Genomic DNA, 202,720 nt, shown 5'->3' on the forward strand with positions numbered 1-202,720 from the left:
TTCTTTAACTCCTTGAAGAATTTCTCTGTCAAGTGTATTGGCAATGCCTGAAATAGGTATTGTATCCTTGGGAAAATGTTCATTTCAATACAGTTTATAAGTCTTTCCAATGCTCTAAGTCATCCTGTAATTTTTTCATTAGTGGATAATAATTGAGTTTATATAGATGACCGAGGTTTTTATTTATTTGTATACCTAGATATCGCATTGCTTGCATTTGCCATCTGAATGGTGATACTTTCTTAAATTTTGAGAAATCCGCATTATTCATTGGCATTGCTTCACTTTTATTTGCGTTAATCTTGTATCCCGACACTTCTCCATATTCCTTCAATTTCTTATGTAATTCTTTTATTGATATTTCTGGTTCTGTTAAGTATACTATAACGTCATCTGCAATAAACTGGTTTTATATTCCTTGTCTTTTATTTTTATCCCTTTTATTTTCTGTTCTTATCAGTTCTGCTAGTGGTTCTATGGCTAACGCGAACAATAAGGGCGATAGTGGGCATCCCTGCCTTGTTGATCTGCTTAAGTTAAATTGTTTTGATATATATCCATTTACTGTCACTTTCGCCAATGGCCCCTTATATAATGCTTTAATCCAATTAATATATTTCTCTGGTAGGCTGAATTTTTGTAGTACTTTGAATAAATAATTCCATTCTACTCTTTCAAAAGCCTTCTCTGCGTCTAAAGCAACCGCTACTGTTGGAGCTTTATTTCCTTCTACTGCATGAATTAAGTTAATAAATTTACAAATATTGTCTGTTGTTCGTCTTTTTTTAATAAATCCAGTTTGGTCTAGATTTACTATTTTTGGTACATAGTCAGCTAATCTCTTTGCTAATAGTTTAGTTATTATCTTATATTCTGTGTTAAGTCAAGATATTGGTCTATATGACGCTGGTGCGAGTGGATCTTTCCCTGTCTTTGGTATTACTGTAATTATTGCTGTTTTGGATGAATCTGGTAAGCTTTGTGTTTTATCAATCTGGTTGATTACTTCCAGGAGGGGAGGAATTAATAAATCTTTAAATGTTTTATAGAATTCTATTGGGAATCCATCCTCTCCTGGTGTTTTATTATTCGGTAGTTTTTTTTATTATCTCTTGTATTTCTACTATTTCAAATGGTTTTGTTAATTTATTTTGTTCCTCTGTTTGTAATTTCGGTAGTTCAATTTTAGTTAAAAATTCATCTATTTTGACTTCTTTCCCTTCGTTTTCAGTTTGGTATAATTGTAGAATTCTCTGAAGTTTTCATTAATCTCCGGTGAACAGCCTTGAAGGTATGGGCGTCCACCAGGCACCTACCTCGAATGTCCACCAGAAGCCCGTGTGTGAGGAGGAAGTCTGCACCCAGGATGGCAGTCGGGAGGGACAAGACGGTGAACCTCCACGTGAAATTTCATTGGCTGATCTGGAAGTGGACTGTCTTGTCTCCATACGTCCGGATAGCTGTTGCGTTGGCTGCATGGAGGGGAGGTCCACGAGGTCGGTTCCTGGACTCGACGGCTGTGGCCGGGATGAAGCTGCTCTGGGCTCCTGTGTCAACGAGGAACCGTCGGCTGCTGACTAAGTCCCGCAGGTAGAGGAGGCTGTGTCCTTTGCCAGCCGCTGTTCATGGCTGCAGGTTGTTTCCCTGGAATGAGCAGGGCTGACAACACTTCCGAGCCTTGGCTCTCCAGTGTTAGTGGTAGAAGCAGAAGCCTGGAGTGGATGCTGTGGCCTTGGTTATGTTCTTGGGGGCCCCTGCAGGGGCTGGATGCTTTACCGCAGCGCTAGGGGCGGGCTTGTCGTGCCTCATGACCTGCTGGACCGCTGAGCCCTCCGGGAATCGTGTGAGCCATAGCTCTTGGGCCTTCTGGGTGACCATCCTCGGGTTGGTGAAGCTCTCTTGGACCAGCAGCGGCCGGATGTCCCCGGGCATATGGTCGAGAAAAATGCACTCGAAGAGTGGGCAGTTGGTGTGCTCACCCATGAGCGCGAGCATCTCATCCATCAGCTCCATTGGGGACCTGTACCCCAGGACGTCGAGGTGCAGGATCCGAGCAGCACACTGGTGTCTGGATAGTCTGAAGGATCCGGTAAGCACTCGCTTGACGGTGTCGTATTTGTCTTCGGTGGGTGGGTGCTGAACGAGGTGCAGCACGTGTCTGGTGGTGGCCTGGTCCAGGGCAGTGACCACATGGTAGAATTTGGTCGTGTCGGACAAAATCTGGAGGAGGTGAAACTGAGCCTCCATGTGGCCGAACCAGGTCTCCAGCTCCTGAACCCAGAATTCAGGCAGTTTCATGGCTATAACACTGATCCCAGGTTCGCTCCTGATGGGTTCAAAGATGTTTGAACCAGTCGGGGTCACCAATTGTAGCGGCAGCTCCACTGCTCCTGCAATAACACACACACACAACCAGATGGGTTGAGCTCAGTGAGCAGACTAGTTTATTGGAGGCTGCTGCGCTGCACTTGTACTCCCTGCCCGGACCTGGCTGAGAACCGCACTGGAGGGCACTTGCTAATGTCACCCGGGTGTCATGTGGTCCCCCATCGTGGGGTTCTGAGCCCCGTGCTGGAAGGAAGGGAAGACCCCCGACGGTGCCATTTTGGCCGGCTGCCCCGCCGTGTGGCTTACAAGTAGGGCCAGTTCGCCTGCCTAGTGGTGAGCCGCCACACCTCCTTCAAAAAATGTGGCTCCCCTTGACTGCCATCAGGTCAGCCCTTACCCACATTTCCTCTATTTCCCGCACATCTGCCAAGGTTCTCGGCTTCCTGAGACGGAAGAAGGACAGGATTCCCCTCGTCCTCACCTACCACCCTACCATGCCACTGCATCCAACACATCCTCCTCAGCCATCCGCCACCTTCAACTTGATTCCACCACCTTCCCCTCTCCACTTTCTGAAGGGACTGCTATTTCTGAGACTCCCTCATTCATTTATCCCTTCCCATCAAATGCCCCCTCTGTATCAACACACAACTGCAAGAAGTTCGACACTTGCACCCACACCACCATTCAGGGCCCCAAACAATCCTTCCACGTGCAGCAACACTTCACTTGTGATTCTGCAAGGGTTATCTACTGCATCCAGTGTTCCCATTGTGGCCTTTACTACATTGAAGACAGACAGGGAGATTGTTTCATTGAGGACCACTGCAATAACTAGACCTTCCAGTGGCCAACCATTTTAATTCCACAGTTCATTCCTATTCCGACATGTCTATCCATGGTGTCATGCACTGCCAAACCAAGACTACCTGCAAATTGGAGGAACAACACCTAATATTTCATCTGGGCACCCTCCAACCAGATGGCATTAACATTGACCTCCACTTTCTGATAAGCTCCTCCCCACTTCTCTCTTGCTCCATCCCTCTATCTCCTTTCATCCAGCTCCCCACCCCTTTCCCTCTCCCTTCACAGAGCTACCCCTTCCTGCGATCACCTCAGCTTTCTTTTCCTCTTGTACCCTGCCACCTGACCTCTTGTTAGCCTGTACTTCTCCTCCTGTCTCTTCCTCCCTCCCCTCCTCTCCTCCCCATCTTTTTAATTCAGGTCTCTGCCTGTTTTGTGCTCATACCTTAATGTAGGGCTCAGACATAAAAGGTTCCTTACCCTTTACTTCCAAATTAGGGCAGCCATATATTAACCTATGACCTCTTTAATGGCCACCCTACTTCCAATAGATCCTTTGGAGTTTCTGCAGACCTTGTGTATTGCACTACAATCACAGCATCGGCAGACTTTCCTGTTTAATTTTTGAATGTAATTATTTGTGTCCTTTTGTTGGACAATTTGTAAGAATCAAGTGGAGCCATGAAAGACTGCAGATGGTAGAAAATGGAGCACAAACCAACTTGTTGGAGTAAATCAGGAGGTCACACAGTATCTATCAGTGGGTGATAGGAGGAATTGTCAACGTTTTGGAGTTTGAAGGAGGAGATGGAATTCGAAATGTCAAACTTTCGTCTTCCTCCACTGATGTTGCATGACCACAGACTTCCTCCAGCAGACTGATTTTTTTTTTTAAGTATTGCAACAGCATCTGCAAAGAAATGTATAGCAATTTGTCTTCACTCCAGTTCTGTGGAGTTTACCCAACAAACTCTTGGTATAAACAGACACTCAAAGATAATGGGAGACCAGACATTTTTGCTCAGATGTGTCAAACACGCACATTTTCTGCTCCAAATCTTGTCGTTGTCTACCTCCTTGTGCTGACCTCCCCGCCATCAGCCGTCCGCCCCCCCCACCCCTCCGTCAGCCGTCTGACCCCCCCACCCCCCCAATCTCTCAGCTTCCTTTTCTTCACTCACCCCCACTCTTTTTCGCTCAGTCCCAAATTAGGACCAAAAACCAACTCCAGTGGACTAAAGTTTGACTTCCTTATAGTTTGAATGAAATGCAGTTTGAAATTCATCTTTATTAAAAATTCTTTAATGTGTTCTAAACGATTGAGCTTGTAAGTTCAATGCATACCTTCTGAATCGACTTTCATTGCCATATTGTATTTCTTACCAACTACGAGAGAAGATATGTGGTATTGCTGATGGCATGTTTATTCAGAATGCAAAATGGTATTCTGATTGAGGGAGCGCTGATAGATCAATAATTTTTGTATTTCAATTGAAAGGAATTTTAAGTTTGCTTCTTCAATCATTTACCTTACACAACCTCATTTTTCAAGTTTATTTGGCAAAAGTTTTCTGGAAAAGATGCCTTTCTAAGAGCTCTTCATGCTGCAGCTTAACCAATCCTGGCAACGTCCCAGTTTTATTTCTCTCCAATCACCAGTAGCGGTGTTTACCAAAAATTGACTTCAAATTACTGTTCGGCTGAATGCTTTGCACCATTTTCAACAAGATTTTTGAAGTTGAGGATTAAGTTTAAAAATACTTTGTCATCTTACCATACAAGTTTAAATATTAAATCTCCTTTTACCCTATTTCTTAAAAAGCCACAAATCTTCCATTAAATAAACAAAATCGCTGGAGAAACTCAGCAGATCTCACAGCATCTATAGGATGCAAAGGTGCACAACTAATGTTTCTGCCCTGAGACCTTTATCAAAGTTTGAGCAAAAAGCAGCCAGAGTCATTTAAAGAAACTAAAGATTTTTCTGTTTTGAAATATATGTTAAAAATAGGGAATAGAATTCATACTGAGAGAGGAATTTTTTCTTAACTTTTGATCAATTAAAAGATAATTTTTGCATATTATCAATTAAAAATGTATTTGAAAAAGAGACCGGAAGCAGATTTGAGACTCTCTAAACAAAGTCAAATTGAAGATATAATAGCAGATACATTTGTTGTTAAGAAATTTATTACTAATATGTATATAAATTTACAAGAGACAGAAAAAAAAATCAAAAATGCAATGGGAGAAAGATTAAATATACAAGCTCAGGAGGAGATTTGATCAACATTACATTATGAAAGTGTTACAAATACAGGAAATGGTTCAATATAATTTTCTTCATCAATTGTATGATAATCCGCCTAAGTTAAATGGACTTAATCCTAATTATTCAAATAAGTGTTTTTGATGTGTGAAAGAAATGGGGACTTTTTTGTATTCAGTGTGGTCTTGTGAAAAAGTGGGAAAGTTTTGGAATGAACTGAGTTTATTATTAGGGCAAATTACGAAGATAAAGATTCCAAAGGATTCAAGAATATTTTTACTTGGAGATTTTTACTTGAAAAGGGTATAAAATTGAAAATGGACAAATACCAAGAAATTTTTTTAAAGTATTGCAACAGCAACTGCAAAGAAATGTATAGCGATATCGTGGAAAGAGGATAGAGAAGTGTTGTTAAGTAGGTGGAATAATGAGATGTGAAATTGTATACCTTTGGAAAAAATTACATATAGTTTAAGGAATCAAGTTGCAAATTTTTATAGTATTTGGAAACCTTTTATGGATAATTTTCCATCCACCTCTTCTATCTTATCCACGCCTCTTAATTAGTAATTTTTAATAACAATTAAAAATGCTAATATGCTAATATTATTGTATATTAAATGGTAGGCACTTCTTTCCTTTTCTTACTTTTGGTGGGGGGGGGAGATGGGGAGAAAATATATAAAAGTTTTTTTGTATCATTGGTTATGGATATTTGATTAATGTTTTATTCATTTTTTTTCCTGTAATGATGCAAACAATTAAATAAAAATTTCAAAAAAAAAAGCAGGCAGATGCCTGAATAAAAAGGTATAAGGTGGAGAGAAGAAGGGGCAGGGAGCAGAAGCCAAGAATGGATAGGAGGTCAGAGGAAGGAGGTAACTGTGAAGGTAGAGGTGGAGAAAAGGAGGGATAGGGAATGAGAGATCATGGTGGATAGGCAGGGTGGAAGATGGGGTGTGGTGGAACTAATAGAAACTGGAGAAGTTGATGTGAATGCAGGATAGGATATGTTGTTCCTCCAATTTGAGAGTGGTCTCAGACAGTGGTTGAGACTATGGATAAACACAACAGCATGGAATGGGGCACGGAATTGACATGGATTGACACTGGGAGGTCCCTGCTATTACAGCAGACAGAGCAAAGTCTTTCATTGCCTTTTTCTATGAAAGTCTTAAGATCAGTGATCACTGATAGTTCAGGGCAGCAGGGGTGGCCCGGTTGGCATAGCGGTTAGTGCAACGCCAGCAATCGGGACCGGGGTTCGAATCCCGCACAGTCTGTAAGGAGTTTACACGTTCTCCCCATGTTTTTCCCGGGGGCTCCTGTTTCCTCCCACCATTCAAAAATGTGCTGGGGGGGTGTAAGTTAATTGGGTGTAAATTGGGCAGCGCAGACTCTTGGGTTGAAATGGCCTGTTTCTGTGCTGTGTCTAAATTAAAAATGAAAGAAAACAATGTTGAATTCCAACTCCAGATGGCTCCTGGTTATTTACCCGACAAGTACTTTGTAAATGGTCATACTTGTAGTAACTACTATCCATTAAAGCCGCTTGGAGGCTAGGTGGGGCTCATGTTTGTGACGCATTTCGATAGATTCATCACAAAGTCCAGATGAATATAAAATAGTTTATTTAATAACATACAAAAGACTTGTAGTGATCTAAAATAATGTAACTTTCCAATATTAACGACTGTTATAACGATCTTTAACATTCTATGAAATGTCTATAAATAACAGTCAACAAAAAAATTAGAGCCTCACTCACTCTTCTCGTCTATCGATAAAGAATTTGTGCCACCACGCCCCTGCACATGTGCCAATCGACCCCCCCCCCCCCCCCCACCCCAATACATGAAGCTCTATTGTCAGGTATGTATATTTCTCTTTAAAAGTAACCCAATGCAATAATATCCATCAACTAGCTTGGCAAATTTTGAGACTAAATCCAAGAACTGCTTCTCTTGAAGGTTCTTGATTGCCACTGAGGCACTCAGGAAAGTCAGCCCTGAACTGCTGTTCCCACAGCTCATCAAGTTTCACAACTGATTTCCTGCTGACCGCTCCTGGGCATTATCATTTTTTCCTCCTAATGGTACATTAATTGTCCAAGCAAGCATGGTTTTGACAGTGTAAAGTCCATCTCTCACACCCCGTATTATGTCTAGTGGTTCCAGAGCGTTTGGTACATCTGAGCCAATCAGCAACTCTATCTCAGAGCCAATTTCAGGTCGATGAACATTCCTCAGATGAGACCACCTATTGTTATTGTTTCGATGTGGGACATTTCCTTTGTGCACAGGCATAGTCTTCAGAGTCTATGTGCCTAGGAGATCACAAAAATCATTGCTGTCAGTCCAACAACATCTCAGCCTGAAACAATTCTGTTTTCAACAACCTTCCTTTTTGACCCATCGTTCTCAATAGAATCCTTGACCTTCTTCCCTGAAGATTGAGCTTATTCATTAGCCCCACTGTGCAAAGTGATGCAGTGCTCCCTGGGTCAAGAAATGTCGTGAATACCAACATGAAAGCCACTTGGAGGCTAGGTAAGGCTCTTGTTTGTAACGCATTTTGATTCACCATGAAGTCCAGATTAATTTAAAATGTTTATTTATTAACATACAAAAGACTTGTTGCGATCTGGAATAATATAACATTCCAATAACAATAATAAAAACTGTTGTAACAACCTTCTTTAACGATTTTGAAATAACAGTCAACAAAAATATGAGCGCCTCACTCACCCTCCTACCTCGTCTATCGATAAAGAATTCATCTCATCGCACCCCCGCGAATGCGCACAGGAAGCAACATGGCCACATACAGTCTACAGACCCCGGGTCGTCGCCTAACAAAAGTAAGTACGCACCTTTGGTTCCTACGATACTCATTGTTGGATGCAGTTTCTGTGTAGTCTTCAATACAAGGGTATCATGTTCTGTTTCCCCAAACAGATATTTAATCCAGTTGATTTCTTTCATCTCTAACTTTAAGTCTCCAGAACATGGGAATATTTGTCCCAGCAGTGATTGGCATAAATATTCTTCGTTCAAGACGAGTGACTAGTTTCAGTGATGAATGACATTCTGGGACCCCTACTCCTTGTGATTTTAATAAATGACCTGGATGAAGAAATGGAAGATGGGTTTGTAAGTTTGCAGATGAGATGGAGGTTAGAGGTGTTGTGAATAATGTAGAACAGTGGTTCTCAACCTTTTTCTTTCCACTCACATACCACCTTAAGTGTTCCCTATGCCATCGGTGCTCAGTGATTAGTAAGGGATTGCTTAAAGTGGTATGTGAGTGGAAAGAAAAAGGTTGAGAACTACAGGTGTAAAAGGTTGTCGTAGGTTACAACAGGATGCAGAGTTGGGTGGAGAAGCTGCAGATGGAGTTCAATCCTGATAAATATGAAGTGATGCATTTTGGAAAGTTGAATTTGAAGGCAGATTACATGGTTATTGGCAGGATTCTTAACAGTGTGGAAGAACAAAAGGACCTTGGGGTCCAAATCCATAGCTTTCTCAAGATTGCCATGCAGATTGATAGTTAAAAAGGCCTATGGCATGCTGGCCTTCATTAGTTAAGGGATTGAGTACAAGAATCATGAGTTAATGTGCAGCTATAAAATTCTGGTTAGACCACACTATGTCCAATTCTGGTCCCCTCATTACAGGAAGGATATGGAAACTAATGCGAGAGTGCAAAGGAGATTTACCAGGACGATGCCTGGATTAGAGAATGTGTCTTATGAGGCAAGGTTAACAAAGCTAAGGCCTTTTTCTTTGGAGCAAAGAAGGATGAGAGGTGACTTGATCGAGGTCTACAAGATTATGAGAAGCATAAATAGGGTGGGACGCAAGCACCTGGCTCCCACGGTGAGAGTAGAAAACACCAGAGGACATCTGTACAAGATGAGGGGAGAAGTCAGGGGCAAGCTTGTTTTTAAATACAGAGAATAGTTGGTGTATAGAATGCATTACCATGGATGGTGGTGGAGAGTAGTGAAATAGGACTTCTTTTAAAGACTTAGGCACATGGATACAAGCTAAATAGAGTGTTTGGGTGTGAAGTAGGGAAGGTTTAGTTTGTTGAGTTGGCTTCTATCGGTTGGCACAACATGGGCCAAAGGGCCTGTACTGTGCTGTAATATTCCATATTCTATTTTCTAAGATAGTTTATTCCTGAGTTTGTATCAAATTACATTGCGGTTCCAAATAGACGCAAGTTTTAAAAAAATTATTGTATTGATCCTGTTAATGCACATGAAGAAAAACGACAAATTGCACTTAGGATCTCCAAAAACAAAATATCTTAAATAAAGAAAGCATATTGCCGAAGCAGAGGAAAGTTCAAATAATTAAAAGGGAGAATGATGAATGGTTTGTGAGGAATTCTAGATGATCATCCCTGCTCCAGATGTTGAGGTGGAGAAGGAATACTGAAGATAAATATTGAGATATGGAGTTCAGAAGGAATGTAGCGCCAAAGAGGTTGCAGAGATGGCAAGAACATGGAAGATGAGGAATATAACTGTGAGGCTTTGAGAAGCAATGGAGGCTACCTCAGTGAATATATTTAAGATAAGGTTGGGTAGATTTTTACAAAGTAGGGTAATTTATGGATATCAGGGAAAAGGCAGGTAGGTGGAGATGAGCCTATCATCAGATCAGCCATGATCTTGTTAAATGGTGGAACAGGCTCAAAAGGTCAGATGGTCTACTCTTGTTCCTAATTCTAATGAAAACAGGAACTCTATAAAAGTCAAGAAGAGCTTAGTAATGTGTTATAAAATTGAGTGCAGCTTGCTTTTCTGGTTAGAGGTTGTGACAGGGCTTAACTTTGGCATCTTGGAAGTCACACTTCTTAAGAGCTCCATTGCAAACTTACAGTATCTCTGTTAAATTCTTTGCTGAAGATTGGCAAAGTATAAATCTGCCCTCATGATAAGACAATTTGAGGTAGCTTGTATGTTCTCCCATATAACTAGGCAGAAAATACACAATAATTTTCCTTCAACGTAAAGGAACTACTTAACAGTGTATGCCAGCTTCTATTATCTTACATCATGAAAGGTCACACTTGATGTTAAAATCCAATAAAGTCAAACTGCCAGATAGATACTTTGGCATAAATAATATCAGTTTAGTTGTAAACCTTTGTTACCTTGAGATTAATTATGCCAAAGAATTCCCAGTCAGAATCCTGGTTACCACCTTTCATAAAGATTGCTGAGAACATTGTGGCATGCTCCCTACCTGGCATCATCCCATTTACTCTAAATCCTGAGTTGTTCATCTACCTGCAATTTAAAAACAAAACATAAAGTGACTTTCAATTTAAGACAAAGTCAAAGGAGATGCTGGAGTCTGAAACAACCAACAGAATGGTGCAAGGAGTCAATGATTCAAGCATCTATGAAGGCAAAAGCTTCAATGTTTCTGGTTGAAACCCTGCATCAGGATTGAGAGGGAACAGGAGAAATTGCAGGCATATAGCTGTACAAAGGGGAGGGGGAGGTGGGATAGAGGCTGTGAGATGAAGGGTGACCAGATAGGGAGGGGATGGTGTGCAGATGGAGCCAGGTGGCAGGAGGAGGTGAACAAAGTGAGAATAAATCTAGGTAAACAAGTATGTGTGGGATGAGAACACAGGGGTGTGGGTGACCTGAAATTGTAAAATTCAATGTTCATGTCATTGTTTTTAAGCCTCTGAGTGAAATATCAGATTAGATACTATTTATTGTAATGTAATACTATAAAGCAGACAAAGATTTGGCATTAGCATCATTATTGCCCAGTATCCCCCCCTACCCCCTCAGCCTCTGGAGCTGCACAAAACTCAAATTCAGTTCAAACCATTGGCAATCTGAGTTCAGATCCAAACCTCCGACACAATGAGGAGGACTTTAACACCCAGGTCCCTTCTTGCCCTCTCAAATCCTGGTTCCTCATAACTCTCATAAGCCAGTCTGCAGCAGCCTGATGTGAGTCCTTTGACCTTTCAACATCCCGTGAATATGAAATGGCCTCCCAATTTGTTTGGCCTTCACTTTACCAATGGAAAAAGTTGAGGACAGAGAGGTCAGTGTACTGCTTTTCTAGCATACTACAGTTGCTCTTCAAAATGTCATCTCCTCTACAATGGTCAGACCAAGCAGAGGCAAAGAGACTGTTTTGCAGAGCAACTGCACTCGACCATCTCAAGCTTTTAGTTGCATGCCATTTTAGTTCTCCTTCCCACTCTAACACTTACCCATCTGGCCTCAGCTTTTTCCATTGCTATGGAAATACAATATATTGTTGGACCTACTACCATTTACATCTCCCCCCCCCCCCCATTGTACTGCCATAAAATATCAACTTTCATCTTCCCTCCCACTCCTGATGCAAGGTCTCCACCCAAAGTATCAAGCTTTTGCCTCCAGACTTTGCTTGATCCACCATTCTTCCAGCACTCTGCCAGTTGTTGAAAAAATATCCTCATTCTAAAACCTTTCCATAGCTTCATCATTGCAATTTCTCTCATCTTGTGAATCTACTTAATTGTCCCACACTTGGTTGTCACACCTTATGTGATCAAGATGCTGAGTTTAAGAATGCTCTCTCTAAATCTCTCTACTCTTTCCTTCATTTAGGCAACTCTTTGCACATCTATCATAATACCTGCTTGTGCGTTGCAGTACCAAATTATTTTGATAACATTCCTGTAAGCAGAATGAAATATTTTATGTTTAATGTAGTATACAAATACAGGTTGTCCATTTCTGTGTGCTTTCACTGATGCGTTTAAGAGGATCTTTTGGTCAAATGTCATTCCATTTCTCTTTTTAGAGATTTCTACAGGGCGTTGCTCTTTGGCTCAATTTGTCCACCCTGACCAAGCTAGTCACAGTTGCATGCATTACAGTCATATCCCTCAGACCTTTCTTGCCCATCTGCTAAGCCAAAAAGTCTCAACCTTTCCTTACAATTCATTGTGAACAGCCCCAGCAACCTTCTCCTTTACATCTGTGCTAAAACATCATGGGAGACTAACAACCTTGCCCCCTTTTCATCATTTTGCCATTTTTAATAATCTATTCTCCAAACCTTTTATGATTTTTGACGATTGATTTTGTTGTTTTCAATGGCATACAAGAAGCCAGGACTTGATACATGTTCATTGTTTTTTGGGTTTCCCTTCACCCTCTTTTGTGATCAGCTATCAGTTTGGCTGTGAAGTAAATTTCCATGTATCTGTCAGATTTGACAGTTCTGTTGCATTTAACTAATTGTCCCAGGAGTATGCGCATGCTAACGTTATGGAACAAAAAGAAGTCGAGATAACAATTTTGTACAGTGTGCTACAAGAAGATTTATAGCTGAGTGAGCGAAGGAAGAATAAAAATGTGAGATTTCCTGTTAATGGAAACTGATTTTTTTGTTGGCAGTGACTTTGCCTATTTGCTTTTCAAAGAGTAATAGCAAGTCATGTTCTAGGTATCCACCACATTATCAGGATGGAAGAGAATTCCTCCACTCCTGTCTCAGCACATTTGCTGCCAAAACTATTATGTTGGATTGGGAGTAAAAACACAATGGTGGAGAAATTCAGCATGTCAGAGTACTTTAGAGAGCAAAGATAAAGATACATAAGCAACTTTTCAGGCTTGAGCCCTTCATCAAGGTAAGAGGAAGATGTAGGCAGGTCCTTGAACAAAATGATGTGGTGGGGGGGATCACGGACCCACAGGCAAGAGGTAATAGGGAGAGAGGGCACAGCAGCAAGCTATGTTGTTCCTCCAATTTACAGGTGACCTTGGGTTGACAAGGCCATGGACATACACTCAGCATGGGAGTGGGGCATTGAAATTGAAGTGGGTGGCCACTGGGTAATCTGTCATTGATGCAGACAGAGAGATGGTACTCATCGAAGTGATTTTCCAGTCCATGTCCTGTCTCTCCGATGTAGAGATGGCCACAATGGGAGCACTGGATGCAGTAGATCACTCCCGCAGATTCATAAATGTTCTTTACTTGGAAGGACTGTTTTGGTCCTTGAACGGTGGTGAAGGAGGAGATGTGGGCACTTCCTGCAGCTGCAGGGGAAGGTGCCAAGAGGGTGATTTGGATGTGACTACTAAACTTGACATCCAAAACTTTTCTAACCTAAGGATGATGCCATGAATAGTAAATAATATTCATAAACCATACTTAAAACTCCCAACTCTGCTATCTTGTGCACTCTCAGACAATCAACAATTTAATATTAATGTCCTTCCCCTTGTTTTCAAACACAACTTCTCTTCGTCGATTTTAGCCAATAGCTGTATCTTCAACAGGCAAGGCTCCAAGCTGTGACATCCCCCCCCCCCAACCTCCTTGCTCTTTTCTCTCTAAGATGATGCTTAAAATCATGGTTAGGATTTTAGGTCTACATGGAAGAGACTGCAACAAAAAAAAAGGATTTATCCACGATGATATCATTGACAAATTGAACTAACATTTTTAATTGGCTTCTCGGATCCACTTTACCAAATTGGCTTGGATTTTGTTGAGTCTTTGTAGCAAAAGTGTGCATATTGGCACACATGGAGCAGACGGCTCACTTATTGGTTGAGCTTCTAGTTTCAAGTGCAAATGCATTGGCCCATACACTGAGGAACAGTGAGAAAGTTCAGTTTGTGACCAGCCAAGTTTGTCAAACCATACAACCATAGGGAGATGGTTTGACAAACTTGGCTGCTCACAAAATGAACTTTCTCACTGTTCCTCAGTGTTTGGGCCAATGCATTTGCACTTGAAACTAGAAGCTCAACACAGCTACAGGGAGCGATCAGTTAAAAGAATGCATCACCAGCATTATTTTACTCGCGTTTGACAATAGCCAGAAAGAAAATGTACGAATTTCAATTGTGAATCTTCTTCCTGACAGTAATAGGGTGAAGAAATTGTAGTCAGGGCAGGAATTTTGGGAAATTGGCCTTGAATCTAGTAATTATTCAGTAAAACCTGTTTCAATATTCAAGCAGCTGAGTGCATAAGGAAGAAACTTATTAACTGCAGTTAGAAGATATGACTAGGTAAACTGTATGGTGAAAAGAATATTGTAATCCTTTAACAGATAAAAAAAATGAAACTCTCAATGACCAAGAAATTAAAATAAGACAGTATTATCAAATATCATTTATTTAACAAAAATCTTACAAAATTTTCCATTTATTTTCTAAGTTTTTTTAATCATTTATGTCTATAAAATGAACCAACATAATACTAATTACAGAGCTGGAAACATGAGGCATGATGGATTTCAAGGGATAATGGAATACTTCAAGTGTGGTGCATACTCATTATTCATAGGAAAAATTAATAAACCAGAAATAAAATTGCAGCTGTAGAGCCTTTACCCTTGAGACTGTAAAGAAAACTTCCCAGGAATGTCAGTAAATCATCTAATAATTATTCCAGTGCTCCTAAAGCAAAAAAGGCATGTCTAGGAAGAGGAACTAAATAAATAACAATTGGTATCTCTCTAATACAACCATTTCGGTCTCCAGGTAAGACTTGGAAAAAAAATTGGTGGGATTGGAATTAAAGTTTTGACTGTCCTATGAAAATTTCAAAGATCTTTCAAGTAATTGGAGTGGCTCCAGATATACAGTTTCAGCTTTCTGTGCACATTCTTTAAAGATTCATGTTCAAACCTGAAACTTAGTCTGCAATTCACCGAGGCAAAATGCAATAATTTTTAAAAAATTAACAGCCCTACCAGATCTTAAAATTTAGCTCTTCTACAATGATTTGGAAGAAGCCGTTAATCTGCTCATATTATTATTGAACTTTTGGATTTAAAAGGTGGGGTGAATATTAAATAAAAATCCCATGGCACATATTTTCCTTCACTCAAAGCTTCTAAAACAGATTATCTGGTCATGAACACAAAACTGTTGAGGAAAGCTTGATGTGTGCAAATTGATTACAGGTCAAAAGTACTTCAAAAGTATGACAGGACATCCTAAGTGATGAAAAAACCCTATGTAAAGACGTTGTTTTAATATTTGAATATTTTTCAGGATCAATTTATTCCAAAAAGTCAACATCAACCCACATTAACAGGGATTCAGCCCTTAAACTCAGAAGAGTAACATTCTAAAGCTAAGTTTAAGATTTGCATAACTTAGTCTACAGGTTTCAAATGAGCTTTGAGCACTAGTTTAAAAAAAATTAATGACTGGAATTTCTTCAACTGTACATTATTTTGTACTGCAGCTAACTACACAATTTCAATAAGAAGCAATTTAAAATTTGGAATAATTCTAAAGAGTGAATTTAACAATTTGATAGTTAAAAGGTAAGTACACTGATCCTGGGACTCAAGATCTAAAGCTGCTTTTTAAAAAAAAACTTTATTTAAATAGTCCAACTTAACTGACCAAGATTTTCTGAAGCAACTTTACCCTCTGCTCTGTTTATAAATTTTATTGCAGTAACCCCTTTAGCTAGCACCTCGCTTCTAAATCAGTCCCAAACATGAAAAAAAAACATGGTTAATTCTAGATCTATGATACGAATGAACCTTATGAAGAGATTGTACAGGGAAAAAAAAAACAATTGTAGAGGCTCTAGGGTGATACAGTTCAGCAAGAGGACCTTCTTTCACCAGAACCAGTAACAATTGTAACATTACACACCAGTGTAGATCAGTACATTTAGACAAAGAATGGCAGCCAATAAGTGTGCAAATGCTCCCAAGGTACAAAAAACACTAATAGAAGCAGCAGAAATGTAGTGATAAAACAAAATCCATTCTAAGATATTTATGTTCAATGGTACAAACATACTTGCGAATGACTCTAAAAGTACAATTAAATTAATGAAAGCATCTGCACATCAAATGGACAAATCTTTGGTGATACTATCTATACAAAAGTTATCTTTGATGGAGCTACAATGCTATGCAAGTTAATGAAGTAAATCACAATATATGGCTTTGTATTCTTTCCACTCCTTTGTAGGTTTCACCCCATTAACTGTGTAGTCATGTCATTCAAACCAGTTGGGATTTTTTTTAATATATAAAGCAATGATACACTACGAAAACCATTGGAAATGTTAGAAAACCTCAAATGTACATCTTATACAAAATAATTTGTTTTGCTTTACAGTAATCCATCTAATTATTCCCACATTGCTTTGTCAGTTTGTAACATACACTATACACATTTGTCAAAATAAATATACAAGATAACATACATTATAACAAGGCCCATTTTCACACCCTTAATTATGAAGTGACAATGTTGATTGGAGATACAGCATAAAATGAACTGGGATTTCTGTTTAAAATAAGTGAATTACATATATAAAAACTAGGTTGAACAATTATTATTAACCAAAATAAAGTGATTAAAAGGCCACATGCTCAATACTCCTTCAAGTCTCAGACATTCAAGTACCTGTGAGCAAAGGCTAACATAGCCTTGCCATTTAAAAAATAGAACTTTATATAGAAACAAGGGACAACCCCTTGTCTGAGCACCACATGTGCCATTTACTTTAAAAACACAAAACCAATGTTTTAATTCCATAGGTCAGCTCATTGACCTTGTAAAAGCCATACAGCAGGTCACCTGTTAACATGCAGGCATTTAGCATTCTGTATTTGTGTGGCAGACCACCTTGAACTGCTGAGGAGCATGGAGTCCCGTCAGAGACGGTAAGGGCTATCTTGTATTGATAGTGTATATGCATAATTTTTGAGAAAATAATATTTTGCATGCTAATAGCTAACATGGCAGCCATTATTGGTGAAATCCAATTACATGCTCATTAGTCATGAATGCTCTGGTGCCCATTCCTATATAAGCCTGATGGCCAACCATTCCATACATGGTTTACTTTTCCTAAAAGATACTTGGCTTAAGTGGTATTTAGTTGGCCCCAGCTGATCTCCAGGCCAAGATTTATTCTGAACAATTGAATAGTGTTTTACTTTGTTCTTCACAGTTGCTGATGGAAAAAAATCTTCAGTCTAAATTCATGGTTCTTTTGATAAACTGTATACTCCTCGTAATAGGATATCAATCCTGCCTCTTAGATTGATAAAAATTATTTAAAAAAGATAAATTCTAATTGCCCCTCAGATCATAATCAGTCAATTGCAGCTACCTGCAAGTCTGGAGTACGTCGGGTGCATCAAAGGGCGACAGCCAAGAGTTACCTTGTGCAGGTTGCTATCTGTTGAGCCGAGGATGGCTTTCATCCCAACACAGTCCAACGATCAATGGCTTTGTGCTTCTTAGAGTCGCTCAATGTCCCGATACTTCTTTCTCAATATAGAGACCTGATCTTTGAAGAGAACTGGGTCCAGTCGCATTTGGGAGTGGATCAAAGGCATGAATCCAAACCAACTTGCAAAAGTATTCATGCATGTTTGCCGTTGAGCAAAGTGGTCAGGATCAGCCCATCTGGAAGCTCTGGATGACTGAAAAATAACATTCACCCTTGATTATTTTGATCACCAGAACTTAATGTGTAGGAAGTACAGTGTTATTATCAAGATATTAGAGTACAACACAATATATAGTATGCAATCTTGATAAAATAAACAAGAACAATAATAGCCTAGCAACTTCTTATAAGAAAGTTTAATGGTTTAAGCATAGGCCCTTTGCACATTCAGTTACTGCTTGATTCATTATATCTTCAATTGATAGACTTGAAAATATGTTCAAATTTATTGTCAAAGTACATACACAATACCACATACAACCCTAAGATTCTTTATCCTGCCATCTCTCTTGTCAAAACATGCTAGTTTAGTTTCCCAGCTGAATGATGTTCTGACGTCACCCTCGGAGAGAGGTATCACAGGGACATCAACCTTTTCAGGGATTCTAGTAGGCTGTTTTGTTCTTCTCAAAGTGAGCATAGGTGTTCAGCTCATTGGGTAGTGAAACATTACAGCCATCTATAGTGTTCGGCCTTGCTTTGTAGGCTGTAATGGCCTGCACTCCCCACCATAGTTGATGTGCATTTGTCTCTTGTCTCTAGCTTCATCTGGAATTGCCACTTTTAGACCAATATTCCTAAGGAAGTACCACGATTAGACTAATCTCAACTATGGTTTTCTGTTTTAACCCTGAGGTGAACCTCTGACCATTTACCTACTCCATCATCAAGACTACCTTAAAAAAACTTCTCAAAAGTGTTGCTCTATCCCTGCCTCCGCTTTTCTTATGCATATACTCTTAACCATTTCTAGCACTTCTGGCTGGCTTATCATCATCTACCCTCCAGAAATACCCCAAAACTTGCCACCATTGTCATTACTTAGTCCTGATTATCCATTGGCTCCTAAAATTCTCTTCATTTTCAAATACTTCCATGACTTTGCTCTCTTGGTTCTCAAATTGAAGTACCCCTCATATCTGGTCTCTTGCGCAACCTAGATTTTAAAACCATACCACCAGTAACCAGATCTTCAGCTTGAGGTCTCGACTCCAAGCTTTTGAATTTCCTCCCTGAACCTAATTTCCCCTTTGAGCTATCCTAAAGCCTCTTAATGGTTACTTGTCTTGATGTATCTGATTCAATGCTAATTTTTTCACAGCTTTGATGGATTATAGTATCTTTAAGATAGAAATAATGTCCAGGGGATTCACAGGAACAGCAAATAAAAATTAGTCGACAATTTACAGAAAGCAGTATCAAGGAAAATTGCTTAAGACATTATTCAACGAGGTATGCTTAAAAAAAATCAGAGAGACGAATAGAAGAACAGAGGATTTTGGAATCAATTGCAGAACTTAGACCCTAGGTAACAGATGGGAGAACAGCCATCAAGAGAGATGAAATTCAGGAAAGCTCAAGGCAACAGAATGATTTTGTTGCATCCACCTCATGAATGTTATAGAGCTGGAGGTAATTTGGAGGAATCTTTAAAGAAAAATCAAGAGTATAATAAAATCAAGGCACTGCTTATTTGGAAATCACCATAGATCAGCAAACACAAGGGTACTCAGTGAAAGGGAATCGGCTAGAGTTAAGATTTGACAGCAAATTTACAGAAGAAAACAAAGAACAGTCAGGAATATCCTAGAATAGTTGCATCTAGATGTAACAAACTCATGAGTATTTCATAAGTAATTGAATTGGCAAAATCATAAAGATTAACATATACTTGTGTCACAGAGCTCTGTGTAAAGGTGGACTACTGAGAGAGTGGGAGACGGACTGAGCATGTGCAGAAACTTATCTAAAAAATTTCTGGACTTGGTGTTGTGGAGTGGAAGAAGGCCCAGAGCATGAGTCATGGTCTGGAGGACAGTTTAGAATGTTGGGATTTCAAAAAGGAAAAACATTCTGAAGGCAGCCAGAAGGATCCGGACCAAGTCGGTTGCTCCTCTCTCTGCAAGCAACACAAGAAAATTTTGAATTTTGTGCTCTCTCTCTCTCTCAAAAAAAATCTTTTGGTTTCAGTTTACCAAACACACTGAACTTTGTTTATTATCTTTGCTTCAGTTGAGATCAAAGTTTTGTGAGTCTTGTATGTTTTGTGTCTAAGTTTTTCTGTGGGCTGGTGTTAGGTCTGCTTTGTTCATGAATGAGTGAGACAAACACCAGACTGAGTCGAAATCAGGGTTCTTTGTTCTTTATTACCGGATTGTAACACTTGCGACTAACAATGTTAGTCGGAGAATGCATTCTGCCGTTATCAGCAAAATGGTGATTTTTTATACCCTTGGATACATGCTTAGAACATCATCATATCATTACTTGTCCAATGACTAAAACTGTTGCTATCCTTTCCCTGCTAGCTTCCTGCCTCTCAATCCATCAATGTCTCTCTTATCTTGTAAGTACAAGGATGCATTCACATCTTGTTACAGCCCTGTACAGGGTAACTCCTTACACATTCCCATCTCATGATGTTTTACCTTACACTGGTTGGAAGTGTAGTTTCGACTTTAATTATATATCTTATATTTAGGCTGGGGAATTTATTAGTTTTACACTGTTATAGAAATTTGCATAGTAACCAGTGGGCATTGTTATAAAAGGGGGGGATTTTGAATTAAAGTTTGAAGGTGAATTTTTTTTTAAGTAATTGTTCATCTTTACCCCTGTGTGATATGCCTTCTTTGTGGTTGCTCGTTTGATCTTGTAACACTTGATAAAGGAAGACATCTCAAAAACTATTGTGAAAATATATACAGTGGGGCTGGAGAAACTGGAAGAATAAAGTCCCTGCAGGGTGAAAAGAAATGCAGTCAAGATCGCTATGAAAATCAGTCAGCTTGTAGTGGACTTTGCTCACAAATGTAGCCATTTAGATGGAGATAGTCAAAGGGAAGGGAACTGCTCACAATAACCAACCTTGACTCATATTTGTACAAAACAATATTTATTTATTTGTATGGATAAAATACTTGTCCTGCATATGTATTGTTTGTACGTGTGTTATGCCTGGTTGTGTGTCTGCATGTTTTGCACTGAGGATGCTGTCTCGTTGGGTTGTACTTGTCCAATCAGATGACAATAAACCTTGACTTGTCTTGGATGAATGAGTAATGGACCACAGGGAAGCAAGACCACACTACAAATTCGCAGAAATATGAAGATTTTTAATCTGGACAAGCAGAATTATTAATGTCTGGAAAAAGGTAAGGAAGCAAGTTCCAAATATTGATAGCTTTGTAATAACATTGTGGGCAAAGTGCTCCAAGTTCAGGCAGCTAAGGTTGATGAGCAAGGGCAGCAAAAAAGGTGAGAGTCAATGTCATTAGCAACAGTTAGAATTGAGGGCTAAAGGCCAGAGGGAAGGGTTCAGGTGGATCAGGAAATCTGAAGGTGGACGAAGGATCCAATGTCCAGGATGAAGATTGCCATCCAAAGAAATGGAGTCAAAGAAGGCAGAAGAAATCATGGTGAGCTTGATTCCACTGATAAAAGTTGAGGCCTCTACGGAGGACAGTTTGTGTGGGAATCATGGAGGGAAGGATCAATAGGTGATAGTGATAACATAGCAAGGGGTAAGATTGAGGGGGTGGGAGAAATTAAATCAGAGAAAAGTGAAAGATGAGAAAGACCCCGAGAAGTATTTCAAGTTTGCAATCTTTGACTCTTTAGAAAGGAAGTCTTTTGCTGAAATGCTGAATCATGTGGAATTGCTGACAAGAACAGCTTTGAGATAGGGTGAGTTGGTACCATGAGAGAATGTCAAGAGCATATGTGCACTGGTACAAGGCATTAAACATGAATCTCAATGTGTTGAGAACAGTGATTCAATATAACTTTAAATTTTATGTCCCTTTATGACTGTCCTTGGCCTCTCACATTGACAAAAGCCCACAGAAGCTTGAGGAATATCTAGTGCAAGGTCACCAACCTATAATGTTAATAGCTTTCTCCCTTCATGATTGCTGCTTGATTTGTGGAATCAAATTTCTCCTAGATTTCTCGCAACTGTTGTATTCGGAATCTCATGGATCCAGCACTTACTTTCAGTTCATTCATCTCCCTCTATCTACACTTCAACATTGTTCAGCTACACCATCCTCTCAGTCAACTCCAACACGATATAATTATTCAGCTGCTTGCGCTCCACTCTGTAATATTCCCTTCGTTCTTTCAAGCCCTCCAAGTTCTCTGCAATTTTTAAAACACATATTCCCTAATATTCTGATGAAGCATCATCAACTTGAAACATTAACTATCTTTCTCTCTTCTGCCCAACCTGCTGAATACTTACAGTGCTTTGCTTTATTACATATTTTCAGCATCTGGTGCTTTTATTTTTGATAAAGCTTTAAGAAAAAAATTGCATGCTCACTTATTGTTTTTTTAAAATTTTTATTTTTCACACTATGAACCATACTGACCAAAATACATAGACATTTTTCCCTTGAATATATAGTGTTATTTTCTCCCCTTTTCCCCCCTCCCTTCTCTCCCTCACCCCCTTCCCATTTATTCAATCTATAAGATACATTAAACCCGTTTAAACAATGTCGTCACTTAATAAAATAAACAAGAAATTTTTATCTTTTACTTTTATATACTGAGTCAGTTCATTTCGTTGTCTTCTCCTTCTGTCATTTTAGGTGGTGGAGGTTCATGGTAGGATTTCTCTATTGAATTTCACGTATGGTTCCCATATTTGTTCGAATATTGTAATGTTATTTCTTAAATTATATGTTATTTTTTCTCATGGAATACATTTATTTAATTCTATGCACCATTGTTGTATTCTCAAATTGTCTTCTAATTTCCAGGTTGACATAATACATTTTTTTGCTACAGCTAGGGCTATCATAATAAATCTTTTTTGTGCTCCATCCAAATTCTTTATTTCTTATATTACTTAGGAGGAAGATCTCTGGGTTTTTTGGTATATTGCTTTTTGTGATTTTATTTAATATCTGGTTTAGATCTTCCCAAAATTTTTTCACTTTCTCACATGTCCAAATTGCATGAATTGTTGTTTCCATTTCCTTTTTACAGCGAAAACATCTGTCAAATACTGTTGGGTCCCATTTATTTAACTTTTAGGATGTGATGTATAGCCTGTGTAACCAATTATATTGTATCATGCGTAACCTCGTGTTTATTGTATTTCTCATAGTTCCGGAGCATAGCTTTTCCCATGTTTCATTCTTTATCTGTATGTTTAGATCTTGTTCCCATTTTTGTTTAGATTTACAGTTTGTTTCCTCATTCTCCTTTTCTTGCAGTTTGATGTACATGTTTGTTGTAAATTTTTTAATTATCATTGTGTCTGTAATCACATATTCAAAATTGCTTCCTTCTGGTAACCTCAGACTGTTTCCCAATTTGTTCTTCAAGTAGGTTTTCAGTTGGTGGTATGCAAACCTTGTATTGTGAGTTATATTTGTCCTTCATTTGTTCAAAAGATAATAATTTATTTCCCGAAAAACAATTTTCTATTCTTTTGATCCCTCTTCTCTCCCATTCTCTGAAGGAAAGGTTATTTAATCTTAATTTTGGTAGATGATAATTTGTTTTATTCATTTCTATGTGAATCTTCTTCCAAATGTTGAGCAGATGGTGCAATACTGGTGAATTCCTACGTTGCACCAATTTTTCATTCCACTTATATATTATATGTTCAGGTATCTTCTCCCCTATTTTATCTAGTTCTAATCTGGTCCAATCTGGTTTTTCCCTTGTTTGATAAAAATCTGATAGGTATCTTAATTGTGCTGCTCTATTATAATCCTTAAAGTTTGGTAGTTGTAGGCCTCCTTGTTTGTACCATTCTGTTAATTTATCTAGCGCTATCCTCGGTTTTACCCCTTTCCATAAGAATTTCCTTTATTTTCTTCAGCTCCTTGAAGAATTTCTCTGTTAGGTGAATTGGTAATGATTGAAATAGGTATTGTTTCCTTGGGAAGATGTTCATGTTAATACAGTTTATCCTTCCTATCAGTGTTAGTGGTAAGTCTTTCCAGTGCTCAAAGTCGTCTTGTAATTTTTTTCATTAATTGCTGATAATTTAGTTTATATAGATGGCCGAGATTATTTTTTAATTGTATACCTAGGTATAGAATTGCTTGTGTTTGCCATCTAAATGGTGATTCTTTCTTAAACTTTGTGAAATCCGCATTATTCATTGGCATTGCTTCACTTTTATTTGCATTGATCTTGTACCCCGATACTTCATATTCCTTCAATTTCTTATGTAATTCTTTTATTGATATTTCTGGTTCTGTTAAGTATATTATAACGTCATCTGCAAATAGACTGATTTTATATTCCTTCTTATTTTTATCCCTTATCAGTTCTGTTAGTGGTTCATTAGCTAACGCGAACAGTGAGGGAGATAGTGGACATCCCTGCCTTGTTGTTCTGCTTAATTTAAAATGGTTTGATATATATCCATTTTTACTGTCACTTTCGCCAATGGTCCCTTATATAATGCTTTAATCCAATTAATATACTTCTCTGGTAGGTTGAATTTTTGTAGTACTTTGAATAAGTAATTCCATTCTACTCTGTCAAAGGCTTTCTCTGCGTCTAAAGCAACCGCTACTGTTGGAGTTTTGTTTCCTTGTACTGCATGGATTAAGTTAATGAATTTACAGATATTGTCCGTTGTTTGTCTTTTTTTAATAAATCCAGTTTGGTCTAGTTTTACTATTTTTGGTACACAGTCGGCTAATCTGTTTGCTAATAGTTTAGCTATTATCTTATAATCTGTGTTAAGTAGAGATATTGGTCTATACGATGCTGGTGTTAGTGGATCTTTCCCCGTCTTTGGTATTGCTGTATTGCATGAATCTGGTATGTTTTGTGTTTTTTCAATCTGGTTCATTACTTCTAGAAGAGGAGGAATTAATAAGTCTTTAAATGTTTTATAGAATTCTATTGGGAGTCCATCCTCTCCCGGTGTTTTGTTGTTCGGTAGTTTTTTTAATATCTCCCATATTTCTTCTATCTCAAATGGTTTTATTAATTTATTTTTCTCCTCTGTTTATAATTTCCGTAGTTCAATTTTAGTTAGAAATTCATCTATTTTGTCTTCTTTCCCTTCGTTTTCAGTTTGATATAGTTGCTCGTAGAATTCCCTGAAGTTTTCATTGATCTCCGTTGGGTTATATGTAATTTGTTTGTCCTTTTTCCTTGATGCCAATACCGTTCTTTTAGTTTGTTCTGTCTTAAGCTGCCACGCTAGTATTTTGTGCGTTTTTTCTCCTAGCTCATAATATTTCTGTTTTGTCTGCATTATGTTCTTCTCCACCTTATATGTTTGTAGTGTTTCATATTTTCTTGTCTGTCAATTTCTCGATTGTAGTCCTTCTTCATCTTAGTTACATAACTTATTATCTGTCCTCTGATGAATGCTTTCATTGCGTCGTCCCATAGTATAAATTTATTTTTCATTGATTCCGTATTTATTTCAAAGTACATTTTAATTTGTCGCTCAATGAATTTTCTAAAATCCTGTTTTTTAAGTAGCATGGAGTTTAATCTCCATCTATACATTCTTGGTGGGATGTCCTCTAGCTCTATTGCTAATAACAGGGGTGAGTGATCCGATAACAATCTAGCTTTGTATTCCGTTTTCCTAACTCTCCCTTGGATGTGGGCTGACAACAGGAACAGGTCTATCCTTGAGTATGTTTTATGTCTACCCGAATAATATGAATATTCCTTTTCCTTTGGGTGTTGTTTCCTCCATATATCCAAAAGTTGCATTTCCTGCATCGATTTAATTATAAATTTGGTTACTTTGTTCTTTCTGTTCATCTTTTTTTCCAGTTTTATCCATGTTTGAGTCCAAATTAAGGTTAAAATCCCCTCCTATTAGTATATTCCCTTGCGTATCTGCGATCTTCAAAAAGATATCTTTCATAAATTTTTGATCTTCTTTATTAGGTGCGTATACATTGAGTAAATTCCAAAATTCTGAATATATCTGACATTTTATCATTACATATCTCCCTGCTGGATCTATTATTTCCTCTTCTATTTTGATTGGTACATTTTTATTGATTAATATAGCTACTCCTCTGGCTTTTGAATTATATGATGCTGCTGTTACATGTCCTATCTAATCTCTCTTTAATTTGTGTTCCACTTCAGTTAGATGTGTCTCTTGCACGAATGCTATATCAATTTTTTCTTTCTTCAGTAAATTTAACAGCTTCTTCCTTTTGATTTGGTTATGTATTCCGTTAATATTTAAAGTCATATAGTTCAACATGGCCATTTCATACTTTGTTTATCTTTCCTTTCCGTTTCCTCATCACCACCTTCCCTTCTTGTCCATTTCGGTTTTTTTTTTGAACACATTGTAAGACAACATTTCTAAAACATAAAATATTTCCACTATTCCCATATCTAAAATTCCTTTAACCCCAATAGTCCCTCCCCTCTCTGAGTTGCCCTTTGTCCCTTGTCAGGCAACCACATCTCCCCTCTTCATTTGGATTTGCGAACCCGCTCGCAAGCATCAACTGATTTCGCAGTGACTGTTATTCTTCCCCACCCAGCCCCCCAGAAAAGATTTTAATCTTCATATATAACAAAGCTCACTCTCTTAATTCCCTCCTTACTTCCTTTCTTTCTCTTCTTAGTTCTTATTTTATACTTTATTCTTCTTTATATATAGTTTGTGTCATTTTTGTTCTTGTTATATCTCTTCATCTCTCTGTCTGTTTTGTAGGTGTTCTGCAAATTTTTGTGCTTTTTCCGGATCCGAGAACAGTTTGCTTTGCTGCCCTGGGATGACTATTTTAAGCACCGCTGGATATTTTAACATAAATTTATAATCTTTTTTCCATAGGGTCATTTTTGCTGCGTTAAACTCCTTCCTCTTCTTCAGGAGTTCAAAACTTATGTCTGGATAGAAAAATTTTTTTTGGCCTTTGTATTCCATTGGTTTTTTGTCTTCTCTTATTTTTTTCATTGCTTTCTCCAATATATTTTCTCTTGTCGGATATCTTAAATTTTACTAGAATGGATCTTGGTTTTTGTGGTGCCTGTGGTTTCGGGACTAATGTTCTGTGTGCCCTTTCTATTTCCATTCCTTCCTGTAATTCTGGCATTCCTAGGACCCTGGGGATCCATTCTTTTATAAATTATTTCATATTTTTGCCTTCTTCATCTTCCTTAAGGCCCACTATCTTTATATTGTTTCTTCTATTATAGTTTTCCATTATATCTATCTTCTGAGCTAACAGCTCCTGTGTTTCTTTAACTTTTCTATCAGATTCTTCTAATTTTTTTAAGTCATCTACCTCCATTTCTATGGCTGTTTCTCATTCTTCCACCTTGTCTACTCTTTTCCCTATTTCTGTCATGACCATCTCTAATCTATTCACTTTTTCTTCTGTACCTTTTATTCTTCTTTTTATTTCACTGAATTCTTGTGTCAGCCATTCTTTTAATGTTTCCATATATTCTTTCAAATTTAATGTCCCTTCCCTTCATCTTCCATTTCTCTGTGTAGAGTTTGATGTTCTCCCTCCTCTTCCTCTGATTCCACTCCAGGATCTGTGTCCTTTATCTCTGTCTCTTCTGATTTTCTTGTTGGGTTGTTTATTTTATTTTGTTGGATATTTTTATTTTTATTATTTTTATTAAAGGTGTCTTGGTTTTGGTCGTCTTCCTCTGGGTTGGTCATCTGTTGTTTCTCTGATTTCCTTTTTTTATTCTCTTCCTTCTTGTTCCCGTTATTTTCTATGTTTTCCTGTTGGGAGTCTTGCTGTCGTGTTATTCTTGTCTGTTTCAGCTGTGGAGATTTACTCCTCAGCTGGTCCCCCCTCCCCCTCTCGGTGTTGTTTTTGTCTTGCGCGGTTGTGCCCTTTTGTTTGGCTCCGAGAGCCATCTTTGTAGCCCTGAGTTCGGTGTTTCCACGGCGGGCCTCCTCGTACAGGTAAGACCTTCACCTTTCTCTTCCGACGTCTTTCCTTCTTCTTTTCTTCCCATTGTTTTTGGTTTTTCTTTTTTTGCTGCTATTTTCTCCACACTTTTATTTTTAATTTGTTATGGTTTCTGTGTTTATGGCTTTGCTTTTTTAAAAACTTTTCTAGAGAGGGCTGGTATTTTCTTCCCGGTCACTACTCCATCACGTGACTTCCCCATGCTCACTTATTGTTGAAGCTTACTCGTAGCTCAGGGCCAATGCAAGCTTGTGCCAAAATTCCTAAACTTGAAATTCAAAAACCTCAGGATTTTCTCACTTTTTACACAACTAAATTACCTGCTGCATCATTGTTTCTTTGTACTGCTTTTTCTGGGTTACTTTAACAGGAGGCAGTTTGGTTACTGCTGACACCAAGAAGTTCATCAGAATGTCTTCACAGTTGGCCAGCTGGTCCACCATGTTCTTCAAGCTGGCAGGCAAGTAATGAGTATACAAATAATGGTAGTACCTACACAAACAGTAAAAGCACACACCACAGAATTAATCACAAGGCAAACATTCCTTCAAGACTACTTTTGGTTTCTTTTTCTTCCAAAAGGAGTAAAATACCTCAAAATTTGTGCATTTGACTCATTTTTATTATAATTAGGTTGGAATGCAAAATTTATTCATACAAATGAAAAAAGGATTATTGCATTAACAGCAATACAGTAATGCGCACAAAATTGTTATTAATGTTCAATGTTTATCTGTACTGGGTGAGGCAAAAATACCCCCAACATAGAGAGCACATGATAAAATACATGTTTATTCAAGGTCAGGTAGGGAAAAAAAGAGATGAGGAAATTGAAACATTGTTTTGGAAAGACTTGACTTTTTCAAATTAGCATTAGACTTAAATCTGCAAAACAAAAATCTGTTGGTGCAACACTATCCATGGAATCATCAATTAGAAGAGAAAAAACCATTAAATTGTTAAATTGAATGACTAGGAAAATATTATTTCAGTTGACTAAAAACTGCTTCTTGGTCAGATTTGAAAATGTCAAATGTCTTATAAAGTTACATTTAAATGTTATTTGTTTTGATAATTCATCTCTAGCTTAATTTTCATTAATAAAGTAACTGAAAATGACGATGTATCAGTGACTCAATGTCACCAAATCCAAGAAGATAACAATAAATTACATTTTGCAGGTCAACTGCAATAATGATGTCTGGTCATTTACATGTCTATAATGCAGACATAGAAATTTGTTATGCCTGTTTTACTGATAGTAAAAACTATTCTCAGTGGCATTGAACATTTAGGTTTGTGACACAAGGTCAGTCATGTTCTGAAGTGGGACGCAATTCTAAGGATCTGCTGCTCGTCTGCCTCAGCTTTATACTGGCCTCAAATACTAATTCAATTAATTTAACAAGTTCGTTATTTTTATTTTATGTAGTATTCACGTTCATAATTTATTGTACTCTAACTAAATTCACATTTTTAATTATTTAAAATAATTAAAATAACAGGTCAATTTAAACTGATTTTAAATGTTTCTGAATGTCAGAGATATTTGAAAAACGTGAAAGTTGCTTTCATGGCTGAAAGTTTGTCAAGGACACAAGGGCAAGGCCTCATTCTGCTGCCTGAGACCTGACCACCTTTGGAAGGACTGTGCTGGTAAAGCTTTCAGTCATAAGCATCCAGCAGATAAGCAAGGCCACGGGATGAATTTGGTGGCATTTTCTTTCTTTTACAACAAATGAGCCTATTCAGCCCATTGAGTCCACACCTGTTCTGTACCATTCCTCCATGTACTTCCCTATAAACTGTTCTTTCTCACATGCACATAAACTCTTCCCCAATTCTCTAATCATACACATACACCACAGAAAATTTACAGTTGCTAATTAACATACTAGCATGCCTTTGGATTGTGGAAGAATGCCCAAGGAAATCCACAAACTCTACACAAGCAGCACCTGCCATCAGAATCAAATCTGTCACTTAACTGTGTGACAGTAGCACTATCTGTGGCACCCCTGTAATGCTCACAGTTTCAATATTTGTATGCAAATTAAATTTTTGATTATAGATAGACCAGTTAAAAGATATCACCTCCCTGTTCTGATAACTTGCAATTCATACTGGAGAATTTGTGTGTCTTATGAACCTAGATACTTGAGCTCTTGGTTCTATAATAAATAAATAATTACTTGCTCTGTCAAAGGCTTTATTAAAAATGTTATACTCTGCCAAGTTTGGAATATGGAAAGGTTTTGGATTGCAATTTTAGAATCAATGCTTAAATGTATGCCATTCATTGTGTTTTTAACCTGCTTTGCCATAATCTTAGGAAAATTAAATAAAAATTCTGGAAAAATACAAATTCCTGGCTGAAGAATTTACTTTTATGAAAATAGTTTGCTGTATGAAGTGCTTCAGATTGCATGTTATATCCATACCTGTGGTAGAATGCAGCACCTGTTAAAACCATGGAGTAATCATTTGTCCATTTAGATGTGTAACCCCATCTTTCTTTTGTGCTGTCCCAGAAATGGCTGCGAGCTGGATATCCCACAATTCTCTCAGGGAAACTTTGCCACACAGTGAAGGCAAAATCTACCTAAAAATTAAACGGTAAAGCCTAAGTCCGTTTTGATGCAACATTCTCTTCACACAGCTTTCAAAATAGCCACGAGGGTCAAAGTATTAAATACTTAGAGGTAATTTATGAAGGTTGAGATATTTGTTATAATAAAAAGTGTAATGGTCATTAAAGACTCAACCCTAGGGTATAAATTTGGACAATAATTTTGAGATCGTAACTGCAACATTTATTTTTAAATCCAAGTGCCACATCTTTAAGGTTAAAATGAATTATTTATAAACTGACATTTGTAAATCAGTTTCAAAGGACATAGGGATTAGGTGACATTTACTTGTTAATATTTTCAAGTTTGACTGTAAAGGCTAAGTTTCCCAAGCCATATTTATACATGCAAATTTATGCAACAATAGTATCTCAGACAGTAAAATTATAGTAATGTTTATTTCCATCCAACCCTGACAATATAATGGGCCTATATTTTCAAAGTTGATTGCACTGAAACATACAATTCAGAGGGCTTTATAACTGCTGACAATCTGTTACCTCAAACTGCAGAGTACAGAATTATGTGCTGCTGGTTTTTGGGGTCTTCTCGACTCCGTAACAGGTGTAACTTGGGCAGCACAGACTCATGGGCCAAAATGGCCTGTACTATGCTGTATATCAGCATTTCTCATCATTTGCCCCTACTTCATTAGACACGTGATAAAATATAGAATTGCTTTTAAGAGATGTAATTAATACAATAGTGCATTATGTTAGAGTTTTAAACAAATAATTTACTACATGCTTTTAGAATTTGAAAAAAAAACATTACGTTCCGTGAGTGCACTGCCTCCATGTTTGGACACATATATCCTTGGGATTGCACAAAAGGGCAGAAATGAAAGAATGTGGAGGTCTGGCTTTTAAGTTAGTGGATGTAATTGAGAAAGGGGCAAAACCATTAACAAATTTGAATAAGAGATTTAGCATAGAACATGCTGAATTGCCTTCGTCTTTTAAAGAAAGTAGAGGCGTTGATGTAGGTTCTTGATTGGCATCAATGTGGTTGGTCTTGGTCAGGTAATTGGAAATGTTGAGTATCAGGAACTCGAATACCATCTTCATTTCAGTATCACTGGGTGTGGGTTCTACACCTTGTCCTAAAATCCATGATCAGCTCCCTTATTGATGTTGAGAGGTAGGTGATCTTGGCACCCTCTCTTTCCTCCTTCATGCACTTATCGAGTCTCTTGTTGAATATTTATATTCAAATTATTGCAAACAGTCCGTGGTTGAAAGCTTCGCATTTTTATCATTCCACTCAATGAAAAGGCTTCTTTAAAAATTCTTTAGACTTTCTGATGGTTAGCTTACTATTTTATATTATGGCTCTAATCCATTTCTCACAGCCAGCATCACTATCCCTTTATACATTCTCTCAAAATCTTTTTGAAAACTGCATAATCCATCAATAGCAAATTAATGCTTGCATTTTGGAGGGAATTAACAGCAGAAAAATAAAGTATGTGCAACATTAAGATTACCATCTTGGCTAAATGTTCCAAGCAAACGTTTTCAAAAACAATTCAAACTTCTTATAAATAATTAATCTATTACTTCTATATACTATTTTACAGAACAGATTTGCTACAGGCATTAAATGCAATGACATTACTTATACTTTCTGTACCACATTTGCTGGAGGAGCTTTCCCCACCTATCATTTATTGTGTCAGATTATGAATATCAGAGAAATATAAATTATGGCTGAACCTAGCAATTTAATTTATGATCATGTTTTTTCAAAATTAGGAGCAGAAATCAAATGACTTTGGGTGGCAAGGTTAGCATAGCAGTTAATACAACACCGTTATAGCGCCAGCAATTGGGACTGGGGTTCGAATCTCACACTGTCTGTATGGGTTTTACATGGGTGCTTTGGGTTCCTCCCACTGTTTGAAACGTACTGGGGATGTAGGTTAATTGGGTGTGAATGGGTAGCACAGGTTTGTGGGCTGAAATGGCCTATTACTGTGTTGTATGTCTAAATTAAAATAAATAAATAAATAGATGAAAATCTTTCTCTTAACCTAAGTGAACAGAATCTAATTGAAATAATTAACAGGGACTCTCATCAACATCAAACATTCTTACCTCCGTAGTAGAAAGAACAGTATCTTCGTCCAGACTAAGAACTGCGTGTGTATGGATGGTATCATATGGAAGAAACCGGCTGCTCATAACCTGTAGATGTCCAGAGAAACAAAAGTGCATTACTAACTGTGCATCTTATAATGAGGCAAATGGAAGAAAAAATGCTCTAATTTTCATTATGTACATTTTAGATAAATAAACTACAGCTGGAATGCATGGGCTTTGAAAATGGATGCAGTACTAACATATGCCAAATTGCTTCTGATGTAGGTATATCTATTTATATGTTTGCGACTTGCAATCAGTGTTTATTCCTGTGTTCATTGAATGTGCACTCAGCCTCAAATCCAATTATGAGTGTGGCTTGGATCATTAAAGTCGGTCTGCACGTAAAAGGGAGCTGAATTTGGCTTTTTAGCATTTGCTCTTAAGCATTTTCTTATGCTAGAATACAAAATGCTGTTTATCCAGGATTGAATAGCTCAAGTCTGTTTCTACAAAGATTCACCAACCTTTATGCGCCCTGTTCACCCGTGAAGTGTGAAAAGAATATGATAAATAATCCATTGGTTGCTATCTTTTTATAATTCATTTGTCCATGTATCATGGATGATGCTGGCAATGCCAACATTTATTGTCCATCCTTCATTCCCTTTTCACTGAAGCAGAAGTTGGGAATTGGTGGGTTTGGAGTCATATAACAATAGTTAAGGATGGTTGATTTCTTTGTGTGAAGGTCTTTATGAACCAGATGGATTTTTACAATAACTTCCAACTGTGTCTTGCACATATTCAATGAGGCAGCCTCAACTGTTTCCTTGTGCAGAGTATTCCACAGATTTACTACTCTCAAAGCCATTCATTCCATAATCCAAATAATTAATATTCAACATAAAAAGTCGCCGCCCCAACACTGACCCCCGTGGAGCACCACAAGCAATTGGCAGCCAATCAGAATATGATCCTTGTATTCCAAATCTTTGGTTCCTGCCAATTAGCCAATGCTCTACCCACACTAAGTTATTTCTTGTTATACTATGGGCTTTTATCTTGTCGTGTGGCACCAAGCCTTCTGAAAATCCAAATACACACAATCAAAAGCATCTCCGTTATCCAGCCTGCTTGTCACTTCTTCAAAAAATTCAATAGGTTTGACAAGCAAAATTTTCCCTGAAGGAAACCCTGCTGGCTTTGGCCTATCTTGTCATGTGTCTTCAAGTACTCTATAACCTCATCCTTGACAGTTGACTCCAACATCTCTCTAACCACTGACATTAAACTAACCCGTCTATAATTTCCTTAATGGTGCCCCCCTCCCTCCTTGAGAAGTGGGGTGACATTTGCGATATTTCAAGGACTCCTCGACCATACCAGAATTTATTGATTCCCAAAAGGTGATTATCAATGCCTCCACAATCTCCACTGCTACTTCTTTCAGGTCCTGAGGGTGCAATCCATCTAGTCCAGGATACATCCACCCTTAGATCATTCAGCTTTCTGAACACCTTCTCCCTGGAAATAGTAACTGGACTCACTTCCCTTCCCCAATACCCTTTGACATCTAGCACACTGCTACCATCTTCCACAGTGAAGACTGATCCAAAATACTCATTTAGTTCTTCCAGCATTTCCATAATGGAGACATTTCTCCAGCGTCATTTTCTAGTGGTCATGTAACTACTCTTACCTCTCTTTTACTCTTTATTTACTTGGAGAAGATTTTTGTATCCTCTGATATAATTTGCTAGCCTATTTTCATACTTGATCTTTTACCTCCTTACGAGTTTTTTTTGTTACCTTCTGTGTTTTTAAAAACTTCCCAATCCTCTCCCTTGCCACTAATTTTTACTTCCTTGTCTACCCTCTCTTTTGCTTTTACATTGGTTTTGACTTTCCTTGACAGCCATGGTTGTCACATTTTTCCATTTGAACATTTCCTCTTCTTTTGGTATGTATTTATCCTGCACCTTCCTCACTTCTGGCAGAAACTCCATTCATTGTTGCTCTGCTGTCCTCCCTACCAATCTACTTTCGCCAGTTCCTCTCTCATGCCTCTGTAATTACTCCACTGAAATACCCACACATCTAACTTTAGATTCTCTTTGCTAATCTCAAATTGAACTCAATCATACTGCTCAACTAATGTTTCCTTTACTCTCAGCTCTCTAATCACCTCTGGTGTTTTATACAACATCCAATCCCCTCATCAACAAGCTATTCTAAAAAGCCATCTCACAGGCTTTCTACAGATTCTCTCTCTCGGGATTCAGTCCAAGTCTGATTTTCCCAATATTTGCATGTTACAATCCCCCACGGTTACCACAACATTACCCTTCTGACACGCCTTTTCTATTTGATGATCTAATTTGCTGTCTACATCCTGGCTACTGTTTGGAGGTCTGTGTATAACTTCCAACAGTGTTTTTTTTTACTCTTGTCATTTCTTAACTCAACCCACAATGATTCTTTTTCTTCTGATCCTATGTCATCTCTTTCTAAGATTGAATGTTGTTCTGTAGCAACAGAGCTACATTGCCCTCTCTGCTAGCCACAGTGTATCCTTGGATATTCAGCTCCCAATGACATTAATCCTTTCACTAAGACTTTGCGATGACCACAACATCGTACCTCCCAATCTGTAGCTGTACGACATCCACTTTATTTCTTATGCATGCATTTAAATGCAAAACCCTTAGCCTTTTATTTGTTACTTTTGACTTTGTGCCCCTGTTGCATTGCAACTCATCCCAATGGCTGCAATTTTGTCCTATCTGCCTGTCCTTCCACATGAACTCCCTTTCAGCTGTCCTTACTTGTGTGGCAACCATTTTTTTCCTCTGCCTTTTAACTTTGGTTTCCACCACCCTGTGAATCTAGTTTAAACCCCCCCCCCCCCCCCGACTCCCCAACTCCCCAAAAGCATTAGCAAATCTTCCTGCCAGGATATTGGTTTCCCACAATCCGTCATACTTGCACACATTACCCTGTATTGTGGAGGGTCGTGGCTGTCATGTGATAGCACTGCCCACTACCAGGTGAGAAGACACCACTTGCCAATCAAGATTTGGCATCACCCCACCCATCAGTGCACACATGACCATTGGCCCCTTTAAGTACCTTTGTACTTGGCCATGGGCCATTGGGCATTGAAATCAATCAGACCTTGATGGCACCGAGCATTGGATCCCTGTAAATTACCTGGACGGGATGCCCCAGAATTATAAAGGGTGGCCTCATGTGATCGGTACTTTCTCTTTGCCATCTTTGCAGGACCACCCTGCTGAGTACCATAGAATGACGCTGGAGAATCATTTGATGAGGTGTGCATTTATAGGGTTGGGAGTGTTTTATTTAGTGTCTCTAGTAGCATTGAGCCAAGGGGCAGTGGGTATTGTATTGTATGTGTGTATATTTTATCCCGTTGCGATTTTTCCACACTTAACTTCTATAAGTAACGTGCGTGTCTTTTCCCATTACGATTTTCCCACACTCATTTATAATAAATTGCGCTCATACAATTTTCCTACACTCGTCTAATAGAAACTGTGCGCATGTGTTTTATTTCTGTTATGATTTTTCCATGCATGTCTTCTGTAAATAAAATTATTTACTGCTGGACTGTGTTCAGAGTCCTTTCTTTTGAGACCCATCAAATCTGTTTTCACACTCACAATAACACCCCTTTCCCATAAAAGGTTTGAATGATTCAAGAACTTGAAACCCTGCCCCCTGCCCCAACTTCTCACCCATTTATTTTGTCCACACAATCTTCCTGTTCTGACTTTCCCTAGCTCTTGGCACCGAAAGTAATCCAGAGATTACCACCTGGGAAATCCTGCTCTTCAACCTCTTTCCCAACTCCCTAAACTTGCTTTACAGGACTTTTATCCCACTCCTGCCTATGTCATTGGTACCAATATGGACTACAACCTCTTGCTGCTCAACCTTCCCTATAAGATCCATGCTGCACCAACCGGAGAACAATTTGTAACCAGATAGCTTGCCATTTTTTCCTCAATAATTGTTTGATAGCTTCAAGTATTTTCTCATTCACGGATGATGTTAAGCTAAATGGCCTGTAGCTATCTCCTTTTACTGTCTGCTGATCTGTTGGAATCTACCCAGAATATTTTGGTAAGCTATCACAAACTCTTAGACTATAACTTTCTCCATTTCTTTCAATACCCTGTGATGCATTTCATCAGGATCAAGGGAATTACTTACCTTTAGGCCCATTAGTTGCTCAAGTTCAATTCAACACTACCTCTTAAGTGATACCGATTATATTGAAGGCCTCCAATCCATAAGAGCTCTCTTTGGCATCTCCCCGAGGTAAATAGGATTAGTGTATAGTAAGTGGCCTGAAAAACCAATTTCTGTGCTGCACAGCTCTAATTCAATTCCAAATTACTTGAATTTGAACTCTGTGGAATTCAAATTCGACATTAATGTTCTCTGGCTGTTGGTCCAGTATCTTAGCTTCTCACTAATGTACCGGGATCTCTCCATTCAACCAGGTCAGGGAGAAGTTGCTCACTGATTCAACTGCAGGGACCATTGTGGTATATTGGTAGCCCTGCATGGCAGAAAGCCCAAATGCAAAGTACCTTGAAGTCAAAGAACATTAAGTTATCTAACACAAACCTTGGACAGAGAGTGTGGGGATTTGGTACTTTCCTATATTACTTACAATTTAAATGGAACCAACAGTTTAAAATGGGCTAGACTTCCTGGATTCAAATGCTGCCTGAATTTACAGTCAATGTTGTCAATTCCATATGGAGGGATAGTTGAACTGATCCTCTATACTTGAGTTGCCCCATGAAATGAAGCAGAGTGACGGGGCCTCAGCAGTCAGATCTGGGCCAATCTATCCAGAAATGCCATGATAGTTTGCTGCCTTTACACTTCACCAAGCTGCTTTTAAGTGACTGTAAAGAATTAAAGACTTTCAATTACACCGAGAGAAGTTAAAATAAAAATGTAATTTTAAAAATTATAAGTTCAAAGTTCACCTAATATAAAACATTACAATGCAGTAAAATAAACTGCCAATGTGGAGTCAGCAACCAGTCAAGTGAATAGGATTACCAGTAAACTTCATATGAAATAAAATTGAAGAGCTGAATAAACCACATCTGGCTCGTCTCTTCACAATATCTGTGCTCTGCTACTGGACTTGGTGGATAGTTTTGTGGCACAGAGAGGTCAGATGTACCAACTTAATCACAACTTCAGAAGGAAGCTGAACAGCAATGACCAGGATAAAAATAAACATGATCTGGTCCAGCGTCTCAGCTTCCAAAACAAAACAACCTCATGCCAAATATTGCACCAATAATTTATATCACTTGAGCTCAACTTGCAATTACACAATCTAGTCTACTCTTACAGAAAGTCAGCTTTTGAAAGCAAGCTCAGGCTACTACCGTCAACAATAAAAGCTGTTCAAAGATTTTGTTTTTGCAAAATAGGACTATTTGCTGAGGCATCATCCACTGTATATTAGTTAGAAAATATATATAGCCTTTTCACAGTGCCAGTGAGTGGTCACCCTACTTGGACCTGGGTGAAGTTCACAGGAAGGAAGGACCTCCCGGGTCTTTCACACCGTGGTCCATATTCCCTTTAATTTGCCCTCCCTGGGAATTTAGGGGGTCCTGCCCCCAGCGATGATGCATCATGCACTCCCCCCCCCCCCACTGCTTCTTGTGTCTCCCCACCCGCTTCAGCATGTTGTGACAGTGGCACAATGCGGAATCAATGGCTGACTTTGTTACCCATAATCCCTCACGCAGCTGCATACCACAGTATTTGTACTTTAGAAAAACTATATACACACCACTCTGACATAGAATATAACCACATCTTCATAATCATTATATCTTATAAACTTTCCACCTAATATCATTGTGGGAAAGTATTCACCAGGACTGCAGCAATTCGAGAATGAGGCTCACCAACTTTTCAAGGGTAATGAGGAATGAGAAAATAAATGCTTGCATTACTAGTAATGCCAAGATCCTGAAAAATAAATTAATAAAATGGTCCATGTTCATGTTTGAACATACATGAGATTCAAATAATGGTTTATAGTTCCACTCAATTGTCACCAATTCATTCTATGTTATATTTCAGTGATCCAGTTTCAAGTAATTATCAATTAAAGTCCACTGGAAGTTATTCTCACCTAACCATCACACAAACACCAAAACATTGATTCATTTACATACAAAAGTAAAAAAAATTATTACTAAGTTTAATTTTAATAAAATCTCAAACATGCACAGAAGATTCTAATTTTAAAAACTGCTTAAAATGCTGACCACGAACTGCATATAATTTCCTCAAAGGTCAACGAGTTTATTTTCCGAAAGCCATTGATCACTGTTGCCAGAGTGCTGGGTCTGTTTGAGTGCTTAACCAAAGACAACTTTCAAGCTGCTTTGCAAGACAGCAACACAGGTTCAAATAAACTTAATGACCTCATTCTTCTTGAAAACATGCAGCAATACATAACATAACATAAATTTTGGTTACATAATTGATTAATATACATTTATGCACTCCAATGATGCTTAAGTTTAAAACTGTTCAAAGATTCTGATGCTTAGCTGCATCTTTCTTCTCCACCCAAATTGAAGCTATTGGCAAAATATATATACTCTCCCACTCTGTCAATTCATAGTGCAATTTGAATTGAAGACTAGTGCACTGCATGAAGCCTGCAAGAAAACTTACTTTATTTTCTCCTTCAATTACCAATATAGGTACAGCAGTGGAGGGCCAACGGTGTTTGGCTGGTAAAGGTTTGTCACAGTCCCATAATACAATAACCTATATTAAAAAAAAAACCATGGATAATGGTCTCAGAATTTATATCAACACTAATCTCATGACAATTAAAGAAATTTCATGAATATTACTACTTATTCTCAAACAATATCATATATTTTAATCAAAGTATTTACTATCTGTAATGTACAAAATAGATCTTGACAAATAAAAACAAGAGAAACCTATTTAAGCCTGCATCAATATGTAACAAATCACATTTTTTTTCTGCTAGCTTTTTTATTTCATAGATGTTCTCAGATATGGAGGAACTTTATTGTAATAATGGCTCTGAGGTCAATAATTTACATTAGACCAACAGACACTGCTTTTATTCAATAAGTATACTGAACAAAATAATTTGATTCCTTGTCCGTGCTCAATGAGTGATTTCAGTTTTCCTCCAAGTAGGAGAATGAACTTGTCATAGTGCCATCAGTTTGTAAAGGGGAAGGGAAAAAGAGTTGGTACATATTCTAATTCTTTCTTTGGCTTGGCTTCGCCGTTGAAGATTTATGGAGGGGTAAATGTCCACGTCAGCTGCAGGCTCGTTTGTGGCTGACAAGTCCGACGCGGGACAGGCAGACACGGTTGCAGCGGTTGCAGGGGAAAATTTGTTGGTTGGGGTTGGGTTTTTCCTCCTTTGTCTTTTGTCAGTGAGGTGGGCTCTGCGGTCTTCTTCAAAGGAGGTTGCTGCCCGCCGAACTGTGAGGCGCCAAGATGCACGGTTTGAGGCGATATCAGCTCACTGGCGGTGGCCAATGTGGCAGGCACCAAGAGATTTCTTTAGGCAGTCCTTGTACCTCTTCTTTGGTGCACCTCTGACACGATGGCCAGTGGAGAGCTCGCCATATAACACGATCTTGGGAAGGCGATGGTCCTCCATTCTGGAGACGTGACCTACCCAACGCAGTTGGATCTTCAACAGCGTGGATTCGATGCTGTCGGCCTCTGCCATCTCGAGTACTTCGATGTTAGGGATGAAGTCGCTCCAATGAATGTTGAGGATGGAGCGGAGACAACGCTGGTGGAAGCGTTCTAGGAGCCATAGGTGATGCTGGTAGAGGACCCATGATTCGGAGCCGAACAGGAGTGTGGGTATGACAACGGCTCTGTATACGCTTACCTTTGTGAGGTTTTTCAGTTGGTTGTTTTTCCAGACTCTTTTGTGTAGTTTTCCAAAGGCGCTATTTGCCTTGGCGAGTCTGTTGTCTATCTCGTTGTCGATCCTTGCATCTGATGAAATGGTGCAGCCGAGATAGGTAAACTGGTTGACCGTTTTGAGTTTTGTGTGCCTGATGGAGATGTGGGGGGGCTGGTAGTCATGGTGGGGAGCTGGCTGATGGAGGACCTCAGTTTTCTTCAGGCTGACTTCCAGGCCAAACATTTTGGCAGTTTCCGCAAAACAGGACGTCAAGTGCTGAAGAGCTGGCTCTGAATGGGCAACTAAAGCGGCATCGTCTGCAAAGAGTAGTTCACGGACAAGTTTCTCTTGTGTCTTGGTGTGAGCTTGCAGGCGCCTGATTGAAGAGACTGCCATCCGTGCGGTACCGGATGTAAACAGCGTCTTCATTGTTGAGGTCTTTCATGGCTTGGTTCAGCATCATGCTGAAGAAGATTGAAAAGAGGGTTGGTGCGAGAACGCAGCCTTGCTTCACGCCATTGTTAATGGAGAAGGGTTCAGAGAGCTCATTGCTGTATCTGACCCAACCTTGTTGGTTTTCGTGCAGTTGGATAACCATGTTGAGGAACTTTGAGCGCCTCGGATGCCCCCCAAAGTTCCTCAACATGGTTATCAACATATTCTAATTACACTATTGGGAAAAGGTTGTGTATGGACATTCATAAAAGGTTTAAAAAAGCTAACTGCAAAGACATTAAAATGAAGCAGATTTTTGCCATTATTTGAACTGACACCAGTAAATGTCAGAAAGCTGCTAATACTTGCAAGATTGCAGTGTCTTCAGAAATACATGAAGAAAATCTAAGCTTTTTATAAAATATGAACCACAAAACTCTATCCAAACTTCAAGGAGTAACGTAACTGCTAAATGGAAAAGGGGAGGGTCAGTTTACCTGGGCACAATATTGACTCTTAGTTACTGCCAGCAGAAGCTTTAATATTGGCTGTGACTGCGAAACCAGCGGAGTCACTGCATGGATAACGGCAGTAAACTTATTTGAAGGCATTATACCTGAAACAAAAATCAGAACACAAGCTTAAGAAATTGAATCTCAAATCTAATAAGTTCATTAAACCTTGTTGCTAAACATTAGCATTCCATGACAAGAAATTCAAAATGATACCCATAATTTGCTTGTGTAGGCAGTTTACATTTACCTTATTATTTTTCTTTCAACCTTTGGCTTGAAACTCTCCCCCCACTCCCCCCCGCCCCGGAATTCTGTCTTGATCATCATGTGCAAAAATCTGGAGTCTTGGTGAATGGGACCACTAAGGTTACATCTTAACAAATATGATTTAAAGATTGATCCAAGAAAGGAAATCAGGTAAATTAGGGTTGTGTCAATTTGATAAGAGGAAAAATAAGGATAAAAATGTGTTGAAAGAAAAAAAATTGAAATATTTTAAAAATTATTACCTGCAGGAATTTGACTCCATCAAACAACTATTCCTTTTCTTGGTCAGATATATTAAAAGGCATTGCATGGGTTAATACAATTAAGCATAAACCTTTACTTCACAGCTAAGTTAATTTATAGATAATGCACAAATGGGAAAAAAACTTCTAAGAGGTTGTGTAAAGTTGATGGAGAAGTCCTATTAGGAGCCTAACAGTACAACACAGCAAACTATCCAGCAATTTGCAGATATTTACCAGTCACTGACCAACTCTTTGTTTCTTATTGATTTATGCTCTAATAATGATGTGTACAAGAGATTCAATAACTCTCAATAAGTAAAAATGTGATAGAATATGAAGACTTGCTTTGGAAATAATTTGAAAAAGAATTCAACCTTGTATTCTTCGCATTCCAGATGAGTCTATCATTTGAGAAGGCATTCATTACTTTTTAAAAATATTTAACAGGTTATGGATATCAAAAAACATAAAAAGGTAAAGACTAAAGATTACTCCTCCAGTATTTATTCGTTCATAACATTCTTCTCCATTTATATCAGACTGTAAGTGAATTATAAAGTTTCATTCAAGATTTTGAAACCCATTATTGTCTTGTGAGAAACGAGTCCAGATTCCAGTTTATTTTGATTAATTTACAGCTAAATATAAAGCCTCTAAAAAATGTATGCTATCATTTTTTTTAATGAAGTACTAAATCTGCAAAATATTAACTATGCATGTTATCACATGTACGCATTTAAATTATCACTTACCTAGATAAGAATAATAAAATGGAAAATCTCCTAGGTAGGTTGAATACTGTGGTAGACTGAATAATCCTCCTGGAGGTTTATTCCAAATTAAACCATTGCGTGATATATGGTTAAAAATTCTGTCTTGAATTATCTATTTAAAAAAATAAAAGGTTAGTTATACCAATACTATAAAGTGTTGCCCAGGAAATAAACCAATTCATGAACATGGGAATTTAAAGGAACAGAGGTATATCATTTAATCTACAGTCCATCTTGCTTTGAATACATTGAGAACTATTCCAAAAATTCAGTGACAAAGTTCTCCCAAAATACCTGGTCAATAAAAGTTTATCAATATCAATTTAAAACTAATCCCATGTTGTCTGTAAGGAGTTTGTATGTTCTCTCCATTTCTGCGTGCGTTTTCCCCGGGGCTCCGGTTTCCTCCCACCGTTTAAAAATGCATTGGGGGTTGTAGGTCAGTTGGGTGGCACAGGCTCGTGGGTTGAAAGGGCCTGTTACCATGATGTCTAAAAATCAATGGTGTACATAAAAGTGTATTCCAAATGTTTACCAATCTTCACATTTCCTATCCTCACTTGCACAAAGTCAGGTTCTAAATTACAATATTAGGTTATGATCTCTTGCTCTTGGCTCCCCAAAACAACAAATAGTTTTTGTCCATCTATCAGTTTTCTATGAGCAGTTTCAAATCAACCTGTAACCTAAATTTTCAGATAATTATTCCTTGAGGCCCAGTTTTCATTGAGGCAAAATTTAAATTACATTCCCTCCTTGGCCAACTTATCTTTCATGAGATTATGGTATCCAGAACAGCACAAAGCATTCAAGGCTTGGTGTTGCCAATGCTTTTTATAGCTTACTTTTATTCCCTCGCATTCTGGTCTTCTAGATATAACATCTAAAATTGATCAGCTGACACATTACACTGAAATGTGGTTTTCATAGTGGTGTTCATTTCATAGTACAGTTTTGAATCAAGTTGGCCAGATCATCTGTCCACTAACTTTCTGGACTATCCTGCCATGTGGATTTTTTCCTTACTAAAATCCACATTTAAAATGTCCATAACCTGTCCACTTGGTCACCTCTTCAAAAAACTATCAGATTCGTGTGGCATGATCTCCCACATAGAAAGCACAGGGTGGCATGGTTAGTGCAATGTTGTTATATTGCTAGCAATCAGGACTGTGGTTTGATTCCCCTGCTGTCTGTAAGGAGTTTGCATGTTCTCCCCAAGTTTCCTCCCACCATTCGAAATATACCGGTAGTTGTAGGTTAATTGGGTGGCACGGGCTCGTGGGCTGAAATGGCCCGTTACCAAGCTGTATGTGCAAATTTAAATGAAAATAAAATTTAAAATTCATTTAACTTTTTGGACCTACTATAATGTTTTCACCTACACAATGTTCACAAGGCAGCCTCGGCCACCAACAAATCTAAGCAAAGAAAGTCACAAATCTAAGTTCTTTTTAAAATGAAGTCTGAAAGCACAGATCCTTGGGTGACATGTACCAAAAATGCAAGTAGGTGTCCATTATTCATATATTCTACTGTCAATCATTCAATTCACTAATACTTCATTTCCAGACAAGTAAATTTTCATAATCTACTCATACAATAAATGATCTCACATCATATTAGAAGCTTGCACTGCATTGAGTTATAACTAAGTTTATCATGAATGAATACAACAAAATCTATAGTTATTTCTCAAGTTATGAAGTGGTTATGATCCAGGAAAATACAAAATTAAGAGAGAATTCAAACTAAAAAGGCATTCTGCTTTGCTTTCCTTGTAAAAACTCAGGTTCTTCTTGAGAGGTCACAAGAGAGAGAGAGAGAGAGAGAGAGAGAAAATGGTGAAATCATTACTGATGTTCAGATCATGCTTAATCTGAGTTTATGACATTGAAGAATATCGTTCTTCCAGTCATGACTGGTAGGTAGCTGATGAACAAAGTACAAGGGAATTAATGGAGATCTGGACAGTTCCCTTTTAATAAAGCTCCGTAAATGTAAATACAGTAGCAAGTTTCAATGATTAATTATGTCAATTGGAACTTAAGTCAAATGGCTGCTGTCTGGAGTCTCAAGGCATCAGTCATACAGCTAAATTTGTAATTTCAACTGCTGTTCATTATTTATCATATCACCAAAAGGTGAAATAGAAGGCTCTTGTTTTGCTAGAACCATGCAGAAATCCTGGTTTTACATGAAGGAAAACTGCATTATAGATCATTTTCTAGAAATGCACCCTCCTTCCCTACATAACAAGGGGGTTGGCTGAAATTCAAAACTACTGACTACATCCTTCAGTGCATTAACATTCAAAATGTTTGTTCTGGTGTACAAAAAAAAATCTTTAAATACCAGTCAACTCTCTACATAGACAATTGTATCAAAATTTGTAAGTTGAGTACCTGTGGAGCAATGTGCAAGAGCTGCTATTGTTAGAAGTCACTCAGAACCAGCTAATCAGTAGTCAAAACTCAGGCTTGACTGAATTTGTGATTTGGGTTTAGGTTCGAATGTTAGAGGGCAGTGATCAAGCTGGCTTATAGCTGATTATGATTCTCTTACATGGGATGAAAATTTTGGATAATGAATTAGAACTCACTAATTTTTGGGGAAAAAAGCTGGCTGGATGTTTGCTCTCAATAAATCATTACTGATAATCCTGGCTTTATTCCCCACAACCTTGAGGCCCCATCCACACCAACCAACCCATTCCCTCCTTCCCATAAACAGATCCAAAATTTATTGTGATATCCTGGTTAATTTTAACGAGATGCACTATTCGCTTGTTATCAACTTCTCCATGGTGACACATGCAGCAATTTAATCTTGACAATTAGAACCATGAGGTAATAAAGTTTTCTTGTTGGGCAATAAAGAGCAAGTCTCTAGAATTTTCACTCTTTAGTCTTTAAGAATGATGACTTTGAAGTGAATTTCAAAAGATGAAGATAGATTTTTCTCACATGGCCTCGTTGATGAATGATTTGTTGATGTTTGCTGTGCATTTGTACATTAAAATACAATTGGACACAGTTCTGAAAGAATATTCTCATCAGTCCAAATTTTGTAAAATTACTCAACTCAAATGAATGGAAATGTGATACTGGTGTTTCATATGATGATTAAATGTCGATAAGATCCCCATAGCTTGCCAAATGTGAGTAGTATGGATTCCGCAGACAACTGGATCCGCTTGAAATTTCCTAGGATCTTCTGGACTCATTTATAGTGTCAATGTATTCCCATTTTTGAATAAAGCAAAGATCTTATTTATAAAATAGGTAGTTCATTTATTTGCAATAAAAACACAGAGGAACTCAGCTGGCCCTCGGCTGGTCTCGCACCATCCATAGTAGGTATGATCTACAAACAATATTTTGGGTTTGAGCCGTTCTTCAAGCTAAGAGTAAAAAGCAGACAGGTGTCTGAATTAAAAGGCTGGGGAGAAGGAAAGAAAGAGCAGAGGGAGGAGCACAGATTAACAGAAAAAAGGTGAGAATTGGACATGGATCAGAGGACACGAGAGGAAAGGTAAGAGTTGATAGGGAGAGGGGTTGGCTCTGTGAATGGAAAGGAGACAGAGGGAAAAGGAGAGAGAGAGAGAGAGAGAGAGGAAAGAAGAAATAGGAATTGATGAGGGGATGGCTAAATGAAAATGGAGAAGCCAATTTTAATGCCATCCTGTTGGAGGGTGCCCAGACAGAATATAAGGTGTTGTGTTGGTTGAACATTTGTTTGCCAAACATAAAGTACAAAATAATTTTGATGCATTTGGTAAGGTTTGCTGCTCCAAAATCAGTGAACATTTTCACTGTAAACCAGGAGTGTAAAATAATGATGTATTCCATGCATCTGTAGAAAACTTGAATAATTTACAAATGGGTTTAAAAGGTTAAAAATGGTTTAAAAATTAAATTATTGCTCTAGGAATATATTAGAATTTATTATTATTGGATTCAAGGTCAAATTATCAAGTCATACTCACTTCTAATGTAGTCAATACTATCCTCTCTACGGAAGAAAAATAAGCATCCCATAAGAACTGTGTCTGTTGTCTAAGTGCTAAGATTTTGTTCTGATTAATAGACCTTACAGTAGAAGGTATCTGTAAGAAAAGAGAAAGTATGAGAAGAATATAAACTTAAATAAATGTATTGATTGACGAATACAATCACTAGACCTTCATTGAAAAAATCTGACAAGTTATTGCTTCTGCTTGGCAATGAATGTACAAGGCATCCATATACACATGAAACAGACCTATAACCAATAAAACATCAAGATTTCTTTCAGGTTAATGGGTGGTATTCTTGCACATCTGACCCCCTTCCCCCACCCACCCACCCTCTGTGAAGAATTTCTTTGATGCATGCAACTTCAAGTTCTGTCAAACAATAAGAATTACAATAAACTGATCAATCATTTTGGGTCATTGCTTTTTAATAAAAAGACATGCACAATTTGGAAAAATGTGACAGCATTCTTCAGATTAATCTTACATGTAACTTTTAGTTACTAACTTAAAAGAGCTTCCTTGAATAGTTGACATTTCATTCAAGGTCACAAGGGAAAAGGATGCTGCTGCCTGGTGCCTTAAATCAATTAATTTGAATGAAGCAGAAGCAAACCCATTGTTTCAGAGTTTGAGGTAAAAAAAAACAGAATGACATTACCAGCTGGTAGGAAGTGGAGAGTATTGCAGCCTTTTCTCCCCTGGTAGTTGGATTTTTAGTCTCAAGTAGTACTTTTCAGACTGCTAAATGTACATCCTCTGCCTTATGAGAAATCCAGGATGTTTCTTTATAACTGGATAACTGTGTGCAGGAAATATCATCAACTGAAGAATCTTAAGATCTTAATTTTAGACCAAGAGCACCAGTGGGCATGACTGTGGAGTTCAACGGCTGAGTTTACATGGATTGCATATTTCAAGATGTGGTCACTACGGAGGAGCGCAAGGATCTAAAGACACACTGCTCAGCAGAGCAAGACAGCCAGACTGAGCAGTAGACCCCCAAATGTGTCACAGTCTCCAAACTAAATTTACCCAAGAATATTGGAAAAGGTGCTGGTTCTTTGAGGGAGTACACACAAATCCTTGTCAATGTAGGTGAGCTGTATCAGATTGGGATTTTTTAAAAAGTGCTCAAAAATATTAGTGTTTCACTGCATAGAAATATGCAGGAAGATTGGTTTCATTGTGGCTATTACATAATTGATAGGACATTATGTCACTTTCAACTTGCCAGGATCAAGGTTGTTAATGAGTGGCTGCAATTATTCTGGGGCAACGTTGGATAGTTAAAGATCATTGTGTTTATGGTATCAATGATATAGAAAGAAGGGAGGATAACATTCAGAAATCTTAGAATGAGATCAAAAATTCATATACAAACCCCTGAAGAAAATTGGTGAGAGCAACCTAGACCAAACAATGAGGCCCTGAGAAGCCTCTCTCAGCAGGATTGGATCATGTGAGGGTCCTAACAAGCACTGTATACAATAGCTGAGAAAAGCATTTGTCAGATGAAGTCACGCTTGCTTTGCTGTCTGTCAAAGTAGTCAAGGTTCTTCCAATGTTCCTAATATATGTGACACTGAATATCAAAATTCAAATATTTAAAATTAAGTTACCTAAAAATAAAACAAGACTTGAAAATATTACTGTAAATACAATGAATAGAATTGCGATAACAAGGCATATTCCCTTGCAAAAATATTTGGGAATTCTATCAAACTGCTGTCCAAGTATTGGATTTCAGAGGCTTCTGCATTTGACTGTAGTATCAGAATTTCTGGAATATTTTGCAGCAAAATGCAAGCTATTATGGATCAATCTGGAATGCTTTGAACAGTATTGTAATAATGAATATATAATTACCCAGCATGTGAATTTGTTAAGTGCTTTAATCACTGTTTTTATTAAAAAGCATTTGATAAATATTAGAAGCCTGTAATTGGCCTCCTGCAGTAAAGTGTTGGTTTGTGATGTTGAAACCACAAATACAAACCAAAGTGTGAAATGAAAACATAAAATCACAGAGGCAAAATGCAGTATGGACAGCGGACAATCACTGGGAAAGAATGGATTTGATAAACTTAATTTTCCTGATAACTTACTGCACAGTACAGGTTCCAGAGACATTTACCATACCCATGTTTCATTAAGTGTAAACATCTGAGTTTACCAATATGAGACACAATATTCTATTATCACTTTGGAAATGCATGGTTAAGCTAAAACCTCATTACATTTTAATTTTTACACCCAACTTTATTACCGTTTTTGAAGATGTAACTTTATCATAACCTTAAACATAACCAAATAAGACAGACTCAAGAAATACAAGTGCAATAGGGAAAACTGTTTTACTCATCATGCAGTACCAGTGACACCACTGACACAGAGCAAGGCTTTCAATAAAATAAATATAGATACCAAGGGGCATGGTCATGTCTTTATCACAGACTCAAATAAATGGCTAGCAGGATTCTTAACAGTGTGGAGGAACTAAGGAATCTTGGGGACCAAGTCCATAGATAACTCGAGGATGCTGCACAATTTGATAGGGTAGCTAAGGTGGCGTATGGTGTGCTGGCTTTCATTAGTCAGTGAATTGAGTTCATGAGCTGCAAAGTAATGTTGCATTTATATAAAACTCTAGTTAGACCAGGCTTACAGTATTGTGTTCGTTTCTGGTTGCCTCCTTATGTAGGAATGATGTAGAAGCTTTAGAGAGGGTGCAGAGGATATTTACCAGAATGTTGCTTGGATTAGAAAACATGTCTTATGAGGAAAGACTGAGCAAGCTAGAGCTTTTCCCTTTGGAGCATTGGAGGACGTAAGGCAACTTAATAGAGGTGTACAAGATCAAGAGAAGCACTTCTATTTTCATGCCAATTTAAAATTGGAAGTACCTGTCAAATTTTTTTTTTAAATGACACATTTTCAAGGCCTTTTTTCTATTTATTGATGCTTGATAGCTAGTGTGCTATATTTTTTCGTTCAGCACTTCCTCTGTGTAGTGAGTAGCATATAAGTTGTTACGCAGATAACAGAATGATCTACAGCAAAAAATTCCAGACCATTGAAGCCAACAGTTCATGAAAAAAAAGGGTGATTCAGGAAACCTAAAAGCCAAAAAATAAGCTGAAAATATTCAGCATATAATGCTGAATATTTGGGAAGAGAAACAGAGTTAATCTTTCAGATGAAAGCATTTTCTGTTATTATTTGAAATAAAATGAAAAGATTTTATATCATTTACAATTTTTATATTCCTCTCTATTCTCACTGTCCAAAACAATTTAATGTTGAAAACAAAATGAGTACAAACCAACAACCTCCCCCACCCCCACCCCCTCGCCAACCAAAATCGCTCACCTACCTGGAGAAGCAACCTTTCATCTCCAACAATAACAGCTTGGTTCCAGTCAATGACTTCTGAAAATGGCAGTTCCCAGCCATTACTTAACATCACTGGAATACATGCAGCCTGAAAACAAATATGAAAATCAATAACAATTAAAATGTTTCAAAATTAAAAATGACCATAATGGGAATTTAAATAAAATTCTTTAGTAACTATGACATGATTTCAAACATTTTAATGTATTAAACTTTGAATTGTCACTCCCTGCCTTCATTTTTGGTTGAGCCTTCCTTCTTCACATTTCCCAGAAAAGAAAATTATGTTAGATAATTTTTAAAAATTCACAATATGACTTATTTTAAAATTCTCAGGCTCGAAGCACTACTGACTTTCCATATCAAAGTTCAAATTTATTGTCAAGAGTACATGCATGACATCACTTACAATTCAAGATTCTTTTTCTTGTGGTCCAGGCAGAATTTCTACTTATCAGTGTGCAAAAGAACTGTACTCAAGAGAAGATACTTATACAAAAGAAAGAAATATAAACAAGAAGGAAGTATAAACTGCAATACAGAAAATAAATATTCAATAATAAATAATATGCAAAATAAGAGTCCTTAAATGAGTCTCTGAGTTTGTTTAGGACTCCAATGGTGGGGGGTGGGGGGAATAGCAACTGCTTCTGAACCTGGTGGTACGAGTCTTGCAGCACCTATACCTCATTCCTGATGGCAGCAGTGAGAAAAGAGCATGTCCTGGGTGGGAAGGATCCATGTAATTGCTGTTGCTCTCTGACAGCAGCGGTCCAAGCAGATTTTCTCAATGGTGGGGAGAGTTTTGCTGTGTCCATTACCTTTTACAGGGCCTTCCACTCAAAGGTATTGGTACCACTCATACCAAACCCTGATGCAGCTGGTCAGCACACTTTCTGTTTCACATCTGCGTGGAAGTTTGCCAAGGTTTTCTACATCATACAAAACCCCCACAAACCTCAGAAAATATAGGTGTCGATGTGCTTTGTTCACGATATTTGTGTGTTGGGTCCAGGAAAGATCCTCCGAAGTAGCCTCCTCAAGGGATTTAAATTTGCTCACCCTCTCCAACTCTGATCTCCCCCAATGAACACTTGATCATACACCTCTGGTTTTCCCCTTCTGAAGTACGCAACAAGCTCCTTGGTTTTGATGACGTCGAATACGAGGTTGTTGTTAGTGCACCAGTCAGCCAAGTTTTCAATCTCCCTCTTGTATGCTGACTCATCATCTTTCTTTATGCCACGTGCTACCATGCCATCAACAGCAAATTTCTGATTGTTATCGTTATACTGAGTCACGTAGTTATAGTCGTCAAATGAGTAGGGCAGGTTACTAAGAATGCAGTCCTGTGGGGCTCCAGTACCGATGGAGATCATGGAGGAGAAGTTCTCACTCAAGAGTAAGAACATCCACTGATTGTTGGCTTGAGGTGAGGAAATCCAGGGTATCGAATTACACAGTCTGGTATTGAGGCCCATGTCTTGGAGTTTGCTGATCAGTTTTGAAGGAATGCTGGTTTTGAATGCCAAACCATAGTCAATAAAGAGCATTCTGATGTATGTGTCTTCATTGTCCAGGTGTTCCAGGGCTTTGTGTAGAACCAGTGAAATGTTATCTGCTGTAGACCCATTGCTGCAGTAGGCAATTTGAACGAATACATGTTGCCGTTCAGACAGGAGCCTGACATGTTTCAACACCAGACTCTCAAAACACTTCATCTATGGATGTGAGTGTCACTGGTCGATAGTTATTTAGGCACATTACTACACTCTTCTTGGGCACAGATAGGATTGAGGCCTGTTATAACAAGGAAACAAGGTTTTCTACCCATCCAGTCTGCATCAACCATCAAGCTTCCATTTATTCTAATTCCATTTAATTCTCCACATATCCCCATCAAAATCTTGAGGTGCTTGCTGGGCACATGACACAACAGTAAAGCATTTTTCAGTTCCATATGTTGCCGGTCCAGACATCTGGATGATTAAATCAGCAATGTATCTGCTTCACTATCTGCACAATATAGAATCAAACACATCTCAGAGCTAATCTTCAATCTAATTATTTTATCCAATTAGCCATGTCAGCAATTATCATAGAAATAAAATTCTTCTAAATCAGTCACTAAATTTATTCAACTCTTTCCCAGTTTTCATCCACTTACACAAACTAATTTTGAATTTTTTCATACTTTTCCAAATGTTAACCTCAAGCAAACACAAGTATCTGTCTTTCACACATGTCAAACGGGTAATTTCAAATCCATGTCTTCAATAAACAGGTTTATCGAATTAGTCTTGTCCTTTCAGAATAAAGTAATACTCAATTTTTCAGGTTTCTATATCTATTTGCATTTCTTCACAGCAAATAACATTGTTATGACACAACTGCACTCTCAAAGCAACATTATTCCTTATGGAGCCTACAATGCAGTTTATTCACATTATAAATTGACTTGCCCATGGTTTTTATTTTTGCTATCTTTGACTAAATTATTACACATTATTTGCACATTGAAAAATTAGAATTTAATTTTTAAAAAATTACAATGTTAAAAAGAAGAAAATCTGCCTCACAAAAGAGAGAGTGTAAACGTTTGTAATAATTTACCAATAAAAAGCCACCAATACAAATCAGGGATACAAATTCCATACCAGGTAACTCTCTTAACTCTGTACAATTTTGAGGCTAAATTGCACACAATTATACAATCTGCATTCCTATTGGTATCTTATTTTCTATATCTCTCAGTTTAATCTATACTTTGAGTTAAACTAAACACTAAGCCTCTGGGTGCAGCAGGTAACATGTTAGTAATTGGAGTGGGCAATATGTTGAAATGACGGCGCGTCATGTTGTGTGATGCATGAAGTTGAGAAGGCAGAGTGAATTTGAAAATGGACCAACTGTGATATTGGGAGCAGGTGGTAAGAAGCATAGAGGAAACGGGATGATCTGGAGTCAGTTTGGGAAACTGGATGTGGGCTTTGCATGGTGAATTGGACTGGCTAATGCAGTGCACAAGGTGCAGGGTTGAGTAAAAGAAGACACAAAAGGAGGGTCAGTTGGAGCCAAAGCAGACTTGGATGGAATGTGGCAGAGCAGATCTCAGGCGGTTGAAAGGGCGAAGGGCAGAGTTTAAGCAGATTTCCAAGGAAAGGCGGACCATGCAAGTTGAACACGTGCATGTCAAGATGCTGCAAACCAATGATTTTTGTTAAACCAAATATCCTAGTTATTATGGCAATTAAATCCGACCATTATTGTCATCATGTTTTTATACTCTTCATAAATTTGTTAAAATGCTTTCTCTTTTATCTTCTCCAGGCTGTTTAATGGCCTGTAGTTGAGAGCAGTCATTCTCAACATGGGCCATATGGTCTCACTGGAGGCCGCAGACTGAGGGGGGGAGGGAGGCATGGAAATTGAACAGATTAAACTTTTGAGGATAGAAAGGACTTTGCTGTTAGTTGTCAGGCAATGTGAGATTTTTTACAAGTTTGGAGGAATTTGGAGACAGCCAAGAATTACCTAGATAAATGTGGAAAACTAGCAACATTTTCAGGATAATCCTTGTTTTGACATGATTGCATTTGACTGACATAGAACAAATTTTGGCTATGAATCATTTTCCCATAGTATTCCTCTTTTGTTCTATCACCTTCAACCTTCAATTCCAGGAAATAAGTGCGCAGGCCAAAAAGTTTTGTTCTATATTTCTCGTGTCTGCAAGTGCCTCCATTTTGCTTAGTTTTCTTGACGGGTAGTGAATGTAGCTTTTATTGAAGGTATGAATTCATTGTTTTCCATAAATTTGAGCCGACTTTTGAGCTAATCCTTGCAAGAAGTCTTTTGTTTTGCAATAGTTACCGTAATTTTTGTTACTTTTAGAAATAATTTTATCCACGAGTTCCTTGGCAAACAATGTCGCCAGTATTCGGTGGAATACTTATCTAATGGTTTCATTATATATCTGCAAAACTGTCTCCCCCATGTGAACATAGGCAACATCGTCTTTGACACAATTACTTTTTCATTAAGCTCTTCATTTAGATATCCAAGCTCCCTTTTGGTCCATTTTAATTTTTCTTTGTTCAGCTTCCATCCTACCATCACACCCACAATCCGATGATGGCATTTATTCATTTGTAGATTACCATTCCAAGAACGCCCTTTCTGATGAGATGATTAAGACCTAATGGTGCACAGCCTCATGTACAGCAGGTAGAGCATTAGGACATGGAGCGGGCAAAGAGAAGAGGTGCAGGGTGAAGATGAGAAGGCAAAGGGAAGTGAGAGTAAATCAACACAGACAGTGGGAGTAGGCAGAGGGAGGAGTGCAGAGGAAGGAGCATGGACTGTAGTGGGTTTTAGAAACTGGGTGCTGACTCAATATGGTGACAATGCAATGCACGAGGTGCAGGGTGGAGTTCAAGCGGACGCAAAAGGGTGAGGGGCGGTTGACACCAAAATGGATTTGAGTGGAATAAGGCAGAGCAGAGCTCAGGCAGAATGGAAAGGGTGACAGAGGTGCAGAGTTCAAGAGGACTGCATAGCTGAACACATGTAAAGTGGCTGCAAAACTAGCTTTTTAAAAAATGAATATCCTTAGTTATGACAATCAAATCCAGCAGCATTATTGCCACAATGGCTTTACACTTTTCACAAATTTGCTGTGACCTTTCCACTTTGGTCTTCTTCAGACTGATGGCATGTAATTTAACCATGATGGGTTCTTTTTGTTACTTAGTTCAACGCATCAAATTTCATTTGCCAGTATCTTTAACATTCTTTTCCGTATTTCTTTTTAAAAATATTTTATTTTTGATTTTAAAGATTTGCAAATTCAGTAAAAAATACATTACATTCTTTTTTCATGCAATATGATTTATAGAGTCCATTCCTTCCCCCCCCCCGCCATCTTGCTCCCTCCACTCCCCATCCCTCAAATTATACAAGAATATAAGAACACAAAAACCACATAAATACCAGTGAAATCAATGATCCCCCTCAAAGCTAGGGAATCCTGGATATTAAATAAAAATGGGTGGGGGCTAAAAAAAATATCTGCGCCACATCTCCCAATTCACACTTTTAGTCATTTACCTGCTGGGACAGTTTGTTTTTCTTTTCTCTTACCTGGGGGCGGGGAGGGGGATGTTAGTACAAAATTATATTTGCACACCCATGTGTTTTCTGCATCACTGTGCTCCCTTCCAGCAAAGTTGGAACCTGTTCCAACAGGACAGTTTGCCCCTGAACTAGAGGGGGACTAATATCCTAATATCTTTGCGGGAAGGTTTGCTAGTGCTGCTCCGGGGAAGGGGCGGGGGTTAAACTAGATTAGCAGAGGGATGGAAACTACAGTGCAAGAGTACATAGGGGAGTGGAGGAATAAAAAGATGATGTCAAAAATCACATTTATGATAAGAAGTCAAAGGGTTTGTACATGGTGGAAAATTTCTCAGGTGCATCTATTTCAATGTAAGAAGTATTGTAGGAAAGTCAGATGAGCTTAGGGCACAGATTGGCATGTAGAATTATGACATTGTGACCATTAGTGAAATTTGGTTGCAGGAGGGGCAGGAATGGCAGCTCAATGTTCCAGACTTCCATTGCTTCAGATGCAATTGAGGAAGAGGGATAAAAGGGGGAGGAATGGCATTGCTTGCCAGGGAAAATATCATAACTGTGCTCAGGCAGGACACACCAGAGGGATCGTTTTCTGAGGCTATTTAGGTGGAGTTGAGGAACGAGAAAGGTATGACCACACTCATGGGGCTGTATTATAGACCTCCCAATAGTCAGAGAGAATTGAAGGAGCAAATCTGTAGAGAGAGAACAGACTCATGTAGTATACACAAGGTTACAGTAGTAGGAGATTTTAACTTTCTACATATTGACAGGGTCTCCCATACTGTAAAAAGGCTGGATGGCTTGGAGTTTGTCAAATGTGTTCAGAAAAGTTTTCTAAATCAATATATAGAGAAACCAACTAGAGAGAGTGAATACTGGATCTGCAAATAGGGAACAAGACAAGAGAGGTGACAGTAGTATGTGTAGGAGAACATTTTGGGTCCCAGTGATCATAATGCCATTAGTTTCAAATTAATTATGGAGAAGGAAAGGTCTGAGCCTCAGGTTGGGGTTCTAAATTGGAGAAAGGCCACTTATAAGGAAATAAGAAAGGATCTAGAATGCATGAATTTAGATCAGTTGTTTTCTGGTAAGGACGTGCAAGTTAAGTAGAAGACCTTCAAAGGTGAAATTTTAAGAGTACAGATTTGTATGTTCCTATCAGGATTAAATGTAAAGTTAATAGACTTAGGGAACTGTGGTTTTCAAGGGACATTGGTTCGGAAGAAGGGAAGGGTGTATAACAGGTATAGGCAACATGGAGCAAATGAGGTACTCGCGGAGTATAAAAAATGCAAGAAAAAACTCAAGAGAGAAACCAGGAAGGTTAAAAGAAGATATTAGGCTGCTTTGGAAGACAATGTGAAGGAAAATCCAAAGTGTTTCTACAGGTATATTCAGAGCAAAAGGATAGTAAGGGACATATTTGGTCTCCTCAAAGATCAGAAAGGCCGGCGATGGAGCCAAAAGAGATGGGGGACATCTTAAAAATTTTTTCCCAATCAGTATTTACTCTGGAAACTGGCACGGAGACAGGGAAAGTTAGGAAAACAAGTAGTGAGTCAAAGAATGGACACAGATTAAAGAGGAGGGGCTCACTGTCTTAAACAAATAAGGATGGATAAAACCCCAGGACTTGACAAGATATTCCCTCAGTCCTTGAGGGAGGCTGATGTAGAAATTACAGGGACTCTGGAAGAAATATTTAAAATGTCCTTGGCAACAGGTTTGATGCTGGAGGATAGTTCATGTTCTGTTGTTTAAAAAAGGCTCTAAAGGTAACCCTGGAAATTATAGGGCAGTAGGCCTGATGTCAGTAGTAGGTAAATTATTGGAAGGTATTCTAAGAGTATTTGGAAAGCCATGGACTGATTAAGGATTTGTGTGGTATGTCGTGTTTAACTAATATAATAGTTTTTCAAGGAGGTTACGAGGAAAGTTGATGAAAGGCCTTTGACAAGATCTTACATGGGAGGTTAGTCAGGAAAGTTCAGACACTCAGTATTCATGATGAGGTAGTAAACTGTTTTTGACATTGGTCAAAGAGTGGTGGTGGATGATTGTTTCTCTATCTGGAGGCCTGTGACTAGTGGTGTGCTTCAGGGATGAGTGCTGGGACCATTGTTGTTTGTCATCTATATCAACGATCTTGATGATAATGTGGTAAATTGGCCCAGCAAGTTTGTAGATGGCACCAAGATAGGAGGCATTGAGGACAGCGAGGAAAGTTTTCAAAGCTTGCAGAGGAATCTGTACCAGCTGGAAAAATGGGCTGAAAAATGACAGATGGAATTTAATGCAGGCAAGTATGAAGTCTTGCATTTTGGAAGGACAAACCAGGAACGGGCATGGTAGGACACTGAGGACTGCAGTAGAACAAAGGGATCTGGGAATACAAGATATACAACTCCCTAAAAGTGGCTTCACAGGTAGATATGGGGTAAAGAGTACTTTTGCATATTGGCCTTCATAAATCAAAGTAACAAATATAGGAGTTACAGTGAAATTGTATAAGACATTGGTGAGGCCAGATTTGGAGTATTGTGTGCAATTTTGGTCACCTAACTACAGGAAAGATATTAATAAGATAGAAAGAGTCCAGAGAAGATTTACTAGGATGTTGCCTGGACTTCAGGAACTGAGTTACAGGGAAAGGTTAAACAGGCTAGGACTTTATTCCCTGGAGTGTAGGAGAATGAGGGGAGATTTTATTGAAGTATTTAAAATTATGAGGGGGATAGACAGAGTAAATGTAGACAGGCATTTTCCACTGAGCATAGATGAGATACAAACCAGAGGACATGGGTTAAGAGTGAAAGGGAAAAAGTTTGGTGGGGGACTTCTTTACACATAGAGTGGTGGAAGTGTGAATCACGCTGTCAGATGAAGTGGTGAATGTGGCCTCAATTTCAATACTTAAAAATGATTTGGGCAGGTACATGAATAGGAGGGCTATAGACTGGGTGGAGGTCAGTGCAACTAGGCAGCAAAATGATTTGGCACAGACTAGAAATGTCAAAGGGTCTGCTTCAGTGCTGTAATGTTCTATGATTTTAAATATCCATCTAAAGATTTATTCCAGCAATAGCTGATATGTCACACTTCAACATATAAAAATTGTCTTCCGCACAGCATCCCCGTTCATTAAGCTTTACATTTAGATCTTCTCCCTAGATTGTCATTTTGTTGTGGAGGAGAAGCTTATGTGGTCCTGTGATCCTGAGAGCTATGTTCCTGGTAGGGTTACCCATGGCGGTAAAGTCGAGGGTGAGGCCCATGACAATGAACAATCTAACCAAGTCCTTAATGGTGAAATAGGCAAAGTTACCCTGAACTCAATGGCTGTGAAGGAGGATGAAGGGTGCAACAAATCCATCCGATCCAATCGTCGTGGTTTTCCTGCCATTGGAATTAGTTGAAGTATAATGTGCTTTTTGAGTGCAACATCAAATAAGCGATAAACAAATACACGCTCAGGCATCTTTGCTCTGTGAATGAATGGAATGAAGGCACTCATCCTTGACTACGAAGGATAGCAACAACAACAACAACATTTATATATCCAGGCTCACTTTTTTTTCACTTAAAATTTTCTTTGTTCTGCTGCTACCTTGCCCTGCCCAACTTTTCATAAATTTGGTGAGACATTTCCACTTTTGACTTCCTCAGAGCATATGCTAGCTTGTAATGAAGAGGATGATGCCATCTTTATGTTACTTAGTTCAACCCATGTAATTTAATTTGCCAGTTTTCTAACATTCTTTCTCATTGTTGATTCTTTCACCATATTGACCATTCCCACCCCCACCTAATCTGTTCTGTAAAGTTTGTGATTAGAAAGTTTAGTGAAGCAGAATTGACAATCTAAAGATTGTTTTAGTAATAGGAGTACATTAAAATACCTATTATCTGGCACCTACTGCGATTGCGGATGTTGGAAATGCAAATTTTTCCAGTTGACTAAGATTCACTCTTCCAATGCCTAACTAATACACCTGGATTAAAAATATACCGTTTAAAAGACAAAATGCAGTGCAAAATGTAAAGTAATTTGAAAAACATTAGTAGTAGAGCATTAATGTAACATTCGCTTTAATTAAGTACAGTAAAATCCCTATTATGTGGCACTTAGGGGACTGTGGATGTCGGATATGCAAATTTTCTGGTTGACTGAGACTCACTCTTCTTTCTTTGGCTTGGCTTCGCAGACGAAGATTTATGGAGGGGGTAAAAGTCCACGTCAGCTGCAGGCTCGTTTGTGGCTGACAAGTCCGATGCGGGACAGGCAGACACGGTTGCAGCGGCTGCAGGGGAAAATTGGTTGGTTGGGGTTGGGTGTTGGGTTTTTCCTCCTTTGCCTTTTGTCAGTGACAATGCCTAACTAATACACCTGTGTAAAGAATACATGGTTTAAAGGATAAAAGTACAAAATTTAAAGTAATTTGGAAAAAAAAATCAGTATTGCTGTCTTTAATTATGTAAAGTTCACTTTAATCAGGTCATTCTGATAACTTACAAAATTTAAATTTAAATTTGGACTTGGTCGCTGGTACTGTAACAGTGTTGCACTAACCGCTACGCTAACCGTGCTGCCTTAATAATTTACCCCCTCTTCCAAGTTTACAGAAAAAGGCTTACTAATCAGGCTCTTGGCGCAACTTGATTCACCTCCACCCATGCAAGTGTCCAGGTCAGGTCTTCAGCGCACCCAACTTACATCCACACAAAGGTCCCAGTCAGACCCTTGGCACAACCCGACTCACCTCCACACAAGTGGTGACAGTAAAAAGAATGCACATGAATTAAGGGATTGCTAGTTCATGGGGCAAGCCTCTGTGTTCAACAAACTATCAGCGCTCCCCTGCGCGTTCCATCCACTCAGTCATATTTGAATTTAAAAAAAAATGTATTTCTTCAATTTCTTCTTGCTGGTTGTTTGAGCTTCCAGTTGATTGAATTCTGGATAATGGGGATTTTAGTAAAATATTTGACAATGTCCTCCATGATAGGCTCATTCAAAAAGTCATCCTTCTGAAAGGGATCCAAGAAACCTTGGCTGCATAAATTCGGAATTAGCTTGCCTGCAGAAAGTAATAGTAGATGGGACCCATTCTGCCTGGAAGTCAGTGTCTAGTGTCCTTTTGCAGGGATCTGTTCTGGGAACCCTGCTCTTTGTGATTTTTTTAAAATATAAATAACTTGGATAAAGTTGTAGCTCTATAAAACTCTCGTTAAGACCACACTTGAAGTACTGCGTTCAGTTCTGGTCACATCTTTACAGGAAGGGTGTGGATAGTTTGGAGTGGGTACAGAGATTTACCAGGATGTTTCCTGGATTGGAGAACATGTCATATGCAGCAAGGTTTGCAGAGCTAGGGCTTTTCTATTTGGAAAAACAAAAGATGAGAGGTGAGGAGGGGATTAAATGGCATAGATAACCACCACTTTTCTCTTCAAGTAACAATATCAAATACTAGAGGACATTGGTTTTAGGCGAGTGGAGGAAATTTTAGGGGCAATGTCAGAGGTAAATATTTTTTTTAAAAACTTAAGAGTGTTGGGTGCCTGGAATGCATTGGTGAAGGCTGGTGCAATGGGGACACACAAAATACACGGATGCAAGAAAAGTAGTAGGTTGTGGGTGCAAGGTGGGGAAAAATTAGATTAGAGTTGTAGATTTTTTTTGCTGATAGCTTGAGACTGCCGGGTTGCTTGAATTCCAGATACCAGGGATTTTACTACACTTAGTTTTAGAAAAAACATCTATTATACTGTATCTTTCCACTTAGGACATGGAACACCAAAGATTGCATTTTAAAATAGAATTACTTTTTAAATGGATAATTCAGCAGAATAAAGACTCTAAGAGACTAAAATAATGACAACATTTAAGCTATTTTAGGTCAACAACAAATGTTGGGTGGCCCAGTAAAAAGGACAGTCTGATACTTTGTATATCACTAGAAATGCAGCAAATGTGTAAAAATGTCATACTTAGGCTTGACTTTTCCACTCATTAGATACAGAGGAAGTGATAGACAGGACTAAAGACAAGAGGATTTTTTGAGTTAACAACATTAACCTTAATTCTCCAGGGCAGAATTTTTCTGATACAGGTACACTATCCTTCATCTGGATCCCTTGGGAGACAGTGTGTTCCGAATTACGGATTTTCCGGATTTCGGAAAGCCCACCAGAATTGTGCTGCGGTATCCTCCCCCACTCCCTTCCAGTCGCCCGGACGTCTCACCTGCCCGCAGTCCCTCGGCCGTATCCCCCGACCACAGTCTCTCGGCCGTCTCCCAGACCGCAGTCCCTCGGCCGTCTCTCCCGACCGCAGTCCCTCGGCCGTCTCCCCCGACCGCAGTCCCTCGGCCGTCTCCCCCGACCGCAGTCCCTCGGCCGTCTCCCCTGACCGCAGTCCCTCGGCCGCCAGTTCCTTGGCCGCCCAGCAGTCTATCCCAGTCGCCGGTCCTTCAGCCGCCCGACCGCCTTCCCCGACCGCTGGTCACCCAGCCGCCGGTTCCTTGGCTGCCCAGCAGTCTCCCCCGGCTGCCTGTAAGACTCCCCCGACCACCCAGCAGTCTCTCCCGGCCGCCTCCCCCGACCACCGGTCCCTTGACGCCTCCCCCGGCTGCCGGTCCCTCAGCCGCCTCCCCCGGCCGCCGGTCTCTCGGCCACCTCCCCCGGCTGCCGGTCACTCGGCCGCCGGTCCCTCAGCCGCCTCCCCCGACCGCCAGTCCCTCAGCCGCCTCCCCTGACTGCAGTCCCTCGGCTGTCTCCCCCAGCTACCTCCACCGGCCGCCTGGCAGTCTCCCCCAGCTCCTCAGCCGTCTCCCCCGACCACGGTCCCTCGGCCGCTCAGACATCTCCCCCGACCGCCAGTCCCTCAGTCGCCCAGACATCTCCCCTGACTGCAGTCCCTCGGCAGTCTCCCCCAGCTTCCTCCCCGGCCGTCTGGCAGTCTCCCCCAGCCCCTCAGTCGTTTCCCCCGACCACGGTCCCTCGGCCGCCCAGACATCTCCCCCGTCCGCCGGTCCCTCAGTCGCCCAGACATCTCCCCTGACAGCCGGTCCCTCGGCAGTCTACCCCGGCTGCCTCCCCCGATCGCCGGTCCCTCAGCAGACTCCCCCGGCCGCCGGTCCCTCGGCCGCCCGGCAGTCTCCCCCAGCCACCCAGCAGACTCCCCCGGCCGACTCCCCCGATCGCCGGTCCCTCAGCAGACTCCCCCGGCCGCCGGTCCCTCGGCCGCCCAGCAGTCTCCCCCAGCCACCCAGCAGACTCCCCCGGCCGACTCCCCTGACCGTCAGTCCCTCGGCAGACTCCCCTGACCGCCGGTCCCTCGGCCGCCCGGCAGTCTCCTCCAGCCGCCCGGCAGACTCCCCCGGCCGACTCCCCCGACCGCCGGTCCCTCGGCAGACTCACCCGGCCGCCTCCCCTGGCAGCTGGTCCCCACTTGCCAGATTTTGGAGAATTCCGGATTTTAGATGTCCGGATAAAGGATCATGTACCTGTACTACTAAATTAAACAAATATTAACCAAACATCAAATGTGCCCCATAGAATGGCTCCCAGAAATAATGAAGGATTTCAGGTCCAAAATAATGAGAAACTATAGCAACTGAGAACAAGGTTAAAAAAAGAAGCACTGTAGCAAATAAGGAGACCCAAGATAATAAATCCCAAGGATCTTACTGAAGTAGCTTACTCTGGAGATGATGAATGGTTGTCACCTTCCAAAACATCAAAATCTAGAAAGGTTCCTACAGATTGCAAGGTTACAAAAAATACACCACTACTTAGAAAGAGGAAGAGGAAAAAAAATCAGGGACTATAGTTCAGTTATCCTAATATTAGTAGCAGGGACCATTGGTAACCAAACACTTGCTGAAATAGGATTGGCCAGTCAAAATAGATTTATTGAAAGATTTTTTTTTTTCATTTGGAACTTCATAGAATTTTTTTTTCAGGTTGCCATCTGCAAAGAGAAGGATGAGCCAATTCATGTGGTGCGCTTGGAATTTCTGAAAGCTTTCAAAAAGATGCCATACCGGAAATTATTAAGCAAAACGAGTGCATACTGACCTGTTTGAAATGTGGTCAATGAACTAAGGATCAAGAAAAAAAAGTAATTTTCGGCTTAAGAGTTTGTGACAAGTGGGATGCAGCAGGGGTTAGTGATGGGTGCCCAGCTCTTCATAATCTGGATCAGGGATAATTTGCCATACAGCAAAGCCCCTGATATCTGGAATTCAAGCAACCAGCAAATAAGAGTGAAATAATAGGTAAAAATACTCATTTAAAATTGGCGCGACTCTCTGTTCCACACAACCATGTAATTTCAAGCAATTAGAAAACACACATCCAGCATCTACCAATCCCCATAGGTGCTGGATACCAAGGGGCTTTACTGTACATCCAAGTATGTTGATAATTCAAAGCCAGGTGACAGTGCAAAATATAAGGAGGCAGAGGATTTGGGGAACATATAGAGACTAGGTATATGTTGAAATGGAGTATAATATATGGAAAATGTGAGGTCATCCATTTTGGCAGAAAAATAACAAGGGGAGTATTTTTAAAATGTTGAAAGATTCCAGTTTCTAGTAGGACCCAAGTGTTTTTACTCATGAATTGTTTTATATAAAGGTTCATTAAGTAATTAATAAAAGACATTTTGCAAGAAGATTTGAGTAGATACATTTTGCTCCAACTCTACATAACCCTGCGAGACTGCATCTGGAATAGCATTTGCAGATCTGGCTTCCAAACCCAAAGGATAGATTTTCAATCGAGGGAAATCAGTGAAATTTATTAGACCCTTAGATTGGCAGCTTTATCAATTGAGAGATTAAAGAAACCAGGCTTATTTTCTGTAGAATTTGGAAGAACGAGAGGCAATCAAATTGAAACAAAAATTCTTAAGATACTTGACGGGATGATGCAGACTCATTGTTTCCTTGGTTGTGGCATTGGAACCAGAGGACATAGTTACCAAATAAGGAGATGGGAAAAATTTCTTTACCAAGCAGCAAATTTTTGGAATTCACTGAGAGTTATCGAAGCTTAGTTGCAGAATATATTAAAGGCAAGGAATGTGGGTTTTTTTTTAGGGATCTGGGAAGAGTGCAAGAAAGCACCACTGAGTTAAGCAATCAGCAATGATTTTCCTTAATGGCAAAGCAGGCACAATGCTTAAACGACTCTCGCCTGCTTCTGTTTCTTAAGCTCTTATGACGAGTTCTGCAGGTGATAAAAAGCCGTACTGCACATTTATCACCACAAATCATTTTTCAAATTGATTTTATAACATCCACCATGAACCATTCCTCATTCGAAGTCTGAAAATATTAATTGAATGCCAATCTAATGAAATAAATATAAAACAAAGCATATTAAAATTTTTGTTGCTGCTTATAAATATCATCACATTTATTTTGAGGAACCAATTAAATTTTCAAAACTGCACAAAATCTCTTGCCACCCTGTTAATTAAATATAATTACATTAGTGGGTTGATGACAAAAACTTAAAATTATTTCAGGTTGCAGATTGTCAGAACCAGTAAAGTGAACTGTCACTTGCCCAACACAAACTACCAAAAAAAACTGCTGACGGAGCTACTGAGTAGGCGGTTGGAGGAGCCCTAGGCGGATCTATGGTGATTGAGGCTTCGGTTGGGGAGTCCTCAGCAGCGAGCAGGGCTTCAGTTGGAGCGGCCCTCGGTGGTGAGTGGGGCTTTGGCTGGAGCAGTCCCAGCGGGGGAGCGGTGGGTGGGACTTCAGAGCGGCGGAATTCGGCGGGTCAGTGGTGAGGCTTCAGTGAGGTGGCCTTCGGATCAGTATTAGTAGGTAAATGAAGTCAGCTAGGGCAGTGGATTGCTCCATTTGCAAGATGTGGGAATTTCTGGGACAACACATTTGCCCCTGAGGACTGCATCTGCAAAAGGTGCATCCAGCAGCAGCTCCTGACAAACCAAGTTAGCGAACTGGAGCTGGATGAACTCAAAGAACATTTAGGAGGCAATGAGGGTGATAGAGAGGAGTTTCAGGAAGACAGTCATGTCCATTTCCCCCCCCCCCACCCACCACCACCAAAATCAGGAGGAAGGTAGCGGGGTAACTGTCAGGAGAGGCTAGAGGAATAAGCAGAGAGAGCAGAGCACCCCAGTTTGGATACTACTGGTGGGAACAACCTACCAGGGACTTGTTGTAGTGGTCATGTCTCTGGCACTGAGACTGGGCCATCAGGTCAGAAGGGAGGGAAAACCGGAGAGCTCTAGTGATTTGGGGATTCGAGAGTTAGGACAGATAAGAGACTCAGTGGGAGAGATCGAGAATCCTGGATGGCCTGTTTGCCTCCCTGGGGACAGGGTCAGTGATATCTCGGATCAAGTTCCCGGTATTCTCAGGAGGGAGGGTGAGCAGCCAGATGTTGTGGTCCATGTAGGGACCAATAACATGGGTAGGAAGAATGATGAGGTCCTGCAAAGAGAGTTTAGGGAGTTAGGTGCAAAGTTGAAGGACAGGGTTGCGATCTTAGGAGTGCTACTTGTGCCACGTACTAGTGAGGCTAGAAATAGGAAGTTAATGCAGCTAAATATGTAGCTTAAGAGTTGGCAGGAGGGAGGGCTTCATGTTTCTGGACAATTGAGCTTTGTTTCAGGGAAGATAGGACCGGTTCTAACGGGACGGTTTGCACCTGAACTGGAGGGGGACTCATATCCTTGTGGGTAAGTTTGCTGAGCTGCTCTGGGAGGAGCGGGGGGGGGGGGGGGGGGGGGGGGGGCGGTGGGGTTGAAACTAGTTTGGCAGGGGGATGGGAACCAGAGTGTCAGAGTAGATAGTGAGATGGAGGTGGATAAGGGTCATGCGAGGACAGCATATATAGACAGAAATCAAAGGTTTGAACGTGATAGAAATGTTCTCAGGTGTATTTATTTCAATGCAAGGAGCATTGTCAGAAAGGTAGACAATCTTAGGGCATAGATTGGCACGTGGGATTACAACATTATTACCATTAATGAGACTTGGTTTCAGGAGGGACAGGATTGCAGCTCAATGTTCCGGGATTCTGTTGTTTCAGACAGTAGGGATGAAAGGGGGAGGAGTGGCATTGATAATCAAGGAAATTATCACAGCTGTGCTTAGACAGGACAGCCCAGAGGGCTCGTCTACGGAGGCTATATGGGCAGAGCTGAGGAATGGGAAAGATGTAACAACACTGATATGGTTTATTATAGACCGCCCAATAGTCAGAGAGAATTAGAGGAGCAAATCTGTAAAGATAGCAGACCAATGTAAGAAACAGAAAGTTGTGATAGCCGGAGATTTTAACGTTCCACATATTGATTGGCACTGCCATACTGTAAAAGAGCTTGGAGTTTATCAAATGTGTCAAAAAGTTTTCTAAATCAATATATAGAGATACTAACTAGAAAGGATGCAACATTTGATCTACTATTAGGGAACCAGACAGGTCAGGTGACAGAAATAAGTGTAGGTGAACATTTTGAGTCCAGTGACCAAAATGTCATTAGTTTATGGATAAGGATAGGTCTAGTCCTCAAGTTGAGATTCTAAATGGGAGACAGGCCAATTTTGTGGAAATGAGAAAGGATCTAGGAAAAGTGGATTGGGATAAGTTGTTTTCTGGCAAGAATGTGTTCAGTAAATGGAAGGCCTTCAAAGGCAAAATTTTGAGAGTGCAGTTTGCACACTTCTGTCAGGATTAAAGGCAAAGTTAAAAGGCATACAGAACCTTGGTTTTCAAGGGATATTAGCAACTGATAAAGAGGAAGAGAGAAGTGTATAGCAGGAACAGGCAACAAGGACCAAATGAGGTACTAGAAGAGTATAGAAAATGTAAGAGAATACTTAAGAAGGAAATCAGGAAGGCAAAAACAAGACATGAGCTTGCTTTGGCAGATAATGCGAAGGTAAACCTGAAGGTTTCTATAAGAATGTTAAGAGTAAAAGGATAAAAAGGGACTAAATTGGTCCCCTAGAAGATCAGAATGGTCATCTATGTGTGGAACCTAATGAGAAGGGAGATATTAAACATTTTTGCACATTGGTATTTACTCAGGAAACTGGCATTGGTGTACAAGGAAGGAAGGGAAAAAGCAGTGGTGGCATGGAACATGTAGAGATTAAAGAGGAGGAGATAAATCCCCTGGGCCTGAAATGATATTCCCTCTGTCCTTGAGGGACACTAGTGCCCTGGCAATCATATTTAATATGTCCTTAGCCATGGATGAGGTGCCAGAGGATTGGAGAATACCTCATGTCATTCTGTTGTTTAAAAAAAATACTTCAAAAGTAAACCAGGAAATAACAGGCCAATGAGCCTGATGTCAGTAGTAGGTAAATTATTGAAGGGTGTTCTGAGAGATATACAAGTATTTGGACAGCCAACGGCTGATTAAGGATAGTCAGTATGGTTTGTGTGTGCTAGTCATGTTTAATGAATCATATACCTTTTTTGAAGAGATTACCAAGAAAGTGGATGAAGGAAAGGCTGTGGATATTGTCTACACGAACTTTAGTAAGGTCTCTGACAAAGTCCCAAATCGAAGGTTAGTTCAGAAGGTTCAGACACTAGGTATCCATGGAGAGATTGTAAAATGGATTTGAAATTGGCTGAATGGGAGAAGACAGAGAGTGGTAGTGGATGATTGCTTCTCAGACTGGTGCCCTGTGATTAGAAGTGTGCCTGAGGCCTGAGGATTGGCAATGGGACCATTGCTGTTTGTTGTCTATATCAATTATCTGGATGATAATGTGGGAAACTGAGACTGGAGGTGTTGTGTACAGTGAGGAAGGACTTCAAAGCTTGCAGAAGGATCTGGACCAACTGGAAAAATGGGCCAGAAAATGGCAAATGGAATTTAATGCAGACAAGTGAGAGATGTGCATTTTGGAAGGACTAACCAAAGTAGGGCATGCATAGTAAATGTTAGGGCACTGAGGAGTGCAGAGGAACAAAGGAATCTGGGAATACAAATACATAATTCCATGAAAGTGGCATCATATGTAGACAGGGTGGTAAAGAAAGTTTTTGGCATCTTGGCCTTCATCAATCAAAGTATTAAGTACAGGAGTTGTGATGTTATGGTGAAGTAGTACAAGACATTGATGAGGCCAAATTTGGAGTAGAGGTAGCCCTCAACTTCTGACCTATGTGAGTTACATACAATTGATTTTTTTAAAACTTTATTGAAACTACTATACAAGTACATATTTTGTATTAAAAGTACTGTATATAGTGGTCCCCGTTCCCGGTGGCAGCCCTAAGGCCCCGAGTTATGACCAATTCATTTTACAACCAACTCAGTCCCAATTATGGTTGTAAGTCGGGGGACTACCTGCATTGTGTGCAGTTTGGGTTGCTAAACTACAGGAAGGATATCAGTAAGATTGAAAGAGTGCAGAGAAGATTTACCAGGAGTTGAGTTACAGGGAAATATTAAATAGGTTGTGACTATTCCTTGGAGCATAGAAGAATGAGGGGAAATTTGATAGAAGTTACAAAATTATGAGGTAAATAGAGTAAATGCAAATAGGCTTTTTCCACTTAGATTGGAAGAGATAAATATGAGAGGATATAGCTTTAGGGTGAAAGGTTTAGGAAGAACTTCTTCACTCAAAGACTATTGGGAGTTTGGAACAAGATTCCATCTGACGAGGTAAATTTGGGCTCACCCTTAAGAATAAATTGAATAGATACGTGGATGGTGGAGGTCTGGAGAGTTATGGAATGGGTGCAGGTCAGTGGGACTAGAGGAATGTTGTTTTGGCACAGACTAGAGGGCTGAATGCCTGTTTTCTGTGCTGTAGTTTTATGGAACTCAGCAAGCTGAGAAGCACCTTGTTTGGGGTGGGGGGGTTGGGGGGGGGAGAACAGTCGATATTTTCAGGACAGAACACAGAAGGAAATGGCTAGTATAAAAAGAGGGGAATGAGACAGGGACAGGAAGATGATCGGTGCCAAATGAAGAGGGAGATGATAGACAGATAGATCAAGGGAAAGAGGAAGATGGGGAGTTGGGATATAGCAGCTAGTGGGTGGCAGGTAGAGATAGATAAGGAAAGGAAGGAACCAGGTGGGAATTGAGAGGGTAAAGATAGAAACATTGGCTGGAAGATTATATGGAGACACACAGGTGACAGATGCTAGAATCTGACAAACAAGAAATTGATGTCCATCCAAGTAAAAATAGAATTATGGAACTTGCTGGCCTAAAAGTTTCTAGTGGACAATGCAAATATACATACTGCCAAAGATGCTAAACATGCAGAGCACAACAGCTCTATATTCATTACATTAATTACCTGCAAAGCTTCCAGAAATCGGAACGATCCCAGTCTACGACCCCTTGGAACCAAACAGAAGGTGGAATTGTGCAATATTTCACGATAATCATACCTGGTAAAGAATAATTAAGAACAGTTTATAGAAACTTGTCCAGATAACTTTACCCTCAAACCTCTTCAAAATTATATGTTTGAAAGATTAATGGCAGGCTTTTTTTTTGCTTATTCCTACCTCCTATAAATCACATACAAGGCCAAGTTAGCAAGTCATCAGGTGTCAATTATTTTGGTTACAAACGGAGTATAGTATCTACAAAACTGGCCAAGTACTGGAGATTTTCCTCCCTACAATATAAAACCAGTTGATTTTTTTAAAAAAACTGCCACAACTTCTTGGTTACTTTTTGGTTTTAGTTTTTTCCAGATTTTGTCTATGAAAGTGTCATGCAACTTGAAATTCGTTTTCTCATGTTAATTCAGTTTTAGGATCATTAATCCTGCAAAACAATCACTACACTTCTGATCCTGAAAGTATCTTTCAATTAAGTCATGCTACGAGCTCCAGAATTTGGCCAATAGAATGAGCAATAAACACCAAAGAAGATGCCAGTTCAATCTTTGAACTACAGCAAGTTAACAGGAGTGGTAGAAATGTAATATTTAGCTGGAGGATCATGTCAGATTTGTCCATTATCAAGATTACTTGATTAATCATATTGTAGTACAGGTACATGATCCTTTATCCAGAACCCTTGGGGGAGAGTGTGTTCCGAATTTCGGATTTTTCCGGATTTCGGAAAGCCCACTCGAATTGTGCTGCAGTATCCACCCCCACCCCCTTCCAGTCGCCCGGCCCACCTCCCCCAAACGCTGGTCCCTCGGCCACCTCCCCTGACTGCGGTCCCTCGGCTGTCTCCCCCAACCGCGGTCTCTCGGCCGCCCGGCAGTCTCCCCCAACCGCAGACCTTCGGCCACCCGGACGTCTCCTCTGACCGCCGGTTCCTCGGCTGTCTCTCCAAACTGCCGGTCCTTCAGCCGCCCGGCAGTCTCCCCCAACCGTGGTCCCTCAGCCGCCCAGCAGTCTCCCCCTTCCCCCAAACGCTGGTCCCCACTTGCTGGATTTTGGAGCTTTCTGGATTTTAGATGTCCGGATCAAGGATCGTGTACCTGTACATTGATTCCTACTGCTGGATCTTCCTAGAAGCGACACTTCAATCCATGAAACTTACTACAGGTTGAACGTCTTTAATCCGGTGTCATTGGACCTGGCCATTGCCCAATCGCAGCAGATTCAACCTTTACAGTGCCAGTGATCAGGACCAAGGTTTGATTCCAGTGCTGTCTGTAAGGAGTTTGTACTAACAGTGGCAGATTCAAAATGTGCTCGACTATGGGAGTTTCCGGACCACAGAGCGCCGAATAGAGGTTCAACCTATCCTAGAAATGGGTAACCTTCTTCACTGGAGCCATATAGGTAAAGGTAAAGGTTCCATTATTGCCATTTAGAATGTGACATACATGAAATTCTTTAACATTTGTCTACTGTAAGACAGACAGAGAGTCACCACTTGGTCCAGCGCCCCTTACAGAAACCTACAGCAACTGGTGTTCCAGGCCAGTCTCCCCTCCAAGTATTGACCAGTTCTGAGCCTGCGTAGCTTCCAAGATCAGACAATCTCAGGCATATTCAGGCTATTAGGTTTATTTTTAAACAAGAAATCTTGTTTTTGACAGATTATTTAAAATGTGCAATGTTTAATTAGCTGCTTTCAGGTACATACTCCGCCAAGAATGCGCCTGCAGGAGCAGATGCAGACCTGTGGAATGGTCATTCAGGTGACAGCCCTGAAAGCGCTGCGCTGCCACCTGAAAGGGACAGCTGCAGGAGAGGCGCCTTGGAGTGCACTCCGGCACCTGTCTCTTTGAGACATGTGGGCAGGGGTAGCTAGTGCGGAACATCAGGGCAGAGGTGGTCAATGGGGGACATCAGGGCAGGGGTAGCCTACGCAGGACATCAGGGCTGGGGCAGCAGGCGCGGGAGTTTGGGGCAGGGGCGGCAGGCATGGGACCTTGGGATAGGGGCTGCCAGCGCAGGATGTCGGGGCAGGGGCGTCCCACATCGGCTGCCCCTGCCCTGGCGTCCCGCACCAGGGGGCAGGGGCAGCAGGGAGGGGGGGATGTCAGGCACAGGTCGCCGGCTGATTGTCATCAATCCGCCCCTTAGCAGCTGCTTTCAGGTGGCTGCATTCAGGTATCTAGAGGGTCTTCAGTGCTCCAGCAATTATCCCTCCCAGAGGGTTAGAAAGTGCGCCTCGGAGGCGCCTCTTGCTCTTTCAGGTGGGTACCCTGAGAGTTACATAGGGGTTGAATATGCGGCTTTCCATTGGGGTATTCTGGCCACCTGAAAGAGCCTCTTATTAGCTCAGACAAATGGAGGTGGAACTTGGTTGAAAAGAGTCATTGGGGGGTTTGCTTAAGCCTTGTCCATATATAACACTACTGCAAGCTCTTAACAACTGTAAAATCATCTGATTTAAAAATGTCACATTTAGAATCATTAAATTGATGCATTTGAGGAAAATGAAAAGGAATTTCACTCTCTCAGCACGCTGAAGGCCCATTAGTGGCTAATACCAGGATGCAAGTCGAGACTTGTGCAAATTAGTGGGGCTTGCTTAAAACTTTCAATTCTTTAACTGGCCTGGAAAGCTTTTGTGATCCTTGGAAACAAAAAAAAAACATACAAAGTCGCATTGAATTTGGAGCTAAGCAGAACTTTGCTCTGCACCCAGAAGGTGTAAATCTACAGAGGAATAATGATGCTGAAACTCAACGTAAAAGGAACAAAAATAAATCCTTCCTGCTCACTACTGTCAATGTCAATTTAGTTTAAGGTGAATCAGCAAAAATAGAAAATAAAAATGCAATTACACTAAAACTCCTTGGGTCAAAAGTGGAAGAGAATGGACTCTGACAACACAATCTCAAACTCCCATGCCAATCATTTGTCAAATGACAGCGCAGAGGAAGAAAAAGGGTTATATTGAGAAAATGAACATTTGCATTCATCCCAGCCCATTCAACAAACTACAATCATTTGATTAATGAATGATCTAGAAAGTCTGAGAACGTGGTTTAAAATTACACGATATGTGAAAAAAAATTAATCACTGGCTTAATAGAGGATTTAGCAGCATTTAATTTGCAAGTCTGTATTTATATAGAGTCACATGTCAGAATCATTTGCCAACAATCAGCAGTGCTTCCACTATCATTCTATTAACAGTTCCAAGCAAGTTTCCACCTTCAGTCACCTTCTACCCTCCCCCATTCCACAACCATGGGCTCCATTCATTCTCAGCATTCCGTTACGCTGACAAAAGTTTCAGTGAGGCCAGTTTACTTTGCAAGTGAAGTTAGTAATCTGAAATGGCATGCATTCCTCTCCAAAATTAACAGCTAAATGTACCTTAATCACTTCATACTTACCCTTCAATGTCAGTAACCTCTGGATTTACTCAAGAAAGTTTTAAGACAAGACCCGCTAAAGCTTTTGATTCAGAAAGTAAAATGTGGTGCAGAGAAACAGAACCTTGATGCCACCATATAAAGAATTAGCTATGCAACATCATTGTTGTCCCAGGTAGAATGACATTGCCCTTTATGCTAATTCAATCTGAGTTTTGTTATGTCAGTAATTGATACTTCATAACCTACATGACATTATACAGTGTTACGAGCCCAGAGGACCCCAAAGCCCAGCAGCAATAGAAAGTCACCAAGACAAATGGTTATTTAAACAAAAGTTGCTTTTAATTATCTTTAAACATGAAAATAGAATCAATCTTTAACTTATCACTATTAACTTACTTAACCTCCTTCTAATTTGAAGTGCACGTGTATGTAATGTGTGTGAAAGTTCAGAAAAGTTATTTGGTTCACAGTCCAATCTCACTTCTCATTCCTCCAAGTTCACTGGTTGCAGGCAATTCTTATATTGTGCACAGAATTTTGGTGCTTGAAAGATAAATGATTTGTTTTTCCAGGACATCCACAATAGATTCCTTTTTAATCAGCCACTCCAGTGTCTTGCTGACAAAACTTGCCCCCTTCAGGGTTATCCAGATGATAAACTCTTTCCTTCAGGTCACCACAGAGTTCCTTTTTGTTTTTCTTATTCCAAGTGAAACATTAGACAGCCAGTCCTCTCCTCTTGCATGAACCACAAGGGCTTTGAGCAGGCCATCTTCCAAAAGGGGCTTTCCAGAACTTGCCAGCTTGTCCTGTTCCAGTCCCAGCTGGCTGTAGCACTGTAGAATGATCTCGATCTCTCTCTCTCTCTCTCTCTCTCTCTCTTCTCTCTCTCTTCTCTCTCTCTTAAAGAGAAAGACTCTCTCTGCTTGCAAAACCAAGCTGTACTCCAGACAGAAGGAGGCTCCGACAAGCTCTTTCATCTGTTGCAAAAGCTGTGGAGCCGACATGTCTAGCATTAGCAGAGCTCCAGTATTTCAAATAAGATCTGTTTTAAAGTGTTCATATGTAACCTACTCTAAAAAAAACCTTTCCCAATTTATCTCCCAAAAACATATCTGTCACAACAGCCAATAATAAATAGTTGTTTCCACAGCATTCATGCCAGATTTAAAGTAAAAAGTACTTCTTTGCATTTGAAAAATCACCTAGAAAACTGTTTGCAAACATCCTGAGTCACCTACATTGAATTTTGTTAAATATTGGAGTCAAATTCACGAGAAAGGGGTTTTGAAGTAAATGACTCATTTTTGTGAGGGGCACTGGACAAAGTGGCAACTCTGCCTTCCTTATGGTAGACAAAATTAAAGAATTTCACGTATATTACATTTAAATGTATTATTACGTGACAATAATTGAACCTTTACCTTAATCAATGAACTTGTTCTTCACAGAAAATGATTTGGTTATATACAAAGATGACAATTCCTGACAAAAGCACAACTGGTAAAATCAGAGAAGAAATCAAACATTAAATATGAAATTAAGGTAACCCACTCGTTACCAGGGGTGGGGGAAGGGCATTTCCACAAAACCATTCATATTACAATTTCCTACCACGCAAAAGCCCTTTTCTTGTGAATCTTACATTTAAGTGGAGGTGCAATCCTATAGAATGCTTTCATCTCATTCTGAACTATTTCCGTTGCGATGACAAAGTGACAGAATTGATGTCTTAAAGTGCAAAGCAGGGAAAGGGATGGGATGAAAAGACAGGGTCATGGGAGAAAGATGCTGTAGATGTTCAATGGATAAGGAGTGACAATAAGTGCTGTGACTGTGGAAATGGAAGAAAGGTTAAGGGATTACTTTGAGGGGCTGGTGTAAGAGGTGGCTATGGCTACTGCAGCTCCCACAATGCAGATGTATTCCACATCTCAAATTTTTGGCAACGATTTCTGAATTCTTCAAGGGGAAAATTTAAGTAGCCTGATGATCATAATGTGGGAATCACCCATATATGCTCTGAGATTTCAAGTAATGGTCTTAATTCTATAATCTTAAAGAAAAAAGTAAAATAGCTTGCATTTTTACAAGACCATCTTCCCTTAGATATTTCAAACTGAATTACACTGAGTAAGTTAAATGGATCTGATGTGATTAAATGAGTAAATGTGGCATTGCAAAGTCCAGTTGTACAAATATTAGCAAAACTCTTTTGGTTAACATTGATTGAGAACCCAGGGTTCCAATACAAATCACTAACTGGGAATATTTGCTCTTAATTTCAAATCCATATTTATAAGATTCCTCCACTGAACTGTGTAGGAACATCTCACAGCAATGAGAAATGAACGATCAACTCACTTGAAGAAGAAATCCAAAACAATCTTATCAACAAACAAAAACAAGTGCTACAATACTTTTGTAACTGCAAGAAACTTTCTCTATTGGTATCCTTCTTCTTTCTTTGGCTTGGCTTCGCGGACGAAGATTTATGGAGGGGGTAAAAAGTCCACGTCAGCTGCAGGCTCGTTTGTGGCTGACCAGTCCGATGCGGGACAGGCAGACACGATTGCAGCGGTTGCAAGGGAAAATTGGTTGGTTGGGGTTGGGTGTTGGGTTTTTCCTCCTTTGCCTTTTGTCAGTGAGGTGGGCTCTGCGGTCTTCTTCAAAGGAGGCTGCTGCCCGCCAAACTGTGAGGCGCCAAGATGCACGGTTTGAGGCGTTATCAGCCCACTGGCGGTGGTCAATGTGGCAGGCACCAAGAGATTTCTTTAGGCAGTCCTTGTACCTTTTCTTTGGTGCACCTCTGTCACGGTGGCCAGTGGAGAGCTCGCCATATAATACGATCTTGGGAAGGCGATGGTCCTCCATTCTGGAGACGTGACCCATCCAGCGCAGCTGGATCTTCAGCAGCGTGGACTCGATGCTGTCGACCTCTGCCATCTCGAGTACCTCGACGTTAGGGGTGTGAGCGCTCCAATGGATGTTGAGGATGGAGCGGAGACAACGCTGGTGGAAGCGTTCTAGGAGCCGTAGGTGGTGCCGGTAGAGGACCCATGATTCGGAGCCGAACAGGAGTGTGGGTATGACAACGGCTCTGTATACGCTTATCTTTGTGAGGTTTTTCAGTTGGTTGTTTTTCCAGACTCTTTTGTGTAGTCTTCCAAAGGCGCTATTTGCCTTGGCGAGTCTGTTGTCTATCTCATTGTCGATCCTTGCATCTGATGAAATGGTGCAGCCGAGATAGGTAAACTGGTTGACCGTTTTGAGTTTTGTGTGCCCGATGGAGATGTGGGGGGGCTGGTAGTCATGGTGGGGAGCTGGCTGATGGAGGACCTCAGTTTTCTTCAGGCTGACTTCCAGGCCAAACATTTTGGCAGTTTCCGCAAAGCAGGACGTCAAGCCACTACTCTATTTAATAGTAATAGAAAATAATGATGGCAATATTTTTGTAAATTATAGTAATTACTTGAAAATTATATGCTGCAAATCAGGCAGCAATTTGCAGAGAACATCTTCAAGGCATTCTGCATCACGGTGGATCTTGTCAGATGGTTCCCACAATAGGATACCAACATCATTCACCAGGATGCTTAATCACAAGAGGTTCCAAATATGTACTGAAATTTTACCCAGTTGTTGCTGAGAATAGCCTTCCTGTCAGATTGTTCAAAAACAGATAGGAGTTTCAATGGCTTGACACAATGCACTTAAGGTGCCTGGAGTGAGATTGAAACCATTTTCATTCTTATCCAAAATGTATGCCTACCAAGATGTTTGGAAAGAGAACAGATGCATTATTTTTTGTTATGGTTCACATGAACAGTTACATACCACAATTCTTCGTACTTAACATGTTGTTCTTAGGGACACATACCAAGGCAATCTTCAACTTTGACAGAAGATTATCAACTGGATAAAGATGCACTTTGGTCTGCTGTTAGAAAAATCTATCAATGAATATTGAAAACTGACATTTCAAATTCCAGAAATACATGGTGTGAAATAAAATTAAGCTAGTTTGCAGTTCCCACAAAGTCTCATTGGGGAAAGTTTTATGAATAGTTGCAAATGAATGAACAGTATGTCAAATATGAAATTGGCACAATTTTGTTGAAACGAGTGTGTAAATTTTCAACACAGTAAGCTTTCCAATACTGCAAGCTCTTAAAAGCATTAAAGCAGTTTTTCTCTAGAAAACATTCACAGGTTTAAATAGATGATCCTGAACATGATTCAGCATTTCATCAGAATGGAAAAATACACAGCTCAACAAGATACTCCCAACAGTGTTTAGCAGCCTCTCCAACAGCACAGAAGTGTAGTCAAAAATTCAATAAATCATTGCCTCAAAATAATTCTCCTCCTCCTCAGAGCAGTTCCAAATGTTATTGTTTCCTTACACTGTTACATATTCTATTTGCACTACTGGTGTCTTTCTTACACTATACATATTTTAATTGCACTGCTGGTGTCTTGGAACTGCATTTTTTGAAGTAATATTTTGATAGTATTAGGAGATAAGGTTCACATCTAACATGAAAATTTAAAAATTGCATATGCTGGAAATATGAAACAAAACAAAATTGCTGGAATTCATCAGTTGCATCTGTGGAAAGAGAAATAGAGCTAACGGAGAAAAATTCTGGAAATATGTATTCCCCAACTCATTGTTCTATTCTCCTTTATCTTTCCATAATTTCACCTCCCCCAGGCAGATCAGCTGCAATAAACAACCCTCTGCTGTCACCTGTGTTATTTAGTCTCCACCCTATTTCAGATATTCCTGTTTTCTTAACTCCCGTGCCTGTCTCTGAAACTTAAAACATGTCTGTTTCCTGACTTCTAACAAAAGCTCACTGAATATGGAATGATTCCCTTCACACAGATAATTCCTGACTCATTAAATATTTCCAGCATTGTATTTTTATGTCAGAATGTTCTCAATGGGCTGAATGGTGTTTTCCTCATATTTTAATGGGTGTATTTTCTGGATGCTTTTGGGTGCAGTAGGGAATTGGTTTGTACGTACTCTTGAATGAAAAATCTAATTTTCTTTGAATCATTTATAATCCAGCTGGGGAACAAACTTTCCACATCAATGCTAAAAACATGAAAAACTGTTTTATGATTGCCTGCAGTATGCTAAGTGGATTATTATATATAGAATAATTCAAGTACTTTGTGAAAGTAGCTTCAACTGGTTTACTGTAATGCCAATTAATACACAGACAAGATCAAATGTATTATCTTGAAATTCATGGGCTACTTTAAACCCATAGTGGTACATGTCAACGTGGATTTTAATGGTGGGGGTGTGGGGGGGAGGGTGGTATGTAGATGTGCAAGGCTGTACCCTTTGGCAAGAGAAATTAAAGGCAGATTTTGTAACTGGAGAGAGTCTGGAAGGATCTTGGCATTATTGTACTTCAGTAACAACAAACTAGCAAACAGGTCCAACAAATAGTTCAGGTGGCAAATGGCATTTAAATGAGTTGGAGTTTACATTAAAAAGAGCAACACTGGAACAGTACTAAGGAGGGTGATCAGGCTAATTCCAGGGATGAGAGGATTCTTCTAATAAGAGTCACCAAATAGTACGAGTCTGAATTCCTTGAAATTTAGAAGAATAATGGTGAGCTCATTCAAGTACATTTGAATATATATTCAAAGATCCTAAAAGGGTTTGATAGGGTAGATGCTGGGCTGTTATCACCAGTGAGAGAGTTGCAAAAAAAGGGAGTTTAACCATAAGATAAAGAGCCGGCCATTGACAACAAATGTAGACTTATTTCCTCAGAGGGTGGCGATTCTCTGAAATCCTCTGGAAGCTGTATTTTTAGAAGCATTTGAAGAGAAATTGGATATATATTTGTTAGATGAGTAGAACATAGAACATTACAGCACAGTAAAAGCCCTTCAGCCCTCGATAGTGTGTCCACCCAAATATTCCTTCCAAAACTACTAAACCTTTCCTGCCTTGTGACCCTCTTTTTTTTCATCAATGTGCCTATCTAAGGTCTCTTAAATGCTCCTAATGTTTCAGCCTCCACCATCACCCCTGGCAAGGCATTCCAGGCATCCACAAAAAAACTTATCCCTGATATCTTCCCTAAACTTCCTCACTTCACTTTGTACAGATGTCCTCTGGTGCTAGCTACTACCGCCCTGGGAAAGTGGAGTACAGAGAAATAAATATTGAGAAATGGTACAGAAGAATCAGATTTACCATGGTCATATTAAATGGTGGGGCAGGTTTGAAATCTTTTTCCTCCAAGTCTTCTGCAATGCACAAATGGAAGTCTGAAGTATAAACAACTTCAATATCTTACTGGAACATATTCAATGAGTATTCACCAAAGTACTCAAACAGAGCTCACAATTGTTATCTGTTGAACCCAGAACCAAACAGAATGAAAATGAGATACTATTGCATGTCTGCAGAAATTCTTTAACAGTGCACACCAACATCACATTTCGATACATTTTTTAAAAAGTACAAATCTCAATTTGGGTCCTAAATGGATTTTTTTTAAGTGCTGATAGAGAAAGGAAAGCAACAAAGAACAAATCTCGATTCTCATTTCACATAGAATAAAATGTATCCGTGTGGAAAGCATCTCAGCTATGCAAAAGGTCGTGGCAGTCTGTGGTAACTAAGCAACTATATATCAAAATGGTAGTGAGCAATCTGGCACCAAGAACAGGCAATACCAATGGCATGATCCATTTCATCATAGTTAACTTTAGCAGATGCCACAATGACAACAATTGTTATGTTCAAGCTATGTCTACACTTATTCAGAGGATGTTGTGTTGCTACAGTAAAACAATAAAACAGATCAAGATAAAATTACAAACAGGAAAATGGCTTGAATTCACATTGTTTAAGAGGGCAATCCTGTAACTGGAGCCTGGATCTGAATGATTCCTTTACTCTCGTGGCACTGCAGCCAAGTGGCTTGGTGTTTTTTTTAGTACAAATTCCAAGAGCTCAATCTGGAAAAAACTTAATTTTGTCAATACTTATCCCTTGTCTTCTAAATAAAAATTTAAAAAATAAGCTAATTGTAAGAAAATTAAAAACCTTTTAAATGCACAACTAATCAAGTGTTTTAATCACCTCATATTGCTTACATCTTTGCTGTGTTCCCCAAAGTTCCTCAACATGATTATCCAACTGCACGAAAACCAACAAGGTCGGGTCAGATACAGCAATGAGCTCTCTGAACCCTTCTCCATTAACAATGGCGTGAAGCAAGGCTGTGTTCTGGCACCAACCCTCTTTTCAATCTTCTTCAGCATGATGCTGAACCAAGCCATGAAAGACCTCAACAATGAAGACGCTGTTTACATCCGGTACCGCACGGATGGCAGTCTCTTCAATCTGAGGCGCCTGCAAGCTCACACCAAGACACAAGAGAAACTTGTCCGTGAACTACTCTTTGCAGACGATGCCGCTTTAGTTGCCCATTCAGAGCCAGCTCTTCAGCGCTTGACGTCCTGCTTTGCGGAAACTGCCAAAATGTTTGGCCTGGAAGTCAGCCTGAAGAAAACTGAGGTCCTCCATCAGCCAGCTCCCCACCATGATTACCAGCCCCCCCACATCTCCATCGGGCACACAAAACTCAAAACGGTCAACCAGTTTACCTATCTCGGCTGCACCATTTCATCAGATGCAAGGATCGACAATGAGATAGACAACAGACTCGCCAAGGCAAATAGCGCCTTTGGAAGACTACACAGAAGAGTCTGGAAAAACAACCAACTGAAAAACCTCACAAAGATTAGCGTATACAGAGCCGTTGTCATACCCACACTCCTGTTCGGCTCCGAATCATGGGTCCTCTACCGGCACCACCTACGGCTCCTAGAACGCTTCCACCAGCGTTGTCTCCGCTCCATCCTCAACATCCATTGGAGCGCTTACATCCCTAACGTCGAAGTACTCGAGATGGCAGAGGTCGACAGCATCGAGTCCACGCTGCTGAAGATCCAGCTGCGCTGGATGGGTCACGTCTCCAGAATGGAGGACCATCGCCTTCCCAAGATCGTGTTATATGGCGAGCTCTCCACTGGCCACCGTGACAGAGGTGCACCAAAGAAAAGGTACAAGGACTGCCTAAAGAAATCTCTTGGTGCCTGCCACATTGACCACCGCCAGTGGGCTGATAACGCCTCAAACCGTGCATCTTGGCGCCTCACAGTTTGGCGGGCAGCAACCTCCTTTGAAGAAGACCACAGAGCCCACCTCACTGACAAAAGGCAAAGGAGGAAAAACCCAACACCCAACCCCAACCAACCAATTTTCCCCTGCAACCGCTGCAATCGTGTCTGCCTGTCCCGCATCAGACTTGTCAGCCACAAACGAACCTGCAGCTGACGTGGACTTTTTTACCCCCTCCATAAATCTTCGTCCGCGAAGCCAAGCCAAAGAAAGAAGGAAGATTGCTTACATGTAATAAGGACTAATCAAGGATAGTACAAAATTCCCAATAAAGTAACCAAACCGAAAATCACATCTATTACACAATGAATGCTAACAGAATTGATAATTACCATATATTCCAACATATAAGATGATTTCCACCTAACATGTAGGTTTTGAGCTATGCTCGCTGTGTAAGACCAGCGAATCTGACACTTAGCACTGACCAGTGGAGTGATATTGCAAGGCACATTTAATATACTAATTCACAATATTTTAAAAGCAAATTATCAGTTATGGTTTTAATTTTATTGGCATATTTTAAAATAAACCACTGCTGGTTTATTTTTAAAATAAACCACAGCCTATCAGGCTGTTTAAAGCTTGTACAGAGCTGATGGAAATCACAACTGGGCGAGTGGACCTTACGTGGAAGCGCCAAGACTTCATATATTTTAAACTTGGCACAGGGGAGCACTGAGACTTTGCTGCAAGGTTCGTATTTTATATGTGGCACAGGGAAGCGCTGAGACTTTACTATTAAGGTTCAGATTTAATACTTGGCAAATAAAATTACCTCTGGTGCTGGGGTGTCATTTTTAACATTTAAGGACGGTCTTGTACACTGGCATATATGGTCATTTTGCAGTGATCTACACAATTAAGGTTTGGGTCAGTATCTGGTAAGTTGTGCGTGAACGTGTGCAGAAAAGCAAAACAAATTGATGCTGAACATTTGCAAGTTGAACAAAAAGAATTTGCAGACGATGGGGTCGAGTGCAATACACAAATAAGCTGGAGAAACTCAGCAGATCACGCAGCCCGTCATCAACCGAAATGGTGTTTATCCTTCACTTCCTATGGATACTGCATGACTTGCTGAGCTTTTCCAGCACATTTCTGTATTGCTCAAGGTTGTTTGCAAAACGGTTTTTCTTCAGGACTAAATATTCAAGGGAATGAAGTGATGTGGCTTTTCAGAATTAATGGAATTTAAATCAGCAGTGCACATATTTTTAGAGAAATGTTCAGATTCAAAACCCAAATTACTCAAGGAGTGTTTGCAAGAAACATCTGTTTAACCACACACAGCCAGACACTTTAGTCATGTATACAAGGATAAATACAAGCATTTATTCACAACCTAGTTTCTGCACATACTTCTACCTAATAGCTTAAGTTAAAAGGGACATTACACTTGTGGTTTGTATATTTGACATCATCAAAGCTACGTCTGCAATTTATTCATCTTGAAAGTTCAAAAGCATCTTCTCTTCAACCAATTAAGTGGCCCAATAAGCACAGTTTTAAAAAAATCATGATAAATTTTAATGCTTAATTCAGTGTTTCCTCATCCATCAACTCTACTTGATATTAAATTTTTTGGTGTTCTGTTCTATCACAAAAAGGCCCATTTTGTACAATATTTCTTTGGAAGCCACTGAAGAGACTGAATTTTCAAAATTTCTGTTTACTTATTATATACTACATATTGTTTTCTCTTATTATTTCTAAAGTCTGGGTCTTTAAAACTTGAAGGTCATATGTTCTCAACTTAATCCACTGACTTTACAATTTGGCTGATACAAAGTTTAGAAGCCACCAAATATGTATAGGGAGTTATAGGCTACCATGCTCGTCCACCCACACATCGACCTGCATATGGCGCTCTCCAGCGATGCCTCTGCCACAGCCGTCCTGGAGCAGCAGGTGAATAGAAAGTGGAAACCACTGGCATTCTTTAGCCGACTTCTTCGCCCGCCAGAGCGCAAGTATAGCACTTTCGATCGTGAGTTGCTGGGCACGTACCTGGCATTGCGTCATTTCCTCTATTTCTTGGAGAGAAGGCCTTTCACCATTTTTAACGACCACAAACCCTTCACTCAGGTGCTCACTATGGCAAGAGATCCCTGGTCGGCCCGCCAACAGCGTCACCTCTCCTTAGTGTCGGAGTTCACCACTGACATTCGACACAAGGCGGGGAAAGACAACGTGGTTTCCGATGCACTCTCACGACCGGCCATTTGCGTGTTGACACATGGCCTTGACTTCGACCAGCTTGCCCGGGACCAGAAGTCCAACGAGGAGATGCGGGCCTTCAGGACTGCCATCACGGGCCTGCGGTTCCAGGACCTCCCGACTCCTCACGGTGAGGGCATCGTCCTGTGCGATGTCTCCATGGGCACCCCGCGACCAGTGGTTCCACAGCAGTGGCGCAGGCAAGTCTTCCACCGTATCCATGACCTTTCCCACCATTCCATCAGGTCCACGGTCCAAATGGTGGCAGAACGTTTCGTCTGGCACGGGCTTCGGAAGCAGATTGCAGACTGGGCCAGAACCTGCACCCATTGCCAGCTTTCCAAGGTACACAGGCACACCACAGTGCCCGTACAAGATTTTGAACATGTCTGGGAACGGTTCAGCCACATACAAGTGGACACTGTCAGACCCTTACCCGTTTCCTGAGGTAACTGTTACCTTTTCACAGTGGTAGACCACATCACTCGTTGGCCCGAGGCAATCCCGATGCTAGGTGCCTCCCCACAAACTCCTGCTCCCGAGTGCTTTTGAATGGCTGGGTTGCCCGGTTCAGCATCCTGAACCACCTCACCAGTGATCGGGGCGCCCAGTTCACATCCGCGCTCTAGGCACAGCTCGCCAACAGGTTGGGGGATCAAGCTACATCACACCACGGCCTATCATCCACAGGTCAATGGGCTAGTGGAGCGATTGCACCACCTCCTTTAGTTGGCACTTATGGCCCACCTCACCGGCTCTGACTGGGTGGACGAGCTGCCTTGGGTGCTCCTGGGCATCTACTTGACACCCAAAGAAGACCTACAGGCGTCATCAGCCAAGCTGGTCTACGGTGCACTGCTAGCCCTACCTGGTGAGTTCGTCAATGCACCTCACAACCCCCAGCAGTCACCACACAGTCTACTTCCCCGCCTCCGGGCACAGTTGGACTCCTTCACACCCCCACCACTACCCAGACACGGCACACAGGCATCTTACGAGCTGTACTCTGCAGAGTACGCTTTTATCAGGTGGGGCCCGTCCACAGCATCTCTACAAAGATCATTCAAAGGGCCGTACAAAGTCATCCAGCATTCAAATCCACTTTCACACTCCACATCGGTGTTAAGAGGGAACTGTTTACGGTGGACAGGTTAACGCCAGGCCACCTTGACACACCGAGCCAGTAGTTGTGGCCCAACCCAAGAAGCGAGGCTGCCTGGCAAAAAAGGACATTGGCGCCGGTTCTGGGGGGGTGGGGGGACGCTGTGTGGTGGTATGCCATTAGGCAGGTGAACCGGCCCCGCTTGTCATGCACGCGGTGGGGTAGCAGGCTAAAATGGCACCGTTGGGGGTTTCCTCCCGACCTCGGCATTGGGCTCAGAGCCCGCACTTGGCGACCCATGTGACGCCCCGGTGATGTCGAGGACCCCCAGCGTGGTTCTCAGCCAGGTCCGGGCTAGCAGTATAAGACCAGCCAAACAGCCTGCAATAAATCAGTTTTGAACTCAACCCGTCTAGTTGTGCAATCCTTCAGTTATCAGTGCAGCCGCCGCTACAGTAGAAGGTATTCTCTCTGGTATTCTCTCTACTCTCCTTGCAAATTTCATTTCAGTAACTGTATTTTAAATAATTAACGAGATGTTAAAAATTTAGCACAATCTTCATTGTTCATAGCACAACACATCACACAATCTGGAGAATCCAACCGATGTGCAAAGAAAAGTAGTTCCAGTACTTGAATCTGTATACTTACAATACTGTATGTCCAAAGCAGTACAATAGTCAAGTCTAAAACCAATGTATTATGCTTAAACAACTGAAACAGATGAGAGAGGAGTTGACCAGGGTAGACTTGGAAAGTAGGCTATATGGAGGGACATTTGAGGAACAGTGGAAGACTTTCAAAGAGATTTTTGACGATGCTCAACAAAAGTCTATTCCAGTTAAAAACAAGGACAGTAAAGGGTGGGGACAGCCAACCTTGAATAACTAAAGAAAAAAAGGAATGCATCAAACTAAAGACTCATGCATAGAAAGTTGCCAAGAGCAGTTTTTTACTTGCTTTTTTTTAAATTTTGGTAGGTTAGATGGGGTTTTAACAATTATTTTTTTCTCTTCTCTGAATATTCCAAATTGAGGAGAATGGGATAATATTGTTTAAAAAACTATAATGTTATACGTTATATTATGTATTACAATATACTGATGTTTCTGTTTTAACTATTTGATTCTGTATTCTCCTCATGTAATTGTTTACTATGATGTGCTTAATAAAAAGATTGAAAAAGAAAGAACATTTTAAGTGCACTCTGAGCATCCAGTCAATAAATCTGCATTGAGGTAAAGGATTTTCTATTACTTGAAGACATTACAACAATCCAGAAATCGTGTCCATGCCTGTGTTAAGATAGTTTCATTGCTGCAAATGACAACCCAACTTCCTGAGAGGAGAATGGGGTGGGGGCGGGATTAAAATGATAGGTCTGTTAGACAAACATTAACAAGGTTAAAATGTTATGAGCTGTAATGTTGAGTGTGCCTCTTCAGGCTCCTTCCTGATGGTAGGAGAGGGAGAAGGACACGGCCTGGGTGAAGGTCATTGATAGAGACTGCTTTCTAGAGACATTGGCTCTTAAAAATATCCATAATGGAGTGAAGACATACCAATAATGGTGATGGCTGAGTTTAAAACCCTCTGTCTTGTGCATTGGCACCTCCATACCAGACAGTGATGAAACCAGTCAGAATGCTCTTTACAGCAAATTTGCCAGAATCTTTGATGACATAATAAATTTCCTGAAACTCCAAAAATATAGCCGCTGGCAAAGCCTTCGTCATGATTACGTCGACATGGAGTCCCCACAATAGACCTTCTGAGATGTTAACACCCAGGAATTTGTAATTCTTTACCCTTTCCACTGCTGATCTCTCGATGATTTGCTTTCTCCTGATTTCCACCCTCCTGAAGTCCACTACCAATTCCTTCATTTTGCTAACGTTGATTGCAAGGTTGTTATTGTGACACCACTCAACTAGCCACACAGACATAGGTACAGAGAGAGTAGAGCACACATCCTAGAGGGGGGGCCTGTGTTGTAAGATGTTCTTACTGATCTACAATGACTGTGGGCTTTTGATGAGAAAGTCAAGGATCCAGTTGCAGAGGCCCAGGTTCTGAAGCTTGCTGACCAGTACTGAGATGATCTGTTGAAAGTTGAGCTGTAATCGATAAAAAGCAGTCTAATGTACATATTGCTGTTGTTCACGTGATCCAAATGGAAAGCCAGTGAGATTGCATCTGCTGTGGAATGACTGTGGCAGTTGGCAAATTGCAGTGGGTCCTGGTCTTTTCTCAGGTACGTTAATTCTGGCATGATCAACCTCTCAATACATTTCATTACAGTAAATGCAAGTGCAACTGATAGTCAATGAGGCAGCGGTACAATTAATGCACTTTTGAAACAGGTGGGAACCTCCAATTGCAGCAGTGAGAGATTGAAAATGCCTGGAGGTGTATAAACACTCTGGTTGGTTGTCAGAGGTGTTCAGTACTCTGCCAGGTATGCATTAGGAAAGGCATCACTCTATTGAACTATGTTCTGACATTGGCCTCTAGGACACATGTCACAGGGTCATCTCTGTAAGAGCAATGCAGTCAAAGGGATTGATTTAGACATCTTAACATCTTATAATCCACATTTCTAGAATTCCTCACCTCCAGACCCCAAGACCCCAATCAATGCAGATTCATAAGATGATCTCCTCCACAATCGCCATCAGCATCGGAGCACCAAAGGGCTGAATTCTTAGCCCCCTGCTCTACTTGCTTTGCACCTATGACTGTGGGGCTCGGTACAACACCACCAATGAAATATTTTCTGCATAAAAAGGGGAAATGAGTCACCAGAGGGGAGAATGAAAACTTGACTGAATGGTGTATTAACAATGACTTTTTACTCAATGTCACCAAAGGTGTATGATCCTGTAATCATTGTGGGATCAGAGGTGGAGAGGGGGAGCAAATTTAAATTCCTGGGAGTCACCATCCTGAAGGACTATTCCTGAATCCAACACACACGTCATCACGCAGAAAGCACATCAGCACCATGACTTCAAGTGTTTGCAGAGGTTTGTTATTACACTGGAAATATTGGCAAACCTTTGGAGAATAGTAATGGAAAGCGTGGTAACCTGCTGCAATCTGGCCTGGTATTGGTGGGGGTGGGGTGGGGTGGGGGAAACCACCATCTAAGCAGAAAGCCCTGTAAGAGGTAGATATCTACATGGACTGCTGCTGTCAGAGAGCAGCAGCAACCATCATGGATCCACACCACCCAGAATGTGCTCAGAAAAGAGGTGTAAGTGCCACAAGGCTTGTATTACCAAGATCAGGAACAGTTGCTAGCCCTCCGCCATCAGACTGCTAAACAACAATCTCGATCAGTGTAAGGATTAAAATAACTTGCAAACATATTCTGCAAGAAACCAGCAGATAATGTTGACATTCTTTGAGTGTCTCCGTTACAACCGGGTTCAAGGTTATATGGCTTGCTTTTTGCATTTTCCTTTATTCTGTGAATATGGATAGAATGGAGAAGAAAGGAAATGGTTTGAATACTTTTATTGACCATTAAAATCATTGTTTAATTGTTTTATCATAGTTTTTAGTACTGTATAAGTAGTAGTAATATGGTAACTAATAAGGTTAAATAAACTGTGAAAAACTCAACTACAACTTTAGTACGGACTTTGCTTTGAACAAGTCATAAACATCGACACTAGCCTTTCCAAGCAATTATAAAGGAAGATAGTACCAATAATCAGCGACTCATTTAAAGACTCTCATTTTACATATTATTCATTTTGAATATTTATTTTCTGTGTACATTTCTTTCTTTGTTTATATTCTCTTTACTTGAGTACAGTCTTTTGTAATACCACAAAGTAGAAATTCTACCTGGTCCGCAGAATAAAAGAACCTCCAGGTTATATGTGATGCCACACAAGCCTACTGACAATAAATCTGAACTTGGAACCTGTGATCCTGATGTGTGCATCTTTGCTGTCTAAGTGTTCCAGGATGTTGCGTAGAGCCAGTAAGATTGACATCTGCAGTAGACCTGTTGCTGCAGTTAGCTATTTGGAATGGATTGATGTCGCTGCTCAAAGAGGAGTCGATTTTCAACACCAGCCTTTCAAAATACTTCATCACTGTGGATGTGAGTCCCACTGCTCATTCAAGCAGGTTACCTACCATGCTCTTCTTGGGCATAGGCCCAATTGAGTGAGGCCTTTTTGAAACAGGTGAGCATCACACCCTACCAGAATGAAATTTCAAAGACATCCATGAATACATTGGCATCTTAGCCAGGTTTTCAATCCTCAGCTTGGGACTCTGCCCGGACTGAATGCTTTCCTTCGATTTACTTTGCTGAAGGCAGCCTGCACGTCATCCTCCGATACTGACAGAGGATCATCAGGGGACACGGGGGGGGGGGGGGGGGGGGGGGGGTGCAGAGTTCTTCCTTGTGCTAGTGTTCAAATGGGGCATCGAAGACATTATTTGGGAGTGAGGCTTTACTGTCTCTTACTGCACGGGAGACTTCTGGCTCCCGCCATCTGACTGAAAGGCTTGTGATCTGGCTCTCATCAAATTCTCATTGTTCATAGTGGGCTTATGGTTGGGGAAAAATTTGATTTTTCAAATTTTCAAACTCGTCTACAGTCCATTTTGATAATCCGTGCTATTTTGCTGCTTTTATGGTTTCCAATTTTTTTAAATTTAAAAATTGCTGACCAGTTTTCTATACTGTGTAGGAAAATATCTATCCCGTTTTAATTTTTGCTATTTTTCACTCATTATTTCATTATGTTTACATACAAATATGCCATGCTCTTTGGCCAATTTTCATTAAAATGGACATTTGATATTTAATTTTGACATTCAGAGTTTGTCACTGTGCATGCATGAACTGCCTTGAACACTGGATCAAAGCTTTGCATTGTAAAGTGTGAGTGGTAGTTGATATGCAATGACAGCCAATCTGCATACAGACAATTCTCACACAGGCATCTTCCAACCCTTGGAATTGCAGAGTAAGCAAGTTATCTTTAATTCTAGGGTATTACCCAAGAAGAAAATAAAACTTTTCACTATTCCTTTATTTCATTTTCCTTTTGCAAGTGTTTACTTGTGTAATATTATTCTTCAAATTTAATTCAATGTCTTCAAAGTACTTTGAGAAACCCTTGAAAACGGTTCAATAAACTTCAATGTTTATCTTGCTCTAAAATCCTTGTGTTTTCAGTGCTTGACAAGCAGCATCATCCTGGTGCGCTGAAGGGGGTCAATTTCCATGCCATTAGATTCTGGCTCAATAAACACCCTTTCACGTGCCCAAAATAAATCCAACCTTGAATTTTTTTTCTCCAGTATGCAATACGTACAGTGCAATTTCTATTTTGGCTGCCATGATGTAATTTAAATTTCTGTTGCTGGATGATCTGAGGACTGGATTTCTGGAATATTACTGTTTCCCTAAACAAGTTCCTCCACATACACAATCAGAAAGTATCCAATAATAGGTCAAATATTCACTTCTGAAGAGAAATAACAAACGGACAGATTAACTTTGTTCTAACAAAATAAATAATACTACTGCATGACTACTTCCATCTTGCCTTGAATTCTAGAACTTGCTAAGCACAAGGCATTAAAAGGAAACCAGTACATAAGCAAAAATAACATGAATGAGTCCCACACAGACACAGTAAAATACACAAAAGGTAGAGAAAACATTCGCAATGATAGGGTAAAATTAATGTTAAAATTCATATAAAATTGATTGGACATACCCTCAGGTGGAGCTCTTGGACTGCTAGAAGATTCACAGGGCTAGTCAGCACGTGAAAAATGAATGACACTTAGAGTGGCTGGCAGGCCAAGTGAGTCAGAGTGGAGGAAATAAATAGGTTTGTGGCCAATTCAATACTTTTTGTACATTATAGTGTATGTACATGCATAAATCCTTGATGTGAAACTTCTCGGAATACAAATGACATCAAGGAACATTGTCACAATCTATTTCAATATTTGAGCTTTCGTGCAGCCTTAGATAATGGGAGATTCCTTTTCCACACAAATGGATGCTTTACCTAAGAGAATGGATCATGAAGGCAGCACTCCTTCCACATTTTATAAAAGGTTGACCACTTATTATTCGAAGGAGCAAAGGCAGAAAATTCTGAAATTTTGAGCAGAGTAAACAACCAACTGCTAAAAAAGTGCAGAAGGCCAAGCAACATCTGTGGAGGCAAATGGGAGATAGTTCAGGGTCATGACCTGAAAAATTGATCATCCTTTCACCTCCACAGATGCTGCTCAACCTGTTAAGTCCTTTGGCAATAAGCTCCATATTCCAAACTCTTCTGTCTCTGTTAACTGCGGAGGAAAAACAGGAGAAAATTGGATTTTCTGAATTGACTATATCCTTAAACATCTTGAAACACTCAAACTATCTATGTTAATTTTCATATCTGAAGAGGGAAGTTAGTTCAAAATGTACTCAATCCAAATGAAACTTTATGCAAAATTTGCAAACTTTAGAACTTAGAAGTCTTAAAAATATTCAAAACTTCCCCTTTGATCTTTCCTTTATAAAATGACTTCTGAAGATTCACTACCTTCAGGGGAAAAGTAAAATCACCTAATTTTTGTTGAATGGACAACTTATTTTAAAACATTGACCCTTAAGTTCTATATCCCCTACACAATGACCACCTTGTTGAGATCCCTCAGTATCATACGTTTTCAACCACTGCATCCACTCACTAAACTCCCAAGTCTAGCCTATCCAATTTTTCTTCATACGACAATATCACTTTCCAGGTATCCAGTTGACGAAGCTCTGAACATATTCCTATGCAAATAACACAAAGAGATTAATGTGGTACTCCTGATGTGGTTGCACTAATTCCCTATGGAACTGAGGCAAGATCTTTGATTTAAATTCCTCTCACAGCAATGACATCTGTATACTAACCTTTGGAGAATCATGCCTTAGAACAACTAGATTTTGCTATGGAATCTTTACCTTTTACATTGCAGAATTCAATATCTCAACATTTAGATCATATGTTTGACTTTTCCTGCCAAAACAATCTCACATTCTTATATAAAAAAATTTGTTAGTTCTTTACCTGGCCTAACCCTCAATTTACTCTCCTACATTTTCATCACCGGATCCAAACTCTTACACACAATCCTTATATCCATACACACAAAAAATGCATAATTGAGAACAATCACTAACATGCAATAAATGAATCCTGAGGATCAACCAAGTGGTATTACAATTTTAATAACCAGCAAACAAGCCATGAAACTTAATACACAATCCACACAAGCTGTGGGCGTCTTGAGGTCAAAGGATTCACACCAGACTGTGGACTGCTGGAAACTGGTTTATGAGAACCAGGTATTGGAACCGGGATTTGAGAGGAGGCTGAGGGAAAGAAGGGCTCTCAAAGGGTCCTGGCACTGAAGGTTTCCTCATCGAGTTGGAGGTTTGAATCTGGTCTTGGATTACCAACGGTTTGAACTGAACTGGATTCTTGTGCACCTGCAGAGGCTGTGGGACCCTCTGAGGAGGACGTTTTTGCTTCACTTTCTCTGATTTTAAGGGGTGTCGGGCAATACTACACTCACTGCTCAAAAAAGAAAATATTTATGCTTGAATTTCAATTTAATAAATCTATTATTGCTAAATCACATTACCACAGACCAGCAGTAGACTTGTAGACAAATCATTATCAGTCTACAGGTACAGCTCCCAGAATCCAACCCAAAATTATCTACAGTATTTAGCATTTCCAGCTAAACATGCTACAAATGCTAAAATTGTAATACCTTTACAAAATTGGAACTTTCATCAATACCAACTCTTGCAATGTTAATTTGGAGGGAAGAGTGCTGGTGTTGGTGGTGTATGTTTTTAATCTGTGAAGAGTACCACCCATTATGCTTCAACAAAAGGAATAATATCAAACTGTTAATACCTTCAGTTTTGCATAAATGGAGAGAGTACTGAAATGAAAGGACCCTAGCCCAGAGATCAAGGGCAGTAGATTTATAGAGTATGGAAGGAATCATTCTGCCCAGAGTTTGTACCAGCTTTTTCACAGCAACCTTGCAAACCCAGACTTCCCCCTACCAAACTAATCCTCAAAACCTAGCATGTTTTTCCTTGAAAAAATTTATATAGTCTTTTGAATGCTACAGCTGAATCTGCCTCTACTACTATCCCTACCTCTATAAATAAAATCATTAGTTTTGGTTATTTTGTCAACTACTTCAATCCTGATGATTGGAACATTTGTTATCTACTTTCCTAATGATTTTAACCATTTCTACTCAATCTCTTTACATCTGATGCTCCAAGCAGCCGATCTTCTGTAACCCAAAACCTAAATGCATGTATATGGCTAAACTAGCATTTTAACTCTGATTTCCTTGCACTCCACATCCATTTGTAAAGTCCAGCATTGCACATGCTATTTTAAAATAATTTTCTCAACCCATCCTACTATTTTCAAAGAGTTTAACAAATAAACCAATATTTTGTTTTTCTGTACTTCTATTTACAATTGTGCCTTCAAATTGTTGTGCTCTATTCAGTCTAAAACTAAATTTAATCTGCCACCTATTCCCATTTGGCCATATTGTCTATATGTGAATTACTATTTCTTCCCGCTGCCTGCCTCCATGGCACTTCACTTACCCTTCAAATTGGGATTCCTCCAAATTTGAAAATTAAGGCCCGTACATTCAAGTACCCAGAAAGCAGTAGACCTAATTCTAGTTTCTGGAGGAAGACCATTTCACAATTCCTTCAAATCTGAAAAACAATCTTTCATTATTATTGTTTCCTATAACTTAAGTTTATTCTATGAGCTTTACTCTCTTTGACAGCATTGTTACATGTCACTTTTTTGACCATTTGGAGAACTTTCTCACTAAAGGAGGTTAAATTGAGTCTTTGATTACCAAGTTTATCCCAACATCCTTTTGGCAACAACTTTGACACTATCCTAGTTAATTTTCTCTTTCAATCTTATTGATATCTTCCCTGTCATTAGGTGATCACAACTGCACACAAGACTCCAATTTTGGCTTCACCGTAAACTCCACACTTTGAAACTCAGTACTTTGATATATGAAGGCCAATATGACAAAAACTCTCTTTACAACTCTTTCCATCTGTGACAGCACTTTCCCTCTGTTCTACCGCACTCCTCAGTGCCCGACCGTTCACCGTCTTTTCATGGTTTGTCCTTCAAAACGCAACACTTCACAGTTGTTCATGTTAAATTCCATCTGCTGTTTATTCCAGCTGGTCCAGATCCCTCTGCAAGCTTTGAAAACCTTCCTTGCTGTCCACAACGCTTCTGATCTGAAAATTGTCTGCAAACTTGCTGATCCAATCACCACATTGTTGTCCAGATTGTGGATCTAGATGACAAGCTACGCTGGTCCCAGCACACCACTAGTCACAGGCCTCCAGTCTGAGAAGCTATTGTCCACGGCCACTCACTGGCTTCTCCCACACAGCCAATGTTTTTGAATATTTTAATAGGAGATTTCACATCCAAAGTACAGAGTACCTATGGATAGACGTTAAAATTCTCAAAGATCTTTCTCTTTCTCTTTGGCTTGGCTTCGCGGACGAAGATTAATGGAGGGGTAATGTCCACGTCAGCTGCAGGCTCGTTTGTGGCTGACAAGTCCGATGCAGGACAGGCAGACACGGTTGCAAGGGAAAATTGGTTGGCTGGGGTTGGGTGTTAGGTTTTTCCTCCTTTGTCTTTTGTCAGTGAGGTGGGCTCTGCGGTCTTCTTCAAAGGAGGTTGCTGCCCGCCGAACTGTGAGGCGCCAAGATGCACGGTTTGAGGCGATACACTACACTTAAAATCACCAATGCCTGAAGAGGGCGCACAAAATCAGTGAACCGGTGCGGACTTGAAAGGCCAACATGGCCTGTTTCCACTCTGTAAATGGTTGTGGTTACTGATGCTTGAAATATTATGGGCACGGCCTCTGGAATTTTTCTCCTTACTTCCTGAAGAATGAAGAATTAGAAAGATTGTCTATTTGGATTCTGATTAGATCCACTGAACAGTTACAGCACAGAAACAGGCCACCTCGGCCCCTCTAGTCTGTGCTAAACCATTATTTTCCTAGTCCCACTGATCTGCACCCTGTCCATAGCCCTCCATACCTCTCTCAGCCACGTACCTATCCAAATTCTTCTTAAATGTTTAAAATTGGGCCTGCATTTACCACCTCAGCTAGAAGCTCGTTCCACACTCCCACCACTCTGTGTGAATTTTTCCACTTTCACTCTTCTGGTTTGCATCTCACCAGAAAAAGGTGAAAAAAGCCTATCTACATGAACTCTTTATTCCCCCCTCATAATTTTAAATACTTCTGTCAAATTTCCCCTCAGTCTTCTACACTCCAGGGAATAAAATCCAAAAACTTGTTGCACTTTTCCCTGTAACTCAATTCCAGGCAACATCCTCGTAAATGTTCTCTGCACTCTTTCCATCTTATTGATATCTTTCCTGTAGTTGGGTGACCAAACCTGCACACAATGCTCCAAATTTAGCCTCATCAATGTCTTATACAACTACCATAACATCCCAACTCCTGCACTCAATACAGTACAACCCTGATTATCCAAAATGGTCGGAACTGGGCCCATTTTGGATAAATGTTTGTTAAGGAGAGGAAACAGGCATTTTTTAATTAGCAACAAAAACAACAAACAATAAGGTACGGCATTTTAAGTATTAAAGTAATGTTTAATTCTCAGCAGAAAAAATGCTGGCCACCGCCGATCACCAACACCTCCCCACAGGGCCCCGCTTGTGCCTGGAGCCCGAGAGTCCCTGCTGCTGCGCCGCCAGGTGCAAACTGAGCATTTTGGATAATCTTTGATTTATGAAGGCCAATCTGCCAATAGGTCTCTTAAGAACCCTATCCACCTGTGACATCTCTTTCAGGGAATTATGTTATCTGTCTTCCCAGATTTTTTTTATAACCACACTCCTCAGTGCTTTACCATTTACCGAGTGTATCCTTTTTAGTTTGTCCTTCCAAAATGCAACACCTCACACTTGTCTGCATTAAATTCCATCTGCCATTTTTCAGCCCATTTTACCACCTGTTCCAGATCCCTCTGCAAGCTTTGAAAACCTTCTTCACTGTCCGCAACACTGTCAATCTTTGTGTCATCTGCAAACTTACTGATCCAATTTACCATATTATCTTCCAGATCATTGATATAGATGACAAACAACAATGGTCCCAATACCGATCCCTGAGACAAACTGGAGACAGCAGTCCTCCAATCTGAGAAGCAATCTTCCACCACGACTCTCAGGCTTCGCACTTTCAGCCAATTTCAAATCCAGTTTACAACTTCTCCATGGATACCCAGTGTCTGAATCTTCTGAACTAACCCCCCATGCGGGACCTTATCAAGGGCCTTACTAAAGTCCGTGTAGACAACATCCACAGCTTTTCCTCCATCAATTTTCCTGGTAACATCCTCGAAAAACTGAGATTGGACCTACCACACACAAAGCCATGTTGACTATTCCTAATCAGTCCATGCCTATCCAAATAAATGAAAATCCAATCTCTTGTAACACATTCAAATAATTTACCCACCATTGGCCTATAATTTCCAGCATTACTTTTGGAGCCTTTTTTAAACAATGCGAGCTACCCTCCAATACTCTGGTACCACACTCGTGGCTAAGGACATTTTTAATATTTCTGCTAGTGCCTCTGAAATTTCTGCACTTGGCCTCCAAGATCTGATGGAATATCTTGTCAGGCCATGGGGATTTATCCACCCTTATTTGGTTAAAGGCAGGAACCACTCCCTCCTCTTTAATCTGTATAGGTTTCATGACCTCACTGCTTGTTTTCCTTACTTCCCATGACTGTGCTCATTTCCTGAGTGAATACTGATGAAAAAAAAACATTCAAAATCTCCCTCCATCTCTTTTGACTCCATTCAAAACTGACCACTCTCATCTTCAAGGGGACCAATTATGACCCTTACTATCCTTTTGCTCTTAATATACTTGTCATAACCTTTAGGATTTTCCTTCACATTGTCTGCCAAAGCAACCATGTCTTCTTTTAGCTTTCCTGATTTCTTAGGTTTTCCATTAAAAAAAAAATACTCCTGAAGTACCTCATTTGTTCCATGTTGTCTATTCTTCTGAACTAGATCCCAATATCCCTCAAAAACCAAGGGTCCCTATGCCTTCTAACCTTGCCTTTGATCCTGACAGGAACGTACAAACTCTGTACTCTCAAAATTTCACCTTTGAAGGTCCTCCACTTACCTCACACATCCTTACCGGAAAACAACCTATTCCAACCCATGCATTCTAGATCCTTTCACATTTCCTCAAAATCAGCCTTTTTCCAATTTAGAATCTTAACCCGAGGCCCAGACCTATCCTTCCTTCTCCATAATTAACTTGAAACTAATGCCATTATGATCACTGGACCCAAAATATTCCCCTACACATACTTCTGTTACCTGTCCTATCTCATTCCTTAATGAGATCCAAAACTGCACTCTACTCTACTTGGTTCCTCTATACATTTGATTTAATGCCAATACATCTCTTCTCATACATTTTTCCTGCTCACATCCAAATGGAATATTGTTTGCTATATTTGTACTTTGTAGTGAGATCACTATGGCTACAGCGAGGTTATAGCCCTAAAGCTGTAGCTTGAATCTGCAGGAGAAAAACACACACACACACACACACACACACACACACACACACACACGAGTAGAGTGTATTTGACATTGAGTTTATTCAGTGGTACCTCTGCCTTTTATAGTCAGCTTGGCCATGTCACCACCGGGGCGAAGCTTGAGCAGGCTGGCTGCCGATTGGTTATCTCAGATGCCCGGGACCCGATTGGGCCCCCTGCGATTCACCAGCAGTGATTGGCCAGTTTCACTGTTCTGCCGGCGGCCTATCGAAACGGGCATTTCAGCCTGCACGATGTTTTGCCAGTCGCTGCGTTTGACGTCAATTTCCTGTGTTGGCCTGAGGCATGGGCTGCTACAACTTTGACTTTTTCTTAAACTTCTCAACTTTAAGACAAATTTAAGACAGAGGAATTGTTTCTAACTGAGACCTACCTCATTGAATATATTAAATACACAAATTTCTGAAGAATATAGGAATTAAGATTAATGAGGAATAAACGGGCAAGTACAGCCAAGTCCACAGAAAGATCAGCCATAATCATTCAATGTCAGAGCTGGCTTGATGGGCCAAATCACTTGCTGTCCCCATTATTTTTCTTGCAATCCAAGGCATGCTTGTGAATCTTAATAACAAGCTAAAAATTATCCATTTTGGCTGGGAAAATATTGAAAAATGAACACGTGGTCAAAACAATAGAAGATAGCACAGCTGTGTGATGCAGATGCATCTGGATATTGCAATGAAACCAAGTACAGCAAGTAATTGGAAAACTTAACAGTTTCCATACTTCTTTAAAATGTAAAAGGAAGTCATTTCGGTCCAGTGAGGTTACACTAATTCCTCTTATTAATTTTCCATATCAACTAATCTACCTTAACCCCCATTAACACCCCCTAGATTCTGTCATTCAAAAACACACAAGGGCCATTTCCAGGGGTGACTGGAACACTCCACTGGAAATGGAGTACAAAAGTAGAAGATTCGGCTTCAATTATATAGGGCCTTGTTAAGACCACCTGTAGCACATGATCAAAATTTGTCTCCTTAAGGATGTTAATGCATTGTAAGCAATTAGGATTTCTACTAGATTAAAATAAGGAATGGATAGATTGTCTAAAGAGCAATAGCTTGAGGCCAGGTTTGGTTAGATGAACAAGAAACAACTTGATTAAAATACAAGATCCTAATGGGTCTTCACAGGACGGATGTGGAGAAGAGGCCTTCCTCTCATGGGAGAATCTAAAACTAGGGAGTGGTCAATAAAGAAGTGTTTATGGCCTCTACAAAAGTTCAATGTACAGATACAAAAGTATTACCTGGCATAGTTTCTGAGGAACACGAAGCAAGTGTAATTAACATGAGAAAAAAGATAACTATGAAAGAAAGACAACAAAAGCAACAAGCATTCACAACTGGCCCACAGTGCAAAAAGAAATGTGTCAGTAGTGTGACAGATTTTTGGTTGCCTGAAGATGTTGTCATTTAATACAGAGATAATGGCAATTTTTTTCTGATGGCAATGCATCATTCCAACACATTTCCTTGCAGGGTAGAACCAGATGCTTCAGAAGTTATTTTTACAGCATAGGTTATTCCAGTCTCAGGAATCTGGAGTTGGTTACAATCAAATCAGAAAAATAATTTTAAGCAGAATGTTTGATTCAGTTCGCACCCAAAATCTCTCTCCTGTACTCCCTTCATAAATAATTAATTTGGGGCAGATGCATGGATTCAATTATACCAAGGCTCCTCATTATTCGACTGGTCAGCAAGATATGGCAGGTACTCAACAATGCTTAAGCATATGCTCTTCAAGTTATCAATGAAAAAAAAACACTCCCCTTTCTAACCTCAATGTCAGGAATACTCATTTAAATGAATAGAGACACTGAACCGACTCCATGTCAGATCTGGCTGGTAATGGATCAGAGAAGGAATACCAGTGAACTCCAGCCTATACTGCTGGAGTTGATCGAGTTTACCAGAGCAGCAGTTGCATCAGCATTTTGCTTGTCTGGCTTTCTCCCAAGTCCATGACAAGTCTGGGACATACTTCTTTGTGAGTTGCTGAATGCCGTAAGTTTTTTTTTAAAACCAACCACAAAAAACTCAATTTGGCCCAGATTTAGTTTATTCAGTGTACCGTGGAACAATCAATTTTCAGTTACGACTTACTCACAAGAATGCACAAAGGGATAGATACTGCGTAAAGATACTGGACAACACTACAAGAGAAGAAACAAAGATTCGCATTTTGAATTCAGACTATTTTTTAAATTTGATTTTCTGGGTACGTCATGACAATGAAATAGAAACAAGAATAATTAAATGTCGATCAATCAAACCCAAATATAAATAGGAGACCAGAAACATTAGTTTCAGTTATCCTCGGTTGGTGGAGTGGTTAGCGCAACGCTTTTACAGTGCCAGTAATCAGGACTGGGGTTCGAATCCCACACTGTCTGTAAGGAATTTGTACACTCTCACCGTATCTGCATGGGTACTGGGGGGCGTGTAGGTTAATTGCGTGTAAATTTGGTGGCATGGAATCATGGCCCAAAATGGCCTGTTTCTGTATTGTAAATCTTAAAAAAATTTAAATGGCCTGCTGAAATAAATTTATAAATACAACTTCTGACAGCTACATTTTTATCTTGATTAAGCATTCATTTATATAAAAGATATTCAAGAACATTTGTATATATCCTAGTCCCAGATAACCTTTACCCAAATGCTTGATGCATTGTAAATATAGGCATTGTTTAATTTTAAAACTTAAATACATTGTTCTGAAATGTATAAACTAATATTGCCATTGTACATCCAAAGATACTTTATACCCTGTTGGAGAGAATCTATTGAAGATCATTTTCATAAATTTTTAAGGAATAAAAATCTACCCCGTTACTAAACAGCGAAGCACTTTGAAGTAATGTCTGACCTTCAACAAATACTGGAATAGTCTTGTCACTTGGTAGATGTTGATAGAGCTACAGGTTCTTGGCAACTTTACTATGTGAGTAGTTATTGCATTTTTAAAACCAACAAGATCCTTAATTTTAAAAAAAATATGGGCATATATTTATTGTTCAAACCCAATTCTATTCCACAGGATGAAAACTTGTTATTGCTATCTCTTTGAACTAATGCAATGAATAATACAGGCTAGAATATTAAAATTTTGGTCCAGTGAGTTAAAGTAGCAAAGTGTAATTAAATCATGGCAACAAGTGATCAGATTTGAGTGATGGTGCCAGCTCTGCTCATCTGGCTGGAAAACAACAATGTCATCAAAACCAAGGAGCTAATTGTTATTTCGGGAAGGGAAAAGCAAAGGTGTACGATCCAGTGATGATTGAGGGAAGAGAGGTAGGGAAGGTGGAGCAAATTTAAGTTCTGGGAGACACCATCTTGGAGGATCTTTCCTGGACCAAACACACTAACGGGTTCGTGAAGAAAATGCGTCAACACCTCTGCTTCCTTAGGAGATTGCAGAGGTTTGGTATGAAATCGGAAACCCTGGCAAATTTCTACAAAGGTGTAGTTGAAAGTGTGCTGAGCGGCTCACCAGTTTGGTATGGGGACACTTCTGAGTGGAAAGTCCTGCAAAAGGTAGTAGACACACCCCAGGACATTACAGGCAAAACCCTCCCCACCATCGATAAAATCTACATGGAACGCTGCCATTGGAGAGCAGCAGCAATCATAAAGGATCCACACCACCTAGCACACTCTCTGTTCTCAGAGCTATCACCAAGGAAGAGGTCTAGGTGCCACAAGACTTGCACCACCAGGTTTAGGAACAGCTGCTACCCTTCCACCATCAGACTCAACAACACATTCCATCAGGGACTCATTTAACAACTCTTACTTTATTTTTTTTCACCATTTTGCAGTTTTCTTTATTTGTTTACATGCTATATGTACTTTCTTCTCTCAGTTTTCTTTGTTTGAACACACTGTATGACAACACTTCTAAAACATAAAATATTTCAACCATTCCCACATCTAAAATTCCTTTAACCCCAAGTGTCCTCCCCCCCCCCCGCCTCTCTGAGTCGCCCCTTGTCCCTTGCTGGGCAACCACAACTCCCCTCTCCATTCTGACTGCGAACCCATTCGCAAGTGTCAACTGATTTTGCAATGACTGTTATTCTCTTCCCCCCTCCATAAAAGACTTATCTTCACATTACAACAAAGCTCCCCCTCGTTTCTTCTTTTTCTTATGTTTTATTTATTTATTGTTAATTTTTTTAACCCCTCCTTTTTTCCCCCCTTCTCCCTTCTTTTTCTTTGGCTTGGCTTCGCGGACGAAGATTTATGGAGGGGGTAAAAAGTTCACGTCAGCTGCAGGCTCGTTCGTGGCTGACAAGTCCGATGCGGGACAGGCAGACACGATTGCAGCGGTTGCAAGGGAAAATTGGTTGGTTGGGGTTGGGTGTTGGGTTTTTCCTCCTTTGCCTTTTGTCAGTGAGGTGGGCTCTGCGGTCTTCTTCAAAGGAGGTTGCTGCCCGCCAAACTGTGAGGCGCCAAGATGCACAGTTTGAGGCGTTATCAGCCCACTGGCGGTGGTCAATGTGGCAGGCACCAAGAGATTTCTTTAGGCAGTCCTTGTACCTTTTCATTGGTGCACCTCTGTCACGGTGGCCAGTGGAGAGCTCGCCATATAACAGGATCTTGGGAAGGCGATGGTCCTCCATTCTGGAGACGTGACCCATCCAGCGCAGCTGGATCTTCAGCAGCATGGACTCGATGCTGTCGACCTCTGCCATCTCGAGTACTTCGACGTTAGGGGTGTAAGCGCTCCAATGGATGTTGAGGATGGAGCGGAGACAACGCTGGTGGAAGCGTTCTAGGAGCCGTAGGTGGTGCCGGTAGATGACCCATGATTCGGAGCCGAACAGGAGTGTGGGTATGACAATGGCTCTGTATACGCTTATCTTTGTGAGGTTTTTCAGTTGGTTGTTTTTCCAGACTCTTTTGTGTAGTCTTCCAAAGGCGCTATTTGCCTTGGCGAGTCTGTTGTCTATCTCATTGTCGATCCTTGCATCTGATGAAATGGTGCAGCCGAGATAGGTAAACTGGTTGACCGTTTTGAGTTTTGTGTGCCCGATGGAGATGTGGGGGGGCTGGTAGTCATGGTGGGGAGCTGGCTGATGGAGGACCTCAGTTTTCTTCAGGCTGACTTCCAGGCCAAACATTTTGGCAGTTTCCGCAAAGCAGGACGTCAAGCGCTGAAGAGCTGGCTCTGAATGGGCAACTAAAGCGGCATCATCTGCAAAGAGTAGTTCACGGACAAGTTTCTCTTGTGTCTTGGTGTGAGCTTGCAGGCGCCTCAGATTGAAGAGACTGCCATCCGTGCGGTACCGGATGGAAACAGCGTCTTCATTGTTGGGGTCTTTCATGGCTTGGTTCAGCATCATGCTGAAGAAGATTGAAAAGAGGGTTGGTGCGAGAACACAGCCTTGCTTCACGCCATTGTTAATGGAGAAGGGTTCAGAGAGCTCATTGCTGTATCTGACCCGACCTTGTTGGTTTTCGTGCAGTTGGATAATCATGTTGAGGAACTTTGGGGGACATCCGATGCGCTCTAGTATTTGCCAAAGCCCTTTCCTGCTCACGGTGTCGAAGGCTTTGGTGAGGTCAACAAAGGTGATGTAGAGTCCTTTGTTTTGTTCTCTGCACTTTTCTTGGAGCTGTCTGAGGGCAAAGACCATGTCAGTGGTTCCTCTGTTTGCGCGAAAGCCGCACTGTGATTCTGGGAGAATATTCTCGGCGACACTGGGTATTATTCTATTTAGTAGAATCCTAGCGAAGATTTTGCCTGCAATGGAGAGCAACGTGATTCCCCTGTAGTTTGAGCAGTCTGATTTCTCGCCTTTGTTTTTGTACAGGGCGATGATGATGGCATCACGAAGATCCTGAGGCAGTTTACCTTGGTCCCAACAAAGCTTGAAAAACTCATGCAGTTTGGCATGCAGAGTTTTGCCGCCAGCCTTCCAGACTTCTGGGGGGATTCCATCCATACCTGCTGCTTTGCCACTTTTCAGTTGTTTGATTGCCTTATATGTCTCATCCAGGGTGGGAACCTCATCCAGCTCTAGCCTTAGGGGCTGTTGAGGGAGCTGGAGCAGGGCGGAATCTTGGACTGAGCGGTTGGCACTGAAAAGAGATTGGAAGTGTTCTGACCATCGGTTGAGGATGGAGATCTTGTCGCTGAGGAGGACTTTGCCGTCTGAGCTGCGCAGCGGGCTTTGGACTTGGGGTGAGGGGACGTACACAGCCTTTAGAGCCTCGTAGAAACCCCTGAAGTCGCCAATGTCCGCGCTGAGCTGTGTTCGTTTGGCGAGGCTAGTCCACCACTCATTTTGGATCGCCCGGAGTTTGCGCTGAAGATGGCTGCATGCGCGACGGAAGGCTTGTTTCTTCTCTGGACAGGACGGCTTTGTAAGGTGAGCCTGGTGGGCAGCTCGCTTCTTTGCCAGCAGCTCCTGGATTTCCTGGCTGTTTTCGTCAAAACCAGTCCTTGTTTTTCCTGGAGGAGAAGCCCAGTACCTCTTCAGTGGATTGCAGTATGGTAGTCTTCAACTGATCCCAGAGGGTTTCAGGGGACGGGTCCGTGAGGCAGGTTGCATCGTCGAGCTTTGCTTTGAGGTTTGCCTGGAAGTTTCCTCTCGCTTCGTCTGACTGCAGGTTTCCAACATTGAACCTCTTTCTGGGGGCTTTATTGTTCCTGGGCTTTGGCTTGAAGTGAAGGTTGAGCTTGCAGCGAACCAGCCGGTGGTCAGTGTGGCATTCAGCGCTAGGCATGACCCTGGTGTGGAGCACATCTTGTTTGTCACTTTCTCGCACCAGGATGTAGTCCAGGAGGTGCCAGTGTTTGGATCGGGGATGCATCCAGGTGGTCTTAAGGCTGTCCCTCTGCTGAAAAAGGGTGTTTGTAATGACAAGTCGCTGTTCTGCGCAGAGCTCCAACAGGAGGCGCCCATTGTCGTTGCACTTGCCGACGCCATGCTTGCCCAGGATTCCTGGCCAGGTTTCTGAGTCTTTGCCGACACGAGCGTTGAAGTCACCCAGGATGACAACCTTGTCGGCTGTAGGGGTACGTTGGATGAGGTTGCGCAGGTCGGTGTAGAACTTGTTCTTTTCTGCTGGTTCCGCCTGGAGGGTTGGAGCATAGACACTGATGAGGGTGATGTGACGCTTGTTTTGAAGTGGGAGTCGCATGGACATGATTCGGTCCGAGAGGCCTGTCGGAAGGTTTTCAAGTTTGGAGGCAATGAAGCTCTTGACCATGAAGCCTACACCAGATAGGCGTCGTTCATCCGAAGGCTTGCCAGACCAGTAGAGTGTGTAGCCCGCGCCGCGTTCTTGGAGGCTGCCTACACCTGCCAGGCGGACTTCACTGAGAGCGGCTATGTCGATGTCAAGTCTGAGGAGTTCATGTGCAATGAGGGCAGACCGACGTTCAGGTCGGTGGCAGTCAGCCTTGTCTAGCATGGTTCTGATGTTCCAACATGCTAGCTTGAGTTTGTGAGCATCTTTAGAGGGGGAGGACGTGGAGGGGGAGGACGTGGAGGGGGAGGACGTGGAGGGGGAGGACGTGGACCTGGCCTCGGGCCTGCGCAAAGGAGCTTTTAGGTGGAGTGCAGTGCGCGCAGTACTGGCCCCACCCTTTACACCCATGGTTCGTGTGCCGTGGCCAAGCAAGCTGGGACGTGGCAGCGAGGTCCTTGGGTCGTAGGTTTTATATCGGAGTGGCCTTCTCCTATGCAGGTTTCTTACCCGGGCTGGAGGGGCCTGCCTCCCCTCCTAGGTCGGTCCATACTGCCCGGACCGGGGCCGAGGCCGCCGCAGTTCACCCTGTGCCTGGATTGGGGCCGCCGCCTCCCACTCTCTGCCCGGATCGGGGCCTTCGCCTGCCCCACTCGACCGAGGCCGGGGCCGCCGTCTCCCCCTTGCTCCTGCCCGGATCGGGGCCGCCGCCGTCTACCCTTCGCCCGGACCGGGGCCGGGGCCGCTGCTGCTCTCCCTGTGCCCGGACTGGGGCCGCCGCCTCCCACTCCCTGCCCGGACCGGGGCCTCCGCCTGCCTCACACGACCGAGGCCGGGGCCGCCGTCTCCCCCTTGCTCCTGCCCGTATCGGGGCCGCCACCGTCTACCCTTCGCCCGGACCGGGGCCGTGGCCGCTGCTGCTCTCCCTGTGCCTGGACTGGGGCCGCCGCCTCCCACTCCCTGCCCGGACCGGGGCCTCCGCCTGCCTCACTCGACCGAGGCCGGGGCCGCCGTCTCCCCCTTGCTCCTGCCCGTATCGGGGCCGCTGCCGTCTACCCTTCGCCCGGACCGGGGCCGGGGCCGCTGCTGCTCTCCCTGTGCCTGGACTGGGGCCGCCGCCTCCCATTCCCTGCCCGGACCGGGGCCTCCGCCTGCCTCACTCGACCGAGGCTGGGGCCGCCGTCTCCCCCTTGCTCCTGCCCGTATCGGGGCCGCCGCCGTCTACCCTTCGCCCGGACCGGGGTGGGGCCGCTGTTGCCCTTCTCCCTTACTTCCCTTTTATTCCCTCCTTTAGTTCTTACTTATACATTATTTTTATTTCTTTATATGTAGTTTGTCGTCATTCTTTGTTCTTGTTACATCTCTTCATCTCTCTTTTTATCTGCAAATTCTCCTGCTTTCTCCAGATCTGAGAACAGTCTGTTTTGCTGCCCTGGGATAACCATTTTAAGCACCACTGGATATCTTAACATAAATTTATAGCCTTTCTTTCATAGGATCAATTTTGCTGCATTAAACTCCTTCCTCTTCTTTAGGAGCTCTAAACTTATGTCTGGGTAGAAATTTTTTTTTAACCTTTGTATTCCAGTGGTTTTTTTTATCTTCTCTCATTTTATTCATTGCCTTCTCCAATATATTTTCTCTTGTCGTGTATCTCAGGAATTTTACTGAAACGGATCTTGGTTTTTATTGTGACTGTGGTTTCGGGGCTAATATTCCGTGTGCCCTTTCTATTTCCATTCCTTCCTGCATTTCTGGCATTCCCAGGACTTTTGGGATCCATTCTTTTATAAATTCTTTCATATCTTTGCCTTCTTCATCTTCTTTAAGTCCCACTATCTTTATATTATTTAGTCTACTATAGTTTTCCATTATATCCATCTTATGAGCTAACAACTCCTGTGTTTCTTTAACTTTTTTGTCACTTTCTTCAAATTTTATTTTTAAGTCAATCACTTCCATTTCTACCGCCATTACACGTTCTTCCACATTTTCTAATCTTTTCCCTACATCTGTTATGAACAGCTCTATTCTACTCACTTTTTCTTCTGTACTTTTCATTTTTCTTTTCATTTCACTAAATTCTAGTGTCAGCCATTCTTTTAATGCTTTCATTTGTTCTTGAAAATTTTTTAAATCTATGTACTGTCCATTCATTTTACCTGCTATTCCCATGTGCAGAGCTTGGTGTTCTTCTTCTTCTGTGTCTGCTCTTGGGTTTGTGTCTTCTATGTCTCTTCCTTGTATCTGTGTCTCTTCTGACTTTGTTGTTGAGCTGCTTGTCTCAATTTGTTGGGTATTTTTTTTCCTTTGTGTCTTGATGTTGGTCCTCTTCTTCTGGGTTGGATATCTGTTGTGTCTCTAGTTTCCTTTTTTCATTCTCACCCCTCCTGTTCCTGTTGTTTTCTTTATCTTCCAGCTGGGAGCCCCGCTGTCGGGTCTCTCTCAGTTGTTTGTGCTTTAGAGTATTACAGCTGGTCCCTCCTCCCATCGGTGTTGTCCTTGTCGTGTGCATCGCGCAGGTGCGAGGAAGTTGCGCACCCCAGTTTGGCTCCGTGAGCCATTTTTGCAGTCCTGTGGTTTGTGGGTCGCGACCCTGCAGGGTCTCCACTAACCTCGGGGAGTGGGCTCCTCTTTCCACGGCGGGTCCCTGCTTTTTCGTGCAGGTAAGGCCTTCACCTTTCTCTTCCAGCGTCTTTCTTTTTCTTCCCATTGTTTTTGGCTTTTCTTTCTTAGGTGCCATTTTCTCCTCACCTTTATTTTTTTTATTTGTGTGTCTGGGGCTTTGCTTTATCCTCACTTTTTTCCTTCTTTTCTGGAGAGGGCTGGTATTCTCTTACCAGCCACTACTCCATCACGTGACTCCTCCTTATGTGTATCTTCTTGAGTACAGTTTTCATTTGTTGATTACAACCGCATGTATGGATTTTTGTCCAGGTTTTGTTGCACATAGAAATGTATCATTTTCCATGAGATTGCAAATAGACATGAATCAGGCAATTATCAGGGAATAACCCCTCAAATGAATTTGTGATGGAGGGGAGGGGGGAAGAGATCATTGAAATATTGAATCCACAATATTAGCCAGAGAAAATTTGCAGTTCAATCTGAGATAAAAACAGAAATTCAAGGTACAGGAAACAATCGCTTGGTCCATATGTCTGTCTTAGGTTATGTTCAGAACCAACTTTTTAAACGAAACATCATTTAAAAAAAAAACGTGTTAATTACTCAAACTAAAAAGAATTCAGCAAAGAATGCTTTCAGGCATCATTAAATGGGCCCAAAATCTTTCTTCATTTCAAGTCTATGTCGGCCTCTGCTTAAATCTTGAAAGCAGCAGTATATTAGTTCGTGTGGATTTTTGTTCTCTTGTTCTCCTGTCAACTTTAATGAAGTTGTTTAATATTTTCTTACCAGTGAAATATTTTGCCAAGTATATTCAGAACAATTCCTACACATTTCCACTACCACCAGCACATCTAGTAATTTAATTATTTCCCAAATTTTATCCACTGCTCTACTAGAAAATCCATTTGAAGGATCACTCCATGGCAGGGAGTCATGTGATGGAGTAGAGGCCGGACGGTGAACTCCAGCCCTCTCCAGAAAAGTCGGAAAACACAAAGGAAAACACAAAGGTACAAAAATAAAAATTAAAGAAAAGTGAGTATAAAGGTGGAAAGAAGACGGCGACGAAAAAAGAAAAATCGAAATCAACGGTAAGAAGAGAGGAAGAGAAGACAACGGAAGAAGAAAGAGAAGGCCTTACCTGTTCAAAGAGGCCCGCGGTGGAGAGAGAAACCCGCTCCCTCAGGTCGGTAGAAAGTGGACTACAAAAATGGCTCGCTGAGTCGAGTAAAAGTGCGCAACCGCGCATGCAAAAAAACACACCGATGGGAGGGGTGACCAGCTGGGGAGTCGATCTCCACAGCCGGCAACGACAGCTGCAGAACACCTGCAGCAAGAAGAGAACATAGAAGACAACGAAAACAAGAAAGAAGAGAAGAAAAGGGCAATAAAGAAACAACAGATGGCCAACCCAGAGGAAGAAGAAGAGGAAGAGTACAGTGAAATAGAAGAAGAAGGGAAAGGCAAGATAAAGGATATACTTTCTCTTATTAAAGAATACATGGAGTCATTTAAAGAATGGCAAGCGCAAGAATTTAATGATTTAAGAAGAAGAATAAACAATACAGAAGAAAAAATGAATAAAATAGATATGACCTTAACAGAAATGGGAAAGAGAATGGACAAGATGGAAGAGCGGGAAGCAGCAGTAGAAATGGAGGTAGAGGACTTAAAAAAGAAATTAGAGGAATCTAATAAAAAAAATTATAGAGACACAAGAACTGTTAGCTCAGAAAATAGATATAATGGAAAATTATAACAGAAGAAATAACATAAAGATAGTGGGCCTTAAGGAAGATGAAGAAGGCAAGAATATGAGAGAGTTTATAAAAGATTGGATCCCCAGGATCCTAGGATGTCCAGAACTACAGCAAGAAATGGAAATAGAAAGGGCACATAGAGCATTGGCCTTTAAACCACAACCACAACAAAAGCCAAGATCTATTTTAGTAAAATTCCTAAGATATACTACAAGAGAAAAGGTACTGGAGAAGACAATGGAAAAAGTAAGAGAGGGCAACAAGCCACTGGTGTACAAAGGGCAAAAAATCTTCATTTATCCAGATATAAGTTTTGAACTCCTGAAGAAGAGAAAGGAGTTCAATACAGCAAAGGCAATTTTATGGAAGAAAGGGTATAAATTTATACTAAAGCATCCAGCGGTACTGAAAATATTTATTCCAGGACAACAAAACAGACTATTCTCGGATCCAGAGGAAGCACGAAAATTTGCAGAACAATTACAAAATAGACTGAGGGATGAAGACGTGTAACGAGAGTACAAAAGACAGAGAACTAAAAAGACACATAAGTTTTGAACTCCTGAAGAAGAGAAAGGAGTTCAATACATTGAAAACGATCTTATGGAAAAAAAAAACTATTCTCGGATCCAGAGGAAGCAAGGAAATTTGCAGAACAACTACAAAACAACCAGAGAGATATGTAATAAGAGTAAAAATGACCACGATTTATATGTATGTGGGTAAAGAGGTATATGTGTGCATATGTATAATGTGCATACATGAATGTATCCGTATTTAGAGGAAAATATAGATAGTATAGACAAGAATTAATAAGGGAAGGAAATGGAATAGAGGGAATAAGGAGGGAACTAAAAGAGTGACCTTTGTTACATATGAAAAGTGAAATCTTTTCTGGGGGGGCTGGGTGGGGAGGAGTTGCGGTCACTGCAAAATCAGCTGACGCTGGCGAGTGAATTCGCAAACCCAAATGGAGAGGGGAGATGTGGTTGTCCGACAAGGGATAAAGGACAACTCTGGAGGGGAAGGGGAGATTGGGGCTAAAAAAGTTTTAAATAGGAGAATAAGGATCCCTCCATGAAAAAGCACACAGGTCAACTTTCACGGACTTTGAGCTACAATCTCTTTCTCTCTGGTATACTCCATGTATAGTGTTGCAAGTCCAGAGGACCCCAAAACACGGCAGCAATAGAAATTCACCAAGACAAATGGTTACTTATACAAAAGTTGCTTTTAATTTTCTTTTAACATAAAAAAATCAAACTAACTTCTTACTATTAACTTGACCCCCTTCTAATTCTAAGGGCACATGTATGTAATGTGTATATATTCAGGAAAGTTCTTTGATTCACAGTCCACATCTCACTTCTCACTCCTCCAAGTTCAGTGATATCAGGCAATTCTTATACTGTGCACAGAATCCAACATTTATGAAGTTTCACCAAGCTCTGGTGCTTAAATGGTTACCGCTCAGGAAGGTTCTTGTTTGTTTCAGAGAGATTTATTGCTTGTTGGATACACACAAACTGATTCCCTCCAATCAGCTACTTCAGTGTCTTGCCGAAGAAACTTGCCCCATCATGGGTTTTCCTCTTCTTCCAGGTCACCACAGAGTTCCTCTTGTTTCCCTTATTTTAGGAGAAACACTCTAGCCAGCCATTTCCTCTTGGAGGGATTACAAGGCTTTTTCAACAGGCTGAACTCAGAGCTCACAACCTGTCTTCAAGAAGGGTTTCAATAGGCTGCCAGCTTCCAAAAGCCACTGCAGAACTGTCAAACTGAATTCTGTCTCTCAGAGAAAGCCTGTTTGGTCTTTTCTTTCTCTCTGCTTTCAAAACCACATGACCCCTCTTGGAACAGCAAACTGCAATCAGACAGATTGCCGGCACTAGAATCAATTTTGCCTGGGCATCTGTTGCTTTAAAGACAATAGTCCATTTACTCCACAACATTAATCCAATTAACACCTACTTGTGAAGTCTCCATAGTTTCAAAGTTTCTGTAAAGTCCCTGTGGACAGGAAGTTTCTCTTTCAGCAAAGCTCTTGCATTTTAAAATGAGATCTCTTTTGTGGTGTTACTGTGTTTGAGAAGTGACCTACACAATCTCTTAAAAACATATTTATATAAAATATAACATACCCCATATCAATACACACACATATATACACACACAACTGAAAACTTACTGCTCCAGCATTTCTTTCCCAGCCTGAAAATGAAGTTTCTGCTCATATTTGAGTGTCTCTCTGATATTAGAACTTAGAGTTGAAGCACTTGTCTGTATTACATACATCATTCAACTGTTTCTTTTTATTTTCCAGCATTCCAATTGGGACATGCTTTTTTTTGTATTTTAGAGTTTTGAACACATAGTTCAACTTTCTACTGCCCTCAATGCTTGAACATGTAGGGAATGAGTCTACAAAGGTTCTAAAGATCTTTGATTTGAACATACAAAATCATGAGAAAAATAGATCAAGTGAATGTAGAGAAACTTATGTTGAGAATCAGGGAATTGGTAGCCAGTGAAAACAGGTTTAGGGTGAAGGGGAAGAAGCTATTTTACAGGAACCTATGGGCTTACATTTAAAAAAAAGAGGGAGATGAAAGCATAGAACAAGCTGCCAGAGGTTATTTAGGCACGTATCATTGCAATGTTTTAGGAAAAAAATGGATAGCAAAGGTTAAGAGTAGGGGGTCTCCAAAGTGGTCAATATTGAACCCTGGGGGCTGATGGGACTATCCAAGGGGTCAATAAATGCCTGTATGAATATGTTATAATTAATGTTATATGATTTAAAATTTATTTAAAAAAAAAATATATATATAAAATCACATCTGTGAGAGAGGGATACAGATAGAGAGGGAAACAGATAGAGAGGGATACAGATAAAGAGGGATACAGATAGAGAGGGATACAGATAGAGAGGGATACAGATAGAGAGGGATACAGATAAAGAGGGATACAGATAGAGAGGGATACAGATAGAGAGGGATATAGATAGAGATATAGATGATGTGATTAGTTTTTATTGTCTATTTATTTTATATCCCCTTTACTGAAACAATGATAATAATTTAGTTACAATTCATCCACATGGATGAATTGACTTGGATTTTCCTTACTCATATGCTCCATTTTTTAGAAAATACTCAATAAATGTATTAACTACATGTAGTCCCTGACTTACGACCATAATGGGGTCTGAAGATTGGATGTAACTCTGGTTTGGTCATCAGTCAGGGAATGCGGACATTGGACTGCCAGCAGGAGCGGGGACCATTATATACAGTGTTTTTAATACAAAATATGTACTTGTACGTCTTTTTTAAAATTTGGTCGTATGTGCGGGTGGACATAACCCGTATAGGTTGGAAGTCAAGGACTACCTGTATATTATTTATCATGAGCATTGTAGTCTTGCAACATTTTAGTTTAGCCTTATCTTTATTTTTAAGTACATTACAAAAATCTGGGTTGTGGCAATGATAGGCTGAGTAGCCCGGCCACATCATTTCCCGTCCAGAGGCACAAGCTAGTCCAGAGACATTCAGTGCACACACAGCACATGTAGCCATCAGATTGGTGTCAGTAAACTGATAGCTGTGCATTTAATGTGGCAAATTTACACAGTTCTAATAAACACAACTGCAACCACTAATGCTAAGAATAAGTGCTGGCAATATTCACAAGAGTATTTGAAATTCGGATTCGTACCTTTGTTTACTAATGAAACAATGTGTATGTGCCTGTTACGTGAAAAGACTTTCAGTAATGATGCCAGGAAACCTGCGAAGATGAAAGACCAACTCTGCAGGATTCACTCTAATAAGAAATACAAAGATCTTGAATTTTTTAAGGCACTGAAAGAAAAAAAATCAGAAATCGACCAAATTTAGAGACATTTTTTAAACCATTGCCAGAGCTGATAATGAAGGAGAACTGAAGTCATCATCCAGTATCTATCTTAATATAGCAAAGAAAGGAAAATTGTATACTATTGGTGAGATCACCATAATACCAGCAATTAAAGAAGTGATTGAAAATGTTATGAAACTCTCACAACCTGTTCTTAAATTCATGCCATTAAGTGCAAATACAGTGCAGCAACAACACATTGATGAGATGGCTGATGATGTGGAGAAAATCTCAACATTGCAAATTTTCCATCCAATTCGATGAAGCAGCTTTTGACAGTTCAAATATTTTCATGGCCTAAGTGAGATATTATAGTCTAAGCCTAAAGTACATTGTTGATGAGTTTTTGGTTGCCATTACAGAAGATTTGCTGCCTTACTCAAGGAAAAGGTTCTCAATGTATGTACTGTCCACTGTGTATTACATAGACACCATCTTGTAGCCAAGTAACTCAGTGGTGAACTGCATGATGCCTTAAAAATGTGCATCAGGACAGTCAACAAAATTAAGTCTTTTCAATTCGAGACTGTTTGCAATGATATGTGGGAAAAAAAGATCGAACTTTTGCACACTGAGGTAAGGTGGTTGTCAAGAGGTGATAGCTTTCAAAATCTTGTTGACTTTTAGGACTCAACTGTGGAGTTTCTTATGGATGTGGACCCATCACTATGTGATGAGTTGAAAAAATGTGAGAACCATTTGGTAGACCTATATTCAAAATTTAATGAAGTACAGAATGTCTACAAGGTAAAGAAGTTACAATTATTCAAGGCCGAATAATCCTAATAGGTTTCCAAGTCAAAATAGGCACATAGATTTTTCAAACCTACGGCAATTGGAAGAGGATGAAAATATTTCCGACTGTGATCTGGAAAAATACATAAAGCACCTTGAAAAATTAAGGGAAGACCTTAAAGTATGTTTCAAGGATCTGGAGAAAATGCACGTACCTGACTGGATTGTTACACTGTTTGATTTGGAGATGGAAAATTCAGACATTGAATCTCGCTTAGAAGATTAACTTGTAGCCTTTGAGCATGAGTAGGCAGAGCAATGTCCTTCCATCGGAGTAACACTGCCTGCCTAGCCATAAGTAAAAGCTAATACATGGAAATCAGATGCTGTTTGAGTTATGCCACTCTCTCCAACAATACCAAACAAGGTAGTTAAAGGATTTGTCTTAAAATCAACTTTAAAAAGTACAGAAAGGTTGAAATATTTCATTCCATTATTTGTCAAGGCTCTGGCATGTCCAAAACATATAATTTATTCATCTGCATAAAAATGAGAAAATTTAACTTTGATCATGTGAGCTCTATGAGGTACTTTAAATTGTAGGAAGGAGTGGCGGGCACATAAAGATGAGGTATTAACCAATTTGAAAATTGCATTCTAAGTTTCTTCAGAGATTAAAAGATGCAGGTCCTGTTCTCAGGCTTTTTAAATTTTATCTCAAGGAGCTTCTTATTCCCAACAACATACCATAAATGTTAGATATTAAACCATTATAAAAAAGGTTGTAAATTAAAAATTACATCAATTAAATTCTTATCAGTGCTCATGGTGGAATGTATGTAATTGAGATAGTAAAAAATCTCTAATCTGTAGATAGCAAAAAAAATGAGTATTTGGTAATCTATATTTAACTGATGTTCAAAAGAAGCAAGACTTCCTTCAATAAATACATTTTTTAAACATTTAATGTCCAATCGATACCATTCTTTAAAAACTACATCAATCATAGAAGGTTTAAAGAAATAATTTGAAAAAAAATTGGACAAGAAAGAGAAAATCTCAATAAGCCTAAATGTTTCCTAAATTGTATCCATGTCTTCAAAGTATGTTTCACCACTGGATTATCAGTTAATTTATTTAAAGATATAGGAAGTGAGGATATGAGAAGGGAAACAATAGAAAATTTTGTAAAAAATTTAGATTCCAAAGAGACCCATATTGGACAGTCTTCATGGTTAATAGAACAAAAATATAAGATTTTGTATTGACTGCCCAATAATGTTTAGATTTAGAGAAGATTAGATGCTCAATTTCTGATTTAAATTTAAATATTCAAATACCGTAGGGACCTTTTATAAGTTATTTTCAGTAGCTCTGATTTAATATGAATGCATAAGTGTTGACAAATAATGCAATTTATTATTTTGATTAGGAGTTTTTTTTCCTCTCCTTACCAAACAACTACACTTTTGGTAGTGGGTTTAGAATTTTTTTTAAAAATAATAAAATATTACCAATATGTTTATTTGAATAATCTAAGTGTAGTGCATTTTTTTAAAAACTTTCAATATGCATTCTTATGTACTCTGTATTTTTCAATATGGAACTTCAATTTCAATAAAAATATAGAAAAAGAAAGATGAACTCATTGATGTGAGTGGATCTCGAAACTAAATTATTGTTCAAAAGTAAAAGCCTCAGTGACTATTAGAGCAATGTCAATACTGCTACTAAATACTGCAAGCTTAGGTCAGCAGTTGAGCCATTTTTACTTTTGTTCCCAAGTTTGTACATGGTTGAAACTGGTTTTAGCCATGCAAATGCGGTTATAACAAAGTAGAGGAAAAGACTGAGCCTTGAAGAGCATGGTGACTTACGACTAAAACTCACCAATCTCCAATCAAATATCAATTCCCTTGCTGATCCTCATTAAACACATCTTTTCCATTAATGATGTCAACCAATTTAATAAAAAGGTATGTCGATGTTAATTTTGATATATTTGATATTTCTTATATTATTTACTTACAGGATATCCGGCGTTGCCTGAGAAATTAAATCCTCAGTTGTTGACTACATGCCCGTCTGGAGTCCTGAGCACTGAGATGGGCATATTGCTGCTGCTCTGCTTCCTGCTCTTTGCACGTCTCGAAGCATCAACAGTGAGGCGAGACTGATGTTCCTCTTCTGCCTCCTTTGTTTAACTCTACAGGCTTGTGAAGAGCTTCTGCCAATGTTGCTTCATTTTTTTGGCCCATATCGAACTGGGTTTGGCCACTTGTTTTTATTGAGTGTACATTGCACAGCAACTGCAGCTAAATTTTTTTTGAACTTCATATGACCGTAAAGGTTAAATTCAAGGTGGACATTGTAAAGGTTAAAACCTTGTTTATGATTCGTAGTTAATTTTGTGCCTATCCCTTTTAGAAAAAGTATTGTTTCTAGTGTTACCATAGTGACTATTGTTACGAGCCCAAAGGACCGCAAAACCCAGCAGCAAGTCATTCACCAAGACAAGTAGTTACTTAAACAAAAGTTTGTTTTTAATTATCTTTAAACATGAAAACAGAATCAAACTTTAACTTATCTCTATTAACTTAACTAACCCGACTTAACCCCCTTCTAATTCTAAGCACACCTGTATGTAATGTGTGTGCAAATTTAAAAGTTCTTTGGTTCACAGTTCAATCTCACTTCTCATTCTTCCAAGCTCTCTGGTTGTAGGCAATTCTTATACTGTGCACAGAATTTAACATGTATAAAGTTCACCAGGTTTTGGTGCTCAAAAGGTAAATGTTTACCGCTCAGGAAGGTTCTCGTTGATGTGCAGAGATATGTGTTGCTCCAGGATTTCCACAACTGAGGTACCACCATTAGCTGATGAAACTTGCCCCATCAGGGTTCTCCAGATGATAACCTCTTTCTTTCAGGCTATCACAGAGTTCCTTTCTGTTCAACTTATTCCAAGAGAAACGTCAGAGAGATAGCACTTCTCCACTCTGGAGCTTCTGTTTCAGTTCCAACAAGCTTCTCCTGGCTGACACTGTTCAATCTCTCTCTCTTTCTCTCCATCTCAGATTTTTTAAAAAACCTGCCAGCCACATGTCCTTCTCTCTCTCTCTCTACCTCTCATTGACCTTTGAGTGAACACTTTGCAGAGAGGTCAGAAATGTCCAAAACAGACTACATGTCTCCAGTCCATTTATTTCATGACATCTTTTCAATTAGCACCTACTTGTGAAATGTGCATAGCATTCTCCGTAGTTTCTGTAAAGTCACTGAATATGAATTCTTCAGTATTTCAAATAAGATAATTTTTAAAATGTGTGTATGTATGTAACCTACTCTAATTTTACTAATTTATCTCCCAAAAACATTCCCAAATATTGCATCACACTATGACATCATATGTTATAATATCTGAGCAAACCAATAGCTTGCATCTCATTCATCAAAGAATTATGAAGGGTTTTGGTCTCCATATTTGGGGAAGGATGTGTTGGTATTGGAGGCACAGAAAAGAAAGTTCACAAGTGGATTGAGGGGATGACATCTGAAGAATGGCCAGACAGTTTGAGTGTGTACTCATTGAAGCTTTAAAAACAAGAGATGATCTGGTTGAAATATATTTGATTATCCTGTCCTGCTGACAGGATGTTTCTATTTTGTGAGGGTATCTAGAAGGACACATCCTCAGGAGTTTGCGGAGGAGCTAGTGGAGTTGTTCAAGTGAACCGGTAGGGACTTGAGGGGCCGACATGGCCTGTTTCCGTGCTGTAAACAGTTATATGGGATACTTTTCTATGAATTCATCTCATTTTGTCTTAATTTCATCAATTTCTTCTTATATCTGTTTAAAGTTGAATATCATTATACATTATGCTTTGTTTATTCATCGTTATGAAAATCTAAAAGCAAAGTTATGCAAAATGTTTATGCATTTTGTCAATGAATTAAATTTATTTAAAGCTGCAACTACAAAGTTTGGTTTATTGGATTAATAAGATAGTAATTTGGAATATCGTTGGTCTTATTTCCTTGAAGATGACACTTTTTGAAATTGGTAAATACTGGAACTTGGAAGGTGTCATCTATAGCCATAGAATTCAGCATCAAATGTTCCCCTTGCTGAACCTCCTTGGACTTTTCTAGAATGCTCCATATTGATTTGCATGGAGAACAGACAAACAAATGGAGATACATGCACAAATATATATATCAAGTTTTTCTTTTATTATTGTTAGATTTGGTATCGAAATTGGAGGTTATGAAAATGTAGCTCGCGTGTATAGTACAGGGATCTGTGAAGTTCAGTTTGTCTGTCTGTTATTGTCTGCCACGAAACTCCTCTGACACTATGAGACCAAGTGTTACCAAAATTGGAACATAGATTATTATACCAAGGCCAAATGACAGCAAACAGACTTTCCACCCTCTCTCTCTTTGTAAGGGTCAAAATAAAATGCAAGTTTGCAAGCAATTCTGTTTGTAGCTTTTTGGATGTTGTTTAACATTTTTAAACTGTCTCCTCACAATATCTTTGAGCCAAGGTTACAGGCAACACATGTTAGTTTAGTTCCTTTGTTCTGCGAAAGGCAAGGATCGGAGAGGTTCCGACAATTTCCATTGACCGTCTAACATTTTAACAGCTTGTAACAATGTATAGCACTGATAATAACATTAATAATGTTTAATAACTTTGGAAAACTCAACTTTACTATGAATCATAGACAACGACTTTTTTGATATTCTCCAAGGGAAAGTAGTCGCTACACTTTCTTTCTGTTTGCTTGAGTGTTAGAGAGCATTTGATAAGAGGGAGATGAATGATGTCACAGTGCGAAATGGCAGCAGATTCTCCTTTGTGTATTTCCCTACATTTCATGAGACATTCATTTATCATGAATGTCATTAAATAAATATCATTTATTTCAGACAGTTTGAACAATTTTATTTTGAATTCCAACATTCAGAAGCCTTTTTCAAATGATTCCAAGATGAGAATGAATGGATTAACTGAGTAACTGGATCCATTTGTTCATTACATGAACAGCATTTGCAGTCTTACTCCTGATTTCAGGATCCTCTGGTAAAATTTCTTCTAATATATAAAGATTTTGAAGCCACTCATTTTGAGGCCTGGATACCCACATTTCTTTCTTTAGAAAAGACTCGACTTTCAAACCTCGGGAAGCCAGATCAACAGATTTTTAACTGCATTAACATATTGCTACTCTATTGGAAGTGAGACTTTATCAATTTCAGTGACTCTGTTAGCCACATGTTAGATCTTGGGGATATGGCAGAAAAGGATTGAACATAAATAAAGAAAAAATATAAAATGTGCACGGTTCATGTTGTATTTGACAAACTATAACAGGGATACAGGCACGCAAGAACCAAAATGTACATAGTTACCTTGTTAGTCGGCATCTCTGGGTTCATGGGCTGTGCGCATGCAAGAATCATAAGTTGGCACATGCGCGATAGGTTCGCATATTGAAGATCGGTTGGTGCATGTGCAAGAGTTAAGGGGATGAATTCAATATTGTCAGGTTATTTAACTCTCATGCATGCACCAAACGAACTCCAATACGCGAACCTATCGCACGTGTGCCAACTGATGACTCATGCATGCGCACAGGAATCAAGATGGCTACGCCCAGCCAACAAACTCTAGGATGCCAACTAAAAAGGTAAGCATGGACCAGTATGTGGAAAGAGTCACCCAGGTTGATCGACAAATTCAGGAAGATACAAGTTGTTATCATCAAATCTATTTTGAAAAAAAAAGATTTTGGTACTCCATGCACGCGAGCAAAATTTCAAGATACGACCAATCCTTTGGTCCAAATTACAGTCTTATGTTGGTAAGTACCTGTATATATTATTTAGAAAATGAATTATGGATATTATTTACAATTTATGTATGTTAGTGTTATGCTCAATGTCTAGTTTGTGTAACTGTCCATATCATCTTATTGAATTGTACCTTTGTTTGTTTGTTCTTTATTAAAATTAAAATATTTTAAAAAGATTCCATCATTAATATTCAATATTTTGTACATTTCTCACGATTTCCATAATGACAGTGAACAGATTTTCCTTTTGAATCCCTATATTTCATAAGAGATATTCACAGGGGGAGGGGATACAGAACAACAGTCTCAGGGCTTGATATGCAGTTTCTCTCACTAATGCACATGGGAACTGCACATCTACTTTATTATTATTACAACCTCTCCCCTACTTATGATCTGTGCGACTTACAACCATCTGTACATATGACCAAAAATAAATACAGTAAAAATTTGTTAAAATAAAGAAAAAAAATGTAAATATAAAAATCACGCTTGGTCCCATGTCCACCAGTTCTAACAGCTGCTTGCATATAATAGTGACCGTCAAACGATATCCCAGCATTGTGTGCATCACTGTGTCTCTCTCAGTTCTCAAGATAAAAGAATGCTTTACAGGTACAGCGGGGTGTTGAGAGAGCACGGAGCAGTGGGATGAATATGGGGACTGATTACAGGCTGTCGGGAGAGCGTGGGGCATCAGTGTGGAAAGTGATACTGTGGGGACTACGTCCTACTTGTGTCCATTTTGAGATCTGACCAGTTGGTCAGAACAGAACTTGGAAGCATGTCGGGGAATGGCTGTATTTATCTATCTATTTATTTATTTATGATTTTGTACATGCCTTGGGGTCTATGAGGAGGGATCAAGGATTCCATGAAAAGGTCGATGGTCTAAAACTTTTGGGGGCCCCTGGTTTAGAGGAATATGAGGCAGATGGGACATCTTGATCAGCCTGCGCAAGTTGGGTCGAAGGACCAGTTTCCGTGATTTATGGTCCTATTACAATTTTTAATTCCGTTCATGAAAAATGCACATTTTTTCAGTTATCCCCTTCCACCTGCCTGCAATACTGCTCGCACTGTATTGCACCCAATTTAAAATCAGCTCATTCTATAGCTTATTCGCTGCTTCCTTTCACTGCGCTGTCCTATTATTTGGAAACTTAAAACAAACGCAGAGCTTCAAAACCAAAATTAAAGGATTGTCATGAAACCTATCTTTCTTTCTAATATTTACTGATTCTTTTTGTGACAAGAGGCTCTGGTCTCAGATTGCAACCCGATAGGTACACCCAGTGTGATCAGTTGATATTTCACAAACTACTGAGGTTCTTTTGTAACATCCATATCAATATTTTAGGTGCTGTAGGCACAAGGACAGCACAATTACATTGCATCTAAATATGAACACTCTTTGTACAGATTACAAGATCCACAGAGGGTTTTTTTTTTAATTATAAATTTGCATCCAGACTCTCTTGATCCTTTTTTTTTAATTTTTTTTATTTTTCACACCATAAACCACATTCACTATGATACATACATTTTCCTTTTCAAATATATAGTGTCATTTTCTCCCCCCCTCCCTTCTCCCATCCCACCCTCCCTACCTCCCCCCCATCCATTTAAGGTACAAAATCTAAGATACATTAAACCAGTCAAACAATGTTGTCATTCAATAAAAATAAACAAGAAATTCCACTGAGTCAATTCTTTTCATTTCCTTCTCCTTTCGTTAATTTAGGTGGTAGCTGTCCCCGGTAGGTTTTCTCTATTGTGTTTCATGTCAGGCTCCCATATTTGTTCAAATATTTCAATATTATTTATCCTTCTTAAAACATTTCTTAGGACATAATCTATGTATCACAATTGTTTTGCTACAAAATCCAACTTGTTGGCACAGATTCATTCAAAGGCATATTTATAAAACTGATTCTTAGACAGTGGTTCATTAACATGAAATTTGAGAGTTTATCTGTTCATTTCTTCATATTTTATCAGGTTTCACCTCACTACACATAATGAGTGACATCTAGAACATAGGCAGGAAATGCAGGCAAGCAATATTTAGGTAACAATCAATTTTCTTTGAATGGCAAGGCCAAACATTATGCATGCAGTAACAAGTTTTTGCCCAATTTTACTTTCTTTGTTAAAAGATAGTCATACACACTATTTGTATTTTGTGTAACAATCTGCGATTTAGTTCTGGTAAATCACTACTGGAGAACTTTATAAACACAGACATACAAATGTCTATTTAAAATGATTGGTTCAAAACTCAAAATCTTACATTAATAAAATTGTCAGTGTTCTTTTGCTGAAAATGCTCAGAGGTTAATTGTCAATGGAATAAGGTTAATTTCATGCCAGCTTTAACCTTGGATATCTGCACCATTCTTTAGTTTGTCATCACCAAATTCTCCTCAAAATATTGGCTACCAGTATAATTAAGGTGCTTTCTCTGGAACATATACTGGATGTCAATAGTAAACTATAGCACTGAATTATCTACAAGTTTGACAAAAAAAATTAAAATACTAGGCAGAAGTAATAAATAATCTCTGTACAAAATATGGCCAAGAAGCTACATGAATGAAGTAGTCTTTGAAGTGGCCTGCAATGGTTTTCCTTCTCACTTGTGCATCAGTGTCTCTGGGTTTCCCAATTAATCTTGTATTCGCTCCATCAATACGATGATCTTGAGAAAAACTGGCAAACATCGTCAGATTCCAACACTAATACTGGGTGCACAATGTCACCTTGATATGTCACACTGATGCCAGCATCTAGTATTAAACCAACAGAAATTTCCACAAACTATGTATTACAAAGATTGCATCCAGTAATCACAGTGTTTCAAAACTACCTTAGCCATTCCTGGCAATTGCTCAAGGCTGAAACAGATCATCAACTTTTTTTATGCACTTGATCAGCCTGTGCAAGTTGGATCGAAGGACCAGTTGACGTGATTCCTATCTCACTATCAACAAGCCCACTTCTGGAGCATGACCCAATTCAGCTCTTGCCTTAGTTCATTTAAATGATAAAACCCTCAACCATTCCTTTACCACTTCTAGATTTGACAATTCCAACATAATCATGACTCAGCTCCATATTTTCCAAGCTTCATAAATCAGAGTTTATATGAAAGTGTAGCTCTTATTTGAGGACTTGCTCACATGCATTCCCTGTGCTCACTGGCCCCTTAAGAGATCAATATCAATTTAAAATGTCATCTTTGATTTCAATTCTCTCCACTTTATTATCTCCTCACTGTACCTTGGATAACAAGAGATGTTACAAGTTTTAATAAAAAGATAGCACACAAAGTTTTGAAAACTGTAATCAGCCATGGCCCTGAAAAATAAAAAAAGAAAACACTTAAACAAGTTATGGGCAAAAAGGGCCATGAAATATCCTTTGAAGATAGAATCCCAGGGTATTATACAAGTATAAAAGGAGCAAGAGGGAAATAGGAAAAAGGTAGGTCAACTTAAGGACAAAGGTAGGAATTTATGCATGGAGTCAAAGCATTTCACATCAGTATTCATCAAGGATAAAGGTGAGAATATGGAAGAATATGTTGATATTCTGGAACAACAACAAATCTGTTGGAGGAACAAGGTGAAGCTGATATGACGAGAAGGGGTCGATTAGGCTACCAATGCTGGAAAATGACAAGTACTGTATACAAGATGTTAATAATAATGATACAATGGAAGCTATAAGGGGAGACATTGAATCAGATGGAACTGAAGGGGGAAATCATTTTTGTGAAACATGGATGGATGGAACCAGGAGGGGGTGTGGAGAATGAGTCAGAAGCCGAGTGGAGTTATATGGGATCGTCAGAAGTAGATCAGAATTCACACCAGTTCTTGGCACACAGTGAGGATGTGACAAAAAATGGATCTGGCGCTCAAGTTGTCAATGGTTTGGATTGGCATCTGTATGGCTGCAAAAGTACTGGAGATGAATTCACAGACACTCAGTGTGGGGTGGAGGGGGTCTCTGTTGTTTCTCTTTCTCTGACTGTAAGAGGCGTCCAGCAATTTCTGCTGTTAACAAATGAAGACTGAAGCTACTTTTATATAATATTATACCTCCTTTATTACATGACAAGAAAGAAACCTTGAATGTCTGGAGTGCAGAGCCAATAATGATATGGGATCTTCTATCACCTAAGGATCTACATATGATTTTGGTTGAAAACTGCATCGGTGGGGCAACACCTACCAAGGTGCAACAATCCATATTTTGTTAAACCTGAATTGTATGCTAAAGCCATATTTTGATTTACACCAGTTGCCACTGAGGATACCTTCCAATTCCCAATATTAAAAGATGATAACAGTTTTGTTAGTTCAGAGGTAATGCTCTGCAGGTAGTTTAACATACTTGAAAATAAGGATCACCATTTCATTTATTTGGCTGGCCTTCCTTTTAGGGTCCTTGAACAGTCATTGATTATTGAATTTTTAGGTTTTTAATAATTGGTAAATCCTTCACAACCACCAAAGGTAAAGCTTGTTCACTCCGAGTCAATCCAATATGGCTTTTATATTTTTCACGTCAGCTTAATCAGTGTCAAAATAAATCAAAATCAAGAAATCAAAATAAATTCTGAATGGAACAGACATTACATTTGATTAATTAACCATCATCTTGGACAGTGGTTGTCGTCTCTTCAATTAAGCTCAGTGATTTACAGAATTATATTCAAGAAAAATACAGTTGGCTCTTTATTCCAAATAACATTTACCCTTATGATAATTTTCTAATTAATATGAAAAGCCACTTTTGAGAAATAGAATTTGCTTTCTATTTCAGGATGTAGTAATTTTTAAATTTCTAGATGAAGTATTTCAGTAATTATAGCCTGCCAACCCTCTTCCCAACTCTCATAGCAGCTACAATCAGTGAACCACTCTTCTATGATGTATGGAGTCAATAAAACCCAACATTACTTGCAGTGCACCAGCAGAGCCTTTGGCCGCCATCTGAAGGTTGGTGACAGAAGTTTTACTCCAAAAATATCTATTTAGGCTAACCCTAGGTTGATCCCATTTTATTCTCCCCATATTCCCATCAACTCCATCCACATTCTACTGTTCACCTACATGGAGGGCTAACTAACCTACCAAATTACTCAAAGTTATGACTAGTGAGGAGACTGATCCAAGCAAAACCCACAAACACAAAGGAAATGTGTAAATTTCATACAGGCAAGTCAGGATTCAATACAGGTTGCTGGAGCTGCAAGGCAGCAGCTCTGCTGATGGAAGTACTGTATTACCCTAATTGAAAAAAATACACAGAACACTTAAAAGATTTTTGATATGCCCAGACAAATGAATGATTAATTCACTCCAGAAGTTCAGATAATGACCAATGATGCGCTGGAGGAATTCAGCTGGTCAGACAGCAGTGGGAAGTTTGGACCCTTTATTGAGGCCAAGGAAGGGAAAAGGAGATATCAACTGAAGGAGGGAGACGTGGCAAGGCAGTTAGAGAAAGGGACCTCTGGGTGCAGGGTAGGGGAAGATGAGAGGGAAAAATAAGAACAGAAGGTAAAAAGGAAATTGAAACAGTGGAACCAGACAGAGCTGAGGGTTATACAATTTTTAAAAAATCAATAACCATGGCTATGGGTTTAAAGCTATCCAGTAAGAATAAGTGAAATGAGAAACAAAATCTCTCAGGTTCATAAGCTTTCATTGCATCTCATTAATTGAAAATGTTAGGTTTCTGCATCCCAACCCTCCCCCAAAACCTCTGGCAGGCATTTGATGCTTTACATTATTTCCAACATCTGCAGTATTTTTTCTTTTGCACTAAAGATGTACTACTCTTTGTAAATTTATGCTGATGTTACCTGGATTGAATTATCAAAAGAAATTGGGTCAGCTAGACACAAGGGTCTACAGATGCTGGAATCTGGGCCAAAATCAACCTCTGTAGGAAGTCAGTTGGAGAAAAATAGTTAACATTTTGCATTGGAATCTTTCATCAAGACTTGGACAAGACTGTTTTATAGGGAGCAAAGGCAGAGAGATTTCATATTGAGGTATATAAAATTATAAGCGGCATAGACGGGTAAAGAGCCAATATAAGGCAGAGAGGGAAGAGGTTTTGAAAAAAATTTGAGGTTCTCCCCACCCCCCCACCAAAGCAGAGTGGTTGGTATCGGAACTGAATTGCTAGAGGTGATGGTAGAGGCAGAAATAGAAATGTTTAGGAGACATCTTGACAGATACTTGAATGAGCAAGGTATAAGAGGGATATAGAATAGGCATGTGAGATTATCACACGATAATTGGCTTTGACCTGGAGGGTCAAAGAACCCATTTCTATTTATTACAGATTTTACGATTGTGCCTTGGGGGCTTGCCAACATTTTGATATCTTATCCAAAGTCTGATGTCAAGCAGCAATACAAAAAAAGGACTGAAAATAATATCTTTGAAGTTAGAAAAAGTTAACATTTCATGGAGAAACAAGAAAACAAGAGTGCTTTTAGTTGCAGAGAGACTGGGGGTGGGCAGGAGGAGTACAAAGAGGAGGGAGACAAAAGATTGTCCATCTGCTTAAAATACACAGAAAAGGAAAAAAACAAAACTGAGTGCCACAGTCCTTGAAAATCTGAAACAGGAGATGACTGGAAATGCCTTGAAAATCAGACAGGATGTGTGAACAGAAACAAAACTGATCTCATCAGGCTGATGACTTGGATTTCAGAACTGGTCAATTTTAACAAACAAAAGTCAATGATCTGAAATTGTTCAATTCAATATCAAGTGCTTATAGGTTAAATTTTGAATGGTTAACCATCTTAAAAAAATTTAGGCAGACAGCAATGGTCACAGGCCATTTTGGTCCACGAGTCCATGCTGCCCAACTAACCTACACCCCCAGCATGTTTTGAATGGTGGGAGGAAAACTGAGCCCCTAGGGAAAAGCTTCTTGGAGACACCACAGGAATTGAACCCCAGTCGAACGCTGGTGCTGGAAGAGCATTGTGTTAACCGCTACACCAACTGTGCCACCCGAGAGGCCAAGAAAATTTGAAATATGGAGCTCTGAATAGAACCCATTTTTTAATTGAACACGAATGATCCTGCTATCTGCCATGCACCAATATCCCATTCATTTTCTAGTATGGAGCTATGATTCTATCTGTACACCTAATCCAATTGCAATGATTTTTAAAGGAATTTCCTGATGTGTCAATGAACATGGATGAACTGTGCAAATTATTATTCGCTGCAGTGGCTAAGTAACCACAAGGAAGAAAAGTTCAGCAATTTTGTAAAAAGTCAAAGTTACTGCTGTTTCCAAGGACAGTTTGTACAAGTCTGCAGTGAAAGCAAATTCCTAGGCCACTTCACTTGAAATAAATGAAAAGCAACTTCCCATTACCAATTATGGAGCTTGCGTGATCTCTCAAATGCAACCAGCAGCAAACTAATGTGGCAGTGATCGGATAGAATAATCATGGTGCGAGGGGACTGATGATACATAGTCAATAAGGTGACCAACATGCAGGTACAGCAGGCGGTTAAAAAGGCAAATGGTATGTTGGCCTTCATATCAAGAGGGTTTGAGTATAGGAATAAGGATACCTTACTGCAGCTGTACAGGGCCTTGGTGAGACCACACCTGGAGTATTGTGTGCAGTTTTGGTCGCCTTATCTGAGGAAGGATGGTCTTGCAATGGAGGGAGTGCAGAGGCGATTCACCAGGCTGATACCTGGAATGGCAGGAATGACATATGAGGAAAGATTGCGCAATTTGGGATTGTACTCGCTGGAGTTTAGAAGATTGAGAGGGGATCTCATAGAGACACATAAAATTCTGGCAGGACTGGACCGAATGGATGCGGAAGGGATGTTTCCAATGGTGGGGGAGTCCAGAACCCTGGGCCATGGTTCGAGGATAATAGGAAAACCATTTAGGACTGAGATGAGGAGGAATTTCTTTACCCAGAGGGTGGTGAATCTGTGGAATTCATTGCCACAGAGAGCAGTAGAGGCAGGTTCATTGAATATATTTAAGAGGGAATTAGATATATTTCTTCAGTATAAGGGAATTAGGGGTTACGGAGAGAAGACGGGGACGGGGTACTGAACTTTAAGATCAGCCATGATCTCATTGAATGGCGGAGCAGGCTCGAAGGGCCGAATGACCTACTCCTGCTCCAATCTTCTATGTTTTCTATGTTTCAAAAACAACGAGGAACTAACTTAACAGTTGGCATACTTGGGTACCAAAAATCAAAGCATGTCAGCAAGAGCTAGATGCATGGTATGGGCCACAGTTTGGCTTAGTAAAAAGATATTTTCAATCTATGGCACCTCCACCATCTTCCCTCTTAATTTTCGTGTTTTGATTGTGATAAATTTTCAACCGAAATTGACTACTTAACATATCATGAATTCCACACAATTCAATAAATCAATGCAGGGAGATGCTGTCTCATATAAATATTTATTTTATCTTCATTCCAAAAATTAACAAAAATTAACAGAAACTAAAATAGAGAAACATGTCAATAAATAAAAAAATGAGAGAATTTTAGAACAAATTTTTCCTCCAGAATTTTACTGATATTTAAAAATATTCAGCAGCTCAAAAGTATTTCAATATTTGTAGCACAGGGTGTAAAAAGATGATTCATTAATGTCCAAATATATCGATATAAATATGGAAAATTCCCTTTTTATTGGCCTAACTTTATTCTGAAGTAACAATAAAATTTGCATGAACAAGCTTGTTAGATCCCTGCAATCTGGTCTGATTTAATGGCAGGATGTAAAATCTACTGAATTACTCTGACATAGAGGGCAGTGAACCATGGAAATTACAATTTCATAGATTAAATAAAATTTTCAAAAGCAGAAGCAGACCTTTCGCTCATCCACCTATTCAAACAATGGTCAAGGTTTTTTTGAAAGTTTTGAAGGAACAATGCTTATTTCTTATTTGAGGCAACCTGCCCACAAAAATTCAGCAGGCTTAAATGGTATGGATTTTCAATTCCTGATGCAAATTTTCATCATTCACCTTTTGTAACATTCAGTAACAGTAGGCCTTTTCACACCATGGGTGAGCGGTGACCCTTCTTGGACCTGGGTGAAATTCCTGGGAAGGCAGGACCTCCTGGGTCTCACATACCATGGTCCAAATTCCCTGGAATTTACCCTCCCCACAAATTTAAGGGGGTCCCACCCCCAGCGATGATGCATTAGGCACTCACAGAAGTAAGAAGCTACTCTAACCAGAGTTCTCAGGATCTCAGAATTGGACCTTTACATTGCTCCCCATTGTTCATTCAAACTGACCTTCACTGATGTGTGAACTGGATACAGGGTGCTTATGTGACTTTAAAGCATTTCTTTACCCAGTTCTCCCAATCTGCATTGAATGAGATTCAGATTTGGTGATATGGTCCAAATGTTTAATGAGATTCCCCCCCCCCCCCCATTCATTACCCTCCTCCAGTCCCGGCCATCCATCACCTCCTCACGCCCTGGTCGCACCAACCCCTCCCACCCCCACCCCCACTTCGGGGCTGCTTCAGCAGCACAATACGGGATCAGTGGCCGACTTCATTACCCAAAACAGTTCCAGCTGCGTGGGGGACTATGGGTAACAAAGTCGCCCACTGATCCCACATTGTGCCGCTGCCATAACATTCCGAACCAAAGATAGGGCCGCAGACCCAGGTAATTTTCCCAGGCTGACATTTTTACATCTTCGGTTCATGGGAGGGTTCCCTGGGAAAATTTCCTGGGAGTCCCCATTTTACATGGCAGTGTGAAAAGGCCTAGTGATACTAAATTCAATAGGCAATCAGGCAGATTGGAGTGAAAGTTGTCAACAGCAAATCAGAAGGAAAAAAAATTAACAACTGAGGTACATGGGCATATTTAATGGCCAATTCCAATATTAAAGTCAAAGGACTCAATTGCTATTAAGTTTTTTTTTTAAAAAACACAAAACTCAGCTACAACTAGTATAAAAATACAATATTTTCAATGGCAAACACAAATAGAGGAATAAGTGAAAGTCAGTGATTCTATTCAAATCACCTTGGTGAAATAAATTACTGGCTGCAATATTTCTATGTCCCAAACCAATGATCATACTGTAACCACAAATTCCAGCTCTACAAACATGAAATAAATAAAAAACGAGACATTCCATTTAACAAAGATCAAGAACAGAAAGCTGCATCATATAGAATAGCAAAAGTTTCAACAACTTACCAAATCCAAATGTTTTTTTTAAAAAATAAAAGTATTTTAGGCAATAATTGTAAGTGCTCTTAGTGCTTGTGTGCAATTTACTTTTTTCCAATCTCCAACAGCTGGTGAAATCTATAACCAGATTCATGGAAAACATACCAACACAAAAATGCGTATTTTGCAGATGGGTCAGCTACATGCTGCAAGCTGAAACAAGTTTACATTTTGGTATGTACTGTACTTAGGCACTTGTTAAAATTAAGTGCAGAGTATTCCACAGGATAGAAAATACTAAAAAACCCAGGTCAAACTCAAAATCTAACATTTATAATAGAAAATAAAGTCAATACACAGCAGAGTCTTTCTGATAAATTGCACCGCCAGCAGGGTTCAGAAGTTACCCAAGGCCCAGTATTCGAAGTAGTGTCTCTTTATCCTGAAAAGATGGCATTTTCTTGGCCAGACATTTGAATTTCACTTTCTAAAAGTAACATCAATGACCCATGAAGTGTCATTAATTCATCTTAATAGGACCAGTAAGTATCTGGATGGGCTTTATATACTTGTGAAGTTCAAAAGCAAGCTCTAACAGTGACTTTTCCAGACAAGTTCAACTGAAAAAGCTCAGGGCCCAGCCAAACCACAGCTTGAAAACTGCAGTGGCACTTTAACAAATTTTCTCACAGCAAAACTGCTGCTAGGGAAAATAAAGTATTGAAATGGAGGGTCAGACTATTCAAAAGAACTGTTCCTCTGCCTCTTCTCCCTACAACAGATACCATTTATAACTTATTAACATTCAACACAGCAGGCAGTGACAAACAAAAATAAGGGAAGAGCACATGAAAAATTCATAAGAACAGCTGTGGTTGATTCCAGCAAGCTATGAAGAGGAAATCTCTCAATGTTCTAAAAAGTCTTTAAAGAGCACCAGAAGCAACCTACCAATAATGTCAAACTATAAACCATAAAAATTATGATTTTAAGCAAACAAAAAAAATTTGGATAATAGAACTTACAAAAGTAAAGTCTTGACCTTCCTTTTTCCCATCCAATCTTAATTCTACTCAAATGAAAATTTGACTTAAAAAACTTATGACATAAGTTATGACATTCTCAACAAAACACCATAAACAAACAAGAATAAAAAAGCAATCTCTATGTATACATTTCTTTACGTCCCGTGACTAAAATTTGTATCTAGGAACCAATAAAGTTGCAAATTGCAGGAGATGTAAAAGCAACGACATTATGATGCTTTATCACTATTGATCGTAGGTAAAAGACAGCAATGAGAGGAGGAGAAAAAGAACATTCGTTTTGAAAAAACTCCACCAAGGTTAAAGAAATCACCAAACAATTTCAAAGCATCCAGAAAAAGTAATGGATAAACAAAGGTTGTGGTTCACATCAGTGCAATGTAAGTCTTGAAAGTAAATTTTGGGGAGCTATGAAAGAGATAAAGAGCCAAGTGACAAAGGTCCATCTCAGAAAGGCTACCTGACCCACATGCCAACAGTTATCAAACTAGGAGGACACAGGAAATGAATGTGAATAAAGAGTGCAAGATAGTATTTTAGCATTTGGTCAATTATTGAGATAATCTGCACACATTGGGCACATTACATTTTAGCAGGACTCTGAACTGTTTAAGGATTTAAACTAGCTTGGCAGGGGAATGAAATGCTCACAGGGAATTCATGAAACAAAGCAAGCAGGAAGTGAAAGTTCAAATAAAAATGTGAGCAAAGTAAATTGGTAGAGGAAATAAAGCCAAGCAACAAATTATGGAAAAAGATAAAAGTGCAGAAAACTACAGACCACACCTGAGTTACAAATGCCTAACTATTGATACCCTACAAAAGAACAAGCTTCCAATTAAATTCAAAAGATGAATGTACTGCACATACCTGTACATTTACTCTTACAAAAGGCAGAATTAATTTCTCCCTTCTCTTTACTTACCAGTCTTGTGCACTTTGATGCTTTTCCTTATAATATTGTGGAAGCATAAACACACATCCCAATGTGGTATGACTTAAGAATGTCTGCAAAAATAAACAGATTTCCTACCTAGGGACTACCATCTAGATGGCATACGAAAGAGGCAATGAATTCATGTCCCAAATAGAAGTTCATGGAGTCATGAAGCTATGTCATATCAAAACAGACCCCTTAGCCATTGCATCCATGCCAACCATTTTGCCTATCCATCCTAACTACATTTGGATGTATTTGATCTGCATCCTTCTATGCCTTACTTATTCAAGAGCTTGTCTCAATGCCTCATACATTGTGCTTGTATCTGCCTCCACCCTCCTCTGACAGTACATTCCAGATATCAGCTGTGTTTAAAAACCCTTCATGTCCCCTTTTAAATCTCTCCCTCACCTTAAACCTATTCCTTTTTGTTTTTGATATTCCTAATATGGGAAAATTATTCTGACCATTACCCAGACTGTGCCTCTCAAATTTCTGTCCTTCAGTCAGGTCACCACCATCACCTCCTCCTCCCCCCCCACCCCCCACCCCACCCACACCCAGTCTCCAACAAGCCCAGATTATCTAATTTCTCTCAATAACTAAAATCCTCCAACAGCCAAGTGAATCTCCTCTTGAACTTTTTCCTTCTGTAGTGTGGCGACCAAACCTACACACATTACTCTGTAAATGATGTCCAACGTTTATATTCTAAGCTTTGTCCTATGATAACAGACATAGTGTTAGCCTTCTTCACCACCAGTGTTGCTTTTTCTAGAAGCCATGTACTGTGACCAAAGGACTCTTTTCATCAGCTTTCCTTCAGGACCTATCACTTACTGGAGATGTCAAATTATGAAACAAATACCATTATAGAAACCTTTGGTAAAACCAAAGTTGAACGTTCAAGGGTAATGAACATTTAAGAATAACAGGCCATGGTGGGTTAGCATTGTTAATAAGGGATGAGATTAGTACAGTGGTAAGCGGTCATGCAGAATCAGAATCTATTTGTTTGAAGTCAAGATAGAGTAAGGAGAAAAAATGTGGAAGCTACAAGAAGGAATTGCATTGGAACTCTGATAGCAGTTTACACAAGGGAGAACCAATGGATTTTCAGTAGGCTTTTGACAAGATCCACAAAAGGGCTGGTCAATAATGTTACACACTTGATAATGGAGTAATATATCTTCCCTTGAGTGAGAACCAGTTGATATATATACACAGCAAAGTGTGGGAATATAAAAACAACTAGGTTGTGCCTAGCCATGTTCTCAATAGAGCAATGCTTAGGCACCAGCTATTCATAATGTACATCAATGACCTCCGAGAGGAACAAAAGTTATATTCAAGTTTGTTTTTGATACAAAGTCAGATTGAAAGAATGAGAGACATTGAGATTTTAGGGAGAATAGAGATAAAGTAAGTAGACATGAACATGGCAGAGGAAAAAAGGAGGTTGTACATTTTAATACACAAATCAATAAAGCAGAGTATCTTTAAATTATGACAATTTGAGAAACTTTGAAGTTCAAATGGTTCATTTGTACACAAGCCCCTGCAGCTAGCAATTAAAACCAACACATTGACTTCAATTATCAAGTTTTTTTTTTAAGTATGAGAGTAAAACTATCTGTGAAATTGCATCTAGAGATCATGAAAGGATTTTCAATCATAAAATATACCAATATTTTCTTTCTGAAAATGCCTTCAACATATTCAGACACCTAAGTAACTGGATTCTGGACATCTTAATGTAAAGTCCACAGTGTGTCCAGGTCGGTAGCAGAACATCGAGTACCATCACACTGAGTAAAGGCGCCCCATAGGGCTGTGTGTTCAGCCTGACCCACAACTGCATTGTCATTTCCCGCTGCAAGAGAGTCATTAAGTTTCCAGATGATATAACAGTAGTTGGCCTCATCAGCAACAAGTTGCACTACAGAGGTAGAAAATCTCATGATATGGTGTAAGACTAACGACCCGAGTCTCAACATGGACAAGATGAAGAAAATGATCATGGACTTCAGGAGGACCAGGAATGATCACTCTCCCCATCAATAACGCAGTAGAGGAGGGAGTAGACAGCTCCAATTTCACTGGACTCTACCTACAAGTGGCCTATCATGTACAGGAAGGTGTGACAGTGACTACACTTCCAGAGAAGAGTGAAGCAGGCAAGGCTCTCATCACGTCAACCTTCTACAGGAGCTCTATTAAGAGCATCCTGGCCAGCTGCATCACAGTGTGGTATGGTTGTTGGAGAGAATTGGATCAGGTCAATCCACAGGACCTTAAGAGTCACAGAGAGGATCACTGAGTCTCCCTCCCTTTGACACCCAACCTGCCCCCATCAATGTGATCTACCAAGATAGTTGTCTGAAGAGGATATGCAAAACCTTTGAGGACTCTTTACCACCCTGCACTCAACATCTTTCAACTACTCCCATAGGGAAAGGGATACAGGAATATCAGAGCCAGCCTCTTCCTACAGACAGAGGGAATGCTGAATGACCAAAGGAACAGTTCCCACTAACCATCTAAGACACTCATATTTATGAAACACTATTTAATTATATATATTTGTGTATACTTGTCCTGCGTATGTACTGTTTGTCTGTATGTGTGTTCCGTCTGGTTGTGCTCCTGGATGTTATGTACTGAGGAGCGGAGAACGCGGTTTTATAAAATAAACGATGGAGCAGTATAGTATGTCTCTTAGTTTATTGGAATTTGCATAAAATAACAAATTTCAGTCATTGAACATCTGCAAGATTATATGAAATGGAGCTCAACAAGGTAATATTCTTTATTTTATTCAACAAGGTTGACCAAGCAAGGTTTCAACATTTTCCCAAATCTACCTGCTATGTTCAAATATCAATTAAATAATTCTATTTCCCAGGTTTCAAATCAGTTTGCAAAAAAAAAATCAAGAGGCAAAGATTCCATGCATGTAATAGTTGTTTATTTTATATAAACATTCTGCTAATGCCAGAATTTTTTCCTAGTATCCTTCATGTCGCTGAGTTATAGGCATCTCAAAATAATGGTAATTTTACGTTCAAAGAATTGTATACAACTCTTTAATTCTAATTTCTTTAAGATTTTTTTAAACAACCCATTTTTTCTGATCTCATCAGAATGTTTCTTTTTCCGTGTTGCACCTTTCCAACTCAAGCTTCTTGACTATCCTCAAATTCAAATTTATTTTAAATGCAGCATGGTAACAGGCCTTCCAGCCCAAAAGCCTGTGCTGCTCAAATACCCCAATTAAATTATAACCTCCATATGTTTTGAATGCTTTGTTACTTCATGGAACTGACACAATAAACTCTTCTCTCCATAGATGCTCCCTGACCTCAAGTTTTGGAACATCCTCCTAAACCTTTGCTTCTCTAGCTCCCTTTCTTCCTCTAATATCCTTAAATCATTGTCAAAGATTATGGTTATTTGGTTTAATATCTCACCTGCTTTGGAATCAAAATGTGTTTGATACTGGTCTTGTGAATTTGTTTACCTAGTATGTATTGTGACAGAGTATATAGATATGTTTTTGGGAGATAAATTGGGAAAGGTTTGTTAAAACAGATCTTATTTGAAATACTGGAGCTCTGCCTCATGCTAGACATATCGGGGCCTCAGAGCTTTTGCAAGAGCTTTGAAGAATGCTCAAGAGACATCACTAATGGAATGTTATTTACTAAAGGCAACAGGTGAAAGAGAATGCTGAAGCCACTGCTGTCATGTGGTTTTGTAAGCAGCGAGAGCGAGAGCGAGAGCGAGAGCGAGAGCGAGAGCGAGAGCGAGAGCGAGAGCGAGAGCGAGAGCGAGAGCGAGAGCGAGAGCGAGAGCGAGAGCGAGAGCGAGAACTTGTACAGTGTTACAGACAGCAGAAGTAGCTGGGACTGGAAAAGGACAAGCTGGCAAACCCATTTGGAAGATGGCCTAGACAAAGCCCTTGTGGTTCATGAAAGAGGAGAGGACTGGCTGTCTAATGTTTCACTTGGAATAATAGAAACAAAAAGGAACTCTGTGATAACCTGAAAAAAAGAGGTTATCATCTAGAGAATCCTGAAGGGGCAAGTTTTGTCAGCAAGATACTGGAGTGGCTGGTGGAAGTACATCACTTGTGGATGTCCTGGAACAACAAATCCCTCTCTGAAAACTGAGAAGAACCTTCCTGAGTGGCAACCATTTACCTTTCAAGCACCAAAGTCTGTTGAACTTTATAAATATTAAATTCTGTGCACAGTATAAGAATTGCCTGCAACCAGTGAACTTGGAGGAATGAGAAGTTAGATTGGACTGTGAACCAAAGAACTTTTCTGAACTTACAGACACATTACTACATACACGTGTGCTTAGAATTAAAAGGGGGTTAAGTTAGGGTAAGTAAGTTGGCGATAAGTTTGATTCTATTTTCATGTTTAAAGATAATTAAAAGCAACTTTTAAGTAACCGTTTGTCTTGGTGAATATCTATTTATGCTGGGCTCATAACAGTATTAAAATAGGTACTAGTTCAGATGTATACAAAAGCACAGAAAAATCAAAAAGATTTGGAATTGCTTCTGGAAGAGAGATGGTTAAAGCGTGATAATTTATTATGAAAGAGTTTTATAGAGACATTTCTACAATTTTTTGCATGACTGCTTCAGTCAAGAAAAACAGGAGACTACTGTGCATCATGACAAAAAAAGCACTGAAATCATTGAGAAGTGGCAAAGTTAAAATATTCTCTTCCAATATATACATTCTGTTTGGTTGGAAAGCATTCCATCCAACCCAACTAAGTTAATGGCATACTTCCAGCACGAATATCTTCTTGCACTCCTATCTTACAGGAATAAAGGCTTTTGTTGTCTGTGTTCCTGTGCACCAGTCTTGAATTCTGTAGACAGGTATGTATTAGAGCAACAATTTCTACTTCACTGCAATGAAGCATGAAGGAATCACATGCCTGATTAACCCCACTGTCAAATCAACGCAGTAAAAAAACAGAGCAGATATGCTACATAAGAAATTGGAATTGATAGTCTTGGTTTAGGAATACAAAAGCAGGATAACAGAATTAGGCCAGAATTAGGATTATTATTACTGTGCATGGGTTTAGCAGAAGATCATTTTGATGCAAACTTGCCTACAACTTCAAAGGAATGAAGTCTGCAGCAACACTGCAACAATAACAAATTGTACAGGGTCATTACAGTTATAGCTCGAGGTAAAAAGAAGACTCGCACGCCAAGGTAGTGTAATCGACATTGACTTTATGGGCTGCAGCTCTGTCTTTTATAGGCAGCTGGCCATTTCACCACTGGGGCGTGGCTTGAGCGAGGCCAACTAATGATTGGTTATCCCAGATGCCTGGGCCCGGATTGGACTTCCTGCGATCAGCTGGGTGAGATTGGCTGCTTCGACCACTATTCCTGCGGCATATGGGAGCGGGCATCTCATCCCATGTGCTGTCTGTCTGCCTGATCGTCGTGTTTGATGACTGTTTGTTGTGTCGGCCCATGGAGCGGGCCGCGGGCTGCTACAAAATAACTTACCAATCTGTTTGTTGTCTTTTAACCTTAACACTGATGATTCTTAGGAAGGGAAGAGGAACCGAAGTGGGAGTGTGGGGGTGAAGAGGGCCATTAATCAATCGAAGCAGTCTAAACTACCTGGAATTACTAAGACAGCAAAACATGTGAATCCCGCTTCATTATAATCCATCTTAAATGTACAAATATCAAATTTATATGAAGTGGCTTTAATTGCATCCCACCAGTACTTTAAATTTGGCAGGCTGTTACTAAATAAGCCCGTTAAACAAAAAAAAAACAAATGTCATATTTTACTAATTGATATACTACAACTAGAGCCTGTAGAACTACCCACTTTCTTGGAGTCAGACAGAGTTTTCCCAATAAGAGCCAGAACTTTAAAAACATCCCCTGGTTCAACAAAGCCAAAAAAAAAAATTGATGGCAGAGAAAGTAATCATATTCTTCAATCATAGAGTCTATGCAAGAGGAAATTTAATTATAAACTTATAGCTAAGATTAATCTGTGCAGACCCAGATTGAAGCCCTGCTCACATTTAAATAATCAATCCACCAAATGGAAAGAACTGTACTTTGACACTTCAACAATATCTGATTTCAAAATAGAACCAAAGAAAAAAAACGCATTGACAAACCTTAATTTCTTCTACTCCTAACTGATACTGAGAGATAGTAATCTTTTACTTTTGGAGAATAAAGAGTAATCTATTCCATACTGGAAATGCATTTGGAAAACTCAACTATTTTTGGATATTTTGATGTATACATAGTATACTTATGAAGCACAAGTGAAGGAGGGGAAATAATGGATCACAACAGACTATCATAATAGATCTTCGCTGAGCACCTTTCCTCTATCCGCATCAGTGACAGGGATCTCCCAGTGACCAACCACTTCAATTCTGCCTCCACTCCCACATCCATGACCTCATGAACTATCCCTCCAAGACTACCGTAAATTGGAGAAACACTTGATTTTCCATCTGGGTACTCTCCAACTGGATAGCATTAACATCAATTTCTCCAATTTTTGCTGGCCTGCTCTCTGTTCTCCCTCCCTTCCCTTTTGTCTTCTTTCCTCCAGCTCTCTTCACCCCTTTCCCTCTCCATTCGCAGAACCATCCTTCCTCCCCTGCTTGCTGGTGTGTCCTCCCTCCCTTATCCACCTATTACCTCTTGGCTTCAGGACCATGCTCCTCCCCCTGTGTCTTCCACCCCCCCCCCCACCCTCAATCTGCCTACATTTTTTCCATACCTTGATGAACGGCTTGAGCCCAAAATATTGGTTATGTATCTTTACCTTTGCTCTATAAAATATAGAGCAGAGTTTCTCCAACATTTTTTTGCTTGTGTTTTATTTTTAGATCATAATTTTACCTCTATTTTAAAGACTATTTGGCACTTAATTTATTACACAGACAAAACAGTAGTCTATACTTTTTAGACTACAGAAGCTGTACGTAAATTTGCCATTTTGCATTTCTACTCTGGTAATTAGAGACGCAATAAGAAGCTCGTGAAATGATTGGCCCAAAGGGACTTTTTAGCATTCAATGCATTTTTAACTTCAAGCTTAGATAGGCCGATTCTATTACAAATTCAAAACAAAACTGGCAGAAGACAACATTAAAAAGGTGCATACAGTAACAAGTTGCAATAAATTAACACTTGGATGTTAAAGTAATTGAATCAGAAACCACCATCCATTCATTGCTAACTTGCATGCTATTGCTCTTTGTACTGTGGAAGCTTCAGTCATGAATTTCAGGAACAAATCAATAATTCCTACCACAGAGGTTTAAACAATGTTTATTGAAGTCTCATCTGCTCTAAACTACTAGGTTAAGTCAAGTTTGTCATTTGATTGCATAAATACAACCTGACGAAACAGCATTCTCCAGTCCTCGCTGCGAAACACACATGCAGCCAAGCAATAAATATGCAGGCAACTAACAAGATTAACAGCAAACAAGGAATATTTCAGATGATGGAAAACTGTAAAAACACACAACAATGCTGCATGAACTCAGCAGGTTAGGCAGCTCCATGGAAGGCAATAGGCAATCAATAGCCCCTTTCATACTTGCAAGTGATCCAAGGAATCAAACGCCAATTGGCCTTTAAAGTGTCTAGTGTGAAAGCACAATCAACTCAACACGTGTGTGAGATTATGTCATCTCATGCCAGGGATTGACAGCCTCGACCTCTAGTACAATCTCCAGTATGTGCAGACGCCAGCATTACATTCAGGAAAGTGTGAAACAGGTAATTGCATTGTGGGATTGCAGGAAGTGCAGGAAGATTAAAATGAAGGTATAAACTTTGCCATGGGAAAGTCACAGTGGGGAAGAGAAAGAGAAAATAAATAGCAATAGTGGACAATTTTTAAAGAGCGTGGGAAAACTGGTCGCGCGATAGGACATAATTTATGAAGAACATGGGTGGGGGGGGGGGGGGGAGAGCAATGGTGGACCTGACTTCTCAGAATGCTGTGCAGCAGAGAAACTCCTCCATGAATGCTCCATGTATGCAGTCGGGCATGGAATTCTAGGAGGGCAGGTCCACCATCACTTTTTATACACGATAATGCTACCAACATTCCCAAGCTGTTTAAATTATATGCTATAGTGCTACTAACTTTCCCACACTATACAAGTTGTGTGCTATAGCCCTACAAACTTACCTATCCTGATTAAAAATTGTCTGCTATTACTATTTATTGCTCGCACTTTCCCGTGGTCCCTTATAAAGGTTTATATAAGTCAGCACAACTACAACAGGGGCTGAAGGGCTCGTACATAACGCTTAATTATGTTATAATTAGGCCTGATTAATTTTGTTCAAATACATTGATCAGGATTTAGGGCAGGTCCACCACCACTCAATGCATCATGCCAACACCAGTAGAAGGTAGAACAGTCCTGACCCCCGGGGATGGCTCCTTGCAAGTGTGAAATCATTCAATATCACTGTTAGGAGTGCTCAAGTGTGAAAAGCCAAACCCTCCCCCCATTCCTATCCTAGGACCCTGAACAGCCAATTTACTGGGATGCAAGTGTGAAAGGGGCTAATGTTTCAGGCTGGAATCCTTCATCAGGACTGTGAGGAAAAGCATCATTTAGGGATAGCAAGCATAAATTTGAGTGTGTATAAGGCCTTCTCTGCACAATTTGACGTGGATAAGCTTTTAGATATTTGCATTTGTTCCATGATGGCTTTGTGTTTTTGCAAGTACTGTTCAGCAGCTTATCAGTTTTACCCAGGTAGTATGACCAAAATGAGAATGAATGGGTGTCCAACCTCCCTATACAAGTTAAGCCCCAGTGCAATGCTGATAACACCACCATTGGAAACCATGAGTCAGAAAGCAGGATGGAGATCAAGAATCTGGTTGTGTGGCGCCAGGACAAAAATCTTGCTTTCAATTTCAATAAGATTCCACCTGCATTGAATTCGCCCATTGTTATTGAATGAAGATCTACTGGGATCAATGCCTGAAGAGGGCGCACAAAATCAGTGAACCAGTGTGGACTCGAAAGGCCAACATGGCCTGTTTCCGCTCCGTAAATGGTTATATGGTTATATGGATTGCATCAATTCTCGAGTGCTTAACATTTCAACACAGAGTTTTGATGTCAATGAGAGGTTCCATAAAATTAAACCTGTACAGAAATATTTGTAATTCTTCATATGCAGTATACAAACCAATGATTTGCATCAACATTCTTTGCTCCTGATTGATCAGCCCACTTGCATGCAACTCAAATTTGATAACTCAGCACAGTTGTGTTCAATGTAGTTCTAGAGAGTCCATCAAAATTTTGCACGCTGGTAGAGTGGTTTCTCTGGTTTAAATTAACCTCAGAGGAATAATCTTAATCTCACTGGGAAATTTGAAATCAGGTTGCAATGCTCACAAGTTTGATATGAACATTTCAACTGCACACTGGCTGAAATTTTGCTGTATTTCACAATTTTTGTATTAAATAGAACATTTTAAAATCTACATACCAAACATAAATCAGCTTTTTTTTTTAAAAAAAAGCTCTCAAGAATTATTAAACATAAATCTTATGTTTGACATCAGTCATCAAGAACAAAACAAACACCATTCCAAGAACTTGAAATAGCATTAACTTCAGGCTATCTACAAACAAAATACTGATCAAAACTTAAGGAAAGAAAAGTTTAACTGATACTTTGTAAGATTTTACACAAGATACTTACTATGTGTTTACAACCCAATTTAATTTCAGATTTGAGCAGCAAGAGAGAAACAAGGGAAGACAAAAAGGGGAGCAAAACACATAAATTGCAGCTCTGTCTGCCACGATAGTATGGATCTCCCAGTGACCACCCATTTCAAATCCCCAACACATTTCCTTGCTGACATGTCTGTCCAGTCTCATTCACTGTCAGATGAGACCACTCATAAATTGGAGGAACAACACTTCGTCTTCTGGCTGGGCACCCTCCAATCAGATAGTATGAATATTGATTTCTCTGGCTTTCGGTTAAACCCCCCCCCCCCCTCACTTCTTCCCCCCCCCCCCCCCCAGTTCTGTCTCTTTCACAAAGATGATAAATTCTTACCTCATCCCTTATATCCCATTAATACCTTTGTTGATCCCCTAGCCAGCATTGTCTGAATTCTGAGACTTAGATTTCCTGCTTCTGGTTTATTCTGCTTATTCCTTGATAAAGGGCTTGGGCCCCAAAAGTTGGCAATATATCTTTTTCAGCATTCATAGATGCTGAAAAGATCAGCTGAGTTCCTCCAGCATTTTGGTGTGTTTTTACTACATTCTCAGCATCTACACACTTTTGTGTTTCACTTAGTTATCACAAAGAAAGAACCTGCAAAACAACTATTAAGGAGTGATATACTGAAACCCACATAATTCCTTGGGAAAGCTATTACTGAAAGTGCCACCAAGAGGTAACTTCCTTTGTCATCTTAAAGTTACATCATTCATCTCAGGTTAGTGCAAACTTATCAAATGTATTTAATGATACATTTTGTCAGATACATTGTATACAGGTAATACACACATGCACTAAAATTCTTACTTGCTGAAGACAAAGAGATATTTATAAAAAAAACCTGCAAAAGTAAACCTAATTGAATTAGAAAGCGACTAACAAATACAAAAGATAGAAAATTAGTCAATATTCACAGTAATCTTAGTGCAAAACAAAGCGACCTGTGCTGTCAGAGCAGTCCATGATTTAGTGTAACTAAATTCAAGAGTGAGGAAAGAAACTGGTTCTTGAACCCAGAGAGGTTGTTTTCAGGCTTCTGTTCCTTTTGCCTGAAGCATTGAGGTCATGACTGAGAATGCGGGGGCCCTTTATGATGTGGGCTGCCTTGTTGAGGCAGTGCATCACATAGATCATCTATAATGGATGGAACTTGGAGCCTCTGATGAGGCTGACTAAATTTATAACCTACTGTATTTTCAGGCACTTGAATTACCAGTCTACTTTCCACAGTGCACTTGTAAAAGTTTGACATTGTACAACATGCCAAAGCACCACAGACTCCTTAAAAAGCAGTAGCTTTGGTGTGCCTTCTTCGTGGTTGCCTCGATGTGCTTGCTCCAAGAATGGTGAACTTCCCAGGAATTTCAAGGTTTCACTCTCTCCACCTCCATTCTATTAATAAGAACAGGTGTGTGGTCTCTTGGCCCTCTTCACTAAAATCAACAATAATCTCAATGGTTTTTGTGATGTTGAGAGCAAGATTTTTGTCCCTCACCACCCAACGAAGTTCTCCATTCCCCACCCTATATTCTAACTCATCATTTCCACTTATTCCGCCAACACTGTCATCAACTAACTTGTTGCTCGAGTTGGAAGTGAACTTGACAGTATAGTTATGGGTGTACAGGTGAAAGAACAGGAGAATGAGCATGCAGCTCTGCCAACAGACTGCATGGATGAGTCATGTTGTTGATCCTCACTTATTGGAGTCTGCCAGTGAGGAAGTCAGGATCCAACTGCAGTGATGGGCAGAGTCTCAGATCATTCAGCTTGGTAATGCAAACATGATGGTGTTGAGCACTGAGCTGTAAATGACAACAAAGTGACAAATGTGTTTCTGTGGGTGGTTAGTGATCTAATGCACAAGGGAGGGCCAGTGAGATGGAGTCTGTCATTGACCTTCTGTGATAAAAGACCAATTGAAATGGGTCCAGGTCCTTGGAGATAGGAATTGATTTGCTCCGAAGAACTTTTTTTTTTTTAAAGCATTTAATCACAGTGCCACTGGCCAATAGACACTGAGGCACATCACCTTGCTCTTTTTGGGTAACAGAATAATGGATGTCCTTTTAATGAGGATAGGGACGTCAGAATGTTTGCATGTTGAAAATTCTGTCCAGTTGGTTTGCACAGGTTTTAAGGATATAGCCAAGTGCATCTTCTGAGTGGTTGCTCTCCAAGGATTCACCCTCCTGAAGGTTCTATTTGCATCAGTCTAAGAAACAGGGAGTACAGACACCAGGGGCTGTGAGGCTCATGAGGGTTATTCATTGCTTTCCCTTTTTGAAGCAATCAGAGGAGGCATTGAATTCATCCTGAAGAGATGTATCACAGTTGATAACACTGCCTTTGTTTTGTCTTATAAGATATTATGGCATGCAATACCTGCCACAGCTGTCAGTTTCTGTTGGAGACTACAACTTGGTCCAGAATTGTCTCTTTGCATTGGTAATGGCCTTCTGAAGGTTGTACCTGGTCTTCTTGTATGCTTCCGAACATCCTGTTCTAAACTTTACAGAACTGCTCTTCACCAGCTTTCAGGTGTCTTGCTTCAACAATGGGCTGGCCAGTGGCAGCTAAATTGGTGTAGCTAGGGAAACAGTCACACTCGGGGATGAGAGGGGCTCAATGATTGGCTGTTCCCCAGGTAGCACTAAACAGCCAATTCCAGGAAGCGGATCATTATGTCACCAGTCGGGTGGCATGATGATGTCAGATATGGGCTTCTGAGCCCTTTATAGGCAGAAATGCCAGCAGAATAGATCAGTGTTGAATTCACTCCCATAGTGCATGTCTCTTCCTTGAGCATAACCTCTCCAGCAGTAGCAGCCAATACAGGTTCAATTTTTAAATATTTTTTTGAGGTATTAAGTATAATTGATGCAAAAAATTATATTGAACCAATCTATACCTAACAATAATAATTTTAATAATTCATATTTTCTTTCGTAATTGCATCCAATCATTTTCATCTATTTGTCTATTTAAAACAACCTCCCACCTTAATCTCAATTCATGCATTCCTAACTTAGGAGCTTCTTTTGGGGCTTTGTAGTTGGTTAGGAGTTTTTTTTGAGCCAATTGTGAAAGATTGGGTGCCACTATGTAAGTAGTAATGAATAGTTTAAATTTTGCAACTTTTAATGTTAAGGGTTTAAATCATCCAATAAAAAGGAAGCGTGTTTTGGATTACATTAAGAAGTTAAAAGTAGATATTGCATTCTTGCAAGAAACTCATTTGACAGTAAAAGAACATTTGAAATTGAAAAGGGACTGGGTAGGACATGTAATCTTTTATTCATACAATTCTAAAGCCAGAGGGGTGGCAATTCTGGTAAACAAAAAAATCTTTTACTTTGGATTCTTTTTCTGTTAATGCTCGAAGAATGATATTAGTTAATCATAAGATTTTTTTTCTGAAAGTTGGATATTAATGAATGTTTATACACCAAATGAAGACGATCAAGCATTTATTTTGGATGTATTCTTGAATTTGAATCAGTCAAATGGAAATATACTGGTAGGAGGAGATTTTAATTGTTGTTTGGATCCTTTGTTGGATAAATCTCCCAAAATTGTTAAAAGAACAAAAATGGCAAAAAGACTGCTTGAGATGATGAATGATTTTAATTGAGTGGAAATTTGGAGGAAGTTAAATCCAACTGAGAAAGACTATTCTTTTTATTTAGCTCGACATAATTCCTTTTCTATAATAGATTTATTTTTGATTTCTGCATATTTACAAAGTAGATTTAATTTTGCAGAATATAAAATTAGGTTATTGTCAGATCATTCCTTATTGTTAGTTAAATATTTAGGTACTGAAGTAACTGAGACAGCTTATAGTTGGAGGTTTAATGAGATGTTATTGAAGAGACCAGATTTTGTTAAGTATATGAGAGAACAAATTATTTTTTATTTACAAATGAATAATAATTCAGTTCAGAGTAAATTTATTTTGTGGGATGCTTTTAAAGCATATTTGCGGGGACAAATTATTAGTTATACAGCAAAAATTAAAAAAACAGTATTTATTAGGAAGTTTAAATATGGAAAAGAAAATTGAAAATTTGGAGAAAAAATATCTTTTTCAATCTATTCTGTGTGTAGTTCCAAAATATTTTTTAAGGAAATAAATAGTTATTAGATTATTTTTATGGCAAGGTAAATTAGCAAGGGTTTCTTTATAAAAGTTGACTTGGCATTATGAGTTAGGTGGTTTGCAATTACCAAGTTTTTATAATTATTATGAGGCAGCTCAGTTGAAGTTTATTAATAGGTTATTTGATGCTGATCAATCCCCGAGGTGGGCAAAGATAGAGATGGATCAGATTATGGAAAATAATATTACTCATTTCATTTATAAATGGAACCCTATATTGTTACAAGAATTTAAATTACCTGTTTTACAACATATAATGAATATTTGGTATAATCGAGATTTAAGTATAGGCTCTAAAGGGATAGTTTCTATAAAATCTCCACCATATCAAAATAAATTAATTCCTTTTTCATTATATAATCCATATTTGAAAGATTGGGAAAGTAAAGGAATAGTTAATGTTATAAAGATTGTTTTGAGGCAGGGAGACTTTGTTTGTTTAAAAGGCTACAGGAAAGATATGGTATTGAGTCAAAGTCATTGTTTGTTTATTATCAGCTTCGAGATTTTTTGAAGAAGAATTATGGACAGGAAATCATTTTAACAGGTCAAACAAAATTTGAATTATTAATTGTAGATAAAGTCGTAAAAGGTTTTATTTCGGATATGTATAAGTTGTTGCAGGGGAAAAAGTAAATATATATCAAGTTAAAAAGGAATGGGAAAATGATTTAAATATTGATTTGACATGGGAAGAATGGTCAAAAATGTGTGTTGATAGTGTTACCAAATTAATTAATGTGAGAGATAGTATGGTTAATTACAATTTTTTTTACATCAATTATATTCAACTCCTGAGAAATTAAAAACATGGATTTAGTTTAACAGATTTATGTTTTAGATGGAGAGAGCAGAGGGGTACTTTTGTACATTCAGTTTGGTCGTGTAAGAAAATTAAGCATTTTTGGGAGGAAGTTATAACATTTTTGAGAGATTTGTTCAAAATGGATATTCGATTGGATCCCAAGTTGTGTTTATTGGGTTATGTTATAATGTTCCATTTGTAAATTCATGAATGTCTAAACCATATTTAGCCTTTTTAAGATTAAGGTTAGCCGTAGTGAGAAAATGTATAGCTATTACGTGGAAGAATGAAGTAAAATTAAACTTGCGTAGATGGCATAATGAATTGCAGTCTTATTTATATTTAGAAAATATAACATAACGTTAGAAATAATTATTCTTTTTTATTGATATGTGGGGTTTATATATGAAATATATGTCTATAGAAATTAAATAAATGTTGTGAAGTTGGCACACCAATCAGAGATTAATACTTTTTTTATATACAAGGCTCTGGGGGGGGGGGGGGAAGGGGGGTGTTGGGTTTTTTTCTTTGGGGTTTTTTGTGTTAGTAAGGGGGGAGGGGATGTAGTTTATAGTTTTTTTAAAAAAGAAAGATATGGAAGATTATCAGGTTATAAAATAAATGAGGACAAGAGTGAGATAATGCAATTGAAAATTTTTGATTATGAAAGACATGAAAAAGCCAACAGATTTAAATTGAAGACAGATGGAATCAAATATGTTGGAAAAATGACAATAATTTACAGAACTTGCATAAATGTAATTACATGTCTCTTTTAGAAAAAAAATTTACAGAAATGGAAAGACCTGCTGATTGCTCTAATGCAGGGGTCTGCAACCCACAGCACTTTCATCCCTCTGCCATGGCTCCCCGTGGCTTCGAAAAAATAATGTGAATACAGTAAATGGCTATTTTATTTAAATTTTTTTTATTTAGTTAGTTTGAAGAAGTGGATGAAATCTACAAATTCAAGTACTTCCGCTAGTTTTGTGGCAGCTCGGGAGATAGCCAGCCATGGGAAGCCATTCACAGATGGGGAATATATAAAAGCATGGTTAATCAAGATATCAGAACATCTATTCTCAGACTTCAAAAACAGGAGCGAAATTGTTCAGAAAATCAAAGATATGCCACGCTCCGCAAAGACTGTCAAGGACAGGACCATAAATATGGCAGCAAATATCACCGGTCAACTAATTAGGGGCATTAATTTGGCTCCAGCGTACTCAATCACCTGTGATGAATCAAAAGATGTAAGTGATATTCAGCAAATAGTGCTATTATGCAGATATGTGAACTCTGCTGGGCCACATGAAGAAATCATTGAGTTGATACCATTTAAAGGCCAAACACCGGCAGGGGGCCCACATCTGTGAGGCTGTGTTAGATTGTTTAAAGACCAAAGAAATAAACACCACCCACTTGGTGTCAGTGGCTACTGATGGGGCACCAAGTATGACAGGAGCACATAAGGGGTTTGAGACTTTACTTCAGAAGTCACTAGATAGAAAACTGCTGACATTTCCCTGCATCCTGATCAAACGCTACCTCCAGAAGGCACAGAAGTGATGAATCTTGTTACACAAATAGTGAACAAAATAATGGCAAAAGGAACCGACAGTTCCGTTCATTATTGGAAGATGTTCAAAGCACATACTCTGATCTCCTGCTGCACAACAAAGTCCGGTGGCTGTCCAAAGGGGAGGTGCTGAAGCAGTTTGCTGCATGTCTGGAACTTGTAAAAACTTTCCTGGAAAGCAAAGGGCTCACCTTTCCAGAGCTAAAAAAGCCAGATTGGCTGGAAAAGCTGCACTTTATGGTGGATATGACAGAGCACCTTAACATGCTGAACAAAAGTCTTCAGGGGAAAGGAGGCACAGACAGCCCTGCAGATGCTGGAGGAGGTTTTGGCATTTGAGCACAAAAGGTACGCTGTCTCGCTTCCCCTCTTTGAGAGGGTTCAAAGAAGCACACAATCAGATCAATTACGAGCATTTACAGCATGCAATCATTGCAATGCAAACTGCGTTTAGGGAAAGATTCTGTGAGTTCAGAGAAGAAAAAACACTGTCCTTCCCAGTCACTCCCCTAAACATAGATTTATCCCCGGTGAATATGACTGCATTTACAGATGTAAGTCAACCTGATCTTGAGATCAAACTAGCCAATATAGCTGACAAAGACTTATGAGTGTCTAAGTTCAGAAGCTTGACAGCTGATCTTGAAGGCTCGTCAGAAGGCCATTCTTGCTCAGAAGCACAAATGGAGTGAAATTGAAAACTTCCCCAAACCGGACAAACTTGTGTTCGAAACATGGAATTCAATTCCCGACACTTATATAAACATGAAAAAATATGCATTTGGTGTCCTGTCGATCTCAGGATCCACACATGCAAGCAGGTTTACTCCAGCAAGTACTACATAAAAAGCAAACAACGCTCGCGTCTCACAGATGTCAGCATGCAATCCTGTGTGAAGATGAAAGTGACGTCTTACAGCCCTGATATTGATCAGCTGTGCAGTGAGGTTAAGGAGCGGAAGTCACATTAACTAGGTGAAAGAAATCATTTAACGAGCTATTATTTTGCAAATATATATTTTTATATTGGTCCCTGAACTGATGTAGTTGTGTTTTATATTTAGGTTGGCGGTTGACTGCTGTAACTACACGACTGAGAAAATCAACAGATGACGACAACCTTCAGAATAAAATACAAACTGGCATTTTTTTGTTTGCTCTTTTTAATTAAAGCAAATTTTTTAAAATATAAATTCCACAAATAAGTGATGGACTCAAACAGGCCCACATTGTGTATTTTATTTGAAACTTGTATGTGCCAGTGTCTTTTTTTTGAAAAAAGAGAGTGCAAAGAATTTATTGTTTTGCTTTGTTACAAACAAATTAAATCTCAGTCGTTTTCGGTTTGTAGTTCCTTAATTTCATAAATGTAAAAAATTATAGTCTAATTTTATCTCTCTCTCTCTCTCTCTCTCTCTATATCTATCTCTATATATATCTATCTCTATATATATCTATCTCTATATATATCTATCTCTATATATATCTATCTCTATATATATCTATCTATATATATATCTATCTATATATATCTATCTATATATATGTGGTGATTTCTTCATTTTAGGGATCTAATTGGTTTTGGGGCTCCAGTTGGGTTTTGGTGGGAAACAGGCCTAAATGGCTCTTTTAATGCATGCTGAAAGATGCCGACCCCTGCTCCAGTGGGAAGAATAAATAATATTAAAATGAAGGTGATGTCAAGATTACAGTATCTTTTTCAATCGTTGCCTATTGCACTACTAAAAATTTCTTTAAATTATTGAATAATTACTGAAGGCATTTGCTATAGAATAACTAAGTGCCAAGAATTTTATTGGAAAAGCTAACATGGTATTATAAATTGGGAGGACTTATACTTCCAGACTTTAAGAAATACTATTTATCAGCACAAGATTTTTATCTTTTTTTTTAAAAACAGTCCACCCTCTTGGATCTGAATAGGATTGAATTCAATAGAAGAAACAGCAAAGGACTTTATTTGTAAGTGGAATGTTAACAATAACAAAAGACAGATAACCCTATATTAATACATATGATTAGAATATAGCAAGAATTAAAAGTATATTAAAAATGTAGTTATATTAAGAACACCATTACATAAAAATGTATTGTTGCCTTTGAATCTGGGTAACAAAATATTGAATTCATGGCATATTGATGATTGTTATATGGAGGAATCTATTATGAACAATTAAGAAATAAATATGGAGTAGCTAATGGGACTTTTTGTTTTCTCCAGCTAAGATCTTTCCTAAGAGAAAGATGGGGGCCAGGTTTGGCCCCATTTAAAATTAATGAAATGGAACGAATTATTTGGCTGGGGAATACACCTAAATTTAAAACTAAGATGCACTATGCTCTCCAGAATTAAAGTGCAAAACCAGGTTTACAGAGATTGAGAGAGAGAGAAATAGAAGTCAGATCTAGGTGTTGCAATAATGGAAAGAGGTTGGTCTGATTGGTGTTTGGTTAGCATGACATCAATTATAAATGCAAGATACTGATTAGTGCAATATAATTTTCTACATCAATCATATCCCACACCACAGAAGTTGCATAAATCTGAAATATCAGAAATGTGTTTTAGGTGTAGAATAGAAGTAGAAACATTTTTACATGTCGTGTGTGAAGGTGAGATCTTTCTGGCAGGATATGACTGAAATATTAACAGTAACAGGGGTGAGCTTCTCGGATGACCCAGAGCTTCATCTTCTGGGCATCTTTATCTTGTATATAAAAATAAGCAATAAATTAATTAAATTCCAAATTTTATTTGTTAAAATAGCCCTGGCAGTAGCTAAGAAATGCATTGCAATTACTTGGAAATCCAACCCCCCTCTACCAATAGCTGCTGAGATGAATAACTGCATACCCATGGAAAAAAATTACATACAACTTAAAGAACAAACATGACATTTATTAAGATATGGCAGCCATATTTGGATCATCTAGGGGCCCAATTGCAATAATAAAGAATAATAATAAATACTGCTATAGTATAAATGCAAGTGACTTCCTGTATAGAATTTTTTGACGATCAATGTAAATGTGAGCCCTGACAATGTGTGGGTTTATATTGTGAAAGGGAGTGGGGGGGGGGGGGAAGATTGTTTTGTTTTATTTTCTTTAGAAAAAGTTTAATATGTCTATATTTTTAATATTGGAGAATATTTCTATGGAAAAATATTTTACAAGATAATAGCTTCTGATTAGGATTCAGTTGGATAGTGTTAGCATTCACACAATTCCTGATGAAGTCAATAACAACTGTTGCATATTAATTCAGAGTTGCTGCAGATTCCTTGATAATGACCTGGAGTGGAGGAGGGGAACTGTACAGCAACCGCTTGTTCAGCCCATACTCAATATGGATTTATAAAAGGGAATATAATTTTTTTTTGGGTTGGATCTAGAAAAATAGAAGGAAACAATGGAGAAGGTCTGTTAGGATTTTCAGAAAGCTTTTAATAACATGTTCTAAGGAACACCTACAGCATTTGGGTCTGGACAATGGACATGATAATTATGGCTGGGAGGCTTCAACTAGAAGGGAGTCATACAGATCAACACTGGGGACATTGTACATGCTATGATACATAGCTGATACCATCGTGAACTGTTATGAGAGTGAAGAGGTGCATGCAATGAGAATTAAAGTCAAGTAGGCGACTACAAGACATGGAAAATAATATGCAAAATGTGTCATCAATAAAAGCATTTTTCCTTCTCCCAAACATTGAAAGATTGAAAGTTGCTCAGAGGGACCTCGCTGCCATGCTGGTAACATCATTAGAAAGGCAAACAATGGTATCCATTAATGATGTCTCAGTGCAATTATGCAGTGACAAAGAGGCCTCAGTGGAATTATGTAAGAATGCACCTGGAATGTTTGCGCAGGTTCAAAGAATTCCTGGAAAGGACAGTTTCTCCTCCACCAGAGAGAATAAGCAGACCAAGTTTTTAAAACTCTAGTTTAAAGTATGAAAGGACAATCCATTGAACTATCAACATTTTTATTGAACTTGGCTGCGTTAATGCAGGAAAGATGATTCCCCTAGCTGAGGCTTCTTGAAAAGTAGATGATTTTAGATTAATGGGTCAACTGCTCAACACAAGGCAGAGAAAAATTTATGCACCTATATGGAAGCAAATATTTGGAAGTTTATTCCACAGACTTTCTGAATATATTCAAACTGCCTATTGATTTTTTTTTCCCCTACTGAAGTCCATATAGGGCTAATGAAAAAAGAGGCAGAGATAAAAAGATAAGCAAAACCTTACTGTTGCGGCAGACAGGCCTGCTCTTGCTTCCACTTATGGCACAGTCTTTGTAAGGTATGGATAAACAGTTCTGAATTTTATCCACTGGAATAAAATGGAAAACCGTACCCAATTTGTTGAAGCAAGAAGACACAATCAATCCCAAATTTAAGTGCAAGATGAAGAAAGGAATTTTTAATTTCAATGGAGATCACGTTTGCAAACATGTTAAAAATGAAAAAATTGATTTTGTTTGATCAGAGTAAATCAGATACTGGTTGAACCTCAAAATTAAGCCAAATGCATATGCATCCTTAATTGGTGCAGATTCCTTGTCGAAAAACAAAACTAGAACTCAAGGAATGCTGAGTCAAACAATGTTTTGCTTTGCCATTGAAAAGTAACAGAGGGATTGAATGATAAGTTAATTTTCAATGCTGCTGAACATGCAGGTCATCCAAGAGTAAAGAGCAAATTCAGATCTATAAAACAGAAGATTCATATTCAACAGGACATGCATTAATCTGTATATTTGCAAAGGCACAGAAATGACAAACAGGAAGACTTGAAACAGCCAGATTATTAAAATGGCCATGATGCACCCTGTTTACACCAAAAGGCATTGATAAGAACATGCCTCATTGGCTTTCTAATTTTAGAATAATGCATTAACAGGTTTTGAAGCTAGTTATTTTATTGGCCAATGCCTGAATGGGCAGGTTCACTTGAGATTTAGAAGGAATGACAGTAAACGACTGAAAACAGCGGTCTACTCTCATCAGACTATAATGAGCCTTTAACACTCTTCGGCCAAAGGTAATGGAAGCAACTATCTCGGTTATAAATTTGTGAAAAGAGTGTTTCACAAGTTGAAATTTGCATTGGGTAGACAGGAGTGCATTGGCAGTTATAATCTGATGAGCCATGATCTTATTCAATGTTATAGTAGCTTAACAATAGTGCATATGGCCTACTCCAATTTATATTGCTTACCACTTCCTAGGAACTCATTGGAGATTAAAATATACACACCCAATTCTGGGTTGAGATGGCTGGTGAAACCATGTGGGACCTGCAGACAGGGGAAATTGAAAGCATCTGTTGGCAAGGATGAATAGGTGGGAAGGGAGAACACTGCCTTTCTTTCAGTGGATTTGGATGATACATAGGTGGGGAGGTTCACGGGGTAGTTTAGTTTGTGGTGCACACATTATACAGATGGACAGGTGGTCATGTGTATTCTCAATGTGTGTTAATGCCAATGAAGCACAGTTTGTTCATTGTTTAATCATAAACACTACCCTATTTCACTGAGAAATTAGACACTTCATGGCAATTCCCCCAATCCAGGCACTCATACTGCTTTGGCTATATTATCACCTTCTCGGGCAAGAGGCTGCAAATATGCTTGCATCACCATGCCACAACAAGAGCTGGTGACTTATTCCCATCACCCTTGTCTCAAGACAAAGGTCAATAATGAAATACTGTATACTTTTAATATACTTCTACTCATTGTTGCTTTGAACTGCAGATACAAGTTTAAAAATTACAGATTTACTGCAACAAAACATTTCTTGTTGGCCTTGGTGCCAATCCAGATAAATTTAAACCTTGAATCAATCCATTATGCTTTCTCAAATTAAACGCAAGGTTACTACATTTACAAAGCAGAGTATGGAGGAAATTTAAACCATGTCACATAGCAGTTCAATGCTAACCTCATACTTTTCAAGGGATCTTCTGTTTTGTGGTATGTAGCGAGTGTGCACGAGAAAACAGATTTCAGATAAGATTATCCTTGGATAAAATAATATGCTTACATGTTTAGAAAACTAATTCACCTTTGCAATTTACCTAACAGAGCTAGTAACCTAAATAAGAATACATGATCAGAATTAAAGCAACTCAATAATCTGCAAGGAAACATCTTACTGGTTGACACAGTCAAGAAACAATTGAAATACATTCCAAAAATCAGAGTTTTAAAATAAAGTACAAGGCCCACAGCTTTTATCTATTAGGCCTCTTGGGTATTTACCCTCTTTCAGACAATTTGCAATAGCGAGTTCATCAGGAAGGTGGAAAAATCAACTGTCATAACAGTAAACACACATTTACTGAGAAACAGGTTGCAAATTGAAAGCCTCCGGAAATTACAAAACAAGATGGAAAGAGCAAATAACTTTTGACTTAAATGCTGAAGTTAATAAAGTATTCTTTAGAATTTTTTTTCAAAGAAACAAAAGGTTAATTATGGACAGTTCACAACCACTTGCTATACTTACAAAGATTCTGATAAATATCTTCAAATTGTGTGTTCCAAAAGGAGTTTCCACATGAAACATTTGATGCCTTTAGGCCTACTAGCATCTACTGTTTACAATATGACACAGATGTAGAGACGGTGACCACGGCAGCGGGCAACCTACAGTTGCCCCCCCCCCCCCACCCGGACTGCAAGATTCTCACAATCAGGTATCGGAACCAGGATTCAAGGGTGGTGAAGGCTTCTTGATCATGTCAGAGGTTTGGATCTGGAGCTCGGGTTGCCAATGGAATGAACAGGACTCTGTGCAGCTGCAGAGGCTTTGCAAGCGCAGGAAGCTAATCTATGGACACTCAGTGAATCTGAAGGGATTCACTTTCTCTTGTTCTATCAGGGACGCATGGCGACACTAATGGCAACTATGTCTGCCTTACAGCAGGCAGAAGTCAATTTTATATAATATTACATCTTGTGTACTATTCCTTGACAATAAAATAACCTTGGACAAGGACAATGTATGGATACATCATCATTCTTGCTTGCTCCAGCTACACAAAACACAGAGTATAAATTAAATTACTCAAGAGAAATAAAGGTAATACAGAAGGATAGAAAAATATACACAGTTGCAGTTAATGCAAAAGAAAACCATGTTACAATAATGCAGATACATCTTCGATGGTACTGCAGTAGTTTGTGGTTAAAGTAGTACAGGGAGGTTCAAAAGCCTGATAGCTAACGTAAAAGACTGTTTTTGAACCTAGAGGTGCTGGTCTTTAGGCATCAGTACAGTCTGCCTGAAGGTAGCAGCAAGAAGTGAATGTGACCAGGGTGATTTTACAAATGCTGGAGGAACTCAGTAGGTCTCGCAGCCCCCATAGGAGGAGCATAATCTTTATGATTCTGGCAGCCTTCATGCAGCATGTCACGTAGATACCTTCAATGGCTAGGAGGTTTGTGCCCATGATGGTCTTGGCTAGGTTTGCAGATTTCAATAGAATTTTGTTGCTGGGAATTCAAATTTCCAAACCATAATGTGATGCAATCAGTCAGCTTACTTTCTACAGTACACCAGGAGAGTTTGATGACATGCTGAATCTTCTACGACTTCTTGGAAAGTAGAGACATTGATAGGAGTTTTCGGTGGAACACAATGAGTCTGGAACTGCAACTTGGGTCACCAAACAATGAGAGTGATCACTGAGACGAAGCCATAGGGTTTGCAGCTCAACAGTTGTGGAGCGGGGTTTCCATTGCAGCTTACCGAAGAGGTTGTGTGGCAATGTTCCCTCGGGCTTCCAGGGGAGGAGGCTTGTGGTGCCTGTTTCGATAGTTGCGGAGATGGTGCAGTGTGCTGGAGATAGAAGTGCTGTCTCAAGACGATCAGAGCGGTATCCATCCTGAGTAATCTCAAAGGATGTGTTGGTCAGGGTCGACCTGCGGCATGAGGCCTTGTGGCTGTCAGATCATCCGGGGGTGGGGGGTGTGGGTGGATGGACGGGGTCTTTGAGGTGGACTGTTGCCGAAAATCTGGCACCCAGAAAAACTGACTTGGGTGGGAGTTTCCTATCTGAAGCTGTCAGACTCTAATATTTAAATCTTGCGGATGTCAGTAGACCAGGCTTAAGATAGTTGTGCAGTTGGAGCTGTAGCAGCCTCTTTGGATCCAGTGATCTGCTATCTGCACTAAGCCAGTGGACTTTATGAAACATCTAAAATAAAATGTGTACACTGCTTATTCTATGAGAACTGATGTTTATAGCACTGTTATTTATTTTTGTGCAGTCATTTAATCACTGGGTCAGGAGGAAGATTATCCCTTTTATTTTATTTATTGTGGACTAGATTTTAAAAAATAAATCCTAATTAGAAATGTCTTTGAGGAAAGATGGCTATGCCAGTGTATTTGGCTGCCTGTTGTCATATAGGCAGTGACCAATTCGTTCCTAGTTGTGATCAGTCAGCGTGAGTGGTTTTAAATGTGCTATATAAATAAATAAACTAAGTGCCTCTTCATGGTTGTCTTGATACACTAGCCCCAAGTGAGGTCCTTCAATACGTTGACACCCAGGAAATTGAAGGTAACTAACCTTCTGTCCTGCCAATGAAGACAGGTTCATGGACCCTTAGCACTCTCCCCACTAAAGTCTTCAATAAGCTTCAGTCTTGCAAACAGTGAGAGCAAAATTATTGTTCTGGCACCACACAACCATATTTTCAATTTCCATCCATGATATGACTCATTACTTGACCAACACCATCTTTCATTAGCAAATTTATAGATTGCATTGGATCCAAACCAGGCGATGCAATTGTGAGTACAGAAGGAATAGAGCAGAGGACTGGGCATATAGCTTTGAGGTGTCCCTGTGCTGATGGTCAGCAAGGAGGAAGAGATGCCCATGATCACAGATTAATGTCCACCGATGAAGAAGACAAGGATCCAGTGCAGGATCCCAGCTCTCTTTGTCTGATTATGCTGGTATGATGGCATTGAATGCTGAGCTATAATCAATGAACAGCAGCCTAATTTTCAGACCTTGAAGAATCTTCAGGCCCAAAACGTTGACTGTCTTTTGCTTTCTATGGATGCTGCATCACCTGTTGAGCTTCTCCAGCACTTTTGTTTGCTGCACAAGAACCCCAGATTCAGCAGATGTCTTTTAAACAGCAGGATAGAGGTGACTTTGGACTACTAGTGATCTAAATGCCGAGTGGAGGGCCAGCAAGATGGCACCTGCTGTTGACTTGTTGCGACAGTGGGCAAATTGAAGTGTGTCCAGAACCTTCCTGAGGCAGGAGTTGATTTACTCCTCAACCAACCTCTCACAGCACTTCATCACAATGGACGCAAACATCATCAGCCAGTCATCATTGAGGTTGGTCATCTTGCTCTTCTTGGACACCAATAATGATGAAAGACCTTTTGAAGCAGGTGGGGTATCAGTGTATAGCAGTGAAAGATTGAAAATGTAATTAGGCTATTCTGGAAAAATAACTAGTTTAATATTAGGAAGAAAATATTTTATTCAAAGCACAAATTTAGAACTATATAGCATCTTTTAAAAGTGACTAGTAGCACATCTTATCTTCAGGAAAAGCTTATAATTAGGCCCCTGAAAAATGTTTAATATCTCGATCAGTACGATCTCAGAAAACAGCTGACGTGGACATTACCCCTCCATAAATCTTCATCCGCGAAGCCAAGCCAAAGAAGAATATCTTATGCAGTGACTATTCTTTCTACATTTTGCCTTGTGCACCATTAGTGGGTTCCCACAAACTGAAATCACCATATTCTCAAGCTTTGATCAAATTGCTCAATTCAACCTTTAAATGCGTATCTATTGTAAAAATTGCCTATCAGAGAATGAAGTTTATCTTAAGTGAATGAACTAATGATATCTACTGGCTTCACATTCCACTTAAAAACAAAATTGGTAAGATATACAAATTAACGATACGGAACTGTTGGCAATACATTTGATGTATAATATGTTTGCTAGAAATAAATTTACTTGTCAACACTCAATTTAAAACAGGACAATTTCAGAATTAGTTTCAAGAATACCAATCAAAATAAAAAGGCCTCCTAAGAGCAGCCTGAATTGCTAAGAATTAAATTGGGAAATGCAATCTAACAGCATGCAAGCAAAGCAATTCATTTGTTAAACTCAGTCAACCTCATCACTCAGTTTCAAGCAGTTTTTATCCCTCTTCTCCACCCCCCCCTCCCACCACTTGAATTTCTACCTCTTCTCACTAGTTATATGGTGAATTTGTGCCATGCACATCTTCCAGAATCTGAAATTGATGCCATTTGCTAAAATCCTCCACATTTAATAAGCAAAGGACTTGCTGTATCAAATGCCTTCAATTACAAGAATTTATTCTGGAAAAAATGTAATTCTGCAAAGAATGAATTCTAATTACTCTTCGCGATGTTGAAACGAGATTAATGTTTCTGCTCTTCATTGGTAAATGTGCAGGGATACATTTATATCCATCTAAACAAAAGGCATGGGGCCCTTGTTTACTGCTACAGAAAAAAATGAGATCTTACACAGTTGCCCCAAAGTACCACCATCCTATACATTTATTCTTTAGACCTGAAAAAAAGAATGCTACTGATTCAAATGAACATTTTTGGGTCATTTTGATCTCATCTCAAACTTTTGTTTCTCCTCTATGTTGTTGAAGGAAATGCAAAGGTAACAGAGACCTTTTGGCCCCTGCATAGAACAAAGTAATCTCAAAGGTCAATGCAACAGCAGCAATATGCAAGTACATTTTGGTTAAAATAAAAACTGTCAACTTTGTCCTCTTTAAACATTCTCATCAACTATTGAAGCAGCAAGAATGAGAACCCAAATTAACAATCCCATCCCTGTCTTGCTTAAACCATTACTGATAATCAAACATGACTGACATTAACAAAAGTCTACAGATGGTGTGATTGTAGTTTATTGCACAAAAGTCCTGGAGAAATGCAGCAGGTCACAGAACATCCAAAGGAAGCAAAGATCCAATGTTTTGAGCATGGCCCTTTGTCAAATAAGGTACAGGTATGAGCAAAAAGCAGACAGGTTCTGGAATAAAATGGAGGGGAGGAGAGAAGGGCATAGGGAGGAGCACAACCCAAGAGGTCATAGGTGGATATGGGAGGGAAGAAGAGGATAACTCTCTGAATGGAGAGGGAAAAGGATGGGGAACTGGAGGAAAGGAGAGAGGGAGAGGAGGAGAGACAAAGACACAGGAGGGGCCTAACATAAACCAGCAAAATAGATGTTAATGCCAGATAGTTGGAGAGTGTCCTGACAGAATATTGCGTTCTTCTTCCAATTTACGAGGCCATGGACAGACATGTCGATGCAGAAATGGGGTGCGGAATTGAAATGGTTGGCCACTGGGTGATCCCTGCTATTGCAGCAGAGTGAAGGTACTCAACAAAATGATCTCCCAGTCTGCATCCATTCTACCTGATGTAGAGGAGGCCACAACAGGAGCACTGGGTACAGTAGATGATCCATGCAGACTCATAAGTGTTGCATTACTTAGAAGGACTGATAGTCATTAGAACCTTTTGCATAGATCAATAGTAATGACCATGGAACAAAGATTATATGCAGACCTCAGCTACTCCGCTAAACAATTATATATACAAAGTGTAACGGACATGGAAATAAATACTAGTATTGATATTGCTGGGTGCTGTGCTGCTAGGAAATAGTTACCATCACTAGAACTTGAAATGACAGTAGCTTTACTCCATTTTCAAAATGGCACAAATATGGATCTAGCTTTCTTCATTCCTAATACAGTAATTACAACTATTTCAAGAAATGTTCAATGCTTCTATGCCAATATTCTATGTCTACAAATGCTATATAGTCTAAATAATATGGTGTCAATTTTGTACTTTAAGTCTATTCTATGAGTATAGAATAAAGATTACTTGAAGTTTGCTTGATCTTGTGGCAACCAGTGCCAAGATCAACTGGCAGAAATAAACTAATTTTAAATTCATAGGTTTTATCGCTGCAGTTGTTCTCTTAAATTTGTAGTTCCCAATTAAATTAACTCAAGAACATTCAGGACTCCAATTAATGTTCTGATTTGTTCTGCTTTATCATTGAGTTATCCAAATATGTTAATAATAAAGCTTGTCATATACATTTTACAACATACATTGGCACCAATATTCTTACTTGCTGTAGCCAAACAGGTACTTTGGAAAAAAGGTATAAATTTAAAAAATAAATACAAAAAGATAAATAGTTAATAAATATTCAGTTACCAGATGCCTTACACTATACCTTACTGCTTCACAGACTGATTTTCCTGTAGCTATTTCATGTAAATGAAATAAGATAGCATATATAGGCTTGTTTATAAAATTAGCTCCCAAAGTGCAAATCAAAATCACAAATCAGTTTAAAACATATGCCAGAATGACATGCTACAGGATGAATAGTAAAAAATTTAAATATGCAAAATATTTCCAGTATCAGTTGTTGGAAACAGCCGAACTGAGGGCGCAGGATTACTCGACAGCCAATAATTACTGTACACACAAATCAAGTCAGACCACTTAGTTGTTAAACTACTAAAGCTTTGTTTAAGCCCAAATAAATTAATTTTTAAAAAGTGCCACATTGAATATTTGTAGTAGAATTTAATCTGTTAATGAGCCTATGAGACTATAAAGGATCACATAATGAGTCAGCACACATTGCCTGTTCACTTGTCAGCATGCAGACATCTATTCAAAAATTTAATCAAGTCAGCAAAACCCTTTTGCATTTTACAACTTCAGCAAACTGAATATACTATTGCATAATGATTATATATTGGGAGTCAGTCAAACGTTGTAAAATTATAAGGCACCAGAGGTCAAACAGAATGCAGGCCTATCCCATTAACCACTGATTGTGCATGTATTAAATGCTTAACCTTTTGATCTTTGCTACTTTTCATCAACTACTATTAATTTCAAAAGTACTCAGAAGTATTGAAAAAGCGCAATACTGGAGATTAGGGTAGCACTGGTCAGCATTTCCATAGCAACAAAACCTGCACAAAATTCAACAAAAATTACAGCAAGAGGTAGCAAAAAGCCTTATTTCAATTAAAGAATTCTCTCACAAACCCTTCATGACACAAGCAAACTAACGGATAGGTTTGATAGGGGACAAACGTGCTAAGAAACAAATTTTATGAGCACTTAGTTATGAACCTCTCAAATTATTTAGAGCCACTGGTTAATGAAATGCTGAGAACAAGGTTACTTTGTATGCAATCTGCATTGACAGCTCAAATTAAGTGGGTATTCAAAACATCAGTCAGATAATTTATAAACAGAAACTCCACAACCACTGGAAAAATGTAGAACCAAATGAGTCTTAAAACCTGTAGGGTTTTCATCTACTAGGAGAAAGAGCAGAATCGTGAACTTACCCTTAACGTCACAAAACTTGATAAAAAGTAAATGTCTTAGAAACATCTGAATGAAATATCAAAACTTGCCTGTCAGTTCTAAGATGTGAAATGTTATTTCCTTTAATATTTAACTGACAAACCACAACACAAATGGAAACGCTGCTAAATTTCCTGAGTCGAATGAAAATTATCTAGGAAACATTTATAACCACAAAACCAATGATCAAAATCACCTCGAGGTGAATGAGGGGGGCGGAGAGGATGAGGGTATAGTCAAATTTGTAAAACAAATTAGGCCAAGCTAACGAGGTACAAAATGTAAATGTCCGATGCTCCATTTCAGAAATCTCAGTCCACACATACTATCCAAATTACAGTTTTCATTCCGACATGCCACGAAATGGGCAACTGATGTACAGTATGTCATGAGAAACACAAGCCCTGCAACAAATTTCACGCAAAAGCTAAGAGAAAATTAAAAGACCGTTTAAATGTCAACGTACTTTGGTTCTCATTGCCAAAGCATCGCATTGAAACACTACCAGAGAAGGGGGGAAAAAAAGTGATACAAATCCAATGCCGTTTTGGGAGATGGTTAATCAGTTTCAACTCTCGCAACCGCCTCCCTCAGAAGTAAAATGATCATACATCCAAAGCTAACGTTTACCTTTCATACTCATCGTTGTCTTTATCACAGCGAGCGTCCTTGTGTTTCTGCCAGTCCTTTCCGTGTTTACAGGTGGTCAAGAGGACAATATCTTCTGCATTGTGGACATGATGCAAGGCATTCCTGGTATCAGAGCCTATCCCAGTCAAATACCTTTTCCCTTTAAATACGAGCAAGTACTTTGTCAGGGGAGGGATGTTCTTGAAAAGCATGGAACCTTTCTCCCCACCGGTCCTTGGGTGTTCCTTTGAAAACAGCGGGATAGAAACGTCAAAATTCCTCCTGAAATTTTCAGTGCTGATGCTGGCTTTGGCTAACATTGCCTGGCCGATATCAAAGCCCAAATCCTCGTTGTAATCGGGCCAGGTCCCGGAATAAAGGTTAAAAATCAAATGGTTCCTGCCATTGTTCCACAAGTGCAAACTCTGAACTTTGCTTTTCAGGTTGTGCACGTACTGAGGCGAGAGCTGATCGCGGTCTAAAGTGTCTAAACTTAGAACGAACAGGCAAGCCTGCCTCGGGTCTGAAGTGTAAAACTTGGAGCTCTCGATGGCTGCCAAGATGTTCTGATAACTTTCGGACATCTTCTCTCCCTTCTGCTGCGGGTAGATGTAGACCTTGAACCCGTTCCTGCGGCACAGGGAGAGGTCGAAGCAGGAGAGCATGCGGCACCTCTTGCCCTTGTACACGCTGCGGCTGATCTCCCGCTTACGCTGGGGAGAGCCGCGCCGCGCGAACTCCTCGTTCTCCCGCGGCTCGCCGCCCACCCAGAAGCTCCGCAGCGGGTCGGCCCACTCGCGCCAGCGAGCGGCCAGCGAGCCCGAGTCCGCCGCCCCGCGCCGGCTCTGCGTCCTCGTCGAAGGCAGCTGCCCGAAGCGCCTTCCAGCCAGGTAGCCGAGTATCAGGACACAGGCGCCGGCCGCGAGGAAGAGGTAGCGCTTTTTGGCCTGCATGTGTCCGATGGTCGAAGGCTCGTCGCTCAGCGGCCCCGGGAGAAGGAAAGAAACGTGAGCCCGACCCTCGGCGATCACCTCCAGTCCGCCATCTTCCCCCCGCCACACAGCCGCACACTGATTGAGGAAACTTGGACAATCTCGGCTTTCCACAGATCCTGTTCGTCCAGCGCATGTGGGCGATTTTAACAACTGTCCTCCTCCTCCTCCTCACAACTGCTAACTCCTGCGCGGCATCGAGAGCGGCGGCGGCGGCGGCAGCAGCCCGACACCCGCGGCGCCCTCAGCGGCGAGGGGCCGCACACCGGGTCGGCGCCTTCGGGCAGCCCATCGAGCTCGCTCGGCAGCCGCGCGCCTCCGACGGCGGGTCCGGCTCGTGCCTCGGTCCTCGCGCACTGCCGGCGCTCGTGGGGAGTGGACCGGGGGGGAGAGAGAGGAAAAAGAGCACAAGCCGTGCAAATGCCGCTTCTCATCGACACCCCTTAAAGACGAGCCGCCCGGCCGCGCCCGGTTACTGCCAGCATTGCTTCCCTCTCAGGGCAGAGAAAGCTGCGTGGGAACGGCACCGGCGCCTCATCACCACTGCCATTCTCCCCACACCCACACACACACCACCGGGTCTCACAGCCCCCGCTCAACTCTGCCCTGTGCCATTGGGTGGCGTCACTTCCTCGCAAGCCCGCTTCGTCCAATCGCCAGAGCGTGGGCGGTGCCTTGGGAAATCCCATTCATGGCGAGCGGTGGCTTGCTTGCTGCAGGTTCGAAGATGTCACAAAGAGGAAGCGATGACGTCGCTCCTCGACTCAGGCAGGTTTCACCATCTCTGCAACGTAAACGGTTGGCCAAGTGACTGCTCTTTGTTAATGAATTACGCCAAAAAACAAATAATTGGACGCTGATTATTCAATGCAGCCCCATTGATTAAATTATTTTAATTTTACCAATTGTTGAAAGGACTACGACTTAGTTTTCTTGGATGCTGATTGAAGTATAGTCACAGTTCTCATTTCTCCCCTAACCATTTACATATCTAGGGTATGGCAGCCAGGGCAAGTGCCCTGGGCACCACTTGAAGGGGATGCCACTGCCAGAGATGTGGTCATTTGATTTTTTTTAGAGGGAAGCCACTACAGATGGGCGGCAGGGCTGTCAGTGCGCAGGCGGAGGGGCTGTCACAGGGTGGCCAATGGAGTGGTCACAGCGTGGCCGGAGGGGCTGTCATCCCACGGCCAAAGGGGCTGTCACAGGGCAGCCGGTGGGGCTGTCACGGGGTGGCTTGCGGGGCTCACAGGGCAGCCGGTGGGATTATCAGGGCAGCCAGCGAGATGGTCACAGGGCGGTCAGTGGGGCTGTCACAGGGCAGCCGGCGGTGCCCTCAGCTGAGATACATGACGTACAACTTCTTTGAATATTGGGTTGGGGGGTGAAGTATTTGTAATAGTGTTGTTTTAATATTTTTCTTTGCATATGTATAATTTCCTGCTCATGATTCAAGATGTATCAAATCACGTATGTGTAGGAAGTTAACTTACACAATATCAAGGGGAAACGGCAGTAAAAACGAACATTTCCAAACCTTAGTTTCATCTACCTATCAGACGAGCAGTTAAAGAGAATAAAACTCTGGCACTACAGCAGTGAAGCTTGAGTGATCTTCATAATATGGGTCGCTTTGGAACTGAGAAGACATTGGGCTCAGCACAAATGCTAGTTTTGTGATCTTACTGGGTAAAGAGGAACAACGTTTCTTGGAACCGCCCAGATAATTTTGAAAGTCTCATTGGCCTTCTCGGCTAGTCCGCAAGCCATTGGTGGAATGACAGAAATTTAGTATTCACACTTATTTTAGCCGAATCCTCGAGTGCAGCCATTGTTATGGTCCTTTATTAGTTACTGCAATCCATGTACTAAACATGTACAGACTATTTTTTTCTTGTCATTATTCCCTGAACAATAGAGTATAACAACTATTTACATTGTATTAGGTATTATAAATAATCTTGAGATGTTTTCAAGTACAGGTACACGCTGACAGCTCTGCCGGCCACCCTGTGACAGGCCCGCTTGCCGCCTGTGACAATACCTGATCGACTGCTTCAAGTAAGAGTTTTTGTGCATGCTGTACAATATGACAATAAAATTATTATTATGATGGGATTAATATGGTGGCATTGGCGGCAAGGACAGTTATGGAAGGTGAAGTGGATGGCATGGCAGCGGCGAGGGATGGTTGTGGGGTGAATGGTTGAAAGTTTAAATGGTGGGGGGGAGGGGTGCAATTTCAGGGCTTCCCATATATGCTTCCCATGTAACTATTCTGAGGGTGCAGTGTTTATGAATTCTAATCTGTTTCTTTCTGGGGTCACGATTCTAATCTCTGCTGTGTTCATGGGGAATGCTGCTGTGAAATATTTTGGCACCGAATGATTGATGGGTTATCCATATTTAAATCTGAGATCAATGTAAGTTGTTACATTCTCTGAGATGAAATGAGTGGATCACTTGATGATTTATGCATTATTTGCATTTCATTAATACATGTGAACTCTGTGTTGAAACAAGAAGTAGGCTGGTGTTAAACTTTCAAATTAAAGATTTCTGTGGTTTAATGGCTATAATGAGACAAAGGCTAAACTACCCTCAAGTACATTTTCAATATTTGGCAAGATTGTTCAGACAGTTGAATTCCAAGTACATCTTTGTCTCCAGTAATTCCTTGGACTTGAGAATATCATGAGTTTTCTGTGCTCTGCAGTGGCCAATGTGCAATCTCATTCGTAGAATGTGGTAGCTGGTGGCCAGCTGCTTGGGCAAGTGGGCATTTTATGGAGTGAGCAGTTTCTTTTGCTGCCTAAACACACCTTGGAATGTTCCCGATATGTGCCCTTGGATTCCTCACCGAGATGCTGAGTACCATGGGGTAGGAGCAGAATTAGGCTGTTCACTCTACCTTTCAAATCATGGCTGATACATTTTTCCTTTCAAGCACATTCTTCTACATTCTCCCAATAACCTTTGACACTTGTACTAATCAAGAAACTATTAAACTCTAATTTAAATGTATCCATTTACTTGGCTTCCTCAGCCATCTGTGACATTGAATTCCACAAATTCACCACCTTCAGGCTAAAGAAACCCCCTCATCTTTGCTCCAAAGTTTCATCCTTTTATTCTGAGTTTGTGCCCTCTGGTCTTAGACTCTCCCACGACTGGAAACATCCTCTCTGCACACACTCGGTCTCAGCCTTACATTATTTCATAGGTTTCACCCTCATCCTTCTAAACTTCAGCGGGTAATGGTCTAGAACCATCAAACATTCCTTATATGTTAATCCTCTCATAGAACCTTAGGCCACTACAGCCCTTCTAGTCTGTGCAAAACCATTTTTTTTGCCTAGTTCCACTGACCTGCACCCAGTCCATAGCCCTCCATACTTCTCCCATCCATGTACGTGTCCAAATTCTCTGAAAATGTTAAAGTTGAGCCTGCATTCACCACTTTAATTGAAGTTCATTCCACATCCCCACCATTATCTGTGTGAAGAAGTTTCCACTTTCACCTTAAACTTTCCCCCTTTTACTCTTAACCCATGTCCTCTGGTTTGTATCTCATCTACCCTCATTGGAAAAAGCCTACCTGCATTTACTCAGCATCTCCCTCATAATTTGAAATACCACTATCAAATCTCCCCTCATTCCTTCTCCCTTCTGCCGTCTGTACCATAGCACTCGGGTCCTTGCATCCAGATTGGGCAACAGATTTTCCCCAAGCCATCCGACTCCTGAATTCCCAGAACACATGTAGATAATGCATTGTGGACTTTTACAGTATACGTCTTAATATTTTAATATTTCAATGTGTTTAATTTCTATTCTAACTTATATTTATGTTCATGGTCCTGGAGAAAAGCTATCTCGTCTTTACTGTGTGAGCATGGTATATACTTGACTCATTCTTCTGTGCTCCAGGGAATAAAGTCCTAACCTGTTTAACCTTTCCCTGTAACTCAGGTCCTGAAGTCCAGACAACATCCTAGTAAATCTTCTTTGCATCTATGTGATCATTCTCATAAACCTCCTCCGGACCCTCTCCTCTTTCAGTGGGTGTGGGTCAGAGATTCCTAACAGTTGGTGGGAATATGTTTTTCAAGCAAGGTTAGAGCACATTTCTGAATGGTTTCCTATGCCCACCTGGTGATCCCGTCCCATGACAGAGTTTGAATAATGAGCAAGATTTGGGAGCCTGACTTTGGACATGTGAAAGACATTGGAAACTGTCTGTAATTAACGCCAAGTGTTTGGATTGGAGTTAAACAAGAAAGTCTGCAGCTGCTGGGGTCAAGGGCATACAGAAATATGTTAGAGAGGCTCAACAGGTCACTGATTTTGACTTGCACGTCCTTCCAGGAAATCTGGAAGATTTTGTAGGGATATTGTTGGCTGCATCTTTCTGATGCATTGAGTTGTCTGGTGTAAGTAATCCAGCTCTCAATATCTGATAGAAAAGCACAGATCAGTACTTAATGCTCCCATAAGTTTTAAGATCTTGGACTTCAAAAAACCTTTTCCTCAACTGATCAAAGAACTGTGCTGGTGCAGTGAAAGCAATAATGTCTGCCTTGACCATGAGATGATTCCTGAAATATGTCAACAATTCTACTTTTTCTATAATCTTTTATGAGCTCTTATTGTCAGAGGGCATATGATACAGCGAGGTCAGGTTAGCGGCAGATCTTTATTTTGTATGAGTAACGTCTATAAATATACTCTTGTATGCTTCATGAAAATATCAATGATAGTTGGATTGGTGGCTCTGTATAAAGAGGAGTAATATTTCAGACTGAAGACTACTCATTAGAGAGTGCCATTTTTAACATTGCCAATGTTCTTAAATCCTTCAGTAAGGAAGAACTATGAAACAACCTCCTCAGAGTTGGCTTCCAATCAAATTCATCTCCTCCTTATGCATGTCCAAAATAAATAATTGATTTACCCCTAACCTTGATTAAATTAGGCTAGAACAAATAAAAATGTCAGATAGAAGGCATTCTAATCCACCATGACTCCCTTATGCAGTCAAGTAGCAAATGATTATGAAACCCAGAGAATTGCAGGTGCTGAAAATCTGAAATAAAAACAAAAATGGCTGGGAACAAGTAGCTTTAAAAGAGTCTAACATTAAAAAGTTAACTCTGCTTTTCTTTCCGCAGATACTGCTTGGGCTGGTGAATATTCTCAGGGTTTTTCACAAATGATTATCTTGATCGTCAAAGGAATGTAATCAGCAACCATACAATCCCCAATAGCAACCAAACCAATTCTATGACCCAATTATGAAAGAGGGAAAACTCTTCATCACAGTAATATCTTGTTCTTCTCAGTGTTTTGCTTCTTCATTACATGTTAAGTCACAAACCTGTAGTTTACACATGTTATTTCCAGATCACTGGCCATGTGCTATAGATATTTTTCCATGTTTTCTTTCCAAAATACAATGCACTAGAGAGTAATGAGGTAAAATAATTACAAAGAGCACATCTGTGATCATAGCAGTGCAGAACACCATTGTTACTTGAAATATCATACACTTTAGGTGATTTTACTGTTTGTTTAAATAACTGTACTGGATAATGTATTTGGCCTATCAGGAACAGGATGGTAGTCAAGGAGAGAAGGGGTGAGCCAGGGTATGTGGGCAAAGTCCTAAATGAATACTTTTCATCTATGTTCACCAAAGAAGAGGATGTGGAAGTGTACAAGTTCAGGGAGGAGTACATTGATATTCTGGAGTAGATCAGTATTAACAAGGAAGAGGTGTTAGATGTCTTCGTCCATAACCATAATCATTTACGAAGCGGAAACAGGCCATGTTGGCCTTTCAAGTCAGGGTGGATTAATCCCCCGAATTAGAGGAGATCTATCTTTGGATGGTGTTGGAAGCAAGGGACAAGATTTCTGAGGCCCTGATGGAATTTTGAATCTTTATTAGTCTCATGATTCCCAGCAGAGTATTATTGTTGCATTGCATTATTGAAGAAGGTATATAGGGATAAACCGGAAATAAGCCCAAGGGCCAGTGAGCCTTATGACAGTATTGGGGAAGATATTAAGAGAAAACTCATGGGCATGGAATTTATATACATTTGGAAAAGTGCAAACTGATCATGAATAGCCAGCTTTGTGTGGAGATAGCCCATCTCACTAATTGAGTTATTTTGAGGACATAATCAATAAATTTGATGAAAGAAGGCAGTAAATATGGTCTAGCTACATGGATTTCAGACAGACTTTTGACAAGGTATCATAGACTGGTGCAGAGTTCATGTTGGAGCTCATGTGATCCATGGTGATCTGGAAAGTAAAAGAAGACAAAACATTAGCTTAGCTTGTCTTGTCTTGAAAATGGTAGAATTTAGCATTAGCATTAACATTAATGTAACAGGCAAATCAAATTTAAGATTTAAATAGAGGATAATAGCAGCTTCCTGAGGGCACTCAGCATGACCGTCATTCCAGACCGTTAACTGACCTGGTTCTTGTCTAGTCCAATCTCTCTATTGTTGCTGTCTCCTGTTGTCAGGTTCTCCATATTTGTATTGGCCTCCACCAAAGCTTCAATTCTCCACAGCCGCCACCAATAACTCCCCAGGACTTTCAGCATGATCCCCTGGACAGACACTTTTGTCCTTACCTGCTTCACTTTTGCCTGGTCTCCCGTAAACACTCGATGCAAGGCAGAAATGGCAACTGGTGCTGTAGGCTGGATGTCGATCCATGCCACTGCACCACTCTCCATGCTAAGCAGTGGATCCAAACCTGATGGCATCACTATAGAGACATAGCTGAGCCAGAACCATAATCTCTCATTCTGCCACTGCCAAGAAAGAAAATTTAAACACAAATGTAAACTAATGCTTCTGAAAGGCATGAATGTTGAAGTGAAGATTAGTCACATGTGTGGATTGGAGAGAAAGGATTGGTCCTTTTCAACAACTGGAAAATAAGTCATTTGGAGATAAAAGTAGTAATGCAGGATCTCCACTCTCATTCCTGATAGAGGGTATTGACCCAAAACATGGAAGACTTCTTCCCCCTACCCCCATCATATACTGCTCTCCTGAGTTTCTCCAGCATTTTCTTTCGTGTGGAGAACAGAAGTCTGCCAAAGATCTTCAAAAATAGTCAGCACGTATGTTGAAATAAAATTGAATCATATATTCCAAACCATGATGAAGGAATTCCCATAGATAATTTCCTTAAAAGGCTTAAAAACATAGCCAGTAAAGGGAAATTCAAGGAAATGGATGAAAGTTGAGGGGACCAACTCCTCTGTGGTTCACCATACCAGATGTGCAGAGAGCTTTGATTGGGAAGGCAGAGCTGGTTATAGATACAGCTGGAGCATAGTAAGCCACAAGTAGACAGACAAAAGTGCTGCTTGTCAGACATCCATGATTCAGACCAGTCTTGGGAATAGAAGCAAGGTTGAATTAATGAGTCAAAAGGAAGAATTTGAACTATAGTGTAAGAATGTTATATAGTAAAAGAACTCTGCAATCAGACATTGAACTCAAGCAAGTTTTCATTTTCACTATTTTCATGGCTTTAAGTGTTGCAGCATGAAATTAATATTTTTAACAAGAACAGAACCGTTTAGTACTAATAAATTAATAATTTAATTTACTAATAAACTAAACTCCATTTTAAAATTGACTTTAACATTTTCTAACTGATTTCATACAATAAACAATTCCTTCCCCACTCCTTTAGGGCCCTCTCCCCCCCAACCTTTGTGGCACCTTCAGAACATTGACAGAAATACCACGAAGCTTCTCTTGCCCAAAGAGCAACAACGACTGAGCAAGGCTCCCTCATCCACTTTGTGCATTTTCTCCACATTTTCAGTTAATAATCTAGTTAAAGAAAAGTTATGACCTAAATACAATTAATTGCTGTAATTCTTTAAATGAGGATGGAGATGAGGAATCTGATTAATCCATGGAATTTGTTACCCATTGAAGCGGTGGAGAAGACCTCAGTAAATATATTTGTCAAGGTTGGGTAGATTTTTACATAATAGAGGAATTAAAGGATATGGAGAAAAGGAAGATGAGCCTATACTCGATTCAGCCATGATCTTATTGAATGGTAGAACAGGCTTGATGGGCTGGATGGCCTACTCCTGCTCCTTTATCTTCTGTTCATTGAATTTCACAAAATTGTAAGATGCTATTCAGTCAATTAATGTGCTGACTCTTATAAAATATTCTGAAGCTAATCTCTCAGCTTGAATAATGTTGCTCCTTCCCATACTTTGTTTATCCAATCTTAAAAAAAGCAAATTGTTGAATCGTCACTGATTCACCCTCAGATTGATCTCCATTACCATTAATGTTTAAAACATGAACACTTCAATACTCCATTTTTCTATTTCCTTTTAGAATTCCTTGCTCCCTTATAAATAGTTCAAATTCTCAAATATCTTCAAAAAGATGTTTCTTGTCCATGATATCAATTATTTGAACCTGCCCAATAGACTCTCCAAATATACTTTTTTATGAACTTATGAAACTTGCATAAAGTTGACTAATAACTAGCTTGTATAAAATTTACCATAACAATTTGCATTTGTTCACTGCACTTAATATGGAGAAACAAATCATAACATTTCTCATTAGCATCTTCAGTGTAAAATTAAAAGGCAGGGAAGGAACAATTGGGATAACATTAAAAGATCTGCAAAGGAATGAGAGGAAAACTGAAGACAAAATGGCCAGTAGAGACATGAAGTGAGTAAAGGATCCACACAGACGAAGGGCAGATTTGGATGATTGGAGAAAGAGTTTGCAGAAATAAAAATCCCTATGCAATGATTTAGGCACAAACGTGGAAGATTTTAAAATTGAAGCTTGGGGAACTGAGCAATTGCAGGTCAGGAAGAAAAGTGAGAGGTCTTTGGGAGGTGAAAACTGACAGCCGAGTTTTAGAGGGTTTGAAGAAAATGGAAGTTTGAGAATGAGAGGGACAGTTTGCAATGGTATAGACATAACTAAAGCGTGAGTAGCAGACAGCCAGTGACAACGTGTAAGTAAGTTGCAGAGGAAGTAAGTGGTCTTTGGGATGAATAGGTTATGAAGTAAACTTAAGTTCAACTTGGGCGGCACGGTTGGCGTAGCAGTTAGTGCAACACCTTTACAGCACCAGCGATCAGCTCTTGGGTTCGAATCCCACTCTGCCTGTAAGGAGTTTCTGTGTTCTTACCGTGTCTGCGTGGGTTTTCCTCGGGGGCTCCAGTTTCCTCCCATGTTTGAAATATACTGGGGGTGTAGGTTAATTGGACACCATGGACTGGTGGGCTGAAATGGCCTGCAACTGTGCTGTATGTGTATGTCAAGTATACAAGCCAATTACTTGGCCTTACATGGTGGTCAATGTAGAGTGGCACACCATGATCAGTAAAGTGTAAGTATGTGGGGTTGTTTGTGTGTGTGTGTGTTTGTTTAATTTTGAGGCTGATGACATCAGTATTGTGTAAGAAGCTGCGCCATGGAGTTAATTTAATACGGTTGTGCACGGTTCGGTTCAGTTTGGAAATGACTGCCACTAAAAGGCATGATTTTGTGATTAAACAAAGAACTGTTAGATAGTATCTATCAAGCGGCTCTGGAAACCTCTATTGATATCGAACAAAATTAACCTATTTATGATCTGATAGAGTCAGGAAGATACTAACCCAGTGTTCTCTGTAAACCAGGAGACAAGCCTGAGTGAAATTGAATCACAAGGCAAACTGCTATCATGTGGGCTCAGAGATTATAAAACTGGCAAGTCATTGTTGAATTTGAATGTGTTTTTTCTGAATTCTTGAATGTAAATACTTACAACTCCATGACTGATGTGTTAATTCATCAGCGTGTATAAATTGTCAATATGAACATGTTCATCCAGTTGTATATGATTGTTTTTTTCCCCTTATTGTTGTCATCAGCAGAAGGTTCTGCCCAGCGGTGTGATAAGTAGCGGGATCAAGAGATGGGTATAGGAATTAACACTATTATTGAAGATGCTGTGTCCTTGAATGGATAGGGATGCATGAAGAGAATCCCAATGAGCTGCGCAGTAAATGAAAGGTATCGCTGAGGATACACAGGTTGATTGTGCTAAATGCTGCACTGAGGATAAGGCAAATCAAGTGTAAAATAATGCAGGTACAGTAAGGTTACTATTCCTGAAGTCATAATGTAGCTTATATATCCAGAATGGTACTGACATGTTTTTATCTTTATTTATTTGCATGCATACTTTGAAGGAGTTGCTTTTATCAGAACACATGAAACCAAAGCTGGGGTAGGCTATATGGCTCTTCATGCCTGGTCCAACATTCAACAAGATCATGGCTGATCACTTATTTCAGCACCATTTTCCTGCACTAACCCCATATTCCTCAATTCCCTATATCCAAACTTGTCTTAAATACCCTCACCAACTGTGCTTCCACCGCCACTTTGTTTGAGAATTCCAAAGATTTACTAACACCTGAGGAAATTCATTTTGACTTCAGTCAAAACCTCCAATTTTGTGACTGTTGCATCTGAACATCTTGTCTTGGAGAAACAACAACCCCTGTGCAGTGATCTGGAATTCACTGTCTATGTATTGTTCAGATGGCTGGCTCCTCCCCTGGCTCCACCTTCACCTACCCCAATATCCCTGGTTTTCCCGCCTTACCTCAGATTCTCCTGAGGACTATTGTATCAACCGGCCATTAAAAGCTATTAAAAACATGTTTGTACTCCTCACTTGTCTCTGAGGGCACTCAGTCACGTTACAATTTTAATAGCTTAACTTTGAAGCAGGATAGAAGTCCTGTTGAAGCCAGGCATACTCCAGATTGTCCCTCTGTCCCCAGAGGCCCCAGAGGAATTTTGCCTACTGGCTGGAGTGCTTCCAATCCTACCTGATGGCCACACAAGAAGTCTTCAACTCGGATAGTCTCTGGAGATTGGCACTGCTCTCTCGATTTGGCCCCAGAGGATACACTATCATTAGAGACTGTGCTACCTACAAGTCGGCCATAGAAGGCTTGAAGGTCCACTACATAAGGTCCCAGAATGATGTGCTGGTGAGGCACCGTCTCTCTCAATGTAGGCAGCATACGGGTGAGTCTCTGGACAGCAATGTTCTTGAACTGTGATCCCTGATGAGAAAATGCAACTGAAGCAAGAAGGAACAAATCTGGGACACCCTTGTAGCAGGAGTGAGGTCGAGGTACATGAGGCAGCCTCTGCTGGAGTTGGGGAAGAAAGATTTGGTCAGCACCCTGGAGCTGGCAAAAGCACTCGAGCAGGCCCAACTTGGAGCTGATGACCTCACGGGCAAGTGTGGCGCCCTTTCGGAGGACCAGATCATTGGAGCACATGTGACCCCCACAGCCCCAGCGCCAACCACTGCGGCCATGTGCAACCAGGGATGCTACTTCTGTGGACAGGCACAGCACCCCTGCACCCGATGGCCCGCGAAGGACTCTGTGTGCACAGAATGCGGTAAGTGAGGGCACTGGGTGAAGGTCTGTCAGGTTAAAGGGAAACCAAAGAGTCACCCTTGTGTGCAACCCCTGAATCATCATTAGACCCATGCCTGAGTCCCGAAGGACTGGCCTCGGCCTCTCAATGCTGTTCAGGTATTCCAGCTATATCCATAGCGACTGGGGCTCAACATTTATGAGCGAAAAGCTACACCAGTACTTGCTCGTAAGAGACGTCACCTCAAGCAGGATGACTAGCTAGAATCCCTGGGGGAACGGACAAGTTGAAAAAGAGAACGTGACTGTATGGAAGGCCATGAAATTGGCTCTCTGGTTCAAAGGCCTTCCAGATTCACACTGGCAAGAAATTATACCAACGGTACTCCACTCCATAAGATCGCTCCTCTGCAGGGAAATCAGCACAACTCCTCACGAGCTTATGTTTACTTTCCAGAGGAAATCCACATCTGGGACTACTCTCCTGGCTTGGCTTATGGCATCAAGGCCAGTCCTGCTGAGAACATATGTGAGGAGGAGCAAGACAGATCCTCAATCGAGAGGGTGCATCTGCTGCACACCAACCCAACGTATGCCAACGTGGCATACCCTGATGGCAGAGAGGACACCGTCTCGATCAGAGTCCTGGCATCAGCTGGAACTGAGAGTCAGAGGACACTGCTCGGGAAATGGACCAATCCACCACATGACCTGAGCCGGAGCCCTCGAGACCCACTGACCCTGTACCACAGGGGTCCAGGAAGTTCGAGAAGCCCAAAGTCCTCCAGTACTGCGGTGCTCGACCAGAATTACCAGATCCCCTGACAGACTTAACTTGTAAATATTCGTAAAGTATTATGTTTTTTGAATGAATGGTCTCTGTTTTTCACAGGCTCAATTCTGAAGGAAGGGGTGAATGCAGTGAACTGGAATTCACTGTCTATGTATTGTTCAAATGGCTGGCTCCTCTCCTGGCTCTATCCTCACCTACCCCAATATAAACTCTGGTTTTCTTGCCTTACCTCAGATTCACCTGGGTCTATTGTGTCTACTGGCCATTGATTGTAAGCTATTAAAAGCCTGTTTGTACTCTTCACTTGTCTCTGAGAACAATCGCATTACACCCTGTTAAGACCATAGTCATTATGTATGCTTCAGTTAAATTACTTTTTCTTCCTCTAATCTCAGCAGAATCTAACCATAGTCTGCTTAATCTCTTCTCCGAAGATATGCCTGCCATTTCAAGAATCAATCTGGAAAATCTTTGCTGTTCTTCCTCTCGCCAGAATTTCCTTCCTTATGTAGGGAGACCAGACGTATGCACAATATTCTCGATCCAATCCAACCAAGGGCAAATTTATTTGGAGCAAGATATCTCTATTCTTGTAACATGGTGTTCATCTTTTCAATTACTTGTAGAATCATCATGTTAACATTCAGTGATTAAAGCACAATCACACTTAGGACTCTCTGAACTCTGCAATTTTTCAATCTTTTTCTCATTAAAAAATATATTTCATCTTTTATTTCCTTCTACTAAAATGAATGACCTCATATTTTCCACATTATATGCCATCTGGCACGCCCTTGCCCATTCACTCTGCCTGGGTATATCCACCTGAAATCCTCTTATTTTTTTTCCCAAGTCCATAAAGATACCAAGCTTTGTAAATTATGCTTGATCCCTTCACCCATATCTTTGATATAGGTTATGAATTATGAGGAACCTGGCAATGATCCCAATGGCATTTCACAAGTCAAGGCCTTCTAATCTGAAAGTAGCTTATCTATTCCTACTCTTCATTTCCTCTCTCTTAACTAATGCTCATACTTTGCCAATAAATTACTCACCAGACCATGTGCTTTAACTTTGTTTCATTACCTCTTGTGTAATTGCTTCTGAAAGTTTTATATGTCACAATTCCTACAGCCAGCACTTCAAGGCAACCATGTTTAATACAAGCTGAGACTGACATTTTATCAGGAACGTTCTTGGTTGAAAAATGCATTTTTACACAGCAAGTCATCAGAAAGGCTAGAGAAGACTCGTATTTTGAAAGTCTTTTAAGTATTTCTCATTTTGTCTGGGAAATGAGCCATTACAATGACATTATTGGTATGCTCTCATTTTCCACAAGGAGCATTCCTATCTCAACTTCCACGAGTTTCCCACCAGACTAATGCCTAAAGGACCCATGCTAAAATTCAGAGCTAACGTGCTGAGTTCAATTCACAACATCATGTTGCCTGGTACAAAAAATGCATTGGAATTGACAATCAAGCAATTTATTAAGCTTGGTTCTTTTTCCAATTATTGATATTTAAAATGATTGACAAAAGTATTGTTAGGTATTCAAAAGTTCCAAAGCTATAAATGTGATTTACAGTTAAAAATATCTAAAGTCCTAATATTAATAGTACATTAAGAGGCAGTAATCCATCCTGGCAACCCTCCTGTCCAGCTGACATAGTGTGACGTCATTATAGATTTTTAAAATTATGGAACACTACTTATTGAAACTATGTTCATGGGTAAGTAAGTTTCTAATGCTGAAAAAATGATTTTGAAGTTCTATTTTTAAGGTCAAAAGTGATGAAAAAATGAGAAAATCAGCTACACTTGTTTCAATATCTGTATTTTATCAGGGTGATAGCTTGATTAATACAAATATCAAATAAAGTCACCTATTAAAATGTATGTTATTAAACCTTTGTGACAGAAAATATGTTTTGTTATTTAATTCAAAGACAGCTTCTGATCAAGCAAGGTGGTTCAATTTGTCAATATCTTCAATCTCAAGTCAAATCCGCCAATTAATTCTGGGTTTTGGCTCTCTAAGCAGTCTGGCAGGCTGTGCTGTGTAATGAATTCTGTGCCTATGAATCTGCAGCAACAGAGAATATTGATGCAGCCACAACTAAATATTGCACAAATATAGAAAATACTGAAAACACTCAGCATTCTTTCAATTTAAAGTTCAACACAAATGTAACATGAACATTCACTCTGTCAGGTACTTTGACAACTTGTGTGGATCTTCTGAACACAGGTGCTTGTGTCGGCTCTGCTGGTCCACTACTGTCTAGCATGGGTGGTTTCTGTGCAGGCTAAATCCTCTGAATTTATCTCTCCATGCAGTATCTCTGGTGTTTTCAGCAGGCTCCTTCGATTCCTCCTCAGAGTTTGACCCTCCTCTGTTCTGTTCTCTCAGAGCAGTTGCCTTTTTGTCCCAAGTGTTGGAATCTCTGAGTTTCTCTGTGTTATGTTATGCTAGTGGCCCTAAGTATCTCGTTGACTTGTCATAGTTTGTCTTTTGTCTCCCTTGCAGACTCTTTTGTTCTGTTCGACATCTCAGTTCTTGTTTGGGTCTGCAGAGTAGGGAAGTATGGTCCTTAGTCTACATCCCATCAGAAGCTCCGTGGGTGACATGCCATGTTCAAGAGGTGAAGATCTGTAACTCAATAGAGCTAGATACGGGTCTGAGCCACTGTCTAGTGCTTTCTTTAGCAACTGATTATGTGAACTCCTTTCTCTGCCGTTTGTCTGTGGTTGCAGAGGACTTGTTGTAAATTATACTCTTCTGCAAGGTTCTGGAATTCTCTACAACTGCAGCATGTCCATTGTCACTGTAGACAATTTGAGGAATTCTATGTCTTGCAAAGATCAATTTCATATATCTGATCACACAAGCAGCAGCGCAATCTCAGGATAGTTCAATAGATGATCAATAACCAGCAAGTAATTCTTTCTATCCATGTGGAACAGATCAGTCCTAACTTTCTGCCATGGTTCTGCTGGTACATCAGTTATAATCATGGATTCCTTTGTTTGCTTTGCCTGGTGTTTCAAGCAGGTCTCACAGCTTGAAACCATCCTGTCTATGTCAGCACCTATCTCTGGCTAATAAACAGCAGTTCTGGCCCTCCTCCTGCATTTTTCCATTCCAAGGTGCCCCTCATGTACCTTTTTCAGCATCTCTTGTCACAATGATTGAGGAATGATAATTCTGCTCTGCTGAGTAGAAGCCCATTGACAACACTTGTCTCAGCTCTGATGTTGTAGTATGGCTGACATTCACCTCTAGGCCATCCTTCATTCAGATTGTTGATGACCTTCTGTAGAACTGTGTCCTTTTCTGCTTCAGCTTGTATTTCATGTCAGATACGGGAAGAGATTCAGTGATCAGACTCACATGGAGATTCATATCTGTCTCTGTGAAACCCATTATGTGCATCACTCTGCATCATGGCCCTGGTAACGCATCAGCTAACACAATAAGTTTCACTGGTGTGTCCACCAATTCAAAATCATAACATTGTAGCTTCATCATCAGTCTTTAAATTCTTGGTGACATTTCACTGAGATCTGAGATTTTTCTTGATTATTGCTAATATTGATTTGTGGTCTGTCTCTGCCCTGAATGTGGGTAGATCAGACACATAACTGAGGAATTTCTAAAGTCCATAGACCAGACCTATACATTCTTTCTTGACGTTTAGATGTTGTCATTGACCCTGATGCGTATGCGACTGGCCTCCAATCTTCTCCCACAGCCTGAAGTAGTACGGCACCTATTTCATCTTTTGAAGTATCCTTTGACATTTTTTTCTTTCTGGATGCGTCAAAAAACATCAACAATACTGGTTCTGTAGTTAGAATGGTCTTCAGTTGTCTCCATTCTTGTTGTCTGTCCACTTAAATTCACATTTGTCCTGTAACAACTTCCTTAGGGTACATTGTTTTGGAAGACAGGTTTGGTACGAATTTACCTATGAAATTGATCATTCCCAGCACTCTCAATACGCCTTTTTTGTCATTGGGTCTGGGCATCTCTGAAATTGCTTTCACCTTGCTCTTGTCTGGTTCCACAGCTGCCCCTGACAGTTTATCTCCCAAAAAAGTGATTTTCTTCACACCAAACTGATATTTTTCTCTGTTTAACTTCAATCCATTCTTCTGGATGAGTTGTAGCATTTTGATGAGCCTTTCATTGTGTTGTTTTTGTGTGGATCCCCATAGGATCATGTCATACATGTATATACGTACCCCATTTATGCCTTCAAAGATATTCTCCTTTGTCCTGAGGAACACTTCCAGAGCTAAGGAAATTCCAAAAGGCATCTTCAGACAGGGTTATCAGCCTAATGGTGTATTAAGTGTACAGTATTTTGTGCTTTCCTCATGCAATTTTATTTGCCAGAAGCCCTGGGATGCATCCAATTTAGGAAAACCTTTACACCAGCCACCTCACTTGTAATTTCATCCCTGGTTGGAATCTGATGATCTTCCCTCTTTATATTGGCATTCAGATTTTTTGAGTCCACATACACGCATGGGTCACCATTCTTCTTTTTGTCACATACCATTGAATTCATCCATTCTGTGGGCTCCTCCACTTTCTATATAAGTCCTAGTGCCATCATTCAGTCAAATACCTGCTTGAGTTTTTCTTTTAGAGGCGCTGGAACCCACCTTGGAGCATTGCACTACTGGCTGTGTGTCCTCTTTGAACTGTATCTTATAGGTGAATGGTAGACCACCAAACCCCTTGAAGGTGTTGGGAGATTGATCCAGTACTTCCTCTGTGCTGTTCTGTGTATGGCCACTGTTAATGTGATACACCCTCTTGACTAAGTTTAAGTTTTCACATGCTTTGTCACCAAGCATCTGGGACAACTGTGAACCTGAGGTGGTGCTCTTTATCTTTAACTTTCACCTTGAGTTTACATGTTCCTTTCATGTTGATGATCTGTCTATTGTAGGCTTTGGAGCAGTACAAGATTTGCATGGATGTATGGCTTTATCTTCATTGCTCTGATGTCACATTCATAGATCAAATTAACCTTTGCCTCTGTGTCTCACTTGAAAGGAATATTTGTTCCATTTGTATGCAATGACACAGTCCATTTATCCTGCTGGACACTGTTCACTTCCTGCACCACCATGCCCATGAAAAGTGTATCACTGAGAGAAATTACTTCTATAATGTGTACACTTTCACTTCTGTTTCATTTCCCTTTGGAAAAACATTGCTTTGCATAGTGAATCTGCCCTTTGCACTTGTTACAGACTTTTCCATAAGCTGGGCATTGCTTTGGCACATGCTTAGTGCCGCATTGTTTCCAATTGAATGTGTTTCCATCTTTTTGTTGGTTCCTGTATCTCATTTTTTGTTTGTGTGTGTTTAGACACTGTGACTATGACTCTGCCTTCATTTTCATTGGCTTTTACATTATCACTGACTTTTTTCATGTGCTGTACAGCTAATTCACTGGTGTGGCATAACCTCACAGCTAAGGGAAGCTCTATCTCTCACAGCAACCTCTCTCTCACTTTCTTATCATTAATTCCAAACACAGTTTGATCACAGATCATTGAATCTTGCAGCAATCCAAAATTACGTATTCTTGCTTTTAATTTTAAGTCTGTTAAAAAAAGTATCAAAGCTCTATCCCTGCAGCTGCACATGTGAGCAAAACACAAACCTCTCGAAGGTTTCATTTTCCTTTGGTGAACAGTGTTCATCAAACATCTTGCTATCTTGTCAAATTTGCTCTGGCCTTCTGCCTCGACAAAATCAAATGTGTTGAAAACCTCTAGAGTTTGAGGTCCCACCAGAGTATGTCGCATTGCAATCTTCTGTGTATCCTGTTTGCTATTGATTCCAATGGCTTGCAGGTACAGCATTCTTTTTTTTTTCAACAGCCTCTACTCATAGTGAACATTTCCAGTTCATTTTATAGTGTTAGGGGCTTTTTAAACCCTCCATATTTTATCTGCTGATATCGACTGTTACTCACTATGCACACTGTGGGTTTTTTTCTTCTTTCACTCCTGTGCACGGCACATCTTGGCTTTTTTTTCCCACTCTTGGCTGTTTCTTCTACACCTGGTAATGTGATATTTCTTTTATTACAATAACGAAGTGGGTTCTTTTTAAAACAACTTGATGTATTAACTAAACTAAGGACAAAACATACACATGCCAGACCTCACATGGAAGCAACCATCTTGAATCTACCCAAGGTGTTACATACTTCAGATGCTACACACTCCATCTCTGATTCCTCCTGGTGGTAGCATTCTTACTACAGCTGAACAGGTACTTTGTAAAATAAACTACTAAAACAATTTAAAAAATGACTGCAATAGAATACTTAATTAAATTAAAAGAGTCAATAAATAAAAACATGATCAATAATAAATGTTCACAGTTGTGCTTGTGCAAAAAAAAGTGACTTTGCAATAGTGTAGACAATCTTTTTGTGCTGCTGGAGCAGTTCTTGATTTGTGCAACAAGGGGGTGTGGGAAATAAACTGTTCTTGAGCTAGAGGTGCTGGTCTTTAGGCTTCTGTACCTTCTGCCTGAGGGTAGCATTGAAAAGAAGTGATGGGGATCCTTTATGTCATTGGCTGTCTTCTTGAGGCACCACCTTACCTAAATGCATTAAATGGATGGGAGGTCAGAGACTGTGATGATCCCTGGCTATGTTTGTTAACTGCTGGAACGTTCTGCATTCCTGGTTAATTGAATTCTCCAACCAGGCTATAATGCAACAAACCCCTCTCCCTCTAATCTCACTCTTTCCCCATCCCTGTCTCTCCTTTCCTCCAGCTCTCCAACAGTTTCCCTCCTTTTCTGATCAGAGAGCTACCCTCAATCCTCTTCCCCTCTCATTTCTCAGCTTTTTTCTCATCTACTCTCCCAGCTGTATCCACCTACGACTTCTTACCTGTTAGCCTGTGCTCTCCCCCCGCTCCTTTCTCTCTCCTTTCCTCTCCTACTCCCCACTACCACATGGAAACAGACGCATCCATCCAGGTTATCTACCCAATCTAGACCTATTTCCCTGCATATATTCAGGAACTTGTCAAAAAAAAAAGTTTTAACTTGACAGTTTCCATCCCTGTTCCTGCCAGCTCCTTCCATATACCCACCACCCTCTATGTGAAAAAGGTATCTGTCAGGTTCCTTTTAAAACATCCCACTCTCACTTTAAATCTACACCCTGCAGTTTTACATTCCAATACCCTGGGAACTAAAACTCTGATATTTACTTTATCATGATTTTATCGACTTCAACCACCCCCCCCCCCCCCCCCCACCTCAGCCTCCTATACTCCAGAGAGTTACAAGTGCAGAGGAGAGAAAAGTTGAAAGATGATTCACTCAAATCAGATCTGTGGATTTTTTTAAGACTTGAAACATTGACCAAGATTACAGAGTCACGGGCACATTAAGATGTTGTTCATCACTCATTCTTGAGCAAGACCATGACATCCAGTCTTTAGTGTTGCGACGTGTATGGATGTGAAGTGTGCGTGAAGAATGGACAATAGACGAACATGCAGGTGGAGAAATGTTGTTAAGTTATTTGTAATGGTGGCCTGCGGGACAAAGAACAAACTTCTCCAGACTAATAGGGATAAACATCCATGATGAGTAGTTACCACAGATCTCATTGAGGCCGACAGCATTAGAAATAGTAAGTACCAGTTAAAGGTGAGGGGATTCAGGACAGAGAGAGAGAACCTGACAGATAGAACCCATGACAGTGAGACCCAACTGCGCTGGGTGGGTCACGTCTCCAGAATGGAGGACCATCGCCTTCCCAAGATCGTGTTCTATGGCAAGCTCTCCACTGGCCACTGAGACAGAGATGCGCCAAAGAAGAGGTACAAGGACGGCCTAAAGAAAGCTCTTGGTGTCTGCCCCATTGGCCACCGCCAGTGGGCTGATCTTGCCTCCAACCGTGCATCTTGGCGCCTCACAGTTCGGCGGGCAGCAACCTCCTTGGAAGAATACCGCAGATCCCACCTCACTGACAAAAGACAGAGGAGGAAAAACCCCAACCCACCAATTTTCCCTTGCAACCGCTGCAACCGTGCCTGCCTGTCCCGCGTCGGACTTGTCAGCCACCAACGAGCCTGCAGCAGACGTGGACATTACCCCTCCATAAATCTTCGTCCGCAAAGCCAAGCCAAAGAAGAGGGCCTTGGACAAATTACAAGACAAGGACCTGAGTCATGGACTCAAGAGATAGAGCTGCCACCAGGACTACTCTCCTCTATGTGAACACACTACTGTAGCTAGGTTCTGTAGTTGCCTATTAGTTGTATGCTAACTTAAAGATCCTTTGTGAATTGGTTTGCTGACTTGCAGAATCCGGGCTGAAAGAGTAGCAGAATGCTGTGCAAATGCTCAGGAACACAATCGTCCACGTGCAGGCCAGAGAGATGGACCCCCGCGGAGTCAGCATGACCCAGCAGATGACCTTCACATTTCAGATGTGAGCTCCACAACTGTGTTGTCACTTCCTGTATCCCCTCTTCACTTCTGCCCTGGGATCCTTTGACATTCTTGTTGCAAAGGATATGCCACAAAAGTGATTAGCCATACAACAGAGAAATGGGGATTATGGGGTCTTGCTTTCTCTCTCTTGCTGTGTCACACCAACAACTGTTTCACTTTAAGCAGCAGTGGAACCGTTTCTTACTGGAGAGTGTCTTTTATAAACAGAGGACCAGGCATCAATTAACATGCTAATGTGACAGCTGGTGTGTTAAGTTGAATTACTTACCATCAGGGTGTGTGTGTGCTGATGGCCCATCAGACAGTCTAAACATGCCTCTACTTTTGCATGAAGATTGCACTGTGGTCTCATGTTCAGGCTACACCAGTGTTAGTTGTCACAGGCTAACTATAGGGTTAGTTCATTGAGTTAATTCAATTTATAAACAAATGTATTTGACTTAAAGATCAAGAAGGAGCAAATAAGCATTTAATTTAACCAAGAGGAGGAAGTAATAAGTGGTATAATAAGATTAGTTTTCAACCATTAGTCAGTAGGCCTGTACACATCGCATTGTAAAATAGAGATTCCCTGGAAATTTTCCCAGGAAACCTCCCGTGAACCTGTGGTGTGAAAAGGTCAGCCCAGGAAATTTTCCTGAACCGTCCTCTCCCTGCGGTGTGAAGAGCCAAATGGCCAAGCAGGGAAACCTTATGATGTCAGCGCTTTGCGCTGCGTCATGCAGGCGATTAAAATTAAAATTAAAAAATACTTACCGCCTGACAACAGCAATGCGGAATGGCCGTCCTCGTTAACCATAATCCCTCTTACAGTTGTATTCCCAGAGGGGTTCCAGCTGCATGAGGAATTATGGGAAATGAAGTTGGCCATTCATCCTTCATTGTGCTGCCATGGTGACATGCCAAAGCGTGGGGGCTGAGGGGGAGGATGTGGGTGGGGGGAAGCAGGCGACAGACAGCCGGGTGGGGGAGAGGAAAGGAGCAAGGGGCGGGTGGGCGAGCGACTGATGGACAGAGGGTGAACTTGCATAACGCATCATCGGTTGGGGGCAGGACCCTCCTAAATTGCTGAGGAGGGTAAATTCCTGGGAATTTGGACCATGGTGTGAAAGGCCTGGGAGGTCCTGGATTCCCAGGAATTTCACTGGGACAAAGTAGGGTCATCGCTTGCCTGAGGTGTGAAAACGGCTAGTGGTATCACTCCCATCTCTGAGTCAGAAGATAGTCAGTTTAACTGCCACTCAAACTGAAAGCATATTATAGAAGATGAAATCTTCAACTATTTCTGTGAGCTGCAGTCAATGTCTGCTGTGGATTCAATGGTGTGACTGATGAATTGCAGGGGGATATTTCACAGAGTTCTGGCCTATATTTATCCCTTGAACATCAACTACTATCAGATTATCCAGTCTTGATCACATTGTTGTGTTCAAATTAACCGTCACAATTCCTACAATGGGTACAACACTTAAAAAGCATTTTGCTGTAAAATGCTTTGAACCATCTGACTTTCTGAAAGACACTATCTAAATTCAGTCATGGCTCTTTTAAGTGAAGGCCTCAAAAAGTGTGGAACCATAGGGTAGTGAACAGAACTGTTTCTTGTCATGTGTACCACAATGCAGTGAAAAGCTTTATTTTGTGTGCTGTCCAGGCAAGTTAACCCAAAGTACAGCAGGTAATGAAATAATAAAATAAAAGTGGCCATTCTAAAGGAGGACATGGTCATAGGTTATCATATATGGTACTGAAAAAAACAACAAATGTAAACACACTGTATATCAATGGTTGTCAACATTTTTCTTTCCACTCACATACCACATACTCACATACCTATGCCATAGGTGCTCTGTGATTAGTAAGGGATTGCTTAAGGTGGGATGTGGGTGGAAAGAAAAAGGTTGAAAACCACTGTTTTAATCGTCCCTAATTGACTCAATATGAGCATGGTTTCATAACTCCAAAGGAAATGGGCTAATGACAATTTTTCTCAAGCAAAATATTTCAGTAACAATTGGGACTAGAGCAGTAGTCCTCAACCTTCCCTTCCCACTCACATACTACTTTAAGCAATCCGTTATTAATTACAGAGCACTGATGGCATAGGGATTACTTAAAATGGTATGAGAATGGAAAGAAAAATGTTGAGAACCACTGCTGTACACATATTTTGGCCACCCTTAAATCCAAGAGTATAAACTACAAGAGTAAATCCATCTTCATAATCACTGATAACATCATAGTTGTGGGCCAGTTATAAAATAATGACAAGATTGAATGCAGGATGTAGATTGAAAATCATGTGGCATGGTGCTAAGATAGAACAAAAGAACACTACAGCACAGAAAACAGGCCATTTGGCCCTTCTAGTCTCTGCTTAAACATCATTTCTCTAATCCCATTGACCTGCACCCATTCCATAGCCCTCCAGACCACTCCCATCCATGCATTTTTCCAATTTATTCTTAAAACTGGAGCCCACATTTACGATGCCTGCTAGCAGCTGGTTTCACACTCCCACCGCTGAAGACCGACAGCATTCTAGTAAGTCTTCTCCACATTCTCTCAATCATACCAATATCCCTCCTGTAGTTTGGTGACCAGAATTGCACACAATACTCTAAATTTGGCCTCATCAATGTCTTATACAACCTCACCATAACATCCCAACTCCTGTATTTAACACCTTGGTTCAAGAAGACCAAGATGCCAAAAGCTTTCTGTACAAATCTAGCCACCTGTGATGCCACCCTCAGGGAACCATGCATCTGTATTCCCAAATCCCCTCATTCCTCTAATCTCCACAGTGCCCTACTATTTACCGTGTATGTCCAACCCTGGTTTGTCTTTCCAAAATGAAACCCCTTACACTTGTCTACATTAAATTCTATCTGCCATTTTCTGGTCTATTTTTCCAGTTGGTAAGCTATGAAAATCTTCTTCAATGTACACAATGCCTCCAATCTTAGTGTAATCAGAAAGCGTGCTGATCTAATTCACCACATTATCATCCAGATAATTGATGTAGACAACAAGGAATAATGGTCCCAGCACTGATCCCTGAAGCACACCACTAAACACAGGCCTCCAGTCTGAGAAGCAACCATTCACTACCACTCTCTGTCTTCTCCCATACAACCAATTTCAAATCTAGTTTACATCCCCTCCATGGATACCTTGTGTCTGAACCTTCTGAACTAATCTCCCATGTGGGACCTGCCCCCATCTCATGAGACTCCATACAGATGACCACTCTGATCTTCTAGGGGACCAATTTTGTCTCTTACTATCCTTTTACTCTTAACATACTTGTGGAAACCCTTCAGGTTTACCTTCACAATATCTAGCAAAGCAACCTCAGATCTTCTTTTTGCCTTTCTGACTTCCTTCTTAAGTATTTTCTTACATTTTCTATACTCTTCTAGTGCCTGATTTGCTCCTTGTTGCCTATACCTGCTATATACCTCTCTCTTCTTCTTAACCAGATTGCCAATATCCTTGAAAACTAAGGTTCGCTATGCCTGTTAACTTTGCCTCTAATCCTGACAGGAACATGCAAACTGTACTCTCAAAATTTTGCCTTTGAAGGCCTTATATTTTCTGACCACATCCTTGCCAGAAAACAACTTATCCCAATCCACTTCTCCTAAATCCTTTCTCGTTTCCACAAAATTGGCCTGTCTCCAATTTAGAATCTCAACTTGAGGACCAGACCTAATCTTATTCATAATTAACTTGAAACTAATGACATTATGGTCACTGGACCCAAAATGTTCACTTACACTTATTTCTATCACCTGACCTGTCTGGTTCCCTAATAGGCAGAGGTGTAGCTATGGTAGGGGCAGGGGGAGTGACCACTCCCTCTGAGGACATTTTTTAAAAGTGGCGTCTTTTCAATTTGTCACCAATGATTGGTACATGTCTATTCCAGGCCATGTGTGTTCTTGAAAAGCATCAAACAATTCAAAGCCGTACCATTATTTCTTTTCAGCGCTAATAACAATAATAAGCAATATAGCTTAACCAGACACACGAGTAAAACCAACTCCAGCTGCAGGCAAGCCCGTCCTCAGGACCCATTGAAGCAGCTTCAGTCATGCCTGATCATACTTCTCAAAAGCACGGAAATGACAAATGAAATCAAGGTAAAAATGAGCATTCTGAAAGTGGATTCCATTATTAACATTTGGTACCATTTCCAGCCTGACATCTTATTGAAGGACAAAGTCAACCACAAGTGAGCCATTTGGCAAAGAACCCCAGTGGAACTTTTGAAAATGTTTTGAAGAGAAGCCGTGCAGTGAGTTGTGAGATGGGCGCCAGCATTCAATTGGAGGGCATCCTGTGTTCCATTGGAATAGCAGGGAATGGTCTATGGGATCCGATTGGGAGATGGAGGTTCCCAGCACCGATGACGCTCGTCCTGCCATCCCATACAGGAATGTGAAGGCAATCCAGGTGCCGGCAGCCCCCTGAATCAAGGACTTTGTTATTATCAAACCCATCAGCCATGGGGCATTCAGTAAGGTGTACGTGGCTCGGAAAAAACACCCGAGAATAAGGTGCATGGATTTGGTGGTCATCTGAACTTACTGTAATCAAGACTAAATGAGCCACAATATATCTTTTGGTGTTATGGTGCAGAGAGAAAGATTGTAATTTTCTCATGACATTTGGGCATATGTAGGTGTGCTTGGTGGCAGTGGGGCAGAACACTCTCATCCACAGTGGATCTGTGGTCTCACAATTGATCCTGCGATGGGTCAATGTTGTTGGGCCATCCCACCCGCACCACTCACTAAGCCTCTGCCTCTGGCCTCTCTCCCAAGGCTTTCCTCAGTCACCTGCTGACGATGCTCGCTAGGTATTGCAGGCTGAAAATGGGCAGAGGGAGGGGATAGGGGAGAAGGGAGAGAGGAGGGGTTGGAAAGGTAAGTGGAGTCAGTGAGGGGTGGAGAGAAGGGAGATGGAGGGAAAGGGGATGTAGGTAGGAGACGAATGAGAGGGAGGCGGGTGAGTTGGGCAACAAAGAGTGGAGGGGAGAGGAGGAGGGAGGATATGAAAAAAAGGGAAGGGAAGAGAGCACAAAGGGGCTGAAGGGAGAGAAGGAAAGGATGGAGGAGGAGGTGGGTGGGTTTGGATGGAGGAGAGTAGGTGAGAGAGAGTGAGGAGGGGGAGGGCTCAGAGTGGAGGGGGAAAAATTCGTGACAGTACCCTAACCTTTGCCAGAATGAAGCCTAGACAAAAAAGCCTGTTGTAGTTGCTTTTTAAAATACAAAATAAAAATGTGCAATGAATTTTTCATTTTTTGGTATGTGTCGTGGATGTCCGCACATCAATTTCCTTTGTGCCCTGGTTGCTTTGAGGGAACAGTGGTCGTGGTACCTATTTTATGTGCTCTCACTCACCCTAACATCATAACCTGACTACGCCCCTGCTAAAGGCGATCCAGTATTGCATCCTCTCTTGTTGGTACCTCTATATATTGATTTAGAAAACTTACCTGAACACATTTGACAAACTCCAAGCCATCTAGCCCTTTTACAGTATGGGAGTCCCAGTCAATATATGGAAAGTTAAAATCTCCGACTATCACAACTTTCTGTTTCTTACATCAGTCTGCTATCTCTCTACAGATTTGCTCCTCCATTTCTCTCTGATTATTGGGTGGTCTATAATACAACCCTATCAGTGGGGTCACACCTTTCCCGTTCCTCAGCTCCACCCATATGGCCTCTGTAGTCGAGCCCTCTGGACTGTCCTGTTTAAGCATAGCTGTGATATTTTTCCTGTCTAGCAATTCCATTCCATCCCCTTTCATCCCTCCCCCTCTATCATGTCTGAAAAAACAGAACCCTGGAAAATTGAGCTGCCAATCCTGTCCCTCCTGCAACCAAGTCTCATTAATAGCAATAATGTCATAATCCCATGCTGTAAGATTGTCTGCCTTTCTGACATTCCTTGCATTGAAATAAATACACCTGAGAACATTTCTATCATGTACAAACCTTTGATTCTTGTTTATACATGCAGTCCTCACATGACCTTTATCCTCTTCCATCTCACTATCTGTTCTAACACTTTGGTTCCCATGCGTCTGCCAAACTAGTTTAAACCCCCGCAGAGCAGCACTAGCAAACCTACCCACAAGGATGTTAGTCCACCTCCAGTTCAGGTGCAATCGGTCACATTGGATCAGGTCCCACCTTCCCTGGAACAGAGTTCAATTGTCCAGAAACATGAAGACCTCCCTCCTGCACCATCTCATTAACCATGGATTTAGCTGCATTAACTTCCTACTTCTAGCCTCACTAGCATGTGGAACAGGTAGCACTCCTGAGATCACAACCCTGGGCGTCCTGTCCTTCAGCTTTGCACCCAACTCCCTCAACTCTCTTTGCAGGACCTCCTCATCCTTCTTACCCACGTCATTGGTCCCTACATGGATCATTACATCTGGCTGCTTACCCTCCCTCCTGAGAATATCGAGAACTCAGTCTGCGATATCATGGACCAGGGAGGAAACAGACCATCCGGGATTCTCGATCTCTCCCTCAGAAGCTCTTATCTCTCCCCCTAATGATCAAATCCCCTATAACTACTGCTCTCTTCTTCTCCCTCCTTCTCTTCTGAGCTGAGGGACCAGTCTCGGTGCCAACTTGTTCCTGGTAAGTCGTCCCCACCAACAATATCTAAAATGGTATACTTATTGTTTATGGGAATGCCTGCAGGGGTGCTCTGCACTGTCTGCCTGTTCCCCTTCTCTCCTCTGACAGTCACCCAGCTACCTGCCTCCTGACGTTTGGGGGTGACTTTCTTCCAGAAACTTCTCTCTGTCACCCTCACTGCTTCACGAATGATCCAGAGTTCATCCAGCTCCAACTCCAGTTCCCTAACTCAGTTTGTCAGTGCTGCAGCTGGATGCACCTTCTCCAGGTGTAGTCACTAGGGACAATTATGCCGTCCAAGATTTCCCATATCTCGCAAACGGAACAATCCACTGCCTTAGCTGACTCCATTACCTACTCCTAATTTAATTCAAGGATTAAACAACCTCGCCTGTCCTTACCTCACTGGAAACAAGCTCTTCCTCAGCTCTCCAAAGCCTCAAACCTCCAGTCCTTCACTGGCTGCTTCTCACTGGCCACTCCTGTTCAGCTTCCCTTCCCTTTATTTGTCCCTGCCAATTATCTCAAGTACTCAGTCCCACCAATCAACAACCTGTTTATCCCTTCAGTTGCCCTACTTGCTCTTTTTAAACCTGCCTCACTTACATTCACCTCTCTCTCTCCCTGTCTTTCGCTCCTCTTCTCCCTTCGATGCTCCCACAATGCAAAACTCTCTCTCTCAGCATGGACTCTATCTTCATCTCTCACTGCATTAGGAAAGGCAGCCAACCACTGAAGGACCCATCACACCCTGGACACCCACTCTTCTCCCTCCTCCCTACAGGAGAAGACTTAAAAGTGTGAAATCGCACACCAACAGGCTTAAAGACAGTTTCTTCCCTGCAGCCATCAAACTCCTGAATGAAGCCTACAGTATTGTTCTCATGCTGTGTCCTAATTGATCTTTATTATTGTCACTCTAATGTTGCTCTTGATTTTCTATTTTGTCTGGCTGTGGTGAATGTGTTCGAGCTGACCTGCTGGCCTGCTCATGAAGAACTCATCTCAGTATCCCAAACATAACGTGATAAATAGACTTGAACTTGAAAACAGTAGGAAAGAAACTACATTTGAACCTAATTCAGGAGGTTCATGTTTTCAAGGTGGTTTGGGAGATTGGGGAATGGATGGGCAATGCGATGAGATCCTTTGACAAGCTATTTTAGGAATTTCAAGAAAAAGGAGTAAACATGTAGAATGACAACGTTGTTGGAAGGTCACACTGCAGGAACTCAGAGTGATATAAGAAATCTTCTTGCAATAAATATCTTAGCTGGTAAATAATAACTGGTATGACGAAGGATAAGAAAGAGAAATGAAATATCAAAATATAACTCATCAAGCAATCTTCTGCTTGCAAGCCTATCACCCATTACATTATTTTAAAAGTTACAAATCTGTACAATGCCTCCATTAAACAATAATAACATGGAATCTAATTTTTCTGGTTCACATTAGTACATTAATATGTCTTCAATTACTGCCCCTTTATGCATTCGTATGATTGGCTGCAATTGCAAACCTTTTTTGTTAAAAGAAATGATCTCGGGCTCAACCAAGCATGAAGTAAAATCTGAATCGTCACGACCTGCCACGTGTAAATATTTATGATGTGGTTGTTAACAATCAATAGATTTAAAATGCAGATAGCTAAAGTAAGACAGAAAAAAAATTTCTGGTTGGTAAAATGGAGCAAATGTTATTTCAAAGGGCTGAAGGTTCAACACTTTACATTTTATATAAATAATTTGGATGAACCTTTTTCTTTTCATTCACATATCACTTTAAGTATTCCCTATGCCAGGGGTGGCCAAACCTCCTTAACTTAAGAGCCACATACCATAAACTTCAGAGCTGTAGCAATCACATGATCGCAAGCCACACCCACTAACACTATCATTGTGAGTAACAGCTCGTACGATTCCTGTCACAGCCAACATATCATATATGCCATTATATAGGATGTCCCTGGAATTTCCATCTAAAATGTTGGTTTTGAGCCATGCCCTTTGAATTAAATGACACCCGCCCCCCCACCCAAATCTGGCACCTACCGCTGACCAGTGGATGCTGTTAAAAGCAAATCACACTATTTTACTAACAAATTATTATCCAATGGTTCTCAACCTTTTTCTTTCCACTCACATTCCACTTTAAGCAATCCCTATGCCGTAAGTGCTCTGTGATTAGTAAGGGATTGCTTAAGGTGGTCTGTGGGTGAAGAAAAAGGTTGAAAACCACTGTTTTAATCGTCCCTAATTGACTCGTTATGTGCACGGTTTCATAACTCCAGAGGAAATGGGCCAAAGACAATTTTTCTCAAGCAAAAGATTTCAGTAACAATTGAATCAAGAGCAGTGATTCTCAACCTTCCCTTCCCACTCACATCCCACCTTAAGCAATCCCTTACTAATCACAGAGCACTGATGGCATAGGGATGACTTAAAGTGGTATGTGAGTGAAAAGAAAAAGGTTGAGAACCACTGAAATTTAAAGATTTAAATTTTATTTGGATATTTTAAAATAAACCACTGTCGGCTCCTGTAACAGGCCATTTAAATCCAGTACAGAGCCGACAGCTGTCGACCCAGACGGATGGACTCCGTGGGAGAGCGCTGTCTGGGACCACTGAAAATGAAGTGTACATGCAAGGTTACATCAGAGCTGTTGGGAAAATGGTGGTGTTGACACTTTGTGATCTTGTATTGGACCCTTTATATAGGGTGCCTATTCAATGGCATGTACAGTATTGCCACGAGCCACACATTACATGTAAAAGAGCCGCATGTGGCTCGCGAGCCACGGTTTCGCCACCCCTGCCCTATACCATCGGTGCTCTATGATTAGTAAGGGATTGCTTAAGGTGGTATGTGAGTGGGAAGGGAAGGTTGAGAATCACTGCTCAAGAACCATTACTGAAACCTTTTGTTCGAGAAAAATTGCCAATGGCCCATTTCCTTTGGAGTTATGAAACCATGAACATAACAAGTCATTTAGGAACAATTAAAACAGTGGTTTTCAAACATTTTCTTTCCACCCAGATATCACCTTTAAGCAATCCCTTACTAATCACAGAGTCCCTATGGCATAGGGAATACTTAAAGTGGTATGTGAGTGGAGAGAAAAAGGTTGAGAGCCAACCTTACATTTTAAATGTATAATTGGTAAATCTAGTACCTACATAGAAATAGAAGAGAAATTAGTTGTGAAGGTAAGAAAGCCATAAACAGCATGTGGATGGGTTAAGTGAACCAATGACAATTCTATATTATGAAATATAACATGGAAAAAAGTGAAATCGCTAATTTTGACAGGGAAATATAAAGAAGCACGTTATCGAAATTGCAGAAGATGACAGAGGGTATCCTAGTTCAGAGAAGATCTGGTCCTATATCTAGAAAAGGTGCGTTGCCTTTTGAGAAAAAGTTGAATGCTTGTATCCACTGTACTTCAGAAGAGTGAATGGGGCTTGTTTGAAAGGTGTAATATCCTGAGAGTTACTAACAGGATTGACATGGAAACAATGCTCCTATTGTGTCTTCTCTTTGGCTTGGCTTCGCAGACGAAGATTTATGGAGGGGGTAAAAGTCCACGTCAGCTGCAGGCTCGATTGTGGCTGACAAGTCCGATGCGGGACAGGCAGACACGGTTGCAGCGGTTGCAGGGGAAAATTGGTTGGTTGGGGTTGGGTGTTGGGTTTTTCCTCCTTTGTCTTTTGTCAGTGAGGTGGGCTCTGCGGTCTTCTTCAAAGGAGGTTGCTGCCCGCCGAACTGTGAGGCGCCAAGATGCACGGTTTGAGGCGATATCAGCCCACTGGCAGTGGTCAATGTGGCAGGCACCAAGAGATTTCTTTAGGCAGTCCTTGTACCTCTTCTTTGGTGCACCTCTGACACGATGGCCAGTGGAGAGCTCGCCATATAACACGATCTTGGGAAGGCGATGGTCCTCCATTCTGGAGACGTGACCTACCCAACGCAGTTGGATCTTCAACAGCGTGGATTCGATGCTGTCGGCCTCTGCCATCTCGAGTACTTCGATGTTAGGGATGAAGTCGCTCCAATGAATGTTGAGGATGGAGCGGAGACAACGCTGGTGGAAGTGTTCTAGGAGCCGTAGGTGATGCCGGTAGAGGACCCATGATTCGGAGCCGAACAGGAGTGTGGGTATGACAATGGCTCTGTATACGCTAATCTTTGTGAGGTTTTTCAGTTGGTTGTTTTTCCAGACTGTTTTGTGTAGTCTTCCAAAGACGCTATTTGCCTTGGAGAGTCTGTTGTCTATCTTGTTGTCGATCCTTGCATCTGATGAAATGGTGCAGCCGAGATAAGTAAACTGGTTGACCGTTTTGAGTTTTGTGTGCCCGATGGAGATGTGGGGGGGCTGGTAGTCATGGTGGGGAGCTGGCTGATGGAGGACCTCCGTTTTCTTCAGGCTGACTTCCAGGCCAAACATTTTGGCAGTTTCCGCAAAACAGGACGTCAAGCGCTGAAGAGCTGGCTCTGAATGAGCAACTAAAGTGGCATCGTCTGCAAAGAGTAGTTCACGGACAAGTTTCTCTTGTGTCTTGGTGTGAGCTTGCAGGCGCCTCAGATTGAAGAGACTGCCATCCGTGCGGTACCGGATGTAAACAGCGTCTTCATTGTTGAGGTCTTTCATGGCTTGGTTCAGCATCATGCTGAAGAAGATTGAAAAGAGGGTTGGTGCGAGAACACAGCCTTGCTTCACACCATTGTTAATGGAGAAGGGTTCAGAAAGCTCATTGCTGTATCTGTCCCGACCTTGTTGGTTTTCGTGCAGTTGGATAATCATGTTGAGGAACTTAGTATCTAGACAAGGGGCCATTGTTCAAATGGTGATCCATTTAAGGTGGAATCTTTTCTCTCCAAGGGCGTTGAGTCATTGAAGCTCTTTATCAAAGGCTAATGGATGGAGAGTCCTTGATTATTTTTTAAAAGGAAAGTAGTCATATACCTAATAAATAATGTTGCTGAAATATGACTGTAGATAGACATGAAAGCAAATTGTAGACCATATATCACAACCCCCTATACTGTGAAGAAGTAGACATTGAAAATATTTGGTTTTAATTGGAATAAAGTCAGTACAACATTAGTCTTCCAAGTTTTTGAACAAACACAAATAACAGATCTACGTCACTACACTGGAAATGAAAATATTTTCCAGAATGTAACACTAATATGTTGCCAATATCAATTGCCAAATATTCAGCTAGGAGTTGCACTTTGGAGTATTGTTTTATTGTTAAAGCAGCTTCTGCTATTTTACATACAACCTCAACCCAACATATCTGTTGTATTCAATAAGGTCTGACTGCATTTCTACCCACTCACATATTATTTGTTAATGTTTTTCAATTTCACGTGTTGTTTATGTCTGCACTGCTATGCCACTTCCTTCCTGGTATATTTTGAATTAAAAGGAACCTTCAGAATATTTGTGTTGCTTTAAAAATTTGGAAGGCTAATTTTCCAATTTTATTCCAATTAACCCAAAGATTTTCAGCGTATCCTTCTGCAAGGTATTCCTGTCCACCAATAGTCACATTTCGCCTGCACAATAATTTTACATCTACCTTAGCTTTAAAAGTATTCAAGGGCTCTGCTTGCATCTTTGTTCCTCCCACAGTTACATACTGACCTGTTGAGTATTCTCATTATTTTCTGTTTGTAATTTAGACTTACAGCCACCACATATTGTTTGATTTTCATTTAATTGTGGAGGACCCCTCTCCTGTTGTACCTACCTGTTTTTCAGGGAGATGGAGATGGGTAAATTGAGAGGTTGTTGGGGAGGAGAGAATAACCTAGCAAAGCAAATCTTTAAAGTATCTGGATTTTGAAATGGATGTACTGAAAAAAAGTTTTAGTTTCTAATCTAACCAATGGACAATTTGCTTTCTACCAGTCCACTCGTTGAATGATTTCCTGTGCATCCAAACTAACAAAATGGGATCGATGCTTAAGGCATCAGTCCAAAGATAGAAGTGAATGGAAAACGGAAAATGGAAATGAAGTTCTGGGATTTTTGAATGATTTTTGCTTGGTCGTGAGAGAATTCTAAGACACAAAGGTCAAACCAACAGTAACAAAACACTTCATACTTTGGCAGTGTTCTTGAATTATGATGTTATTAATTAAAGATAATTAACTTTGGTTTATGGTTTTAGTTTACCTGACAGAGGGTATGTATTTGAAAATGATAATGGGGCTACAATTGGATTGTTTAAAGACATTTAGACAGCTACCTGGACAGGAAAACTTTCAAAGGATACAGGTTGAATAGATTCGGTAGGCTAATTCGTTAGCCTGGACAACTTGGCTAGAAGTGCCAGCTATGATACTATAATGCAGGAATTGTTTATCTTTGGTTCTTTTCCTGGGGTTTCCCCATCACAGATCCCTCCACTAAAAGCCACATTTGTTATCCAGCTTCTTCAGGCAATTTTCATTACATAACAGACTTCATAATGGAAAGTGTCATTATGGAGCGCATACAGATTTATAATTTTGAATACACCATAAATTTTGAAATGAAAATATTGTATTCATTGGCACAGAGAATATGCAATTTAATGATGTGAAATTATTTATACATTAATAACTCTATTCTTCAGCAATGCCAGAAGGGGAAGAAAAAAACCCATTCAGCATCACAAAATTACAGGGTGGAATTGATCCTTCAGATTTTATATCTACCATTTTATTCCTTCTGCCAATTTCTTAAGGTAAGGTCTCCTTCTCAGATACCATTCCATGGTCTCTCATTAAAGTGAGCATTTTTTATTGTTGCCAACTTTTTCCTCCAATTGAATAATCCTGCTTGGTGGCAATAGCACAAGTAGACCTCTACTACCTTATCCCATGAAGAGTTTCCATACTTGAGCTGAGAGAGAGTGAGGATTAGGAGGGGATGGAACCACAAAGGGCACAAATCCCCATCCAACACCCATGGTCGCAAGGTTATGTTCAGGAGCAGAAACCTTCAGCGAATTACTTTTGCTCCTCATAGACCAAGAGTGGGAAAGCAATGAGTCCAATTGCTTTATAGCACTTGCTGCTTTGGCTTGTGCAGGGGTTTCTCTCGATTGTCTTAATCGACTGAACACCTGGAGAATATTTCCTCCTGAGTGAGATCTACAACCAGGTGACATTGGGTCCCTGTTGAACACAGAGATAAGGTGATTTTCTTTTTCATCAGAGGGCTGTGAGTCTTTTGGAACTCATTTATTCAAAGGGTGGGGGAAGCAGTCTTTGAATATTATTAAAGCAGAGGTAGAATGCAAAGGGATGAAGGCTTACTGCAGGGATGTGGGAATTATGGTTACAATCAGATCTTACCAAATGGCAGAGCAAGTTTGAGCACCCAATTTATTCATCCACACGGCATTTCCTCTGTATTTTTTTGTTTCCATCAGCATCGATCAATTTCAATTCAGGGGCTTGGGACAAGACGGCAACTCCATTTGAATATAACTGAAACCTAAGTGTCCATTGCTAACAAGCTCTGGCAGACTATCCAATGATGAGGGTGCATAAGAAATAGTGGCCCCTTGAACCTTCTCTGCCATTCAATTAAATCATGACTAATTTGATCTTAACCTCAGCTGAACTCTCCTTTCTGCTCCCCTTAACCTCTGGCTCCCTTGAGCAAACATCTGTATGTCTCTAAAGATTGATGACCATCAAGAAATAAATCCCTTTTGAATCTCTTGAGTTATCCTGAGATGTTCTCCCTTGTTTTAGATTCCTCAATGGAATAAACTTCATTGTGATATCAAACCTGTCACGTTAAGCACCTTACATGTTTCAATATAGTTCTTACTCATACTTCTAAACTCCATCTGCGCAGGATTTCCTTGTTGATATAGAACAATGGTTCTTAACCTTTTTCTTTCCACTCACATACCATTTTAAGTATTCCCTATGCCATAGGTGCTCTGTGATTAGTAAGGGATTGCTTAAGGTGGTCTGTGGGTGAAGAAAAAGGTTGAAAACCACTGTTTTAATCATCCCTAATTGACTCGTTATGTGCACGGTTTCATAACTCCAAAGGAAATGGGCCAATGACAATTTTTCTCAAGCAAAAGATTTCAGTAACAATTGGATCTAGAGCAGTGGTTCTCAATCTTCCCTTCCTTCCCACTCACATCCCACCTTAAGCAATCCCTTATTAATCACAGAGCACCAATGGCATAGGGAATACTTAAAGTGGGATGTGAGTGAAAAGAAAAAGGTTGAGAACCACTGATATTGACTAAGCTTTTGATCCACCATGCTGTTTCTGTGGTACTTCATCTGTTATCACTTACCAAATTAGAATGACCCATGTCTGTTGACGTATCTAATACCTATGGCAGGGGTGCCAAACCGCAGCTCGCAAGCCACATGTTGCTCTTTGACCTTTAATATGTGGCTTGTGGAAAATTTGAATATTCTAGAAATTTTGAACCCCCCCCCTCGCCTGCCTGACTTGCGCTGCCGGTCTCTCATCTGCCCAACTTGCGCTTCCTGTCTCTCACCCGCCCGAATAATTTTGTAAGGTGGAAATCTGATTAAAACGTCTTTAATTTTTTGGTTTACCTTTTTTTTCACATATTTGTGTCTTGTGATTACTGAAACTAATACAAATTAACAGTTTAAAAACTGCATGTATGAATAAATATTATTGCATTTGATATGCATTTCTTAAAATTTACATTAAAATTTTGTAACAAAATGTATATGTAACAATAAAAACGTATGTGTGAATTTTGATCATGTCCTGTGGCTCTCAAGCATCTGAGCTTTATCGTTTGTGGCTCTTACATTAAGCAAGTTTGGCCACCCCTGACCTATGGTAATATTTTATTAGTGCAAAGGGCATGATCTCACCTGGTTCATGAACCCTTTAAATGGCACGATATCAAAAGCAGTTTGTAAATATGAATGCACTGCACCTTTTGGCTCTTCTATATTCATCCTGCTTGTCGAATCCACAAAAAACTTCAATACATTTATCAAATGTGATTTCCATTTCATAACAATATTGAATTATGATTTTCTAATTATCTTGATACTAATTTCTTGATAATGGATTCCAGTATTTCTTCAATGATGGATGACAGTCTGTGGCTCTTGGACTGCTACTTTCTCCCTCCTTTATTTCTTGATTAAAGACTTAATTTTGTGGTTTTTCAAATGATTGGATATTGTCAGAATCTAAGGATTTTTGGATAATCACTGCCTATGTGCCCAATCTCTCTGTAGCCACTTGTTTTATGACTATTGGATGAATGTCCTCATTGTCCTCATTTCCGAGATGTTTGGCACCTTTTAGCTATATTAGTTCATGTTTCTCTTGTCCTCAAGTTCTACAATTATCATGTTATTTTCAGTGTCTTTAACTGTGAAGAGACATAGTATTTGTTCAAAGGTTTTGCCATTTACTCATTTTAGAACCATAAGAAAGCTACAGCACAGAAAATAGGCCATTTGGCCCCTCTAGTTTGATTATTAATCCCCCAAGAATTAATTAATTCCCCAAGAGACTATGTTTACCTAACTATTCCTTTTTACATACTTTAGGAGTTCCTACTGTCTTCTTTCATTTTTTTTTGTAAGTTACTCTCATGATCTATTTTTACTTTATTGTGTTTTCATTCATCCTTGGCTGGTTTAGAATTATCTCTTCAATCCTGACTTACACTTATTTTTGTAACATTGTTTATGTTTTCTTTCAGTTTGATACAGTCCTTTACTTCCCGTTTTAGTCATGAAGAGATCACTCTTCTTGTAGTCTATTTTTCAATGGGCTATATCTTCATTGAAAATTATAATGTAGCACCTTAATTTAATCTTTTTCCCCCAGCAATGTTCTTCCAGCATTTTGAGCTTTTGCTTCTTGTTCCCAGATTTTGCCATCATAACTTTATATAATTGATTTTGTAACAGTTTATGACATTAGCTTTCATCCTAAGTTTCTCATTCCCAAACTGAAGATATAATTCTATTATGTTAAGATCATTCTTTCCTAACGGATCATCTAGTATCGGATCAAAAATGGATACCTGGATCATTAAATATTTCCAAATCTAAATTTGCCTGTTCCATGATTGATTCCACGATAAATTATTTTAAGAAACTGGCCCAACTACATTCTACGAACCCCTGTTCAAGACTGCTTTTGGCAATTTGATTTATCTATTCCACCTAGAGATCAGTCACTCATGATTATTGCAGAATGTCTCACAAACTCCTGTTGTTTTGTGATATAATTTCTCTTCTAGAGTACAGTGACTGTTAGTGGTAGAGGGGGACCCTCGTGACCTTTCCCATTAGCGACTCCTTTTCGTTGTTTTCTCTTACCTCAGGCCAAACAGATTGTATATCTGGACTCGCAAGGGTCAACCGATTTCGCAGTGACCATTATTCTCCCACCCCCAGCCCCCCCAGAGAACACTATTTTCCTATACTTATAACAAAGCTCTCTCTCTTTTTTTCCCTTCGGGATCACATCTCATTGCTGTGCTGATCTTATCTACCTGCTATCTTTCCAAAATGTCAATAGCCTCAGAATGTTGGTCAGTTTACAAATAGATCTCATTTAATTATTATGTCCATCTTTTTCTATTTATGCCATCAATTCAAGTTCAAGTTTACTGTAATCTGTACAAGGGTACAGTGAAAAGATATGTTTTGCATCCCTTCCAGCAAGATAACACTCTAATTATTGCATTGAAAACACATTGCAGAGTGCTGATTTACAGAGAGAGAGAGAGAGAGAGAGATCAGTTATAATAAACAAGGATAACATAATTTTATTAATATGAGATTCGTTCTGCAGTCTGATAGACATGGGAAAGAAACTGCCCTTGAATCTGGGGGTGCATCATCTTACCTTCGTGAATCTTCTTCATGACAGGAGGAAGGAGAAGAGTGCAGCTGGGGTGGGATGAGACTTTTTATATATTGGTTGCTTTTCTTTTTTGTTTGTAATTTTTTTATTTATCGCACTATGAACCATATCAACCAATATATTCACAGATGCATCTCTTTAAATATTCAAAGTGACATTTTCTCTTTTTATTCCCCATCCCTCCCTTCCCCCTTCCGGCCCCCTCCAAAAACAGTAAATATTGAACATCTAAAATACAATAAAACAATATCTTTATACAAAAGGAGTATAAACAAAAAAGACATATCATCTACTTATTCACATTAAATCTGATCGTGTTTATCTTCTTATTTAGGTGGTGGTGGTCCGAGGCCTGGTCTTTCTGTTATGTTCCATATCTGGTTTCCAGGTTTCCCCAATCATTATAACTTTGTCTTTTAAATTATATGTGATTTTTTTTTCCCCAATGGGATACACTTAAACTTGGTTATATATTCCATTAATGTTTATAGTCATATAGCCCAACGTGGCCATCTTATATCTTTATTTTCACTTCTTTTCCACCTCTTCACCACCTCCATCCCTTTTTTCCATTACTGTTTTTTAAGTTTTCCTTTTTAATCTCAATATATGACAACGCACTTAAGACATGAAATACCCCAACAATCCCCACAAGCAATAACCTTTTAACCTCAAATGAATCTCCCCTCCTTGGATTGCCCCTTGTCACTGACGGCAACCACAACTCCCCTTTCCATTCGGTTTGCGAAGTTACTCGCAAGCGTCAACCGATTTCGCAGTGACCATTATTCTCCCACCCCCAGCCCCCCAAGAGAACACTATTTTCCTATACTTGTAACAAAGCTCTCTCTTTTTTCCCTTCTTCCCCTTCTCTTATCCATCTTTAAATCTTTAATATACATTATCTTTACTTAATATTTTTACATATTTTTGTATATTTTCTTGCCGGTCATCCTTCTTGTCACTCCTCCTCCTCTCTTCTCCTGTCCTGCAAATGTTCAGCAAATTCTTGGGCTTCCTTTGGGTCCAAGAACAGTCTATTCCGTTCCCCAGGAATGAATACTTTGAGTACTGCTGGATGTGTTAATATAAAGTT

General features: G+C 40.1%; 1 protein-coding gene and 1 long non-coding RNA gene across 4 annotated transcripts; one reads left to right on the forward strand and one right to left on the reverse strand.

Moving 5' to 3' along the window:
* Window positions 1–14,561: 14,561 nt before the first annotated feature.
* LOC138755157 (exostosin-1-like) lies at window positions 14,562–163,877 on the reverse strand. Its single transcript, XM_069920572.1, has 11 exons — window positions 162,252–163,877; window positions 69,620–69,713; window positions 50,128–50,235; window positions 46,725–46,844; window positions 42,716–42,848; window positions 41,434–41,552; window positions 39,265–39,360; window positions 32,524–32,613; window positions 30,239–30,399; window positions 28,118–28,289; window positions 14,562–17,872 (listed from the first exon to the last, which is right to left on the reverse strand). The coding sequence occupies exons 1-11, from the start codon at window positions 163,202–163,204 to the stop codon at window positions 17,687–17,689; spliced, it is 2,232 nt and encodes a 743-aa protein (XP_069776673.1). The 5' UTR covers window positions 163,205–163,877; the 3' UTR covers window positions 14,562–17,686.
* On the forward strand, window positions 162,720–168,707 carry LOC138755158 (uncharacterized). Of its 3 annotated transcripts, none has more exons than XR_011352070.1 (3): window positions 162,720–164,011; window positions 165,226–165,304; window positions 168,415–168,704. It is a non-coding gene; the product is annotated as an uncharacterized lncRNA (long non-coding RNA). The 3 variants fall into 3 exon arrangements; XR_011352071.1 differs by lacking the exon at window positions 162,720–164,011 and adding an exon at window positions 164,423–164,597 and having other exon boundaries at window positions 165,221–165,304; window positions 168,415–168,707; XR_011352069.1 differs by lacking the exon at window positions 162,720–164,011 and adding an exon at window positions 164,431–164,597 and having other exon boundaries at window positions 168,415–168,701.
* Window positions 168,708–202,720: the final 34,013 nt, after the last annotated feature.

The sequence above is a fragment of the Narcine bancroftii genome, chromosome 2 (genome assembly GCF_036971445.1).
Source record: "Narcine bancroftii isolate sNarBan1 chromosome 2, sNarBan1.hap1, whole genome shotgun sequence".
Lineage (NCBI taxonomy): Eukaryota > Metazoa > Chordata > Chondrichthyes > Torpediniformes > Narcinidae > Narcine > Narcine bancroftii.

Excerpts from the sequence above, each read along its gene's own strand:
- LOC138755157 (XM_069920572.1), bottom strand. The coding sequence starts at position 163,204 with ATGCAGGCCAAAAAGCGCTACCTCTTCCTCGCGGCCGGCGCCTGTGTC. Across the intron at positions 42,849-46,724 it reads TAGTATTGACTACATTAGAA|ATAATTCAAGACAGAATTTT; the intron begins GTGAGTATGACT and ends TTTTTTAAATAG. Across the intron at positions 28,290-30,238 it reads GGTGCTGCATTCTACCACAG|GTACTACCATTATTTGTATA; the intron begins GTATGGATATAA and ends CTGTTTGTGTAG.